At 39.1% G+C, this 288358-nt stretch overlaps 10 protein-coding genes across 29 annotated transcripts in view; 6 read left to right on the top strand and 4 right to left on the bottom strand.

Moving 5' to 3' along the window:
• The window catches only part of LOC111574628 (acyl-coenzyme A thioesterase 1-like), a 7696-nt gene extending 3663 nt beyond the window's left edge, over window positions 1-4033 (top strand). Inside the window, exons 2-4 of the mRNA XM_023279322.3 lie at window positions 1-205; window positions 2295-2497; window positions 2761-4033. The exon at window positions 1-205 is cut by the window's left edge and continues 248 nt beyond it. Of these exons, the coding sequence (XP_023135090.2) occupies window positions 1-205; window positions 2295-2497; window positions 2761-3369 (1017 nt within the window). The 3' untranslated portion in view covers window positions 3370-4033. The remainder of the gene's footprint in view (window positions 206-2294; window positions 2498-2760) is intronic.
• A 6455-nt stretch (window positions 4034-10488) lies between these two features.
• LOC111574619 (supervillin-like) lies at window positions 10489-80723 on the bottom strand. 17 transcript variants are annotated; one of them, XM_055014160.1, is made up of 42 exons: window positions 71698-71978; window positions 68008-68071; window positions 65256-65347; window positions 65104-65161; window positions 64836-64984; window positions 59084-59894; window positions 57055-57138; window positions 53630-54997; window positions 53033-53203; window positions 52803-52840; window positions 52639-52700; window positions 52318-52454; window positions 51964-52044; window positions 48675-48966; window positions 47611-47676; window positions 44504-45206; window positions 41214-41733; window positions 36824-36956; window positions 34134-34190; window positions 33253-33330; window positions 32601-32748; window positions 31105-31200; window positions 30677-30757; window positions 30227-30404; window positions 29944-30116; window positions 29523-29678; window positions 28772-28908; window positions 28110-28257; window positions 27869-28014; window positions 26221-26396; window positions 25939-26086; window positions 25386-25665; window positions 24169-24320; window positions 23832-23937; window positions 23151-23358; window positions 22651-22784; window positions 21506-21661; window positions 20134-20277; window positions 16977-17098; window positions 15076-15231; window positions 14193-14214; window positions 10489-11241 (listed from the first exon to the last, which is right to left on the bottom strand). In XM_055014160.1, exons 1-41 carry the CDS (start codon window positions 71759-71761, stop codon window positions 14203-14205), a joined length of 8085 nt encoding a protein of 2694 aa, XP_054870135.1. In that variant the 5' UTR covers window positions 71762-71978; the 3' UTR covers window positions 10489-11241; window positions 14193-14202. The 17 variants fall into 17 exon arrangements, with proteins under 17 accessions (XP_054870135.1, XP_054870139.1, XP_054870128.1 ...); XM_055014164.1 differs by lacking the exons at window positions 14193-14214; window positions 71698-71978 and adding an exon at window positions 80161-80723; XM_055014153.1 differs by lacking the exon at window positions 14193-14214.
• A 6507-nt stretch (window positions 80724-87230) lies between these two features.
• LOC111574618 (junctional cadherin 5-associated protein) lies at window positions 87231-102138 on the bottom strand. Its single transcript, XM_023279298.3, has 5 exons — window positions 101878-102138; window positions 101513-101699; window positions 95965-96397; window positions 89971-93866; window positions 87231-89086 (listed from the first exon to the last, which is right to left on the bottom strand). The coding sequence occupies exons 3-5, from the start codon at window positions 96288-96290 to the stop codon at window positions 89052-89054; spliced, it is 4257 nt and encodes a 1418-aa protein (XP_023135066.3). The 5' UTR covers window positions 96291-96397; window positions 101513-101699; window positions 101878-102138; the 3' UTR covers window positions 87231-89051.
• An 11243-nt stretch (window positions 102139-113381) lies between these two features.
• Window positions 113382-129978, bottom strand: kcnj9 (potassium inwardly rectifying channel subfamily J member 9). Of its 4 annotated transcripts, XM_035952411.2 has the most exons (9): window positions 129763-129978; window positions 128512-128631; window positions 127753-128047; window positions 125551-125764; window positions 123390-123591; window positions 121265-121457; window positions 120794-120991; window positions 118087-118217; window positions 113382-114738 (listed from the first exon to the last, which is right to left on the bottom strand). In XM_035952411.2, the coding sequence occupies exons 1-9, from the start codon at window positions 129802-129804 to the stop codon at window positions 114472-114474; spliced, it is 1662 nt and encodes a 553-aa protein (XP_035808304.1). In that variant the 5' UTR covers window positions 129805-129978; the 3' UTR covers window positions 113382-114471. The 4 variants fall into 4 exon arrangements, with proteins under 4 accessions (XP_035808304.1, XP_023135083.1, XP_023135082.1 ...); XM_023279315.3 differs by lacking the exon at window positions 128512-128631 and having other exon boundaries at window positions 127753-128176; XM_023279314.3 differs by lacking the exon at window positions 128512-128631.
• Window positions 129979-130123: 145 nt separating this feature from the next.
• On the top strand, window positions 130124-135965 carry eif3f (eukaryotic translation initiation factor 3, subunit F). The gene is made up of 9 exons (XM_023279324.3): window positions 130124-130237; window positions 130713-130875; window positions 131298-131368; window positions 133139-133218; window positions 133301-133438; window positions 133529-133620; window positions 133802-133938; window positions 135456-135569; window positions 135800-135965. Exons 1-9 carry the CDS (start codon window positions 130139-130141, stop codon window positions 135875-135877), a joined length of 972 nt encoding a protein of 323 aa, XP_023135092.2. The 5' UTR covers window positions 130124-130138; the 3' UTR covers window positions 135878-135965.
• A 3806-nt stretch (window positions 135966-139771) lies between these two features.
• LOC111574630 (MICOS complex subunit MIC26-like) lies at window positions 139772-140642 on the bottom strand. The gene has a single exon (XM_023279325.3). It carries the CDS (start codon window positions 140602-140604, stop codon window positions 140014-140016), a length of 591 nt encoding a protein of 196 aa, XP_023135093.2. The 5' UTR covers window positions 140605-140642; the 3' UTR covers window positions 139772-140013.
• A 1792-nt stretch (window positions 140643-142434) lies between these two features.
• dnaaf6 (dynein axonemal assembly factor 6) lies at window positions 142435-147564 on the top strand. Its single transcript, XM_023279327.3, has 6 exons — window positions 142435-143102; window positions 143976-144042; window positions 144165-144270; window positions 145875-145971; window positions 146395-146480; window positions 146730-147564. The coding sequence occupies exons 1-6, from the start codon at window positions 143007-143009 to the stop codon at window positions 146857-146859; spliced, it is 582 nt and encodes a 193-aa protein (XP_023135095.2). The 5' UTR covers window positions 142435-143006; the 3' UTR covers window positions 146860-147564.
• A 1293-nt stretch (window positions 147565-148857) lies between these two features.
• Window positions 148858-169978, top strand: pip4p1a (phosphatidylinositol-4,5-bisphosphate 4-phosphatase 1a). The gene is made up of 7 exons (XM_023279328.3): window positions 148858-149075; window positions 149984-150177; window positions 156081-156187; window positions 158142-158247; window positions 161896-161948; window positions 163646-163736; window positions 167517-169978. The coding sequence occupies exons 1-7, from the start codon at window positions 148961-148963 to the stop codon at window positions 167658-167660; spliced, it is 810 nt and encodes a 269-aa protein (XP_023135096.1). The 5' UTR covers window positions 148858-148960; the 3' UTR covers window positions 167661-169978.
• Window positions 169979-187554: 17576 nt separating this feature from the next.
• LOC118470938 (ETS translocation variant 3-like protein) lies at window positions 187555-200437 on the top strand. Its single transcript, XM_035952418.2, has 6 exons — window positions 187555-187633; window positions 188737-188794; window positions 193724-193955; window positions 194195-194321; window positions 195149-195239; window positions 199608-200437. The coding sequence occupies exons 2-6, from the start codon at window positions 188737-188739 to the stop codon at window positions 199892-199894; spliced, it is 795 nt and encodes a 264-aa protein (XP_035808311.1). The 5' UTR covers window positions 187555-187633; the 3' UTR covers window positions 199895-200437.
• Window positions 200438-202385: 1948 nt separating this feature from the next.
• lig1 (ligase I, DNA, ATP-dependent) lies at window positions 202386-282507 on the top strand. Its single transcript, XM_023279319.3, has 27 exons — window positions 202386-202549; window positions 203133-203201; window positions 204327-204504; window positions 208128-208293; window positions 212868-213005; window positions 216585-216965; window positions 217123-217231; window positions 223769-223855; window positions 225354-225410; window positions 226157-226215; window positions 228253-228366; window positions 228514-228680; window positions 229062-229138; window positions 229342-229433; window positions 233057-233156; window positions 233346-233431; window positions 234388-234503; window positions 237567-237662; window positions 242532-242642; window positions 246317-246388; window positions 249902-250046; window positions 250732-250814; window positions 257417-257569; window positions 264061-264114; window positions 273990-274133; window positions 275444-275536; window positions 282319-282507. The coding sequence occupies exons 1-27, from the start codon at window positions 202533-202535 to the stop codon at window positions 282391-282393; spliced, it is 3039 nt and encodes a 1012-aa protein (XP_023135087.2). The 5' UTR covers window positions 202386-202532; the 3' UTR covers window positions 282394-282507.
• Window positions 282508-288358: the final 5851 nt, after the last annotated feature.

Genomic DNA, 288358 nt, shown 5'->3' with positions numbered 1-288358 from the left:
CTGTGGTCCATGAAGCCAGTCACTTTGCACAAAAGGTTTATAAAGACGAGTTCACTGACCCCCCAGGTGGTGAAGTTCTCAGTGCACGAGGAGGAGGGCAAGATGCTGGCAGAGGCGATTAACGAGAGGTTTCTGATTGGAGATGAGGTCAGTCGACGTCCAGTCAAAGAAGGGAACATCCGTGGGGTCCTGTTTACTCCCCCAGGTTAGTCTATGTCTTTGTCATTAAGTTTGTATATTGAGAGAACGGTGATGGCTCTATTTTAACAGTTTTCTAAATAGATCTCTCCATCTATCCAAACAAGTATTGCATGATGAAGCTCACTTCTTATGCCACAGAGCTGTATTGTTGCAACTATTGAAAACACATAGACAAGCAACATCTTTAGGTTCAGAAAGACGCGATTCTTCAGTTAAAGCAGCTGTAGAGGCTGAAGACTAGTTCATGCTTTCCAGGTGCACAAAGGTTGACGTGATAAGATGAGATATTTTATAATCTCCGAAATAAAATTTTCCTTGGGCAGTCATGCAAATTTTACAGTTCTGTACAACTGCAGGCAATGCTATAATAAAACAAAAAAAAATACTCAGCTAGTTACAGAATAATACAAGATGCACATAAAATCATGGATGAAAACATTCCTATCTTAAACATACAGTCGTGTACAACAGTTTACATAATCTTGTAAATACCATGTATATATCATGGCAATCTGAAGTTTCCAATAACTCCTATAACTCTGAATTTTCTATGATGGAGTCATTGAAACCCACACGTTTGTCAAAAAACAATCATTCATTTGGGTTCTTACATAGATCTATTATAGGTCTTTTTGGAATAGGACAAAATGTCCTGTGTCACTCCATTCTTCTTCACAGAATCTGTACACAGTTTAACAAAATTTGTTGGCTTTCTGACTCAGATTTTTTCTAATTCTTACTAATTCTACCTTTATTTAGTCATTTATTTACCACTTCTGATGTGTGTTTGGGGTCATTGTCTTTTTGGAAGACTCAATCTTTTGGCAGATGATTTTAGGTTTTACTGAAGAATGCAGAGGTAATCCTCCTCCTTTATTATTCCATTTACTTTGTTACACTGGCATAAAACTGCCCCAGAGTATGATACTGCCACCACCATGCTTGGTGGTATGTTTGCTGTTCTTGGGGTTAAAGGCCTCACCTTCTCTCCTCCAGTCATATTTCTGGCCATTGAGGCCAAATAGTTAAATTTTCATTTCATTTGAAACACAAGTATACCATGCACTTTATACTTACAAACAACTGTGTGCAGATGATTTGGGGATCTGGGGTTGCTTTGAAATGGCTCCAAGTGACTCTTCTGACTTGTTCAAGTCAATGATTTTCTTTTTTAGATATTTCCTGAGTTCCTTAGACTTTCCCATTGTAGTGTTTGTGGCTGAATCTGATTCGGGTATCAAATGGGCCATATTTAAAATGGATGGGAGGAGTCACCAGTTGTTGTCAATCATAATAACTCACAAGAAGACTCCATGTCACTGAGAATATTTTGTTAACACAGCTTTCTAGATCACCCAAACTGATAATTGAAGTAGCTATATGTACATTTTTGACCCAGCAGATTTTTATTGTATTTCCAGAAGCACTATAATAAATGTATGAAAAAAGCAACATGCATGATTGTTTTTTTGACAAAGACGGATAGGTTATAATGAATCCATCATAGAAAATTCTGAGTTCCGGGAGTCACTGGAAACTTAAGACTGCCATGACACTGGTGGTCTTTACTTGCATATGTTAACTTGTGTTCAGGACTGTAAATATACATCCATGCATTTGTACAAAGATACGTACATACTGCACTTGTAGGAGCACTGTAATGCACCTTGATGTAAGTTTTGTCATCCATCCTAGTCAAAGCGGGCCACTCTGCGGGTTTTTGACTGACTGCACCAGACAAAGTTGAATGCTGGTGGACCTCCAGCTAAAGTCTTAGTACCATAAATCATAGTTCTGTCCCACCTCACAGATCCTACAGAAAAATCACAGCAATCAAACATTCAGAAGAAATACACTTGTATCAGGTTAGTTTTGTCTAGCATAAAGACTGGAAGCTGGTAATTTTCTTTCATATATGATTGTAAACTCAAAGTTGTTAAGTTTTTGACTGATGGTTGAAACAACAAATGTTCCCAGTGCATCGTTGGACTTGGTCTACAAGAAATTACATTTATTTATGTTATAATTATCACTCTTTACTTTTGTGACACTATTGTAATTTGTTTGCCAATGCAGTGTGTCTTCTGTTCCAGGAAGAGGTCCATTCCCTGCTGTGTTAGATCTGTACACTTTTGGTGGAGGTCTGTCGGAGAAAAGGGCCTCTCTGCTGGCCACCCGAGGATTTGTGGTTCTGACTGTCGCGCTGTACGGCCACGATGACCAGGCAAAAAACATCAAAGAGGTCCATATGGACTATTTTGAAGAAGCAATCGAGTTTCTAAAAAGACAAGATAAGGTGAGTTGATTGAACAGTAACACAACAGTAACATTAATACACACAAATCTGGAAGAATATTAATGTTTATTTTATGTTGTTGATGTGCCACAGTGTCCAATTTCTATACTGTCAGCGGAGTTGCTAAAGTTAGAAAAGTTTACGACACGGTGGTGGGAAAGTTTAGTTCTAGGGATCTGTATCTACACAAGAACTGATTTGTACTACAGTAAAAACTGCTACCACAAGTACAACTATTCTTTAATTTGGATGTTTTTCCACAGGTGGGCAGTGAAGGAGTTGGTGTAATCTCCCTTTCAAAAAGTGGAGATCTTGCACTTTCCATAGCCTCCTACCTGCCAGGTGTTAAGGCCACAGTGTGGATCAATGGCTGCTCTGCCAATACAGCGCTCCCCCTCTACTACAAGAAGAGACTAATCCACTCTGCTTTAATGTTTGACTTTGAGAAAGTAATTCCCACTGAGTCCGGAGCTGTCATTGGCAGGTACGTTCTTGATAATCCCTTGGCAGAGGAGAACAAGGACGCCCTGATCCCCATTCAAAGAGCAAAGGGACATTTCCTTTTTGTGGCCTCAGAGGACGACCTCAACTGGGACAGCAAAACTTACATGGACGAGATGGTGGAGAGACTGAAGCGTCATGGGAAGGACAACTTTGACAGTGTGTCCTACCCTGAAGCTGGGCACTACTTGGAGCCACCTTATGGACCCTACTGCCCCTCCAGCTTCCATGGAGTTGTGCGTAGGCCAGTTGTGTGGGGGGGTGAGGCCAGGTCCCACGCAGCAGCTGAAGTCCACATGTGGAAAAAGGTCCAGGAATTCTTCAGAACTCACCTGAGCTGTGATGCTGCACAAACCAATCCCAAGTTATAAATGTAAACAGGATGATAAGAAAGACAAAGAAAGGTAAATTATGATTGTCACTTGGGATAGCTACATCTAGTACTACTGCCTTCCTCTGCTGTTTATTGACCACCACAAAATCAGTTTATCAGTCTAGATTTGTAAGTCCTACAGAATCTCGACTCAGTCGACCTCTGTGACTTTTTCTCGTTGTCTTCCATTTTGATCCGGAGACATCTGGCCCATACTCAGTGCAGATGTTTCTTTACCGCTGGTCCAGAATTCAGCTACCACATCACTCCTGTCCTCCAACAGATCCACTGGCTCCCAGTTCAGTTCCACATTCAATTCATAATCCTCCTGTTAACATTTAAGGCCATCCACAACCTCGTCCCCCCATATCTGTCTGACTCCCTCAGGTTCCCTCAGATTATCTTCCTCCTCCACCTCTGTCCCCTCTGCCCGTCTCACCACCATGGAGAACAGAGCATTTAGCTGCTCTGATCCCCGTCTCTGGAATTCATTACCACCCCAACGGAGAAACATGGATTCATTCGTCCAATTCAAATTACAACTTAAAACGCATAGCATTGTTGTTATAATCCAGCATGTTTATGTCCATTGCTGTATAAATAGGCGTTCATTAATGTGGACTGTCCCTACCAAATAAATAAATAAATCTATCCAAACTGCATATTCCATCTGAAGTCAGTTGCCCTGTCTTTTGTATAGTTTTTTCTGTTTTTAATGTGTATTGTGTATATATGAAAATGTGTGTTTGTGCGGTGTTCTGGAATGCCTAGAAAGGCGCCTGCAGATTAAATTTATTATTATTATAACTGCAAGGAGTCTAATGAATGGAAGCAATGCAGCGTGTTTACAGGAGCGACTTGACTACCCTCGCATCACAACAAGTCATCTGTAATGGAAATATTTTAACTGAATGTCACTATCACAAACTATCTCCTGGTTCTGATCTCAACAAACTGAAATGTGGGTTCACGTGTTTTTCAGGGTGCAACATAATGTTGTTCTGACTTTTATTTCCAGATTTACCTTTGCTATATAACAGCACACAGACAGTAAACGATTTACGTCTCTGCAGATGTTTTACACAAACCTTCGTCTCTGTAAGCATCCAGGATGTGTTCATTTCCAAAACCGGCTGCATTGAGATGGCAACTCGTGATTATTTTATGTACTGATTAACGTAGCAGTTACTGTTTTGATTAATATATGAACTGCTTAGTCTACATTATAACATGTCAGTAAATAGTCAAAAATGTACCTAATAAGATTCCAGAGTTCAAAGTTACATTTGTAAATAGTTTATTTTGTCTGGCCAGCAATCCAAAATCATCATTGTGCATCATATAAATCAGAAAAGCAGCAAATCCTGCTGCTTTTTCTTGAATTAGAAATATTTTTTCAATTTTGCTGGATGAATGACCTTCGATTGATGGTTTTAATCACTTAATTGCTACAAATCTAAACTTGACAGTATAGAGTTCTTTATAAATTAGCTGTTGTCACGGTTTTGTTGAGTGATGCTTCATTCAAATATCAGAAGTCTGTCTGGCATCATCTTATTTAGTCTTAATGATGTGAATTCATACTGTCATTTGCTTTTTCTCGGGAGCCTGTCAGTTATCATTGAAGCCACAAGGTGGTGATATAAACCTCTAAATAAATGCTCTGCACCACTGAGAGAAGAACTGATACCATGTAACAGTGAATTTTAGGGGCACCACTTTACTGTCCACTTGAACATTGTTTTTTATGCATATCTTCAAAATGTTTTGCTTGTGAAATTTTGTTTTCTTTTTAGCACAACAGAATTGGAAATTTGTATTTACAAATACAAGTCAACCAAGTCTAAAATTGTTTAAATCAATAGCAGAATATTGTAGGAATATTAAAGAACTGTGATTACTGTCTTCACACTTCAGCACAAAATTGTTACTATAAAGCAGATATTAAAGTACTTTCATTGTAGCAGAAACAAGTTTATTGTGGCTCTTGGAGAGGATGAGGGTGTTTTGGTAGATTCTTCTTAAGTTGCATTAGTTAATACACTATATTACCAAAGTATCAGGACGTGTGCCTTAACATGCACATGAGCTTTAATGGTATCTCATTCCTAATCCGTAGGGTGCAATATAACTGTAGTAGAAGAAGTGTGCCATTGTTACACCACTTACAAAATGGCGACACGCCCCCATCTTCGTGATTAAGAGGAACTTTGTCGCCTTTTATTACTGCTGAGACAGAAAAACAAGAGAAGGTTGTCTCTGTGTGATGAATCATATAAATGCCTGTATTTCTGTATTTCTGCTGTTAGGAGCTCCTGTTCTTCCTGTTTCCATGCGTCTTTGTCCACATTGTTTGAAAATTTTGGAGGTGCGCAACATTCTCCACTTGGTAAGGACTGCGCGATGGGGCGTGGCTGCTAAAGCATAAAACAAGCTTCAGTCGAGAGCAACCTCTGCAGACCATCGCCATCCAACGCAATAAGGCAAAGCATCACTTTATTGCCAAACACATTCTAGAGCAACACACAGAGAATCCAGAGATCCTTTCTCACAGCTGTAAATTTGGTGGGAGACCATTTCAGAAGACAGCTAACCCCAGACTTTTAACCAAAGGAACACGCAAGTCAGATTTTTACATCAAAATGACCACTCACGATCCTCTAGGAGACAACAGGAGGTAACTATGTAGACAACCACACCTCTGGAAAAGAGGACTATCGAGGCACTCCAAGGCCTCCATAGAATAATTTGTGTGGGACTTCAAGAGACAAGATAACGCCTTCTTTGCAGACCATCAGATAAGAATCACACAGTTGACATTAAAAAATATGCAAAACTCACAAAATTGTACTTAGTGTCAGTAGCAAAAATATAGTAAACTATATTTTCAGTTTGCATGAGGATTACACAGTTAGAAAACAACAGTTATTTTAGGAGAATGATATAGAGATATAGAGATCAGAGGGAGTCTGTCAACACTGATTCAGAAAACCATGATCGGTTATAGAAAGGATAAAAACATAAACAGCTCAAGATATATATAATTTCAACGGGTGCCTGGGAGATTACCCTGCACTAAATGCAAGGGCTGCCTTGGAGTCAGTGATAACTGGGTTTAACAGAGGTAATGCAGATGTAGACATGCTCCACATCTGTGAGTGTGAACAAAGGTGGACTGGCAAGCTGATGGAATGGGAGGGATCAGATCGGAATGGGGCTGCAAGTTAGCAGGGCATGGAGACCTGCTGCTGGTCATACTTTAAAGGCTGCACAAATCTGTGGGCTTTAAAGTGTATCTGCATCACACCAAGAAGGAGGAGACAGTGCTTCACCACTCGAACAAGGTCAGACACAATTGCTATTGAAATTTAATGAGAAAAATAAGAAATGTAGAACTGATTCTTAATATGGTTACATTAGTACTGAAGTATATGAATGTCATTTTCACAACTAAAGTTAGTTGTTTTCACATTATCAATACTCTGCTGTTAAGTTGACAAACTGTCAACTGTTAATTGTGATGATCAATAAAAATATACCTTAAAGACAAAAATAGACTTTACTGATCCTTCTGCTGAGAAACTCCCACATTACAGCAGCTCAAAAGACATCAGCAGAAGAGTAGCATTGAAAAATGTAAACTTGCATTTAAAAACACAAACAGCACAGCAATTAATGTATTTTCCTTCACAAATGAATGTATATAAAGATATTAGTCCTTTAGACTTATACACTAAGAGTGTCTGTACATAGAGATCAGCAAGTGGTCATTGCAGGAATAAGCCAGTGATTAAACCCTTTAAATTGCATTCAAAATATGACATCTTCAAAAATCTGCCAAAATATTTTACAAAACTGAGTTCAACTCCCAAATAACAAAAAAATCAACTCTGAACAAAATCTCTGACGATGCAGCAACATATGCATAACTGACCGGTTATTCCTGGGTTTCTGTGGTGCTGTTTATGTCTGATGGTAAACTTTGATAATTGTATGACTTGTTTTGATTGGTTAATGCACCTACTGACCGATTACCAACGACTGTTTAACACTTACAGCTTTTCTGTTGTTCTTGTTGTGCTTCTGAAAGACACTGTGTCTCCACAGCTTGGTAGAATAGTGAAAGACATGCTTGCCACTACACATAGACTAATTCCACTAAATTCTATTTCACGACAAGGTGTCTCAGTTTGTTACAGTTATAGGGTTTGTAAGCTCAGGTATTGTTTTTGTCTTGCCTTCTCAGATTGTTCCAGACCATCACTTGAGCAAAGTCACCTCCAAACACAAATGCATGTCAGTCTGAAAAGAATAGTTAAATCTGACACAGTGTCCTATCTGAAATAAGACGTCTAGTATGAACTCTGACAACTGTTTCAGCCATCTTAGTGTACTATTCAAAAATGTGGACCTCAAAGGGCTGGTTGTAACCGTGCAACTGTAGAAATGTAACTACTCCTTGTCATATTGTTAAGTAATCATCTGCATTTGATTATTATTTACTCAATGTACAAATATTGTGCACATGTGTAAATAACAGTAAGATATATGCAGGTACATTGGTGTGTTATTATAACATAAATTAGATATAATATAATACGATACAACGGTACTACGAACTTTCTTGGTTGACCATACCAGCAAATCATTTGGTTGCCCCATCCCCAACCCATTATTTTGGTATTAATCCACCATGCATGCTGATGAATAGCTGCTTTTTTTTTCATTTAACAGTTTTTATTGAGTTTTGCATTAACTTCATTGTGATGCATTTGGCTTGCGGCACACATTGCAGGTAAGACAATATAGAACATAGAATTGCTGCCGCAGCATTTTGGTTACAGTATTTAGAGTTGTCCCTCTTCTCCCGTGCCCCACTCATCCCACCCCATCCCACCCCATCCCTCCCTTCAGCCCCAATACCCAGATCCCACACCTATGACTGCACTAAATATAAGTAATCCAAGACTGTAGAGGTGCCAGGCATTTACACATCATGATGAGACAGTCATCCCCTTTCCCTCCCCATTTAATATATAATTAATACCAAAGACAAGGAAAAGCAAACCAAAGCACCAGCAAGCAATCAAAAAAAAAAAGCTCAAAGGATAATAATAATAATAATAATAATAATAATAATAATAATAATAATAAAATATATACAAAAAGAAAACAATAAAAAAATAGATAAAATTATTAATTAGTTAAAAAAAAGGAAAAAGAAGGGGGAGGGTACAAAAAAATGTAATTAAAGGAATAGGGGAGGGGAGTGTCATTCATCCTTCTACTTTTCTATTGTTGATTCATCATCTCTATTCAGTGGGATTTGTAAGCTGTCATAATATTCTAAGAAGGGGGTCCAAGTCTTCCTGAAATTGTACAAAGAGCCTTTCAGGGTGTATTCTATTTTTCCAAGTTTTAGAAAATACATGGTGTCTCTGATCCATCTAGTGAAGCTGGGAGGTGCCTGCTCTTTCCAGGAAAGAAGTATGAGATGTCTGGCTATTAAGGAGGTGAATGCTATTATTTCCTGAGCATTTCAGTATCATAAAAGTAAAGAGATCTCCTGGCTATAACCAAATAAGGCACACATGGGGTTGGGAGTAATGTCTATTTGAAACATGTTCATATATGCACCAAAAATGCTAGACCAAAATATATTAAGTCTTGGGCAGGACCAAAACATACGTATGTGATCTGCAGGTTGGCCTTGACAACGAGGACATGAAGGATTTGTACTGGGGAATATATTTGCCAGCCTTGCCCTGGTCAAGTGCACCCTCAACACAACCTTAAGCTGTATAAGACGGTGCCTAGCACAGGAGGAGGAGGTATTTATTAGTTTCAGCACTGCCTCCCATTCATTAGTTGTCATTTCTCTGCCAAAGTCACGTTCCCAAAGTCTCTTGATATCCTGAAGTGAGTGAGGAACACATTTATCTATACTGTTATATAGGACAGAGATTAGACGTTTGCAATGTGGGGATACTGACAAAATGTGATCAATTGTGTTTTTTGTCGGGAGATTAGGAAAAGATGTATTAATCAGAACATGCAAACTCCTTGCAGGAAGATCCTGGGAAGGCAGAGACACAAACCAGGGATCTTCTAGCTGCAAGACATAAGTACTAACCACCAAGCCACTGTGCAGCCTAGGTAACATTTCATTTCTAAAAATAGATTGAAAATTAATTTTCTCTGACTGGTGACAGTATATTGTAATTGACTGAGTGAAAAAAAATTATACTGCAAAATTTCAAAACAAGAGTCATTTTGAAGCTGGTTTTATTGGACATTCAGATTTTTGCTCTAGAAAGTTTTTAATACAAGTTCAGCCTTTTTTTAAATTTGTATTTTTTTTTATTTTTTTTAACAGATATACCATATTTGCATATTTATATAAAAAATTTCACAAGTTGTGTAATACAAATGTAAGCAATAAACTGGGAAATGTTATGGCAACATTTATTAAAACTTTCACCTTTAAATGGCAGTTTCCAATAAATGTGTTTAAATTTACAAAATAAAAGACAGGTTGAGCCAGAAAAATCAACTTTAGTTGCATTTACATTAGTTTATATATCATTCACAGCTGCATTTATGTAGCCTTTTAATTCCTAATACATGTGCTGAGACTAACTTTCCTCTGACTTGTGGCAGTATTTTATAATTTTACTTTTTTTTGAGAGTTTTCAATCTGGCTTTACCCACTGATTTCTGCAAAATAGTGCATTTTTAGAGACATAACACCCCAAATCCATTTTTAATTTTACAATTTCACAAAGCTTGTAATTCAAAAAATACTGTTCTACTGTAAGCAATTCACTGGAGAAGTTTCATGTTGATATACAAGTATAATTTCACCCTATATACACCCTAAACAGAAGATTAGATATTGTTTTAAAGCATGGTGACAAAGGTTTAAAGTGCATTTTGGACATAACAAGCAGTTTGATGATATCAACTTTGAAAAATCCTCTAAATGTTCTCAGACAATATGAATATCTGCAAGTTATTTCTCTTATTTTTATGACTCGCAGCCCTACAATTTAAATTCAATGCTTTAATGTACGAGGTGCAGTAAAAAAAAAAAAAAAAAAAACAATGAAAAGACTCCTTTTGAGTTGAGCATTATTGTGATTTAATTCACTATGTCTTATATCACAAAGAAAGTCTTAAAAATGCAGACTAGAATTTCTGTATATAAACTGTACACAAAAAGCAAGGCACTATACATTCAGATTCGTCAAGCTGCTGTCTCTCTTCTCATTAAAGTCAAACCTTTAGAGTTTTCCTCTCAGGCGCTCGGCGGGTCGGAGTCACTTCAGCAGTCGAGCAACGTGAGTTTCCTACGAGGCCTGACGGCATCTGACACGACGGGATTTTGTCTTTTTTTCTTTTTTTTTTTTACATAGATACAAAGTCACAAACGCACCTACGCTCACATTTCCACAAACGAACGTTACGCACACACATTATATACACGACCACAGCATGGCACCCTGACGACGAGCGTTTTCTTCCACGAGTTCCACGTCAGAAGAGATTTCAGACACAGACACCATGTATGAACCAAAGCGAGGTATTTTTACCCGACGTTAAACCGCTTGAATTTAATTTTTGTTAAGTAATAACAAAGTTGAGAAGTAAAACATGACTATAAAGCGAGGCGAGTGCAGCTCCGGTTTTCTCCTTTGACGTCGTTTTTCTTAACATTCGGGTACACAACAGGTCAATCTCTCTCCTGCTTCTCACTTTCCACTTTTTACCGCTTCACATTCTGTTAAAACAGTCCTCTGGCCTTCTTCAAGTTCACTTGCTTCCACCCTGGCAGACGTTCGTATTCCTCTCTCTTCATTTCCAAAGCTTTCTGCAGACGGAAAAAGAAACGTACAGTTAAATTCTGTTTTCCTGTCACTCATACTGGTTCTTAGCTGCTATAAAACCTGGCAAAAATGATGGAATCGCCAGGATATTCATTCAGTTGTTTAATTTTGTAGAAAAAAAGCAGGTCTGTGATGTCAATTCACCGGCATAAGTTTATTCTTTGATTCATCCTTCTTAATTTTTCCCTTCAGCACCTGCAGCAAATCCAGTACTGGTACATATCCACCATATCTCAACGAATTACTTGTAATTTCAGAGGAGTTTTCTGAGAATTATCTAAAACCATCACAAGTTAGATTAATCTTCACTTTGTTGCAGTCCAAGAACAAGTTAAATGCTTTTGAAACATGCCTGTTCACATCCAAACAAATAAAAAAAAAACCCAGATAGCAGCTGAGATCTTCATTTTACCAGATATCCATTCATATTAAAAAATAAAAAGAATTTATCTTGCTTTCATGCTTCAAAACATCAAGTTTTAATTGAACTTAAAGGTCCTCAGCTACAGAATTATTATTATTAGTTGAGTTCTTTCTTATTTAAACACGATAATTCACTTGGCAAGACTTTATTTACATAGTCTGCATGCATTTGTGACCTAAGTTTTGTTTATCATCCTTTGGGCTGTTGTAAAAATAAACTTTGTTGTTTCACTTGGTTTATTTTGCTTTTCATGAGTCATATCTGTTTTTTTGGTTGTTTTTTTTACTATTCATTCAAGGGCAGGGCTCTGAAGAAGCATTTCTCTTCCTTTTTCTCCTGCACTGCAACCCTAATCAACTAAAATTCCATTTAGAGGTGCAACTGATGAAACACTGACTGTAAAATGACCAAAAAAAAAAGGTCAAAGGACTGAACCACCTTAAAGAAAATGAGTTTAAACTCATCAAACACCACAATAAAACAGATTCTGCTTCATGCTGATATGATTGCAGCACATCATTCATACTGCAAACCACAAACTGGATTCAGATCTGTTGACCTGGGAAAGCCCTGAACTCCTGAAAGCAGTTTGAGGCCACTTTCTGCCTCTTGACGTCTCGCTGACAGCTGCTATCTTGGTGCTCTGTGGGCTGCTAACTGAGAACAGATTCTGTCCACTGAGGTTGTTTTCATGCCATCATTTCGTGCTCCACAGACAGACAGTGAGTCAGACTGCAGTGTAGCTGCTGGTGAATCACTCAAGTGCTTTTATTTGCACTGAGAGGAGAAAAAAGAAAAGAGTCTCAGGTGGAAGGACTGAGTGCGTAAAGAGAAGAGCTACAGCAGCAGAGAAGTGATGCAGGAGTGACGTGAGGTCAAAGAGACGAACCGAAGCTGCACAAATACATCTGACAATCATCACAACTGTATAAATCTGACAAAAAACAGCTATTTTAAAAGCCCATTCCTGTTAGGAATAAAGATATAAGGTTGTTCTGATACAATACAGGTGCAGCTAATTATTAATCTGATGAAATATGACAAATAGAATTGCTTTGTCTAAAAAATGTCGATAAGAAGTGAAAGTGGTGTTTCAGAAATCTAACCAACTGTAAAAAAAAAAAAAAACAAAATATTTAATTTGAATCATATATCAGCTCCCAGTTTGGGTTGGGGAGGTGGACACCCTCTCTATTTTTAAGACCAGGCTTAAAACCTTCCTTTTTGACAAAGCTTATAGTTAGGGCTGACTGGGGGACCCTGACGGGGTGAGCTGGAGTCTCAATGTACAGAGCACAACTGACTTCTTAGACATCCGTTAGTTCTGCCCCTAGTTATGCTGCTATAGGCCTAGGCTGCTGGGGAACCTCTCTGGATGCACTGAGCCCTTCTCTCATTACTGATGTATTTACTATATATACCATTATTGCATTACATTCACTCTCTTTCTGTGTCCTTTCTCTGAGTGTCCCTGGTCCCAGAGCTGGATGCTTCAGATCTGTGGTTGTTCTCCCACCAACTGGTCTAGTCTCCATCATGTCTACTGTGGGATGCTGCTGCTGACCTTCCTCCAGTCCACTGCTTCCAGCTTCCCATTTCCACCAGTCTACTCTGCATCGCCCTTACTATAGTGGATATGCTCATCTACACACTGTTTGAATTCTACCACCAGCTATACATGTAGTATATTTAATGCAAGAGCTGTACATCATAACTGTAAACTTATGAATCAGTTTCAGTGTTAATTTGTACTTTGTATCATTTATCTTATCATGGATGTATCCAATTGTGTGTTATATGTTCCTTGTTCCCCACCCCCTCCCCCTCTCCCTCTCCCGTCCCTCTCAACCCGCCAGCCAGCAGCAGATGGGTCCCTCCATAGAAAAGAGCCAGGTTCAGCTCAAGGTTTCTTTACGTGAAAAGGGAGTTTTTTCTTGCCACTGTCGCTTTAGGGTTTGCTCTGAGGGTTCAGGTATATGGGTTCTGTAAAGCGTTTTGAGACAATCTGAACTGTAATTGGTGCCATATAAATAAAACTGAATTGAATATAGAACTGAGAAAATAGCAAATCCTTACATAATTAAGTGCAAACAAATTAATACAAATCAAATTAATTTGTTCAGCTTTGAGATATAATGTCATGATTACAATATAATATACATTAGCACACCTTCTGTACATAAATACACACTGAAAGTTAAAATACTGAATTGCTTGATCAATTCATTTGTAATTTTCCATCTTCCTTCCTGCAGGAATGTGATCTAAATTCAGCTCACGTCATTTTCTATTTATTATCTACTGTGTGAGGAAGTCCTTCATGAATGCAGCTAATATAGTGAGCTGTCTAACAGAGTTCTGCTCTTTCAGGATGATGTTTTCAGACGTAATTGTGCAGCCGAGCGCTAATGTTCCTACTCCACCACAATCCATATAAAGAAGGGAAACGCAGTGCTGACGTGCTCTAGAGAAGAACAGCTCCCCAGTGATGATGAGTCACACTCGTCTTACCTGAATCCACCTACAAGTTGGTCTGAAAAGTGAGAGTTGGATGGAGTTAGATGGGTTTAATTGCAGGGGATCTGCAGCAGTAATATATCAGATTAAAATGGATAAAATCCACCTTTGATTATAGTCTGTATAACATTATATAATCTTAACATGCTGTTGTCATGTTCTTCTTATATCTTGTGTTTACAGCGTAAATATCAGTCAGTATCTGTGAAATACTTCAATGTGCACACCTGAGAGTCCTTCACAGTCATGTTTGTAACTGTTAAAATGAATTAAGCCGGATTTTTTTTTCTTTTAGAGATGTTACATTTTTTTAAACTGCTGCTATACTGTTTTTACACTAATGTTACTTTACAGTTTATACAATGTATATATTGTATTTTATACACATATTTCTGAATAATTTACCAGTCCGATGGTGAACTAATGCATCAAAATTTCATTCAAATGTGCACCAACTAATGTGTGTTATGAATGACAATAAAGTGGCTATTCTATTCTATTCTATTCTATTCTAACTGACTGAAAATATTTGCCTAGTAATGCAAACATCTCCATCTTTAAGCCCTAATTGGAGTCCCAGAGTTGATAATTACATGTTAAATCTTTTATCGCATTAATAGTGAGTCAGTGTGTCAGGTAAAATTTATAAAGCAAAATGTAACAAATAAGTAGATATTTCAGTAAGATGCCATTTAAAAGTCAACTGAAATAAAGACCAGATCTTTTCCTGTGATGAGTTGTTCCATGTGCATGTAGAGTTTCCTCTTTTACAAAAAAAAAAGACCTAAAAGTCTGGTTCTGTATATTTTTATCCTGTCTGAAATTTGATGAACAATAAATAAATGTGACGTTCTGTACAGCCGTTTCTGTTACCGACCTCGAAGTCCTGGTCAGACAGGTAGATCTCCAGGCGCAGCGGGTCGACTCCCTCTGGAAGTGGCCGGGCCTGAAGCTGAGCCAGAGGGAAGGTGTTCTGACAGAGTCGGGCCAACACGTCTTCCACCAGGATGATCTGGTTACACACCTCGGCCTCCTGCAATAGCCACACAGCAGGGAGAAAAATACTATATAATCTAAACATAGGTATTTTTCTGTATTTCCAGCTATGATATTTTCACTTTGTTTGCATATGTGTAGAGAAGGAGGGAGATCAGGTTATTGCTGCTGCTGTGTCACATTTTACTTTGCTGTTTAATCCTCTGAACCCACCAAACCGGCTGTGGGTCTGAAAGGTAAGGCAAAGCATTTTTAGTTGTATAGCGCATTTAATACACTGGAGTAGCTCAATGTGCTTTACATAGAAACAAAAAAATGCCAAGAACTAAAACATACAATTTAAAATAAAATCAAACCTGATTATGAATACGAGAAAAAGTAAGTACAGAAAGAAAGAAAAAAATAAATATGAATGCAGCATAAAAGAATAGTATGCATTAAAATTATTAACAGAACAAACAGTGCAGATAAAAGATTAAAATGTCCGTGATTTAAAAGAGCTCACCCATGAGCACGTAAAAGGAAAGTTTTTAACCTGGATTTGAAAATATGAATGTTTGGTGCTGACCTCAGTTCTGCTTCACCGTGTTTGGTCTGAACTCTGGACTCTACTATCTGACCTGAGTCTGGCAAGTTATCTTTTTTAAAATCATCACTAAAACAACACCATTTATCACAGCAAGAAACTGTAAGAGCAAAACAAAAAGAGGTCCTTGAACTAAAATGAACCACATCTAAGCTTAACACTGGGATATCTCATCAAAATCATTTTATGCTGCACATATCTTTTAAAAATATACCAAGAATGAACTGTTGTTAATCAGGTTCTGTTAAAAAAAAAAAAAAAAAAAAAAACTAAAAATCCTGCGCTCCTCAGCACAACTGAAAAGCCAGGAGTTACTCAGCTTTGATCAACAGTCACATGACAAAAATTCAGGGACTTGTCAGCTGAACTGCAGCATAGAGGAAATAAGTTAAATGTAAGTAGTAAAATATCTGTATTATATAGAGATACTGTTCTTTAAAGGAAAAAAAATCTGTTTTATTGATATTGCAGCACAGAAATGAATTTGTAGTGCAGAAATACAGTAGAACATTTAACTGAATAAACAAATCCAAATCATAGAAATGACAATGAATAGCAGTAAATCTGTTTTTAAGCTCACTGCTGATGTGCTGATAAAGTTCAGTGTTGATAAACAGACCTATCAGTGTGATTGGGGAGGGCTGGGAGATGCTTTTAATTTATTTGCTACACTTTAATATTTATTAATCTGCATATTTACTGATTGCAGGTCAGGCTGTATACTTGAATGTGTGTATTTATTGTATGAAGCAGTGTGTGTGCAACAGAGAGATTTTCCTAAAGATTGCTTCCTCAAACAAACACACACATTTATATTGATGCACAAAAACCAAAAAAACATCTGACACACGTGCGGCACTTGGAAAAATATTGAACACGTTGATTCCAATTTTTTCCACTTTTTGTGAATGAAATAGTTAAAGAAATTCAAATTTGTTTTTTATGATTTATGAAGTTCTGTGTCATACTGCACAGACGACATTTATGAGCTCTCTCTGCTTAAAGTCATGGTTGTTCTGTTTCCATAGAGGTGCAGGATTTTATACTGCAGTGAAAAATTAACCCACAGTGAGTAAAATGTTACAGGATCAGAAAATGCTCAGAAACTGCTTGGAGTTCAAAGGAAGTCAGTGGAACCCTCCTGACTGCTTACTGATATGTACGACAGAATATTTCTGTAATTCAGCGTCACTGACCCTCTCTGTGATCTCAGCCACATCCTCTCTGTGCTCCCAGCTGGGAAACATGTTGGTGAAGGTGAGTGGCTCTAGACCGGCGTGGATCAGGTACGACTTCTGAGGCTTCTTCTCATTTTTCTCTGCAGAGACAAAGTCAATACAACTATTACAACCTCAGGTTAGGTGCAAAACTAACAAGAAAAGCACTCAGAGAGCGCAGTACTCTGCCAAGGCCGCTCAGTCATTGTATGGTTTTCGACGGATGAAATCTTTCAACAATTTGTGGTCTGCGGTGGTGGTTTTGTAATAATAATAATAATAATAATAATAATAATAATAATAATAATAATAACAATAATAATAATAATACATTTTATGTACAGGCGCCTTTCAGAACACTCAAAGTCACCGTACAGAAGAAACAAAGTCAAAACACATTCAAATAAACAGTATAAAATTTAAAGATGCAAAAAATTTAAAAGGAGGAAATTTAGCAATAGGATCACAATTATATGACTGTCAGCAGGCAGCTGACGTAGTGTTCACTTGTTGTCATAGTTACAGTGACGCTGTGCCACTATCTCACAATAATACAAAAATCCTTAACAAATCCTTAGATCCAGGCTATAAGCCGCATCACTGCCAAAATCTAATCAGTTGGTCCTTGTGTCATTTATGACCTTCCCTGAAAATTTCATCCAAATCCGTTGGTCCGTTTTTGAGTAATGTTGCGAACAGACAGAAAGACAAACTAACGCCGATCGTCACATAACTCCGCCGCATTCCTTGGTGGAGTGAAAAAAACACTAATCTCAACAGGCTTGACGAAATAAGGTAAAAGGCATTATTTTGACATTTATTCTCATCTTTGGAGTTCTAAATTTCAAAGTTCTTCTAGAAAATATCTTAGATTTAATTACATAATTGCCTATCTCTGAATCTTGTACTATCATACACTGAACACAGTAACATTGGTTCACACATTCATAATGACTGGCAATGAGTAGCAACATAATGTATTTGCAGATTTTAGGGTATTTGGTCCATTTCCTTCAAACCCTGTGGCTGCATAATAAGTCAATTTTTTTTTCATTTAATAGTTTTTACTGAATTTGGCTTGCAGCACACATTGCAGGTAAGACAATATAGAACATAGAACTGCGGCTGCAGCATTTTGGTTACAGTATTTAGAGTTGTCCCTCTTCTCCCGTGCCCCGCTCATCCCACCCCATCCCACCCCATCCCTCCCTTCAGCCCCAATACCCAGATCCCACACCTATGACTGCACTAAATATAAGTAATCCAAGACTGCAGAGGTGCCAGACATTTACACATCATGATGAGACAGTCATCCCCTTTCCCTCCCCATTTAATATATAATTAATACCAAAGACAAGGAAAAGCAAACCAAAGCACCAGCAAGCAATCAAATTTTTTAAAAAAAATGCTCAAAGGATAATAATAATAATAATAATAATAATAATAATAATAATAATAACAATAATAATAATATATACACAGAAAGAAATAAACAATCATTTTTAAAAAATTAATTAATTAATTAATTAAAAAAGAGAGAAAAAAGGAAAGGAAAGGAAAAAGAAGGGGGAGGGTACAAAAAAATGTAATTAAAGGAATAGGGGAGGGGAGTGTCATTCATCCTTCTACTTTTCTATTGTTGATTCATCATCTCTATTCAGTGGGATTTGTAAGCTGTCATAATATTCTAAGAAGGGGGTCCAAGTCTTCCTGAAATTGTGCAAAGAGCCTTTCAGGGTGTATTCTATTTTTCCAAGTTTTAGAAAATACATGGTGTCTCTGATCCATCTAGTGAAGCTGGGAGGTGCCTGCTCTTTCCAGGAAAGAAGTATGAGATGTCTGGCTATTAAGGAGGTGAATGCTATTATTACCTGAGCATTTCAGTATCATAAAAGTAAAGAGATCTCCTGGCTATAACCAAATAAGGCACACATGGGGTTGGGAGTAATGTCTATTTGAAACATGTTCATATATGCACCAAAAATGCTAGACCAAAATATATTAAGTCTTGGGCAGGACCAAAACATACGTATGTGATCTGCAGGTTGGCCTTGACAACGAGGACATGAAGGATTTGTACTGGGGAATATATTTGCCAGCATTGCCCTGGTCAAGTGCACCCTCAACACAACCTTAAGCTGTATAAGACGGTGCCTAGCACAGGAGGAGGAGGTATTTATTAGTTTCAGCACTGCCTCCCATTCATTAGTTATCATTTCTCTGCCAAAGTCACGTTCCCAAAGTCTCTTGATATCCTGAAGTGAGTGAGGAACACATTTATCTGTACTGCTATATAGGACAGAGATTAGACGTTTGCAATGTGGGGATACTGACAAAATGTGATCACTTGTGTTTTTTGTCGGGAGATTAGAAAAAGATGTATTACTCTTCTGGACAAAATGTCTAATTTGCAAGTACCTGAAGAAGTGAGCATTAGGTTGATTAAATAACTGTGAGAGCTGGGTAAATGATCCAAATTTGCCATTAATGTATAGGTTTGACGTAGATTTTAATACCTTTTGAGTACCATGCCTTAAAGGCACCGTCTGTAAGGGAGAGTGGGAAATTATAATTGTTTCTAATAGGAGAAAATATTCAGGTAGTCTAGAAGTTGAAATGTCTTCTAAACTGGGACCAGATTCTAATTGAGTGATAAACCACTGGGTTAAGGTGAAACTGGCGGAGAGGAGGAGTTGTTGGTGCACATAAAACAGACTTTAAATCGACTGGGCGGACTCCTGGACTATTGGTTGGGTTTTCATCAGTCCAGCATAGATTTTATATTGCATGATCAGTAATAGTGCATGAAATTGGGTAAGGCCAAGCCAGCAAGCGTTATAGGTCTTTGAAGGGTACCCTTTTTGATTCTATGTGGCTTTCCATTCCAGATAAAAGACAGTATGCTTTTGTTGCGTATTAAGTCAAAGGAGCCAAATTATGAAAGCAAAGCACTAACAAAACTACTGTTGTTTGTTTAGCACAAAGCATTCATAGTTTCTAGTCACATATTTCTACAACCAGGTGATGTTTCATGCTCTTATAGGTGTTTCAAAATTAATCTTCAGAACTATTTTGGTCCTGATAACTGAATAAAATTGTTGATGCAGCTTTACCTGATCATTCTCCTTGTGCTCACCTTTGCAGTATTGCAGCACTGTCTCCATCGCACACTTCCTGTCTGCATCCCAGCGGATACGTGCAGAACCGGTGCTCTCACTGTCCTGAGGCCACCAGCCCTGCCACAAGTAAACCTCATGGAAGTTATCCACCAGGAACAAAGCTGTGCAGGAGAGAGAGAAATTCTTTTTAAACATAAGATACAACAGGATTATTTTTTCCCAAATGATCAACTGAGTCGGTCTGAGCATCAGAGTGAGGATAAATAACGACAGATACAGAAGCTGATTTCCATTTGGCTAAAATGGCTTCCCTTGTTCTTTTGTGCGTTTCCCTCCTCTTTTGACTGCCACATTGGTTCCACCTATGTCTCGTGTGTCACCTGCAGTCAGTTCTGTGTTTTATAGTCATTTTGTCCTGTTTGTGGACCACATATTTGTCCACATCTGATTACAGTTTGTGCTTTTAATTTGCTGAAGGTTGTTTTGTTGTTCATCCAGTTTGGGTTTTTTAAAGATTTTTTGGGATTTGTGTATTTTTATTATTTTAAAATCTGTTTTCTTGCTTTAGTTTCTCCAAATGTCTTTTAGACTTTTAGTTTAGATTTTTCAAGACCTACAGCCACACCTTTATGTGCTCATCTACCAGCCTTTGTTAGCCTTCTATAAGTTCTGGTCCTTACTTTATCATCCCCTTTTACAACTATGAAATGCAGGGAAAATGCCTTGTTCTTGTTGACTGCCTGTCTATTACTTAATATACTGTAGATATTTATGTATATAAAAAAAATAGACCATTTTCCTTTTTGTTAACAAAAAAAAAGAAAACCCAGACGGGAACAGACACAACGGAGCAATAAAAACAGCTACAGTATGCTGAGGGAAGAAAAAAATACCACTTTTTTGTTAAAAACTAGAACTATTCTGTGTATTTCAGGTTTAAGCTGAAAAATTATTATAATTGAGGCCATTGAGCTACTGTTGTATATCTTCTGGATAACACAAAATGACATTGAAAATTACAAAAGAAGAAAAAAAGAAAAGCCTTTTAGTTTTGCAGAAAAACCGAAACACACAGTTGCAGCAAATGTTTTTGAGACTGTACATTCAATACTTTTATTTCATGAATAAACCTGAATAACATTAGAGCTGCTCCTGATAGTGACTGTTTTTGTATGTATTTTGCCCACATATTTGAAAATCATGCAGTGTTGTTGTATTAATGCTGTTTATGCAGCAGATCAGCTGCTCATTTTACAGCTGATGGTAGAGGACATGGCATGTAAAGAGTGTTGCATAAGATACACCTGTGTTTTCTCACTCAGAGCTTCTCCAGCAAGGATGGAAGGAAGCCTAAATTAGCAGAAATAAGTGTTTGTATGTGGGCCTCACCAGGCTGTGCTGCATTATAAAGTTCTTCCTGCAGGAAGGGCAGCGAGCTGACCAGGTCTGGAGCTCTGGATGGGTGGAAGAACTCACTCGCCACGAAATCTCCAGATGTGCTGCTCAGCTGGAAGAGCCGCGGGGTGAAGTTGAATTTACCTGGATCTGATGACACACAACAAAACATTTAAATTACAATGTAGCCCCCATTTGTGTCTTTTTCACTTAGTTATAGTTAAGAAATCAATGAATATTTGATCACTTTTGATATTATTTTTATACAAAATAGTTTTTCCCTTCTATTGTTAACAATCTGAACCTCAAAATCCACTTATCAGAGCCAGAAACTGGAAAAGCAGAGAGAATTGTTGAATATTCAGCTTTTCAAGGGCCTCTCAACATAACATCTTTGACACAATGTCAGAAAATGTAAGCTTAAAATCATGGCATTTCATCAAACTCACTTTATTCTACATGTTCCGCTTAAAAATGTGCCAAATACAAAGTATTTACACCAAACAGATTCTGCAAATTATACAAAATTCTGAACTTCTCAGTGTAGCAGTGAAGCCATGAGTGACTCAGTTGAGATAAACGGTTATAACAAAACATTCACACATAGCAGACAGGAGGCAAGCATGGAACCAAATTGAGAGCCACTGTGTGTTTTTTCCAGTATTTCTAACACCTGTGGCGACTAAAAATGCTTGCATGTTAATCCCAGTTTGATTTTATACAAAATAATCCAAGAATTTCAACTTTGTTTTAATTTGTTAATGTAATTTCTGGCATTATAACTGTTTCACATTACACTAAACACAGTTTTGAGTCTTCTTTACTTCTAGACATGATTGTCGAGACTGTCTCCATTGAGATGAAGGACAAAAAATGCCCAGAAACTGTGTGTGACTGTTTCAACTTACACAGCTAAATTTAAAAACAAAATTATAAGTTTGTGAAAATAGAATTATATTCTTCCATTCTAAGGGCTTTTCAAATGGTTAAAATTTGAGCTAAATTTCTTTTTTTGGTCGTATTTAAGTACCAAAACACATAACTCCTTTGCCTTCTGTCAAAAATAACTGCACTGTTTGTCATGTGAGGGATTATGTATGACTACTAAGTAAAACCCCACAGGTGCAGTGTTTCATTACCTTGCAGCATGCAGTCGTAGGCCTTCCTATCTTTTCTCCCCAGAGCCTCCCAGAAGCCTGGAGGTTCGACTCCCTCATCACATTCATGGATGGTGACTTTGCTGCTGCTGTGGAGGCCTGCTTCCAGAGGACACCTGAAAGCAGCGAAAAGAGAAGCCGAATTTAATACACATGAAAATCAGAAATACAGTCTAGACATAGTTAATGGGGTAAATGACTATTTTAGCTGGAAATTACTGATTTTTAATGGAATATCTACATAGTGGTACAGAGGCCCTGTGTTCTAATGGTACATTGTGTTAGCTAATCGTGTTGAAGGGCTTATTGATGATTAGAAAACCCTTGTGCAATTCTGTTAGCACATGAGTAAAAGTGTGAGTTTCCAGGGAAAACATGAAATTGTCTGGGTGACCCCAAATTTTTTGAACAGTAGTGTATGTGATGTCTGAACGTCACAATACCCACAAGTGTCCCAAGTTCCCCTCCTGATGAAAACTCACTGCTCTTTGATCTTGAGTGCGGCAGTGCTTCCAACACTGCGAGTGTGAAGCTGTGACTTGCAGCCGTGCCACAGGTACATGACGGCCTTGTTGATGTTGAGCAGGATCATGGAGGCTCTGGAGCGCAAGCTGCTGCAGTGACACGCCACTTCCAGCAGGTGGCCCTCCACCGGAACCTCGCCACGCACACAGTACAGGCGCCACTCACCTGCAAACAGAGATGCAGGTGAATGTTATCGGTGGAGTGACAGGAAATGTCTCATTGCTCTATCAGTATTGCATAAAGTTAATGAAAAAATGATCACAATAAATATAATAACGTAAAACTGATCATTTAGGTCATTTACTTTTATGACAGTAAAAGTTTTGCAAGGAAAAGGCAACATTTTATTCAAATTATGATTCTTTTACTTTGAAAAATGTCTTCAAATCTCATTTCTTGACTATCGAGATAAAACTAAATCAGCTCAGAATTAAGAATCAAATTGAAATCGCTTGAAATATTTTAGGGTAAAAAAAATAGAAATAAGATACTTTGACCATATTCCAACATAGTTTACTGACTTTATTAAGGCACTGAGAAGGTGCTGTGCCATATTCACAAAGACGTCAGGGACCTCACTTGGAAATCATGATTGTAAATTGAGAAATAGCTAAAATACAAAGCAGAAATGTATTTACTCTGAGTGTTCTCCTCCTCCTCCTCCCTCTTGCCGGCGTGGACAATCATCCCTCCGTTGAAGCACTGCAGGAAACATGGTGGCTCCTTTCCTTGCTGCACTTGAACCTGGAACACGCAGAAGTCGAAGTCAGTTAGATATTACGGTGGCTGACTGTTGACAAGAAATAAAACATATGAATGATACTGAAAACAAAAACTGCTTGGTAAACATGTGTTTGTAGTCTTCAGCCCAATGTGTTCATAAACTAAATAAGATCAAACATTAAGCCAACTAAAAAAATATGACTTTAAAAAATGTATTTATGTATGTTATGTTGTAAGCTTTGTCTCTTGTACCTGTGCTCCTCTTTCTTCGTCCAGCTCCACTGTCATCAGTGCCGATGTTCCCTTCTCGCTGACGGTGGAGTGTCGACCTTGCCAGAAGAAATAGCAGCATTTCTCCTTCCCCGGTCCGGTGCTCCTCGCCTCGGGGTTCTGCCTGCGACCAACTGGGACACAGAAGAACCAACAACCTACTCTGAATTATCAGTGCTTTAAAAATAAAGTATAAACATTTCTTGCATGTTTACTATTTACAATTACATTCAGATACAAGAATATTCATTAAAATTGTGTGTAGATGTCCATATGTGACTTCTGTGTCCTCCACACTATCTAAACAGACCAGATGTGGCAACTCTCATCCACTCAAAAAATCTGAGTGTGAAAAGCACAAAAAAATGATTTATATAGGACTCATTCAAGATGCTCTACTAGTTCTTGACTATAAACATTTTTGAAGTAGGTTTTGAAATCTATTCTGAGAACTTTTACACAAAGTGCCCATTCTCATGACACAAAAACTTTCAAAAATAATCAGTCTAACCCTCTAAACTTCAAGCAGTTTCTGGGTGTTTTTTTCACTCCTGTTATGGTTTTACTCGATGAAGGCTCAGTTTTCACTGCAATATAAAGTCTTGCACCTCAATGGAAACTACACAGTCATTGCAATAAGTCTAAAAAAAATCAACATGTTTTTTGTGTAGTATGACAAAGTTAGAATGCCACAAAACATGTATGTACACAACAGACCTGTTAAGCTGAAAAGTCAGTCAGTTTAACCTGGTTAAGCTGAAAAATCCTTGGATATTTGTCACATGACTGTAGCTGAGTCACTAATGGCTTTACTGTTGCACTAGGGAGCACAAAATTCTTTGATTTTTACAGAACTTGGCTCGAGAAAACAGTTAATTTTGGTCAAATTTTTAAAATAAGACATGTAGAATGAAGTAATTTAAGAATTAACATATTTGTAAGCTTAGCTTTTGTTCATTTTCCCAACTAAACTACATCTCACGGATGAGTACTTCAAGGATTATTGGAAAGTTCAATATCCAGCAGTTCTGTCTTTTTTTTTTTTTTTTTTTACTGATTTTGACTTTAATAAATGGTATCATTTTGGAGATAACATGCCTTTAAAACCCTCCAGCAGGCTTTGAGGTTCAGAGAGGACAAAAAACTATTTTGCATCAAAGTGACAGGGTTTAGGTTCAGAGGGTGAACATGTCACTAACCTGAAGTGCTGACCATGTACTTCCATTTGACCACGTAGGCGTCTCCCTCATGGAACTGCCCGATGCTCTGGCGTGGCAGACGGCTGTAGTCGAACTCCAGGATGTGCCAAACGTCCACAGACACTGTGCTCATCTCTTGAGTCCTCATGTGGTCCTCCGTCTCCACCGGGCCATAACCGCGACCAATGTTCACCCCGTCCAGAATGGTGGCGATGGATGACTGGAGGACAGGCAGCATTAAAGTGGCGTCGTACGGCCGACACTCTCGTCCTGGAGCCTCCTGGGAGAAAAATCACAAACAGGAGTTATTATAAAAAGTAAATGAGGCACTTGGATGCCTCGTACAGCATCCACCCAAATGCATACGCTCTCTAATTCCGGTTTTGGTCCCAGCATCTAACAAACTGTTCCTGGCAACATTAACTGAGACTGCATGTGACGGTCCGACAGACAAACAGATGGGGAGATACAAAAGACATATGAAGCCTCTGTGGTGGGTGTGACCTGCATTATAAATGTATGTATCCTCACAGAACATGAGCTGGATTTGCACCTTTGGCTCAGGTTCAAGCTCGCTGCCTTCCTTTGGTGTTGGTGACTTTGCTTCAGTCCAGTCCACGAACTTCTCCTTGAACAGGATTGTCTCGTTGTGCTCTGTCAGCCGGCCGAATATCGCCCAATCAGGACGACCCTGGCCCTTCCTGTGGAGGGAAAGGTCAAAGATGTCAAGATTGAACTTGGAAACTGAGGATGTTTTCTCTGGTTAGCTTAAGGCTGCAATGGAGTGAATATAATGTGATTCAATGACCTCAAAAACTAGTTTGTGTGTTCTTGCCTGGGTATGAGTGTGTTGCAGCCTCCGGGATCCAGCGGGTTAACATCACAGCAGGTGTAGTCAAACGTCCCGTTCCACAGGTGTTTGGCAAGCTGGAAGGCCACCTTCCTTTGGGGCAGAGTCACCTCTTTACCGTGCCAAACGTACACCTCGCTGCCAAAGTCAAACACCAACACCTGCAGCACCCACAGCACAACAAAAACAGTCCCGTTAACTAACACTGTGCAGCTGCTTTGTGTGCAATTAATACCACACAAGCTGCCTGTGGACAAAGTTAATTATAAGAATGTCTGGACTTGTTTTTAAAGGAAGATCTATAAAACTAAATGATCTACCATGAGGAGATCAGGTATAAAATCTAATTTACATGCTTATTTGTCCATATTCAGCTTGTGTTGTATAAGTGCTTAAACACAAAAACACAAAATAAACCTGAGAAACAACTACTAAAAGAATATTATGTAATATTTACCACAACATGCAGAGAGAGTTTTTAAAAAATCAACTAATATCTACAGGGAGAAATGATGCTTGATGTTCAAAATAAGCAGCGTAACTGCAGTGTGCTTTTGGTCTTTGCCCCAGAGTCCTGAACCTAATTCATTTTTCAGCAGCAGCAGCGCACAGACGGACGTAGGAGGTGCTCATCACGGCACCTGCTGTTGCTAAGCAACAAATTAAAACCAGCTTGAGGCACAGAGGACCCTGTGAAAAAAAAAAAAAACGATTGTTTTTTATATTCAGAGCTTGGTGGCTTAAATGCAAAATCCACTGTCAGATGCTCTTTTGAACGATTACTATGAATGTTGTAATACAATGAAAAGCTGCTGTTTTGCATTCTGGTTTAATGGGGCTACAGAGATGCTGAAAAGTGGCTTCTTCACATGCAACCAAAACGTGTCCGATTAAATATGAAAGCAAGCCAGCAAAGGATGTAACCTTTCCTTGAGTGTCACTTGTTCTCAGTTTATGTGTTTTCCCTCCTTTTTTGATACCCTCATTAGTTTCACCAGTGTCTTGTCTCCCTAGTCATTTCTTTATTTCTAAATAGTCTTGTGTCTTCACCTGTCATTTTCCATTTTATCCTGTTTGTGTACCTCATGTTCCACATCTGATTCTGGATTGCGCTCTTAGTTTTTTGAATCGTGTTTTGTCTCCTGGTTTCACAGCCTGTTTGCCTCCTGCGTTACCTACCAGCTTCCGGTGTCTCTGAGTTAAGTTTACCTTTAAGTTGGTTTTGATTTCCTTATGGACTTATTATTCCGGGATCACCAGTCACCTTTTCTTTTTTCACCAGTTATCTTTCCAGTAAGTTTTTTTCTTAAAGGTCTTTCTTTTTTATCACAGCCTGACTCTCTTGTGTCTGCACTTGGTTCCTTTTCCTATCAAGATTTCAGTCTCACGGTGCTACATTTGCACGACTGACCTAATTAACCAAAACCATGTTACTCATCAAATCTGTGGAAATCTTCCCATCCATTAATGTGACAGCATGAAGATCAGACTTGTCAAGTGTTAAAAATGATTTGTAAATGTTGCCACATCTGAAGAAGGGACTAAGTTGCTTCTTTAGAAATGAAGCAGACATGTTTAGATGCCACTAGATTAATATAAAAGAGCCTAAAAGGAGATATAAAGTCCACTTCACCTCCTTGGATGCCAGCAGGGAGCTGCGAGGGACTTTCCCCCACTCGTCATCATCAGGAACCAGTCTATCATCCAGCAGTCTGAAGATACAGTTGGTTTCCACGATGGCGTTCTCAAACTGCTCATCCTCCTCTGGTGGACCCGAGGCTGCATCACAATTGGACACAACAATATAATAAGTTATATGTCAACAGAAGTGCTATGTATTTGCACTATTTTAAACAACTGAATTAATGTCTTACATTGGTAGGCCATCTGTCCACCTAGGACCGTCCAGAATTGCTGGGTGTCTGGACCCTGTGGGTTAACTCCTTCCTCGATGGTCTGCACCTGGTTCGCCCTGCAGCCCATGTCCTTCTTTGTCTGGATGTAGGTGGCCAAATCTATCGCCTATCGACAAGAAAAACATTTTCACTTGTCGGCCTTTAATGGTGACAGAATAACAAGACCTCAGAGTTTCATATTCTCATGATGACGTTGATATAAACAGCAAGGAAATTTCACTTTTTGTGATTAATCCAGGAATGGTGAAATTACCTCTCAAGCTAATTTAGTGAGAAGGTGCAACTTAACAATTGAGTCACAAACTGAAGGCAACACGAGGTTACTGTAAAACTGAGCGCTTTTTGTGCATAAAATCCTAATAAAATTAGAAAACAGCGCAGAACAAGGAGGCGGAGTAGAAAAATAAATGTTTATTAGAAAGTGTCTAGACAGACCTCCTTTAGGGAAATGGAGGAGGTGGGAAGCATGTGTCTGACGAGGGGACAGATGGGTGTATGTGCCCATGTGTGCAGAGAATGAAAATGAGAATCATCAATGAATCATCTTTGTCTGAACGCTAATATTGCAGCAGCAGCAGCTCTGAACACACCAGCTAGAGAGATAGAGAGATAATACTCACCTTAGCCTTCTCAATGACATTTGAAAACTCTCCAATCCAAACAAAGCAGTGCTCCTGAGTGACCAACAGGAAACAGTCCCCGCTGTTCAGAGATGATGCTCTGGGCTCCACTAATCTGGTCTGAACATGGCGACGACCTGCAAGAAATACAGTAACCTTTATTAATCTGCAATCTATCATCAGCCTAATAACACCTTATGTCAAAAACTAGGAACAGATCTTGGGGGGCATACTTACTTGTGAAACAGATGAGAAAATTTGTCCATCTCACATTTATACATTTTTAGATTAGCTTAGCTTAGCTTCTTACAATGACTGCAAACAAGGAGAACAGCTAGCATGGATGTGATCAAAACTTACAAATTCCCACCAAATTAGTCTGTTGTATCTTGTTTGTTTAATTTATACATAAAGCTGAAGAGGAAAAAAAAACATCAATTTGCAGTTTTCTGGACATTTATGGGTCAGACTATTTCTTGGCTGGAAGCAGTAATTTCTTTAAATCTCCAGTGGTTGCCTGGCAACTGCTCCTGGTCAGGAAATAGACACCAAATATAGATCTGAAATATAGATCTATATCTATCTTTCCCTAAGAAAACAGAAATAAATGCTATTTAATCTTAACTAGATTGTGGCTGGTGCAAGTTCAGGTCCTAATTAGCGGTAAAATCCTGAAAATAAAGAAAGTGGCAGGTAAGGAGCTGCAAAAGATGTCAGGCAGGTAATGACAACCACATAACAGAGTTTTTACCTTTGATCTGCATCAGCATGAGGTTCTTGTACGGCACGGCGCTGTTGTTGGACATCTGCTCCGAGATGTTGACGCTGCGCAGACTCACGCTGCTGAAATTTTCTTTACTGGCCAGACCTGCCAGAGCAGCGTCAGAGTACTCAGAGGTTTTATTCACTGGAATTAGAAAGATTATACACTTTAGAGAAATCCAGACCTACAGGGGAGGGAGGAAAAAAACATAAATGCTTCATTAAACTTTAAAATAACAAGATCCCCACAGGAAACTCTGCTACAAAAGTGGGTCATGTGAGAAGGCGTGCTAATTTGTACTGTTTACACAATAAACAAAGAGGCTGCAAACATTTCCTGTGTTTTCCAACTGGGATTTTTGACGAAACACAACATGACAGGGATTAAACACACAGATACAGAAACTCACTCTTTTCAGCCTTCATCCTTTTGCTCTCCACCTGGGCTACGTTCAGTCTCTGCTCCGTGTACTCATGTCGGATGTCCTCTCTGGCTGCCAGCATCTTCAGAGGGTTTTTGGATGACTGAACGTTCCTGGATGGACGAACTGACCGCTTGTGCTGCACCATGGCTGAGGTCAGCCTAGGAAGGGAGAAAACAGACATATGAGCATGATGAAAAATTAGGAAACAATGATCAAGAGACTCACTGTTGCCTGCTGATATAATACAGATATTTTAGTATTTCTTTACTTAGGACCCTGAGAACCGAAGATGGTGTCAAAGTCTTCGCTGATCTCGATCCTGGTGGGCATATGGGGGAATTCAGCAACACGTCTGTAGAACTTGGAGAAGATTTCATCATCCAGCTTCATCACTTCCTTCACTGCCTTCTCAGTCACTGTTATAGTGGTTTCCTGCAAACCTGCCACTGAATAAAACAAGTTGCAAAGCAGAGATGAGATTAGGTCTCAGTACAATTATAAAAATTATACACAACACTTGAAGCTTTTCCAAAAGAGAAGTGGTCGACAGCATGATTGGAACATATACTGTAGTTGAAGATCACAGAGCATGCAAGCTACAAAATGACTCAGAGTTTGGGTGCTGCTTTTATTAGAAATGGCACTAATAGCAATGCTTTCCCACTTAATATCAAACATATCTCTTAATGGAGCTTGCAGTCAGTATAGAAGTGCATACCTTTGCTATTCAGACGTCCCAGGAAGCTCTCCAGCTTGTCTAGTTTCTTATCAGACTCCATGTCTGGCCGGGCCTCAATTTCTGGAGATGAAACAATAATTACATTTTAAAATCGATAGGGACATTTAGGATTAAATTATCCTAAAGTACCGTAAACAAACCAAAAACACATTTTGGTCCTGCTATTGTTAGTGCTTAGTCAGGTGTTATGACTATAAAATGATTTGTTGTTGATGCGCTGTTATTTTTCTGTTTTATTTTGCAAGTAACAGGGTAAAAAGTGATCTTAAGGTCAATGCACTTCTGTTTACCGAGCAATAAGAAATGTGTCTTTACACATGTGTAACCTAGTTTGTAGAACTAACTCTAACTGTGATTTCTTTTGCTGAGGTGACAGTGCTGACACAACACTAGCCAATCTTTCTCACCCTCTTGTGGTTTGGTGATGGCCGGCATGTTGCTCTTGAGTTTGGTTGATACTGGTGACAGTATGGGACTGATAACTGAGGAGGAGGCTGCCAGACCTGTAGACACACAGACAGAATTATGTTACACTTTGAAGATATAAACTCCTGCCTGTAGCAGTGTAGCGCACATAGTGTTTATGTTTAATAATATGCAGTATAAATCAACTCAAAGTAGTGATTGAGATATACATTATGCATACCAAAACACTATTTTCCATTTTTTACAGTCTTAAAGACAAAATTCAGTTTTGTTCAAATATTGTGTTACAATTTAGCTCTCAGATTATATGCTTGTTTTATTTAGATCCCCATTAGCCACAGAAACAGTGGCTTATCTTCCTGGGGTTCCTTTAATATCTGAGCAATACTTTAATATCAGAAATACATCAAAATACATCCACAATTACTAAGACATTAAACCTACACCAACTTAAACCTGGTCTAATACATATGAAAGCTCTAAATTGCAATTTCCTCTCTTAAATAGGTGACCAATAAAATCACTTAACAACTCTTTGCATAAATTACAATCAAATTCAGAAGATAGCTCTAAATTTCTGTCATGTCTTCATGTACAGAATTTAAAAATTAAAAATACCCATTAACTTCACACATTAGTAAAATGAGGAATGATTTTTGACAGTGACCATTTAGTCATCCAACATGAGCAAAACCTTTCTTAGATCCTGTTCACACGTGGCAAAAACATGTAGTGTTGAGTTTACCAAATAAACAATTTCTGCAAAAGGAAATTGTGTATTTGGTAAACCAATTACAACTGAACAGCTCTAAGTGCAGGTGTGAGTGTCCTAATTGATGACGTGTTGATATCCGCTTCGATGGTCGAAGCTGCAGATGGCTACATTAAAGGACCGACTCGCATGGTCTGCCTAAGTGGAAATGTGTACACCTTTGTGCACCATTAATATCATATCAAAGTGCAACAGCATGCAACAAAAACAGAAACAGTAATTTCTCTTCTTTTAATTTACTTGGCATGGGAGGTGCATTGCTGCCTCCTGCTGGTTAAAACAACAACGCATTCGGTCTTTGCAAACGCAAATGATGCTTGTGTCTTTTTAGTTACAGAGCGAAAAAGTGAGAAAAAGTAGTCACTCGAATCTCATGTGGAGATGCACTGTATGGCCTAGTGTGAACTGATGTACTTAGAGCTGTCAATTTGTGATCAGATCAGCCAGAGATGCATGTTTTTACCAGGCATGAACAGGGTTGTCGTGGCTAATTGAGAGGCTATTAAACTGTCTCTGGCATTTGCAGCTTTCTGTGGAGCAGCTGCATGAAAGGAAACATGGTATACTTTTGATTGAAACTGAGGAGATGTGGGATAGGGAACTACAGTTCTCTGCTGTAGCCACATTGTCTGATTTCCCATGTGTATAGTTTTGTGTAAAAGTCTTGCCTTGTAGCATTTTCAAACTGCAGACTTTTGCACTGACCTTTCTTGACCATTCGTGCAGCCACTGTGTATTGCGTGGAGTCATTAGCTGCTCCTTTGCCCTTCGTCTTCCAGGCATCCTCCCGAGTTGAAATCATCTGTTTCCTCTCCTCGATGGTCATCTGGGCCTCGATTTCCTCTCCCGTCTTCTGCATACACAATGAAATTCAAATTATGAGAAATTATTGAGTTAAAGCGCCAGGTCTTGCATGCAAAGCAATACTCTGCACAATGAGGGCAGATGCCAGCTTTAATGCTAGTCATGTTGGACTTTTTTCTAACATAAAAGCATAAAACAAGTCCAAGAAGCCAAATCAAAAGCTTCTATACAAGCCTACATCTACTGAGAACCACAGCAGCTCTCACACAGTTTCACTGTAGCTTAATGTCACCGCTTTATTCCCTCATGAGCAATTATTCATGTCGTAACAGTATCAAACCAAGGGGACGTAAAGAGATTGGATGCATTCAAGCATGCTAAGTGCATGGCTATATCATCTACTTTAGTCCTCAGAGGAAGCGACGGCTGCACACCGAAATGTACTCGTGTTGTAAATAAAAGCATCCTTCACACGGCTGGCTGCAAACCAAGCAAGAAAGATACATCTCCAGTACATGCTGCCCATTGGAGCATGCTTGATACATGTCCTTACCTGACTATGATGCTCAATATACTGACACTTTTGGCCAAGGGAGATAGTGGGAGAAAATGTGGAGGAGAAGACGGGTTCCTGAGGATGTAGAAGTGGACAGAAAAGTGAAAGAGAGGAAAGGACAGGAAGAGGAAATGGAAGAGGAACAATGAACACACAGATGAAGGAAGATAAGGGATGGATGCAAAAGGAGAGGAACCCAAGGCCAGCATAACCATTTATGATCTTTAAGAAATTAGCAAAGCCTTAAAAATGTTAATTACATTGCGGGGAAAGACCTAAGACCATCAGACGAGTACATTTTTACAGTTAGTAACAAAGCAGCAAAGAGCAAAAGCCATTTTCCTGCTGGTACTTTGCAAGTTGTAACAGCCACAAAAAGCCACTGTGCCGTAAACACATGACAGCTTAAAACTCAGAGGTGCATTAAGCAATAGTTAGTCTTAAATATATCTGCATCTAAAGCAAATTTTACCAACTTCTTAGGCCTGTGACTCTTTTAAACAGCACAAAAGCAATTCACAGCCCCTCATTAAAGGCTACATATAGTTTTTCTTTGAGTTGTGAAGACTCCAACTAAGATTTGATTTATTTTACACTGTCAGATTACTTAAACTCATTTCAGGGGTCTAAACATTTTAAATAATCCAATATTTGACAAGAAAAAGGCTATATAAATGTGCTGTAAACGTAAGTATAATATTATTTAATCTTTTGTTGTTTCACTGTTTTGGACAGCAGCATTAAAGCCTGCAAATAAAAAGCACCCAGAGAGCAGCAGATTCAGGAGAAGCGGCAAACAGCCAATCAAACAACACTGTGATTGGACAACGAGGGTCCCACGCAAAGCTGATTGGTTCAGGGCTGCCATCAGGTCTTACCCACAGCTGCTCAGACACAGACACAGCAGAGTAGTCCTGAGCGACCACCCCTTCCTCCTGAGGGGTTAAACACAGGGGAAGCACTCGATCAGAGAGAGAGGGAAGAGGGGTGACGGCCATTGTTGCTAATGGATTTAGGGGTGAGACGGCCTGGAGGATTACCATCCAGGGTTTAAGCAGGCAGTTTCACCCCTCAGAATACTAATGTGAAGTAGATGAGCTGCAGAAAAGAACTCCTTTAAAGTGCCTCAGTCCTAAATCCTTAAATTAGATCCTTTGAGCTTATAAATTCATCTCAAGCTGCCGTTTAATCCAGCAGAGATACATATAAATACACATAAGAGATGCTCGAAATATTTCTCACTGCAAAATAAGCTTTTAAAGTTATTATCTCTTGGGATTTAAGTGAAATTTAGCCTGAAGCTTCCTCAAATCTGATCTCATAAAAAAGGAGAATGTATTCCCAGTCGCCGAGATTGCTAATTCTGCAAGCAGACGATTTTGTGTTTACAGTCTACGAGGGGCTGGATGCTGCAATGATCTGGACCGCTGGGCTCAAACAACGGATGGACCAAAGGGAATGAATGAAAGAAGCACTTAACTAAAGGAGGGACAGGGGGACAGGAGCTGGCATGGTAACAATGAAGGATAAGAAGTGAAATGTGGCACTGGGGGAACTAGAACACCCACAAGTGTAATATGTTTGAAAAAAACTACATTTCTATTCAGAGGCATAGGCCGAGATCAAAACATAGCTGTGGCAGGAAAACAGTGGAAGGTGAACATCAAAATGTAAGGAGAAATTCAGTTTTATCTTCAACCTTGGATTGATTTTTATCTCCATTGATTTCACCATTATTCAAATTGATCATGACTCACCAGCAGGACTGCTGGGGTTTCAGAAAACTGTAGTTTTACAGCAGCATCCACTGCAACATAAACTAGCAGCTGATACAGAATTTCTAAGGAAATTACAGTTTTATCAAAATGTCAACAAAGTTTAATCAACGAGGACAATGACCTATGAGACAAATTCACGAGAACACGTTTAGAAATAGTTTTTATGGGGAGACAGAAAGTACTCCAGCCAATATGACCAAAACGTATGACAAAATGGCAAACCGGCATTTCGATTAGTTTATGAGTCTGACTTGAATAAAATCCAGAAGGCAAGTGAAGAAGCCTGATTAAATAAGAGGGAAGGTGGTAGAGCACATATTACTTTGTTTCTGAAAAGACAGAGTTAAAGGTGAAGTCTGAGATTCTAACCCAATACACCTTTGGCGACATTCAGCGAATATCTCCACATGGTCGGCTAGCCTTTAAGTGTCTGACAATAAATGTGATGTTTGTATACAGCACTAACTCTGTAAATTGGAAACAAAGAGATTTGGACAGATCCATATAATGCTGTTCCAATTAGCACTTTGCACGCTTGGCAGAGGGAGGTGGAGGGAAACTATGGGTAAATGGAAGCGAAAGAGATTAGTAAGAGTAAAATCAGGCACATTTGGAACATTAAGTTCTATCGTATCTCATCTAATGTTATCTCAAGTTAGCTTATGCTATCTCAGCTTATGCTATCTCAAGTTATCTTTCGTTATCTCAAGTTATTTTACGTTATCTTAAGTTATCTTATACTATCTTATGTTATCTTAGCTAGTCTTTTGTTATCTTCAGTTATTTTATGCTATCTCGGTTTATCTTTTCTGACATTATCATAAATTGTCTTATTTCATCTTATGTTACCTCAAGTTATTTTATGTCATCTCAGGTTATCTTATCTGACATTATCTCAAGTTATCTTATTTCATCTTATGTTATCTCATTGTATTTTATGTTATCTCAAGTCATCTTATGCTATCTCAAGTCATCTCATCTTATACTAACTACAGATGAAGAGTTAATGGACAAAACCAACATAAAGTGTCTTAGTAAGGTGTTTGGCCACTTTGTGCCACCAGACCCGTTGCAATGCTCCTTGGCTTTGATTGTACATGTCTCTGGAGCTGTATTTGAGGAATGGAAACCATTTTCTAAAAGATATTCCTTTATTTAGTTTTTTTGAAGGTGGTAGACAGAGTCTTAAAAAATCTTTCATAGGTGCTCAGTTAGGATCTGGTGACTTTGGGCCACAGCATACGATTCATATCACTTTCATCAATTCATTCAGTGACCCTTCATGCCCTGTGGATGTTGGCATTGTCATTCTGGAGGAGACACTCTCATCAGCATAAAAATGCTTCATCATGGGATAAAGCTGATCATACAGAACAACTTTATATTAATTAGCAGTGACCCTTACTTCCAAGTACTCCCAAAATGCCCCCTACAGAATAACAGAGCCAAGAGTTCAGGTTTTTCCCTTAATTTGTCACTCATTTGCATCTAAATGTGCAAAGTAGATAAATATCAACAACCTCCCAGAATCACAGACTCCATCTTTAAAACTCATGTTAACAGATGTTGCTTTAAATTAAGTATTTTGAGTAAAATTTTGAGGTAAGGTGGGATACAATTTTTTTGGTTGTTTATTTTATTTACATATAAAAAGCATTCTATTCTTGTTACAAATGACTTCTTTGTTAGTTGATGCCACAAATGTGAAAAAAGTAATGTTTCTGTGCTGTGTGGCTATTAGGAAAGTAACTGTACTGTGAGTTATCTATTGTTTTAAGTAAAAAACTAACCTTCTTCTGGGAGGTCTGCTCCGTCTCCCATAGCTGAGCCTGCTGCTCGGTGGACGCCACTTTAACCACCTCCTGCTTCTTGTTGATCCTGTTCCTCCAGTCCTCCTCGCCACTCTTCTTCAGCAGTGCCACTCTGACAAAAGGGAAAAAAAAATTTTTACAGCTGAAAGTGTCAGGCCTGCCCCAAGCAGGCGTTAGATAGGGCTCTCCATTTCCCCCTCCCTCTCTGTGTTCTACAGGTGTGCTGGCATGAGGGCTGCGGTGGCAGGTGTGAATGTAATCAGCGGCAGCAGAGCAGGAACAGGTGGAGCCGAGCCAATCAGAAGCCTTTGTCTCTACAATAAAGCCTGACTCAACTCATCATTCCGTGTGGGACCGTAAAGGATCGACAGTTAGTCTTCACTCAGAATATTCTGTCTCCTAAAGTCGATAATCCCTTGGTAATTCTTCTGTTGCTTTTCCTAGTTTGGATTCCCCCAGTTCGTGCCACCTGTTCCTGCAGCACTCGGATCAAGAAACCAGGCCGCAAACCACTCCAACCACTCCTGTCCGGAATCCACTTGGTCAGTCTCCGCCACTTCCAGCCACCATACCACCACGTGCCTGTCACCGCAGCCTCCAGTACACCTGCCAGCCATGTTCTACTCCCTATACCAGCCGAACACCAGTCCTCCCCTCATTTTCCCCATCCACTCATGCCGTCCCTGGGCACGAGCATTCCAGACTGGTGAATCTGAATTATCTAGTGTTAGTCCTTGCATGTCTGTGTGTATTATAACTCCTGCTCGCTTAATAGCCTTTTGGATTTCTATTGAGTTTTGAATTTCTGTTGCGTCCGCTGTTAGTACCAGCGTAGATTATCGTTCGCCAGTTATAGCCTGGCTCTTGTTACTCTTGAATCTGGTCCTTCTGATTTTCGCGTTTAGTTCTGTTTAGCTTTCCTATTTAGGTGTTACCTAACGTGGGTCAGCTCTTTTGTTTTAGTTATACTCCGCCAGCCCACTAGGGGAACCCTCGCTGTGGTTGTTCTGTTCACGCTCTTTTTGGCGTCACTTCCGGTTTGGTCCACCGGACATGTTTGTGGTTTTTGGCGCTTCCTGAATTTGTGAATAAACCTTGTTTTGAAGACTCGTTGGGTCTCCTTCCTCATTCCCTGCACCTGAGCCTCACTGAACCCGTAACAGAAAGCATGATAAATGTTTAAAAATCTCCACTATAATCATGTTTTCATTCCAGATTTCACATCACTGGAGCATTTTTAAGAATCAGACACTTTTCTGTCACATTATTTCATGACCATGCACTCTACATCTAAATAAAAGTAAAATATTGCATACGAGCTGAGTGTTTTTTCCCATTCAAACCCAAATCTTTCACTGAAATTGAGTCAAGTCACCTGGTTCAAGGATGAAGCTTTAGACGTTTGAAGCTTGTGTTTTTTTCACAGGAGTTAATTTTAGACTCACTGATGACAGTTGCTGTAATGTACTATCAGAAAATCTAAAAATGAATGGAGACAAAGCTGTTGAAATGATGAAGATTTTTTCATGTATTAGTGTTTCCATTATTATCATTCATTATTTCATGGGTGAAAAACCAGGTCAGAGATTTCTGCTCCTTGGCCAGCAAACGTGCCTGTAATAAAAGGCCTCGGAAGACAGCGGGGGGATTGTGATAACTGACGGCCGAGGGGTAAAAGAAAGTATGTCATCATTTCAGCTGCTTGAGCGTGGACAGGGCAGAAATGAGGGCATCGGGAGGAATCTGTAAGTCTCAGAGGATACTAGCAGTCCATGCAGCTCTCTCGATGCTAAAAATGAATCTCTCATCTCTAAAGAGTTAAACAAACCTATATACCGTGAGGAAGGACAGGCAATGACTTACACCTGATTCTGTCAAACACTGCTAATTTATTAGACAGATGCTTTTGGCTCAGCCAGCAAAAAAATGATGTGTCAGTGTCTGATCTTTGCTGACATTTCAGTTTTAACCTTGTTGAGGGCCGAGCTCTGACTGGACCCTGAAAATTGTGAATGAAATCCAGGTTTAGCAATGTCTGTAGATTTGCAAGTGTAGGATTAATTCAATGCTTCTCTTCCTGGCCTTTATATACATATTTTTTCTTTCACTTGAGAAAAGAGAATTTAACAGTTTATTTATTGGAGAACTTACAGTGTCTTATTTAACCTTTTTGTAACTCCAAAATGCTGTTAAACTCGTGGTTTTGGCAGGTTTTGGATTAACTGAATACTTTTACATTTTCTTTGTAAATATTGGAGAAATTAGTCGTAGGTAATTTACACTTGACTGAAAAGGTAATTTTTACCTCATTAAACATTTTGAAAATTATTTTTTTGTGGTTGTCAGTGTGTGATCTTTGCTGACTTCTCAGTTTTCAGCTTGTAAAGAGCTGAGCTCTAAGTGGAAACCAGATTTATGAATTGAATAACACCTGACTAGACCAGCTTGCTAGGAATTAGGGTCTAAAGAACACCTCATTCATTTCAATTTTCTATTGATTGGCTGACTATTATTAGACATCAGTGTAATGTGGCTGTTATTTAGAATAAATTAGAATTAATTATTATGATTTGCCTTTTTGTTGGATAGGAGCATTTCACATTTTCTTTTGTTGTGGATTTTTGTAACTTCTGCCACTGACCTTGACAAACTTTGTTAGTTTTGGACCTTGATAATAATTCAAAGCTACAGAATCTTGTCCAGTCTACTTGTGGCACTATTTAATCCTCTGAACTTCAAAACTCACTGGCAGATTTGAAAGGCATGCTATATTTTTAAAATCACCAAACTGAGACCATTTATCAGAGCTAGAAACTGTGAAAACAGAAAAAATTGGTTGGATTTCTAACCATTTATAGTAGTGCTTGAACTAATCATGTAAGATATGCAGTTGTTATTAGAAAAATCTAAGCTTAAAAGTGGGTTTTCTCATTTAAAATCACTTAATTATACACGTCTTGTTTAACATTTTGCCAAAAATATACCATCAGCAGTAATCAGATTCTGTAAAAACTAAAAATATTGAACCCCTCAGCACAAATGAAAATACACGACTGATTCAACTGTAACCAACAGTCATGTGACTGAACTGTAGGCTGCGTTTACACAAAGCAGTTCGGAGACAAGTCTGTAAACAAATTCAAATTGAACGTAGTGAAATAGTATGTGGAGCCACTATTTTTTCCCCAGTGCTGTTAACACCGGCGGCCGCTTGGAAAAGTTTTGTATATCTTCATTGCAGGTTTCTTCAATTTTTGTAAAATAAACAAAGAAATTCACCTGGCCTTTTTTGGCTTTTTTAAATGAATTATGGCATTATAATTATAATAACTACTTCTAGTTATGGTTGTACTTTTTCTGAAAAGGTGCCAGACTTTATATTGCAGTAACATATGAGTTCACATTGAGTAAAAATGTGACAGGAGCCAAAAAAATACACAGAAATCAGCTGGGGTTCAGAGGGTTAAGCTCAGTTTCAAATGACAAACTCGTTGTCATGCCGTCATTTTGCTCTGCCTGCAATGTCACACCATATGCAGTGACAAATTAACCAAATACAGATAAAAATGATTAAATATACACTATTGTTCAAAAGTTTGAGGTCACTTAGAAATGTCCTTATTTTTGAAAGAAAAGCAGTTCATTTCAATGAAGATAACATTAAATTAATCACAAATACAGTCTAGACATTGTAAATATGGTAAATGACTATTATAGCTGGAAACGGATGATTTTTAATGGAATATATGGAATACATAGGGGTACAGAGGAACATTTCCAGCAACCATCACTCCTGTGTTCTAATGCTACATTGTGTTAGCTAATGGTGTTGAAAGGCTCATTGATGATTAGAAAACTCTTGTGCTATTATGTTAGCACATGAATAAAAGTGTGAGTTTTCATGGAAAACATGAAATTGTCTGGATGACCCCAAACTTTTGAACAGTAGTATATATGTTCACTCCAGGTTTCTTTTTCTAAAATAAATAATCAAAGAAATTCACCCAGGCTTGTTGTATTTTTTTTCCTTATGAATTATGGCACAAGAATTTTGTCATATGGTACAGATGACATTTTTCAAATCTCTCTACTTTTAGTCATGGTTGTACTGTTTCCAAAAAGGTAACGGACTTTATGTTGTAGTACAATATGAGCTCACAGTGGGTAAAAATGTGACAGAAGCAAAAAATACACAGAAATCAGTTGTAGTTCAGAGGGTTGAACTTGGTTTCAAATGACAAAATTGTTGTCATGCTGTCATTTTGCTCTGCCTTTTACTGTCACGCTATATGTAGTGACAAATTAACCAAATACATAGAAAAACATTGGAATATATAGCAAGTACATTACTGGTATCACTGCCACTCACCTCTCCTTGATGGACATCTGTTTGGTGGACATGCCGTCAGACAGTTGGTCTCCGGACTCCGTTGGGGATAGCAGATCTCCAGAATGGACACTGTGCCTGCTGAAGTCCTCGCTGTGATCCAGGGGCAGGGACTGAGACTTGACCAGCGCCTGGGGGAACGACTGAGGTTTGGGCGGAGTCTGTGGAGGCACCTGGGGCTTGGGTTGAGTCTGGGGGCCTGTCTGGGGGTAAGGTTTGGGGAGGGGCTGGATGAATCCCTGAGGTTTGGGCTGGGTCTGCGGGGAGTGGGTGAAAGGTTTGGGGTATGTTGGTGGCGGCTGGGAGTAGGGCTGGGGCTGGACGTATGACGGAGGTTTGGGCTGGGTTGGAGGAGGCTGCTGGGTGAAGGGTTTGGGAAGAGTCTGAGGAGGCTGGACGATGGTATGCTGCTGCTGCTGTTGGCTGTTTGAAACGTGGGACACTGTCCTAGATGACACTTTAGCGATGAGAGGCCTCAGTGGTGATGGATGATCTGGCAAGTCTACAAGTGAAAGTGCATCACAATCATAAATTTACAATGTCTGAGATGAACTTTTCCTTGTCAGAATGAACAATATATGATCAGAGAAATGAAACCCACAACAAAATTTGGTGTTTTAATGCAATAGAACTTAATATTTCCAGATCTCTCCACAGTTTTCTATAAAAGTGAAACTGCCCTTGATGAAAGCAACATTATTGCTGACTGTATAAGTTAATATGCTACAAGGATTTAAAGGATGTAATGCCAGGCAGATGAGTTGAGTAAAATTACAGATATCAACAACATCTCTTTGACTAGTCATAATGACACAGTGAACAGTCAGAATTTCTGTTCTAGGTGTTTATAATGTTATTCTGACTGGCCAAAATGACACAAATATCTGTAATCCATAATCTGTAATGATGTGATTCATCAAAGTAACAGTTACAGATATCTTAAATGTCATTTTGACTAGTCTGAATTTGTTGTGTTCATGCGAAGCTTCTGATTGGATATAATGCCAAAAAAGTATTAAAACAGTGCAAGCAGCAGCCATGGTGACAAACTATGGTGTTAGAGAATACTGTGTAGCAGTAAGAACTCATCAGTGAGTAGTTTGTCAAGAACGAGAGCTTCGTTCTTTAGAGGCTCGTGGTCAAAATTTACTAGAACTTCAGCTTCAGGCTTCTCTGACAGAAGGTGGTCTGAATAGAAAGCTGCCTCTGCCTCCCACTTACTGTAGCCTTTGGCGTAACAATAGTTATCTACAACGTCATTTCGCTGAGTCAAAAGCTGTAATCCAAGATATCTATAAATACATTTTGAGGAGTGATAATTCCAGTTTATAATGTGTGCAAATTCCTTATTCATTTATCTTGAACTGAGGGGAATTAACGCTATCTTAAACAAAAATTAGGGCTATTCATAATTTAATTGCAGATATCTAAAACTGGGATTGAAACTACACATGCAGCTGAACTGTATCTGTAAGGAGAAACATCCATACATGTAAGGGGTAAAACTGTTGAAGAAGAATGCTGTGGATACCTGAAATATTCTTTTTGACCAGGACGAGCTGATTTCTGCATTACATACCTAACCTAGCTATTAAACATTAACAGCATGTTATAGAGTTCTATTGATTTTGCTAAAGTTTGAACAATTTTCTGTGTTTTGAGTTAATCTGACTAATTCAGCCTCTTTTCAGTTCAAAGCTGCTGCGATAAGAGTTTCTGCTGAGGTCACATCTTAAATCTGTACGTCATCCTGCTTTAAAGTTAAAGTCAACAAGTGTGTCGAAGAAATGTTAGTCAGGTTGTTTTAAAATGTGTGGTTGCAGAACTAAATGATTTTTAATCTTTTGCCAGTGTATTCAGGGTTGCTCCATTTTCAATTTTACAGCTAGAGGCAGCAAAAATGGCCAAATTGTTCTTTCCATGGCATCCATTTTACTTCATAGTTTTGTCTCTAAATTGGGTTTTCTGACAACATACAGTAGTTTGCTCCTGCAATACCTTCAGGAAACTGGAATTTGTTATATGTACCAACCAAGAAAAACAATCCTGAAACACCTTTTAACAGATAAAAAAAGTTTTTGTAGATATTGATAAAATACGGCCATCTTGCACACTATCATGCTGACAACTACAGACTGATTATCCTGATGATTATAAAGTATGGGTGTCTGGAGGTTTAAACATGCATCAGTTAATGGACACACATATTAGATTACCATAAATCCCCGTGTGTAATCAGAGCTCATCCCTAAAACACATGCATGCACATATGCAGAAGTTTTTGTAGGAAAGAAACATGATTAGTATTTTTTTTTTTTTTTGGAAGCCAGCTGAGTAGGCTGCAGTGATAAATATACTGTCTGGTCCCCATTAGGAAGACTGCTACTTGTCTTTTGTTAAGGTCAGTTTAAGGGCTATCAGGCATGTAGTGTTAAGTCCCCTGAGAACTGGAACAAGTCAGTGAAAGTCCTGCCAGCCTCATGATAAGACGGTATAATGGGCTGTACTTTACTGAAGATTTACCCATGCAGAACTAAATAGGAATATAGCCCACAGACAAGGCTTCCTTTGTGTCCATCCTGTCCTCTACCTGCTTCATTTAAGTGGCGGACAATTGTCTTGCACACTCTGAGTGCTTTCATCTCTCCGATACTGTTTTTGTGCATGCACGGAAAAAGACCACCCCTGGACACACTCTGCATTAGCACAAAAAAACAGGTCAGGCCCATTTCTCTGTAGTATGTGCACAGCTCAGCCACAGGCGTAATGTGCTGCAAAGGGACCACAGCCCCTTTTATAGGCCACGGCAGTGAACACACATACAGGGCTCCATCTGAAAACCTTTTTGCTGTCTGTCTGGCTGACAAACAGCATGACAGGAAAGGGCTTCCTCTTTCTAGACAAAGGGAGCCATGAGGTAAATTCATGGAAAAATATGCTAATTAGATGCAGCCTCAGACGCCTCTCTCTCTCTCTGCTTGACGCTCATAGTCTCTCTCTCTCTCTCTCTCTCTCTTGCTTTCTGTATCAGCCAAATCAAATACCCCCAGCTGGGACAAGTGTGTGCAGCCGGCAAAAAGCAATCATGTGTGGGAGCACGCTGCATAAGACAATGAGAATAATGAGAACAGCCCCTTCCCTAGACATTTCTTTTTTTGTCTTTTTGTCACTTCTTTCCTCTCTCTTTTCATTCCAATTCTCCTCCTCTATTCCTCTCTCTATCTGTTCATCTACCTTTTCTCCCTCTTGAAGTCACCAGAGAAGCCTCCTACCTGAGATGCCAGCCTTGTTCCAGCCGCTGCTCCTCTCCTGCTCCTGTGTGGAGGTACTATGAGCTGCTGCAGCCTCTCTCAGGTATCCTCCTCTTCCTCGTTCACCTCCCTCTGCTCTCTCCCGGCTCTCCTGGGAGTCTCTCCAGCTGGGCAGTGGCTCAGACTCTCCCCTCCACGACGAGAGCTCGGTGGAGTGCTGAGGCTGGTGATGCTGCTGCCTGTCGTCTGAGTGTGGCTTCCCCTTAACGCTGCCGCCTTGGCTGTCTTCTCTGGCTCCTCCCTGCTGTCTCCCCCTAACCTCCTCCTCCGCCGCTGCCACCGCCTCCCCCTGCTGCCTGTGACCGGCGGAGGAGGTGGGAGCAGGAGGGGCCCCCGCTCTCTCTCGGCTCTCAATGAGGAGAGGGGAGGAGGTGGGCTCGGGCTCAGGGTGGCCTGGGTCCCCGCTCTGGGTCATGGAGAAATACCTCAGCGCCCTCTCCTGGTGGAAGCCGGTGCTGCTAGATGCCTGTTGTTGGGCAGGGATGTAGGGGGCGGCGGCGGACTTCCCCAGACGGGGACCATCACCGTCGCCGCCGCCTCCGCCTCCGCTGCTGCCAGGCGCCACGGTTACCGTGCTGACGGAGGCTTGGGAGGTGACAGCTGCCACGGATCGAACCAGGGAGGCTGACAGTGGCTCCAGTTTGATCTCGCCTCCATTTTTCAGCTGCAAGAACAGCAGGAGTCATGTCAGAAAGTTGGGAGGGACAGAATGACAGCAGAAGAGCTGCAGGGATGGATTAAATATAACTGAGCGGGGAAAGTTAGAGATTAATAAAGGGATGTGTGGGTGTTACAGAAGGCATGTGATGTTTAATGGATGGATGAAAGAAAGAATGAAAACGGTGGACAAAGAGGCAAGACAGATTGATGAGGTAGAAACAGCAGCAGACAAAGCCAAAAAAATTGTAATTTGCTCAGGAACCCACAGCTAAACATCAAAACTAAACCATTCATAAATGTTTGAAGATTCATTTTACCTGGATGCCATTTAGTAACTTCCTTTTATTTGTGTTCATACCGGCTTACTACTCAACTTAACATTTGATTTTTAAAATTGATGAAATTGTCTGTTCATTGAAGATACTGCAGTGATGTCTGGGTGACAAAATTGAATAAAACATATTCCTATTGGCTTAACTAAGTGGTAGAGTTGGATGTGCGAAACTAGAACTCAAATCATGCAGCAAATATCACTGTATTGGAAATCTAAAAATATAAATTACATCTAGTGCATGAAGGCAAGATTTAATAAAAAATGACAAAATAGTTTCCAAGAATGACAAAGAAATCAGTAATGTTCTTATGTTGGCAAAACACACTGAGTCATTTATTATTTACTTAACTGGAAAGTATTATTTACATTCAAAACAGCTTTAAAGGGTAGAAAAACACAACATTGACTCTCTGAATCCCAAACAGCTTCTTAATATTTTTTGCTCCTGTTCCATTTTTAGCAAATTTTTCACTGCAACATAGAGTCCTGCACCTCTATAGAAACAGCACAACCATGGCTAAAAGAAACGAGAACCAAAAAATTTATTTTATGCAGTATAACAAAGTTCTCATGCCATACATAATTTAAAAAAAAAGCTGAATATCTTTAACTATCTACTTTACAAAACAAAAAATAGAAAGCTGGAATCTACTTTTTTCCCCTAAATGCCTCCAGGTGTTACCAATATTGGAAAAAAAATAACATTACATTTACTTTTTAAAACATTTGCTTCCATATGTTTTGCCTGTTTGCTCTGTACACAGCTTGCAGTTCAGTCCAGTTTAGAAGAAAAGTCCCTAAATTTTTTGTCACGTCACTGCTAGTCGCAGGTGAGTCACTAATTACTTCTCAGTTGAACCACGCAACGCAGAATTCTTTTTTTTCCCCACAATCTATTTGGTGCAAAAGGTATGTTTTTGGTCTGTTGCAAGTGCATTTTTCACACTGTTCTGCACATCAGCTCTGGAACGTCTTTTCACAATACTGAATGTATCTTCGTACAACTTGCTCCTCGGGAAATCATTTTTGAGCCATGCCGCATTTATTTGTTTGCTTGATTTAAAATTATATAATAATATATATTCCTGTAAATTTCTCTTATTTAATCGCCACATTTGTCTTTGCTCTAAGTAAACACAGCTTGCAGTTCAACCGAAAAGGCTTTGAATTTTTCGTCACGTCACTGTTGGTTGCAGATAAGTCACTTATGGCTTCTCGGCTGTGCTAAGAAGGGCAGAATTTTTCTTTTTTACAGAGTCTTTTGATAGAAATGGTCTATTTTAAGTTTCGACTCGGTTCATTTTCCAGACAGAACTGCATGTCATGAATAATTAATTCAAGGGCTTAAACTTAAAAATCCAACAATTCTTTTTATTTTCACAGTTTCTGGGTCTATTAAATACTGTAATTTTGGTCATTTTTAAAAGATAAGAATGCGTGTCGGCTAGTTTTTCGGGGTTCTCGGGGTTAAAGTAGTATCACTATTACAATCAGTATTAGTGCATTGCCCATGTGGCTCTTCTCTCCTGTAACTTACTCTAGCAGCGTTGGTTTAAACATTTTTTTTTTTTTGCAGTTTGCAGGCATGTTCAAGATGCCCAAGCTCCACACCATACTAACACAAATTGATTTGGTTTGCAATTCAAGGTCTGGCTATTGACCCTCACACAATTCTGCACACAATCAGTATCATGGCCGGTTCCATCCACATACTCATTCCCCAGATAAACAGATTTTTTCGCTAGTTTATTCAGGTTGGAAGCAGGCCTGGGTAAACTAACCAGAACTACTTGCTTGCATTCAAGTATCCCATGCTTGCCGTGCAATGAACAAGCATGTCACAGAAGCAGCTATCAATAAAAATGAGCAACAGAAAGCAAACAAGGCACCTTAAACTTTTCCTTACATGCTGCATTACAAGTCATACAACTAACACACCAATATTCATGTTTATTAAGCTGAGAATTAAAAGCCACTACCATATCAAGACACAAACACCAGTCACTAGCAGGACCAATCAATAGTGGCTCGATGCAACCGATCAGAAGCTTCATTTAGGCAGCCTGGGTCTTACATGTTCTCCCTGATTGGCCTCTAAGTCACCGTTACACACCGCAGAGGTTTCTGCCAGCTCAGCTTCCTGTGTGAACAACAGTTATTGACTCAGAACATAGTGGCGATGAAGTAAAACTATTATACTGAGAGAAGAAACATCTTTGCACCTCAGCTGCAGTAACATAACTATATGGAGTTATCAAACAAAGATGTAATTCCATGCTAGGTGAAGTTTTCACAGTATAGATCTGAAATAATTCCATCAACAGGCAACGTAATTATGCAAAAGGACAGAAATACATATTCACTAGAGCCAAACTGGATTCTTGCCTCCCATATGAGAACTCTCGGTCATTTGTGACGTCTAGAGGCGACTTTATTTAAAAAATTATATGCAAAACAAACTCTGTGACCTGTGAGAGTCATCCAGCTGAATGGAGATCCATGTCATGCATCCACAAAGCACCATGGGAAACTGGTGTGCCACAAAATACTCACTGTGAAGAATGTAAGTGACCTGGAAGTGAATTGTCTGGAGCTGCAGGGTTCTTTAGAGGCTCTTACAATCAAGTATCTCTACATGCTATATTGACAGATTGAACTACTTCACACTACCTTCTGCACATCTGTCCTTTTGAATTACCCTGTTTGAAAAGGTTCACTTGAGAGTGAAACAAATTTCAGCAAGACACTCCTCAGATTGGTCATGCTACTACTATTACTTGGATTCACAGATATCTGTAGCCCTAACACTTGGCCTGCACAGAAGTATAACTGTAATTTGAATCTTTTTTGTATTCACAATTTTGTTTGAACAGTTAGTATGAATGCTGTTAAGGTCAGTAAATGTGTCTGGGCTGCAAAAACAGGACAAAAAGATCATCTGTTGTGACGCTATGAACTGTGAGCATCTCCTAGTCTAACCTTTCAATATTATGCCTTTCCTCAATTATCATTAACTATAACTTATCTGACCATTTTTGTGATTTCATTTAACATTTATTTCTATGTAAATGCTTATAAAGCACCACACGTTTACAATTTTTTCTTTCATAAACAGTACATGAAGTAAATCCAATGTACCTGCTCCACTTCTCCCTGGGTGATGGGTTGAGTCTGAAATCGGGCGTTGGCTCGGCGCTGGCGGGTGTCTCCTCGAGCCCCCTCAGCTGTTTTGCCCGTGGGGTGGGCGAGACGGTTGAACAGGGCCATCTTCTCGGATAAAGTGAGCGAGGAAAGGTCGGGCTCATCCGACACAAGGCCCTGGCTGTCTAACTCTGCCCCAGAGCTCGAAGCTTGAGCTGGTCTCTGGTGCTCTTGAGCTTCCTTCTCCTGATCCTGGACTGCTGAGCCTGGCTGAGAGGAGGCCTGAATGCTGTTGGAGTGGGTGATAGAAGTTAATCTTTCAATTTGATTTAAAATGAAAAGTTATTTCCTAGGCTGGCACATTTTTTGTCATGATCTGTGATTTTGGTTAGATTTTTCCTGTTTTATTTTACATTCCCTTTACCGGGGTATCATGTGTATTTTCATTCCTCCCTTTGTTAGTTTTCCCTCCTTTTTTGATTTATTAGTTTCACCTGTATCTTGCATAATACCTGTGTCGTGTCTCCCCAATCAGTTGTCTGTGCATATATAGTCTTGTCTTTTATTATGTCTTTGCCAAATTGTTCTGTTCTGTCTTCCAGAATATCTTTTTTCTTCCCTCGTCTTCACCTGCCCATTACCTGCTCAGTTTTCCTCACGTTGCTTTCCTAGTTCTGGTTTATACATTTCATATTTTGAAGCCTTTTGTGTAACTTTACTTTCAGCATAGTTTGTTGCTTTGCTTTTGTTGCCATTTTGGAAATTTGGTGAATCTTTACCAGCTCCCTAAGCTTTTAATTTATCTTTTTTCATCAAGATCGCCTTTTGTTTTTTAATACCGTCCTCAGGTGTCTGCATTTGGGTCCTTTTCGAAACAACCCCCATAATATTTTTATGTCTGAGCATGACAAACATGTCAATGGAAGGCCAAGGACATTTTACATACAGCCAATAACAGGCTTTAACATCACATTCCTGCATCACGAGGATAGAAATTAAGGTGCAAGTTGTACTGTAATAACTGTTATCTATTCAAACAAAACATCAAAGTCATGAAATTCTCACTTATTCAGAAGTCTTAAGATAGTAAAAACACAGCAATCATCCTCTAAATATGACAGAAATTAATATGCATGCAAATATTCTATATGTAAATAACTGTGGCAACTGTGTCAGATTACAGCCACAGCAACAGAGGCATAAGCAGATCAGCACACATATGCCAGATAATCATATAATGCACTGGGATGTTTGTAGGGGTTATGACCATCTCCCAGCAGTGAGCCGAGTTCAACCTTGGCTGGTAAACAAACTGCAGGACACGTGAACTCAGACATGCAGAAGGCTTTAACTGGCTCAACCTCTGACCTTTTCTAAAGAAATGTAATCCATTTCTTCACTCATATCCATGACCTGCATGTGAGAAATGCTGCAGAAGAAATGCTTGGAAACTGGACATGGAGTGTACTGAATGAGTTATTGTATAAACTACAGCTTCGTTGCCCTGTAAGGTGCACACAGCCCAGGAGAAGCACATGAAGGGGCAGAAATAACAAGGAAAGGTGATCTGGAGGAGCAAATCAACACTTCAACCAGGAGAGGGAGATGCAGGTTTGTTCACCACAAACAACACAACATACTGAATTCATAGAAGAAGACAGGTGCACTTCTTGTCAGAAGCTGGCCGTGGCGCTAAATTTCAGCAACAATGCAGATGCATCTTAGCGAGAAGCTGTAATCACAGCATATACTGTAAATCTGCAGATTTTAACTGTCATAATTTTAGATGTCACACAAGGTATAGTTTTGTTTACAATAACTGCAAAGTAATCTCTGCAGTGAATCCAATTAGTAAAATATCTCAGTACGTTAAGTTTAGGATTGCAGATTATTTCTCTCTGATTCTTTTATTACCTTGTGATTTAATAAAAAATTATGAAGATGCAAAAAAACAAGGACTTTGTTTCACTAAGGGGATTCAAAACTAAATTAATTAAAACGGTCCTGCACCCTATCTCAGATTTTATTCAAATTTTTAGAAGTCAATCTACTGCTTGAGATCTAAAAATCATTAAATCTCGGGTGTTTTTCATGCACATTCTATTCTATTCTATAGGTCAAAGTATTACACAACTACATACACTGATCAGCTAGAACATTAAAACCACATTCCCCCCTTGTGTCACTACAACAGCTTTGAACCATCGACCCCTGGACTCAGACATGTGAAGGTGTCCTGTTTTATTAGGCACTAAGACAGTAGCAGTGGGTGCTTTAAGCCCTGTCAAATGTTGGGTGGGTCCTCCATGGATCCCAAAGATTGTCAATCAGATTGAAGTCTGGAGAATTTTGAGGCCAATTCAGTATCTTGGACTCTTTACATCTTAAAACTACTCCATTCTTGTTGTGGCGGGGCACACTATACCACTAAAAGAGGCTTGTCCCACCAAAGAATACTGCTGCCATGAATTATGTGATCTGCAGCAATGTGTAAGTAGGAGGTACATGTCAAAGTAGCATCCACATAGATACCAAAACCCAAGGTTTCCCAAAAGAACCCTGCTTAGAGCATCACAATGCTTCCACACTCTTTCCTTCTTTCCATCGTTACTGTTGCCATCTCTTCCCCATGCAAGTAAATATCAACATGATGTCAAAGAAAACATGATTCATCAGGCCAAGCCACCTTTTTTCATTGCTACATGGTCCAATTCTGATGCTCCCATGCCCATTTGGTGGTGAACAGGGCTCGGCATGGACCCTCTGATGCTCAAATTCCTTTTCTGTTATCATTAACAGCATTGAAATTTTTAGTAACTATGCTACAGCATCTTTTTTGTGGGCCCAATGTTCCTTTGGGGCCAATGAACTTGTTTCAACTTCACAGCTGTCTTTCTTTCAACCCTTTTTGGAAGCTACTAACGACTACATCCCATGAACACCTCACAACACCGGGCATTTTTTTAGATCGCTTACCCAGTCATACAGAAATCACAAATTCGCTCTTTCCAAAGTCCCTTCGATCCTTATATTTTCCCATTTTTGTTGTTTGTAACACACAGACTTCAAGACCTGACTGTTCACTTGCTGCCTAATATATCCAACCCCTTGTCAAGTGCCAGTGTTATGAGATAATCGATAAGTTATTCATTTCACCTGTCAGTGGTTTTATTGTAGTAGCTGATCAGTGCACAAGGAGTTGGGGCACAAAGACCATTCAAACCTTATGTCTGTTATTTAAGTATATTACCAACACATGCACACATGAGAAATCAGCCCAGCCCACCTGATGCTAGTCACACTTGTGTTGGCTACTGTGGGGCTATTAATGAGGACTCCCACAGGTTGTGACGATGTGGCAGGATCACTTAAAAGTAGAGAAAAGAAGGTATAGAAGGAAAGAAGTGTGAAGCAGATAAAGCTTGGCAAAAAAAAAAAAAATAGAAAATGTCAAAAACTGAAAAAGAAAGGAAAGCAAGTAAAAATGAGGGAGAAGACAGAAGAGGAACAGAACATTACAGACAAGAGCAGAAAAAAAATAAAAGAAGACAAGCCCAAGGGAAATGTGGGGAAAGACATGAAAAAGGCAGATATCGTCACATTGTGCACAACTAAATACAGCTATGAAAATAAGAACCACCTTGAAGCGCTGACCACCTCCCTGCTGGTGACGGGTTGTGTGTGTGCTCGATCCTGGACTCTTCTAAGACGTCTTTCAACAGCAGCATTTCTTGAGCGTGGTTTGGGAACGCCTCCATCTGATGTCCTTTCCAGCTCCTGGAACAAAATATTAGTAAAACTATTAGCTATAGCTCCCACTTCACCTGGATGTATAAAATCTGGCACCTGAAAGTACGCAAACATCATTGTCTGCTGTAAATCTAAACATTATGAGTTTAAAACAGTAGGCAAGTACACAACATTGTGAATGAATGAAATGTACATAAAGCAGTAAACATACCCTGAAGAGAGATCTCTTTGCAGCCACACTCATCTTTGCTCTCTCGTCCAGTTTTTCCTCATCTACTTAAGACAAGAGAAAACTATGTAACAGGCCATCTCTATATTTAAATGTCGAAATGTCTTTAAAATCTAAAGAAACATTTATACATAGACCCTACTTACCCTCAGGATCCTGTAGTTGTGATGGGCTTAGGCGGGACCTGCAGAAAAGAATATACACCAAGCATTAGCATGTTGAAAACATTAGTTAAAATGGGGAACCACTAGATTTTATCATGACTTGAAAACCAGCATAGAACCATGCTGTCACCCCATTCAATTTGTATTGTTCTTTGTAAGTTAAATGGTTCAGAAGAGCTCCTGCAGATCGCCACAGGGAGCCAATCCTGTACCTATCAGACTCCAAACGCTCTGCAGAGGTGATGGGCTGGGTCCTAAACCTCTCCGACATTCGACTGTCTCCTGGGGTGATGTAGCGCCGAGGCCTCCGAGTACCTCTTTCCCGATCGCCGCTGCTAGCTGGCTCTACCTCCACAGCTGAGAGATCTACTTTAGTAATCTCACTGTTATTGGTGATTGGTTTGGAAAGATTGACGTAGACAACAATTAGGGAAAAGTAAAATGATATTAAAAATGGTTGGTTAAAAAATTGTTTAAGTAGTTTAACATTTGACCAGGAACTGCACACAGATTAAAAAAACATACAAGACTGAGCACAACTTAACTGCCACCCAATTGTGAGGAGCAATTACTGAATGCTAACATGCAGCAGCAGTGTGTAACTTGCAAGAACTGATGCTAACTTGCACAAACAAATTTAGTTCAGACACTACAATAAACAAATCCACCTTGACACATTTCATGCCACAGAATTACGTAAAACATTATTTTTTGGCTCATAACTGGATTATTTATTTATAGCAGCTTACTAATGCATTGTTAGACAGTTATTTAGCGATGCAACACAGAGCCCATGCCAGTGGACCTACAACTCAGGCTTCCGGTTGGCATTCTCCAGATAAGAGTGTCGCAGCTGTGCTACTGACACCCTTGTGTCCAGGGTTCCCATGTCCCCGTTTGCGATCCCTGGTGCAGGGACAGTTCTGGGTGCCTCTCTGCTGGCCGCTGCCCTCTCCATACGATACATGGCAGAGTGCTGACTCACACCGATATCTGACATGGACCTGGTTCGTATCTTGGGTTTGGGCCCTCCACTCATCTCCAGGCTTCTGTGTTTGGCCTGAGGCAAAGAAGAGCCCTTCTGGAGGTAGACAGCTGAGTCAAACCTCTGGTGCCCAGATTCAGCCTGTTGATGCTGCCTCTGAACCTCAAACTCTTCATCTAGTTGGGGCTGTTGTTTTTTCTGGGAATCTTGCTGCTGACTCTGATGCTCTTGTCTTTGCAGCTCATACTCCTGCTGTCTTTGAGACTGCTGTTGTCTCTGAATATCCTGCTGCTGTCTCAGGTGTTCGTACTGATGCTGCCTTTGAGGATCTTGCTGTTGAATCTGAGCAGCATGTTGTCTCCTTCTGGGTTCATACTGTTGCTGTGCTGGTGGCTGTGCTGGGGGCTCTGGCTGCTGGATCTGGGGCTCTTGATGTTGCACTGACTCTGAGAATTGATGCTGCCTCATCAGCTGGCGTACAGAGGTATGGGAAGGTTGCATAGATCTAAATAACCTCTCCTCTTGGCTATCCTGGCTGGGCAGATGCTCTTGACCCCTTTCTCTGATCCTTTCAATATTTCTTTCCCTGCCTCTTTCCCTTGGTCTCTCCCGATCCCAGTCTTCCTCATTTCTACTCATCCTTCTTCTTTCTGGGCTGTTGTTCTGCCAGTCCATGTCTTCATGCCGGCCCCTGTGAATATCATCTACACTTTTTTCTCTTCTGCGAATCTCTGAGGGCAACACAGCTTTCCTGCTCTTTAGCAGGCCTTCCGTATGAGCCTCTTCCTTGAGGGCCTGCTTGGCCTCCAATCTGGCCTCCCTGTGGGAAGCATAGATTTGGTCGGCACTGACCCTCCTTCGTGGTTGTACCTCAGGAGGTCCAGAGAGTTTGGCACTTGGGGCTGTCATGGCCAAGTAGGGCTGAGAGTCCACAGCGGGGCCAGAGTGTTGGTACTCAGAGGTGGAGGGAGTGTAGGCTGTTTCCCCATGGGCAGGATGGTGGCCGGGGCTGGGCTGGGGCTGGGGCTGGGGCTGGGGAACAGTCCTTTGTTGAGTAGGTTCTGAATGTTGTGGTGCATACTGAGCATTGCTCCCCTGAGTACGACGTCTGTTAGCCTGGTGCCTGTCTGGACTCCAGTCAGGGGGCCTCTGGGCAGATTCATCCCTGGACAATCGTTCCCTTACTCGGATTCTTGGGTAGAGGAATGCATAAGGGACACTGAGATTACAGTTCAATGAAAGAGCTACAACCTTTTTTGAACTCAGGACTCAACAAAAGCTGGTCTAGAGGTCATAAATTAAGATTTTTTTTCCCAAAAGCAGCTACAGGCTTACTATCCAACTTGATCTTTAACAGTAGATTGTAGTAATATCAAAAACAATAGTTGTGTTGGTGGCTGGGAGAGCAGACAACCTCAACACCCATAGTTCTAACCTACAGTAAGTATTGTATTTTAATTTTTAAGGAAACAATTTAATTCCTACTAAATCCTACTGCACATTGTGAAACATATAGAACAAAAGTTGAAACCTTAAGACTATCATGGGACCAACTTCAGCACCCAAATCCTTCACTAGTATGGCAAGGTCAAGTAGCAGCATGCCCTGGCTTTAAATTCAAGCCTAACCTTCCCTCAGTCTCTCTCTCTCTCTGATGTCTCCATGCCAAAAAAGTAAGTCAAACTATTTTCATCCCCATCTTCCTGACCTTTGGTAGCCAAAGGTTGCACTAATCTCATTGTGCACCACTAAGCCAGACATAATTGATGGACCTCTTCTTTATCTGACATGGCACGAAGGACTTAAACGGTGCTCGTGCTACATGAGTACACAGTAATACCACCAGCTGATAAGGCTACAAAGGAAGTTGGAGCCAGTGCCAGACCCTGGACTTTTAAATCAAAAGTGATCAGAATGTCCTTTTAAGACATAAATACATTAGAGTACAGTCCAGGGGCAGCATGTTGGTTTTATTTTTTTTGTCTGACTAACTTTTGCCATGCCTCTATGAATTTCACCTGTTCATTCAGCTCAAAGGCTGGTCCTCCTTTCAGGGCGATCAGCAAGCCACTAGGTCACTTAGCTGGGCTACTTCCCAAGGACTTTAAAGTTTAATGGCAGCACAACCTGGATAAAATCAAAGGTTTCTCGTAATAAGCTTCCTCCTGACATCTTTTTATCACAACGCTATATCAGGAGATTAAAAGACATTTGTGCAAAAGCTAGGGAGATGAATGTCTTATGCAACAACATTGTCAATGTCACTGACACCGTACAAGATATAATTTCATTGGTTAAAAGGTCAGAATTTGAGGAGGGGGCATATGAGTGCAATCTTGCTGACAAGTGCTGAGTCAGCAGGTCTGAGACTGACTGGGTCAGGGTCTGGAGCTGACTAATGTTATCACCCCATCAGCTCCGGTTCACTAATACCACTCAGCTGTAGATGAAACCAGGCCACACACGGCCACACTGCTTTAACAGGAATGTAGGTGCTGGGGATGGTATTGTACTGAGGGAAAATGGACTGTTTTACAGAGTTCTGGATGTGTTTAGAGACTTATTTGACAGAAGAGATGCCAAGTACCTCATGTTTCCTGTTACTGTACTCCTTTAATCAAGTTGTGCATCATCTTTTCTAGAGTAAGTCCGTGATTTTTAAAGTATATTAAGATTTAACCACGAATGAGTGTCACTATAGCAAAGGACAGTGACACTGTATTTATGAAAACAGGAAATTTTAATGTGAAACTGCTTAGTTGGAGAAAAACTGATGAAAATTAGTTTTAATGTCTGGTGACTCTTTGAATGGAAAAAGGTTAAATTATGAGTCTAAGTTAGAAATTAAAGTTTGTCAGTTGAAAAGTGAAAACACCAAACAACTGTTAAATGGGGCACTAATTAATAAGGGAATTAAGTATAATAATATACAGTTAAACAGTCGATGTATAGGAAAGAGTTAGCTGCTTGTCCACCAGGAACATGTTTCTAAAAGTTCTCGCATGTTTTAAAATATTTAGAATTTGCAGGATCGACAACACTGAATTTTAGACATTTTAAATTCTTTTTCCACATTAATACCCTAGGAAAAAGAAAATAATGCATAAAAAAGCTGAGCTTTCAGCTGAAATCAGGATCATAACCTCACTTCAGTGAATGTCTGAATGCTGCCAGGTAAAACACATGTACCCAGTGGACAGCGGGCGTTTGGTGGGTCTTCACACTCGTGACATCCTGAGTGGACAGTACCTGGAAGGCCAGCTGACGACTGTCTGTCTGTCACTTTCTGAGTCTGTGTTGAGAGACCAGTCGCTCTTTGATAGGGCGGCCAGGCTACAGGATGATGTGGTGACAGAGTCAAACCGTGAAGGAAACTTCTGATCATTTCAGTCACTGAGCTGCACTGAGCAGCCAGATCATTTATCACAATCACAACTACTTTTAGTGCATCTGAGTCACTGATTTAAAATTGGTTGTGTTGTGCAACATGATGAGTTGATGTAACATAAAAGCATCTCGTCCGAACTCTCATAAATATAGCTTCAGCTCACAGCACAGTATGTCTCTGCCTCATCGTAATCCAATCCAATTCTTCTTCATTTACGTTACTTAAAAAGTATTACAATTCTCACTCCTTTTGTGGTAGCATCTTCAAGTTTATAACAGAAAGTGACAAGTGCTAAGCTAATGAACCAAGTTGCTGTTTAAACAGGTTTACCTCTTGGGGCAAGTAGGGGAATCATATCCACTCCAAAAGCCAACCCTGCAACCTCCCCCCTCACCCCACAACCTTTTCCCTGATGAGCTCCCTACAGCTCCTTCCTATGTGAAACTGGAGCAGGACAAGCGTGGCAGAACTAGACCCGCAGTCTAGAAAGATCCCAGCATTGGCAGAGTAGAAGAACTAGCAGACTATCAGCAGCCAGTGAATGGTCCAAACTGCACAGATTGATGAATTTGCTACAATATAATAATGCTTTTACTTTGTTCATTAAACGTATGAACTCCAAAACCCGCTGGCAGGTTTGAGGGATGATACCTTTCAAAAAATGGCAAAATTACACCCTTTATTAGAGCCAAAAATTGTAGAAACAGAAAAATTGGTGGATTTTCAATGTCTGTGATATGCTGTTCCATCAGTAAATTTAACAAAATCTAAGCTTAAAATTCTAACATTTCATCAAAATCACATTACCCTATATGACTCGTATAGAAATTCACCAGAAATTAACAATTTGATCCACCTAGATTCTGTAAAATCCAAAAAATGTTAGACTCATCTGCACAACCAAAAAGCTTCTAGTGACTCAGCTGTTCCCAACAGTCACATTGCAGTCTTTTTGCTTGAACTGGATTGAACTGCAGGTTGTACTTACACAGCACAGATAGGAGACAAGTATGGAAACAAATGAAAAATGTTGTAGTCAAATATCTGTACTATATTGAGTCATGTTTTTCCATTTTGTTATCACTTGTGGGCCCATGAAAAATGTTTTACATGTCTAGTTTCTCATTTTTTTCTATTAGACATAATCAAAGAAATGTAAATTTGTTTATTTTTTTATTTAATTTACTGCATTATAACTAAGTAATTCTGCAGAAAATCTATATTTTTGAGTTCTCTCTACATCAAGCCATGGATGCGCTGTTTTCCTGAGAGGTGCAGGGTTTTATATGCTTTAAAAAATGAGCCAAGAGTGAAGAAAAATGTGACAGGAGCCAAAAATGTCTAGAAACTTCTGGGGATTCAGAGGGTTAAACATTATCCTTATTTCAGTTTCTGGAAAGAAAATGTCCAGTTGAAGCTTCACAAAATATAAATTTGTCACAAAATTTAGAAAAATTATACAATACAGAATATAGGAATTTAGATATTCTTATACATGTTTTCATAACTTTGACAAGAAAAAAAAGTGTGTGGAAAGTTCAAGTCACACCACAACAACCAAAAGTCTATAAAGTGCTTTCTTGATTCTACTGCATGTCAGGCATTAAGAGTGTATTTCAGTTTTATATTTGTGTGTTTTTATGAGACAAAATGCCTAGACTCTGATGAAAATGTCATTTCAGTAACACATTAGTGCTAAATTTCACAATTACTATCCAGAAATAATTCAGCAATATACCACTTCTAATGATATGTTGTAAATTTTTTTAAAAAATGTTTAGTGTTTGTGCTTTGACTTTAGCTGTATTTTCCTCTTAAAGTTCTTGATGCAGAACTACAACGTGACTTAATGTATTTTATGATTGCTGTAACTAGATTTTATGAACTTACCCTTGTCTGTTGAGGATGCTCTGAGCCTGCTGCTCGATGAATAAATCCCCAGGTGAGATGCCGTAGCGAGTGGAGGGCAGGGATGCTCGGCGGGCGGTGCGAGGAGAACTGGGCACTGCTGCGATGCTGTAGTCCCTGGTGGAGGCTGGACTGGACTCCTTGTGGCCAGCGTCCTGGTGGTGCTGTTGTTGTGGCTGATGCTGGTCCTGGGTCCTGCTTCTAGAGGCAACTGAGCGCTCTTTAGCCCCACCGCGCCGGTAGTTCTCCATGTTCATCGCTCTTTCCCGCTCCAAAAATCTGCTTGGTCTTTCTTGAGTGGGGAGAGGGGCTTGGTTTGACTGGGCGGGGCCTGATGTGCTGTCAGGTGCAGGATCTGGGTGAGTCCTCATGTAAACCCTTCCCACTCCGGAGCGATACGGCACCCTGGGCTCCCGCCCTGGTGCCTCTACTTCTGGCCTGTCTCGTCTGGCAGCAGTTTGTTGGTCAGAGGCGTCCGGATCATGCCTGGAGCGGTAGCGCGGTGTGTAATCAATGTCCGCTTCCTGATCCAGGAGGATGCCGTAACGCTCTGACAGCTGGCGGCGGCGCTCAGCTTTGTAGCGGGCAATGCGTTCGGCCTTCGAGCTGAGGCTGGTGGATTCTGAAGGGCCAGATGTGGGTGTCGACGAGGTGGTTAATGTTACTGGGTCAACGTAGACCAACACTGGCTCTGCACGCCCACCGCCAACACCACCTTTGACCTGAGGTGGTCTGTCTGGAGACGACACCTGCTTCTGCGGTGCCTCCAGCTCCTCTCGACTGTAGCGCCTCACTGCGGTAAACAGAAATACTCCATTACCTATCAGTAGCATTCCTTGACTTCCAAGAACTCTACTACCTTCATGTCAAATTCCAACTTAAAACTACTGTCCAAATTAACCGCCAAATCATAATTACCCACTGTACAGTGTTCAAAAGCTCTGATTTGTTTGACTTCGCAGGAAATAAAACTGAATTGCAAGAAAAAGCAAACAAATATGGATGCATAGGACACAAATGTGACCTTATTCTAAACAAAACATATCACTTATGGTGCCATGAAAAAGTATACAGAAATCTTCTATTTTTGCATATTTGTTACATGTAAATGTTTCTGATCATCAAATTAATTTTAATGTAAGACAAAGATAACCCAAAAAAAACACAAAATGCAGTTTTTAGAAGATGATTTTGTTTTTGTAAGGAAAAATGTTGTTCAGTCCACCTTGCCCTATGTGAAAAAGTAATTGCCCACTTAGCTTATCTACCAATTGACCAAATTCATTTAGCAATGGGGTTCAGTTTCACTGTCTACACTCACATATGATTACTGCTAGGCTTGTTGAATCTAAACATCACTAAAAAGAACATGTGTGGCATTGTGAAGTAGCTAAAGGGTCTCAAAAAGCAGCACGCGATGCCACGTTCTAAAGAGATTCAAGAACAGATGAGAAACGAAGTCATTGACATTTATCAGTCTGGAAAGGGTTACGAAGCCATTGTTAAGGTACAGGGACTCCAGAGAACCACAGGGAGAGCCATTACCCACAAATAGAGAAAGATGGAACAATGGTGAACCTTCCCAGGAAAGGCCCGTTAACCAACATTTCTCCAAGAGCGCGTTGATATCTAATCCAGGAGGTCACAAAAGAACCCAGACAAGCATCAAATGATCTCCAGGCCTCACTTGCCTTAGTTCATGTCCATCTACATGATTCCACAATAAGCAAGAGACTGGGCAAAAATGGCATCCACAAGAGAGTTGCAAGGCGCAAAGCACTACTGACCAAAAAGAACGTAAAGGTTCATCCGGCATTTGCAAAAAAAATATAATATCTAGATGAGCCCCAAGACTTTGGACAAAATCCTATGGACTGATGAATCAAAGGTGAAAGTTTTTGGAGGACATGGGCCCCATTCCATCTCATGTAAAGTTAATACTGCATTCCACGAGAAGAACGTCATACCAACAATGAAACATGGTGGTGGTATTACAATGGTTTGGGGCTGCCTTGCTTTCACAGGATCCAGTCATATTTGATGGGGCCATGAATTCTACTCTCTATCAGAAAATCCAACTGGAGAACATCCACCTTTCAGTTCATGTCCTAAAGCTTAACCCAAATGGGTTATGCAGCAAGACAATGACTCAAAGCACCCAAGCAAGTCCACCTATGAGTGGCTCAAAAAGAACAAAATCAAGGTTATGGAGTGGCCAAGTCAAAGTCCAGACTTCAGTCCAACTGAGATGTGGCAGTACCAAAAAAGGGCAGTTCATGCTTGTAAACCATTTAATGTGGCCGATTTCAAGCTATTATGTAGGGAAGAGTAGGCCAAAATTCCTCTATGGCGATGTAAAAGATTGATCACAAGCTATTGCAAACATTTAACTGCAGTTGTTGCTGCCAAGGGTGATCCAACCACTTATTAGGTTTTGGGGGGCAGTTACCTTTTCACAGGGGTGATGTAGGTTTTCAACAATTCTTTTAAAATCATCACATAAAAACTGCATTTTGTGTTTTGTGGGTTATCTCTTGTTAATATTGAATAAACATATATATTAGTTAGATGATCTGGAACATTTAGGTGTGAGAAATATGCAAAAATAGAAGATATCAGGCAAATACTTTTTCACTGCACTGTACATTCATATGTCAGTTCCTCCAGGAATTTGCGATGTTGCAATCGCACCAATTCACGCAAATTCAACCAATCTCTCCAAATACTGCGTGACCTTGCAATTTTGTCCAATCACCGAAACTTTTCTGCAATTTTGGCCAGTCTCCCATGAGTTCCACCAATCATAGCACTCCGTAGCGCAAACGTACTGCACGTACGTCACCGAATTCACTTCCTTGTTTATGGTTTGAACATCCAGACATGTGCAATACTGATGTCTCGCATTTACCAACAAAAATTACTGCTAAAGGCCTTGAAAAACAATTCCCTGATGTTCTTCACGAAAGCGGAGGTGAACTGTCTTGCACCCTTGCAACATTGTGGTGCAATACAAAAAAAAAAAAAAGTAATTCGATTGACAAACCTTTTTCTAAAACGAAACATATTAGGAGAATGGCTGAAACGAGTGTACCACAGACCAGACAAATCACCATAACGGAAGCTGTTGTATCCAGATCTGTTGCTAGCACTGAAAGAATGAAGGTGAGTTAGATTAATTACTCCGGCAAGGAACGCAGCGGAGTTATCTGACAATAGGCATATGTGAATCATAATAATAACTAGAAAAGCACTCAGAGAGCGCAGTACTCCGCCAAGGCTGTTCAGTTGACGTATCATGTCCGACGGATGAAATCTTTAATAAAAAATGACCTTGCGCTGAGCCCAAGCATGTGTTATGCATGTGCATTTTATGTATGAATACCAAATTGCATGTAAATTACTCTTATAAAAGTCTGTTGATCAGTTCATCACTTTTGGCAAACCTTTGTTTTGCTACTGATAAAATAACTGTTCCTTCCATGCTTTTATTTTGAAGACGTATTTTTAATGTTGCGGACTTTTATTTTGTCACCATTTCAGCAGCACAGGAAGGGATTCTCTAAGAAGCGGTCTCTTGACATGACGAAGACGCTGCCGGAAAGTCAGAAAATTCAAACAAAGATGAAAGACAACGGTTACACGCTGTTGCTGTCTAGCAAAGGATGTGTCTAAACTTAGAAGCTCCTAGCTGCAATGGGGACAAGCTCTTACTGTGAAGGAATGAGTGAAGGACAGAAAGGTGAATTTGTGTTCAAAATAAGGCTGACGGCTGAACTTAATGTGTCTGGCTGGGGTTTGCTACATGGCGTGACCTAAATATGTAGAGGGCGGCAGGAATTGATGGGACTCAGAAAAACCCCGCAGTTTAATCATTTGTTCCTTGTATGATTTCCAACAGATAAATCACAGTCAATTTGTAGTAGGATCGCAATCATGTGATCGTCAGTGGGTAACTGACACAGTGTTCACATCGTGGTTACAGCGAGGCTGTGCCAGCTGCTATATCTCCCAATGGGAAATCTTTAACAAAGCTGTAGATCCAGACTATAAGCCGCATCACTGCCAAAATCTAATCACTTGGTCCTTGTGTCATTTCTGACCTTCTCTGAAAATTTCATGCAAATCTGTTTCTCCGTTTTTGAGTAATGTTTCACACAGACAGACATATTCACAGATTCACAGACAAACGTACGCCGATCGTCACATAACTCCGCCGCTCCTTGGCGGAGTAATAATAATAACAGCTTTTATTTCTATAGCACTTTTCATACAGAAAAATGTAGCACTTGTGCTTTGTGCTTTGTGCTTTACACTCAGAGATAAAAACACGCCACCCAAACTCACAATCATTAGTTACATTTAAAACAAAAACAAATAAAATTGAACAAATTAAAAACAATAAGATAAATAAAATGAAATAAAAATACCTAAAATAGATTAAGTTAAAAATTTAGTTAAAAGCCAGGCTAAAAAGGTAGGTCTTAAGTTTGCTTTTAAAAGTATTAATATTACAAGTCACCCTCAGATCTTCAGGCAGGCTATTCCATAATCGAGGGGCATAGTAATAAAAAGATGCGTCACCGTACGTTTTAGTTCTGACTTTGGGTACTGTTAAAAGGCCACTTCATTCCTCTGTTAGCAACATTACTCAAAAACGGACCAACGGATTTGGATGAAATTTCAGGGAAGGTCATAAATGACACAAAGACCAAGTGATTAGATTTTGGCAGTGACATGGCTTATAGTCTGGATCCAAGGATTTGTTAAGGATTTCCCATTGAGATAGCGGCACAGTAACCATGACAACAAGTAAACACAACAGCAGCCTGCTGACAATCACGTAATTGCGATCCTATGACAAATCCACCGCTGTGGACTTGTAGACTTGATACAAGGAAGAATTGATTAAATTGTGGGGGTGTTTCCGAGTCCCATCAATTCTCACCGTCCACTACATATTTAGGTCATGCGATTCGGTATCCATACATAACGTACACATGCAAAACACATGCCTTCAGGACAAGGTCAGGGAATGAACAGTCTTGCCGGAGTACTTTGCTCTTTGAGTGCTTTTCGTGTTAATTGACGTGACAAGCTGTGAGTGTGTGTTAATAGGTGTGTGCCAGGATGTGAAATTAACTTTTTAAGCCACTGACAGATATGCCCAAATATGACTCATTCAATAGCAAATGATCATTTAATGGCTTAAATCTACCAACCACTTCATGTTAAACCAGTATCTGTCTGGTGATAATTTCTTACTGTGGTGTGCGAGCTTGTGTAAATGGGCTGGAGCGTGTTAAATAATTAGTTTCGGAATAAATATTGTCAATTAAAATGTTGAAATATGCTCTAAAAGCCAAAAAAAAATGCAACTTTTTTAGCAATTGTCACTGTCTCCCGCAGTTTCATTGCAACAAATAAGCTTAAAATATCGCAACTTCCATCGCAATTTTTTTAGAAAAGCTGCCGCAAGTTCGGGCATTTTAGGCGCCAATAATCTTGAAAGATGCCCACAAAATCCTGGAGGGACTGATAGGTCTTTATAAATTCGCTTTATGCAAAATGCAACAACATGCAACAACTTGCAGCTCCACAGAAGGTTCACAAATACTCAACTACAAACATAAGTCAGTGGTTCTTTGTCAATTATGGGACACATTTCAGTAATGGCAGTCCAAGTCCAATAAAGCCGGCATCATATAATTTGTGCAGTGCATCGTGCCATGCTTACCCATCACACAAGGCTCACAGGGGTCTGAGGCGCGGGTGTACCGCGGTGGATCCTCTTCCAGCATCCTGTTGGCGACTAAACCACCAGGGACCAGCGCAGGTGGTGCATCACTTTCAATTCCCTCCAGACGTCGGGCTATCCTCTCCTTTCTATCGGATGCAAAATGCAGAGGGTAAAGGTCAGCAATGGTTAAGCTGAGTAAGTCTTCATGCAAATATGTAGACATGTTTATCTAAAGATGATATGATAAGATGACTCCAGGAGATACCTGTTCATTCCTGAATCCTTTGTGACAGGTCCCTCAAAGTATTTCTTCAACTCTGAAACTAAAAGTATGAACAATTAGTAATAAAAGTGGTAAAATTAGCTATTTATTTGTTTTATTCTGTGCTATTGTAAGAGGTTAGAACTGATGCATACCCTTAGGAAGGACGACCAGAAGTTTGGCATCTGTATCTGAAACACTCTTGACCAAGCTGGTCTTGTCATTCAGGGAGAAGTCACTCTGAAAACTGAATGAAGACAAGAGTCACAAACCTGCGATCAACAAGATATTAATTACATTGTGGTTTATTTATTACTAGGGCTGTAGTGTCCAGATTGACTGGCTGAGGGGTTGGTTTATAATATAGTCAACCATATAGACCCTATATGGTCTCATCTGACCCCATTCCCATTGGTCATCGGTGTTACTTTCATAAAGTGAAAAACACCACATCGATAGCCTTTCAGGATTAACACCTCATTTTCACATAGTTTAGCTTTATGCCTGTAAATCTGTATAATATTTGAAATGTGCCCCCTGGTGTTTCATTTAAACTGCATCTCATTACGTATTAATGGAAACTTCACCACCACCACCAAACAATAGAGGCTAATCAGAGGCCATCAGTTTTTCCTATCCAGTTTGATGGGATATGTGCATGGAGCAGAACTGCCACTAAAACAGGAACAATAATATATAAAGAAAAGGGAGGAGGTTAATCTGTCACATGTGGAGTAAGTTTGGTGAAATACTGTGATACAGGATGTATAAACCACTAGAGTAAGTGTGTCATCTGTATGATCCACAGCTAGTATGTGTTAAACTAGCTTTACACATTTATATGATTTGACTGTCAACATAATCAAACAACTGAATAGCCTGTTAGCTAATTCACCTTTCTACTTTCCTGTTACATAGTCTGGTCTCTCTGCAATCTATTGCAGAAGTTCACATTTTTTTTAACGTATTCAAGCCAAATCTCGGACAAGAAAAAATGGAAGGAGGAATTTTGCAACACATTGGAGATCGTGGATGCTCCTACAGGAATAAATGGAGCTCCAGTTGATTCGTATACGAACACAACTATACGCAAACAATGGATGATACATTATTTTTGGCAGTGGACGAAACAGACCACCTGTGAACACCCCCGCATTACCACAGTTTTGACCTCAAACAACTTGATGGAGACTACTAGGTCTAACTTCTTTGAAATTTACTAAACATTTATTCAGAGTCGGGTACAACCTAATCAATACCATGTCAAAGAAGTCACACATCCAATATATCCATATCTTATGTACAAGATAAAATATCTATCTATCTATCTATCTATCTATCTATCTATCTATCTATCTATCTATCTATCTATCTATCTATCTATCTATCTATCTATCTATCTATCTATCTATCTATCTATCTATCTGCCATCAAATGTAAACTTTGCAAGCAGCAGTTTGCATATCACAGCACAAAAACTAACACAGTGGATTATTCTTAAAATGTTAGGCTAACTTATCTGCATTATAATCTTCAATATTCCATATGTTGGGATCAGAAAGTTCTTGGAAATAATATAAATATGGAAGGTGCACACCGGTATATTCCAAATCTGTTGTTCATCATTTCAGTATAAAATAACTAGGCTGCAATGATTTAATGTGCTGCAAATTCAAGATTTTTATGTTTATTTTCAATTTATTCAGGCTAATAGCACTAGCAGCTAGAGCGAACTCAGTGATATAGCCGATTTAGTTTATCTACACAAAAATGCTGATTTTTTCCCCCATGACATTTTGACTGCTTAAAGAGTACGTACAATTTCAGTCAAACAGTATTTTCTTTCTCTTCTTCTTACAAGCATTAACTAAAAAACAATGCATACATCTTCTTGCTCAAAACAAATATGAATTATCATAGCACAAGGAGGTACTTCATTTTAATTTGTTCAGTGATAAAAGTGGTGACATAGACAGCACAGAATAGAAAACCTGACGTAGCCTAAATCTCACTCAGATAGTCAACAAGATCTTAACAACTCTGCCTTAATGGACTTCTCTTAAAGAGGTTGATGCAGGTAAAGGTGAATCAGCTGGTGTCACCTCCATCGAGATCTAACTTTAGAACTGGGTCATCAAATCCCGACTCTCCTCCAACTGACCATCAAGGTCGCTCTTATTTACTTTCTACAGGCTTCCTAAAGTATTGAATTCATTATTTAAACACAATCTATTTCTGTAATTTAATATTTGTCTTCAAACTCAATTTATTCTCGACTCTTTATATTGTAGATCAATTGTGTGCATATACCATATAAAAATGTCTAAAAGGAGGCAAGTTAAGGTGAGTGATGACCCTTGACTTGAGGTAAATGTAATGCTGCTATAGCCAGTATCAATAGTATCAATCAAATTTTGATGATCTGATTGTATTTTTTTGTTTTTGTTGAATACTCTTTATTTAATCTTAAACTACCCATACCTGTGATGTCATTGCTACTCTCCTACAGCTTTATGCTTCTAATGCTAAAACGACCCAAAGAAATCTCGTAAACTAATGCAAAATGGGGCTCAGTGCACAGTGGTCCTGGGGGAGGTATTATGGCTTTAAAGCCATGTGAACAAAAAGTGTCTTAGCATAAGCTGTTCCAGGCATCTCCAGCTTTTAGTGCTTACTAAGCACGATAAGCTAATGCACTCCTGTAAATCTGTATGCTTAAGATATGTGTATCTTGATGACAAAGCGAAATGATAGGAATATAAATGCTACACGTCCCTTCTGTAGCTCCACTTTTGTGTCTGGTGCCTGTTGAGATGGGATTAAATTTGTATCTCTACCATTTGATCCATGTCTACGTGCAGTGACTGCAAATGAAAAAACAAAGAGACTCTTTTTTTCCTGGCTCACCTTAAGGCGTCTGTTGGCAGCGAGGTTGAGCTGCAGAGTTTGGTTTTAGCTTTAAAGCCAAATCCTGAGAACAGAGACAAGACAAAATTTCAACAATACAGAAATCTACCTTGCACCTGTCCGTTTAAGTATCTTTTATTTCTGGTAAGTATCTCTGTGCTGACAATTTGAGCATTTGAGTGTGTTATCCTTGTCAAAATAAAAGTAATGTAGCTCTTAATATTGTAATTTTATGTTCTTCATCCAAACATCAATGACATAACTGAACATAATACAGCACAACATGCACCATAATAAACCTTTTCTGGAGAAGCATTAAATTTATCTTTTGTATAGTAAATGAGTAGCCACTTTCAGAACATTAGCATGAAAAAGTGTAGTCCCTCAATTTATTTTCTTCTCTTTTAATGTACTTTTATGATCTTAATGTCTACTTTTATGTTTTATTACTATGATTTTAATGTATGTCTACCTTTAAATGATTTTTTCTGAATGTATTTCTTTGCTATTGTAAAGCAGCTTGAATTGCCTTGTGTATGAATTGTGCTATACAAATAAACTTGCCTTGCCTTGAATTTCTTTATGTATAGCTATTTTTGCCAGAACCCAGTGTGATGTCCAGGATGTCACTATGATGAAATATGTGCAAACAAGCTGTTCTGGTGGACTATATTGTAATGTGCATGGCATAATTGAACTGTTTAGTTTAGGTAGTAATAAATGTGACAGCATTAGAAGCCTGTCTAGTATGTTCTTTCTCTGGTTATTGATTTAACCCCTAAAAACTAATCTCTTTTATCCCATTTTTCCTGCTAAAAAATGGCTTACATGCAATTTCTACACCAATGCTTCCTCAAGAATGTGCACATTTCTTTGTACATTCTGTCTTCAAAACTCAGTGCAACAAAGCACACCAGCTCACCTCTGCTTTGCCTCGACTACTCTACACTTCACATTAGCAAGAAGCAACACTAAAGTAATTCATCCACACATTTGAACCTGAAATCGCTTCAGAAGAATAATGATACAGAAAGCCCCACCCTGTAATGAGACAGGATTATTTCCTGAGACTTGTTGTGTATGAAATCCCAGACATCTGAATCCATGTTTTTCAGACTGCCATCAGTACGCGTTAACATTGCAAAATGCTACTTCTTGGAATTCATTTTACAGTCTAGTGTGCTTTTGAAAAATACAGTGTTGAATTTGACTCAAATGCCTGGTCAAATAACTGTCAGGGGCTTTTAGATTTAATACCAACTCAAACTACGAGTGCAAGAACTTTATAGTTTCATGATGATTCTTTAAGTTCTCACAAAATTGGTAAAAGCCTGAATTTAATGGTTAGATCTCCATTAATGTGTCCATTTAAACCAAGCTCATCCACACAACTTCATCCTTAACACCGACTGAGTTGGGTTATCAAAATGTTAACATTAAAACTAAAATTAGCTTATGACTCTTTATGGTTTACCATTACCACTGACAGAGAGAGTTTGTCTATGGCTATACTTCCTGGTATTTATTTATTTATGGGCTGTTATTTATTGTTGTTGCTTTTCCAATTAGTTGATTACTGTAATGACTAGATTAGTAATGAAATGTATTTCCCCACAATAAATATCTAAACTATTAAATGAATAATTCAGTATTATATTTGATCCTCTAATCATCATCATCATTATCTAATTCCTCCATCACTACTGTGTTATGATGTTAAAAATTAGCATAGTTGCAGTTTGTCAGATGCCCAAACAGAACAATAGCAGATGTCAAAATCCATATTTCTTAATTATTGTATGTCTTAGCAACTCTTTCCTTGAACCGGAGGCTCTCCTAATCAAACACACTGGTCACAACAAACTGGTTAGAACATGGATTCACTTCATCACCAGAGTAATATGCAGTAATATGTGTAATGTGTATGAAGTAATATGCATCATAATCATGGGAAAGTGTTGGGGTTTTTTTGCATCGGTTTATGAAAGGAAAATAATAGCAACAATATACAGATTGTAACAATAGTCTCAGTTTGAGCCATTTTGTCACTTGTTTGAATAACCAGTAAATGTAAAACAACCGACCTCAACATTAGATAATGCAGAAAACACTTGATACATGAAGAAACATTCAGAAAATCTATTTTAAGTGATTACTACGAACAGAGTGTGATCTGAATCTTGATAACCCCAATAGCTTGTATCATGTTTGACTGGAGACAAAATGTAAACAGGAACATGTTGTCTGTTGCTGCAATCTCAAGAAAGAGCTACCAGTTTCTCTCACAAGATGTTCTATTTTTGCTACTTTTATGTTACATTACAACAGTATGACGTAAAAACGCAAAACTGATACAAATAAAGGTTTATAATATATAATAAGAAGGCATTCAACAGAAGCTACTTTCCTCTCTCATAGTCAACACCAACAATGTTTGGTTCGGTTCTCACAAGAACTTTCTAACTTCCCTTTGTGTCACCTGTCAGAAACTCAGAAAGTTCACATCCAGTTCCCAGTTGAGAGTCGACCTCTCGACTCTCATGTCACCACAACAGCAGCCTGTTGTAAAGTTGTATCCCAGTATAGGAGACAGATCATGTTGCTGCTCCAGACGCCTCCTGAACACCTCAGACTTATTTTGGCGTCCAGCGACTGTGTGGCAACGCAGGGGAGGTTTTTTCATGACAGAAAGTGTAGATGTGAAAAGTTGTGACGGTGATCAGGTTCAAGGGCTTCGCAGGAGTTAGTGATGAAACTCAAGGTCATGTTTTGACCTCAGATAGAAGGCAAGGCCAGAAATCTGTGGTGGATTTTAAAACTGCTGCTGAATAAATGGCTCAATCATTTACTCTCCTCTGGATAGAAAACACTGATCTGAGATTGAAAATCTCTCTGACAACTTTGACACTCAAATTTCCATCAATAAATGCCACAACCTCCTGCATTCTTTTCTCTCAAATCTGCAAACACTCAAAATTTTCACAGCCGCTGGGAATCTTGTGGAGCTGCATGTGTCTGTCTGTTCATCTTTCTGTCTGTGACTTCACAAACACATTTCCTCCAGTGGAAAGCCCCTTGTACCAATGTCAGTCTGGCTTTCCTTGGAAATGCCTGCAGGTTGTCAACAAAACAAGCAGTGCAAGGCTCAAACCTGGCAGTGACAGAGAGGAGCTTAGGCTGCTGACGGTCCCAAAGTGAGCATGGTGAGGAGAAGGATTTTCTATAAATATTCAGAGGTGCAAAATAGACTCAGTGACTGAGCTGGGCCTTTGCTTTCCACACAATCCAATGATACATCTTGTGATGTTTGTATGTGAAGAAGAGTGCATTTATGGAGTAAAACACCAGGAGAGTGAAAAAGACTCAAGAGATAACACTGCACCTGTTGAATAATACGAGCTAAAAGACTAAACCACATACGTAATTCAATGAAAGCAGTCTGCATGCTAACGCTACACATGAAAATCTGTTTATAACATCCAAAAAAAAAAGGGATGAGTGATTCTTACACATCATAAACCCTTATTTCATTTGACCAAGCCAAGCAAATGGAAGGAATGAACCAGGAAAAGCTGAAACTTCCTGCATTACTGACAGCTACCACACAAGTGACAAACTGCATTCCAAGTCCTCCAAACTACTCTAGCAGTCATAAAACCAGACCAAACTCTCCTCTTCCACAGGCCTTACCTTGGCCACAGGTTGGCTGCACATGGTTCACATGGTAACTAGAAATCCATGGGTTTCGAAACATGTTTAGGAAGCAGAACAGAAGGAAGCCCTGCTGCTAGTCTTCCCCGGTCGCAGGAATGGTGGTAATGATGGTGGTGGACAGCAAGAGAGGCAGCGGTTGAGACTCAGCGAGCCGACAGGCAGGGATGGAGGTGGTTTCACGACCACACATACACACACAAGACACACAGCTCCAGCAGAGCCTCGGCCACAAAGCGAGCCACAGCCGACACAGACTGGCAGTCGGATAGTAAGTGTGTGTTGGTATGTATGACTGTGTGTGTGTGTGTGTGTGTGTGTGTGTGTGTGTGTGTGTGTGTGTGTGTGTGTGTGTGTGTGTGTGTGTGTGTGTGTGTGTGTGTGTCTAGGTGTGTGTGTGCAATAGAGCTACAGAGAGAGAGAGAGAGAGAGAGACAGCACAGCAGGGTGCTAAAGCAGCTCAGAGCCCTAATCAGATTACAGGCAGAAATTAGCCTTGATGATAAAAACTCTGGAACAGGATTGGAGGAGGGTGCCAGCAGGACTGCAGGGGGTGTTATGGGGTACAGAGCTACTGGAAGTCAGATGGTGGCTTAACACACACACACATCAGGCCAACATGGCTGGTTGCCATCAAACTTCCCAAAACCAAAGCCAAATAGTGCATTAATATTAATATCATTGTCAGCTTGTCACATGGCTTAGCTTTGAAATGTTCCTTATTCTTGCAGTTAAAGTCTACCAGATCGTAAAATTCAAAGTATCACTGGGAATATGATTTATTGTGGTTGTAAGGCTTTTACTGACATTGCTGCCAGTCCTGCTAAAAACTTTATTAGGCTGTCACATGCAAAGCAGTACAGCAGTATTAATGATTTCCTCGCATCATATTTTCTCATTAAATGCAACACAACTAGCATTGACATTAAAATATAGGCATTTAAAGAGACTTTATGTTTTTCACAGCTACATTTCCTATTAGAAAGACTAATCTTAATTGACGTAGACTATCTCAGTTTCTGCTACGTACTGTTTCACTGTCTTCTTCCTACTGTATCACACATATAAGCTCAGTGAAACTCTGTGCCTGAAGTGCCAAAACAATGTCATCTAAGAAACGACGAAAACCACTTGTGTAAGTCATCATTTCATCATATGAGTGAGAGTGAGATGAGTGAAGAAGGCTGAGCAGCCTGGAGGTTGCAGTGAGGTTGGATTAACCAGACATTCATGTGACGCAACTTTGACGAAACCCCTAACTGTTCCAGAAGCTCTGCAACCGGACTCTTCTTATAAAATAACTCATCTAAACACATGTCATGGGAAAGGAGTATATGAATGTAGGATGTATCTTTCCAGCATTGATAGTATTATAGTCAGTTTTTTTAAGCAGGTGGCTAAATAATTACGCAGAGTTGGTGAGCCTCTTCCTTTGTCTCTCTTTTATCCCGTGTCAGTGAACATTTTACCTTGTTAACATGTCCATGTAGTGTAATTTTTTTATTCTGGATGACAAATCATGAGCGAAATAAGCAGTCAACACCATGGCTGAGCATTTCTACCTTGAAACTGCAGTGTACCCATGACATCTCAAAAACATGAAATTAACACTTTTGGGGTTTCATGTAAAAAACGTAAGGAACCAATCTGGTCAGTTACCAAAGTGGAGCTTTCTGTATTATTTTTCTTCTTTAGAATCTGTCTCTAGTTTGAACATGAACCTGAATTACTCCAGTATTACAACTTGTCATTGTATAGTAGTTGTACAGTGTTTGAGCAGGTGTGCTGGTGTGAGAAAGAGGAAAATGAGGAAGAATGGGTGGACAGAGAGGCGGGGACTTCGTAGATTTGCACATTTTAGAGGACGCAACTGTGTAGTGCTACATTTATGCAATTTTAAGGCAAAAAAGTGATTATTTTCATTGAGAAACTTGTAAACATTTAGTTTTGATATGCATATATCAAGTTTCTCGGGGTTAAATCAATGACTGGAGAGGCTGTTTATAAAAAATAAAAGTAGAGTAACTCCAGCCGCAGCAGGATAAAGTGCAGATTTGTATCTCACATCACATCCCAATTTTATTTGAGTAACACAAACTCAAATATTGACAGATTGTCTGTGATTATGCACCATGTTCTGAATTTATTTGTCCACCACATCATAAAAGCGCAACAGCTGTAGTAGTACACAGACTTCAAATCATATTTTGTTGAACACTCATGACATTCTGTGGATCTGCAATAAAAGTGGTAATGCAATGTTCTGCAGAGAGTGGAGGACTCTGCTAGATATGACTGCAAGAGTGCAATACAATAAATCATCTCTATCTTTGCTCTAAGATATAAGGCTGTTGCCAAAGTACGCGGTGTGCATTACACACAAAAGCAGGCAAACATTCACAATTTCTGCAGCCCTTCATTTGGGGCACGCAAGCTGTTTCCTGAGAAGACAGAAAATGCATCACAGGGGTTTTAAACGCTCCATACTTGTTAATTTTTGCTATTTAAATCGCAACCAGACAAAAAAACAATAGCACGACACTCCTGTCACACAGTCTTTGTCTGTCTTGGTCTTGCTTGCTTGTATACCCACTTGCCTCCTCCGTGTGATGCTTTTTCTCACCCTTTCACATACAAACTCCCCCCCTCACCTTCCCCAGTCTGCCTGTGCTCCCCGTAGACGCCCCTAATAAGGCAACATGTGTTGTGAGTGGCTGCCTGGAAGAGAGGTCACCCTGTCAGCCAGACGGCTTGTGTTTATCAGGGGACAGTCTCCACGCCTGCTCGCTGCTCTGCCTTGTTTTCTTTCCCAGTCCTTCTCCCTTTTCATTCCCCAGATTTGTCATCCTTGCCATCCATCTCGCACTCTCCTCTGACCACTCCTACTCGTTCTCCACTACTCCCTCTCATTCCTCATGTCCTTCTCGCTCTTCTCCCCTTTCTTGCATTTCATTGTGTTTGTCTGTTGTCTTTCTCATCTGTTTGCACCCTATCTCAGTATTTACCTCTCCTTTCACAAAGACACAACACCCCATGTCACTCACTCTCTAGCGCATGCAAATTTATCATTTCAAAACAGACCATACGTCACTCATAAGGCTTTTCTTAGAAGTAAAGCACACTGGCACAAAACATAAAGCCTTCCAAGTAACTAAATTAAGATGGATTGTGGGTGGGGAAGCTGATGACAACATGTGAACTTCAGTCAGACATCGTGTCCAGTACACAAGTTTAAGATCCTCCTTTGTCATCCAAGTTGTTAGTAAATAGATGACAGATTATCTCTAACTCCAGGGTGGAAGTTTTGTATCGTACTTGCACAATCTCTAGTTTTTGCTGCTGTCCTTGTGCTTTTTGTCAGTAGATGCCAAAAATATTGATGATCTTGGCACTCACATTCTCATATAGAAATATTTTGAATTAAAAAAAACACAACTGCTTTAATTTTCAAATTGAGATCTTCTGGCAAGAGTTTATCTGCAGGAAATAACTCATAACTAGAACGCCTGCAGCTTGTTACGCACCACCCCAGCTGTCAGGACTATAACTTTGTCAAACAAAGCATTGTTTTACCATCGGCTACACACAAAAAAACACTGAGAATACTCACAAAACCACTTGCTGTAGCTTTAACTGTCTCTTGATGTGTTGCGTCAAAGACAAAATGGGAAACTTTGCTAAACATTTTCAAGCTGGAGTACAGGATGTACGAACCGGTCATGCACCCATCAATAAAACTCAACCCCCAGGACATCATGTAAACACCATAAGGCAAAGGATCTTAATAAATGCCTGCGTGACTCAATATCAAAGCATTTCCCTGTTAATCAAACTGGAACTGTGAAGCTCTGCAGCTCACTGGACAAACAGAGTTTCAGCTAAATTTGAAGTTTTTCAATAGACACCAAAGCCATAAGTTCCTTTGTTTCTGTCTGTCCTGATTTAGATGAAGACATTATGGTTGACATGAGTTGAGCACAAACTTCTGTTTTGGTCTTCAAGACTAAGACAAGACAAAAATATGTAATCAAATCCCATGCAAAGGTCATTTTTGGTGCAGCAGATGTGAGCCTGCTGCCACTTCTTGGGATGAAGGAAAGAATATGTTAACTTCAAGTTGAGGGCAGAAATTTGTGGAGAGATTCATCAAATATGTGTTTGTTGGAAGAAGAAAAAATCTGTCTCAATTGAGCACAAGAGCCACAATATTAACCACAACAAGACAACTGATAAATCACCTCTGTCCGCTAATCAGCAGAATTGGGAAACCTAATAAACAAATGTTGTAGATGTGACTGTTTACTTCATCGTAAAGTGATTAACAGCACACTCAGCATCAGGATTTTTGTCAACAACTTGCAGGTGATTTGATCTACTCTGATGAGCCACAACATTAAAACCACTGACAACTGAAGTGAATTACATTAATCGTCTCATTGCAATGCAACCACCCACCTAAACATTGTTGTAGATAGACAACTTGGCAACAGCACTCGTAAACACCAGCAGCCTCCGTCAGCCAGACAATGCACCCCATCATACTGTACTGCAATAAGTTCTCAGGAACAGCTAAACGAACATGACAAAGAGCACAAAACATTTATTTCAACCCACGGGACCCAAAGGATCCACTGCAAACATCCTAGTGCCAAACACCACAGGACACCTTCAGAAGAGATCTACACAAATTTAAGCTACATCATTGTTTTCATAGATACACTTGAACATACCATTTTTCGCAACACATCTTTATATTTTATATTTGCACATTTCTCACAGTCCTTAAAACAACTTTTTGTCTGATTTTGTGATGGCATTGACAGGATTGCTGCGCAATTTTGCTGTACGCTATGCTATAAAAATAAATAATTTTTGGACATGTATATTCTGTATATCTGTATGTTTCACATGAGTCCGTGGATATTCTGTCTGTTAAAACAATAAAAGCTGTTAAAACTAAAAAATAAATAAATAAAATAAATAAATACAAAATTATATTTTGTTCTATTCTATTGAGCGTGTAGTTTACTGTCGTGACTGATCGGTGTACAACTCAATAGCGAGGCTGCATTTATTGGTTAACATAACTGTGCTTTTATTCCACCAGTTGATCTAGAAACAGTTTTACTGTTAAATATTGTCATACTGAAGGACTAGTCAGCATTTGTTCATTCATTCATGTGTCCAAAAACTGGTCTTGTTCTCAGGAAAAAAAATGTGTATTCCAAATTATGTTAGGTTGATTTTTTTAATGTGGAAATTAAAGTGTATATATGTAAGATCTTCAATTTTCTTCTCTCCATATTTTTAGTACTAATTATTTCATTAGAAGTAAAGGTGGTTTGGTAATTCACTCAGCATTATCCTTGAGGTTTTTCTGACTATTTGTTGATGGCACTTTGTTTTTGTGTCTCTTAGCCAAACGATATAGCTACTATGTATGACTTCCTGCACTTTTTCCAGGATAGTGGCACCTGATGCTTGGAGTGGATGTTGCTAATTGCTTTAGGAAATGCAACTTGCGGATGTCTTCGAAAATCAAAAAAAAGTTCAGTTGCCTTCGACTTGAAGCTCTTTGGATTAGCATACCTGGATGATTGACAATCTGCACAGAGAAATACCAAAGTTGCTTTAATTTCATAATGCAAATGCTCAACATTGTATTCCAAATTGGCCTGATTTTATCAGGAGAAACTACCTTTGTTTAGCTTTGCATGCCCATCTGAACTGATGTACTCTGTTGCACAATCATATATACACTAACATAAACACATTCATTTGCATGCATAAGAAGTACAATATCCACACCAATACGAATACACAGGTCAAATGTGAGCCTGAGGCGGCACAGCTGGGACATTCATCCTCCTCCTTCCTTCAAACATTTACTCTGGCATTCCTCTTCAGATCCAGCTCCACGTTCCTCTCTGCTGCCTTGCATCAACTCGGCCTGACACTCAGCACAGAAATCTGCCTGCTCTGCTCTTATATGGATATCGATGAGCACAGAGGCCGGTGCTGAGGAGAGACTCTCAAGTTCTACAACTCTTAGACAGAGCAGGAGGGAGTCAAGAAAAGGAAACACAAATCGAGAGTGAAGGAGGAGGATGAGGATGGTTTCATGCCAGAAATGGTTAATAGAGGATTTGACTGTCTTAAAGGTACATCAGCCAGGAACATCTTCACTTTATGTAACATTGTGAGGCAACTGAATGTAACTCAAGAGCAGATATTCATGTTCGATTTGATCTAATATGTAGTGATTTGCTGGTCAGTATGCATTATTGCAGGGTTGATTCTACAGGTTTTTTGCTTTTGTGCATACAGAAAACTAAGACTGAGAGACAGGACATTCTGCAACACATGCCACAGCTCTGATTATAGCCCATGTCACAGTATTTACCTAAACACTCTGGGTCATTCGGATCAACCACTACAAGCTAAAACACATCTACAAAGACAAAATGAAACTCTTTCAAGGCCAAGCTGCAGCTAAAGTTGACCTTCATATCCAAACATTTGGTAGACAAATGACAGAAATATTAATTTCTCTGAAGCATATTTACAAATCTGCATTGGTAGTTTAGTATATTCATTCAATTGCTTGATTGTTGTATTCAAACTATTTATTGAATTTCCTTTCAATTCAGCTTTGATAGATTGACCAAACCCTGCATTTAACATTACCAAACAGTTGTTTATATGCCATATTAAAAACTTCATCCTGCAACAACCAAGAGGAGAACCAAGAAAGGGTTTTTTTTCAGGAGGATATATGAGCCAACTGGATTTAATTGCTACTGAAATATCCCAACAATACCACAACGTCCACCAACTACTACACAATGTCAGCATGTTTGTTCCCATATTTAACTAATATAATAAGTTATGGATGTTCATAAGTATCTCTGAGCATCCTGGGGTAAAGAACACACTTGTAAGCATGTATTGTAGGCCAACATCAGAGATTTATGTCACATGACAGCAGTGACACAATCAAAGAGAGTCCTGTGAACAGCACCTGGCCTTCTGATGCACAATCACAAAAAAGGATGGCGCTGATCTCCAGGAGAAATTGAAGCATGAGACCAACAGGTTGCACACCTCACTCCACCTCGTGAGCTGGAGTTGTGAATCAGTAATACAAGCTTTTTATAATGTCGCCCAACCAGAAGATTCAAAAAACCTTTGTACAGAGAAAAACGTTTGAATTAAGCCCATCAAGGCTTCTGATTGCTGCTATGCCGATAATCCTGGAACTTTGATGGTGCAGTCTTCGCAGGAATTCAAGAAATGGGTTAGATAGGGAAGATAAATGGATCCAAAGAGTTGAAACTTTAAACTTTAAACACTTTGCTGCCCTGATAAATCACTGGCCCTTCGTTTATAAGAAAGTCATCCTTATAACTCTGCCAAACTGCTGCTGCAATCACTAACATTGCTGGTACACTTATCCTGCAAACACCACTAATGACAAAAACAGTAAAAGACACTTGTTTCCAAAGCTTTCTTTTCTGACATTCATTGGTTGGCCAAAGAGCAACACATTTGTCTCTACTCTGCATATCTTAACCTATTAACTAACAGAGAAATGGTTGTTTCACAGCAGGGTGAAAATAAACACATATGTCTACAGCAGTTGGAGGTTTGTGACAGTCTGCATTATCATATGCGGATGAACAGAGTCCAGTGGCAGCGGGTCAAGCATGGGGCCAGTCAGTAAACCTGTCTGTTCATGTTGATGAGCGCAGCAGGTGCAAGAAGCAGCCTTATGGCATCACACGCTTACACACAAACACACACACACACTATAAAAACACAACTGGGGAGAAATGACGCCCGGCCAGTGCTGGAACAACGCACCAGCCCAACACATACCCGTCAGATCAGCTGCACACACATACCACCATACAGCTATAATCTGGAGCTTGGAATGCTAATACCCGTGTGGTTACTTGAGACATGTGCACAAAGTAAGTAGAGGGAGACTCGGCTGGGGCGTTACATTCAGTCCTACAGGGGAGGAAATTTAAACTAGACGGCACCCGAATTCTGCTGAGTTTTGGTTATGGAGGCTACTGGGTAGTTTGGCAAAAAAATTTAATGACTTTCTGAATCTTAAAGACACTTAAAACTTCAAAATCCACCAAGAACTACTCATACTGTGAGCTGATAAAGAAGCTGTATATCAGAGTTTTTAAATATAAAAAATAAGGAAAATTGACAGCAATGACCACATTTCTTTTGCTGACGCCAGGTTTATGAGATGTGAAGCAAGTTCTTGTCATCTTATGTTCATGTTTCCATATATGCATATATACAACAGATGTCTCACATAAGTAAACTAATTTTCATCTACTTGTTAGATCAAGAAATTCTGAGTGCTACATGTCACCTAATACAAGCATGAAGTTTAACTAGCAAAGAGAAAATTATACTTACAATTCACTTTAACTCCAGTAGTAAGGGACTGATGGACGTGGTTCACAGTCCATCCATCCTGATGGGAGAGACGTGAAGCCGCCAAACACCTAGTTCCTTCTTCAGAGTAAAGCTGATGCTGAGGAGGCTGGAAGTGCAGGTGTGAGCAGGTAAAACCCAAACGGAGGATCCTAAGTCATCTGTCATGAAGCAGGTCCAACCTCAGCAGCCGACAAATATAGCCTGGTGCTTTCCCTCCAGCTCTGCTGCACCGGGCCAAATAAATAAGTCTGGGAAGAGCCAAGCAAAGAAAGAGAAGAAGGGAGAGGGAACGAGAGGGAGTGGGGTATGCAGGAGAGGGGTGAAGGAGAGAGGCAAGGACTGAGGTGAAAAGAGGGATGAAGCTGACAGAAAAAAGGACACGAGAGGGTATGTCCAAGAGGAAGTGATTCTTCAAACTACTCCAAAAGTCAAGGCAGTGGTTGGTAAAATGTCCATCTTGTGAACCAGGTTTGGGATCCTGGTCGGATAGAGTTCAGACTGACGGTGAAGAGGTGACACAACAGTGCTTCCAAAGGGTTTGGGGAGTGCGGGCCAAAATCGGTGTGGTAACCTCATCCCACGGCAACCATGTATGGACTGAAGAGAGCAGGCTCGATACAGGGGCATCTGCCATAAATAGCCAGGAAGCGTCGAGCTCCCAGCGCTGGGGGATCGAATCAGCTGTTAAAACTACAATCCAGCAGCACAGTGCGATCCAGGCTCTGCAGAGACTCATGCGTTCCAGCACTGCAACAGCACAGAGACCAGGATTCAATTTAAAGCATCAAACAGTGAAAGTTTGCATTAAAGTTACACTTGCATTAACTTCAGCCAGTCAGCTCACCAGCTTATTCAAAGCAACTTAAAATGCATCACGTTTACAAGTTTTAAACACAAAATTAAAAGTTACAGCTTTGAGCCTCAGTGTGCACAATCTCCACCCACAACTAATGAATTATGACCGTGATCTTTGCCAAAGTACTTAGCACTGAGTAGCTGTAAGAGACAAAACAGGATCTCTTCTTCACTGTTCATGTCCAGTTGTTCACCTACGCAAACACACATGTACAGTGCAGCATAAACATTTTTGAAAAGTTGTGCAACTGTTTCCTAACACTGGGAATGCGCTGAACTTTATTTGCCACTTCAAGAGGCAGTAAAGTCAGTAAAATCCTTGACTGGTTATGCTCTAAACAAATTTCATAAAGCTATCAGTTTCTTTAAGAGCAAATCCACAGCATGTATCAACATGTAAATTGCTGCAATTAAGTTAGTTCTCCTAAGAATGTAGTACAACTTCAGGGGCTTTGAAATCAGTATTAACTGTCCCATTTTACGTACATGTCTGCACTTGACTGTGAATATAGAAATTTAAATCCTCAGGTCCTCTGGTGAAAGAAGAAGAATAGGATTTTGGTTCCTACTTTTGTTCATTGGTTGTTTGTCTCCATCTTGTGGTGTTACACTAAAACAGCAGGACACATTCCTTCTGTCTCACTTGAAAATGTGTACAACAAATAAAAGAAACAAAAAATTAGTTAAGATAGCTGATGTATCTTAATAGTTCTACTCCTCATAACATACACTAAGAAGCAAACAGAGCTACCGTCTCATGAATACATAATTTGTAGCTATTGTATTTTTGCACTTTAGCATTAAATTTGAAAAAACACAATTCAAATTTGTTGCATTTTAAGAAATCCCTGTTTTACTTATTCTGTAAGAATGTGTTAAATCATTGTCATTTTTTCCTGCTTTTATCATTGTCTCAATGTTCCATGACACACACTACATGAATATCAGGATTTGAATGTTGCTATTTTCTGTTTGCATCATTTTCTATCTTTCTCTACTCTTAATATGCTCTGACAAAATCTGCACATTCAGGATCTTTACAGCTTCACCTTCCTGACCACTTTTGGGGTGCGGTACAGTGGAGAATGCAGTCTATGTACAGTGGCTGAATATTGTAGGAAAAGGAGGACAACTGTCACTGTGGCATTAATGGAGCTACTTATTCCCCGAGCTGTAGAGGCGAGCCAGCCTGACAGGTGTACAGTAATGACAGATATGTAGTGTACTTACTGAGGACCAAATCGGAGACTCAGGCAGCTGTGATGGAAGGACAGCTGGAGATGGATGGCCGTGAGGTCTATAGAACAGAGGCACCACATATGTACTGTAGATAAAAAATAAAAGGTATGATATATTACTATATACAGTGGCAAGAAAAAGTATGTGAACCTTTAGTTTGCATACATAGACCTGGTTTTCTGCATTAAATGGTCATAAAATTTGATCTGACCTTCATCTAGGTCACAACTGTGGACAAATACAATATGTTTAAGCTAAAAAGACAGAAATAATGACAATATTTTGTACAATGCCCATTAAACAGTCTCAGTAATACTGAAAAAAGCATTCTCCACTCAGACAAGCAGTTAGGGTAGCTGAGGAGGAGACCTGAACAACATCCAGGTGAAATTTTTGACAGTTCTTCCTCTAGGGCTTCAGCTCAGCCACATTTTTAATGTGTCTGGTTTCTTAGCATTGTTCTTTTGGGTCTGCAGTACATTCACCTCAATATTTGGGATCCTGCTGTGTCACCCAGCTGGACAGCCACCCTAACTTTATCCTGCAAGACACCTCCATGAAGTTCCTTCACCATCGCTCCCTGTGATCTTGAACTGGGCAGAAGAGCAGCTCCAAATCCTGAAGATGCTGCCTCCACCGTGCTTCACCTTTGGGATGTTTTCATGTTAGCTCACATTCCCCAGCATACCCAGTGCTGCATGTTTCCCCAAACATTTCCTCAGTAGTGTTGAGGAGAATGTTTTTGAGGGTGTTTGCACACCTGTACGGAGAACAGACACAGTGGTTAATCATCTCCATTTAACTCTATAAAGCAGGAACTTATTACAACTATTCTTGATCGCAAGTCTTCAGAGATTTCTTTTTTTGTGAGGAATGGTTTTCATCAGCAAGTGCTTCTTTGCTTCTAGCAAAATGTGTTTTTCATATCAAATCCATTTTACTTATGTAGCATGTTTTAAAAGAACAAAAGCTATCCATGTTATAAGACAGGCAGATGTCACACACTAGCAGAAAAGGACCCAAATGCAGTCACAACAGGCAACTTCAATCAAAAAAATTATTTTTCAGAGTTACAGAAAAAGCAGAGCAGCTAACTGAAAACAGCTGAAAGTGTTTAAAAAAACAATGCAAAGCAAAAGCCAAATTGGTTTCTTTAAAGGAACTAATCCAAATGTAAAAACAAACACAAATTTGGTGAAAGAATTTAAAATCCAAAATGCAAAACACAAACCTGGAAAACACGAAGGGCACATGGAACATACAGAAAAATCGGTGAGAGAAAAGACAAATAAATGGAAGACAAAACAGGAGATCATCGAACAGGTAGGTCATGCGGATCATGGCAGTCAAAAGGAAACGGACAAAGACAGGAAGTAAAGACAACAAAAGACACACAAGGGCAGGGAAGGACAAAATAAAAGAGGGAATCAACAGCACAGTGCAAAACATGCAAGACAACAGGATAAAAATGTACAAAAGCAACTTGTAAAACTAAATAAAATAAATATATAACAAGAACTAGACCAAACAGGATAACTTTCAGACACACCTCATATGGTGTCTCATTGACTGAACTTCTGGTTTGTTAACTGGTGGCTCTAATTAGCTTCTGTTGTAGGTTTACATACTTTTTCTAACTTACACTGTGACCAATGACAGATGTTTTCAACATGGACACTGACAGTAAGAATAGTGATTTTATCGCTGTAGCTAAGATGAGTATTTTACCACATTTTAAACCAAATTATACAAATATATGCAGATAATTCCACAGCATACTGCACAAAAAGTGTATTTGTCTAATCTCCAATGAATGTAAAGTTTATCAAGAGTGAAGGTAATGCAGGTCTCATAAAAACTGCATTAATTGTGGCTAGAAAAAACAGTTACTACGACTAAGAGAGGAGTAACAGTGAAAACGGAAGTAATTGGAGTAGTATATCATGTGTTTTACATAGCAGATATTAGCTCATTTAAGCTGCAGTATATTATAGGGTCTAGCAACAGTTCAACAAGACATTTACACAAAATGAAGAACATTTAAGTGTAAATACATGGTGCATATGTTCACTTTTTTTTCCAAACTTAGGTTTAAAAAAATCTAAATATATTTAAACAATGACATTACTTACTAACTGAAGCTGCAGAAAGACATGAGTTCAGAAACCAGATATTTACACAAATTTGAACATACAAGTTGAAATACATGGAGTGTATGTTCACAGTGTGTACATATTTAAGATTTTAAATGTCCAAACTTTGTTTAAAAAAAGGTTAAAATACAAGTGTTTAGTCCTGTATTTCTAAATATTTATCTGAAGCAGAATTTACCAACGCTTACAGGTGCAGTCATTTTGAAGGTTAATGTTAAACAGACTGACTAGCCTCCTCTTTTTCACTTTAGCTTACTAGCTAACTACCTACCTACCTAACTAACTTACTAATGTCTTAATATTTAAGGAACTGTGTCCTGACTTATGGATAGCAATAAAGGTAAGGACCCATAGACTTTATATAAACAGTCATTGTGTCAACACACAACAACAAAAAAGAATTCTGCAAATAAATAAGTGAAACAACAAAAAGCTAACTGTTAGCTAAAGTAGCTTAGCGTGCTAGGTAACGTTGGGTGTAGCCGTTAGCTAGTATGGAAACAACAACTTACCATTTCCGTTTTTAAAATTAAAAATTGGACTGAATTAAAGTTTGTTCGGTGGCTTTGTGTATTTCTTTATCTACTGCTATATACTATGAATGTGGTAGCTGTAATTAATTGTATTAGTGGTATTTAAAGTGTACTGCCAGCTGATAATACAGTAAGTCTAGGTAACGAAAAAACATGAGATTCATTGTCATTATAATTAAGCTGTATTTTAAGGCTGTGTTGTGCATGTAATCACTTATTCATTCAGCCTTTTCCTCTTTCCACTGACCTAATTTCGCTAAATATTGCACCTTTTTACTATCACTGACAGAAGCGGCATGTACATTACGCAACCCTTAGTGTTTCCACCTGCCAAAATGCCCACGAGCAAAAACACTCAAGTGAAAAGACCGCTCACCTACATAGGGATCAATAAAGTATCACATAAGAGAAGTACTAATCTGGCTTCTCCCTCTCCTTTTAGAAGAAGATGGCACACGGAGGAATTTGAAGAGAATGGACGCCCTCCAAGCCTCAGAGAGCATGCTGGGAGGTTTTTACAAGGTTCAGCTCAAGCATTGTCTTTGCCAACGCTTTGATCCAGCAAGTGGAGCGCAGTGTGACAGTCTGGCAGGGTAATTGGGCTGAAATTGCCAGTACACAAGTGTACATGTGTGAAAACGCACACATATTTGAGCACATACACTTACTTGCTGTCACCTTAAAATTATTCAAAGAACAGAAATCAACTCTCTCAAAATACATATTTTGAAAAATATGAAAGCGATTTTGACAACATTTTTGCTGAACTTGTAGTTTACTAGTGTTTATGTTTGTCCTTCCAATACAATATTAGACATTTTAGGTGGAGGATGTGCAGCATTTCTAAAATATTCTACAAGAAGCAACGCAGATACTTATCATTTCGCCAGTGCATTTGCAATATTCATACATGAAGTATACAAAACAAACACAATCACACATTTTTCATGCAAAGAGTTTATTTATGAATCAGACTGCAGTATCATACAACAGCAGCACAATCATATGACTATGGATTATGCTCATATTTATAGATACAAAGATAAAGGCATGTCTTAAAGGAAAAAAATGAATGAGTTCTCTTTTGATTTACTCTAAAAATAGCTTTTAAATACTTGGCATAGTTTTGTAAATTAAATTATGAAACATAATGTTTTGCCCACTGGTTTTACTATTGGAGTACCAAATGCAAATATACTTTATGAAAAACATTTTTTTTCCTCCTCTCTCTTGCATTTCATGCAAGGAAGAAAAAAAAATGTCAGTGAGTACAAAAAGCACTTAAATCTCATATGAAAATAGAAAATATTACAAGTGTGCATAATTACTTCATGTTGCACGTAACCTGCAGTACAAAAAGTCAAATGACACTACGTTCAAGTGTACCTGACATGCCAATTATTGAGAGGAGGGGCGTATGTACTGAAAAAGCTATTTAAATGTCATCAGGGGCAGTTTACTCGCAAGACTGAGGCGAGGCCTTTCAGTCTTCAAAATGAATTGAAAATGAGATGTGTTAGTAATTATGGGTGTGCCAGCTTGTCCTCCCTGTGATGCTGACTATGGACTTGCCTTGAAACACTCTCATCCTGTATGTTTTATAATTATGCATTTTTTTTTTGTGTAACTTGAAGTTCACAGTTTTGATTCAGTGTTCCTACAGATAAACAGCATGAAGAGCAGAAACTATCCACAATGCTACTGTACCTCTCCAGCCAGAGGGATGGCAGAACAGTAGGTTGTTTGTAAAAACCTAAGGTATGAAACAGTGCTTAGTACGTTAATATTTGGCATTTCCTGGAGTAGAATGTAATGCACATGTAATAAGGCGACATGATTCTTCCAAATTTACAAGAAATGTCTGAAATACCAAGACAGAGTTCTGAGTTGATAAAATGCTACAACTGTAAAATGCTACATAACAATTAAGTGATACTTAATGAATGATTAAACAGTGATGGAGTCCTTCAGATCTGGTGTTGATACATCACGCCAATGCAACAGTGCTTTTGTGGAAAAACCACATAACTGGAAAACTCATTTTAAGATTTAGATTTTAAATGCAATAAAAAAAAAACATCTGTATTATTTTTAATCTGTCTGTATTGTTTTGCAGATATGTGGTTTTTAACCTAAAATAGCATACTGCATTGTATCCTTTAGTACAATAAGTGTTGGTGACAGAACAGTTTACACAAAATGAACACGCCGTGGAATGAAAGAAACAGAGAAAGAAAAGAGGGAAGTTAGGAGGAAGAGGAGAAGAAGGAAGGTTGGAAGGAAGGGAAAGAAAAAAATTCCCAATTTTATTTCTAAACATGTTTCGAGGAACCAACAACAGAACAATACATGGTCTGAATTGGAAGACATACAAAAGACAGAAATAAGACACAGGTCATGTCTGACCACCAACATAGGAAATACAGCGAAGATGGACTGATGTGTCAAATATCACAAGGAGCGTCCAACATTGACTCTGTTAGCATTTGAAAAAGCACTATCAAATAAGAAGTCATGGCACAATCAAAAAGTTTCCATCATGTCAACTCTCGCAGTGATGAACCCTATCACTCACCGAAACCGAATCGTGTGATCAAGGCACACCGTAGGGCCATCCCTTCCTTATATCGCTCTGTTAGATTTTAAAGCACTAGAAAATTCTGTATACTCTCAATATGATACTATACACACATATGATACCTTCCAGCTTGATATAAGTGTGGAGAAATAAAACTTCATGGTTAAATACAAAATTTCTCTTAAAATATTTAAAATATACTTTATTTTGTACATTATGCAAACTGATTAACAATTCGATGATAACAAAAATAAATATTCCGTGAAATGTTGTCTCTTTGCGATACAGATGTATGAACGTAGATATATATCATGAAATAAAGTACCCACCCCCTGTTAAGCACCCACATACCCTGACACGATTCCATTTCCCTGTAATATGATCTGAATGACATGTTCACATTAAAACTCCTGACAATGGTTCCTACAGGTAGCTCCACTACACCACCGAGCTGTTTGTACAACAATATTGCTCTACGTATCTTTTTTTCTCTAGATCCATAAATCCATCTTTAATGTTTATCATAGTTGCCGACCACCACTTCAACTCAGTCTGTGCCTTTATTGCTTCCTGAAATTACCTGGAAATGGGAGCTATACATTGGATGGATCAGGGGACTATTTAGAGACTTCACCTGATCCGACCAGGAATTACACGTCTGGTTAAGAAAGGCAACTCTCCCACTCCAGCATAGAACCAATGTATCTTATAATAAGTCGCTGATCTACCATGTCATGTGGTATAGAGTCACTCTTCATTGAAGAGCTCTATGGGTTATGGTTGCAGTGTGTACAAAAGCAATGAGAGAGGGCACGATGTTGTGTAAATTTTAAAAAAAGAAAGGCTGATTTATCTCATCTGAAAATCAAAACAGTTCTTTAGCCAAAGACAGTGAAGTCCAGTTCTAAAACAGCTGTCGCCTCACCACAATCAGATACGCAATTTATTTTGGTGTAGTTTAAATGCAACAGAACAGGTTTGTGACAGTAACCCTTCTATGACTACGTTAGGTTAAACATAAACACTTACATTCATATCCTTAACAGCTCGCCCGTAAACAAACAGATTCGTTCAGTCCGCGAAAAACTGTTTTTCGTCAGGGACGTTCTCGAAGTTCTAGTATGCACGACAGAATTGCATAATGTCTGCCAATGAGAAAAGCATAGGGAGGATAGACTAGAAAGGACAAGCCGCTACAAGAAGACTAACTAGTAGAAACTCTATTGAGGATGGGGCTGGGCATGGAGGACAGATGGGGAAGTCAATTTGGGAAGGCTGGGGAGGGATTTCGGGGTGGAAGTTGCCCCACAAGTTAAAAGGGGGCACCTCCCTTTGGCAGTGGAACAGCACTCTTAGTAGTCAACGCAGCGCCGAGGGTGAGGGTGTACACAATGCTCTTGTCGGACAAGAAGGCCATTTCAGTGTCAAGATGAGATGAAGGCATTCTAGTAGGCAGCCAGGTCACAGTGTTGGAGCTAAAAACCTCAGATGGAGATGATGGACGCAGTCTTTCTACACTGTCTCCCCTCGGCTGGGATCATGGGGTTCTGGGATGTGAAAAAGAAAAATATTAATTCACAAAAGTGTATATTTTAAAAATCTAATATTGTTATATGTCATACATCAAAGTAATCTAATCAGACAAAAAAATGGTGCAATATCTATCATAGTCAAAACTAACACTTTTGACAGAACAGTGAAACAAACACATCAGTGATATTTTATTAGGTAATGAGAGTACAAAACTTCCACTATCTTTGGGCGGTGACACCATCTTGTGGAGATGTTTTAAACAACAAGACCCACTGACATTTTCTTAAATTTTGGTAAGTTGTGACAATGCATTTATAAAATTTAATGCTCTCTTGTGCTCCCATATTTCCATGAAACAATAGCCTAAATAGCCTTCTAAATGTGGAATTTGGTGAAGTTGGTGACAAAATGCTAAACAATCAGTTAAATAAATATCTCGCTCAAACAATTTAATGTTTCAATAATATGGATCCAAAAAATAAATTTGGCATAATAATGTCTGTTTTTTAAACAGCTGTATGCTTAGCATTTACTGTGGATACCTCACTTTCTCATACATCTTTCAGTATTTAAATAAAACTATCATGTACTCTTGTGGTTTAGTCTGCAGTGGTCCTGAAGCATGCATAATAAATCAGTGGATAGCAACAGAGAAACTGCACATTGCGTTGAACAAACATTTTAAGTGGCTGTGGTGATATTTTCCTTTTTTTTTTTTGAATATGGTCTTCCAATCCTGTGTAGGCCAAGAACCACAAGGGAAATACATGTATCATTTTTAATGTTACCCAGGATAATTTTTAAATGTGAGTAAGTTTGTAAAGCTGTACAGTTACTACTTTAATTGACACTTTTCCAACTATCCTTTAAGTTTTATTTCCCAATTTTCTTATCTTACCTGAGAGAGATGACTCCTCTTCATCTTGCAACACTGTCTCCTCAGAGACCTGCTGTGAATGGGTGACCTCTTGATTGTTCTCTTTGTCTCCCTGAGGAGCAGGGTGGAGCTCCTCCACTTGTTCTTCCTTGCCCTCCCCTTCTGCCTCCCCTTCTGCTTCCCCCTCCCCAGAGTCATTACTCCTAATGCTCAGACGCCTCATACGATACATAACATCCACCTCCCTCATCCGGGCCATTCGCTCTACTGCCACCCGGCCTGGAGAAATTGCCAGCTTGTTTTGCAATGCCTCAATTCGGTGGGAGGGGCCCCTGCTCCTCCTCTCCCCCTCCAAGCTAAGAGATAGTCTACGGTCTAGGTTTGGGGGAATTGAAAGTGGCAGTCTGTCTGGCGGAAACTCCGGTAACCCTGGGTGGTCTCGCCCCAGATGAGTCCGTAGACCAAGTCTATGCTCTGGGACAGCAAATGGCTTCTTCTCTTGATCCTGCTTGTCATCAGGTGTTGTGTTGTCTAGTCCCTCACTTTTCGTTTCAGCTGTCTGTTTGTCTACACTGCCTTCAGGTGTTTCTCCTGTAATGGCTTCCTTCTCTTCTAATTCTACTTCCTTAGCTACTGTTTCATTAACACTCTGGTCCTCTGTGACTTGGACGTCTGTAGGCAGATCAGTAGCTAATATTGTGGTCGCAGAGGAGAGATCCTCTGAAGCTCCATTCGCTGGTATGCTCTCGGCAGAATTAACTGTGCATGAATTGTCCAAGTTTTCTGCCTGAGCATTGTCTGCTTTTTCACCCTCTCCCACATTTTCCTGTGTCAGTGGCTGCTGCTCCCTTGTTTCAGCACACAGCTCAGACCCTGACTGATTCAAACTTGACTCATTTGGCACCTCTGTTTTTGCATCTTCAGCTGGACTTTCCAGTGCTGCGCATTGTGGTGGACTGCCATTTTGATTGGTCGAGCTGTCTGAGCTGTTCTCCTCATGAAGTGGAGGCAATGGACCCTGTCTCATCTGATTCTCCAGTTCTCTTTTACAAATAGGACACTCCTCCTCTGATTCAACACCAATATCTTGAAGAGGCTCTGCGTCATTAGGTCTGCCAGCGGACGCTTTATTGGCATCCGCCGGGTCTCTTGGCTGACGCAAAGTCTGGCAAATGTCCTCATAATCAGGAGGACTAGTGAGTGTAGAGGCATCCTGCATGGGCTGTCGATCTGCCCACGGCACTTCAGCTGCTGTGGTGTGCGTTGTTGGACTGAAGTCACAAAGTGGTGTCTCAATAGGCTCATCTGGCAGGTCTAGTTTCACTGTCCTGCCGTCATTGCTCCTTCTACGTGAAAGATGCGCCACAACCCTGTATTCTCTGAAGCCTGTCTCCCGAGGTGGGACTGGGAGCTCCTCTCTAAGCTGCTTGCTGAAGGTTACCGATTTTGTTGCAGGCCTGGAGAAGGCGCTCTTCACTTCCCTGTATTCTGGGTCAACAGACCAGCTTACTGCACTGCGCCTAAGGCTGCTGGGCTTGTTGAGAGGTTCTGATGTCAATCGAATTTTAATTCGCTCAGGGATTTGAACAGAACCATTGGGGACTTTATTGCTGGCAGTGCCTAGCTCCAAGATGTCTTTGTAGGCCTCGTTGAGGTCCTCTATGCACTTGTCAACACTGGGCTGTTTGCTGCTCTGCTGCTGCTGCTGTTGATCCTGGACTTCTTTTTTAATGGTTTCCAGCTCTTTGACTGCATCCCATGGTCGCTGGCTGACCGGTTTCAGTAGGAACTGTTCAAATGCCTCCTGTCCACTGTTTGCTGCTGGCTTGGTCTCCTCCACATTTCCTGAGGGTGGTACTGCTGGCGGCTGAGCTGTGCTCTTGTTCAGCTGGTTGGAGAAGGTGGAGGTCAGGGAGAATGCGCTGTTGCTTGACAATTTCAGGCTCTTTACTCCCTTTATAGGAAAACTGAAGGCAGTGCCCACAACACCACTGCTATCAGGAGCAACTTCAGTGTCAGGAGGAACAGGGTCTTGTTGTGCTTCCTTGTTTTCAGGGCCAGGTTTTCGGGCCTCTGGGCTGGTTTGTGTCTCCTGGTCTCGATACTGGTTTGCAGGCCAGGATCCTGACAGCTTCAGCTCCTTGTAATGATTTATCTTAGGGGGTCTACACGGTAGTTTCTTAAACATTTTGCTGCTCGCTCTACTGCTTGTTTTGCTGCTCGCTATGCTACCAGTCAGTGCTTGCAGCTCAGCTTCAGCTGAAGATGTGCTTTGGAGACTTTGGTTTGTTAAATGGCCAGTTTTGTTGTCACTAGGACTGTCTGCTGGGTCTGGTGACTTCTCGTTATTATTATTCTGATCACGGATTGTCCCAGTGAGCTGCGGAGTAACAGGGACAGATACCAAACAAAAAATTGTTTCACTAAGTCTCTTTTTTAGATTCTTGGATTTGTCTTTCTCTGGTGGTTCAGGTTGTTCCACCTTTTTTACCTCTGTTACAGTTTCAGAGACACCCTGGTCAGCCGGCTTACATGGTGGTGGTGGTGGTTTACCCAGAATAGATGAAGGAAAAAATTGAGCGCGATTTTGTTCTGGAGCTACACTGTCACTTTTTTTGTTTATTCCCCTGTTGCACCATCGATTACTGCTTTCGTTGTCATTAAGTGCTGTTTTGCGGGTTTCAGTATTGAGAGCTGGCCCCTGTTGGGGAGGAAAGGCACTATCATGTGTAGATTGTCCTAAAATCTTAGCAGGCGGAATCTCTTTGTTGATGTTACGGATCTTGTCTGAGTCAGTCAGAGAATTCCCGCTAGGCCCTCCTGAGATTTGCTTCACTCTTGGGTCTTCAGTGGGTAACTGGCGGGCATGACTTGGTTGTTCTTCATGTCCAGAATGTACCTGTTTTCGATAGGATGCAGCACGTTCTCCATAATGTTCCAGCCAGGAACAACTTGCCTGTCTGGAAAGCCATCTTCCAGGATCTGAGCTGGGCATCTGCAAGGCTTCTGCCCTCCATCTAAAGCTTGCCATTTCATTGCGATTGATTGATACTGCTCTTGGGGGTGGGGCTCTTTTATAAGATGGGGGTGGGATGTAGCCAGGGGGCTCCATTCCAGTGATGGCAGAGTGTTGTGCGAAATAGTCTTGTCTCAGGTCCCCACCCCTTGGATAATAGATGGACCTGTCTTTTTGTTTGGCACCCTGGTCTATAGCAAGCATTTCTGCGCTACCCCTAGTCTGCTGGTGAATCTCATATGACGGAGGCTTTAAAGGCCTACTAAACCTGGGCTTTGGTAAAAGTGCAACATGGCTGCTTGGCCCGAGATTCCTACCCCAACGGTCCCTGCCACCACCATAGATGTACCTACTGTAGGGCCCAGAGAAGACAGTGCTGTTAAACCGCTGTTGTCTATCAGGTAGGCTAGGCCTCGATGGAATGAGCTCTCTGCCGTCATTTCCACCAGGTGACAACACTCTGGGGAGAGACTGAGACTTTGCTTTAGTTCTAGGGTGAAAAAACCCTTCAGGTGTCCTCAGGCGATACTGTTCCAGAGCCCACCTTTCCCCATCCCCATCCGACAGCTGCCTCCCCAGACCCACAGCGGGCCTCCACTCCTCTGTACCAAGGCTTTGGCACTTCCTCTCCCCAGTCACCCTTAGTTGACCAGGGCCTGCGTCCGGGTCCCTTAACCAGGAAATGTCCTCCCATAGCTGCTGCGCTTGCCTCTCTGCCCTGTATTCCTCTGCTGTGATCAGGGCTTGTGGCCTCCATGCTCCAGCAGAGGCCCTCAGCTCTCTGCCATCGGCATAGTCCAGAAGAATGCTGAAATCCTGGCCTCGCCTCCGCCAGTAGGACACATCCCTCTCGTCATGGCTTAGCGGGTCTGAGTAAGTCAAACTAGGAACATCGTAGAACCTAAAAAGATAAAAAGATCAGCGTTAAGGCAGGCACAGTATTACAGAAAGACAGTGAGGTGGACTAAATCTACATTGACTCATATAAACAATTTTTCTTTTGTCTTTTGTTGCAGAGGTTGCAAGGTGAGTAACATTCAACACAGAGTTATTAGGTTTAGACACACAAAAAACTACCAGCAATAAAATATATCACCAATAGTATTATCTCAATTTCTATGATAGTATAATGAACCATGACATCCTTTTGGGATTTAATCATTGTTTAACATTAAAAGTGACATGTCTGTTGCATTCCCAAGCATGTATTTTGGCTTTGGCAGTATTGGCTTTCCAGTACAACTTAATCAAGAAGAGCCAGCACATATGAGACAGAAGTGCTTAAGTCAGCGCCTCCAAAGTCCCTTGAAGACACCATGAAATTGTGATGCTACTGCAATATGATCTGCATATTAAATTGTGCTGACCTTATCTTGAAAGCTGGTCATCTGGACAGCGACTGTGGCTGTTAAAGAAACTCTAAGCAAAACATCCTATTACCTGAGATGAGCCTCCCTCCCAAGTTTATTTCATCACATACCTCAATTAGCAAGATCAAAACTGTACATTTTTAGTAAATACAATATGGCAATACACATTAAACAATACATGCAGTAAAGAACAAACTTTTTTCAGATTAACTGTGTCTCAGCAAAAAGCAGTTCAAGATAAAAACAGAAGAGGAGTGCCTATTTGATTGAGACTAGGGCAAACATATAACATCAAACGCGATTCTGTAATTTTAAAAGTGCTTGATGAAACTAATATAAAATGGCAACTGTGTGACGAGTTATTGTTGGCAGGTTCACTACAGTGGTTCCACTACACTGTGATAAAGCAGTGCTGCCTGGAGATAATTTTAGTTATGGTTCCATATTTACCTCTTGTGTTCAGTATAGGGCTTTAATGCATGTTGAAGATGCCAAAACAATTATTTTAAATATAGCATGCTAAACAGTAGCAGTTTTAAAAATGCTTCTTTGCGCTCATAAGGGTCATTTTGTCCAATTACACTGTAATTTTAGTTTTCTGATTTTCTAAAGCAGCCCTGATCATTTTCTTACTGTGGTGGAGCAGAGGAAACACTGTGATTTCCATGAATATCCTCAGGTCATCAGTTACATCCAAGCACGTTTTAAACCACCCCAGTGACAGTCGAGTATAATGAGAGAGGGAGTGTGGGTTTGAAATGCTTGTTGAAATTCAAATAAAACCATCAAATCTTTCAGATAAAATAAATCAGAGATTGCATTTTGCTCAGTGTAGTTGATTCATATTATGCAACAGCCTCATTGATTTGCAGTTAAATTTTGAAAAAAAGACATAAAAAATATAAATACATGAGACAATATAAGTTTCTAAAATGTGCAGACTAATAACTGAAAACGGCAGCTGGAAAAATACTGAATTACACCACCCTTTTGAAGAGCTCCATCTAATGTCTGCACTGCACTAAATCACTGTTAGTCATCGTACTCATTCATTTAAGCAGCAAAGTCAATGGATCATCCTCAGCAGCATATGCTACTGTATGGTTGAGGGGAGCCGCGCTGTGCACACTTGCCCAGCAACATGCTTACATCACAGAGCACGTGCTGGGCGTGATTCAGTGTGCCAGTGTTTACAGTGGAGTGATTACGCGCCTGTCTTGAGGCATGTTCAGTCCTCCTCAGTTTGCTCACTGTCTAGTGCTGCTGTTTACATCTGCCTGCCTGGTCGAGGCTGTGGAGACGATACTGGTGCATGGGTGGGCTCCACAGAGACACAAGCCATGTCTCCGTGCAGGCATGGAAACAACTCAAATGAACGCAAAGCTACCTTTCATAATTCCTCATATCCCAGCATAAGATATGTCAGTAGTGCTGCTGCAGCCACAGTGTTCTGCAGCTCTGGAAGGAGGGGAAGGGAAGAGGAGGGGGAAAAAAAAACCCTGCGCAGTGCAGACTCACTTTTGCATGCAATACTGAAGGACCCCAGTGAGAAAGGGGGGAGAGGAAAGAAAAGGGGAAGGTAAAGGGTGTGGGGGATCGCAAAAGAGGGGAAAAAAAAAAAACACTCACCCACTATCTGTAGCGAGAGAATCACCCAAGGGTTGAGCGTCACCTAGGATACCGATGCCGGCTTCTTTTCTCCTTTGGCTCCTTTCCCCGCACTCGTTGTCTGTGGTGGGGTAGCCCTTCACCAGCGCCTGCCTGCTGCCGTAGATGCCTGTGATAGATGCCCCCCGGTCCGCCTCATACCCGTTCAGCGTCCCCCGGCCAGCCCTGTTGTCCACGAGTTCACGCTGGCAATCAGCAGGGCGCTTGTCATAAGGCGTGGCAGACGGAGGGCCACTCCTGGGCAATTTATATCCGTGCGAAATGAGAAGGTCCTCCACACTGTACATGGTGGTGTCTCTCTCACTTGTGGGCAGGAGGGCAAAGGTGGGTGTGTTGGCTTATGCGCAGTGCTGCTGGTGGAAGCTGGAGCACGGCTGCTCAGCAGAGGCCATCACTAAGGAGAGGACAGGGGAGGGAAGAGGTAACACATTATTTCTGCATGCACCCAAATCAAGGATGTGCCTTTTTCAGAGCTGATCTCAGAAAACAAATTTTTTGTGTTGCTTTTAAACGTGATGCTTATTCAACACATGCGATATGTTATCTTAAATAAAACATGAACATGTGCTAAACATAACACAGTCTGTTGTGTAGACATAACTGTACAACTATGGAACACACAACTAAAGTTATAAAAGTGCAAAATTGAACATCCTTTATTCGTATTCTGTAGCGCAGTCCAATTCAATTGTCTGAACATTGAGCAAATCGCTCCCAAGTCTAGAAACCAGAAAATGTGTGTCATTAGCCACACCCTTTGTTCTACCCAAAGACGTTTTATCATCTTTCCGAAGTGTCTAAACCCATTGTCTAATAGAAGAATTGCTAGATTGAGAGTTGTTCTTATCCTGTTAAGCCACTGCCTACATAATGATTACTCTACCCTTTGTCAGACAGCCGTACAGTGGAAAATGTGATTTAACCTCAACACAGGCAGGTTCTAGGTGGAACATTCACCATCAGTCATGACAATCACATATTATTCTTCAGTCACTCAGAGCAGCATTTGGGCAGATTCACTTATCTGTGCATGTGGACATAAAATGCTGCTCTTTCTGTAATAGATACTTGAACATATGTTAAGAAAAACTGCAAGAAATTCTGCTACATTAAGTAAAAATAGGAGATTCAGTGCCTCACCATACACAGTCTGTGTCAGATGTGCTTAAGTAATCCGTATTACTGTAGCTGCACCATGTATTGGCCATTTTTCTAAGTTTATACAGCTGCAAAAAACCAGTCTGTTGACAAATGCAGGAGAAATGGTATATTCTACATGAAATGTTTTAAATAATATGCTCCACTGGTCTTTATGCATGTTAGAATGCACAAAGTGCATAAGTTGCCCATGTTTTTTATGTTGTAATGACATTGTAATTAAAGTGATTCAGCTCCCGGTTCATAAAATCTATGTGCAAAGTTGATGTCTAACTTGCAAAGTTAACAAAAAAAACTACAATGAAAATTACATTTAGATGTGGAAAAAGTGAAAGGAAATTAGTTAAACTAACAAAAGTGTAAATTTATCTATAGCTAAGATGTTATAATGGAACACAATCCCAACTTTTCTATATTCACCATTTTTATTACAAAACAGTTTTTGAAAATAGTTTTTAAAAAAGACATTTTTAGTCAAAACCAACCAAACCAAAACTTTCCAGGGCACCACAGAAGGTGTGGTCATCACTAAATCTGTTTAACAACAAAGCAACCAAACAATTTCCTACATTTTAGGCAACTTTGTCAGACTATAGTGATAATTTCTTTATTAAATGGTACAAAGCGGATTACTTTCAAGTGTTTTAGATGTCACTAACAGTCACTCTGATGACTATTGTCTTAGTTATAGTCCAATATGTGACACTTCCATCACTCATTTACTCGTTTTCAGTATAAAACTTAAAAATACTCCATTTACATTTAATTAAAAGAGCAAATCCTCATAATTTGCAAGTGGAAACTGGTGCATTTTTGTACAATTAAAGTCTCCTATATCACAATGGTTTGTGATTAGTTTACTGTAGACTCATTTTCTAACGATTAATGGATTCGTCTTATAATGAACTGTTCATTTCAGCGCTAAATATACAGCAACAAGTAGTTTAACAAAAAAAGAAGGTGGCTGTTTTATGACAACTTGAACAAAATTTTAATGTCCAAGTTCTACTTGTTAATGTGTTCAGTTGATGCGTGTGCATGTGTATCCACAACCAGGCCTGCCTGTCTGACGTATTAATTAGCGGCTATAACAGTCCGTCCTGCCTGGAGATGATGGTGCATGGCTTATAAAACAGTAACGCAGTGATCAAAGGCTTTGCACACATTAGCATTTTGGCTAATCATGTTTGGACTTGAATAATGGCTTGCTTTTCTTTTTCTATTGTGAAGGTGTCACTTAAATCACAAACACAGTGTTGAATCAAAGACTTTAGTGTTAAAATAGACTTGCATACCTCCACTCACTTCAAGTTTTGGGTGAGATTTTGTGAGATTTGATCAAAGCAAACACTTTTATTTCTGGCGTTACCTGAACCTGCAGCTGCTAAAACTCTATGGTTGTTTATGAACACTTGAATTATGTACGCAGATAATGTGACAAAACTTATAAATGGCTGAATGTGATCCAAAGTTATGCAGACGGGACTGAAAATGTTTTTCAAAGCAATATCTATTGTGTCTCTCTGCAAGTTATCAGGACAGAGTACCTGTTGTTATGGTGTGCATGAATAAAACACAATACGGCTCTTAAATCAATACATTTAAATAAACTTGTCTGAGACTTTGTTCTGTACTTTTTGTTATAACTGACAGGCGTTGGCGTATCTCAAAAGCTATTAAAAATGAATTTATAGTTCTTTTCTTTGCTATACATTATAATCAGTACTTTGAAATGACAATACAATTCAATTTCAGTTGATTTTAAAGTAACATTAATCCCCTGTTTTTGTTGTTTTTTTGGTTGAAGTCCCTAAGTACTGATGTGATCATTTGAAAATGACTGTATTATACAAAATGTTTACATCAGATGGCTTTAAATTAAACATATAGCTTAATAACTGTTAATACTTACAGAGATTGACAGTATTCCGATTTCAGTCAACAATTTTCATTATCAATTGATCTGAGTGATTATTCTTGATTAGTGGATTCATCATCCAAATATCAATAAGCTCACTTTACTTGTTTTAATCCAATAATCTAAAGCCAAAACATACTTAATTAGCAATGATACCTAATAAAAACAAGCAGAAAGTTCTTTGATATAAGGTGAAACCAGCACATTTTGCACTTTGCCTGAAACATCGAATCCCTAATGATAATAGTTTATAAATGTTTCTTTCCATCAACTAACTGACTAATTTTTGCAGCTCTACACTACACAGTCACAAAAAGTTTGCTCCTTGCACTTCTATTCAAAACATCTCTTACATAAAGGATTATTGCATTCAAATGATTTTGAAAAGTCTGTCTTCTCCTCTTGACCTTAAGGTGACCTTAACATTTCTCCCTCTATAACTTTGTTCACTTTGCAGTAAGGAGTTGCCCTGGTGTGGGAGCTGTTTTATACAGTATGATTCACTGTAACACTTCAAATCAGCCTATATAGCCTGCAGATAATTAATAGTGTCCACATGTATAAAGCTCAGCAGAAAATCTCCACTTTAAGTCCACGCTGACCATATTTTCAAAGACAACATGTGATAAACAGATAAGCCAAAATTTATTAATGCCACTATAACTTCACTGACTAGACAAGCCTGAAAACAACATTAAAAATCAGCATGCTGGAATCAAGGCTTCTTATGTATAAGTGCTCCAACTATTCCTGGCTCTTCAAGTGGAGCGAATAGGTAGTGTGGTAAATGCAGCAAAAAATCAACTCAAGGACTTCTTGAATTAGCCAAAACCAGGAACAGCCATGCTCAGCGAGGACGAACTCGTGTGGAAAAAGTAGCTTCCTTTAACACTGAATTGCTTCCGAGAGAACCACAGCGAACCACACAGTGGCTCTTCTCCTTTATTTTCCTTTTTTTTTGACAAGGTCACAGCTTCAAATGATTGCAGTGGAAATATGGCACATGATCCCCCTTTTTTGCATAGCAACAACAAAACTACCATTAATAACTACAACACAACCGTAGTCTCACACGCAAGCCACTGATGTGCCACTGCATGTGGCATCTCCATGCAGGAGGAGGACAAACAATAAGGTCAGCTGATATAAAAAGTTGCTGCCGAGGCTGTTCATTAGCCGGTAATGATGAAGAGTTGAGTCATTTTGGATCAAATTTTGATGTGCTTCCATTGATAACTTTCCTGCACTGCCTCAAACACACACAACTTGGAGGGTAAATTTACTTTCAAGTTTATCTTAAAAGAATTTAGCTTTATTGCGAACCCTCCCGGAGCTGAAGGGAAGAAGCCCCCCACCCACCCCCCCAACCCTCCCCTCTCCCCAATGTACAGCCAGGCCAAGACTGCATGCACAGGTAGTGGCCACTGTAACACATCAGCACTAGCAGGCAGCACCACCCTAACTGCTAAGGGAGTGTACCTACATCTTACCTAGTGACAGGGAAAAACAGAGCAGCCACAGATCAGGCTAATCATGGAGAGAGAGAGAGAAAAAAAACTCATTCAAAGCACAAGTTCAGCATCAGATTCCCTGCAAAAACATCTCTCCTCTCCTGATCATTCTGCCTGGATAACTCACTGTATGAATGAATAATGATTTGAAATAGATCCCTGGTATCATAACACCACACTTATCAATAAAATAACACTGTTGTGATAGATGGATATATTATACATACACAGCCATGACCTATTATAGCCCGTTTGCTGAGCTGCAGCGTTATATGGCACAGCCTACATAAAAATTGACTGCTATGAAATGATTTTTTTTTTTCAAATCAGCTCCAGATACCTGCTTCACCCAATGCCGCAAGTCCAGTCCACAGCGTCTACCAGGGGGATTTAAAAAAATAATTTAAAAAAATCTACCTGCACGCAATGCAAGTTGAAAATGCACTCAGCGGATCCAACCCGAAGCAATTCGGTGCATTTAAAAAAAATTAAAAATGCAGGAGAAATGCACGCAGCAAGCGCACATCTCCATCCCCGCCTCGCAACCACCAGCAGCGGCGCGGATCTTGTCGAAGGGCGAACATTTTGAGGTGTGTGCAAGTTGACGCGAGGAGGTTTTTTTTTTTTTTTTTTTTTTTTTTTTTGCAGATGCGTTTTCGCTGAATGTTTACCAAAGACCCACTGCCTTCCTGCGCTACCACGGAAAGCTACGTGAGACACAAACACGCACAAATATATATATATACATATGTAGATACATATACAGAGAGAGACACACAGCAACCCCTCCCTAGAAATCAGCCAGTGTCGGCAGAGCGGGAAACAGCATGCAGCAAGAAGGATGCCATAACATTGCAATGAAAATGACAGGAAAAAAAAAACCCACCCCGAATAAGGGCGTAGCGACAGGAGAGACGCATACCTGGGAAGATGCTTGGCGCGGCCGTCGCAGTTCCCCTGCGCCCAGCTTCAGCTGCTGAGACTGAGCAGTGCACAGAGCCTGAGCCGAGCATGCCTATTGGTAGGCAGAGACGCGCTGGTTGCTGGCTGCCTGGACTGGGCTCTCCTCACTACAGCTGAGGTGGGGTGGGCTCCTCACATGCAGCCAGCTACAGAAACAGGGATGTCAGAATGGTTTCTTCCAAACTGTTTCTCCCAACTTTCCCCTTTTTTTCATAGCAACAGTCATTTCCCCCCCACATTCAATCTTGCACATCGACTTGAATGATAACTACACACATGTGCACCATTAATTCATCCCCCTAATCTCTGCTACTTTAAACCCACCTTATGCGGTGCTTCTGCTCATTTTTGCTGCAGTACTTCTTGCAATCAAAAATCCATCTTCTGTTAAGTTTTTGACGCGCAGTACGGCAGTGAAGCAGCGCCGCACCCTTGGTGATGTTGATGACTCGTCACTGTGTGTGTCCCCCCCTCCCATCCAATGCCAAGACAGCTTGGCTAATTAAATGTGCTGGGCTCAGGCCTTCCTGTGCCAACTGTGACATGCTGCACTCTGAGGGATCCCTCGTTCGTAGGAGTGGCGGGACGAGGTGCACATCCGAGAGATCCACTCGCTCATGATGAAATGTTCAGGAGGTCACCGCATGGTGACTGTTCTTTCAGTTCTGGGGAACAAACATATCAGTAGGGAGAATTTACACCAATCAGGCATAACATTATGACCACCTGCCTAATACTGTGTTGGTCTCCTTTATGCTGCTAAAACTCCTCTGACCCAGTGGGGCATGAACACAGGACCTCTGGGAATGACCTGTGTTTAGGTGGGTGGTTCATGTCAAACAAACCACTTGAATGTCAGGACTCGAGGTTTCCCAGCAGAACATTGCGTTATAACAAGATGATTGATATTATTTACTTCAGCTGTCAATGGTCATAATGTGGCTGATCGGTGTATATCAAAATGTTTGCTACGTCTGTATAAAAATCTGCAGATGAGATCATAACAGACGTTGGAACATCTTTAACAGTTATAATTGAAGTGGATGACTTTAGCAGGACGGAGTTACTGACTGACTAACAGAGATGTCTGACACCATATAGCAGATATTTTGACTCAGGAAAAGCACAGGTGTCACTAGTGTCAGAGGACTAAAAACTAAACAGTGGTCCATCACTGTTTAGTTTTTAATGTGGGAGCTACCCAGTACAACCAGTGCCAGGTGGCCAGTAACTTCCAGAAACACATTAAAGATGGTACATGTGTTTGTTTTAGGGACAGACTGATTATCAGCCTGCTGGATTGTCGTGACCAACATTTGGCATTTTCTGACTATCTGTATCTGCATTTTTTAAAAATTTATTGACAGTTATCGATAAATTAAATGCGATGCAGTCATCTCTCTGTTTTTAGTCACAACTGTATGAGCTGTACTATGATACAGTATCATGCAGCCCATAGTCACCACTTGTTGTGACTACAGAGCGTCAATGGACAAGTCTTCACCATTACACTAAGAAAGAAAACTAGTGCAGCTAATTTACTCTGACTTCTACTATTGTCACATTTATAACTGGGACATATTAATTTCTACTGCTGGTAACACTGACTTCATGCTGCGTTTTTTGAAGCTTCCTGAACCTATAACAGAAGCACTGCAGGTAAACATAATAAACTAGGGATATGCTGATTAGCGTGGCCAAAATTTTGCCTTTTTCCGGTTGCTGTATCCGTATTTTTGTTGTCTGATTATCGATAAATCAAATGCTCTACTTCAGGTCTGATGTGGCCTCCTCTCTCTGTCTGTCGTCACTCCGTGGTCTCATAAATTTCTCTCAAAGAGCAAAAACTGACCAAGAAACACAAGCTGATGCCACAAACCAGGAAATTAGCTACTCACAATGGGTAAGGCTATGCTAACGACTACCAGCTAAATTAGACAGCAGTTGCAGATTAACTTGAAACAGGAAAACAATAATTAATAATGCTTTAAGATATGGACTTTATTGGGCAAGAAAAGCGCTAGAACAGTGAAATATTAAGAAAACAGAGAAGAAGAGCAGGAGACAAACTGATCAATCTCAGTCAATCCCACATAAACAGAGGAGATAATTTAATCACTCATTTCTATTTTGCATATTCAGTCATAGTCATTTTTATTAATAACAACGCCTAGTTCTGAATGACAACTTTGTGCTATCACATGCTGTAGAAACATTACATTTAATGTACACCGCTTCCAAATATCTACCTTTATTTGAATACCAATAATCATTGGTAACCCCATATTGGTTGGTCCCTAGTACGTTTGTCAGCTAGAATATATGAAAACAGACAAAAACAGAAAATGTGATGCCTGGAGATGCACAGACATCATGTTTGGTTCATTCTGTCCTCCTTAATAGCTCAAATGGAGTCTATTCAGAATAGAGTCGGTGCAGTTCAAGTGATCCCCAGCAGCCAAAATGCCTTGACCCAATACAGGCCCTATTCTAGGACACCAGGTTGTCACGCTGATGATAAATGATGCACCTGGCTGACACTGGCTCAAAGCTAACCTGAGTGCCGCTAACTGCAGCTGATGTTCATCCCAGATTTGTCCGGGACCACGTCTTAAACACACAGTTGAATGTGGAAGCCACACATGGGCCTGAGCCAGCTCATATTTTGTTCTGGTGCCAAGACACGTCCAAGTCGGCTGACACTCTGCTAAAACCGGCCTCAATAGGCTGCACTGTGCTTGGAAGGCATTTCACACTACGTACGTGCATCAAAAGCACAACAGTGCACGTCCAGCCAGCGGGATTTTAGGCACTTTTCTGTTCCGGAGTGTTGGACAAAATACAGGAAGTTTTTGATTTCATATGTTTGAGTTTCCAGTTCTGAATTTTCAGCTGGTTTGGGGAACTTCTGACCTTCGCGTTATCAGTCTGCCTCCTCGAGGCTTCTGCCCAAAACACCTGACACTAAGACATAAATATGGAGCTGGAAAATGTGCCTGTTTTGCCTTAGAGTTTAATTTGTGTGTATAAAGTAATACAGTGAAGAAGCAGTAGCACACAATGATGTTTTATCACCATTTTTTACCCCATTTTCAAAATCCTGTTTTATGAATAGAATATTAACCATAAACTGGAGCAGACTTCTTCTCTCCTTTTCTGAAAGTGTTGAACTGTAATGTGGTCATTTTGTTTTCTATCCTTAACTTAGGAGCTTAGTTAGCAACCATATTTGGTCATTTCTGCAAAGAAATCTAATTAACTGTGTGACAAAATCTCAACTAAAGGTCCATTTTCTCGCTTTTTTTTCTGGTGTTTTTAGTAAAATTTTGTTGAGAAAGGATTAAATGCCACTGAAAGCTGGAAAAAAAAACTAGTGCATGCATCTTGTTTGAGTATTTTCTGCAGTTTGTTAGAAGTAGGGGTTGTTAGAGTTAACGGCAAATTCGCACTTGTCACTGGGAGGCTGATGTTTTATCCAGTTAGCAGCACTTAAACTTGGCAAAACCAATGTGAGATGTTAAAATTTTTTAAAAAATCAGAAGTTTTTCTGAATGTCAGTCTTTATAATCATCTGCAATGTTAAAAAGACTCACTCAACAATAAATCTACTTTGCGGGCAGGTCAGCTTCATAAAATGCCTTTTTCCATTTCAACTGATTACCAGTAGCATTAGATAAATACAAAAATGCGAATTAGCCTGGAACCTCCCAGTTCATTCTTGACTTCCAAAAGGCAGCAAATTGCCTCTGGATGCAATTGGACAGACCAAAAAACGGAGAAACGTGCAATCGAGCACTAAAGCACAAAAGTTCCTGCACAGTTTTTGTGTCCAACCCTCCCCCTATCAGATAAACGGTTGTGATTGGCCTAGCAGGAACAAGGCCAGGTAGAAATCTGTTTGAATGGAGGGTGGCCAAATGCATCCTGCATGAGCAAATGAAGCACAACCTTTCAGATTCATCTGGTTCCAAGGCTACAAGGCTGGTGTCCTCCACAATAATAATCCAGCAGCTTCTCAAGTCATGCAATAACCAACTCATATTAGTAAAATCATAGCACATTACAGATAGAAATTTTAAAACCTGCTTGAGCTGTGAGTTGGTTCATTACACTTGCTGTCATGTTTTCCCCTAAATTTAATCTGACGCTGTACAAAGTTCACTTCGTAGTTTAAAAAATGAATGCATCTCTGTTTCAAATATAGTTGAAGAAAGTATGTTGCCTCATGTTTAGGTGCTGTTTGAATATATAAATACATATTTCTGTAGAAAACATTTCACATTTTTGATTCAGTTTTAAAAATCTGGTTGCTTTTAAAGTTTACAACCTCCTTAAGCAGGAGGAGATTTTTTCTGCCCAGTTCAGCTGTACCACATAACAAAGATTGTGATATATGCAGGCAGAATTTTTGTTTAATTCTACCTTTGTATTGTCTACACTGTTTGTGATTCAGCAAGTCAAGAGATTATAATTTCCCCCACTCTACTGGCAACGATTAGTCAAATAAATAAAGTAGTTAGCAACTATTTTAACAAACTATTAATCTTTTGAAATCATTTTTCAAGCAATAATGCACAAAAATTGCTACCAAATTGAAAATGTTTTGGATTTGGACTGTTGCTCAGAAAAAAATCAATCAGTTCAGGTTGTCATTTTGTCCTCTAAGAAATTCTGATGCAAATTTTCACTGTCCTGAGGCAAATGTCCAAAAAGTGAAAGTTAAAGACTCTGATCTGAGTACAGGAATTGTCACTAGTAGCGGAATATCTCACCTGAGAGACGCTTAATTGTAGAAAAGTAGCTTGTTTAACCTGTTTTCAGCTTAACTTAAGACGTTTAATCCTGTTTTCTTTGCCAGAAGTGGACATTGTCTCACGTATGTGTTTTTTATCGATAAAAAATACAACTATGGATATGTTTTTGTAATCTTCAGTGTAAAACTGCAGGCATTTCATCATGGCATCATCACTTCATCTGTGCCAACCTAGTAATGCGACAGCCATTAATTTAAATACACCAATAGTAAGTACCCATGCACTAGTTAGTTACCTATCTCTGGTAAACTTCTAAGTTGTACGCTTACTTTTGAAACTTGCAGTTAACAAACTCACCTTAGTGTCCATTTAGTTCTGAGGTTAATGTGTTATAATCCTTAAAAGCAGATGGAATTTGCCTTTAATTCTGTTTATAGATGCTCAAATTCCCACTTTCTCTGAGCTTTAAGGGTTGAAAGAACCAAAAACGAAACTGAGGGTGATGTTTTAGAGCTGTATGTTGCCTTGTTCTGAATCTTGAGTCACTTTGCTCTGTTCACAACTAGATCTTGCTCACTTTCAGACCTCCTTTAGACCCAGACGAGGCTGACGTGACTGAACGAGGTCTTGAGATTTGCTTAAAAATAGTCTGCAGTTTGTAAGTGATGTAGAATCATGTCATTTGGCAGACGGAAAATGACTTTGCCATTTCCGCAGCTCGTCTCAGAGCCTGCAGCATGCAACAGTGGGTGGTCTAACTACTATATCAGCTCTGCTCTACTTCACATGGCAGCCTGACTTTAACTGGGTACAGGCCTTTTTCTCTCATTTACTGCTTTTACAAGATTGACGGCCTCAGAGATGTGTCACCAAAAAAGTTAAATGAGGAGGCCTTTTCTTGTATCAGAAGGTTTGTCTAGATGCTGTCAAAGACTATTTGCATGTCTGGGAAGTATTAACTTTGAGATTTTGTCACCCGGGTGCGTTTATTCTTAACTTTATTGTATACGTAGACTGAATGTTGGGCTTTTATTGTGCTTATTCTGAGAGCAGCTGTTACCAGGATGTGAAAGTCTCACTTTAGATTGAAGTTATTGCACTTTCCAAAGGTGTTGCTGCATGTTTTTCCCATCAGCAGTTCAGCAGGAAGAAAGATTCTTTAAGGGTTTTTTTTGTGGCTCAATGAAGGTTGGTGACTTTAGAGTGTTATAGTGGAGCTTTGTGATTCACTAATATGGAAAAAGCAGCAGGGAAAATAATCAGACCAGTGCTATGAACTTCAAATGGTTTGTGCCACTACGGACGTCTGGTTCAGGATGTAATTTCTATACCTGAAGACAGTTCTTAGTGATTAGTTTCATCTGGCGCTCAGGAAAGTTTTTAAGGCTCACTGTCAAAACCTTATGGGAGTTATAGTTGTATGAAAATACAGAGTCAGCACCAGTCACTTCACTGACTTTATTTTTACGTGAGTCTGTGTACCTGAACCTGCAACATATACCAGCATTAACACTCAAAACCAAAGAAAATAAACAAACAAACAAACAACTGACTGGTTTGAAAGCACACTGTTTATTTTTTTAAAAAGCCAATATACCACCAATTATGAGATTCAGACACTGTGAAAACATAGAGAATCATTGGATTTTCAACTTTCTAATGATCCTTGAACTCAACTGTGACCTTCACTCAGTAAAAACAACCAAACCTAACCTCTAAATTGTGATATTTCATCAAAATCACCATATTATGCATGTCATGTTTTAAAAATGACACAAATAAATCCTTTGCATTAAACAGATTTGCTAAAACAACAAAACATTTTCTTCTTCGTGCTGTAATCAGGAAGCCATTTCTGAATGAACTGTATCCAACAATCTAGTGACAAAAATTCTGGAATTTTTTGGTTGAACTTGGCTGAACTGCTAGCTGTGTTTACACAGAGCTGACAAGAGACAGTTAAGGAAATACATTTAAAATGCAAGTGGTAATAATATAGCTAATATTTTTTCAGCATTGCTACCACTATGTGCACTTTGAAAAATGTTGTAGATATTGATTCAATGTTTTTTCAGTTCTAGTAAAATAAATATTCAAAGAAACTGAATTGTTTTTCTTTATGATTTATGACACTGTAATTGTGTCATGCTGTGCAGAAGACATTTTTAGTTCTCTTTTATTCGAGTTGTGGTTGTGCTGTTTCCATAAAGATGCAGAACTTTATATTGCAGTGAAAAATGAGACCATACTGAGTACAAATGTAAGCAAAAAAACACTGCTTGTGGTTCAGAGGGTTAACTGAGCTTTTAGCCACTTGGGGGCAGCGCATCAAACTCCATCCATCCATCCATTATCTATACACCGCTTATTCCTCACTAGGGTCGCGGGGGGTGCTGGAGCCTATCCCAGCTGACTCGGGCGAAGGCAGGGGACACCCTGGACAGGTCGCCAGTCTGTCGCAGGGCTACATATATGGACAAACAATCACTCTCACATTCACACCTACGGGCAATTTAGAGTAATCAATTAACCTCAGCATATTTTTGGACTGTGGGAGGAAGCCGGAGTACCCGGAGAGAACCCACGCATGCACAGGGAGAACATGCAAACTCCATGCAGAAAGATCCCGGGAAAGCCGGGACGCGAACCAGGGATCTTCTCGCTGCAAGGCGAAAGTGCTAACCACTACGCCACTGTGCAGCCCCGCGCATCAAACTAACTGACATTATTATTACTTTGATATGATACTGTGAATGGGTTTGCAAACAGTTTCATACATACACATCTAGACAACAAATAGCAATTTTATCACTTGTATGGAGTTGCTTTCTGGTCACGTGGCAAATGATCCAATATTCACTCTCCTTTTAGCTCTGTGGGAATTATCTGACTCTTTAGACACTAAATGCTCCCCTGTGTTTACCAGATACAGATGGGTGACAAATTAAAGGAAAACCCAACATATAGTGTCATAGTATGATGTTGCGCCACCATGTGCTGCCAGAATATCATCAGTACTTCTTGGTATTGATTCTACGAGTCTCTGAGCTCTACTGAAAGACAGGAACACCATTCTTCCTAAAACCATCAGTCCAAAGTCTCCCATAGGAATCTAACTGGTTGAGATCTGGTGAATGATTCACAACATTTTCACTCTCATTCAACCACACAGTGACCCCTTGAGCCATATGGATGAGGACATTCAGGGGAAAGGCCCAAACCATACCAACAAAATGCCCCCACAGCAACAAAGTCATCACATCCCTTCAGTGAAGTGCTCCAGGGTTCAAGTTTTCCTTTAATTTGTCACTTATCTGTTGTTGCTAAATTTGCCTGTCTGCTGTTTTGCACTCAGGAGGGTTTTCAGAATTTTTTAACAGGAAAAAACACTTTGAGAGCAGTGAGAGTGAACCAGACGTCACAAGATGTAAAACCAAATGAGCTAGCTTGTTGCAAAGAGGGGTAAAGGACAGATATCAGGCTGGCAAAAAAAAAAAAAAATGTCCTTGAAAATCGGAAGCTGCTTATTTTCAGTTTTTAAAAACAGCACATCTCCACAAAGAAGAAAAGGAAACACAAATAGCAAGAGAAAAGAAAAAGTTACCAATAGTATATATATATATACATATATATATATATATATGTATATATATACCAATAGTATATATATATATACATATATATACATATATATATATATATATATATATATATATATATATATATATATATATATATATATATATATATATATATAAAAGAAAGGAGCCTGCCTTCCCAATTTAAACTGGCCAATCACTACACATCTATTATCCAATCATATTTAGGTTTTCACCTACTATAAAATAGCTACTATGTAGGCGTGCCCCTTTTTCAACCTCCAGAACAAGATGGCCTCCACAAGTATGAAGCTCAGGTGATGATTTCTTTGAACCCAGTGTCTTCTGGCTTTAAAATCAGACAATTAATCTTAACTTTAAAAAGTATGCATTTCTCTGTAGCCACTGAACTAAATAAAGTAAATAGAAAAACAAAAGGGTGTGATTCATATCCACCTTTCTACAAAAAGGACTGTAGGTGGTCAGATAAGGAGCTTGAGCTTTCTAGTGTAGCTAAAGTTTGCTAAAAATGCTTTACGGAGGTAAAAGTGCTAATTCAGGTGACAACTTGTGGGACAACTTTCACATTATAGATAGTCATTCATTGATTATGCACAGTCAAATATTGAATACACAGGCGTTAACTGAACAAACATAAAGCATATGATAGCTATTATGGTTAATTTTAGGCTGTAATGTTCATTTTAATATGGACTAGAAACACAATAACCTGCTATTGATCCAGTGATCAATAGCAAGTTGCTGACTACTGACTATCCTATTGTCAGTGAAATGAGTTTTGCATTTACATTTTATTGTACATAGAGAACTTAGAGTAGATGTACTATTCCTTAAGAACAGATTCAAATCAGATTGTTCATTTTGAGGATGATTTTCGAATTCCAAAAGGTTTTTTAAAAGACTAATTTCACAAAAGTTTTCTAATTGACTTGTAGGAACTGGAGGTCAGTAATGATCTTGATAACATTTTTCTTCTACTATTTTTAAAGTTTGCCTCTCTTCCTTTCCTTTCCCACCTCGACTGAAAACACGACTGTCAGGACTTCCTTCCATCAAGCAACACATTGATTTCAGCTCAGCAGGGATCATGCAAAACAGCCTCTCATTAAAATCAGAATTAGAACTTGGAAATGGCACATGGGGTTCAACTGTGGGGTGAACAGAAAATCACTGGAAACTATTAAACTTGCACTTAGCCTTTTTGCTTGCAAACCAAACGTGTCTGATACCGGTTGTGGCCTGTCATACAAAGTGGGGTGAAAATGTCACATCACATTTCTTCGTTTACTTTTTTTTATTATTTTGCTGCTCCTGTTTTCAAGGAGCTCATTTAGATACTCAGACATGTACCTCTGTGTGATTATTCGAGTTGAATTGTACAGAAACCAGTGGATGTCCTTCATGACTTAGTTTTCAATGTCAAGGGCATTCGGTCTCTTAACAGCTGAAGGTCACTGCTGAACATCTGCAGCATCTGTTCTTGCGCAAAATGCTCCAAACTGTAACGTCACCTCAGCTCTGACAGCCCTCATAAACTCCCCCATCAGTTGTGACAGTCCACTTCAGACACACATCAACACACACTCGCATTGCATACGAACACACACCAACACACACACTCTGCCCTCTCCCTGTCCCCAGCCCCGGTTGCCTAGGAGACAGCTGAGACGGGGACCCCATCTCATTACACGCCAGTAGGGCTGCTCGACTGGCTGCAGGAGAGGAAGTGTGGGATCTTTATCGCCATCTAGCCGCCAAAACGGAGAAAGACATCCTCAGGGTTTTTTTTTTTTCCTGTTTGAAAGCCAACATTCTGCCTAGTAACCCAATATGCTGACTTCTGCTGGTGCTGACGGCCCTGAAATTCTAATGAGACACGTCGTGCTGTGAAGCTTTACAGGGGACAGAGGGGAAAAGTTTAATGTGGACCATTAGTTAAACAGAAGCTTTCTAGATAATCAGCGAGTGAATACGAAATGTGAGCAAAAAATGCAATGATTAAACGGGGCAAAGCTTAAGCTGATACCACTTTATACAACAGGAAATTATCAGAGAGCTAAGAACAAGTACTGTACTCTAGTACACTTCTGAGGTACTTTTACTCATATTTATGCTACTTATTACTTTACCACATAATATTATGACTGTAAAGTACACATATTTAGCACTTTTGTCAAATAAACTACCCAGTAGTATCTAAAAGCTCCAACATGGAAGTCATACTTTTATGTAAATACATTCATTTTTATTATAGGAAATTATACAAACCTGAGAAATCACTACTTCTTCATTTGATGCTTTCAGTATGCCTGTCGTTTATTTATTTGTACTAGAGTATTTTTCTGTTTTGTTTTTACTACTTTTACATCACTAAACATCTTCTGCTACTACTCCTGACTTTTATTTCTGCAATTTATAGCAAAATAATCCTTAGTTGATTCAATAGGAAGAACTTTTGGGTTACCATTAATTGAGGTACACTGTCAATGCTAATCTTTTCTGAGGGTTCTTGGGGGAAAAAAAGAAATAATTGGAAGTCTTGCACTGAAAATCAGTCAAATGAGAATACTAATGATGAATGACAATGAATGTGATGACTTTTGGTGAAATACCAGAAAGTTTTTTTAATGTTAAGAATGTTAAGAATATTCCATAACTAGTAAAAGCCCCAAATCCCTGTAGGTTTATTCTAATGCATATTATTTAATTATTATTACTGTCTGAGCAGCATTTTAATATAGCTGGTGAGTATGGAGCTAATTATACCCGCTTTATATGCTGTTGAGCTTTTTCACCTGTAACCATTCATCATATTTCGATGAAGATGGCCTATGTTTTGTGCTTAAACTCTTAATTTGAAAAGTAACCTATTACTGTGTGTAATAGAGTATTATGACATTGATCTTATCTCACAATTAGAAGCACTTTGGTTCACTGTCGGTTGTTTTAAATGCGCTATATAACTAACGATGACATGACCACAGCTTTTAGATAAATGAGAGAAGTGGAAACGTCATTATTTATGTATGAAAAGTAGTAAAGTAAAAATATAATGTGGCCCAAAATAGAAAAACTTAAAGTACATTAACCGTTAAAAATGCACTTACTGTAATTGATTAAATATACTTTCTCTCTCTCTCTCTCTCTCTCTCTCTCTCTCTCTCTCTCTCTCTCTACACACACACACACACACACACACACACATATATACATAAATTCTACCTTATTTTTGTTGTTAAACTGCACAGTATTCTAAGAGAACAGCTACAGTAACACATGTTTTTAATGATTAATCTCTTGTCAAGGACCAAATACTCTTGACTCTTGAGACGTGCCCAATCAGATTTTTAGTCTGATGTTTCTAACCAAACACTCATTTTTTTACATATCTTTGTGTTTTTATGTACATTGATGTAGCTCCTTTTCAGAACAACACGCAACCCAAGACAGGTGCTCTGGAATATATTGTAGTTTATTAATTCTAATTGATGTGTTATTATATTAAATATTAAAAACATCAAGTAAAAATGGCAACATATATATACACAGCAGCAGAAGCAGGAGTTTGGGCTGAACTGAGCAGGACACTGTTGTGCTTTTAGTTTCTACTTGGCTGGGGACAAAAGATGCACACAACCCTTGTGCTACACACGCCTTATGTTGAGTGCAGTAAGGAATGCCGGGAAATTCATATCAGCGTTAATAACAAACATCATACTTTGTGCCTCCTGAATAAAGGAAAGTGTTGACTTTCAGGGCAGGGATCCAGCTGTGAAGTCCACAAATTTTGTCAGCCAAATGGGTCTCCAGATGTTTTTTCTAGCACCAAATGATGTGTTGTTGCCAAATGAAGTTTCTTACAGAGCAGACAAATATACCAGATTCAGACGATAAAACTGAAAACAATCGTTGCATCTAAAGATATTCAAGGTTATATGTCTGTGTAGTCATCCAGCTCATGTGGATCCTAGTAAAAAGCAACCGGACTTCTCTTTGAGGTTCTTGAAACATAAAAGACAAGTCCAGTTCCTTAGAAATTCAAGGTTACTACCGTTTCAGTCCATGCTTCGTTATCATCTAGTAGTGTGCAGGTGAAAACAAACTATCTATGCACTGTACCTATTTTAACTCAAAAAATCCATATGCTTCACTCTGCACACACAATGACCTCATTGTCTGTTTGCCCAACAAGACAAATAACCTTCATCTGTCTGACATTCTGCATTGGTCCACAGGATATGCGGCTGTTGACCCCACCAAAAGCATAGTATTAGTCATTTAAATGTAGATATAGGCAAGGGTGATAGCTAACACAACAAATCGAAAAGAGATAGCACACATACAGTACACTTGTAACAAAGATAAACATACAAAGAAAAGACAGAATATCAAGAAATAAACTCTTGTATGGCAACGTAGGATGTGGCATATACTGCAAAACTGAGCCTAGTGGATCTACTAATTTGCTTGGAAAGAAAAGGTCTGCTAACAGTAACTGTGATGTGGTGGTGATATACTGAAGGTCTTTGTAAACATTCTCTGTCCTAGGCCTCTGATTCGGATTGGTCGGTGGCGACGCTGCCGTTCAGCTCGGCCAGTCCTGATTGCTCCTGGATGTCGGTCATCTCCCCGACGATGAAGGTCGGCTCCCCTGCTTTGCTGTTGGCCGAGCCGCTGTCCGGCTGCTTCGCAGCCTGGTTAGCCAATGTGGGCTCTTCATCCAGTCGGCTGGAGATGGACCAGTAGAGGTGAGCGTCGAGTCTGGCTGCAGCCAATGAGAGCTCTCGAGCTGAGCAGGAGGGCGTGTCCACCTGGAATGAATAGAAACATGAGAGGTTGATCAAACTGCCAAATAATACACCTGATAAAGACAGCACCTTTGCTAACATGTCAAGAAGAAGCCATATTTTGGCTACAAAAATAGCAATATCTATTGGCTGGTCCACCGCTTTGGTTATTCAATGCATCATCTTAACATTTATTACCATCATGGTCCCTGAAACATGACTCCTAATAATTTTTCCCTTTCCACCACCATGAGTTTGGTTAAATATCCCAACAACTGTTTATTGTTTTATCATAAAACTTAGTTTCAACATTCATGTGTCTCTCAAGATGAATTCTGGTACTTTTCTTAAAACTTTTAATATAATCTCATCATCTTCATAACATTTCTATTTGCTCAAAACTGTAGTTTATATATTTGAAAAACTAGTGACATCATTTCCATGAGTCTCTCTCTCTCTCTCTCTTTTTATATATATATATATATATATATATATATATATATATATATATATATATATATATATATATATATATATATATATATATACTACTAATTTCATGGTTTTATATGAATACTCACACTTTTATTCATATGCTAACATAACTACACAAGGGTTTTCTAATCATCAACTAGCCTTTCAACATGATTAGCTAACACAATGTAACATTAGAACACAGGAGTGATGGTTTCTGGAAATGCGCTAAAAAAAATACATTCATATTGGCACGAATGTCAACCCATAGTTCAGCTCAAAGCACCACAGTGACAATGTACAGCCCCACAAAGTCTCTAGCCAAACTCTAAATTCCTAATTTTGCTGAATTTGCCATCATAAAGTGAGGATGAAATGGTATCTCCCAGTTTTTCTTACCTTTTTACCACATTATAATGTGCTCTCTGTTTAGTTTCGTATGTGTTTACCTGCTGACTTCTGTTATTTTCACTGCAAACTAGCTTCGGCTATAAAAGCTCTGGTATGTGGCTCTGGTCCAAGCAATGTACAGCACTCGTCCTCACAAAAATAACCCTGAAACAAATATTTAGCCAGAGCTCCTACATTTCCCAGCATGCCTCTCAACAACCCCAAGAGAATGTGAGAATTCAGCTTTTGGTTACACATGTAGGTGGAGACAGGAATAGGGATAACAGAGGAAGAGTTGTTCCAGCTCTTCTTCCTCAAAAAATCTCATAGCTACAGAGCATTTTTATGTACTGCTGGTGAAAGAACAGATATTATTGTCTCTTTAGATAAAAAAAAACAGAAAAATGCACTTGCGCTTTGATTTTGAGGCTCTACAATCCCGATTTTTGTAAAGATGTTTAAAAATTTGGATGACAATTTTGCCACTAAATACTGTTCTGGTTACACTGCTGTTATTTAAATATAATGTCATGCAGCTCTTGTTTGCCCACTTATTAAATCAGCAAATTAACCCTAAAAGCCAAGTTGCACTTCCAACAAAATATACAATGCCTCCATTTGTTATCTTATATATAATATATTACACTTACACATCTGTGTTGTTTTTTTTATTGTATTTTCTATTTTTCAATACAAAAACTTGCACTGTATATTTGGATTAATTCTAATTTAAGTTTCAGGCTGTGATCTGAATCGTTGTTTGAACAGGTGATTTTTCAGATGCTGTTTCTGACCATACTGCACTGTAAAAACCGAACCATTTTTAACTGTAATCTTTGGAATGATTTACTTGTCATGTTACAGATTTTCCTTGTTTTGTGAAATTACAGAAAATAACTCATAGAATAAATGTGTTCACTTATTTGTTTGTTTTTTTTAAAACAAAAACAACAACAAAAAACAGGCCACAACTGTAAATAATTAATCACATCTGTGAAAAATCTGTGTTTTTGCAAATGGCAATTTGTTCATTTACAATGTGTGACTGTAAAATTACAATTTTGTTTTGTGTATTTAAATTAGGAAAAAATGCAGTTATTTAACAGCTATTTAACATTTATAATGGAAAGATGGCACAAAAAGAAAGAAAAAAATGGAAAGTCTTTTTTTACGCTAGCATTTTTAAATATTTTCCCTGTTTGGTTAAACTACAGATAATATCTAATAAAATCACAGAAATAATAATAATTTACATCTTTATTGCAAAAAAAACTCTTTTTTCACAATCAAGATGTAAAAATCTGTAAAATGACAGTATCAAAATTATTTTCCTTTTTCCCCTTTCAATCTTTCAATAATGGTTTGTTTTTTACTATCAATGTTTAAATTAAAATTTATTAAAACATGGAAAATCTGTAAAATGACAGTTTCTAAAGTAATTTCCCATTTTTCTTGTCCTCTTTTCTTTCAGTCTTTCAATAATGGTAAATATCTGTTTCTTTTTCTTACTTTTTCAGGCTAGCATAACTAGTTGAGCAGAAAGTCTTAATCTTGGATTGGATCTCTCTTTGAAATTACGGCTAATATCTAGAAAAAAAACAGAAAATAACATTAATTTATTTTTATTTGTTTAAATGTTGATTTATTCAATATAAACATTATTGAGTGATTAAAAGAAAAGAAAAAAGAACAAAAGGAAAATCATTTTTAGACTGTCATTTTACAGATTTCCCATGTTCAATTAAGTATTCATTTTGTTAATTTACTTAATTTTAAGTAAGTAGCAAGATGTTTGTTTGTTTGCAATCAAGATGTAAATTAAACTATTTTTCTGTGTTTTATTAGATATTATCTGTAATTTAACAAAGAGTTCCAATCCAAGAGTTCGATTTTCTGCTAAAGTAGCTAAACTTGGCTGCTAAAATAGGAAAAAATAAATTTATTTTACAGATATTTACCATTATTGAAGGAATGAAAGAAAAGAAAGACTAAACAGTCATTTTACAGATTTCCATTTTTAATGAAGTGTTAATTTGCATTTTACATTGCAAAAAAGAAACAATCAGTATGTTTATGTTTTTGCAATCAAGATGTAAATTAATACTACTTTTGTGATTTTACTAGATTTTATCTGTAATTCAACAAAACAGGAAGAATCTGTAAAATGACAGTTTAAAAAAATACGTTTCCTTTTTTTCTTTCAATCCTTCAATAATGGTAAATATCTGTTGAATAACTGTGTTTTTTTTACTCACTTAAATACACAAAACTCAACTAAACCAATTAGGATGACAAACTAGGAAAACATATAGTTGTTTTACTGATATTTACCATTACTGAAAAAACAGACATCTTGATTGTTTTTTGCAATCAATATGTAAATTATAACAATTTTTCTGTGATTTTTACTAAATATTATCTGTAATCTAACAAAGAGTTCCAAACCAAGAGTTAGACTTTCTGCTAAACTAGGCCACAATAGCATTAGTTTGTCTCCAGAAACGTTACCTCAAACGTGTGGTGAAAGGCTCCATAGTCGACATCAAAGAACCCCTCTGCCAGCGACATCATGGGGCTGAACCTGTGGCCCCACAACACCTCCTCGGCCAGGTACGAGCTCCTTGCCTGGCACGTCATCCCTGCACACACAAAGACAAGCTGACGACTGCAAAAAAATATATATCACAGTCAACCCTCACGACACTCATCCAGGTCTGTGTGATAAACGAGCAGGTTCCTCTGAGCGTCAAGTCAAAGCACCTATAAGTGACGCAGACATATTTAATTTACCCATTTAGTCGCCAACACTTTAATAGGCAAGCTGTCGTTGTGCTAGTTTTCTGAGCTGAATTATGAGCGTCTTTGTATGGCAGCACTCTGACTAAAGGGATGGATATTTGGAGTAGGCAGACAGGCCACCTTTACCTCATCATGAACAGCTCCCATGCGTTTAATTCTTCCTGAACAGGGAGGAAAACAGTTCGGTCTATGATCCTCTCTGACATATGAGCAGATGCAGCTCTTCTAAATCCTTCCACAAAGCTCCTTCCTACCAGACTCTGTCTAAATCTGCTCGGTTTTTGTAGTTTGTCAGACAGTCAGAGAGGTGCAAGTCAGTGCAGCAGCAACACAAAACACAACCATGAATATAACATAAACAATGCTTCTAAATATATATATATAATGTCAGAGGAAATGTGAAACATGCTGTCCAGCTAGAGAGGATGATTTTCCCCTCACTGTCACACAAAGACAGGCTTCTTAAAGGTTCGACAGTTTGTCTCAGTTTGTGTCTTGTTTTATGCCTCATTTTCTGCTGCATCTTGCTTGCACTGTTTTAACTTTTTATCCTTTTGTGTCTCTTCATGACAGTTTTGCCTCTTTTTGTTCTTGTGTGTCTTATTTTCTGTTGTATCTTGCTTGTGTCCTTTTTTTTTTTTACATTTCTGTCTTGTTTGTGTCATGTTTTGTCATTTTGTGTCACGTTGGTCTCATTTTGTGTCTCTTTTTGTCCTTTCATGTCCTATTTTCTCTTGTATTACGCTTGCGTAGTTTTGTTTCCTTTTGTCATTTTTTTTGTTTTATTTGTGTTGTTTGTGTTTTATTTTTTTCACCACTTTGTGTCTCTCCTGTTTTGTCTTCTTTCTGTCTTGTGTCTTGTTTGTCATTTTGTGTCACTTTTTTGTCATTTTGTATCACTTTTGTGTCAGTTTAAGACCTTGTAAATCTTATTTTCTGCTGTATCTTGCTTGTGGTGGTTTAATATGTTTCCATTTTGTGTCTCTTTGTGACAGTTTTGTAGTCTTTCTGTTGCTTTGTGATTCATTTTTGTGACATTTTTTCTTGTTTGTGTGATTTTGTCTCATTTTTTTGGCTCGTTTTATGTTGCTGTATGTCTTTTTTCTGTTGTATTTTGCTTGTATTTATTTATTCATTTATTTACCATTTTGTGTCTCTGTGTGACACCTGTCATCTTTTTGTTGTTTTTATGCTTTATGCATTTTTTGTCATTTTGTCTCATTTTGTGTCTCAGTTTATGTCATTTTTTTCTTGTTTTATGTTGAGTACTTGAGTATTTTTATCACATTTTTTTTGCCATTTTGTGTCTTATTTGTTTTAGTTTTTTTCTCCTTTCTGACATTATCTGTCTTGTTTGTGTCGTGTTGTAACATTTTTTTTGTCATTTGGTGTCTTCTTTGTCTCATTTTTAGTCTCTTCATGTCCTTTCATGTTATATTTTTGGTTACATCATGCTTGTATAGTTTTGTCTCCTTTCTGTCATCTCGTTTTATGTGGTGTTGTGTCTTATTTTCTGTTTAAATGTGTTTAAATCAACTCAACAATAGAGACACTTCAAAAATTGCAAATAAGCAACAAATTCTCATTTTAAGCTTTTTAATGCTGATTTATCAAGACTAAGTCATCAGAGAAGAGTCTGTGCTAGATGAGTCTCCAGTTGTACTCCCATTTATAAAACAAACTCACTGGTATTTCACAGTATATGTGTATATTCACCCATAGTCACAACACATCTTTCAGAAAGCCCAGAAAAAAGACGAAAAGACAAAAAAACTGCTGATCTAAACTCAAACATCCTGGAAGACGAATCTCATTTTCTAATGGACATTTGTGCAGGGTTTGCTTTCTGTAAAACAGTGATGTTATTGGTGTAATATCAGACCGCTGTGTGCATCTGCAAGATTAATTTGCTAATGCAGCCAAACATGCATTTGCAATATAGAGGCCACCAAATCTTTACAGTCAAATTAAACTGCAAAGTATTATTCCCTATAAAATACAATACTGTTAAGTTGCTGTTTTTTACAGCATGTTTAACATTTTGGATGACAAAAACTCCCATAATAAATCACATAAAAGCCTTGAGTAGAAAATATTGCTAATGGTGTTATTTGTTTAGCTTCCACTTTCATACATTTTAAAATGTTAATTATCACTGCATGAATAAACATTTATATTTGTCACTATTTCCTATTACTGCATGGTGGTTTTTAGCAGCACACCATCACCCACATTGTCATTTCATATGCATACACAAACTATATTCTTGCATTTTGTGAATATCCACATTGAGCTTAAAGCTACCAGACTGTAGGTTTTTGTTATCTCACTTTTTAAACAATATGAGTCAAGCATGAGGCACTGGGGGAAATCGATGCAGCACAGACAGATCTTGGTGTTTTAACCCATTTCTCACCGGTCGCCTCCACCATTCCCTCCAGGATGACCACGATCTCAAAGTCCTCCTTCTCCAGCTGGGCCTGCGACATGTCCCAGAAGGCCGAGCGAGCATCGATCTCGTGGGAGATCACCAGCGGCGAGACCAGGAAGAGGCGATCGTCGCCTGTCTCGAAGCCCACGCTGATGTCTGTCTGGTCCAGAGGGATGAACTCACCTGGAGGACACAAGAAAACACTGGAGGTGAGGTGAGCAGAGAGAGTTTTAAAGGATAATCCTCCAGATAATGGCAATTCAAAGGCATTTAAATATAAAACCAGCCTAAGGGAATGTAAAATTATTGATTCTGCAATGTACTCTACAAGGATTAGTATTAGGTTTGCACCATTGGTGATTTCAGTAGAGATAGCTGTCGTGGTATCAGCAGCTAAACGGCAAAATTGGTAGAAATCTTCACAGTAATGTTGGTAGAGTCAAAAAGACGTCTCACCCTCTTGAGTCTGCTTTGACTTGATGAGCTTGGCCCTCATGTTGGCTCCTACGATGTGGGAACTCCGAAGGTCGCCCACCCTGAACATCAGACAGAGCTTGTCGTCTCTCAGAGAGATGACGGCATGTTTGGAGAACACCAGAGTCTCGGCTCGCTTGTTGGGCTGCGAGATCTTTACGAACATGCAGCCGACCTGGACACAGAAGAAAGAAAAACTATGTGAAACTCCGGCTCTGCTTTAAACTCAAAAAGAGCGGAAAATATTTGCACAAACTGGAAAAGCAAAGGAATATTAAAAAATAAACAGCATGATGAAAACGACATAATGGTGCCGATGTCGATTGTACAGCTGGAACACATTCATTTTGAATAGACCGATTATCGTGACCAATATTTGGCACTTTCCTGATTATTGGTATGTGTATTTTTCTTGTCTGATTACTGATAAATTAAATACTCTACTCCAGGTATGATGCAGTAAAAACAGAACAAGAAAGACAAACCAGGAAATTCGCTCCTCTCACAGTGGTTAAGGCTATGCTAATGGCTAGCGGCTAACAGCTAAGTTAGAAGGGAGCCACAGATTATCCGGAAACAGAGTCTGGAAAACAATAATTAATAAAGCTTTAAGATATGAACCTTAGTGGGCAATAAATGTGATAAAATAGTGAAATATTAAGAAAATAAAGAACAGCGGATGTAACTATAGGAGATAAACTGATGAGTCTCAGTCAACTCTTATTTCTATTTTACATATTTGATTACAGTCACCCTTATTAAGGAAGAAGTCTTGTTCTGAATAAAAGGTTCCCTGCTGTCACAAGCTGTACACACATTTAATGCACATCGGTTTGAAATATCTGTCTTCAGTCTGTCTTGATTACCAATAATCAGCATCAGTCTTGACCCTAAAAAAACCCATATCAGTTGATCCCTAACATTCATTCTAGCTGCTGAATACAAAATAAGCTTCTTTGTTTCTCAGTCGATCTCCCTATTTTACAGTCTTTAAAACAGCAGTGACACTTGAATTAACCTCATACTCGACCATTTTTACTATGCATAGTAAAAAGCAGCCCACATGTCCGTCAGTTGCTAGTGTGGCAGGTTTCCAGCTTGCAAACATGCATAAACATGATTCAGGCCGGACGTCGGTGTGTGATTCCGTCCTCATCAGAGGAGTGCTTACATTGTGCAATAAACTCGACCTCATCAGCACTTTCAAAGTAAATATTCTTTCTCAGGAAGAATACCATCTGCACAAAACTGGAGTCATTTCATCAGTACAGTATTCATGCATCCACTTCCCTCTCTAAGCTTAAAAAAACTGTATATTGTTTTATTTAATGCAGCTAAACTGACTGTGGCCTCCTTTTAATCACACAGACTGAGGTCAAACAGTAATTACATGCACTTCTCTATTTGCCAAAAAGAATTAGAGGAGTTTCACTCTGAGGCTATTTTTTAGTTTTTTCCTCGACCTGACCTCCCAATGCACTTGAGCAGGTTTGAAAATCTTTTTGTCCAAATGTATTAGACACAAATCTGCAAACACAACTAATATACAATAAGTACTATATAAATGAGGATAAAGGTCAGCATTAATTCACTGTAAAGACGGCAAACATCCAGGTTTTATTTTATTAATGGAAGATTCTTCTATATAAACATAACAGGGAGTGCGGACTTTAGCTATGCATGAATTGTTTCGTGTCTCATTTTCTGTTGTATCTTACTTGTGTTGTTTTCATTTTTTTACCATTTTGTGTCTCTTTGTGGCAGTTTTGTCATCTTTATGTTGCTTTGTGCGTCATTTGTGTGACATTTTGCCTTGTTTGTGTCTGGTCTCCGTTGTTTTGCACGTTGTTTGTGTCATTTTGTGACAAAACATCAGCTAAATAAGTTTTAGCTGATGTTTCCGCAAAATGAATAACACGTTGAAGTAAGACGTGTGAAAAATAGTCTACAAATCATCATATTTGTAACTGTAGGTCTCATGTGCAGAATAGTGCAACATTTTCTTTCCTCTAAATGTGAAATTTTCATAGACATTAATATCCAAACATCAGATTTATCACAGTCATGTATCTATCTGAATGTGGAGTGCAGCTCTCTGTTTTCTCACCATGAAAGCATTGACCATTGATCCCAGTATAGCTTGCAGCAGCAGCAGCATGGTGCCCACTGGGCACTGGTCGGTGATGACGCGGTGGCCGTAGCCAATCGTGGTCTCCGTCTCGATGGAGAAGAGGAAGGCCGAGATGAAACCGTTGACATTGTTGACGCACGGCGTCCACGTCTCATCCTCCAGATGGTCCAGATCTCCCCTATGGGAAGCAAAAGGAGGAGAATATGTGAGAAATAGAAGGAGGGGAGGTGACAAAGTGGGTGTCAAGAAGGAAAAATAGACAAGAGAGCGAAAAGATTTATATTTTTAGCCCTGAGGTGCAGAAATGTATAGATGACGGCTCCATTTAAATTTGCCACCGTCCTTCCGCTAATTCCTGTGATGAATTGAAGTGATCGTGGTCGTCAGCTTTAACCGTGGCAATTAACGCAACATTTATGCTGTCGGTTTTCCCCCCATGCAGCAAAAAACCCCATCATATATCATCACACAACATCCTCACAGCGTCTGCAGGACTTTTTCAGTCCAGAGTCTGCAGAATTTCCTTTCTAACGCACACTACACAGGCTAATGTCCCTGATTAACACAGCTCCAGCCAGAGAGGGACAGCTAATTAATGAGAGTGGTGTTAAGTAATTTATATAATCTACGAGTTTTATTGACCTGTGTTGGTGACCAAGGAATTGATGCAACTCCGACAGCTCTCTGGCACACCTTATCATGGCCCATAATTGATATAAAAAGGTCCCGATTTTACGAGACGAATACGTTAGCTAATTGGAGCAGGGATCCAGCAGACACATCTAGTGAGGAGGCAACAGATCATGATGAAATACACTGTAATATTAATACTGCTTTGTCATCTGCTTTCTTTTTTTTTTTTTTTTTTTTTGGCTGAAAAATGGGGCTTTTTTAGCTTCCGTTGCAAAAATGTCTAAAAGGTGGCGCTGCCTCAGGATGATTTCATTAAAGGAATAGTTTGACATTTCGGAACGTGCGCTTATTTGCTTTAGTTTGATGAGAAGATCGATACCACTCTCATAACTGCTAAATATGATGTTGCAGCCAGTTGACGGTTAGCTTAGCTTAGCACAAAGAAAAGAAGGAAAAAGTGAAACTAAATCTACCCATCAGCACCACTACATTTGACTAAACAGTTTTTGTAAGAATTGACTAAAGCTAAAAGAACCCCTCTACTGGTTGTGTGTGAAGTTACAGATATAAAAGTGTTTTCTTTTTTTTTAATCTCAAGACAAGAATAGTGAATTTAGTATTTCCCAAAATATCAAACTATTCCTTTAAGGATGAAGAGGAGGAAAGAAGAAAGGACTCAGCTAAGAAAAGCCCTGTTTTGATAATGTAAATGTCTGAAGGCGGTTTTTATAATTCAGTGAAATATGCTTTTCTCATTGGAAGGGAATTTCTGTGGGTCAAAGGGTTATTGACTCCATCAAAGGCCTTCTGCATGAGTTTACAAAGGCCACAAACAAGCCATTTGTACATAAATACTTGTTTGTCATATGCTACCGTCAAGGCCATGGAGATACTATATGTGGAGTGTCTGAGCTAACGTGTTACTTGTAAAGAGTAACATTGGTTGGATATGTCATTGGGCTCTGTAAGAAGGAAAATACACTTTGTTGATGGGAGTAGATTCAGAGTATCATGACGTTTTTGGGGCTGCACAGTGGCTCGGTGGTTAGCACTATCACCTCACAGCTAGAAGATCCCTGGTTGGCGTCCCATCCTGGGATCTTTCTGCGTGGAGTTTGTATATTCTCCTTGTGTAGCATGAGTTTTCACCAGGTACTCTGGCTTCCTCCCACAGTCCAAAAACATGCTGAGGTTAACTGGGGATTTTAAATTGTCCACTTAGTTGTCTGTCTGTCTATGTGGTCCTATGTGGTGACAGACTGCTACCTGTCCAGGGTGTCCCCTGTGTTCGCCTTAAGTCAGCTGGGATAGACTCCAGCCCCTGCGACCCTAATGAGGATTAAGCAGTGTATAAGTAATGGATGGATGTTGTCTTTCACTCTCCTCAATCAAGCTTCTAATCTGATCAACACTTTTTATGACATTTCTTGTATGTCTCTTCAGTGTAATAAGTGACAATGACAATCTCTAGACTCCTCTTCACTTGCAGTGTCGTGATTCTTACCTACAATAGGCTATGAGGTACCAGATGGCCCCGAAGAAGAGCCATGTGACGGCGTAGGCCATGACGAAGACGAAGAGCGAGCAACGCCAGTTGAGGTCGACCAGCGTGGTGAAGATGTCGGTCAGGTAGCGGTACGTCTCCCGCATGTTCCCATGCTGCACATTGCAGCGGCCGTTTTTCTCCACGTAGCGTTGCCTCTTACGCCGAGTCCGGGCTGGGACAGAAAAGAAAAGACAGGATCTGATTACAGAAATCTGAGAATGTGGAGATCATTCAGCCTCCTTTTGGTGACTTTCTTTACACAAAAACAAGACAGTTCTGTACAAGTGTCTTCGTTGCATAACCCCATTTCCAAGAAACCCTTTCAAAAACCTTTAGAAAACACATGCCAGGCGGCCTTTTTACATTTCTGAAAAGTTTCCCCCGTTTGAAGTCACAGCTCAGAGGATGAGGAGCGTTTCTAGGATAAACACTTGGAGGTGCCGAGGGACAAAAGCTACTTAGAGAGATGCAGCGTGGCTCGGAGGAAAGTCAGGCTGGTGAAGAAGGGAAAACCGAAATGAAAACAGACAGTTGCGGAGACAAGAGCAGATGAAGTGAGACAGGACAACATCATCAAACACTGGGAGAAGAAAAGCTACAACATTGGACTTTAGTTACTGTACAAGCCTGAAGGCAGTCGAGGGTTTTTCTTTTTGTGTGTTTTGCAGAGTCTTTTTAACTGTGGGTGCAACCAGCCACAACTGAGATTATGACACAATCAGGATACAAAATTGTTGCTTCTGTTGTGTTACATAAACAGATAAACACTGCATATCAATAAGTGTGTATCCTACTCAACCTATGGAGTCGTATTTTGGCCAATAACATCAATCTCTACCTTTTTCCATCCATTATCTATACACCGCTTAATCCTCACTAGGGTCGCGGGGGGTGCTGGAGTCTATCCCAGCTGACTCAGGTGAAGGCAGGGGACACCCTAGACAGGTCACCAGTCTGTCACAGGGCTACATACAAAGACAAACAAGCACTCACACATTCACACCTACGGGCAATTTAGAGTAATCAATTAACCTCAGCATATTTTTGGACTGTGGGAGGAAGCCGGAGTACCCGGAGAGAACCCACGCATGCACAGGGAGAACATGCAAACTCTCTCTACCTTTTTGAGGACTTATATTTAAATCGTATTTTGTGGCAACTTCTAAAAAGTCTTGAGAAAGTGGCAACAAAATGTGAGCTAGACAGAGATTTTCTAAAACTGTGAACCCGTTTCCACACAAAAATACCAGATATCCAAACAACGGAGGGTTTGCATAAATTCTACATGTCCTATATCCTTTTATCAACAGTGTTTTTAGGTCTCAGGCTGCATTTTTTTCCTTCTATAGAGTAAAGATTGCCACAAACAGAGAAACTAATGAAAAAAAGATGTGCAAGATTATCAGAATCATTGAGACGGGACATCATCATCAAACACTAGAAGAAGAAAAGCCACAACATTGGACTTTAGTTACTGTACGAGTCTGAAGGCATTTGAGGGTTTTTCTTTTTGTGTGTTTATCAAATCTTTTTAACTGTGGGTGCAACAAGTCAGAACTGAGATTATGACACAGTAAGGATACAAAGCTGTTGTTTCTTGAGGTCACATAAATAGACAAACACTGCAAATCAATCATGTTTATCCTACTCAACCTATGGAGTCATATTTTGGCCCATAATATCAATCTCTAGCTTTTTGAGGAACCTTTTTTAGGCCATATTTTCTGGCAACTTCTAAAAAGTCATAAGACAAAGATTTCCTAAAACTGTGAACCCGTGTCCACACAAAAATACCAGATATCCAAACAACGGAGGGTTTGCATAAATTCTACATGTCCTATATCCTTTTATCAACAGTGTTTTTAGGTCTCAGGCTGTATTTTTTCCCTCTGTAGAGTACAGTTTGGCACAAACAGAGAAGCTAATGTAAAAAAAATGATGTGTAAGACTGTCAGAATTGCTGAGGGGTGAAGCACTGCTGCAAATTAGTGGAGATGCTATACTGCAAGGAGGTGAAGTCAATGCACAGTGTGTGAAGGTGGACTCCAGACTGAGTCAATAACCATCTCTGGAGAAGTTAAACACACAAGCTTGAATTAAGGCTCCAGAAATCAGCCTTTTCCATCCTAAATTCAGTATCTTGAAATGTGGAGCACTCACCCCAGCCGAAGCGTCCCCTCTCCTTCTCCGTCCCTGGGGTCTTCTTCCGTCGCTGGTTGGCGTTGGCCTCTCGCTCGGCCAGCTTGGACTGGAATGACCTGTTGACCTTTGCCGAGGCGGGAGGGGATGGTGTCGTCTCCGTGGTGACGACGTGGCCCAGCTCCTCGGACACGTTGAAGACCCCCGTGTGGGCCTCGGTGGCCACCTCCACCTCTTCTCCGTCCCCCTTCTCCCCCACCGGCAGCGAGAGGGAGTCCGGACGAGAGGGGAAGACTGAATTCTCCAACGCCATGGCCTGTATTTATATATATATATTTATATGTGAGTGTGTGTGTGGAGCGTATTAGTGTGTTATTGATATCCTCCCTAAGGCAGACTCTGTCCAGTGGCTATTGATTGGACCATTTGTTTGCTTGACTGAAGCCTGGAATAAAGAAGAGCACAAGGATGAAATCATAGAATCAATTAGCTGTATTGCTGCCACAGTAATTCACCCACAAATTATTTTATTCTTAAAAGAAACACCACCTATTTGCTGGAAACTCCTATGTCTCTATCTATCTATCTATCTATCTATCTATCTATCTATCTATCTATCTATCTATCTATCTATCTATCTATCTATCTATCTATCTATCTATCTATCTATCTATCTATATGTGTATATGTATTATGTATGTATGTATGTATGTATGTATGTATATATATCACAACACAACATTAAAACCACCTGCACCTGCTGCCAAAACAGCTCCTTACATAAACATGGGAGTGTATGGGTGTCCTGTTATATCTAGTCCTGGGAAACTGGCAGTGGATCTCTTGGGTCCACTGGGTTCCTGGATGAGGTCTTAATGGATCAGGGCTTGTGCCAGGGGGCTACAAAAAGAGACAAACAAGCACACTCACATTCATATGTAATGGACAATTTAGAGTCACCGATTAAGGGAGGAAGCTGGAGTACCCAGAGAAAACCCATGCTTGAACATGGAGAACATGCAAACTCCATGCAGAAACAATTCAGGCCCAGGCCGGGACACAGACCAGGGATCTTGTAGCTGCACGGTGACGGTGATAACCCCCAATCCACTGTGCAGCCCCACTCTCTCTCTCTCTCTCTCTCTCTCTCTCTCTCTCTCTCTCTCTCTCTCTATATATATATATATATATATATATATATATATATATATATATATATATACTTCTTTTACAAATGAGATTAGCTATATTTGTTTCCATATCAGAAACTGTAAGTTTAATCATCTTCCGTCTCTGCACGACAGTCTAGTTCAGTGTTTAGTCCATTCACTTTTACCTGTCAGTGGTTTTAATGTTGTGGCTAGGTGTATATTTGTCTATATGTGTACCTCTTCTAGGTCACTTTCCTCCTGTGCGTGTTTTGTAATTTGGCAACTTTTAAAAAAGAAATTTACACCAAAAAAATGAAGGAATTCTAGTGTTTGGAGTTGATCTTATCCAGTTTTAAAAGTCTTATTCAGACACAAAATAAGAGAATAAATCCCTTTTTGTTTGTAACACAGCCTAATCCTGGAGCGCAGTGTGGCATATGCACATTTGAACCAATTTAACTGTTCTGCATGTTTCATAAAACGCCTTGGGGAAGGTATGTGTGGTCCATGCATATCTCTGTTTGTGTGTGTTGTGTAATGTGGGTTTACACACTACAGGCACTACAGGGCTGCTGAGATTTTCTTACATAAAACCCCACATAAGAATTAAATGTGTAGCTGGACAGTGAGGCGTGTCTCTGGAATATTTGCATTATAAAATGGAGTCCTGTTCAAGATGATGTGCGTCCATTTGGACAACTGGCGGATGGACGCAAGAGGAGAGTGATGGTGACAGTCAAGATGACGCACTACGCCTGATGGATGGATCAGAAATAGCCTCTATTAAAGGGTGTCTCTGAGGCAGCCAGTGGGCTCCAGAAACCAAAGCTAAGCCTGTGGATTACTGCCACACAACTGAGAAGGAACCATAAAACCCTACCTGCTCAGTGGAGCAACTTGTAGATGGATGATGTTCAATCATAAGAGGAATCTGGTCCAAGATCGAGCCGGGATTGGAAGCCTCGGTTCGATGACACCCATTTCTGGTGTTTACCCTCGACGCAGCATCAGTCCACTCCTGCTCGCTTCTCTCTTTTCTTTTTTTTCCTTCTTCTTCTACCAGGAAAAACAAAGACCACCTCGATCCGACCACTCAGCGCTCAGTAAATAAAAGACGCATCCACTGAATCACTCGACACACATGAGCGCACGGAATTTTTTTTTTTAAAAAAGTAAAATAAAATAAATCATAAAAACAATTCACTGATCACGCCGTGGCTCTGGATGAACATGTGTCGGCCAGTGGACGTGGCGAAATGGTGGCAACAGGAAAACCCGGCAGCGCAGAGGAGAGCTCCATCATCATCATCACCATCATCATCATCGTCTTCTGTGCGTCTGATGGAGGCGGTCAGGTGTGTAGCCTCTGAGCAGCGGAGGATGCTGTCATCAGCCCAGCCCCTGTCGACCCTTCCCCGCCTCAGACGATCCTCATTTCCACAACAGAGGGGAAGGTCGGCTTCCTCCTCTCTGCCTCAGCAGCTGCACGGTTCAGGGATGAGGAAATAATGCAAAGGCCTTTTGTGATGCACTTATAAAACAATCACCTGTGTCGCTGTGGAAAATTCCTACACCATAACAGTACTTATTTCCATTAAAATTATAGATATATGATCGTTTCTCAATGCAGATCTGTTTATTTTTGCCATCTCTGCAATAAAAATATCCCCTTAAGACGTCATGAAAACAATTAACAGAGCCTTCATTCATTCATTTAAAGCATTTATTAATAGACAGAGATACAGTCTTTCGCCTTATCAGCGATATCAATGAGTTGATTATAATTAGCGTCATTTTTTAATAACCGCTACTTCGACCTCCGGCCTACAGGTGGCGCTTTATGTGTTCACAGAGGCCGGTGAGCTGTCCTCCTTTTCCAAGATGTCGGTGTTCGGGCCAGTGGTGAAAATTCACCCCGTCGTTCTCGCTTCTATCTGCGATTCGTACGAGCGGAGAAATGAGGGAGCGAGTCGTGTCATCGGGACTCTTTTGGGTGAGTTAAAGCTATATATGTTCGTCTTCCATCCGGCGGACAGACTTTATGTTAAATTGGTGATGGATAGAGGGCTAATGTTAGCTTCGTAGCTAACGCATGCTGTGTTAGTCCCGTAGCTAGCATACATCTGGCTAGCATTAGCTACCGTTAGCTAGCCAAACAGCTACTAGCATCACTTGTAACAGCTGGCTGTCCGTCCCAATTTCTACTCAGAGGAAGCTGTTACTATCTGCTAAGTCACTTTGCTTTTTGTAGTGTCTTGTGTTACTCGTTAAACACATTGTATTGCGGTATTGAAATTATTAGCGTTGATGTTAGCGGTTCGTCATGGTTTTTAGCTAGCCTCTACCTGTTAGCTAAAATTACAAAGGCGGCTAACTCGCAGCTAATGCTTCATGTGTAACGTTTGTTCCTCTCAGGTACCATCGACAAACACTCTATTGAGGTGACCAACTGCTTCTCAGTCCCTCACAATGAGTCTGAAGATGAGGTATGTTGTCAAACTTGTTGATTTTTTTTTTTTTACATTTTGAGAAAAGATTGGATTGTTGAACATCTTCACTACTGCAGCAGCCAGGACACAGTCACCAAACAAACCCAATACAGGCATTCTTAGGTCGATGAAAAATAAAACAATAAAACTTCAATATCTAATGTCTTAAGCTGTGACAATACTCACTCAAATCAAATGCAACAGAAGCAGTTCCATGTAATTAAAGTTGCAGGTAATGATTGTTTTCACCGTCAGTTTTTTTTTCTCGACCACTGAAGTTGTTTTGTCTACAAATTATAAGAAAACTTTTAACAAAAATTGATCAGTGTTTCTCTAAATCCTGCTGGAATCAGAACATTTTGAGTTATCATTTCTTAAATATTCACTCAAATTGTTATATAAATTATCAAAATAGTTGCCAGTTAATTCAGTACTTGACAACTAATTGATTAATTCATTAAATGTTGCATCTCTACATGTAATCAGCAAATGACTTGTAAAAATGTAATTTTTTATTTTGATCATTTGAATTTGGTGCAGGGAGACCCTTTATCTCAATTTGGATTGAGGTGCACAGCCGACTATATTACAGAGATGAGTAATTTTCTGCAGAATTGCAGAATCCAAGGTAGTGAACTCGGGTAACGCTGCAATTATTAATGCAGCACTACCCTATTAATGGTTTAGTTTTCAGCTGTTAAGTCAGTTGGCAACTATTAATCAGTATTTACATTTTCAAGCAATTCTGGGGAAGGCAAACTGAATATCTTTGTGATGTGGACAAATCAATACATTTGAGAACATCATCTTGGGTTTGGGAAACATGGATAGATGGTTTTCACCATTTTATCAATCAGTTTATTTCTATAGCCCTTTACAACAGCCCAAAGGGTGACCAAAGTACTTCACAGTGAAAAACAAGAGACTATCTTAAAACAATACAGTAACTTAAAACAGGACAATCACACTCACACCTACAGACAAATTTAAAATAATCGATTAACCTCAGCACATTTCTGAACTGTGGGAAGAAACTGGAGTACCTGGAGGAAACCCACGCATCTACAGGGAGAACATGCAAACTCCATGCAGAAAGATCCCGAGAAGGCCGGGACGCGAACCAGGGCTCTTCTAGCTGCAAGGTGAAAGTGTTAACCACCACGCCACTGTGCAGCCCGTAAATGTACAATAAAACAATAAAATACACAGCAATAAAACAGCACTAAAATACACATCCGATAGAAATAGTAAAGTGTCACCATACCGCTAGGTATTAAAAGCCATTTTAGAATAGAATAGAATATTCTTTATTGTCATTATACAATGTATAACGAGATTGCAGAGCTTCTCCTTTACAGTGCAAGGAAAACTTAAAGTAGTGCAAAAACAGTCTATTTCCATATATACAGTATAAATAACGGAGTGAATATAAACAGGATATTATGATATTTTATAGATCAAATGACTGATTGATTAATTGGGAAAATGATCAACAGCCTGAATAACAGTACAAATACTCATTAATTGAAGTCCTAAACTGAAGTGTTGCAAACTGTGCAGACATGGAATTTTTCGGTAGGGCATTTTCTTTTTTAAAGGACTGAAACCTGTAATGTTAAAGGAGAGAGAATATTGGTTCCATTTTTAACTACACAAAAAAAGCTGCGTGTGTTGTTGAAACAGCCAGATGACTACATCTGAATACCATAAAACGGGATGTTTTGTAAAGACAAGGCCATATGTCAAATGTATCCTCTTGGACAACAGGTCGCCGTGGACATGGAGTTTGCCAAGAACATGTATGAGCTTCACAAGAGGGTGTCTCCCACTGAGGTCATCATTGGATGGTGTGTCAGTTGATCATATTTGCCATCTAAAACATTATATTGGTGAAATAAACAGTAATCTTTAGCACATCTTTCCTGACAGGTATGCCACAGGGTTTGACATCACAGAACACTCAGTGCTCATCCACGAGTATTACAGCCGCGAGGCCTCCAACCCCATTCACCTGACCGTGGACTCGGCGCTGCAGAGCGGCAAAATGAACATCCGTGCCTACGTCAGGTTGGCTGATCTTTCTGCCAGTGACTCTTTGTGTGATCAGCTGCAGACTGAAAGTGCCTTTCTGAGTGTGTTTGTGTGTCTCCTACACAGTGCGCAGATGGGTGTGCCAGGGAAGACAGTTGGTGTGATGTTCACCCCACTGTCTGTCAAGTACGTCTACTATGACACAGAGAGGATAGGTGGTAAGAATACAAACAATAAATGAAGACAACAGTTTGGAAACAAACACTTTGTGACTGAAATCTGTGACGCTCATATTTGTGAGAGTGAATAAAAAATGAATCCCAGTGTCACTGAGAGGGACAGTAAACTGTAGAGAGTAAGATATATCTTATCTGCAAACACTCCATCTCTGTGTTTCAGTGGATCTTCTCCAGAGGACACGTGTGACCCCTAGTCGCACCAAGGGTTTGACCTCTGACCTTTCCCAGGTGGCTGGTTCTGCAGCTAGGGTACAGGACATGCTGACCACTGTGCTGGCTTACATCGAGGATGTGCTGGTGAGTATCAAAACTAGGACAGAACAAACTGTTTCCCTTGTGAGGGACAATTTCCCACATTTTTTGCAACTATTTGGATTGTTATTTTCGTGATACAATTACCAATAGAATAGAATATGCTTTATTGTCATTATACTGTGTATAGCGAGATTGGAGAGCTTCTCCTTTTCAGTGCAAAGAAATCTTAAAGATAGTGCAAACAGTCTATTTACAAATATACAGTATAAATAACAGTGAATATAAATAACATTTCACATTATATTGTTGGCTGGGTGTGAGATGTGAGAGTTGAGGGAGGTGATGGCTCTTGGAAAGAAGCTGTTTTTAAATCTGTTTGTCCTCACTTTAATACATCTGTAGCGCCTTCCAGAGGGCAACCGATCTAAAAGCTGAGAACTGGGATGTGAACTGTCCTCAAATGCGCTACTTTGGCTGTGATGCACCAGACTCTTTCTCTCTGTAGTCACTCTGGTCTCAAGCAATGTCCCCACCTAAAGCTCTATCTGATTGGCTTTTACGTGTCACAAGTAATAGTCAATCAGCAACAAAAGCTACCATTAACAGACAGAAACTGACAATTCTATTTTCAGAATGAAGCTGAGTTTTGAAGGTGAGATAGAAAATATAAGCTGTAATAAACACCGCAGTCTTCCACAAGCATGCCCAGGTTCCCTGCCGCACTGAAAATGTCTGAATAATTTACTTATTGGTGTTAGTGCCACCAGAACTTACTTTTCTGACAGTGCTAAGATTAGAGGTTTGCTGTACCCACTAGCCAGCAGTTAACACTTCCTGTCTCTGTTACATATTTCTAAAGTAAGATTAATTTTAACATCCTGCTCTAACTGAAAGATGTGTCCCTCTAGCAGAAACACATCCTGCAAAAACTGAACAAGAAGCACAACCAATTCTATTAGACACTTTGACAGTGGCTAAGGCTATGCTAATGGCGAGCAGCTAAGTGAGGAAGCTGCTGCAGATTACCCTGAAAACAGAGTCTGGAAAACAATGACTAATAATGCTTTAGGGTATGAACCTTAGTGGGCAATAAAAGTGACAGAGAAAGAGTAAGACAACAGAGAACAACAGCAGATGTAACTGGAGGAGAGAGAGTGCACAATCAATCGATTAAAAATAAATAGAGGAGAGCATCCTAACATCATGTGATGCTCTAATGTCATCACTCCAATTTCTATTGTACATAATCAGTTATAGTAATCAATAATAACGGAGTAAGCCAGTTATGAGTGACAGGTCTTCTGCTATCACATGCTGGTAATATATAACATGTAATGTATATTGTTCCCAAATATCCGTTACCTGTCTTTAAGTACCACCAATCAGTATCTGCATTGAAAGAAAAAAATACAAATTGATCCAAAATACTTAAGAGTAAATTAATGCCCGTCACTATTCAGCTTTCTGTCCATCAGCTGTCTCTCTAGAGGACATTTGAGAAGTAATGAGGTTTAACATTGACAGAGGCAATGAAGATAATGCTATTCGATCTGTCTCAGTCTGGCAAAGTGACAGCAGATAACAGCGTGGGCCGCTTCCTGATGGATCTGGTCAACAAGGTGCCCACCATCTCAGCCGAGGACTTTGAGAACATGCTCAACTCCAACATCAACGTAAGTGTGCATGCATATCATACACATTAAGCTTTAGCTGTACACTCAGATTGATCAGAGGAGGCATTTAGTTAGATGTTTCTTCATGTTAGTGCTCTCTGAGCTCCTCTTGTCTCGTACTGCATTACTTAGATTAATATGAGGAAGATGAGTAGCTGATGCACTTGTAAGTTTTTTTCTGACCTTGAATGCAGTTGTATTAAAATGTAAATATTGTTTCGTTGCTGCAGGACCTGTTGATGGTGACCTACTTGTCCAACCTCACCCAAGCACAGATCGCTCTGAACGAGAAGCTGGTGCTGCTCTGAGCAAGATTCCTTTCAAGTGATTCTTATTTAATTTTTGTACTTTTTTTTTTTTTTTTTGGCTGAGATGAATAAAGATGTTAAACAGTCACACAGCATTCGTTCCCGTTCGGGTTTCCGGCACCGTCTTCGGTCGTATTGTAATTACAAATAATGCAATTTGGTTTCTAACAAATGGATAATGAATGTTGCAGGAAGGATTATGTCGCTAATTTAAGGTCTGGCTTTTTAAATTTATGTTCATGAACCAATTGTTAGACAGTTGGAGTTGACTGCTGTTAATGACGCATGGAATAATATTTGACTTTGGAATGAAATAATCTGCAATTTTCTCAGCTGATCAAGTATTTAGTGATTCAAAAATCAGAAATTGTCTGATCAAGAGTCTATAGCACACAGATATTCAGAAAAAAGTAGTCATTTTTGATTGGTGTTGCAGCTCATGATAATTACAATAATATTTGATTTTGGGGGAACACGTTTTCTTAGTCTGAATGACATAACCAGCTATTTTCTCAGCTGATAGAGTTAAAAAGCTACAACATGTCTGATCTAGTCTAAAAAAAAAAACAGATATTTTGGTAAATTCAGTCATTTTTGGTCTGTGGTGCTGTTTGACATGATACTTGGGAAGTGTTTCTTAAAATGAATGAAATAATCAGCACTTTACTTAGTTGTTTAAGTATTTAAAAAGCCTGAAAATGTCTGAGTCCAAAACAGATATTCTGAGTAATGATGTCATTTTTGACACGTTGCAGCTTGACATGATGCAGAGCAATGTTTTAGGGGCAACAGTTTTTCTTAAAAGGAATGAAACAACCAGTAATTTTGTCAGCTGTTTAAGTATTTAAAAAGCTAGAAAATGTGTGATCAAGGGTCCAAAACACAGAAATTCTGAAAAATGTAGTCATTTTTTGCATTGTGTTGCAGCTTGTTATGATACTTTAAACAATATTAGATTATAGGGGAGGTTTTTTGGAATATGGATGAAATATCCAGCAATTTTCTCACCAGATCAAGTGTTAAAAAGTCAGAAGATGTCTAACCAAGAGTCCAAAACAAAGATATTATGAGAAATTTGGTCATTTCTTATATCAGTAAATGCAGCTTGGCATGATCCTTAGAATAATAATTGATTTAATGGGAACAGTTACTATGAATGAAATAACCAGCACTTTTCTCTGTTGTTTGAGCATTAAAACAGCTGGAAAATGTGTGATCAAGAGTCCAAAACAAAGATATTCTGAGAAATGTAGTCATTTTTATGTTTGTGGTACAGCTTGACATGATGTTATTTTTGGGGGGGACGTTTTTTTAAAATATGAATTAACCAGTTAATTTCGTAGCTGCTTGGGGAATAAATAGTCAAAAAATGTCTGATGAAGAGTCCAAAAGACTCTGATATTCTGTTAAATTTAGCAATTTTTATCCACATTACAGCTTGACATGAAACTTAGAATTAAATTTGATTTAAAGATAAGATAAAGATAAAGTTCTTTATTTCTCCCCACTCCAGGGGAAATTTACATTGTTACAGCAGTTTTATTTACAATATATACAAGGGTGGCAAAATTTTTAACAGAAAAAATAAAAATAAAGTTTAAAAGTGCAAAGATGTGCAGTGCAAGAATGTCTGTGCAAATTTTATGGTTTGGGGTGGTAATGATATAGTCCAGTTTATGTTAACATCAGCCAGTGATGCTGATGTTGTAAAGTCTTATAGCAGATGGGATGAAGGACCTGCGATAGCGCTCTTTCTTGCAGGGTGGATGTCTCAGTCTGCTGCTGAAGGAGCTGCTTAAAGACCCCACAGTGTCATGCAGTGGGTGAGAGGGATTGTCCATGATGGATGTGAGCTTTGACAACATCCTCCTCTCACCCACCTCCTCTATGGAGTCCAGGGAACAGTCCAGGACAGAACCAGCCCTCCTGACCAGTCTGTTTAGTCTCTTTCTGTCCCTTTCAGTACTCCCTGCTCCCCAGCAGACCACTGCATAGAAAATAGCAGACGCTACCACAGAGTCATAAAATGTCCTGAGCAGAGTCCTGCACACTCCAAAGGACCTCAGTCTCCTCAGCAGGTGGAGATGACTTTGGTCCTTCTTGTACAGGACCTCTGTATTGTGTGTCCAGTCCAGTTTGTTGTTGAGGTGAACACCCAGGTATTTGTATGTGTCCACCATGTCAATGTCCAAACCCTGGATGTTCACCGGTGCAGTCCGGGGTGTCCTCCTCCTGCGGAAGTCCACGATCATCTCCTTCGTCTTACTGGCGTTGAGCTGCAGATGGTTTCGCTCACACCAGTCCACAAAGTCAGAGATGACCGTCCTGTACTCCCGCTCGTCCCCTTCAGATACGCACCCAACAATGGCTGTATCATCGGAGAACTTCTGGAGGTGACAGCTCCCAGAGTTGTAGTGGAAGTCCGATGTGTACAGGGTGAAGAGAAAGGGGGAGAGCACTGTCCCCTGTGGGGCCCCCATGCTGCTGACTACCACATCAGACACACAGTCCTGAGGGAAGTTTTTCTTAAATCATTGACTAGCATTTTTTGCAGCTGTTTAAGTATTTAAAATGCCCTAAAATGTCTAATCAAGAGTCCAAAACAAAGATATTCTGGTAAATCGAGTCATTTTTGATTCACAGTGCAGCCTGACATAATGATTAGAATAGTATTTGGTTTTGACAGAACTTTTTAATAAGATGAATGAAATAACCAGCGATCAAATACTAAAAAACAATGTTTGACCACGAGTCCAAGATTTTCTGAAAAGTTTTGTCTTTTTTTTTGCTGTAGTGCAGGTTGTTGTGACACTTTGAACAATATTTGATTTTGGGGAAGTTTTTCTTAGTGTGAAAGAAATAACTTGCAATTTTCTCTGCTGATTGAGTGTTAAAAGACCAGAAAATATGTGATCACGAGCCCAAAATACAGATTTCTCTGACAAATTTTGTCATTTTTGATCAGTAGTGCAGCTTTACATGATACTTAAAATAGGATTTGATTTTGAGGAAACAGTTTTTGTTATCATTAATAAATTATAACCAGTGATTTTCCCAACTGTTTGACGATTAAAAAGCCAGGAAATGTCTGATCAACAGACGAAAACGCACATATACTGAGAAATGTAGTCATTTTTGATCTGTGGTGCAGTTTAACATGGTACTTAGAATAATTTTCATTTTCGGGGGGGAACATTTTTTTAGTGTGAATAACTGGCGATTTTGGTAGCTGTTTGGTGATTAATAAGTCAGAAAACGTATGGTCAAGAGTCCAAAACACAGATATTCTGAGAAATTTAGTAATTTTTGATCCACATTGCAGCTTATGATACTTAGACTAATATATGATTTTGAGGAAATAGCTTTTCTTAATATGAATGAAATAACCAGTGAGTTTCTCAACTGTTTAAGTATTTAAAAGCCAGAAATTGTTTAATCAAGAGATGAAAACACAGATATACTGAGAAATGTTATCATTTTTTGCTCTGTGGTACAAGTTGACATGATACTTGGAATAATATTAGATTTGAGGGGGAACAGATTTTGTATGAATGAAATAATGATCTCAGCTGATCAAGTGTTTGGTGATTTAAGAAGTCAGAAAATGTCTGATCAATGGTCCAAGGCACACAGATATTCTAATAAATCTAGTCATTTATTGATCTGTTGCAGCTTCTCTAATACTTAGCAATATTTGATTTGGGGAGAACATTTTTTCTTAGTATGAAAAAAGTCAGTGATTTTCTCAACTGATCAAGCCAGAAAATGTCTGATTTGATCCACAGAAAGTCAAATACTAGCAGATTGTTCTTTCTTTTCATAATTTTTTTCTCTCTAGTTAATTTCTGTTAATCTTCAGTAACAGGTGGCATATTTGACAGTGTCCGACACAGATTTTTGGTGGTAAAACCTGATTTTAATTGTAAGACACGTTGATTTATCTCTACATAAATATACATTCAAATCAGAAGCAGAAGTTACAATCATCCATCCATCCTTCGTGACAGGCCATGCCCGGCCTGAGTTTACATGTGAAGCTTAGTGCAAAGAGTGGGCATGAAGCAGTCACACAGGTAGCACAGGTCGATCTACAGTATCAGATTAAAGCTGCTGCTGTTGGGTTTCTTTTTGCTCCTTCACGGTTTACTCTCCGCCTCCTCGGCTTTGCTCTGCGGGTTCAGCATCTTCTCCACGGCAGCGTAGCTCTGCACCGCCCAGTCGTACACCGAGTCTCCGGTGGACTTGGCGACATTGGCCGCCTTCTCCGGATAGTACAGGGAGGCGCTCACGGTCATCAGGCCCGCCGGGTAGACGAGCCGCTTCACCCTGGAGCCTCTGGCCAGGAGCAGTCCCAGCACCCCGGTGAAGCCGATCACCCCCGCCCGCGGGTAGAAGTCCTTCGGCGGGTCCTTCAAGTAGGCATAAGTGTCGCTCCCGAACCGGACCACTCTCTGGACTGTGGGTTTAATCCTGCCGTAGGTGTCTTGACACCAAGCGGCGTACGGCTCCACCAACTTCCTGATGGTGGCGACACTCTCCTCCAGCTGACCCGCTTCGGGCTCCGCATAGCGGGACGTCTGTGGAGGAGTCGCGTAGAGAGACAGGTCGTCCCGGTTCAGCGGGGCCGGGGACGGGGCCTCCTTCTCCGCCTCATCGGCGTCAGCGAAGACGACGACCGGCAAGAAACGCAGGGCTCCCGGCATGGTACTACCTGTCACCTTCAACATGATCCCGGCGGGCCATGCGGGACTACGGTGTCCTCGGAGGGACACGACGGACGGAACCGCCTCTCTGATGGTTCACTAGTGATCTTATTGCACCTTAGCAAGGACATGGGAATTTAAGAGAGTTCTGAGCAAGAGGTGCTTACAAAGATGTGGATTAAATATAAACACACATGAAGACATTACACTTATTTTATGGGATTCTGTTCATTAGAGTATTAAATAAATCAACAAATAAACAGATGAATTCATAAATATTCATATGAAATAAATAAATATGGCATTAGGAAATAAGTCACCCAAAAATGTCATTCTTAATTATTATTTTAATGCCTCATTTATTTATTTGATAGTTATTTATTTCATAGGACTATGCATTTGTTTAATATAGACTAAAAGAACATTTTAAATTATTTATTTTTTGTATTTTTATATAGGCACCATATGTGCGAGCAGGCTACATAAATAATCTTAATTGGGATTTATTGCAGGTTTTCTCCCCATCCCTAATCTGAAAGTAATTGTTTAATTTTTTTAGATTCAAATACAAAATAGGATCATCAAAAAATTTTTATGAAAAGCCGCTTAACTCAGCCTTCAGTACATGAATACATCAATCAATAAATAGATGAATAAATAAATATTCCTGTGAAAAATAACTAAATGTGACATAATAAAAGTTACCTTACCTAAAAAAAAAATCTGTATTACATTTCTTGCTTCATTTATTTATTTCAGAATTAATTTAATACCAATGTTTATTTATTTCAGACATTCACTTTTAGATTTTTTTAAACATTATTTTGTTTTGAGTATAGATATTTTTATGTAGTCACAGGTTACCAGTACATATGAGTAGGCTACATAAATAATGCCACCAAACTTACTTAAGAAATATTACAGTTTTGCTGTACTAACTTAAATGCCAGTGCTACTTACTCCTGTGGAAAAAGTGGCACAATAAGAGTTACATGGATTTTTTTTAAAAAGCAGTCTTTTAAAAAATGCCTTTTTTAAAAAAATAAAAGAACAAAACTATTTATTTTATTCATCTATTTATTTCAGAATGTATTTAATAGCAATATCTATTTATTTCATAGACATTAGTTTTAATATTAATATTATTTAGATTTGAGAATGTTTTATTAACAGTGTGTATGAGTAGGCTACATAAGTAATGCTATTAAGCTTAATTGGGATTTATTGCAGATTTTCTCTCCTCCCTTAATCTGACAGTAATTGTTTAATTATCAGATTTAAATGCAAAATAGGATCATCAAATATTTTATGAAACGTCATTTAATTCAACCTTCAGTGCATGAATAAAATATCAAATAAATAGATTAATAAATAAATATTCCTGTGGAAAAAATAAATAAATATGGCACAATAAACATGACCTCCAATGAGTAAAAGCAGTCCTTTAAAAATGCCCCTCTAAAAATAAAGATGTATTTATTTAATTTATTTATTTATTTGAGAATTAATTTAATATTGTTATTTATTTATTTGGTTTTGAGGACAAATATTTTTAATATAATCAGTATGTATGAGTAGCTACATAAATAATGCTATTAAAACTTAATTGGGATTTATTGCATGTTTTCTCTACCATTTTAATCTGACAGTAATTGTTTAATTTTTTCAGATTTAAATACAAAATAGGAGCAATAAATATGCAATGTAAAGCCCAAAGCTCTTTAATTTAGTTTCATGTTAATCTACTTTGTTAAATTTATTTATTTATTTATTCATTCATTCATTCATTCATTCATTCATTCATTTAGGTCATGGGATACTGTCTCTTAGATTCTGTCTTTTTTTTTTACCTAATCTTTTTAGCTGTTACAGTCAATCAACTTGAATTATTTGGTATTTCATATATCGGTGTGCCAATCATTCAACGTGCCCTTGCTGTTTTTGAATAACTCCATTCAACTGATTATTTTTTATTGCATGTTTGATTGTATTTGCCTCATAACAATGTGCTCTATAGCGAGGTTCTATATATATAAAAAAGGTGCTTACTTGCTTTAAGGGTTTTTACTGATAGCTTAATTATAATACACCACTGGCTGCCAGTCAGTGTGATTTTAATGGACTATTTTTAGATTTAACAACTGTACACATAATGCTCTCTGCTTCCAGTGGCTTTAAAACTCATTCATTCATGTTCATTTGCTCGACGTCACTGGTTGCCATGGCAGCCTGAAAGCCTGCTCGTCTCCAGGGAAACGCCAAGCGTCCCAGTTAGCAGCAGCGGCTAACTTCGAGGCTAACGCTCGTTTTTCAGTTATAAACAGGCCGTAGCTTCTCAGTTGTAGCTGCTGTTGGTTAGACGTGGTTGTAGTTTTTACGGAAGTTTTATTTTTTAAAAAATCTTTAGTAAGTTAATGTTTTTCTGAATGGAGTTTTGTGGAGAATCATCCGTCCAGAACTTAGAGGCTCTGTCTGCATTGTTGTCTACTCATCAGGAGGAAGAGGAGGATACAGACTGTCGAGTAAGACCTGCACACATGATAATATGATAAGAAAAGAAAATAACTGGACACAAAGCAAAAAAGAAAGTAAGAACACAAGGGACAAATCAGTATTTCAAATGATTATAACAATAGTAGGGTATTAAGTAAGCCAGATTTGCACAGTCCATGCAGATTTTGTCTCTATATGCAACATGTCAATGAGCTTTAAAAGCTTTAAAAATTAAGTCTAATAGTTTCTTCATAATGATTGCTGATCTGCAATTTCAGTGCATTGTTGCCACCAGCAAAAATTGTACATCTTGTTTACTTTCTTAGACATGAGGTGATGTAGTTGAACACCTTTTTTGGGAAAACTGCATTTTTGATCCATATTTTTTTTTATTTATTTATTTTTATAAAAAGCAACACTAGATGTAATTTGTGGTGTGGAAAAATGACTTCTTGTCCACTAGTCCTTCACATCGGCTTTCTGTAAATCTTGACCTCTCTTCCAGACAAAATTCCTGTATTTATAGAGTTTGAATGCATACACCTAAAGCTGCAGGAGTAACCTTCAGATCTTGTATTGAAATTCATCAAACGGGCTACTCCTGGGTTGAATTTGCTCAGTGAGGCCAGTCCCAAACTGTACTTTACAGCCTGTAAATGATTTTCATTACAGTATACTAACTTTTCCATGTGACTGATCTGTTTTTTATTCATTTCAGTTACGAAAATTATTGCAACACATCAGCTTCATGTGTCATTTGTTGGAATATATCAGATTTATTTAAAGACGTGGATCAAACTATGATTTCTATAGACTGTACTTACTTTTTCACGTCTTTCTTTGAACTACAAAAACTGATGAAACTCTTTCTTTTCTTGAGTAACATTAGTTTATTTCAACAGAATGCAGCAGCGTTTGCACAGCTGGGTCCTGGACACATTGGCCCTCCACCCAAGAAATATAAAGAAGGTAATCCTTGTATTTCTCCCATATAACTCAACCCAAAAAGTAATATTACAAGCATATAAACTAATTGTGTGTGTGTGTGGGTGCGTGCGTGCGTTTGTTTGTGTGTGTTTCTTTTTATCTAGTGTCAACTGCCTACATGAAGAAGAAGAGTAAAGATATCTGGAGCAAGGAAGAGGTGGCTGAGGGCTCCCAGTATGATGATCTGACTGATCCTCGGCCACAACCTGAGTGAGAATCACAAACATGCATAAAGGGGCCAATAACTGTGAAGAGCTGGAATTTAATCATTTAGTTAGAAGCTGCCATCCTTCTTAATATTACCTAAATAATATTAGATTATTTACATCTCAATAATGTTTAGAATGAACCATTTATGGTTGGAATATGTAGCTGTCACATATGTTTGATACATGCATTTTTCACAAAGAAAAGCACACATACATAAAAAAAGAACAACAATTCACATGATTTTTGCTTGGTTTTTTTTTCACCTATTCACCATCAGCATTAGTTCAGTCTACTCTGATCCTGCGTTCCTCATATAATGTGTGATAAATCAATTTGAATATATTTGGAAATACTTCAATATAGAATGAACACTTACTTTAGTGAGAAAACAGTCTTAAATGAATCACCTTAAATATTGCCCTTTTAAAACTAGAAGAAAGGCTTCATAAGATTTGGCTGATTTAGTTAATAATAATCCACTGTGAGAATTACAGGCTTGTGCTTGGTAGGTTGGATGTTTTTCACCCAGCAAAAGAATCCCTATAACTTAATGCTGTATGTAATTTTACATTTTTAAAAGGATTGAGATCAGATTATGCTTTTATATTTTCTCTTGTTTGGAATCAAGCTCATTTTTGTTCCTTGGCGTCACTATTTCCAATGCTTTAAGTGATCAAAGGCAATACAAAATTCTGCTTTCATATGATGTCAGATGATTTTAATGAGGTCTATACTAGTCCTTTAGTACTTTTACCTAAATAGTTTACTTATATAATTTATGGCATTTATGATTTAGTATTTCCATTTTATGCTACTTTGTACTTCCACTCTGCTATAATTCAGAGGGAAATATTGTACTTCCTATACCCTATTATATTTTTCTGTCAGCTATACTTTTTGAGAAGATTTTACACCATGTATAAAACAAGATGTTTTTGAAAATGCATCATATTGTTTAGGATTAAACTAGTGGTTTCCAAACTTTTTGGCATCTGACATCTTATAAAAAGCAAAACTCACACTTTTTGATGTTTATGAGAAGTAAACAGCTCCAGCAACAGTGATTTTTTCCCTTTAAATTTCTCACATGGATCCAATATCTCACCAAAAATCAAAGAATAGAAAAAACTAATGACAGATTTGTGGATCAGAACCATAGACTGTATACAGTCTATGATCAGAACCTTGTTTTTTTCTTTGTCCTTTTCCAAAAATCATTGGCAACATTTCTAATGTATGTGCTGCCTCAGTATATATAATTTTAAGTATTCTTTATCATTTAAAACTGTATGAAACATAGTTTAAACTAGCTCCACCTGCAGCAGCTATGGCAGTAACCTGCTGTTGACACGCTGATGCTTCACTATTAATAATCTGGCAAAGCGTTATATAATACTACATCAGTCAGAAGGACTTTAATATTTTTGCCATTTCCTACTAAGACTTGTGCATTTTTACTCTTTCATGCAGGACTTTGACTTACATTGAAGCATTTCTAAATTGTTGCTTTGGTACTTTCACTTAAGAAACGGCTCTGATTATTTTTCCCACCACTGGTTGATTGTGTGTGATTTGTGTGTGTTATTTCTCATGTCTGTGTGCAGGTATGAAATAATCCTGAAGCAGAGTGTGAAGACTGAGGATCTGTTCCTTGGCTTGAGCAGAAAAAACCCGTCCTCCATGTGTTGTGAAGCCATGCTGGTAAATTATTGAGCGTCTCAGGATTTTTGCGCTTCATTCAATTTACTTTTTTCACACTGTAAAATGTAAATGTAAATGCAAAGAGATGTGATCAAGGACATAGAGACACAAAATTAGGCTTTATTCTCTGATTTTCAATCATTTTAGACTCAATAAAGATAATAAAAGTATGATGGAAAAATGTAAAGGAGCACAGATGAGGCAGATAGTTTGCTGACTTGCTTAATCCTGGATGGAAATTCTAGTACTTTTACAGTCTTACAAAGTTTTTAAGACTTTTTTTTCAAACCCTGCATTGTAAGTGAAACAGTAAGACAGTGACATAAAACAATAAAAGTAGAAAATGTGTTTCCTTTTTAAATAAGGAGATCAAAACTTGCACATGGTACAATATTAAAGATTCTGACTTCTTCACACTCTCAGGTGAAAATCAAACTACCCGACACAAAAGCGACAGAGGTGGTCCTGGATATGAAAGAGAAGTTCCTTGATCTGCGGACGCCAAAATAGTAAGAGACGCTTTGAAAACGATAGCTTTCATTTTTAATCCCCTCATGACCGAGCGTCAGCAGTTCAGACCCAAAGCTTCGCCTTTCCAGACATTTCCCTTTAATCAGAGGTTCACAGCAAGATCTGAGGTCTGAACGCTGTTTCACACAACTCCTAACATCTTCCCCTGTCATCCTGCACACACACTCCGTCTCCCCAGCGCCCTCCCCAGCACCGTCTCTTTAACCCGACTGTCCTCCTTTCTTCAGCAAACTGGGCCTCCATCTCCCTCATCCGGTCCACATCCAGGAAGGTAAAGCTCAGTTTTTCAGTGAGAGGGAGGAGCTGGAGGTGACTCTGCTAATGAAGCGGCCCCTGGACTTTATCAACATGCAGTGAGAAAAAAGAATGAAAATAAGCCACAAATGTCCAGAAAAGACAGAACTGGTAAATCACACTGCTTTGCTGGTGGGTAAGAAACAAAACAGGACAGAGAGATGATCAGCATGAACCTTGTGTATTTCTATGAATAATAAATAAGTCATGATTACACATGTGAAAGCTGTGATTTCTGCTAAAGATCTGACTTCTTATGTGACTTTCTCATGATTGAATAACCAGGAGTCTACAGAGGATAGAAAACACACATTACCCTACTTTTTATAAGCTGATATCTTTATAGATGTATGTGTCCATTAATGCCTATCTGACCTTATTCTTTATCTCAGCATATTCCATTTTAAGTTTTATTTTATCCTGTTTCAACCACCACATGGCTGCTAATACTATTGTACAGTTGTTACTGCCATTCTGTGTCCAACTCCTCTATGTGCCTTTGGATTGCTCCCAGTGAACAAATAAAATTTTTTTGAACAGAACTGAAAGAGTGTGCTGATACAGATGCTCATTTTAACTTGTGAGAACCCACACTGTGCTTGCAGTCATTTGATTCCACACAAATTAATTCAGGAATTTGCACCATACAGTTTAAGTACAATATCACCTCTAATAATGCATAGATTTTTCACTTGAGACTTTATTTTTTTGTGAAAAATTCCTACGTATCTCTGTTTCAATCTGTCATTTAAAAAATAAATTTGTGTAAAATTACAGAATCAATGCTTCTTTTTCTGTCATTAACGGTGTCTAATTTTATGAAAGTATTTACAATATTTAACCTGAACTTAACTGTTTTATGCACTGTTAAAAAGGAAGCGTCTGTGAAATTATCATAAATTTGTGAATGAGTTTCAACATTCTATTGAAGTAAAGAAAATTATTTTTAAAAATGTGTTTTCTTAAAAAATATGGTCATGTTTAAGTAACAATTTTTTTATTTTTACACAATTAAATGCTTAATTTTGTAATTTTAATGATATTTTTATGCACTTCAGTAGTGTAAAAATTGTAAATAAAAAACAAATTGTTACATAAAAAAAGAGTATTATTAAGAAAGAAATAAGACCTAAAAAACTTGAGTATTATTAAAGAGTGTTTAATTTGAATGTTATATTTTATAATAAGTAGCATCTTACTGTATTTATTGCTACTTTCAAAGGTTATTTACCGTTGGATTTTTAATCTAAAGCAGTGTATCGTGTTTTAAAAATCAATCACATGCTTTGTTTGAAAACATACAAAACACGATGAAAGCTGAAATATTCAAGTACCTCAGAACTCTTCATTATCATACCTAATGTTTCAATTTAATGAGTAATATTGTGATATTTCATTTTAGTGTGCAATATTTATCGTCATATGTAATATTACTTTGCAAAATCAGAATAACCGTTTTGAAAATCACTCACAATTTGTTATCTAGCGGTAAAATAAAAAACAGATGAAAACAGAAATGTCCCTCAAAATTATTGATTATCATGCGTAATGTTTCAATTTGATGTGCGATATTTATCATCATCATAATATTGCTTTAGTAAGTCAGAATCATTGCCAATATTACTTCAGATTTTTCTATTCTAGTCTTATTTTAGCTTACTTATTGGTATTTTTAGTAATAGTATTTATTTATTATTGTTTTTCTATTTGGCATTACCTTTACACTCAAATTTAGTATTTTTTTTCTGAGAGACGTCTGGCGCCAGAATTTCGTTTGGAATTAAAAAAACAAAACAAAACAAAACAATGTGTTATTATTAATATAAAATAATATCATAAAAATATCTTATCTTACTTACAGTAGCTGCATGCGTAATTACTTACTTTCCACCTGTTGACCAATGAAAAATAAATAAATAAAACAGAATACTATAAAAAATACTATAATACAGTATTTCAGTGGAAAATAATGTAATTTCCATGTCCGCCGTGGAGCCTCCCCGGTGAGCGGTGCCACACCCCCGGGCATCGTTACCGCAACAGCAGCGGCGGTGTGGTCATGTGACGCCTGCATTTCCGACACAACAATACAACACCGTATCGGTCTGCAATCTCTCTCCCACTCTCCCACCTCCTCCCCCCTCCAGCGCCTCGCTCTCTCGGTATGGCGGACGGCGAGAGGTCCCCGTTACTATCGGATCTGGGAGATGGCGCTCTGGGCAGCGGGAACGGCGGGGTGTCTCCCGGCGCGGCGCCCTACAGCGTGCCCAAACCACCGGGTGGGTATCCATGGAGCTCTCTCCTCCACCCTGCCTCTGTTAGCCTAGCTTAACGTTAGCATCCACTGACAGGGCATTCCGGTTAGCCTGCTAGCTGAGCTGTGACAGTGCCCAAAGAGTCCGCCTGTTGTGACCGTAATTGTGCAGAATATTATGTAAACTTAAATTATAGTTACTCATGAGAATAATTTTGTTTTAAACCATTTTGCTGTGAAGTCGTGAAGCAGAAAGGAATCAGCGTTATGCTAGCTGGCTAACCTAGAAACCGTTATGTTAGCTTGGTTGCTAGCTCCTGCTTAGCACCGGCAAACCATCCACAAAGCTTCAAATTTGCACCTCATTTATATTATTGTCAAACTGTATTTTATTCACTGGTTCCAAAACACATTATTGCGCGTATTTCTGCAGCTGAATGATGCCCACTGTATTTGCAAGCTAGGTAACTGCCGCTTAACCAGCTAGCATCCCAGTAACACCTGATTTGATTGACATGTGAGGAACCCACTACGGAGGCTGCTGAGGGATGCTGCAAGACAGAGATGCGACCAATAACTATGCATATACAGTAATGGAAAGGGCATGAGTTGTGGCTCCTAATGTGTGTTGCATAAGATTTCTAGATGAAACTACCCCCATTTACTCCCACATTCTGAGTTAATTCTCACTTATAGCTAGACTCCCATTTGTTCCAACTGACCCTGCTCAGCATTCCATGAGAGTTTTTCTTCCAAATCTCCTTTCAGTTGAACTCGAGACCAAATCTTATTATCCTGTTTATTGTAAGACACTACTTGTCATGGGAATTGGGGGTAATTCTCCCTCCACTGTGCAACTCTTGTGACTGTGTTCCCTCAACAATCCTTTATTTGTCACTGCTCTTACAAGTTTTGTATTGGTCCCTTTTGCAGGCCTCCCACCGTTCCCCAGCCCTACTCAGCCCTCGGTACTCCTAGGGGAGGACCCTCCGCCATACTCCCCTCTCACTTCACCGGAGAGCGGCAGTGCCCCTCTTATCAACTGCAGGGTGTGCCAGAGCATGATCTCAGTGGAGGGCAAGATCCACCAGCACGTGGTAAAGTGTGCGATTTGCAATGAAGCGACGGTAGGTTTTACGAACATTCTGTACACCCAAATGTAACACACACACACACACACACACACACACACACACACAGTCTGCTTATGCATTATATCAGGGTTTTTCCTGACTCATAATGGGCTGGTTATGGTGTGACTATGCTCTGATCTGACAGAAATTGAACCCCATTTTCCTGTTTCTAAAACTATGATATCCACAAATGTCTATTATGTTTGAGAAAATGAAACCCCCAATTATCACATTGTTTTAAAAAAATCATTGCTTTGCGATTCTCAATTCTTATAATTTCCCTTTGGGCCTGTCTACAACCTCACCAAAAGTTCCCTGATCCAGGAGAAACTCACCTGCACAAATAAAGACAAATGAATATCTTTTATTAAAAAGTCATTTGACAAGCATTCCAATGCCTTTTTCCTCACAAGACATTTAGTGGTATCTACCCACTTGGATGTTTATTTCATTTCTGAGATCTGTCTTCACTCTAGTATTTTGGAGACAAATGCGATTTAACTTTTTTTGTGACATGGCAATGAAAATTCATCAGCATCTCTTTATAGTTAGTTGGTATCCTCATCACTCTGGATAATCCTCAGAGGTCGCTAATAGTCCCATTAATCCATGTGAAAAGGATGGAATGAAACCGTTAAACCCCCCCACCCCCACCCCAACGATGTAAACATGGCATGTGTAGTGTTCATCCACAAGGGCACATCTATAAATTACATTATGAGCAGATATTAATCTACTCTGATCACAGTTCAACAAGAAATCAACCAGTTGATCTCACTGTATAAAATATAAATGTGTTTTTGGTGTGATTTGGTTCATCCAAAACTTAGAGATTTCATGTGATTGAGTACAGTGTTGTTTGAACTTGAGTATATGGATCCATCAGGCACCTATTATTTACAATATTTTGAAAAAAAAGTTTGATTGATACTCTAGAAGAGGCCAATCAGAAGCTAAAATACCTTCACTAACCTCACTGGTCTGCCACTGTCTGAAAAAGACGATACCTTTGAAATTTGCATGGTGTATTTCTGAGGAAATATGGCGGGGTTTCAAAAGGAAGCTATCACTAAGGCAGAGAGGGAGAGAGACTGAGAAGACAGAGGCTGTTTAGCAGTTTAATTGCCGCTCACTCAACTGTCTGTTTATTTTTTTGTTGTTGGTAAAAACTGAGTGACTCGAAACAATATTCTGGCTCTAGCCTTTTTTGTTGTTGCTTTTTTTATAGTATACAGTTGGAATGAATTGATTAGGGCCCTGTGTTTTGTGGCCTCAGTGTAACTTTATTGCTCTAACTTGGTATTCTGTGCCCATTTAGTTTCTATTAAAATTTTATTTGATAAAACATATTTTTTTAATTTAACAGGAAAGCTTTATTATAAAGCTCCAAACTGCTCCCAGCAACCAAGCGCATACTGCAGTGCTTAAAGTGGTGTCTCTAAAGGCCAATTCATGCTTTCTGTTTATCTGTAAGGTTATGTAAATTTCATCATTCAACAAAATTTAAGTGCAAGTGTCCACCTAAAATTTGTGAACACATTGTGTTCATATTGACTGTACATGCACCAGAAACACAAACAGTGCTTGGAACAAATACAGAGACTGTACAAAAAGATTCTCACTCATCAACACTTTTTAAATTCGTCATTAGAACTGTTGTAATTGAAGTAGTCTCCTGCCAAACTTTGGAGGAGCTTTGATTTAAACATTCTTTTGATGTTGGCAAGCCACAGTGGGATACTAAGTTCTCCAGAAGTCTTGTGCTGTGTGCCATTGACGAGGCGCTACAGTCCAATATATAGCGAGCAGCTATATCTTGTCAAAATGCCAAGTCGCAGCCAGCATTTCAGACACATCCACGGGAGCACCATATGTATTTCTGTGTTCAATATGAGCGGCAATGCAACTGTCTGCATACCACACTGGAATGTATAAATAGAACAGCATCCATTGTCACCATCAGTCATACAGAAACCATGGTTTGACCTCAAGAGTGTGTTTCTGAGAGAGAGAGAAAGTGGAATCTGTTGCTTAATATTCATTGCGATCAACTAAATAACGCTACAATGTCAGTGAGATTTTGTGTAAAGGTAGTATAGGTTCTCCTCATATAGGCTGAGCATACAAATCACATTTTGGACATGAATATGGAGCACTCATGATATTAAATGATTAATATAATGAAATAATAATGGTACCCTTTTTCCAGCATAACTTGGAGTGAAGGGCCGATGTAAAAATGAGGAGAGTTACCCTGATCAGTACAATCCAAAAGCAGTTAAACACTCGCAGCAACAAGACTAAAAACATCCAGGGGGACTCTAGCGTTATTTAGAAGATGGGCTTATGACAATTATACTGTAATTTCACAGGTATTACAAATCAGTTGACAATGATGTACTGAAAATTTCAATTTACTGACTACTTCTAGGCGGTCTTAACTGGTCAGGTGTGGCAAGGCGCAACACTAAGATGCTCAGCTTCGACTTTAATTACCAAGTTTAAATCACATCTTTCACTGCAGGAAAATATAAACATTCCTGATGACGGGGTAAGTTTGACAGTTGTACTGACTGATGATAAGACAGCATGTAATTTCAACTGCCAGACTCAGGTTGATGGGTCTCCATGAGAATGCATCACTAACTATGCAAATCAGTGCGCAGATGGAAGCAGAAATATGAAGTGTGTCTAGATGTACTAATGGGCAATGAGAGCACTTTACAGATGGAGCCAGCGTATGTGGACGTACAGAAATATGTCCAGAGTGTGTAGATATAGACTGCTGGCCGAAGTCTTATAGAACGTAGCAGCCACATTTACGCTGAAGTTAAAGTGTGCATCATTTGCAATACTAATGAAAATTGCGTGACACATGAAGCATTGGCTCAAACCCAAAGATTTGTGAAAGAATGTGGACAGGAGGCCAAATCTCCCACTGCAGTATCTGCATGACAGCAGTTATTTGTTTTAAATAAATACGTGGGATTCAAAACATCTTAATTAGTATTAATTATTAGCCTTTATTAGCGTTAATGGCACGAATAAATTATTCATATTGTGTCATAGTAATGTTGTCCAGCTCAGCTTTAATTTGACAGCAGGAGTGGGATGGCAATCAGCACACAAGTAATTGCAAGCGAACAATATTAATTGTTGCTTCGCCGCTACAGAGTTCTGTCACAAAAACAGGTCTTTATCACAGACGATGGGCTGTAATCATGAGGCAGTCACTTAGTAGCGGTGACAGCAGAGACAGCAGAGGAAATGTTATTATATGAATTATATATTGAGGTGTCACGGGCAAAGTTGCATGACTTATTTACTCGAACTAGCATCATTTATACTAGGGAAAAGGTTAGTTTCATCAAGCTCTGTGTTGTTTTGATGAATTTCATGTAGAACAAGGCTGATTAATAGAAACTACTATCAGTATAATGCAACACAATTCAACAACACACACTACAGCCTCTAAAATGACCATATACATCAGTCTTTGAAGAATACAAATCAACATGATAAGGATTTAATGCACTTTTGCATCAGGCTACAGTATAAGAAGCACAAATGTTCACACTGACACATGCCTACATGAAAATAACTTTAAACTTCAGTGTTTAATGTTTGTCTCCCTCTTCTGGAAGTAAGAGTAATTACACAAAGTCAATTTTTTCTGGAGCATTCGAAATCTATCTTGGATGTTTTCGTTATTTTTTTCGTCTGCCATTTCCTCCTCTGTGTGTATGATTGCGTCCCTATTCAGCTTTGCAGTACGCTTGAGTTTTAAAATCTGGTGCACCAGTGGCATTGCATTTTACGTACTGCAAAATACTGAGATTTCTGTTACTGAGGGACCTAGTCAGGGTTGTGTAAATTCATTTTGGCAGTGCTTAACTGTAAAAGGCATCCATTTATTTGTAAAATCCCCACATCTCACCTTTCAAAAACTAAATCTGAGTGAAATCAGACAATCCGCTGTATAATGAACACTCCTAATATTAATTTTTTCCCTCCCCGTTATTAGCGCCTTCCCTTCAGTGTGGGTATAAACGTCACTCCCACACGCATCGTGAGTAAAAGTGATGAAGGAACAGGAGAGACACAGTGTGATCTGGTTAGTCAGAGTTTAATGATGTACTGGACAGAACCATCAGGATGCCATCTTAATACCAGGCAAAGGCCTGGTGCTTGTGTAAACACAGATTTAAGTTTCACTCCACACAAACTCAAACTTCATAACTGATTTAGTGAGATGAAGCTAAGTTTTGTGCACCACCAATACAAAAACTTGGGTGTAAAATTCATGTGCTCATATAATATGTGTATATGCGCCTCACATTCACAATTTGCTTTTGTTGTTTATGCTGCTTGGTTCTATTATGCAAAATTAAAAATAAAATTAAAAAAAACCCAGTAAGAATGGGCATGAGGTAGGCCAACAGTTTTTAGACTCGTGATTTTTAAATATACGTCTATAGAGCAACAAAAAAATTTAAATATAGAAACCTTTGGGACAGTTTCATATCAAATTAACTGATATCTTTACTGATACTAACAGCTGGATAAGCTTTTTGCTTTGCAGAAGGCCTTTAGCTGATCTTGAATGTGTTTCTGATTGAAGAGTGAATGTAAGATGCTTACAGTTTGAGTTTGAATTATAACTCTCTTATTAACAGTACACAAGCTGTTTAAAAAGCTGTAGAATTATACATTTTATCCTACGTTTGTTGGAGAACAGACACACAGGATATTATCTTCATACCAGACTGAGACATGTGACTTGTATCATGGAGCTAAACTGTAACACAGATTAAAGTTTCCTCTAACTGTGGCCTTAATGACTGATTTTGGCCTCGTAGTGTTTTGGGATCGAGTGAAGTGGAGCAGAGTTGGTCTCCTTAACAATACGTAGACCTGCTTTCAAAATGCTTGTGCTCGTGCATTCTGCTTTTTTTGAATATAGGTCCACAGAGTAACAAAATCTTTAAATATAGGACAGTCTGTTACCATTTTTATCTGATATCTTTATTGATATTGAAGCTAAATAAGTCTGCTGCTTCATACCAGGCCTTTACCAGGCCTACAGTATGTTTCTAACTGTACAGGGTGAATGTATGATGCCTGAAGTTTCAGTTCAAACCATAACTCTCTTATTAACATCACAGGAGCTGCACAGTACGCTGTATAACTATGTCTTTTATGTTGTTTGAGCTCTTGTTTCTGTTGGAGAACAGACACACAAGATGCTATCTTCATACCAGAAAAAGACATGTAACATGTATAATGTTGTTAAAATGTCATGTAGATTCAAATTTCTACGTAAACTATCTCAAACAGTGGCCTTGATGTCTGATTTTGACTCCCAAATACTTTGGCTGCTCCATAAATGCACACTTATACAGTACATATTTTTAATGGATATACTTGGATGAATGGCCATCAGACAGACCTGCTGTTTGAAGTACATGTGATTTTTTTAATGCAGGTTCATAGAGAAACAACAATCTTGAAATATTGAACTCTTTGGAACAGTTTCATACCAGATTCTTCTGATATCTTGACTGATATTAAGAATTATACAAGTTTTACTGAATGTATGATGCCTGAACTTTCAGTTCAAACCATAGCTCTCTTATTAACATTACAGGAGCTGTACAATACGCTGTATAATTATGTCTTTTATGTCATTTGAACTGTTGGGGACAATAAATCACCCTAGCCTGCGATTCCTGTGCAGTTACTTCCAATGTCTCCTGGAGTACCTTGCTCTCCCTCATGTAGTTCTGCTTAATTCTCGTCCATCAAGAATAATTGGCTTGTTATCTGCTCCCATTCTAATCCGGTTGTTCTGCTGCCTCCTATCTCTTCCTCCTGTGCGTTTCTGTCTCCCTCTGCAGCCCATTAAGAATGCCCCAGCAGGGAAGAAGTACGTTCGCTGCCCCTGCAACTGTCTGCTCATCTGCAAAGTCACTTCCCAGAGGATCGCCTGTCCCCGACCATATTGGTGAGAAACTATTTGTGTTTGTCTGAGTGTGTGTGTGTGTGTGTGTGTGTGTACCACTGTGAGACTGCAAGAACATTTCGTGTCTCTGTGAGGAAGCAGAGGAAACAGGGTGCAATGGGAGCAGCAGTCCTGTAATTAAGGCTGTGCTCCCAGCACAGTTTACATGCAGTGCTCAGCGAGCCGGATGAGGAAATAACAGCCTCATTAGAACAGCCACATCATGCGTTTCACTTCTGCGTGTCATCAGTATTATGAGAGGCACGCTGTAATAGTGTATGTATAATATGTTTGTGCGGTCCATATCTTATTCATTGATTGAGGGATCCTGTTGAGGGTTAATTTTCAATCTGGACCTCGCAGCTAGAAACCAAGAAAAAATCAAAAAATTCATTCAGCAATCTGCTTTTAATTATGTGCTAAATTCCTGCAGAGTAGTTACCAACCAAGTGGACACATATTATTTTATATTATAATATCAGATGGCAGAATGAGCACAAAAGCTTCTGTAAGCTGGAGAAGCTCAGATAAATGTCACCACTATGGCCTGTATTTTGTTCTTTCAGTGTATGAAGTAAACATTACAAGGTTACTGAAGGTAAAATACAATTTGCGAAAAGAAAACTTCAAGTTGTGTTGAGACAGCAAATTAGCTAAACTAAAATCCGCAGAACACTTTTTTTTATAGCATGTGATTTTTATAGTAAAGAGAAAAAAAACACAAGGCTGATGTCAGTCAGTGCAGATGCACAGCTTTGGCACCTCATCTGAACATCATGCTGTCAGCAGCCCAGTGTAATTTGTAAGAGAGATAAGATTCTTTGTTTATGCTCGAGGCATAAAATGTGCAAGAGCAACATTTTTAGCCCTCTTTTTTGAATGTTTAAATTGGTTCTGCTATGTCAATATGTTTAATTTTAACCTGAACATCACAAAATCTCTCGTCATGAAGATCTGAAACCCGTAAATTCCATCTGTCACCTTAAAATGCCAATCACAAGTTAGGCTCAAGGCTAAAGGGTTCGCATGTTTTGCAGTTAGTGGTGAATGCGATTGAAGGCAGAAAATATTGACACAGTATGAACAGTCATTTGCTTTAAGATTTATGCTGCAAAAGTCTTGTTCTCAATATTATTTTGTTTTAGCTTTCTACAAAATAGTTGTATCTAATCTTTGCACTTTAGATCAGATTTTATAAACACACATCTGCATTAACAGTATATGAGTGATGATATAGTGTCGTATACACTACCATTCAAAAGTTTAGGGTCACCCATGTAATTTCATGTTTTCCCTGGAAACATACGCTTTCATCCATGTGCTAACATAACTGCACAAGGGTTTTCTAATCATCAATTAGCCTTTCAACACGATTAGCTAACACAATGTAGCATTAGAACACAGGAGTGATGGTTGCTGGAAATGTTCCTCTGTACCTCTATGGAGATATTCCATTAAAAATCAGCTGTTTCCAGCTAGACTAGTCATTTACCACATTAACAAAGTCGAGACTGTATTTCTGATTCATTTAATGTTATCTTCATTGAAAAAAAAATGTTTTCCTTCAAAAATAAGGACATTTGACCCCAAACTTTTGAACAGTGGTGTATGCATATTCCTCTTTGGCCACTTTTCCTGCATTAAATTGCTCTCTGGAGTTTACCTCCAGTTTCACTGTTTTGCATACAAACCAGACATGCTGACTGAACCAGACACATCTCACTGCCGCTGTCTGATCAGTGATTCTGAGCTACTGTAGGTGTCTGAGGAGCTGATTGTACAAAAGCAGCGTACGTAATGAGAGGATTGGCGACTGATGGATTCCTTAAAGCGAAGCTGCAGTCAGCCTTTGAGACGACTGCTCACATCGGGCTTTATTATCTTGCTCTTACACCAAGTAATATCTTGAGTAAACTTGTGGCGTGAGTGCTGACTTTGTGTGTCTGTCTCCTTCCAGTAAGAGGATAATAAATCTGGGTCCAGTTCATCCCGGTCCAGCCAGTCCTGACCCCCAGCCAGCTGGAGCTCGCGTCTCCTGTGGACACTGCAGCAACACCTTCCTGGTACCTACTCTCTTGATTTAATTGGACTAAAACTTTCTGAGCAAATACCCACAGGATTTGGAAGCACAACATTGTCTTTCGTTTTATTAGATTCACAGTTAGAGGAACAGTTTAGCTGATTTGATTTCTTGTTAGATGAGGGGACTGATATCACTTTCAATTGTGCTTGTCAAATATGAGGCTACAGCCAGCAGCCTGTTAGTTTAGCTCAGCATAAAAACTGAAAAAAAAAAAGTTCAGAAAAGACAAAACCAGTCTTCCAGCAGCGTTTAAAGCTAATTAGTTAACATTACTCTACAATAAAAAGACTACAATTTATAGCTTTTTTGCAGATTTGAAACCAATGTAGATGTTCTTCTTTAATCTTGATAAAGGAGGTAAAAACTCTTGCTGTAAGGAAATAAACAGTCCAGCGATCGTTAAAAAATCAAGATATGGATCGCAAACAAAATTCTTCACCTTAAAAACCAGTACATGGAACAAAATATTTTTTCTAGTGTCAATCACAACTCATTGTTTTAATTCGTTTCAATATGAAAACTGCACCCTGGCCTTTGGGGAAGCTCACTTTTTTCCCCACTTTCTCTTGGTCCGAAGCAACAAATAACCCCTAACCCTAACTATAGAACACTTGATTAGCTTTTATGCCAATGTTATCCCTATTAATAAGAGTATGAATAAGGAAACAAATGAAAAGGAGCCGCTGCTGTGCATCTATCAGCGCCATGGAAGCGTGGAAAGGATGACACTGAATGGAGTTTATGATATTGCACCGCCGCACTTTGATGGCAAAAACTGAGTGCAGGCTGATATCTTTTATTAAAGTGAATTAGAGATCAGTCGCCCTCATAAGTTGATAATAACCTCTTTTGACACGTAATCCATGATGCTGATGATACAGAGAAACAGAAAGGCATGGAGGAAATAGAATATTATCGTAGAGACTCCCTTAAAAGTTGCTGTAATCATGGAAAGTTGGATTCCAGTGTGTCTTCACGTGAGAAAGTTCCACAACAGGATTTCTGCTCTTTCTGAACTGCATGTCTGATGTTCAGGTACCTTTGTAACACCCACAAACACACTTTTCAACAGTACAGTGTCTGCGTCGCCCAATTATCTGTACCCAGACATTGTACTTGTCTTATTAGCTCTCGTTTTCCTCATTTGCTGCTCAGCTATTTGTGGCGCTTTAATGTGTGCGACCTGAAGCAACCACCATCGCTGTCTCTTTGGAGAGACTGTCTGAAAATGCGCGTCATTATCCCAGTTTTTAGATGAAATCAAGTCTCCCCCTTTTGCTCCGATGGCTGAATTTTTTCACCTCGTCTTCCTGCACTGCTGTTTGGAACAACTAAAAGCACTTTTAATTTCCATCATGGTCGCAAAACACACCTTAACAAGTAGTTCTGAGAGACCGTAACCCTCCCCTCTGGTCAGGTATCGACGCCTGAGCCGGCTAAAGCTCCGAAAGCTTCTCAGTAGCCTTTCCATTAAATTCTCTGTGTACTTATGTCTGTGCACAGATTTACCAAACTCCTGCCAAGAGTTTTTAAGACATATAGCAGCTAGCATAATGAATTCAAATTATTAGCACTGATGTCTGTAGTATTGGTTTTATTCAGAAAACATGAACTGATTATCAGCCTCTAAGGCAATGAGTAAGAACTGCAACGTCAGTACAAACACCATTTATTAAGTTTCTGGCACCGGTCCTCACCTCTCCCGTCTCTTTGAATGGCACGAACCCCAAAAAATACATAACCAATAAAATCACATTCGCTATAGACAGCCAGGATCCAGTAAACATATTTTGAAGAGAGAACACATTACTATGCAGAATAACTGAATAATAAAACTGCTTTGGCATTTGCTTTTTTTTGGCTTTTATCATCTGCAGCCCAAGTGTCGTGTGACAGTTTCACTAGGCCTGCAAGCTTTTTGTTGTGAAATGTACTGTAGCAAGTGAATTATTGAAAAGCCAAAAACATCCAAGCTCCAGGCTCAGTAAATGTTGAGTTATCGGTGCAGATCAATAACCCTATCAACTCTCTGCTGATATATTATGGTCATTTTGTGCTAAGGGTGAAGTAAAAAATGTTCTTGCTGCCCTTTCAACAATCGGTGCGACAGGTAAAGATGGTTTGGATATATGGTGAAGGAGATGAGGCCGCAAAGAGAGAAGAATAGAGGTGTAAAATCAGGTTAGATTGATGGTGCAGGGTGTCGAGGAGTCAGCTGGATCTTTCCCACCTGCTTTAAGATGAGGTGACTGAGGGAAAATACAAATGTGCGCCCCGGGTGGCTTTTCAGTGAATCTTTTGTCACAGGTATAGTGATAATGTTCTTTTCCTGTACGGTGTTTTCTTTCACAACAGGAAGAATGTACAGCATGCACAGTGGATCCTGCTCTGCCGGGTTTACAGTTCTATCACGCCCCAACTTTAGGGAGAGAATACACGTCTGTGCGGTGAAAGAATACCATTTTTCTTTGTCATTTTCTTGTGCAGCACAAAAGCACCTGTTGACAAGAATTTAGATGTTTGTATTAAATTTTCGCAGAGGTGCCAGTAGGCGCATTTAAAAACAGATCTTCTGTAATTCATAAGGGAATTCATCTTTTAATTCATGACTTGTACCTGGCGTCAGGATTTTGATAGCTGTTTATGCGTGTTTCTGTTATTCCTGCCTACGTTACAAACAAAAATGTCTATTATGCTTGAGAAAATTAAACATTAATTGTCAAAACTGGTTAAAAATATACATTTCTTATTCTCATTCTGGTGCTGGTGATTTTCCTTTGCCACTGATTTAAATTCATTGTTTTTTCCATGTATTCTATTTTTGCATTTTTCTGTTACTTTTGTCTGTTTTGTAAGCAGAAATGTGTATTATGCTTGAGAAAATGGAACCTTAATTAAGAAAACTGTTTAAAAAACATAGAGTTCTCATTGTCAGTGTCTGGTGCTGGTGATTTTCTTTTGCCACTGATAGAAATAAGTAATTTTTGGTGACAAGAAAAACCCAGCAAGTGAGAGCAAACATGCACCTTCACAACATTTACCAGTTATAGTTTCCCAAATATGAGTATTTATATAATTGTAAATTCAATATATTCATGATTTGGATTGTTTTTCAGGATAAAAAGAACAATTTTGTCATAGTTGTCGACAATGAATGTAGAAGCATGTTGCTTTAAGTGCTGTAATCAGTTATATGACAAACACTCTACATTACACTGAGCCCTTTACACTCCATGACTCACTCCAACTCCTCCGATGAAGACACTAATAGAAAAACCTTCTGACCAGGACAAACACATTAAAAAACACATTCCATTACTTCATTATAAACAACCGGTGAAGGACTTCTCACTCTAACACCTGCTCATATTTGCTTTTCTATTTTCTTCCTAGCCATACTTAGCTTTTTTTATTTTTCACTTTTTCACCTTGTACATTTTAACTCCATGTGTGTGTAGATATATGAACCCAGGAAACACCGTCTTGATGTTAGAATGAAGATCAAAGAGAATTACAGCGAATGCAGTACTTGGAAGGTTGTCATCACCGTAACTGATAACTCGGCGAATGTGCAGCTCAGTTTTTGGCTGAAACTGGAAGCTTTCATCTTTCTCTTTGTAAATTTCAGTGGACAGAGTTCACAGATCGGACGCTGGCCAGGTGCCCACACTGCAGGAAAGTGTAAGTAGCTATAAGCAAATCATCCATTAAACTCTTCTTCTCTCACTGTACTTTTTGCTTTCATATTTTTTGGCATTTACACTGAGCAAAGAAAGTGAAGGTTTTTGTCTTTGTGGTCTTTGGTGGTTTTTTTCTCTGCAAATCAAACCTGTTAGGTTCTCTTATATACAATTTCAACCTCAAATGCTGCAGCACATTTTGCTCTCTGGCCTCAAAGCGTTTGTGTCTCATAACGTCATGAGGTTTCTAATCTGCGGAAGTTTGCTTCATGTATGTACATTCCTTTATCAGTGGGTCTTTAAGCCTCTTAACATGGTCAGCATAGGTCAGTGAGAAAGTAGAGGCGAATTTGCAAGGATAACCAGATACGATGCCGTGTGAATTCTTGAGAGGCCGATTTGCAGTGAGACAAATCTTTAACGTTGCGGTTTCATATGACTGCTTCTGTTGGTGTCTCTTCACACTTGTAATTATGAACATACGCAGAACATTTGATTAAACTTCAAAAAAGGGACCTTACAGGCAAAACAACCAACATTTGTGAACAGATGTGCCAGTGTGTCGGCTGTGTTACTGCAATATGTGTTCCGATGCAGTCTTTAGCTTTAACCTTCCAAAATAGCTCCAAAACCTGGATGAAATCTGGACAGTTGAATTTCTGCAGGTGTAGCATCATCTTTCCTGTGTTATTTCAATTCTGTGCTTTCTGAGAGAGTTTATTGCATTGGTTTGAGTGAAGAAAAAAACAATATATTCTTCCTAAAGCTAAAACTATTTGACCCTTTGTGCTTGAAAGACACCAAATTAATTGTTGCAGCTATCCCTGTTCTTTAATAAACCTGTCGCTCCCGAATATATTGTGACTTTAGGAGAAGCACATATGTAAATAATGTAATTAATGATGGCTGAATTCCATTTAGCTGCTCTGGTTTCAAGGTAATGATGTTGTACATGACCAACACTGTCTTTAATATTAGTAGCTGGGCTTTTCCTGCTATGAGTAAATGGATTTCTGTAGGTGTACCATCATCTTTCATGTGTTTTTTAGCTATTTGCTTCCAGAGAGTTTACTTGTATTGGTTTCAGTTAATAAAAAAAAAAAAAACCCAAAGAAATATATTCTTCCTAAAGCTATAATTATTGGACCTTTTTGTGCTTGAATGATACCAAATTAATTGTAGGAACCATCCCTGTTATTTAATAGAAAAGTATAGGTGTAAATAATGCAATTAATGGTGTCTGAATTCCATTTAATGCTCTAGTTTCAGGGTAATGACAAACACTGTCATTAGTATTATCAGCTGAATTTTTCCTGCTATGAGCGAATGAATTTGTGCTTTTTCAACTATGTGCTTCCAGAGAGTTTACTTGCATCGATTTGAAAACAAAACAAAACAATATATTCCTCCTAAAACTGAAATTATTGGACTTTTTTGTGCTTGAATGATTAATTAATTGTGGGAACCATCCATGTTATTTAATAGAAAAATACAGGTGTAAATAATGCAATTAATGACGGCTGAATTCCATTTCGTTGCTCCAGTTTCAAGGTAATGACTCACACGGTCATTGATATTTGCAGCTGGGCTTTTCCTGCTATAAGTCAAAAAATTTGAAAGTAAAAGCTGTTATCAGTATGTTGTATTAAATTTAATCTTCTAATGAACTCATAATGGCGTCACTCTTCTCCTCTACAGCTCCTCCATTGGTCAGAGGTATCCCCGGAGGCGGAGCTTGTGGTGTTTTCTACTCTGCTTGCTATTCAGCATTTCCACCGCCGGTCTGATGGTGAGTGGACGCCACACTGACATCCAGATAAGACAAGAGACTCCTTGTTCAGTATAAAAATCGATCATAAATAACCGCCTGGCAGGCATTACGCTCTTTTTTTCTTCTCTTTGTGTCCTCCCTTTTTTATTTTATCATTTGAAATCCTGACAATTGCAGATAAAAGAAATGGCGTTTGGAGGAAGGAATACGATTACAATCTCCACTTTTGTTGTCACTTGTTTTACATGGAGGACGTCGCACCTCGCGGCTGCTCTCCAGACACAGCGTGACAGGCTTTTATTTATCAGGGAGATACAGCACAATCTGCTTTAACTGTAGCAGCAGCTTCAGCACCTGCAGAATAGCAGAAGTGGACATTTCTGACCTTCTGTTTTGTCTTCTTTTCCGCTCAATTTGACATGCATGCAGCTTGTCAGGGCTCACAGGGCTCTATATATTTTCTATTTTCATTTGTTGCTTTCATTCAAAGGATGAAATATTGTGTAAATGTCGAATACTGTCAAAATTATAGCGTAGATCATGTTTTTATAGGCAATAATGAATGCTAAAATCCAGCATTGACACACAGAAGGGGCTGAGTGGTTAGTATGTTCTGCTTTATGAACAGCAGAGGGTGCAAGATGAGCACCAAACTGCAAACATGAAGAGAGTTGTACAGTACGTGCTGAGCAGCATGAAGAACAGTAAGCAAAGTGCACACATTAAATATGCCGTATTGAAAGCATTGCATAATGCCGTTGTAGTAGCAATAAATGTCACCACGCCAACTCGGGATATGTTTTATTAAAAAGACGCTTTTATTTATGCGAGTGGTGCAAGAGCGGGGAGCTTTGACAGTTTAATCTTCGGAAGTATGCATTGCATCAAGAACCTGTTAGAAGCGAGCAGTAAGAGATCAAACCGCATTTCCAGACTGCTCTTAATAATAAATAAGAGAGCAGAGATTTTAAATGAACAGTGGTTAAGATTCATCACCAGAGCGGCTTTAACGTCCTGGAACTGTGGTGGATCCCCAAATCGGCAGCAGAAGCTGAGAGGTGCCAGTTAAATTGTTACGACCCCTGAGAGTAGCTCGAATCGTTAAAACCTTATAGATCATTTATAGGAGAAGAAGGAAAGCTGAAGTTTAAGCATGTTGATAGTTTGTTATGATTACTTCATTGTGATTTCTGTTTGGAAAATTCACTAAACCTGATCTGGATGTCTAGTTCTGTATTCTCGATCAGTGGTCCCCAACCACCGGGCCGCGGACCAGCTGTGGGTCATTTGGTATTGGGCCACACAGTGAGAATAAAAACGGTTTATTTTCTGTTTTATTTCTGGCGGAGTCTGCGGGGTGTTTTATTTTGAAAATGACTAGATCGTCTTCAAGTCACTTCCGTCCGACCGCTTGTTTCCCACGTCTGATGTTAAATGAAGCCGTCAGTGGAGTTATGTGACAATCGGCGTATGTTTGTCCGTCTGTCTGTCTGTTAGCAACATCACTCAACAACGGACTAACGGATTAGGATGAAATTTTCAGGGAATGACAGAAATGACACAAGGGCCAAGTGATTAGATTTTGATAGTGATGCAGCGTATAGTCTGGATTCACAGATTAGTTAAAAATTTCTGTATCATTGCAAGGTATCAGCACAGCGTCGCTGTAACTATGACAACAATTGGACACTACATCAGCTGCCTGCAGACGATCACATGATTGCGATCCTACTATAAATCCACTGCTGTAGACTTATCGGGACTCATCCGTCGGAAATGATACAAGGAACAATTGATTAAATTGTGGGGGTGTTTCTGAGTCCCATCAATTCCTGGCCCCCGCTACATATTTAGGTCAGGCGATTCGGTGTCTGTACATGTATAACACAGGGCTGTGCTCAGCGCAGGGTAATTATTTATTACAGATTTCATCCATTGGAAATGATAGTGACTGAGCAGCCTTGATGGAGTACTGCGCTCTCTGAGTGCTTTTCTTGTTTATGTGCACAATGACCGGTCTGTAGAAGATTGTCTTGATTGAATTCGGTGCAAAAAAGGTTGGAGACCACTGTCCTAGATGGCAAGGTTTTGAATTTAATGAGAACAGTCATTTAAAACAAATTATTTTTAGACTTTTTATGCCCATGTTAGCTTTGCTCTGGTGTTGTGACTTTGAAAAGGATATTCATATTTCCACATTCTCAGACGATCCCTGTGGGTTCTCTCAAAGTCACTTTTGCCATCTTCATTAAATAATTTTCTTCTGAGCAGCTGCACGCTTAATACTTGATGAGGAAGCTATTTTCTGTCTTATCCCCCAGTCACTCTTAAGTGTTAAATGTGAGCTCTGTGAGACAGAAGGAAATAAAATTTTTAAAAAATCAGTGTCACTGCATCAATCTTGGATTGATGATCAAGGCTGGATACAGAAACTGAACTTAATGCTTTTTTTGTTTGTGTGGGATTTAGAGCTGCACTAATTAGTCAATTTGTCACTTGAAATGCCAAAAATGTGATGGTTTCTGCTTCTCACATGAATATATTTGGGTTTTTAGGCTGACGGATGAAGAAAAAAACACTTGGACTGGAAGTTTTTCTATGGTTTTATAGAAAAACATGTATTGATCTTTACTGTCAGTTCTTCAATATGTGCATGACATGCCAAGGATCAAAATTACTCTCTCTTCATGCAACAGTAGTCATTTAATAAACATTTAGAAGGTTCTGAGATTTAAAAAAAAAAAAAATTAAAATTAATTCAGAAATATCATGTACAAGATAAGATTTAAAAAGGCAAAAACTGACTAAATTAAGAACTAGAAAGCAAAAATCAGGTAAACTATGAACACAGGAAGCAGAACTAGAACTAAGCAACAACTAAGAAGTGAGCGAAATGTAAACATGACCATGAGATGAAGTGAACCCCAGATTCCCACTGGCTTGGTTAAAAGACATTGTTTGCAAAAGAATTTCAAAATCACACCATGTGTCAGAGCCAGAAATGGTAAAAATAGATAAAAATCATCATATTTTCTGTGATTTGCTATTTAGTTGGGAAACTTAACCAAACCTAAGATTAAAATGGTGATATTTTATGAAAATCATTTTATTCTGCATGTTTCAATTATAAATTTACCAAAAATAAAGCATTTCTTGCAATCTGATACTGTAAAGAACAAAAAAGTTTGTTTCTCGGTGCAGCTGGAAAACCATTTGTGACTCAGCTGCCTCGAAAATTCAACGTGTTTTCAGATTAACTGCAGGCTGTGTTTATTACAGAATATAAGAGTATGGAATTATACTAAGTAGTAAAATATCTGTAATGGGTAGATTCACCACTTTTTACCCCAGTGCTGGTAACACCTTTGGGCTCTTTCTCAAAGAAATTCAACTTTAGCTTTCTTATTTTTTTTTTGTATTTTGTTTTTTTCTACTTCTAGTCATGGTTGATCTGTTTCCATAGAGGTACAGGACTTTATATTGCAGTGAAAAATGAGCCCACAGTGATTTAAAATGTGACAAACAGCCAGAAACTGCTTAGAGATTAGTCATCAGGATATTGAACAGTAGAAATTACTGGAACATTGTGCAAATTAAAGCAACATAAACGAGTCAAATAATAAACGCAGAAAACATTTTCAAACATAATTACGCCGTTAGCTCGCCGGTTTCTTACATTCGGCCTGATTGGACTTCAGCTGCTTCGTTAAAAACCTCCACAACACTCAGAATGCCCCTCCAGTTTGTTTGTTTTTTTAAATCCTGAAAACTTTCCGTGCTGCTGTTTTGCGTCTCCAGGCTGGAACGTGGGTGAAGGCTCAGACCTACCAGGGGATCTACGCCTCGTGGGCCGTGCTGCTGCTCCTGGTTCTCGTCACCCTGGCTCGGGCCTTCTACTGGGCCTGCATGAGGGTCAGCCAGCCCCTCCAGAACTTCACATAGAGGCCCTCCTCCTCCACCTCCTCCTCCACCTGCCGCACCTCTCCTCTCAACCCGCCAGGCAGAAGGAAAGATGGCTTTAAATACAATTTTAAAAAAATACACAAAAAACACAATATTTATTTAAATCCAACTCCAGAAAGAAAAAGTTCTCCTCCTCCTGTTCCCTTCCCTTTTAGTCAAATGTGTTTCTAAAAACTGGACGGCGGCAGCTGCGACTGCTATATATCTATCGGTAATCATGACGATGCCTTCGTATAGCCTAATGTACCGTTTATCTATTCTAATCTTGTGGCCAGTGTGGGGTTCATTTTAACATTTTTAACTCTTTTCCTCTATCTCTTTCCCCCTGCGCTGTTTATACACTTTGTCTTTAGTCTGTGGCACATCTGTTGCGTTTTTTTGGCAACATCTGGGCCTTATATTTAAGTCTTAGATGTCAGTATCGTCCCTGTTTTTGTTTTTTTAGGGGGTGGGGGACTCTCCTTTTTTTCCAACCCTAATTTGACGTTAGCATTTTTAAAAACAAGTCGGATGAAGCTAACAGATTGATGCCAGTAGAGGATGAGCAGCCGGAGAGCCTCCTCTTTTTTTTTTCTCCTTTCTTTTTTTGTGAATCAAAAGATCACGTTAAAATGTGTGGGAAAAATTGAATTGAGCGGTATGTGAAGGTAGGCTGTGATGTTTCTGAGTGCAGTGTTTATGCTGAATTATCCCCTGGGACTGACTTTGATCCAAAGCAGCTTGAAAGCCTTAAAAAAAATAAAACTTAAAAAAAAAAAGGAGGTGCGATAGAAGGATTCAACACAAACATACATGCGGATGGCCACATGGATTCATGCCGTTACGCAACAGAAAGCAAGACAGTCAGAGAAACGGTTCGTCAAAAGCATCCCAGCCTCTGTGTTCAAAGACAAACCTGCAGACAGATTTTCTCCTCGCTGTCGTCCCCGTTTCACTCCAGGAAGTTGGATGTTTTGTCAGGATGGAACCACATCTATTGCTGCTGATTTATTTCCACTTTACAGCCTTTTTATTTCAGATTTTCGCACTTCAACATATCATTAACAGCAAAGCTTGACAAAACCCTTCCTGCTGTTTATTCCACTTCTATACGGGCTCTGAAACACACAATAGAATACGAAGCGCACAGTCTGAAGCCTCCGAGTGCATGTGAAGTGTTTCAGAATTGCTTTCTTGTTGTTTTCGTCTTGAGGAGCTGAATTTTGTGCTTTTTTTGTGCTAAAATACAAAACTTGAGCAGCTCTAACATTTTCACAATTTGAGTAACAACCTGGAATTTGCACGAAAGCTCCACTTCGCTCAGTTCTGTTTGTGTTTTGGTTGAATCTGGGCTCATTAATGGTGAAAATTTTTTGTCGTTGAAGACGGAGGCTGGTGGAGAAAATGTAGAGGAGGAAAACTAAAGAATAGGTCAGTAACACACACTACATGTACATCCAGTGTAAGTCCCATAACTGTGTCTGTGGTTCTGAATGTGGTTCTTTTTATGATTTCTGTATTATTATTGTTATTAGTTTTTGTTTGTTTGTTTGATTGTAAATATATACGTTGATCCGTTGTGCAATGGAAGCGACTGATTACGTTGCACTCTGAGCTTAACACACTACTATTGTTGTAGAAGTTTTATTTGTCGTTTTTAAAGGAAGGTTATTTTTGCAAGTCTTCACCTGTTACATATTTAATGATTTGATTAACTACTAACCTAATAAGCCTCTGGACCACGTGTCCAAAAGAACCTTAAACACGCATCACAAACACACACACACACACACACACACACACACACACACACACACCCAGCACCTTATACAGTAGTGACAAACTCTGCAGACACCCAGGAAGATGAGATGAAGTCAGACTGAACCAAGCTCACAGACAGTTGATGTCATGTTATTTATTGTACACGCTGCAAAACAGGATCTCCTAAACAATTTGCTCTTTTATGACTCTTACAATCTTGCAAAAGTTCTGCTACGGAGTGAGATTATTTCATTTTCCTGCTCAGACGCCGCTCCAGGGCATTTATTTTATTTCTTTCCTTTCAGTACAACAATCTACGAGTTTCAAGTTCTGCTCCGTGCATTAATTTTTCAAAGAGAGAGAAAAAACAAAAACGAGTAGGACAGAATTAAAAAGGACACTTGTTTGAGGAGATCTCTTTTTTTGCAGTGCAGTGACCATGTTTTATCCATGACTGCAAAAGACATTAATCATGTTAGTCAGTGATCAAGAACGTGGCTGAAGCTCTTTTCAGAGTTTGTTTACACTCAAATAAAGACATGATGATGTACAAACCAGGTGACATGACTTCTTTGTGTGAACAGTTATTTAGTGCTATAAAACTTTTAGTTTTATTTGAAAAACTAATTTTGAACTGACCTGCTCGTTGCCTTTCTTCTTTACTTTTATTTTGCCTTGTGTTGGATGTTTGCACCAATGTTTAATTTTTTCACAGCAGCATTTATTCTGTACTTTTACAGTTATTTTAACTGTTCATCCATTACTGTTGCCTCATTTTAATCATTCATTATTATAGCTACATAATGAAACAGCTTCTTTTAAAACTGATCCTCGTTAACAAATTTAATTTAAACCCTTTACTTCATTGATTACTTTTAGCTAACAATAACAACTATTAGCTAGTTATTTTTAGCTAGTGAGTTTACCTGTTGAATAAATTCATCTTAAATAATTATTTCAACAGTTTATTGCTTTTGGTGCATTGTGGCAACCGATTATCTGTTAGTTTTAGCAAAAATATTTAACAATTTCTGTGGAATAATTAAATATTAAATTATTAGGACTGTTAAACCTGAAATTATTAAATGTGGCAATATGAAATAAAAGTCCCTTGAAATAAATAAATAAGGAATCCTTGGCAAAAGGTCAATTTTAAAAAATATGTTAATCAATTTAATTATTAAATTTTATTTATGTAAATATTGCTTCATTGAATTGTATTTATATTTATTTTTTAACAGGAATATTTTGTCATTTTAGTTTAGTTATTTCTTCATTTATTAATTTCACGATTTATTTAATAACCATTTTTATATTTATATTTATTTTTTGACAAGAATGTTTAGTTATTTTTTTTAGTTTAGGTATTGCTTCATTTATTAATTTCAGTATTCATTTAATATCGAACAAGAATGTTTTCAGCAAAGTTTACCCTTTTGTTGATTACTTTAGGCTAAAGATTTAAACGCTTTATATAATTACTCTTGCAGATATTCTCACACATTGATTTACAGCTATCAGCTCACTGTTTACAATACCCAGTTCAAATGAATAATGAAAATAATAGTAGATATCATGTTGATACTTTTAACATTAAATTGTAATTCGTTTGTAATTACATTGTTAATAAATACATAAATGGTGGAATTCTGTATTATTCAAAAACTAAAAACATCATGAAGGCATGGTATTAGCAAATTTGACATTTATTTTACAGTCACACATTACGAAAGAACAAATTACTATTTGCAAAAATGCTGATTTTAATGTGGATATTATGAACAGTTTGGCCTGTTTTTGTTTTTATTGTCAACATGTACTCGTTTTCTGCAATTTAACAAAGCAGTAAAAAGTGAGGCAATACTATTACACTATATGTATATTTTCCATTTTTAAATCCTTAATATACAATTTTTCTTTCTTCACAATAATGGCAAATATCTCTAAAATATAATTTCTTGCAGATTTACATACAATAAAAATAGTGCCATTTCATGGTCAAATGTTGTATGATCAAAAGATTGAATAACTATTTAGTAGAAATTCACATTTTTGCTGCTGACATTATTTACAGTTTTGGTCTGCTTTTTTATTTTATTTTTTGTGATTTCGCTAGTTATTATCAATAACTATACAAAACAGTCAATACCTGTAAAATACAGTTAAAACTGTTTTAAATATTCCTATTTTACAGTGAAGTTAGTAAAGCTACCCTACACTGTAAAAAAAAGATTGTTATTTTTACTGTAAAATTCCGGCAGCTGTAGTTGCCAGAATGTAAAATTACGTTGAAACATTTTCTTCAGTTACGGTGAAGAAATATATTCATGCTGTTGATTTCACAGTTTCAAAAAAATGTGCTCCATTCCATTTTTTTAAAATATTCATTTTACTTGAAAATTTACATGAAAATACCAATGAAATAAAGTTTGTGTGACCTATTATAAATATTACAGCATTTTTCCATCATCAGCACAACAATTAGTGTTTTTAACATTTAATTTGTGCATTTTTATCATTACATATATGCAAAAATTGTGGTTATAGTTGTCATGAATATTAAAACATATGTCTGTCATCAATCTGACCGGTACAAATTGTATTTTTTACATGAAATAAATGCAGAAATCACAATATCAGTTGTTATAAATATTACAGCATGTTTCCATTATCAGCATAACAATATGTACATTCAAGTGTGAAAACTTATTATTTCAAGGAATAAATGCAAAAATTACAGTGCTGATGTTATACATACTGGACATTTTTCCACTAAATAACAGCACAAGAGTAGGGAAATGTATTTTTTCAAGATAAAGAATGTAAAGAATACAGCTTTCTCCCAATTAACTTGTTTACGGTGATTCAGTCTTAGATAAACAGTATCAAACTGTAGAATTTACCGATTTTTGCCACCATGGTTTGACAGTTTATCATTGTAAAATTTACAAACATAATCTTCACACATCCATACATTGCAGTTACTGATGTTTCTACACCATAAATACTCCTTTGCACAGAATTCAGGTATATTTGATGGTTTTAAAGTTGAAACTACAAGCGTCTCCAGAGTGGGTTTGAATAATATTGTTAGTGGAAACCTGTGATTAAACCCATCATCCTATCTTTTAATTTCTGTGAAATCAAACCATTCCTCTTTTTGCTGAACCCGAAGGACTCCAATTTTAGAACCTCTAATTTAAAGCTTTGTGCTGTTCCTCAAAAGGAAGCCAAATTATTTTTTATCTTGTTCTCTCTCTTTTTTGCCCTTAATTCCCATAAAATGCCGGAAAAGAAGCTCATCTTTTTCTCACACGACTTGGCCCCTGTCGGCCTCTTGAGTTTCATGCGGATATATTTTTTGCCTGGACACAAAGAGATGGAGGGATTAAGGACATTGAGAAACCTTTCAGAAACCACAACTCCCCAGAGAGCAGCTCGAACCAGGGAGGCTGAGAGACCAAAGAGTGGAGGAGGGAAAATAGGAGTCAAGAAGACAATCGAGAGGCCATTAGCCGCCTTTCATTCTGTCGCACAACAGCTCAGCCGCCTCCTCACATGAATACCGACGTGCTCCTGGGCCTTTTTATTGTACTTTTATTGACTTAATTTTTCATTCATGAAATTATTCGGCTTCACGTCCATAGGGAGCGTCGCCGTCTCTCTGCTCTCCACTCTTGTTCTCCTCTTTGCCATCTTGATAGTTTTCCCTTGTGAGATACTTCAGCGACAATTCAGCTGATGTGGGACTCATAAAATGTTATAAGGCAGGAAGAAGAGAGGAAATCTCATGTTGTCTTCTTATTTGTTCCTCTCTTGAATTATGAGGGCCTCCTTCTGCATTCAGTTTGCCTTGTACAAATGTATGTACTGAAGTGCAATGTAATATTTTTTTCATTATTGCAGGCAATGCTTTTTGCACACCACTGGAAAATCCAGTTAATAGGAAAAACTGCTCCTCTTAAATGAGAATTATTCTTCAACCAGTGTGACGTGACCCTTTTTTAAAATGCAGCAATACAATAAATTCTGCATTTGAATGCTAATGACTTTCAGATCATCCACATTTAGCAGAGCTGCCTTTTGTTTTGTTGGATGCCGGGTGTCAATTTTCGGCCAAAAATTCACAGAGAATTTGGTACGAAGAGAAAATGCAGCCAAAAATATGCAACTGGGCACGATGGCTGAAATTAATGTGAATATTTTTTTGGCACTCTGATATTTTATTTTTGCGAAAAAGTCACACACGCCTGTAGAAATGCAGCATTGCAAATAAGCCGTGCATTAAAAATGTAAGTGAAGAGGATGGAATTGTCAGCGCTAATGTACTTAAAGTATCAAAACTAAAATTACACTTTACACAGCAGAATGGCCCCTGGGTTGTAATGCAACCCAAAGAGAGATCAAACAGAATCTCTGTGCTGAAACTCTGCTCAAATCTTCATCAGATTGCAAATTACACCATTTTAGCCTCCAAATTAATCCTACTGAGATTATTACATGTGCAAAAGTTTAAATGCATGTAATGGAGCCACGCCTGGGGCAGTCTGAACATTGCCAACCTGAAGTACTTTATTTTAAATTCTAGTTTTCAACGATAACGTGTGTTAGGGTGGGAAAAATACATATATAATGATGTGTGAGACAGATGGACTGTATGAGTGGAGTAGAATATAAACAAGACAAGAGTCTCTGGTGTGAATATCTCAGTTCTCAATATTCAGTTTTAACACTGATTGATTTCTGTCTTTAAGTTACAAAACAACACTGAAGTAATAAATTAAAGAAAACATAGCAGTGACTACATTCTTGTTCGACATCACTTATTCACCACCCTTCAAAAGTTTTCGGTCACTAGACAATTTCATGTTTTCCATGAACACTCACACTTTTATTCATGTGCTAACATAATTGCACAAGAATTTTCTAATCATCAATTAGCCTTTCAACACCATTAGCTAACACAATGTAGCATTAGAACACAGGAGTGATGGTTGCTGGAAATGTTCCTCTGTACCTCTATGGAGATATTCCATTAAAAATCAGCCGTTTACAGCTAGAATAGTTATTTACCACATTAACAATGTCTACACTGTATTTCTGATTAATTTAATGTTATCTTCATTGAAAAAAAGGCTTTTCGTTTAAAATAAAGGACATTTCTAAGTGACCCCAAACTTTTGAACGGTAGTGTCCATCAAGGGATTCCAAATTGCATCAACTCTCAATAATTCCAATGTGTCTAAGTGTTTCCTCTCATGAACAATCGGAAACAGAATCTGTAGAAAGACTGAATCAAAAATACAAAGTAAAAAGTAAAAACTAAGTGCAACATGTTTGAAAGCAGCTGTGATTACTGACACAGATTAGAATAGTTGTGTTCACTGGGATTAAATCAGTGCAGCTGTAATTTTAAGATGTAATAACAGCATGAACTTATAAAATGAGCTATGAACACAGGAACTTTCACAGTTTTGGAGCAACAGGCAGAGTTTCCTCCGCATTCCAACATCATGGCTCTGCATGCAAAAAGATTTGCCCGAGGAGTTGGAAAGAAATCTGACTTTGAGACTTTACAAAAATTGAAATAAGAATCAGTGAAACACTTCAACTCTAACTTCAACTTTATTATTTCTCCCTTGAAGGGTGATTTGTTATGCAGCAGTTACGCAAGCGTTCACAATAAACAAACAGTAAAAACAATTTTTAAAAATGTTGGTAAAAAATGTAAAAAAATAAAAAAAACACAATAAAAACATAATAAAAACAATAAAATATCACACAAAACACAAGATAGACAGTTCTTTGGTGAGATGTGATCAAGACTAATTTGTTTGGCTTGGATAAAATCAAGCATGTTTAGTGTGAACCTCGAGAGGCCTGTCAGAGTGAATGCATAGTCCTGACAGTGAAGCACATAGGTTAAAGTGCGATGATATGGGGCCGTGTGAGTGAAAAATCTGTTGGAGAGATGACATTTACAGATGGAACCATGAATACCTGTGACTAAACCACAACGGTGCCTGACAAGATGAGTCTCAGTCTGCAGAAGCCTGACAGAAGAGAAATATTCCAGCATGATAATGACCCAAAACTCACCACTCAAAATCACACAAGAGTTTCTAAAGAAGAAAAAAGTGAAATCTATGATGGATGCTGCCTGACTTGAATCCAATAGAACACCCTTTGGTATTTTAAAGAGGAAGGCAGAGCAAAACAAGCCCTCCAGCAAAAAGCAGCAGATAAAAACATTCTGTGAAGAATGACAGAACATGTCTGCAGAAAGTTAGTATTCTCTATGCTGAGGAAGACTGAATCTGTCGTCAAAAATAAAGGTGGATGTATGTAATACGAAACAAACAAAAGATCTGAATCTGGGTAGTCAAAGGTGTGCAGACTTTTCCTGCATTTAGTGGCTACTGTGAGGCCTGTATTTTCAATTTAATACATCTCACCTGTTCATTTTTAATATTATGCAAGAGTAAATACTCTACTGTTCAATTTAGCAGTGAAAAAATTGTTGACAGTTGATACAGTTTTGAATGATGTGACATTTAGTTAACATTGCACTCTCAGTTTTTTTGTATGCAGTACATGCATAGCCTATACCAACATACACTGCAAATATTATATATACTTAGAATGATCGGCCACAACATTAAATAAATGATAATGTACAAACCATGTCACATGACTTCTTTGTATGTACAGTTATTTAATGCCATGAAACTTTTAGTTTTTATTTGTAAAGCCAACATCACTGGCTGATGTTAACATAAACTGGACTATATCATTACCACCCCAAACCATAAAATTTGCACAGACATTCTTGCACTGCACATCTTTGCACTTTTAAACTTATTTTTATTTTTATTTTTTCTGTTAAAAATTTTGCCACCCTTGTATATATTGTAAATAAAACTGCTGTAACAATGTAAATTTCCCCTGGAGTGGGGAGAAATAAAGAACTTTATCTTTATCTTATCTTATCTTAGTGTACCTATTAATGAATTAAATCCTGAAATCATTACATGTGGCAATATAAAATAAAAGGCCCTTGAAAAAATGTATCAAAGACTTAGAGTGATGAGTCACAACATTAAAACCACTGCCAGGTGTGTTTAAGTGTAAAACATTGCTTTTCTCATTACAGTGCAACATTCTACTGGGAAACCTGGCAGTCATGTGGCTTTTGCTTTGACTTCTGCCACCTCAACGCTGTTGCAGACCGAATACGATGCACATTTCCACATTGCAAAATTGCTCATTAAAGGCTGGAAGAACCCGACTAAGAGCCTCCTCCAAGGCACGACCCAAACAATCCACTTCTGGGGTGATTCTCATGAACATGGTACAATTCACATGAAAGATTAAAGTTATTTGAATTTCCATATTAGTATTTTTAAAATATCAAACAGGATCCGTATTCACTGTTTACAGTTTTTATTCTATGTATTGCTGTCCCCCACTCTCACCAGATGACTGCCTTCCCTGAGCCTGGTTCTGTCGTAGTTTGCTCCCCTCCCTATTCTATTTTTTTTTTTTTGTTTTGTTCCTTCTCACCATCACTCATTGGGACTCCAAAGGCAAGTTTGCTTTGTTGGGTCTTCTGTTCTCTGTTTAAAATTCATAATGTCTGCACCTTACTATGCTAAGTGCTGTGAGATGACATGTTGTGAATCTGCGCTATATAAATAAAATTGAATTGAATTATTCCACTTGTTCTTTAGCTTACTTGAATGTGGCACTTTATGATTTCATCTGGTGTTGTACTAATTTATTGTGAGAATCTTTTGCCATATTGGGGCTGACCAGCTGTCTGTTGTTCTTCCTGAGTATCCTTCTTTTGTTTTTTTGCAATGTCTGTAAAACACTTTGTAAATTCTGTTTTTAAAAGGCACTATATAAATAAAGTTGTGATTATCATGATTACAAATTTCCATGTTGGTTAACCAGACACATACATGTATATACACTACCAATCCAATGTTTGGACACACCTTCTCATTCAATGCTTTTTAGTTATTTGTACTATTTTCTACATTGTGGATTGATACTGAAGATTAACACTTTTTGTTTACAACATAATTCCGTATGTATTCTTTTATAATTTTGATGTCTTCAATATTAATCTACAATGTATAAATTAATTAAATAAAAACCATTCAATGAGAAAGTGTGTCGAAACTTTTGACTGGTGGCGTAAATGGACATCTGTGGTTATTTGCATATTACTAATTGCACTGTTTTTATTTGATTTATATTTTTCTGCCTCTGTGTCCACCATCTACACAGTTTATAGCTTCAGTACATACATTCTGTACGTAATTATGCTTTTATTTTTTTTTTTATCTCTATATCCCCTGTGTGCTCTGCTCTTATCTTTTATTTCCATATATTCTACATGTTTAATATGCTGCTGGTTTCTTGAATTTCCCTCGGGATCAATAAAGTACCTACCTGCCTGAAACCATCAAATTTTTCACCACATGTAATGAATTTGTGACTCAAAGAATACATAAAATACTATTTTAGTACCAGACAATGAACAGTACCACATAGCAGACATGGTATGCTGTGAAATTAAAGTTAATTATTTAAACTTTTCTTAGAAATGTCTTCAAAATCCTACACCTGTAGAGGTTCTGTGGTTCGAGCTGCACAACATTAGGTGGCTGATCAGATGAACACACAATGTACAGCTGAAGACATAAAAAGTACCCAGAGGCTTAAACAAAAGCTGGGATGAAACGCTGAAACAAGAAATAAATGAAATCCAGTCAGACAGAGTGGAATAACGTGATTTTATCCTTAAGAGGAAACAAAAGGGGAAACCTTTGTTACAAGTCTTTATCTGCGGATACATGATTTGTTCATCTCCAGTGCACAGTCTGTCGTTTTCTTCTGCCGCCTACCTCCGTTCTGTTTATCATGTGTAACTCAGCTCCAACCAAATCAGACTAAGCGCTTCTAAGCTATTCCACGAACAGACACACACTATTTGGAGGTTTCCACGCACACACATTGGTCCTCTTGCACGCTCCCAGTGAATATTGCAGCAGTGAAGAAAAAAAAAACGTACTAAAGCCTTGATCCCTCTTACTTCTAACAGGATTTGACCCTTAAGACTCAGAGCATGACCCTCATCTGCTGCAATACCATCATCCTGTTTAACATACACTCTCCCTATTGTCCTCCGTGCACACACACACACAAATTTAGAGGCCACGTAAGCTGGAAACTTCAACACATGCGTGGACACATTTCCAAGGGCCTCAAACCATCGCTGCACTCCTTCGCCGTCCTCCCACATGCACCCACAGCGCTACATGATGTAACAAACGCTTCACTTTACGCATAACACGCAACCTGATGGATCCAGTTAAATGTAAATCGCAAAGAAAACGCTCTTGGCAGTGCGACAGAGAGAAAAAAAAATGAGGAGAGAAAAATAAGGGAGACGACGAGGGGATGGAGGATGGCGGTGGGGGTGGGGGTGGTGGGGTTAACTTGCTGTGAGAGGATGATACGATTGAATGAAGGAGGGAAAAGAGAGGGAGGATGATGAGAGGATGCAAGGAGATGAAGGAGGGGAGAGACTGAGCAGCCAGCTAAGCACCAGATTAAACTCTGGGTTCGTCAGCTGTAAAACAAACAGTCCTTTTAGCGGAGATCAAATCCAGACTTAACCCCCACCACCACCACCTTCATCCTCCTCATCCTCCATCCACACAGAGAGGAGATCTTAGTGGAAAGCAAATTCCCGTCTTTCTGTGTACCTAAATTGCCCCTCTGGGGAATGTGAAGTCTTATTATACACAGGCAGACGTCCTTCGTGATATTTGCTTGTTTTTTTTCCACTTCATCCCCTTGCACACGGCCTCTGTTGGTGATAGACTGGGCTAATATCTGCCACAGAGAGTAAGGCGGAGGAGAAGGGGGTTTTCTTCATAGATTCTGTGTTTATATTACATCTTTACAGTAATATTCCCCCGACAATGCCGCTTGCCTCCGTATTCGAGCCGTTTGTTTAAATCTCGCCTTCTGTCATCTGGTTCTGGATGCTGCCTGGGCGGCTCCATCAGGCCGAAGGCTCAATTTCCAAACTGTCAGCTCTTATACTCACTATGAGGCCTCTTCCCTTGTTGTGAATGTGTGTTTGAGTGTGCGTGTAAAAATGTATGTCTGTTTAAATCCAACAGCAGCAGCACCAGCGTTTTTTATTTATTTATTTTACTGTGTTTATCCTCTTGTTCTTCTGTCTTTGTTAGGACCAGTTCATGCTTTTTGCTGCTTGGGAGTGGGGACATTTTTGCCAGGCTTCACTGCATCATGGAGTCGTTTCAGGGTTGAAATACCTTTAAAGCTGTTTGCAAAACAATCTCCGCACAAGGTCCAATGCCAACACGTTCTGGAGCTTTCAACCGTATCACACTGCCTTCTTCATTGCTCAGCTGCCATGGAGGTGTAGATTGAGAAAGTTTTTATTATTCTCATTCATCCCTGTTAGTTTAAAAGATGAGCCTGACAGTAGCAGGAGCTTCCTATGTCACAACTGCCGATGAAGACTGTGTGATACAGCTGAAAGCTTCAAGTTTACAACAACTGTGTATAAAAGATGGATTTTAGACATTAGTTTGTGGTTTACCATTTTTAAACTTCATATTTGGAGTTTGAGAGGTTGAATTTACTGAAGAACATACCCAAATTTATTGTCTATTTCCCTCTAAATGGGAGCATAATTTACAACATTAACATAATTTTGTAACAAAGAATGCTTCAAACTACAAATTGAGGTCATGAATTCGTTAGGAAAATGTTTAAGTAGGTAACAAATCAAGTGAGAAGTTGGATTATTTTCTCATAAACTTCTATACAAGCCCAATCAGAGGAGTCGCCCCCTGCTGACTGCTAGATAGAATGCAGATTTAAGCCACTTTGCTACTGGTTTCACTTTTCAAACCTGGAGGCTCTGCTGTGTTTTATATAAAGTGTTCACTCAAATGATTATCTTTTCTGTCTTTTTATTCACTAAATTACTGATTTTGCGATCAAATAATAGATTGCATCCATTTTTTCAGTATAAAAACCAAACCTTCAATAGTTGCATGGCAGAATAATAGCGATGTGTAGCTTTGATAAATACATATTTTGTTTTCTTCAAATTGTTGGTGCTTGTTTTACAACAAGCAAGCAAAGACATTAGTTTGATTACTGTAAAGTACATTTTTCAGTATTACAACATTTTTAAATACCAAAGAAGTCACTGATTAACCATAAAACAATTTAGATAGTCTTAGAAATCAGGTCATTGTTTGTTTAGCTTTTGACTACGTTAAGTAGGATTTATCTTCAAACTAAAAAACATGGTTGACCAAACACTGACTTTCAGATTCTCAGCTCTTTTCACTCCAGCAGAAAACTTAAGCCTTCTTCAAGAATTTATTCTTAAATTTCATGGCTGCAGGGTTATTTTATTGGGAAAATTATGTTTGCAGAATGTACCAGTGCACAGTAAAAAATAAGAGTCGGAAAAATAAACTGCTTCTCTTCTCATTGCTCAATATATTATTAGCGAAACACAAATTACGAGACATGTTTTAATCCTTTTAGTCATGGAAACATACAGCATCTCAGCTGTAAATTAGCCCCGATTAGCCTTTTTTTTTTTGTGGAAATCTACAACTTACATCAGGTTTATCTAAGACTAAATTTTAGAAATTTTGAAACCAACTTCATGCTAAAAAGTTGTGTTTTGCCTCCATTTTCATCTTCTGTTTCCGTTAAAACATTATCCAGTATCAAGTTTTGTGTCTCCACCCAAGAATGAAGTCATGAGACCCTGGACTATATCTGTACATCACTGCTGTCTCGAGGTGTTAAAAACAGCACCGTTAATTTTGAATGTGTTTTTGCAAGCTTCACCTGACTACTTTCCAAAGATTACGAAGAATATTTATAGTCACAGCAGCTTCGTGAAACAAAGTATTCACAATTTTTCCCCTCAAATTACCTCCATTGTTTCATTAGTGTAGTTTAAAGGCAGTGTATGAACTGGATTAACTCCCAACTGATAATAAACTCGTAATGAACATTTTTTTTTTATGGACTAAACAATCTCCTCACTGTGTTTATATCAAATGAAAAAAAAAGGCCTAAAGCGAGCAATAAAAACAATCGTTAATAATATAAAGCTTCCTTAAAGGTCCTTAAACATGCTAAATCATTGTTTTTGAGGTTAAAGCCAGAGGGTAGCTAAATGCATGAAGGTCCTCACAAATATATCAGTGTGTTTATCTGTGTGTTTGTGTGTCTGTGAGTGTGTGTGGTTTGATTTCAGGCTTTTTGCATGTGACCCAGGGTCCCCCAGCCTGCTAAAAGCACAACATTCAACTCAATTAGTGGCATGCATAATTGATAGCTGTCTGGGAGAGTATTTGTATTTACACTGGAATTAAAAGCCTCCGGTGTCAGCTATCACATCTGAGGGACGATAAGTGTGTGTGAGTCTGTGTGAGTCTGTGTGTGTGTGTGTGTGTGTGTGTGTGTTGTAGAAGTGGAACGTATAGGGATGCATGTATATCACAAATCTAAGTGGATTTCTGCCGGCAGCTTCTCTTCGTGTGCCTCTTCTGCTGCAGAGAAAACTAAATCGCAGCTAATCCACCTACAAATGCAGCACAACCCTTTGGGTTAAGCATTGCAGGATTAGTCCAGTTCTCACCAAAACGCAGGTTTAGATCCCATTAACGGATGTGTTATTGTTTTCAGAAGAAGCAGAAGTTCTCAAATATCAAAAGGAATACTCTCATATTTTGGGAAATCTTTAGCTTTATTGCCAGGAGCTGGAGATGGAGGTGTGTTAGCATCATTAGCTTTTAGCATAAAGAAATAGCTTGTCTCATTCTGTCCATTTGTCATTGTGAGGTTGCCAGGCAACAAGCTGGCGAGATGCCAGGAAATCACCACCTTTGGTCATGAACAGCCGGGCACAAAACTTGCTGTAATATTGTTTTTATTAGTATTGGAATCTGTGCAATACCACTGACATGTGCAATATTGTTATGTCCATCCAGAGGAATTTGGACAATCTGTACTAGTACTTACACTAACGTTCAAAAATGTGGGGTCACCAGTCAATTGCATATGTTCCATTTCTAAGTGACCTCAGACTTTTCAATGGTAGTGTATATATTTTTCTACTGATATTTCTTAAATGTTTGCACCATCCCCTTTACTGTTGAAACAATGCACATTTCTCCACTGTTTGATTAACAAAGGCTTATTGTATCATAAATTTTTTTTTTGCATGGATATCACTGACTTTGAATCACTTTTTTATTTGACAGCTGTTGGGATTGATTGGTTTTGTTAAATTTGACCAGAGCCAGGGTTTCTCGGTGTATTTGTGCTAAGCTAACCAGCTGTTAACTTGATGCAAAAACGGATTTAACTTCTAGTGTTTTGTAACAACATCTCAACTGTTTCTGTATTTCATTCATGCCTGCTGAAATGAAACACTGCAGGTGAGGATGTGAGAGCTGATATGCACTAATTAAACATGATAAATGAGCAGAGAGGAACGTAATGAGGGAGTGAAAAGCAGAATGATGGTGAGGAGGGATACATCAGGAGAGAAATCTTTCAGGTTTGGAACCTGCAGGTGTTTAATTGTAGACTTCTAGTGCAACAAAACAATGAATGTACTTGTATGTACTTGGTCATTAAAGCTGATACTGAGAAGTAGTAATATGGGCACATGGGAAATAGAACAAAGAAGGGCTAGGTTTTTTTTGTAGCTATATGGTAAATTTTACATTTAAGATCCTGATGTTAGAGTGGGGTTGCACAGTGGTGTAGTGGTTAGCACTTTTGCCTTACAGTGAGAAGATCCCTGGTTCACATCCTGGCTATTCCGGGATCTTTCTGTACGGAGTTTACATGTTCTCCCTGTGCACGCATGAGTTTTCTCTGGGTACTCCGGCTTCCTCCCACAGTCCAAAAATATGCTGAGGTCAATTGATCATTCCAAATTGTCCGTAATTGTGAATGCAAGTGTGATGGTTTGTCTGTATATTTAGCCCTGTGATAGACTGGGTACCTGTCCAGAGTGTCCCCTGCCTTCACCTTAAGTCAGCTTTGATAGACTCCAGCTCCCCTGCGACCCTAGTGAGGATTAAGTGGTGTATAGATAATGGATGGATGGATGGATGGATGGATGGATGGATGTTAGAATGGAGACAACTGCTACTTGAATATTGATAATGCACTAAAATAGGGCTTGATATCTTCTCTAAACTCAACCAATTAGCCTAGAGGTGCACACAGCAGTTTTTCCAATACATTTTGTAAGGGCAGGTACCTTTTTCTGGCCAGAAATAGCTTTTAATGGGGCAGTTTTCATGGTTAGAGTGCACAAATTTTCAGATCATGCTGTCAGCAAGTTCATGTAGTGGAGATTATATAAGCAAATGCATATGAGAGTGGAGTTGATATTTTAACTCACATTGTTTGCAAGAAAACAAATAATTAGATGCGCCACATTGTCAAATCCAATTAGTCTTTTAAATGTGGTCTAAACACAAGTAGTTTTTAATTTTGCCTTTGTAAAATACCTTTGTAACTTGCAACATTTTTGATTTAAATCATTAACTGTCTAATAAAAGGCAGTTTTCAATCATTGGTAACCTGCTATGAACTGATTTGTGGTGCCAAAAGAAAGGAGAATTCATGTCGTCAAGTAAAGCTAAATAAAACAGAAGGAATTAAATGATCTCACAATGGTCTTTTTCAGAATTTAATTGCTTGTGTGATTAGTTTTAAAAATAAATTAGGCTCCATCTGGCTCTTAATTATAGCTCTGATTTACAGTATCTTGCACCTGTGTAAAATTAATTTTAAAAAAATTAAGTTATTTAAATGTTAATTTCAAGCTAAAATTATTTTAAAAACATAGATAGATAGATAGATAGATAGATAGATAGATAGATAGATAGATAGATAGATAGATAGATAGATAGATAGATAGATAGATAGATAGATAGATAGATAGATAGATAGATAGATAGCTTAAATGACCATCAAAAATTGAAAAAAATGTAGCTATATTGACTGTCATGTTATATCTGCACATGTAAATCCATCATGCCTTATACATTGTCTTTATTATCCCTTTATTATATCTGTATTTGTTAGTCTATTGTGCTCTTATGATACTTCTCTTGCTTCTTCCATGATTCTTTTGTATCAAAATGCTGTAACGTGTATTTGCGCGGTGAGGGTTGAATAAACTTCATCATATAGTTTCGTCTTGTATCGTATCATATTCTTTCATATTTTATCGGATTGTTTTGTACAGTTTTGTATCATATCACATCGCATCTTTTCATATCGTATCACTTTGTATTGTTCAGTTTCTTATCCTTTTGTATCGTATTGTGTTATATCGTATAGTTTCGCATCATATTGTTTCATATTCTATCGTATCACATCGTAGCGTTTTGTATCGTATCATTTTGTATCGTATTGTGTCATATCATATTGTATCGCATCGTTTCACATAGTTTTGTATCGTATTTTGTATCGTTTCATATTGTATCGTATCGCATCGCGTCACATCGCATCGTATCGTATCGTATCATATCGTATCATATCATATCGTATCGTATCGTATCGTATCGTTTTGTATTGCAATGTTTCGTATCGTATCGTATCGTATCGTATCATATATCGTATCGTATCATTTTGTATCGTATTGTGTCATATCGTATTGTATCGCATCGTTTCACATAGTTTTGTATCGTATTTTGTATCGTTTCATATTGTATCGTATCGCGTCGCATCGCGTCGCATCGTATCGCATCGTATCGTATCGTATCGCATCGTATCATATCGTATCGTATCGTATCGTTTTGTATTGCCATGTTTCGTATCGTATTGCATCATATCGTATCGTATCCTATCATATCTTAACTACTTAAGATTTAGATCTATATCTAAGTCCATTTTGTTGTTTCATTGCAGTAGACTCTAGAAAATCACCCTCACATCCACCAAAGTGAGACGAGTGCTGGAGGCTGCAGCACTTGAGGGACCACTTGCAGGATATTAAGCTCGAGCAGAACTGTGTCACCATTGCCTCCAACTCCACCTCCGCCTCCATGTCCACTGGCCTCCGGAGCTCCTCATGGTGCTGCATTGAGCAGCCTGTTGACCTTGGCCAAAGTCACTGCTGTCAAGTGAAAAGCAGCTGTAGTGGAGCTCAAGAGAAGCTCCAGTATACTGAGTTCATCACCTGCTTGATTCAGCGAGTAGAAAAACCTCAGTCACCGTCACTCAGCTCAATCGTATCTTCTCCCTGAGCTCAGTGTCATATGCTCCGGCTCCTGACATGGAGGAAAAGTAGCTCCATCTATTTCCTCAAAGCTTATTTTCAGGCTTTTTTGTGCCTCCTTGTGTTGTATTTACAGTTCTCTCTCTCTTTACACTCTCACTTGAAGTGACGGTCATCTGTCATCATAGCAGCTGTTGACCTCAATGTTTGTCAGCATGCAGCCTAACTAAAGTCTATATTAACCTGCAATTCATTTCAAACAATTAGTTTTTCAGTTATTGTTCAGTCTGACAAAACACCTTAAGAAAAAAGAAACTATTTAAAACTCCAATGAAACCCAAAAGTGTTCAATTTTCAACTGGATAAAGCTAAGAACTGTAGGAAATTGTGACATTTAAAGTTGCTTTCCACCAATTTTCTTTTTGACTAAATGATTAATTTTGGTTTGATATAGTGGATAAATCAACTGACAGAAGACTTAAGAATAAAAAAATTGTGCAAAATTATGCTGATACAAGAACCAAGTTAAGGTGCAAGAAGAAAAACAAATTGTGCTGGTACAGTTTTAAAAATGAAGCTCCTTTCTGAGCTAAGAATACACACAAACACTATGCAAAATATTCTGTAATTTTCTGTGAGAACTCAGTGCTTATCAAAATAATCCTTATTCTTCTATATAGACGGTTGTTGTTGTATGTTATTTTTCTCTATATTTGAGCATTTGTTAAACAATAATACACAAAAGACAAAACAAGCATTATTTGCCCAAAAGTGAATCTATTATCTATTAAAAGTTATGTGTTTGTATTCGTTTTATCACAGCTTCCAATGAAGCAAGTTTTGGGAGGATTTTATGGCCTTTTTCTCCAATAAACCACTCTTACAGATTTTTCATATTTTGTTAAATTACAGGCAAGGAGTAATTTAGATGCTGACTCTTGTTATTTGCTATTATTTAAAAGGAAAATTTAATCTATCAAGGACTTTTTTTAAATGGCAAATGTTTTTTCAACAGTTATTTTACATATTTTTGTGTTAAATTACACAGATTAATAGATAACACAAGGATTGGTTGCCCAAAATTGAACCCACTACCTATTAAGAGTCATATAATCCTATAAATCCTATAAATCATATGTATATATATATATATATATATATATATATATATATATATATATATATATATATATATATATATATATATATATATTCTTTCTGCATTACACTATTTTTACTGTATTTAAATCAGAAGAAATCATTATTTTATAGTTTAAAAAACAGATTTTTGTGTGTTGTGTTAAATTAAAGTTAAAGAGTAATCTGCATTTTTACAAATTTTATTTATATATATATATATATATATATATATATATATATATATATATATATATATATATATATATATATATATATATATATATATATATGTATACATATATATACAACAAAAACAGTATCTTATGGACAAATGCTACAGATTTTTGTGTTAAATCACACAGAATAACAGATATAGCAAGCAGTAATACCAAACCAACCAAAAGTGAATCCAGTATCTATAAAGTTGCATTTCTTTGTTTGTTTCATCACAAACAAGTTTTTTTTTTTTTTTTGTCTTTATTTCTCCCTGTTTTTCTCAGAATAAATCGCCATGACATCTTTTGACCTAGTCTTCCTAATTCTGGTTTGGGGTGAGGGAGGGAGGCAGCAGTGCTGTAGGAGAGTAAAGGGGGGAGGTGGGAGTGAGAGTGTGGTCGGGGGAGAGATGACATCGAGGGTTTAAGACTCAGTCCATCCATCCTTCAGTCCTCCAGACTTAAAGTGGGCCGACAGATGAGCTGATCACTGCGAAGACTTTTCCACTGCCTCTCCAGTCAAGGTAACAGGGTCAGTTGAATTATCATAACTCTTAAACAGAAGTCTCTCATTAGCTCTTCAAACCAAGTGAGTTCATTCAGACCTGAAAATCATCTACTTTAAAAAAAAAAGAAAGAGAGTAAAACTCTGTCTGTTGACATTTTGCACTGATAATTTTAACTTGATTTGTTTAATTCTGATTAATGCCGGAATTAGATTTGCATGTTTAGCCACTTTAGTGGATGCTCTAATGCAGTAAAACAAGCTTTAATTTGCAGTTAACCACAAAAATGGGGAGTATAAATGTCAGAGGCAACTAAACTAAATTGCATTATTTGTCTGTCTGCGATCGTATTTCAATTTGGAGATTTTTTTTCATCTAAAGTGTCGTCGGCTCAGCTCTCCTGGTTACCTGATTATCTCCCCATGACCCTGCAGAGCTGCATGGGGAAGAAGAGGAAATAAAATAAGAGCCATAAGAGCAGACATCAGTTTTTTTTCTGTCTTTTTTTTGTTGCTCCAAGATAAGAGGATATTACAGCTGGTGGGAGAGGGCTTATAGGAGAGGAGACATCATTCAGAAGGAGGGAAAAGGGTGATGTGAAGAAACACTTTGTTGATGAGATGAATTTTCAGCCTTCCAGGAAAGACGGTGGGCGTCTGTGCTGCTGAAAATCGCCCTAAGAAGGTCATTGTGACTGTGGGCGGACAAAGTGCGTGTTTATGGGATGAAATTATAGAACAATATAGCAAAACCAGTCTCTGCAGGGACAAAAATGATACTTTCACACATTTAAGTCACATTGAACGTCTGATTTGGTCTAATGACGATATATAACCCTCTCTTTTTTTATTCATTTCTAATTATATTGATATTGATGTAATATACAGTCTGGAGACTGGATTCAAATTTGCCATTGAATTAAAATGTGTGATTTAATTTCATATCGAGAGCAGAAGTTGCTGCAATCTGCAATTTGTTGCTAATTTAACACCACATGACAGATAATTAATATTTATTTCTAAGCTTCTAAACTACGATTTGATTATTTTCTTCTCTTTTCTCGCCTCTCTTGACTTCAGTGATGGTGAAGATGCTGAATAGTTTTGTGTGTTTTGTGGCAGATGCAGTGCAGCTGCAGCTCTGCAGTCGGACACCTTTCATCACCTTATTGGAGCAGAAGTAAGACTGTGTGTGCTGATGTTTGTGTGTGTGAGTTTTTTATCGCCTTATTTACATGTGTGTGGGGTGGTATTTGTGTGGGAGAGCATTTATATTTATGTAAGACTTATTATGCATTCATTCTCTGCAGAGCTTGATAAAAATAGATAAAGTCGGGAAAAGCAAAGCAACAATAAACATCACAAACAAATGATGCAGTTTTGAGGCCTTCCTGACCAAACAGCAACTTTTACTGTAAATTGTCCCGGTTTGGCTGTGATTTTATCATCCTCCTTAGGTTTACTGCAGTAATTTGTCTTTATTTTGATTCAAGTCAGTTAAAACTAAACTTATCATTGGCCAGCATGTGTATCAGTGTTTTTTTTAATTTCTTGTCATCTTTATCTAAGTACTGAATTTCACCTCTTTTCTGAAAGGCATTTAACGCCCCTCCAGTCACTGACTAAACCCATAAAACTCATCTCTGTAGATCAAAGTTACACATTTAGAGGCCTTTCCCAAGAAAACAATCCTTTCCTGTCTTGTAATGATTGGAAATATAATTTTTAAACATTTTACTTTTTTTTGTTTTTGTTAAATTTAGTTTTTTTAAACAGATTTTTCCTGTTTTGTTAAATCAAAGATACGATCTTTTAATGCTCAATCACAGAACGTATTAACTTACATAGTGACTCAAAAAAATAGTTTTGCCAAATGTTTTTGTTCTTTTACAACATTTTTACTATATTTAAGACAAGACAAAATCAAATAAAATAAAATAAACTTTATTGATCTCTCACCAGGGAAATTCATGTTACAGCAGCTGGATACAGAAAAGGCAGAAAAAAGCACAAGAATCACAAGAAGTCCAACAGGGCTAAAATATAAAGATATAACAATAAAAATGGTCTCACAGAGACAATATACCAGGCATGATGAATCTAAACGTGAATATGTAAATTATGACATAGTGAAATTTACATATGGATAAGCATAGGTGCGATATGGTGAGTTTACATATGGATATCTATGCATCATGCAACATGATGAATTTACATAGATACATGTCTGGCATGGAGGATAATGTACCCACAATTCTGTTATTGCATTCAAAAACAATATTGGTGGAAAAGACCAGCGGTAAACATGATGTTATTACACATGAAGATCTGTGAGAGAACCGTATTATATCTTATATATTCAGAAAGGAAACTATATTTCACAGATATTTGCTGCTATCATTAATGAAAACGTATGTAAATTATGGACTGAATTATTGCAATCATTTGTTTGCTGCAGTGTCACGGTGGGAACACTCTGGAACACCATATGGACACATTCACAAGGCAAAACCTTGAAATTTCCCAGAAGTTGTCTTTAGGCTCTTGTTAACACTTTCAGAGTCACTGAGGCCACATGCGAGTCCTTCAGTCAGTCAGTCAGAACTGAGGAAGGCTTTTGGATGAGACTTAAAACATCTTCAAGAAGCTCAAGCAAATCCAGCCGTCTTCTTTCTAGCATATTAAAACCACCGGCATAATATTTTAAAGAGCTCCGTCGTGTTGCCAAAGCATCTCTGAACATCCAGGGTGCCTGGCATTGGATAATGGTAGCAGATCCTTAAGGTCCTCATGTATTTGGGGTGGATAGATCTTGTTCCAGCACATCCAATAGAACAGGGGCGTCAAACTCATTTTAGTTCAGGGGCAACATTCAGCCCAATTTGATCTCAAGTGGACCTGACCAGTAAAATCCCAGCATAATAATCTATAAATAACCACAACTCCAAATCTTTCCTATGTTTTAGTGCAAAAAAGTACATTCTGACAATGTTCACATTTATTTAATTATCTTTTTACAAACCATTATGAACAACCTGAAATTTCTTAAGAAAAATAAGTTCAAGTTCAGCAATGTTATGTCTCAGTTTATCATTTACACATTACAACTTAAAGATCACAGTTTTTCTACAAAGGCACAAAACATTTAGTCACAGGTATCTGGAATTGAATGATATAGTTTCTCGTTTTCTGATCAAAACTATCAAAATCAGACACAAAAAACAAACAAAATAAAGCAACAAAAACAGGAGAGAATATGACAAAAATTAGACACAAAATGACCAAAAAAAATTAGGCAACCGACATGAAACAAAACAAAAAAGTCAAAAAAATGGACAAAAACGTTTCAAAGTGACAAAAAATTGACAAATGACAAAAACAAGACAAAAAATTAAATAACACAAATGAGAAAAAAATGACAAAAGTGAGAAACAAAACTAGACAAACAACCCAAACAAGACAAAAAAAAAATACACAAAACAACAAAAACATGAGAAAAGTCAGACAAAAAAACAACTGAAACAGGACAAAATATTACAAAAATGAGACACAAAATTACAAAAGAACAATGAGCAATATAGTATTTTACTTTATGATCAAAAACAACTTGTCATGGTCTATAAATTATTTAAAATTTATAGTTTTACAATTTTACAATTTGCAGTTAATGTCTTCTCTGTAATTTTTTCACTTTGCAAAGTCGTCCCGCGGCCAGATTGGACCACGGGCCAAAACCAGAGGCCCGTGGGCCGCATGCTTGACACCCCTGCAATAGACGCTCCATCAGTCAGGGGAATTTGTAGGTCCAGTTCTTTGGCTGTTTCTGAGTAATTCTCATGCTGAACATAAATGCCAGGACTCACAATTAGGAAACTGCATTGCCACAAAATAATCAATGTCATTCGCTTGTCAGTGGTGCCACCATGACCTGAAGAATCCTCACAGACTTGTTTTGATTTTGACATTGTAAAACATTTTTCACTTGTTTTGGTGCTAAATTTATGCAATTAGTCTCTTCATTCATGGACAGACTAGAAAGATTCTTTCAATATAATTTAAACTAAATGGCACCAAATGCACAAAATTTTAAAAAGAAATCCAGGTTTGTTTGATGAGCTAACCCAAAGAAGCAATATCTGCATTTTCAATCTGTTTTCAAAGAAGAATCTACAGATAGCTGGTGAGCTGTGAGAAAACTCTGCAACCAATAATCCTGCAGGATCTTATATGATGAGAACTGGAGCACACGGTTCTATCGGGAACTTCTTTAATAAGGCGCAGCAGTGATTGCCTCAACAGAAAACATGTTGTCCTCACACTAAACTTTACAGATGTGTGGCTTACTCTGATGGAGATGTGCTTCATGTCATTATCAGCGGAGATTTTGCTGGAGGAATGTCATTCTCGCTGTATGTCAACACAGGCTTTGACACAGGTTCGCCACCACAAATGGAAAAAAATAGCTTCAACAAGACGGGACAAGCATCACTTCACTTTAAGTCCATTTAAAATCAGTTGAATACAAGATATTTGATATAAAACATCCTTCATGACAAGAGAACATTTGTGTAACTTGATGGCAAAGGGGGTTAAGACTCTTACTATGAACCATAATGTGTCTGATTTGAGTCTGACCTTTGTTACATGGTATAAAATACCCCCCAAAAGTGCTTATTATTTTAGAAAATACACATTTTTTGTTTCTTGTTGAATGTTAACTGAAAGAATTATTCCTTTATTTGTACAGTAAATTGACCAATCCTGAATCAAATCCAGCAAAATTTATATTGTTTAAAAAGCACAGAGCCTTTTGATTCAGTGGAAAAAATGTAAAGATCCCAAAAATACCACACAGTAAATCAATAGTTCTTTACCTTTTCTGTCTTCCATGGAGACACATAGTTGTTGAATCACTGTCGAATAACACATGATCAAGTTTTTCACCCAAAGACTCCAACGGAAAAAAGAGGTGAATGTTGAGCAGTTAACATAAACATTGCAAACAAACTTTTTTTTTCTGCATTGTTGAACCCTAAAATTACACCATTTAAGTGTTTACAGGGACTCAGAGAGGACAAGTGTTTACAGAGACACAGGTAGGGTTGATGTTTACACAAGGAGGACAGGTGTTTACACAAGGAGGACAGATGTTTACACAAGGAGGACAGGTGTTTACACAAGGAGGACAGGTATTTACACAAGGAGGACAGGTGTTTACACAAGGAGGACAGGTGTTTACAGGGACTCAAAGGGGACGGATGTATACAGGGACAAAGAGGGGACAGGTGTTTACAGTATCCAAAGGTGGACAGGTGTTTTCAAGGGTACAGGTAGGACAGATGTTTAAAGACACACAAGTAGGACAGATGTTTAATGGAACACAGGGAGGGCAGGTCTTTATAGGGACCCAAAGAGGGCAGATGTTTACAAAGACATAGAGGAGACAAATGTTAACTGGGACACAAGGGGGACAGATTTTTACAGGGACCCGGAGAGGACAGATGTGATGTCCACAACAAAAATCTATATTTTTACAAACAATATATAGATTTTTTATTTTTACAGTTGTTCTTTTACCATGTGTGACCATAAAATCACAGTTTAACGCTGATCAAATCATACAACGTCATTGCTTTACAGATATTTGCTGTTATTTCCAAAATCTTTTACAGTGCTCGAATATTATACTTCATTTTTTTTGTTTTTTAGCAGTATCTTTTTATACAGCATATAAGAACTTAATTATGTTAAATGTATAAACATAGTAGCTTCAGTAGCTATCAACTGGACTTGTCTTGTAGACGTTTCGCCTTCATCCAAGAGGCTTCTTCAGCTCTAACTGACTAATGGGGAGTTCTGGAATATATAGTCACTCCAAGGTTCTTTGTAAAAAAAAATCCATAAAAATGAGGTTTGTGGTTTGCCAAGACAAATGAATCAATCTGTTCTGACTGATATCATTTAATTGCACTGCTAAGACGTGCTGCCTAGACACTTCGTGATGGCCAAGTGACTGGTACTTCTTCAGGAGGTTGAGTTTGCTAAATATGAACTTGAACTTACCTTGTTGGTCAATCAATCCACTTCCTGTTTGCTCTTTCTCCCCCAGCAGTGCTGTTTCCTGACTGGGCCTACAAACCGGCCTGGTCGCCCGGATCCAGGCAGGTCCAGCTCTGGCACTTCCTGCTGGAGCTGCTGGGCCGAGGCGAGGGCGGCGCCATCGGCTGGGGCGGGGAGTGGGGCGAGTTCGTCATCCGGGACCCCGAGAGGCTGGCCAGGCTGTGGGGGGAGAGGAAGGGCAAACCACACATGAACTACGACAAACTCAGCCGAGCGCTCAGGTAATGCAAAATGCAGGAGCTCAGCTTCATATAGCAACTGTGAATGTGCAGCTTCTCCCTCCGGCTGAAAATGTAAAAAAAAAAAAGTACTCCTCGAACACCTATGTTGTCATATTAAAGATTAAAATCTAAAACACCCGCAGATGCAACACATGCCATCTGGGAATATGTAAAAGTGGCCTACAGGAACGTGAGTGCAGCATACAGGCCGTCTGACACGGACAACATGTCTCTTCCAGATACTACTACAACAAACGCATCCTGCACAAGACCAAAGGGAAAAGATTCACCTACAAGTTCAACTTCAGCAAACTCATCCTGGTCAACTATCCAGGCTACCCTCCACCTCCACCTCCATCACATCAGGTCTTCACCACGTCTTCACTGCATCTTAAGGGGCTTCACCGTTTGGAAAACTGGCTCCAAGTTTGCATTAAAATTTATGTAAAACTACCAAAACAAAACATTAAATCAGCATCTAAACTGCATTTTCGACCAGTTTCCCAAAACACCAGTGAAGCCCTTTAATAAGAGTTTTATTCCATAGCACTGGGAGAAAATAATTACCTCAGCTGTATTCTTTAATATTTCAAAAATGAACTGGCTCCAATAGAAACAATTAGCTCCACTTTATCATTTAATATGAAATTGGCCAACTTGAATAAAAAAAAAAATCATTACAGAAACTTTATCATTTAATATAAAACCAACCAACTGACTGATCCTCTAAAGTAGAGGGGAGTCAGTGTGTTAAAGCGAAGGCTTGGGTTACCTCCTGACACTTTATAAAGGCACCAGACTTTGTTTAATTATATGATAAATTCTGTAAGAGGACGGATTAGTCGGGAGTCTCTTTGTCTGCCAAAGGTAGAGAAGCACTGTCGGAGTGCAGTCCGTTTAAAAATTTACTTTTTGCTGAAAAAAAAATGTAAAAAAAAAAAAAAAAAGGGAAATCCCAGTTTGGAATTAAACTCTTCATGTCATAAATTGTAGTTATGTCTCTATGATATGTGTGCAAAACATCGGAAACACCTTCCTGCCATCTTTAATGTCTTCATCATCTGAAGTGCTTCATGTGTTAAAGTACAAATCTAAAACTCCTCCTGGTGTTCTTGCACTGTGCCACACTGTGTTGTACTCAAAGATTTCCATTTCAACCATCCTTCCTTCCATATCATCCTCCATCCATCCAGCTGGTCCAGAGCAGCCATCTTTCCTTCCCTCTCCTCCCTGCTGACAGCAGCCTTCCTCTGTGTGGTGGTTCAGGCTCAGTGATGGACAGAGGTAAGAAAATAATCAGTGATTCTCCTGTTTTAAAGCATCTGCAGCATCCAGCTGTTGAGACTCGACAAAAGATTGAATTTAATGTTGGCAATTCAGTTTAAGTGAGATTTTTGACTCCTAAAGTCCAGATATTGGCTGTTTTGAAAGATTTACTACAAACACTGATCAGTTGCAATATTAAAATGACCTGACAATTGTTGTTGAGGTGCCACTAAAATGTCTCTGACCTGTTCCTGGCTCTTGGTCGTGTTCCTCGAGCCACTACGTTTTAACAGAATGTATAATCCTGCTGGGGAGGCCCCTGGAGTCTTATTTTTGTCTTAAGTTTTTGAACAATTCACATAAAAAAATTCAAATTCATATGTTTACCATAACCAGAAACAAAAACTGGCAAAAACTGTGATAAAATCTGCATATTGTTCATTCTTCTGCAACATTTGACTGTAAATTTACATTTTATTTTTTTATGGTTTTAAAATCATGAAGAACATAATATTATTTTACAGATATTTTCAATTGTTTGAAAGAAACATTATGAATATTTAAGATTTGTAATGTGATAAATAACTTTTTAAACTGTTATTTTACAGATTTTTCTTGTTTTGTTAAATTGCATATAATAACTAGTAAAATCACAAACTACAGCGTTGATATACATGTTGACCTTAAAGGAAATGGACCAATACTGCAAACTACACAGTTTTAAGGTATTTAATTAGCAAAAAAAAAAAAAAAAAAAAAATCACATTTCTGAAATTATATATTTGGTAAATCATTGTTTGACAGCTATTTTGCAAATTTCCTCTGTTTTCTTTGAAAGTTATAGATAATATCTAGTAAAAACAATGAATGCAAATTTTAATTTAAAAAAGCAGTCCAAGACTTTACATATTCTGAAAAACCTGTATTTTTGCAATTAGTAATTTATAGCTGACAATGTATGATCATAAAATAATACTGTTTTACTACATATAAATCTACCAAAAATAAATACATATTTTTTTACACATGTTTGCCATTATTAGAAAGAAAATTATATATGTTAATAACTATAACAATTGTAAATCATTATTAAACTGTACTCTTTTTTTTTTTTACAAATGTTCTTGGTTTTGTTAAATTACAGATAATATCTGGTAAAATCAATGAAAAAAAGTATTAATTTACACGTTGAAGGAAAAAACAGGCCAAATCTTAAAGTAAAATAAAATAAAATAAAAAGTACAGTATTACTGGCAATGATGTTTGCCATTATTTGAAAGAAAATAAAATGTATATTATTATTATTTATAGTAAGGGCTGCAAAACTAAAACTTTAAACAGTTCTTTAGAAAATATTTCTTTTGTTTTGGTAAATTAAAGAAAATAACTAGTAAAATCACAGAAAATAAACAGGAAAAAATTGTAAATACATGAATATGTGGACTTTTACAAATAGATTTTTTTAAATTTACAATGTGTGATCACATAATGACAGTATTTTGCAATATCTCAATCAGCTAAACATATTATTTTTAAATATTTGCTCAAATTTTCTGTTTTTTGAAAATTTTTACAGATTTTTTTTCTTCTTTTCACATTGTAGCTTCTTTAACCCTTTGATGCACAACGTGGGTCAAGAGATATCCATCTTCCATTGAATTCGGATCACTTTTGACCCATGTTGTGCATCAAAGGGTTAAACAGGAGTAAATACTGCCTTTGTTGGTAATTATGTGTCGCTAGATCGATGGATTAATACAAGTTTGTGGTAGCAGGACGGTGTGTTTTCAGTTCGTGATGAAGACGGAGCATGTCATGTGGTCCAAAGACGTGTTCTCAGTAGTTTTAGGACAGAAACAGAGCCGTGTGCTGCAGAGGAATAAGATGCTCTCCTTTATACGAGGCATCAATATTCATAGGATTTATTGGGAATTCTTCACTAGACTCAGTAATCAATAAAAGCAGTGATTGTAGTGTTTGCTGGATTCACTTCAGAATGCTTTTCACCTTAAGATGAAGGGGGGCAACACTAAAAACAATCACTTTTCCATTTTCCTCATATTCACACATGTTGACATCACATCACTCTCTCCTCAAGGCTGCTACACTAAAGCCCGTTTTAGTTCAAGTTACAAGGAAAGAACGTTTTGATGGCGCCGCTTTTCTATAATGTAATGTATTTCAAGGTGAATAAAGAATGACTGTGATGGGAAATAACGCAAGGACGGAGTTCAATCTTGACCTTGAAAAGTGTACTTTCAGAGAGAATAAATTCAAGAAGCTCAAACTTTCTTAGAGAAAGAGAATAAATGTTAAAAGTGCACCTTAAAAATTTAAATGCTGCCAGTTTATTGGATGGAATCACTGTTAATTTAGTATGTGTGTAGTTATGCTGTTTTACACTTTACAAGGTGGTAATTAATTTTGACACTAGCATCTTTATTCAGTGTTTGAAGATTTAAAGCATCTTGTCTTACTGTGAAGTAGGTAAAATCTACGGAAAAAGCTTATAATTAAGATAAGATAAAACATTATTCCCAAAGGAAATTCTTGTTCCAGATACTGCTCAGAAAAACAAACAACTAAATGAACTGCCTAAAAAGTCAAAAAAAACAGTAAGATAAACAGTCCTGAACACAAGTTTACCTACATTTGTGAAGACCATGTATATCACAGCAGCCTTGAGTTTTCATTGTTTTCTATAACTCTTAATTTACTTTAATGGAATCATTAAAACACAGTGATGCATTTTGGTTCTTTCATAGTCTACAACTCTAATTGTAGCCTGTTTGTCCATTTATTTACCACTTTTAATGTGTGTTTGGGGTCATTGTCTTGTTGAAACACCCAGTTGTATCCAAGACCCAAATTTCTGGCTGATGATTTGAAGGTAATTCTCCTTTTTTGTTATTCAATTTACTTCCACTTGCAGCAAAACAGCCCCAGAGCATGATACTGCCACCACCATGCTTTATAGTAGCTTTGGTGCTCATGGTTTTAAAGGCCTCCAAACACACTCTACTGTTCAAAGGTTTTGGGTCACTTAGAAATGTGGAGTATCTACATAGAGGCCTAGATTCCCATTTCCAGCAACCATCACTCCCGTGTTCTAATGGTACACAGCTAATTGTGGTGAAAGACTAACTGATGATTAGAAAGCCTTTGTGCAATTATGTTAGTACATGAATACAAGTGTGAGTTTTCATGGAAAACATGATATTGTCTGGGTGACACCAAACTTTCCAATGCCAGTATATTTCTGGTCATTGTGGCCAAATACTTGAATTTTTGCTTCACCTGACCACACTTTACCCCAGAAGACCTTTTCTTTGTTCATGTGATAAACTACAAATTTCAGTCAATCATCTCAGCCCACGTCGATATAAAACACACTCAACTGTGAACAGTGACAGCTGTGTTCCAGCAGCTTCTTCTTCATTGCCAACTTGTTTTTTGGTGATTCTTGGTTGACCATCCTGACCAATTGTCTCTCAGCAGCAGGTGATACTTTGCATTTTCTTCTTGATTTAGCAGTGGCTTTATGCTTCCGCACTGACACAGGTGATTTTGGGATCTGAAGCTTTTTACAAATGGCTCCAAGTGACTTTCCTTACTTGGTCAATTCCGTTATTTCCTTCTTCAGATCTTTATTCAGCTCATCATTTTAGTACTTATGACTGAGCCTAAGGAGTGTGTCAAATGGGCCTTATTTAAAATGGCTTGGAGGAGTCACCAGCTGTAGTCAATCGCAATCACTCATCAGAGACCATGAAACTAGGAAAACTTAATTAACACAGCTTCCTATATCACCAAAATAGATCATTTAAATTGCTGTATGTATATTTTTGAACCAGCAAATTTTGTCACATTTCCAGAATACCTATAATAAATTCATGAAAGAACCAAAATGCATGATTGTTTTTAGTGACAAAGACGAGTTTGAATGATTCCTTCCTAGCAAATTAAGAGTTCTAGGAGTCATTGCAAACTTAAGACCGCCATGATAAATAATGGTCTTTACAAGTGTATGGAAACTTCTGTTCAGGACCGTAAGTATGACACAATACTGGAAAAAAATAGGTAAGGTAAAAAACAAACTACAACTAGAACAGAATTGTGAGACGTAATGATGGCAATTATAGTGAGATGTTATGGCTATAATGAAATACTGCACCTGAATAATGAGATAAAATGAAAATGAAATATAGCCCTTGTCATTAGAAATGGTCAGCCTGCTAAGATCAGTTTTGCATGTTTTTATGTGCTTCAGGATCATTTAGGCGGATAGTTTTACAGCAATATTGATGATCTAAGTTCCACACATACATCTAAGCAGAAATTCCTTTTTATTTTATGACTGACGTGACTGACGCTGATTCCTGACAGCGGTCCAGCCCCTTCCTCGCCCCTTCTTACTCCCGTGCTGCCTCCCCAAACCAATGCCGACGCCCCGGGCCCTCCACGGACCTTTCCCCTTCATCTCCACCCCTGCTGCTGTTGCTGGGGTTGGCCTAAGGGAACCGGGCCTGAACACTAACGTCTGGCCTCACAAGAGCCCCTCTGGGTGGGATCTGAACCTCCACATCAATCCGAACCTGTTTAGTGGAGCGAAACATATTGAAACTGAAGGAGAGGCAACCAAGAAGAGGAACGAACTACAACAGATGGACTGATTCCTCTTTTCTGAGCTCATTGTACAGTAGTTTATTATTCACAGCCTGGAAAATACACAGACTTTGTATTTATTGAGTTGGATTGTGTTGTCATCTTCTTTTTCGCCCCATCTTTGGATAGAAATATTGATAAAGCTGCTTTTGTTCTGTCGTCTCTTCATGCCACAGTGAGGGAACTGAACTTGTAAACAATTAACAACATGGCGCTTGTGTTTGAGTAAATAAAGCAGCGCACTCAGCCTACATTATTCAGCTATTTGTCTTGCATTACGCCCTCCTGCTTCATGGGCTTCATGAAAATAATACGAGATACGAGCATAAATGATGCATCCAGACAGACACGGGGAGATTTTCATGAAAAAGGAGCCGTCGTGTCATCTCTGCAGCATCAGGACCAGCCGCCGGAGGCTGTAGTTTCCACTCCGACACGGCAGGGGGCAGTGGCGCCTTTAACTTACCCACAACTTTCCCGCAGCAGACTTTTCCCGGGAGAGAGTCACAGCAGAGAGGAGTAAATGTAGCAGAGGTGCCACTCTGGTGGCATTTTTGAGTACCAATATTGTTTAAATAAAAACATTTTCATATATGTCAGTTCTTTATGCTTCTGCTTCTATTTTTGTATTCCATTAAAGAAATCACAGCATGGTTTTAGGCTTTCTTTCTCCTACTTAATACCGCCCTCTATTTCTCAATATTGAGCAGAATTTATACATGATTTTCAAATTTTTTATAGATTTAAGTTATTTAAAATATTGTGTAGCAGACGAAAATTTTGCAATTTTTACTATTTAGATTTTAATTTTTTAATTTAATTTTTTATTACTATGCATCAAGTTAATCTAGATAGACTCAGCTTGTGAAAATTGGTGTCAAAAAGTAAAACACAGTTTCATGTTAAAGCTGTATTTCCCTGTTTATGTACGTCTACAGCTGCTTTTATGTGGATCATACAGTCACAGCGTGTAAATACACACAACTTTATGTCTGTTGCAATTGCAAAAGTGTGCCTTTGAATATTTGTTTAGTATTATTTAGGATAACTGTAGACAACATCAAGTAGAAAACTACATTTTCAGAGCGAAACTGGTTTATTAAAACTACTTACAGCATTAAAAACTCCTGAATTGAATATAAAATGATGAAATAATTGTGATCAAATATTTTCTTTTGCAGCTTATATTGTATCCGAAGGTCAGATTTTCAAACCCCGATGCTGCCACTGTCGGGCCCTTGAGCAAGGCCCTTAACCCTTCCTGCTCCAGGGGAGCTGTACCATGGCTGACCCTGCGCTCTGATCCCCCCAGCTGGGGGGATATGCGAAAACTACAAATTTCCCCTTGTGGGATTAAAAAGGGCTAATAAAATAAAATAAAAAAATAAAATATAATTAGATCTGACATTTAGGGTAATTGCATGCAATACTATAAAATTGTTTAAGATATTTAGACTGTATAATCTGTTTTCCATTTATTGGATCGGCTATAATCTTTAAAATGTAATCCTCCTCGATAAAATGAAGTCATTTTGATGCATTAATAATTTTTCATTCACTTTTTGGCAAATGGAAACTGCACTATTTAAGTTGAACCGGATCTTTCAAGGTGTAAAAACAAGCGGATTAGTTATAATATTAGGTAAAGAGCAGGTAAAACAGCAAAATGTGCTTTTGTGAAACTTTGCAATGGAATAATTTTGTCTAAAGTAAGTTTATAGCAAATGTTAACAGGTCTGACAGTCAAATTATTATGATGCATTAATAACATTTTGGTCACTTTTTAGCAAGTGGAAAACTGCAAGTGGTCCTTTAAGGCAATTTCGAGCAGTACAATCAGCTTGATTGGTTGTAATAAAAAGCAGACAACAACAGCAGTGTGTCTTTGTTCAACTTTGCAACAGAATACTTGTGTCCAAATACATTTTTGCAGTTTATAGCATAAGGAAACAAGCCTAACATTTAATACCATGTAGGCAATACTGCAGTATTCTGGTTTTTGGTATGTCTAATATCCTTATTTAGAATGCAGTTAATGTGATATACAGATGGGTTTTATATATAAAGCAAAGAAATGATCTCCCTTGTGATCATCCTATGAGCTATAATCTTTAAAATATAACCCTTATGAGCGAGTTGAAGCTATTTTGATGCATTAATGACATTTTAGTCATTTTTTGGCACGCACAAGTGTTTTATGCAGATCAGTTAAAGTAATTTCAAGTAGCAAAAACAACAGGTTTGATGATCATTGAAGGTACAGAGCATAGGTTAACCCTTTGATGCATAACCTGGGTCAAAAGTGACCCAAATCCAATGGAAATGGGTATCTCCTGATGTGGTCTACCCATCAAAGGCTTAAATAACACAGAGACATGAGGATGATTGCAGTTCTGGCCAGTACTGCACATTAACACCCCAATCCACCCACTCTGGTTTTCCCTCCAGAGTGTCTCATCGTCTTTTATTTGCGATCTTCGGCTGAGATGTCATTTTGGCGCCGAATAAAGAAAGTTATTTTGCCTGTGAGCTGCAGCAGCGCGGGAGTTGTTGTTTCTGTGCGTCTGAATCGGGAACCTGAGTTGTATTTTTCCCCCGACTGTTATTCTTGATTCAGTAGCAGGTTGAAGCTTGAAGACGGACACCATGCAGCGGAGCATCGCGTACGTACAAACCGACAACCGGAGAAAAGTTTCTCTTTTAGTCTGTGAGGAAGTAGTGTTAGCCGGACGATGTTTGTGTCTGTTCAGCGGTGACTTGTAACACGTTAACTGGGTTATAAGTTGTGTTTAGGGGGTTAAAAGTGCCAGGTAGCGGGTTTATTCTGTTAAATGTGGCTGAGTTTTAGCATTAGCCTTTCTGCTCGTAAGCTAGCATTAGCTTAAATTAGTTTTGAGTCCGTTCGGCTATTCAAGTGAATACAGACATAAACTGTTGTCAAATAAACCTGCACAAACCTAACCTAAAACGTGTAGACTAGTTGTTTTTGAAGGATAGAGAATGGTTTTATATGGCTTTATATCAGTTAAATGAAGCTACTATACAGCAACACAAGCTACATGAGGTTTGCTAAGCTAGCAAGAGCTGTGACTAAGCTAGCTTACATCCCACAACCTGCACCTTAACATGAAGTTAGACCGAAATCAGCTGTTTTATCATAAATAAATGCAGATTTAATTACTGTATTACACTTTTATACACTGATTACATGCATGCCAACTCCCACTCCTCCTTCTCCTCTTTCAGATCCTTCTTTCAGGCCAAGAGCAAAGACAAGGAAATCCAGAAGAAAACCACGAATGAACCAGTGAAAAAGTAAGATTTTCCTTTTGAATCACACTGAATTATTAGGCTATTGCCGCATGCAACTTTCCACTATACCCATCTGATGAAAATATGTGCAGAATACAGCTGCAGTGATTCGAACTTTAAGAGAAAAAAATCCCCATTCTCTTTTTTTTCAGCTTCAAAAGGTGAATATTTACTAGTTTCTTTACTCTTTTCTGATTTTAAACTCTCTATCTTTGGGCTGCGGACAAACAAGACATTTTAGGACATCATCTCAGGGTTCAGGAATCACTGATTGCATTTTTTTTCAGTTTCTCAGACCAAACAACTAATCGGTTAAACTGGACAACAATTGATGTATTAATCAACATTGAAAATAGTTGTCAGTTTTAGTGCGGAACTCCATCCTTTAATTACAAAAGTTTTTTTGTCAGATACAGAGAAAATTGAACTGAATTTGTAGCTGCTGGCACTTAGAAATGTAAAAAACTCAGATACAGAACCCATTAATTGTGTTATTAATTTATCTTTCCTTACACATATTAGGCTGTTTGAACTGTTTTCAAGGAGTACATTAATTAATTAATAAAGCAGTCACATTAGCAAAACTGTTTTTTTAATTGTCTAAAATACTTGTAATACCTGCGTTAGTCTTCATGGTTGGGAACCAGTAAATTATATCAATGCATCTGCTAATTTTCAAACAGGTTTTGGTGCTCAAAGCCCACCGACTTGTGCCGTTATCTTTGAATCTCTGCTGCTTAGTGAAACTTTGTGTGTCCAGCAGTTTTTATCAAAAGACAGCGTGGAGAGAGATGAGAACTTCTGTTTCTCATCTCCGAGCTGCTTTGATGATAAAGTGTTCATTATCTTTTGACTGCACAGTCTTTAAAGTGTGTCTTAAAACTCGCTTTAATTGACTCGGCTGCATGTAATGATCTTCTTCATTATTGCTTTGACCTCTTTTTTTTATGATGCTTGCTTTGATTTTATAGGTTTTGTGGGTTTTTTTTTTCGCTTTTGCTATTGACTTTATCCTCTTTTAAATAGCTGATGTAGCACCTTGTGGCTGTGCTGCCAGCAGCTGTGTATAAATAAGGCATATTCCTTTGCATTGTGTGATCTCTTAACTGTCCCTGTGCTTGTCTTCAGGCCTGTTAAGAGCCCTCTTAAGGTGCAGAACGGCGCTCGGGAAGCTGATTCACCCATCAAGAAGGTCGTCAAACGCCGGCGTCAGATCGTGGACAGCGACGATGACGAAGTGCCAGTTGTTAAAGACGTTGCTGCCAAAGGACAAGGAGATAAAGATGCCTCTGGCAAAACAGAAAAGGTAAAAGGGAGACTTTTGAATCGAAACATCTGAGTTGATTAAAATTCAACACATGAGCTGCAGCTTCTGAGTGACACTTGTGCCAAAACAGATTATATAATGAATTTTAATTGCAAACGATGAATTACCAGGTGGCCTCCCTTTGCCCTGCGCCACTAAGAGTTACCAAAACAGTGTGAAATCCATCGAAATGTCCTAAATTCACACTGTAACTCCAACTAGCTGTGTCTCTTTTAGAGCTTCTGCATGTGCATCAGTGGCTATTGTTTACTTAGTGATGGGAAAAACACGGTTACACAAAGACGCGGTAATTGTACGGTGAATCACTTCGTTGAATACATTTGTGAATAAGCCACATAATGAAACAAGCTGATTATTGGCTCTGGTTGTCGTTCAGCCACCTGTTGTTTGATAAACACTTCTCTTAACCACACCTCTCATTTTGTTTATAATATGTCAGCAATTATTCATTATTTGTTCATTGAGTGAAGAGATTATGATGCATACATGGTGTTTGTCGGTGTGACCAACCCCACATCCCTTTCAGATGGTTGTCATTTTGTTTTTTCTGACTAGGTGGTAGTATATCCATCCTCTCTTGTTGAATAAAACGTAGAGCGGCAAGTACTAATTATATATCTGTCTGTTTTTTTTGAGTAATTATTGGTCTGCAAGATGTTAAACAGAATGTCAAAAATACCTTGTCCTCATGTCTCCAAAATGTTCAAGTCTGGTCTGAACTGTTGTGCACAGAGGAGACTTGACAGAGCTAATCAAAGGACTCCGGGTTCAGAATCTGCTCGATAAATAACTGGATGAATAATTAATTAGTTATCAGGCTTCTTGGAAATTAATTTTGATGCTGCTGATTAACTAGCAGCACACTGGAGTCAGGATTTCTGGATCGACTTCCCTTACACTACCTTTCAAATGTTTGGGGTCAGAAATGTCTTTATTTTTGAAAGAAACACATTTTTTTTTCAACGAAGATAACATTAGATTTATCAGAAATACAATATAGACGTTGTTAATGTGGTAAATGACTATTCTAGCTGGAAACAGCTGATTTTTAATGGAATATCTCCATAGGGGTACAGAGGAACATTTCCAGCAACCATCACTCCTGTGTTCTAATGCTACATTGTGTTAGCTAATGGTGTTGAAAGGCTCATTGATGATTAGAAAACCTTTGTGTAATTATGTTAGCACATGAATAAAAGTGTGAGTTTTCATGGAAAACATGAAATTGCCTGGGTGACCCCTTTGAACGGTTGTGTACTTTTAAAGTGCGTCAGGTTTCTTTTCATGGCATGAATCTTTGGGTGCTGATGATGAATGATCAGTCCTGCATTTAGTGAAAGAGATGGGTCTGTTGCCTTGTTTGACGGAAATCTGTGCATTTTCTTGTTGCTTTTGATGATTTACTAAACAAAATGCTGCACATAAGCAGCATAAATGGTTTTAAAAGGTCAAAATACCAGAGGCTTTTGTCAGACGAGCTCAAGAAAATCTTCATGTACATCACCTGTTGTGTTACAAATGTATTTTTAAGAATTAATTATAAACTAGGTATTGTATACTATTAATAGTTATATAAAGACAGAAAATATTTTGATATATTTAAACTGTTCCAGGACTTGTCGATGTTCAGTACTGGTCAGGTTTGCATTTGTACAACCGTCACTTAGAATGACAAAAGCATTTCAGGTGTTTTTTTTCCTTGCTCTTAGCTTTGTGTTTTGATTTCTTTGCTCACTTTTAGTTAATTTTAGTTACATTTTATGACAGATTTTTAATTGTAAGATTTTCGTTGGTGGGACACGTTAGTGGGAGATGTGTCGGCCAATAGAGAATGATAGTTTAGTGATTGTTTTGACAATTACTTGGAGATCTAAAGTCGGAAACATTTTTATTTTTTATTTTGATCTTAATACAAAGTGTTTCATTACAGGCTATTCTAGCAGCTCAACTATTTGAGTGATGTAAGTTGAATCTGTGGAAAGTGCCCAAGAATTTCAGAATGTCTATGTATGTACTTGGTTGCTTTTGCTTTGATGAGAGCAGCACTTGAACTGCATCGACTCCACAAGTTTGTTTTCGCCTAATAAGCCATGTTTTCCCAACATGATGTGACAAAGAGCCTCTTGCAATGTCAGGAATCTTTGGCTTTTTCGCTGTAAATGTTCAGTGCTGTTGAGTTTAGATGACTTTGGTCCACTGAGGTCTTCAAGTCAAAGCTTTGAGGTATGTTTAGGCTCATTGTCCTGCTCTAGGATGAATCCTTTTCCAAAAAAGAAGAAAATCAGAAGGTTGGAGCGTGTTTCTGAAACGGACTGCTGCTAGTAGATTCACTGCAGGTGTCCAGAGCAACATAAAACCTCCATACTTAAATATTCCCACTATCATGTTTCGCTGTATGTTTAATGCATTCCAGTACTATTCTCTCTGCTGCTTGTCTCCTCACATACCGCCTCCTCTAAAGGCTACTAATCTCTATCTGTGATTCATCAGTGAGTCTGACTTTTTCCCATCATCCACTCTGAAATGCTTTCATGTCTTAGCCCACCCCATGTGTTCGGCCCCGCTTCCCTCCTGAGAAGCAGTTTAGAGACGCTCCTCGTCCTCTGAGATGCTACCAGACAGCCTTCTTTTGACAGAACTTCTGCTGATTGGAGTCTTGTGTTCTTTATTTAGAAATTCTATATCTGTGATGAAGCTGCTTTTCTATCTGTCGACGAACAAAGCTCAATGTATTGATCTTTTGATGGTGCGCTCACATTTGGTCTGCCTGAATCCTGCTTTTGATACAGCTGATCCAGTTTCCTCGCAGTGTTTCTTTGCTAGATGCACTGCCCCCTTTAGAAACCATTACTCTAGCCATGATTTGAAGCTGAGAAAAGACTCTTTGCTCAGAATAACAATGTGACTTCTGACACTTTCTCTTAGTTCTGATGCCATGTTACCCGCTATAACAATGCTACTTAGTGAGCAATGCACTGCTGGAAGCTTGAAACACAGCCGCATTTATAACAGGTGAACAATGGCAGCAGGTTGATTTAGTTGAACGAGCCTCTCATGAGCTACAAAGGAGTTAACAAGGTCGACGCCACTTATTTCCTTTGGTCTGATAGCAGAAAAAACTCAAAACTTGTGAAGTGGCTAAAGTTTTTGCACAGCAGGGTTTGCAGTTTTTTTCCCCCCGACACTTACAAAGAGATCTGTGGCCTCACAGACTGTGTTCAGGCTTTTGTTTTTTATGTCTTCAGCTGTCCCATGTTGACAAGTCCTCAAATGACATTTTTCATTCAGGAAACAAATTAGTTTTCCTTTTTACAAAAAGAGGCAAATACTCTCATTATCCTTGGCAGCAGACGCCATGCAAACAGACGATACAAACAGTTCACTGCGATCCAAGTGACATTTTTCTGGACAGCCGGACAATTGTTACTGTCATTTGCATTTTCATTATTATGTGTAGATGGAAACAGTCAAGAGGCTGATGTAAATTTAAAAAGAGACAACCTCGAGAAAACAAGCCGTAATTCCGCCCGTTGAAGTTGTTGTCTGTGCTGCCTCTTGTCATAATGATTACTGATGCTTGTTTTTTTTTTTTTTTTTTCCAGAAGGACGATGTCTTTAAGGCCGTTCCCACCCCCCTGTCTCCACCGCCAGCCCCAGCCACGCCTGTAACTCCCGCTACTCCAGCTACCCCGGCTTCTTCAGCCTCACCAGGAACCCCCAGCACGCCCAACTCCATCTCCCCATCTGGGATTGTCAAGCGCAAGACTGGTCAGTAACTGATCCCCATTTATTTACTCTCTTTATTTTTGTATTTATTATTACATCCAGAGTTGTGTACTATGAAGCAAGATAAGCAAAGTTAGCGATGTATGTTGAGTCAGGGTTTTCGAGAGCTGTGTCCCAATTCAGAGGCTGCATTTGAAGGCTGAATGCATTATAGTGGTGCGATGAAATGAAGACTCCTTCGAATGCGTCCTTGTTTTGTCCGCATCAAGGATCCACCTGATGCATCCTTCGCAGCCCAGCATCTCCCAAGATTCATTGCACGCCGCTGACAGTTTGATCAACAGCTGGAGTTTTTACTGCACTGAAAGGATGGACTTATCAGTGGCTGAAGGATTAAACTTTTAAATATAAGTGTTGTGTTACAGCTCATTCCAATAGCTAAGGATACAAATGTTTAAAACCCAGCAGACTTTAAAAACTTAAGATTTGTTGTAAATCTAAATAGTTTACTTTACAGTTTACTGCTTCAGTGTTCTTGCGTCAATGTTCTTATTTGCACAAGCTTGTTAGAGTTCAAACTTACTATTTCAGAGTAGAACTTAGATATGAAGCGCCTCTGTTCTTTGTGGTCTATAAAGAACATCTCTAGTGGGTGTAGTTCTCTGGAGAGTTCCAACGACTTAGCTTTTTTATACACAAAGTGCCTAACCTGTAAGTATTTATAGAAATAATTTCATAATATTTTAAATTCATATTAGTGGCACTGTTAGTAAACTTAAACAAGTTGTGAACACCTGTTTTTTTTAGACAGTTTAGTCCAGTACAACCATACAGTACAAAAGCACCTCAAGTTCTCCATTTATATAAAGAATATTATAAACAAAATCACAATTTTGGGATTGATTTCAGTCAAAAATGTAGGTAAAATTGCAATGTCGTCTTAGTTTATTGTCGGGATAAAAATTCAGCAGTTCAGTTTGCTAGCCAACAGGAAGTGTATAAACTGTCCAATGTACTGAGCCGTCTTGTTCTTAAAAACAGTGCCAGTTTTCAGGTGAAATGACAAGTTTCCGCTGCTACAAGGCTTTTAAAACAAACACAAAAAAAACCCAACAAAAATAATCATATTTTGCAGTAATACAGTATAAAACCCATCAAATCAAATTAAGTCCTACATCCAGCTCAAAAAGACAGAAAATTAAAATTCTGTCGTAGGTTAGAACATCTGATTTAACGAACGCTCAGATGGAGCTTTTGCATCCTTCGACGAACGCACCCTCTGACTTGGGATATGGCTATGGTCGTGGCACTTTCTTTTAACCTGCTGGATCACCATGGGAACTGATGCTGCACAGCTAACCTGCTTTTGTTCAAAGATCTGGATTTAAATTGACTATTAGATGCGCCTCCCTGTCACCAGTTCTTTTCCTGATTATATTCTCTGAGTACTACCGATTTCTAGCTGAGGGAATAAGTTAAAATCTGCAAACCTGTTGAGCTGTAAGTTAGTAATAGCGCTGGTTGAAGCTATACAGTTACAGTAGGCAAACTGTATGTGTTGTGTTGCAACGGGAACCTGCATCCATTCAGTTAGTGATGCAGGAAATGCCAAAATATGCTTTTATGTTTGGTCCTGATTTGCTGTCAGTGCTGTCTTATACCTGTAGTACTACAGCCAATAGAGCACAGATTCAAAGACAGATTAACGTCTTGGTGTTTATTTAAAAATAGTTCATAAATACAATTTGTTTCTCTGATTTTGCCAAAAACTAAATTGATTGCAGTCTTTCCTTCATTGTGGAAAAGAGTCAGACTTAAATGCACTTTTTGACTATCATGTTTAAATGTTCATCCATCCATCTATCATCTTTCACCACTTAATCTTCATTAGGGTTGTGGGGAGCTGGAGTCTATCCCAGCTGACTTAGGGCGAAGGCAGAGGACACCCTGGACAGGTCACCAGTCTATCACAGGGCTACACAGTTAAACAAACACTCACACTTATGGACAATTTGGAATTAGCAATTAACTTGAGCATGTTTTTGTACTGTGGGAGGAAACCGGAGAAAACCCATGCATTCACAGGGAGAACATGCAAACTCCATACAGAAAGATCCGGAGAAAGCCGGGACGCGAACTGGGGATGCAAGGCGAAAGTGCTAACCACCAAACCACTGTGCAGCCCCATGTTTAAATGTATGAAGTTTAAAGTTTAAGAGCTCTAATGTGCAGCTGTCACATTATATGGAAATAAGCAGCTGCGCTGAGAGTGCACTAAGTGTTAGAATGAATATTAACCTACACAATAAACAATTTTTTTACCAGCATTCATCTCTCATATAATTTGCAGTAACAGTGAGTTGTACCCCAATAAATTCTTATATTTGTCATAGCTTTCTATTATAACAACCTGTTCTGAAGTCTGAAGAAGAAAACCTTGACTGTGTTCCAATATCAATACTTTCAAACTACCATGTAGTTTATTTACCAGACACTTTTATCCAAAGTGATGTACATCTGAAAGTAGATCCAACACAAGCAAGAATCTTGTCAGGAGAACACAATCTGGATGAGAGTCATAAAACTAGTTCAAGTGTGATAATAGGACCTTGGTGCCTCCAAACAGCGTGAGAGGTAATAGGAGCTTTTTTATTTATTTTAAATTTTGGCACAGTCTGCCAAGTGCAAAGGTGTTCATGCAATATATTGTGCAAGAGAAACATTTAGTGTGTCGTAATGCCTAGTACATCAAATGTAATTTGCCAAACATGTCCAGATGTCCTACTACGTCCAGTCGGATTATAAAGTATTTGAGCCTGCATGCTTTTCTGTACATCCTGACCCACAATCCTCTGGGTAGTTACATCATCACGGTGTTAAGCCGCCGATATCGCACAGACAGATAACATCTCATTTCACACTACAGATTGCGATGAATCAGAATTTAAGGTGCAATATTGTGATGAAGTAATAAGTAAACAGTACGCACTTTGTGTGGGCAGCTGTAGTATGTGGTTAAGGTAAAAAGAAAAAGTAATAACTGATCACCAACGTTGGGATATCAGTTACCTTTAATTGGGTGTATGTTTTGTTGATCCTGCTTCTGTAAAGAAAGCCTGGATATGTCAAAGTCTCTTTGTCGTACACTCTTCTGACTGTAGTTTTCAAGTTTTCCTCCAAACATGCAACATTTTGAACTTTGACACCAGCAGAGGATTGATAGTTTCCCTGCCTTCAGCTATTTTTACTTGATTACTTGTTTGCTGGAGCCTAATGGCTGCAAATACTCATTATTTCACAATGAGGGGGAAAACAAGACATTTATCACAAGCTGAATGCATAAGGAATTTGTTTGCAAGAAACTGCAAAGTACACTTTTCCTTTTTTTTTCCTTCATCTCTTAAATCTCTGTACTGTATTAGATTAACAACCACCAGGCTAGATTGTGTTTCACTATTTGCCATTAATCTAATCTGCTGAACCACCACTACACCCTCCTTGAGCTTCTGTCATTATTTTTCTGCATGTATTTGCATTGTGATAATAATATTATTACTGCCACATTGTCTTGCGATGTATCGTTTCTGCTGACTGGGCGTTAATGGAACCAGCAGTGCCTCTCATCCTATGATTGTAGCTGATTGTCAATGCTTATTTGGGTCCCCGGTCCCCCCCCCCCCCCCCCCCCCCCCCTTTTTTGTAACTTTCTTAAAAAAAAAACAAAAAAAAAAAAATAGGTTGCAATTCTTATTTTATAGCTGCAGTTGGTTCACGGCAGCCAGAACATTTCACATGCGCAAGATAACACTGAAATAGAGCTCTTGCTTTTCAGCCATAAGTGTTCATTATTTGTAAATTCTTAATGAGATGTGTGTGTGTGTGTGTGTGCAAATATCTGCATTTAACATGAAGTAGAATGGCCGAGTGATTTCATGTGGATCACACCAGAAATGTAGGATTTTGAAGAGAATTTAAGCTACTTTTCATTTGGGGAAGCACCTCCTTTCTCATTTTCCTTCATCCCACTTCTGCAGCAGGGAGGCGGCTCATTCTCTTTTCATCATCCCATTCTCTTTGTGTTTGATGACTGCAGTGTTTGCTTTCAGCAGTGGTGCGTTGCCACAATAAGAGCCCCGCCACCATCTCTGCTGGAGAAAACATCACATTAAAGCGACTCTAATTTGACCAGAAATTGCATTCTTAATGTCCCGGGTTAATGCGTTCATTATAATATCCAGACAAAAAACATCAGCAGTGCTACCTGTGCTAGATCCCTAACAAGGACCGAAAGCTGAGGCAGATGTGGATCCAAAACTAAGATTGCCCTCAAGCACCACTGCTGCATAAAATTATAGAGGAAATTACACTGGAACTGTAAGCTGCTGTGCTGCATAATATCTTTCAGGATGGAATTAGTGTTTTCATTAGCAAAGTACGTATCTATGATTCTCTCTTTCTTTCTTCTGTGCCCTACATCTGCAGTAAGAGAGCAGACTCGCGCAGTTTTCATCTCCGTATTCTCTCTCTGTTTGATCATAGCACGATTTCAGTTGGGATGCCTCTCGCTTCTTTCTTCTCCTTCTTTTAATTTAATGTCCGTGTCCTGATGTGTGCAGCGAGGAAGATGTTCCCGAAGAGGAAGCTAGACGAGAGCCGGAGCGACGGCGAGAGTCCAAAGGAGGAGCCCGAGGCCAAGGAGGAGCAGGGTCAGCAAAACAAACGACCCCGTGTGGAGGCCGTTGCCAGCAGTGCAGGTACACTATTGTCTCTGCTAGCAGTCTGATAGCAGCGCTTGGCACCGATACAAGTCTGGAAAGTCCTGGTGAGCATGGAAAGTTGCACAAACACCTTGGATACAAACACAGCAACACATTTTCTTATTAACAACCATTATATATTATTATTACTAATCATCATTAGACTCAAATTTTTTGGAGATATCTTCACAAACATGTCCTATATTTTAAAGAGCCCATTTTATGCTTTTTGGGATTTTTCTGTTGCAGCTTCTTTCTGCATGCAAAAGCTTTGCCAACTTAGAAAGCCTGAAGCCCACGCAAAGTTGAGTTATTCTCTTTCATAGAATACACTGCTCCAAAATCAACAATTTCTCTACATGTTCAGATATCTTAAATTAAAGCTGCATTAGGCAGAAATCTGGTAAAAACAAATACAAAACACCACCAGAATTAAAATTCGCAGCCATCTTTTTGCAGCTATACCATCGCTGTCTTAATCTCCTTCAACTACATGAACTTGAGCATGTGTGTGGTCTTCAAATGTGCAAAAATATGGCTGTTTTAGTGTAGGCTGAACCTTTGTGCAAGGACCATTTCCAATAACTTGTGCTGTAGAACCTCTCCCGATGCTGATTGGTTTAACTTGGAGGGAAAAAAATGCAAATTCCTTAAACTCAGAGATTACAAAAAGCTCAGTTTTCTCTTGAAGTCCTCTTAAATTTGCAGTCTTCGCTCTAACATCACAATTAAACATAAAGTTCACCGCATACACCAGGTCTGAAATGCCTCGTTTTATTTCAGGACTTTTCTTCTGTTACTTATTTACATCATTTTCTAACACATTTGTATGTGAATGAGCAGGTTCCTCGCGATTATTTCCTCACTGGAGCTGCTTCAGCACAGGGTACATCCCTTGATTCTTAAATCTGGGGTTATAATATGTAACCAAAGTTGCCTTGCTTTGTCTGGCCAGCTGAATAATCACCGCAAACTTTGTTTTTAAAGAAACAACAGCTAAAATGAAAGGTGAAATGAAGGTGAAAAGAAAAGTTGTAGCTGATGATCATGGTGGGAAAAATAATGAGTCTGAACATTAAAGCATATAACGTTGTTCTGTTCAACCCCCCCAAAATTAAGTAAGAAGCCTATAAATGTGCATAATATGGGTGCTTTAATATTTCCAAATTTAAATATGGAAAGCAAAACCAGTATTTTTGCTTGTTCTTGTTTCTTTATCGCTGCAACACTCAGTCTCCTCCAACAATTCAGACTCAGAGATTTGTTGCAGGCACAAATTGTAATTGACAAATTGATTAGTTGATCAAAAACTACATAACTGGCGCAAACTTTGATAAGTCATCAGATGTTAATTGCCAAGCAACAGTGCCAAGCATTCTTTGGTTCCAGCCTCTCAGATATGAGCGTTTGCTGCTTTTCTCTGTGATAAATCATGAATTGGAAATAACTGGTCTGACAAAATAAGCAATTTGTCGCCGTGACCTTGGGTTGTGGTAAACTGTGACATGCATTTTGGCTGAAAAACAGATCATTATTTGTTTAATGAGTTAATGAGAATAGTCTGTATTTGCACCCCTAATCTCAAATTTCTCTATCTTTTTATGCAGAAAATGATGGTATAATGACACAAATACATGCAGTGACGACGCGATAAACCTGCAAAAAAAGAAGAGCGAAAACTGAACAAAAACTGTCTGAGTTCCAAAGGATTAAAGACAGTCGAGCAATTATGATTTAATCTATCTGTTAAAATTCCACTCAAAGGATGAGCCCAACCCATTAGTTATATAACTGTAAGAGCTTTTACTCCTTTTCTCTTTTGTTTCATGTCTTTAGCCCAAGCAATTTGAAAAATTAGGTGTCGTCTTGCACATTCTAATGCTCCAAGTCCACCATATACACTGTATATACTCTTAATTATTACCTGTTTAATGACTGCAAACATGTAGTGCATTACTTTAGGGGAGAAGGAGGTTTCTTGTGAGGTTTAGGCCACATACATTGGTAAATAGCTATTATAATACTTTCTTGAAGTAGTCCATCTAATATTTCTTGTCTGTGCAATTAATACAATACTTTACCCTCTGAACTATAAGCAGTTTCTGGGCATTTTTTGCTTTTTAAAGACCTGTATCCTCTGTCTGTGCAGTATGACACAATTATACAACCATAATTCTGTCAAACAAATGAAACGTGAAAGTTGAATTTATTTATTTACAAAAATTGAGGGAAAAAACAAGCATCTATACATTCTAGATAATTTACTACTTACCTTTTCAATTTGTTTCCATTTGTCTTCTATCTGCTCTGGGTAAACTCTGCCTGCAGTTCAGCCGAAAAGTCTTTGAATTTTTGTCACGTCACTGTCGGTCACAGTACAGCTGATAATGTCTTGACGGTTGCACAGAAGAGCACAGAATTTTATTGTTTTTCTAGAGAATCTTGTTAGTGCAAACTGTTCATTTTTGGCCACTTTTTAAATGGGACCACTAGAATAAAATGTCAATAAAATACCAGAATTTAGATCTAGATGTACCGGAAATTCACACGCAATAAGTTTGAAGACAGTTGGAAAGTTGGAAATTGGACAACTTTTTGTGTTCTTGCAATTTCTGTCTGTGATAAATGGCATAATTTTTAAATTTTTCTTCAAACTTACTTTCAGGTTTTGCAGTTCAGAGGTTTTTGTCATCAATTATTTCACTAATATTTTTCAAACACCGAATACACTCTCGACTCGACAGGACATGACCGACAGATTTCTGTTATCGTGTTGGTGGAGTTTTGAAGTGGAGGTCAGTGGTCATAAAATATATATGTGGATACCGAATCACAAATGCATTAGAATCAAACATTCATATGATAAGGTAACAGGCCGGACCCTAAATGAATAGTCGGCTGTTGGGTTGGCAGACGGCGCTTGTGGGATTCTCTGACTGGGATCCATAATTTTACCATCTGTGGAAAACATACTGGGAAATTTACACCATCCACTGCTGCCTTTTTGGCTTTTCTTAATCTCTTTGTCTGTGCTTTGACATGATCTTTCTTTCAAAGCAAAATCCTAGAGAATAATGAGTGTGTGAAAGCCGGCAGCAACTTCAAAATTATTGAGTTTTCCACAGTCAGCATCTCAACCTGATCTTTCGTTAAGCAGCATAACAAACGAGGAAATGGGCCCCATTTCTTTTGTTTAAAAGAAACGTCTGGTGAAATAACAAACACGACTATTGGATAAAGCAGTCCACTCCACCTTATTTCAGTGTTTGGGTGAGGAAATTAAAGTTTCATGTCTGGCTCGTCACCCAGCCAGTATCGTGACCCCAGCTCTGTCTGCTGGGACTCGGTGCTGCAAGTTTGTCAATAGTCATTTCTCTCTTACCCAACACTCTCAGGTGAAAAGGAAAACCTCAGAAATATAACCTGCAGCATTTATTGAGGAAAGCTGGTATGTTTAAATTGTGTTCAAACACGGGCCTCAAAAAAAAAAAAAAAAAAAGCTGGGTTGCCCTCAGTTAACCCGGTGGCATTTATCTCTTCAGTGACTCCACTCCCTTTGTGTCTCACCCTGTGTAGGGAACACCGATGAACCCATGGAGGAGGGAGCAAAGGAAGAAAAGGTTGAAAAGGCAGTGGCTGAGGCTAACAGCCCAGATGAAGAGGTGGAGAACAAGAAGAATAAGAAAGGAGACAAGGCCAAGGAGGAGGAGGAGCAGGTGGAGAAAAAGAGCTCTGATGAGAAAGAAAAGAAAGCTGAGGGGGCGGAAAAGAAAAATGAAGCAAAGGAGAAGACGGATGATGAGAAAGGGTCCGCTGTTGCCAAGAAGGAAGTGGCTGAAAAGGACAAGCGAGACAGAGAAGGGAGCCCAAAAAGTCCAACGGCGAAAAAGCAGAAAGAAGCAAAAGAGCAGAAAGATAAGGAAGCGGCCAAGAAAGCACCCATCAGCAGTTTCTTTGGTGAGGAGGAATTTGCATAGCTCTGTGCTTGCATAAAAAAAGTGTCTGTAAATGTGCTATGGTTTTATCAGTTGGGGGAGACAGCAAAATATTTCCCTGCCACAACCCCTGCTCCACCCTCACCTTCTCTTTTTTATTTCTTTATTTCTTTCAATAGCTCCCAGAAAAGCAACAGTGAAGACAGAGAAAGCAGAGAAGAATGAGGGGGAGAAGAAGGCGAGTGCAGAGAGGAAGAGTTCAGAGGAGGAGAGCAAAGACACCAAAGGGTAAGATGAGGCACAACAGAAACACAGAGATAGCTCAGGATGGATGGAGCTTTACCTGTATGTAATCTTTTCTGCACATCTGTCCGATACTGAACTTAACCACAGGCTGTGCTGTTTAGCAGAACTTGACCTTGACCTTGATTCCTTTAATATCGTGTACATGCATGTGGTATACAGACATTACAGAAGGCTAATTCATGCTTTCTGCAACTGCTTGCACAGGCCTCTTTGCAGATATTTGCCCCAAATTTGTGACCACATGGACTCGTATGTGCCAGTAAAACAAATGGTGCTCAGAACAGTTCCTGTTTATGAAGAGAGGCTCAGGGATTCACTGTTATCTGCACACTTGAAAGTGGAGTAATTGTTGCAGGACTGTGGAGGTTCTTTGATTTGTCAGTGCTTTCCCAAACATAACAATAAGAAGTCCCACATTATGCAGAAATTCTGTGCTATGTTGTACGGGTCAACTGATTATCTGCCTGGCCAATCGCTGAGGCGATGATCTGCATATTTCAGACTGTCGATGTTATTTTTATTAACAGATTATCGCTAAAATTATTTAAATGCAGCCGCCTCCTTTTCTCTTGTCACTCTCAAGCAATGTCCCACCCACAGCTCTATCTGATTGGTTACACCTCACAAGTAAGAGCCAATCAAGACTGAAAGCTACTGTTTACATACAGGGACAGTCAAGCACCTTAGCAGAGGAGAGCCGCTCTGTTGAGTTAGCAAAGCTGTGTGTTGAAGGTGAAGTAGCACATGTTGCTGAAGTTGTAAGAAACACCACAATTTTACACAATCATGGCCACTTTCTCAAATAATTTCATGGCAACTGGAACTTATTTTGCTAACTATGCTACGTTAAGGCTATTCCTGAGAGACTGGCTGTCAGGGTTGTGGCTAACGCTATCTGGAGTAACGTAATATATTTCTAAAGTAAGTTAAATTTTAACAATTTGCTCTAAGTGATCCCTCTAGCTGAACAAAAACTGAACAAGAAGCACAGCCAGTGTCACAAATCTTGAAATTTGCTATGTTCACAGTGGCTATGGCTACGCTAACAGCTAGCGGCAGCCACAGATTATCCTGAAACAGCAAAACAATACCTAATAATGCTTTAGGATGTGGGTCTAAGAGGGCAGTAAAAGTAACAGATCATTGAAAGATTAGCAAATCGGAGAAGAACAACAAATGTGACTATAGGAGGGAAACGGTTCAGTCTCAGTCAATTGATCTCACAGTAAAGAGAGGAGAACATCTTAGTGTCACTTTGACATCTTCATGCCTATTTCTGTTAGACATATTTAGGTATAATAATCATTATTAATGAAGAAGCCAACTTGGTTCTCAACAAAATTATTGAGTTTTCCACAGTCAGCATCTCAGCTCGGTTTTTCTTTAAGCAATTTGTGTATGTAGCATAATAAACAGGGATATTGTGTGAAGCTGCATTGATTAGCACACAGGGAGTCCAGAACATGAACTGACCTTAACTGACACCGTGGAGACGAAATAGGGCTGTTATGAGAATAGTTTCCTTTATTTTCAACATTAATTATGTAATTACTTGATTACGTTAATTTGCTGCTTTCGCCAACAAGTTACAATGTGGGAGCAAGCCTAATCGGTTTTATCCATTTACAATTTTATTCAAACTTAACTAAAATGGTATTGATGAAAAGAGAAAAACTGTTGCTTCATGTAGTTTAACTTGAAAAGGAAAGGGAGAAGAAGAAAAGTCGAGTACTGAGCCGCCGACAGAGCAAATGAGCAATATCATCTGTCTGTTTTGAAGCTAAAACTCAAGTCTCAGTCGAGACTTTTAGTTTTAGCCACAAAAGGTGGAATTGCACTCTAAAGATGTTAAAACAAGCTCATTACAGTTTCAATAGTTCTTTTGCCTCAGAATGTTGCAAATGAGATTGCAGACACTTCTGACAAACCAGAAACTCGAGTGAAGGGGAATTTAAGTGCCGTTTACGTTAAGTGATAATGATCTGCATTGTCATACCTAATGCCGATAAAAGTGAAAAAAGAAAAATGTAGATATTCTGAGACAGACAAATCTTTTTCAACAAGAAAAAGCTACAAATAACAGGAAAATTTCATCTACACTAAAAGATGGCTACTATACTTCACATTTTTTCAGATTTTCTTTGAGATTGTCATCTTCTCTGCTTCCCAATGCTTGTCTGAGCCTCAGAGTCTGTAAGAATTTAATTTATTTCCAAACACAAAGCTAATCTGACTCAACCTTTATGTATACTAAGTGTTTGTTTTTTTAACTTGTCCATAGTATTTAAGCATAACCAGCTGAAATGTGAACCATAGCAGTGTTGTGAGTGATGAGGGAGCTTTGAAATGACTACCATGAGGACACACACTCATTTTTATAAGTTTATTGTGTTGTGCTCATTGAACAGATGTTTTGTAAATTGCTCATACTGTCCACCTCATGGATAGATTTTGCAGATAAACATCGGCCACAATAAACTCTAACCCACAGTCTCAGCTGTGGCCTCTGAAGCCATTCTCAGTTCACAGTGTGTGTGTCAGCGTCGTCTTCGTGTAAACAGTTTGCGATGGAGAGAGTAGAGGAAACCAGACGAGACGAGGCGAGAGGAAAAATCATCACTCAGGACCGGGTTTAAATGGGGTTTCCTAATGCAGACCATGCTCTGCATTATCTGCCGTAATTACTGGCTAATATTCCATTACCTAAAAACAAATTTAATTTTCTCACTTGCTGGACACTGATGACTCGTGCCTTCCTACCAGAAACCCATCCTGTTGTCCAGCAGTCATTTAGGCCTTACAGCCTCTTTTATAAGCTAATCATTGCACAGCAGACAACACATCTTAAAAACAGTCTTAATCCATAGAGTATGTGTCAACCATTGATTATCTGACCATTCAGGAAAGATTTCACTTAGTTTGTTGAACCCTCGCAACTACAAAAACAGCTTTTGTGGGTTTTTTTTATTTTTTTTAATTTGTTCCTGTCACATTTTTGCTCACTCTGGATTCACTCTGGCCATTAACCCTCTGAACCACAAGCAGTCTGTGGGCTTTTCTTTGCTCCTGTTACAATATTACTCACTCTTGGCTCATTTTTCACTGCAATAAAGAGTCCTGCTCCTCTATGGAAACAGCACAAACACGACTAGAAGTAAAGAGAACTCAAAAATGTCTTTCGTGCAGCATAGCAAAAGTAATAATGCTATAAATCACCAAAAAATGACAAAATGCAAATGGAATTTCTGTGATTATTTATTTTACAAAAGTAATAAAAAACAGGATTCAATATGGACAGCAGTTTTTCTAAGTGCCCACAGGGGTTAACAATACCCGGAAAAAACAGTAGCCACCTACTACGGATATTTTTCCATTTTCTTTTTGTAAATTTGGTTATATATTTATGTATTTGCTTTGTGTAAACACAGCCTGCAGTTCAGCCAAAAAGTCTGAGTTTTTGTCATGCGGCAAGGGGTTGCGGGTTGCAGCTGAGTCACTAATGGCTTCCTGGTTGTGCCAAGGAGTGCAGAATTTTTCATTTTTCAAAGAATCTGATTTGTTCAAGTGATTTACTGAAGGCTGGACATGATTCTTTCACTGACTGTTGGAACTTTAAAAATGCTTTCTGGTTTTAATCTTTCTAAGTCTGTGTAATTTTTGCATTGTTTTTTAAAGATAACAAACATGTCAAAACCTGCCCAGGACTTCAGATGATTAAAGGTTCATGAACTAAAGTACAACTTATCAGTTTTTGATAGAAGTCAAAATTCAGGACAGTCTTCTTAGCACTGTGTGATAAGTTATTTTTGACCCTTTGTTATACTTAAAGAAGAACTTTTGGTTTTGTTTGAAATAAGAAAATACATTATATATTATACATCATCTCGTGTATACACTGCGTATTTGAATGTACAGATACAGACACATAAAAGGAAAAACCTGAATGTTTAACTCCTACATTGAGGGCATGCTGTTAGTGGAACTTTTCTGATGTCGTTTGAGTCAACTTTGTCCCTCTACTTAGTTCCTCAGAGGTAAGGAAAGCAAATCCGTTCAAAATTGTTCTGCGATGATGAAATATTTCTGTCCTGGTGGGAGTGCTTTCTTCCAGGATGCCTCCATTCGCAGGGCACAAGGGATCGCTGAATAGTTTAATAATGAAAGTGATGTGAATCCAGTTCTCTGGCCTTTACAGTCCCCTCATCTCAACCCGACTGAACAGCTGTGGGAGATTTTGAACCAATGACAGAACTCGCTACTAGCATCATTAACCAAACCAAACAAATTAGGGAAAATCTATTGGAAGAATGGTGTTCCATCCCTCCAGCAGATTTCTAGAGACTTATAGAATCACTAAAAAGGCAACCAGAAGCTGTTCTGGCATCTTACTAGGACACAAATGTTGGTCTTTTCTATATTGTCTCATCCATCTAATAATAATAATAATAATACTCATAATAATAATAATAATAATAATAATAATAATAATAATAATAATAATAATAATAATAATAATAATAATAATAACAAAAAGAAGCGCAGTGCTCTGCCAAGGCTGCTCAGTCGTATCATTTCAGACAACTGAAATCTTGAAAAAATTTATGGCAGAAATCACGGCAACATAGAATGTGGCCATTTAATATAGATGTACCCACAATAGGGCTGCAACTAATGACGAATCTATGAATCGCCTGAGCACGATACGTCATTGAAGTGAGCACGCAATGCAACAGAAATCACCATCTGAGCAGAGCGCGGAACACGCACGGACAGCCGCGCTGTATCGTGCTTATATAATATATGCATATATAGTATATGCATATATAGTATATGCATATACTATATATGCATATATAGTATATGCATATATAGTATATGCTTATATAATATATGCATATACTAATATGCACGATACGACGCGGATGTCCGTGTGTGTTCCGCGCTCTGCTTGGATGGTGATTTCTGTTGCATTGCACGCTCACTTCTGCTTTTGATGACGTATCGTGCTCAGGCGATTCATCGATTCATCATTAGTGGCAGCCCTAACCCACAAACAAAATGACCTTGCACTGTACACAGACGTGTGTTCTGCATGTGTGTGTTATGTACGAGTACTGAATCGTGTGACTTAAATATGTAGTGGGCAGCGGGAATTGATGGGACTCCAAAACACCCCAACAATTTAATCACTTGTTCCTTGTATCATTTCTGATGGATAAGTCTGCAGCGGTGGATTTGTAGTAGGATCACAATCATGTGATTGTCAGCAGGCAGCTGACATAGTGTTCACTTGTAGTCATAGTTACGGTGACGGCTATCGTGGCCGCTATCTTGCAATGATACGGAAATCTTTAACAAATGTATGGATCCAGACTATAAGCCGCATCACTGCCAAAATCTAATCACTTGGTCCTTGTGTTGTTTCTGACCTTCCCTGAAAATTTCATCCAAATGCATTAGTCTGTTTTTGAGTAATGTTACTAACAGACAGACAGACAAAAACACGCTGATCGTCACATAAGTCTGCCGTTCATATAGCGAAGTAATAATAATAAACTTTATTTCTATAACACCTTTCAAAACGGGTTACAAAGTGCTTCACCAAAGCATTAAAATACACAAACTGAAGAAATAAAACATCAGTAAAAACATTGCAAATCTTAAAAAGACCAATAACCCAGCACAAAAAATTTTTAAAGAAAATTGCTTGTCCGTATAGATGTTTAAAAAAAAATCTGTGGATCTGGAGCTAGATTTATATCAAAAGCTCGACATGTTGTTGAAAAAAAGCAGGATATGTAGCCACAGCTAAAGTGTGCACTCTGCAGTGCTTTAGGCCAATGGGTTTCTGTGTACATTTTTATTACCTCCACATTATCTCAGTCTGCCTTACATAACACAGTGCTATCATGTAAATAAACCAGTAGCAGCTGCAGCGGCATATTACTGCTTTCTCATTTTTGAGGTCATGTTAACTATTCCAGCCACAAACTATTTTTAGCTCTGGAAAGGAGGAAATGCATTTTTCATCCTTCTATTTATTTTTTATCACTGCCTTGTGTGCGACAGTGAAGAGCAATGGGCATGCATACAAAAGAAAGTTCACAGCTGTAGTTTTTCTCCCTGTAGATGAATTTGCACAATTATGCTTATTATGGAAAAGAATCACTCAACACATCTTGCATGTTGCTGCAGTAAAAATCAAACTCCAGTGGGTTTTGAAAGCATGAATAATTATATGGTATAGTAAATTTGGGCAACATTTTTGTTTTAAATATGTATTCTTAACTAAGTGAACTTTGCAGCAGTTCAACTTCTTTTAGTATGAAGTATCCAGTAAAACTTGCCATATATCTTCCAAAGTGGCTCATTGTTGTGGTAATGGCGTGCATGACTTTCTGTCTACAAAGACATTTGGGTTGGCTTCAGTAACGGTAACAGCTGTCACATTGTTCAGTTAGAAACGAATTTGCTCCTTTTTCTTTTTTTAACTCACTGTCTTTTTTTGTTTTTCTTTAGTGAGTCAACCTCAGGACAGACAGACTACGATCCATCCAGGCCGAACTACCATCCTGTGGACCACGCATGTTGGAAGCAGGGCCAGAAGTAAGTCTCGTGTACTCGTCCTCACTGTACTCCCTCATCTCATCCATCTAATTTAAAAACCTCAGCCCAAGGCCTCAGAGCTGCCTTTTAAAATGTCTTTAATATAAAAACCTCTCTGCACATAACCACCAAATCCCATCTCTTGGACTTTAAAGAGTAAAGAAGGAAAAAAACACAAGGAGGGGGAATGTATGCATGGTGATCGACTGTTCTCAGCAGAAGTTTTAAGAACGTCACATGATTCAGTTTGTATCTAGTTTTCAGACAGCTCTTTGAGGAGTATGTAATTGTCTCAATCTTCGGTACGTTTCTTGATCCAAATAGGTAATTTTGTTTAAAGTTGAAGAATTTGAACTTCTAAGCAACAAGGCTATACAGCCATTGTTTAACTCAGGCATTCACACATTTCTTATCTTTTCCTCTGAATTTTACTGGCATGAAGTTAAGTTTTTTTTTCTCTTGTGGAGGAGAATTTGATCCTCAAGTCAATACAAAAATGACATTCTGCCTCTGTGCTGTTGACTTACTCATATGAGACGTCCTGTGATTGATTATTATGGATTATGCTGTGCTGGGTAATTGTAAAGCTTTGGATTCTGATGTGACATGAGCTATAGTTGAACGTCAGCTCGTCTTATTCTCTGCTGATATTTGCTTTCAACTCCCACTTATGCATGTCAAAGACAAAGCTAATCAAACCACGGAACAGGCGAGATTGGAGATGCAAGTTCTTCACCCAGCAGTGATGACAGTCATTGTAATAGTTTATTTTGTGGGTCGATCTTAAGTTAACACCAGCCAGTGTTTTTTCTTCCTGTGCACCTCTCTGAGTTATAGATGAGGAAACTTTCCAGACCGGGAGAGTGCTCTCACTAAGTAATGGAAAATCATTGAAAAATCATGGAATTTTACATCAAGGCCACAGTGCAAGCCATCCTGCTTATACAAGCTTAGACTGGGTCAATTGCTATATAGTGTACAGTAATGTTTATTGATTGCTTTAAGCTGCTTTGAATATCGTATAGGTGGAGTTTACTGCTTTCATTGATTTATTTTTGACATTGAATAAACATTGTAGCTCTCAGACTTTCTCCTTTGCAAACAGAAACCATTTGAGATTCTTTTTTAAAAGTTGATATGTTGATAGTGATTTATTTCCAAGTCTGTGCTCTTCAGAATATTTAAAAAGCATTTAATTCCCATGGCTCACAAAATCTGTCTCGAAAAGCACACTTTTTGCCTTTTTATTATCCCACCATATGGAGCATAACAGATTTGTTATTCTCGTGTCAAAGGACACTCTTTTCCTAACATGGCAGCTCTGACCTTTGTCGTCTCTTGCTGTTGCTTTCATGTCGTTTTGATCAAATCAAAGCTTATTGTACTGTTGCACTAATTGCTCGCTGCTTTGAACAGCTGAGTCAGCTAAACGCTGTGAATGTAAAAATCTGTCAGCGTTGATTCTTCGGCTGCTAACTACATGCTCATCACTCTCCAGAGTGCCATACTTGGCGGTGGCTCGCACCTTTGAGAAGATTGAAGAGGACTCTGGCAGGTAAGAGCTCCATATGGAGGAAAAAGTTGTTCTTTTTCTATATCCTAGAATGAGGTAAACGGCATTAGGGAGAAAGCGGTCTCGACTTATTCAAAGGACATACACATACCAAAGCATTTTTACTAAATTACCACTCGGGCTACCTGCTGTGAATTTCTGGAATAAAATTAGAGAAGTGTGTTCCAGCCAGGGAAAGTGAGGAAATTGGATTAACTTTATGGGTAAAGCAGGGAACATGAAGAAATTTTACAAATAGGTCACCTTCTAGTAATGCATAACATTTTGTTCCTGGCTTTTATGCTCTGCAACTCTTTAGTAAACCATGATGATGACTTCTTTTGCAGCTCTTGAGTTAAAAATGACTAGAAAGCAAATAGAAATACAGTTTTAGTGGGGGAAAGTCATGGGATTCTTAGCTTGAGGAAATCAGATCATGATTTTTAAATAATATTTTGTAACCCATATTTTGTCTCTTGCTGCCAAATTGCAAACATCTTTACAGACTTTCTTTTTATCTTTTAAGTATATTGAATGACAAATACACCGACAATGAGCTATTATTATCTGGGCCTGATGTATAGTGTGTCATAAATGAACTGTTCATCTGCCTCCCCAGCTCTCATTTATGATTAAAACCCCCAGACAAATCTCATTTCCCATCTCTCAGTATTTACAGGATGTCCTGAAAATTCGTTTTACTCTTTAACTCTTCCATGTCTCAAAGCAATCGTGTTGTCGTTTCCTAGGCTGAGAAACATCGAGACGCTGTCGAACCTGCTCCGCTCCGTGCTGCTGCTCTCTCCAGGTAAATGCTGTTTTATCTCTCCTATAATGCATGCTGATGTAGCTACACAGGCAGCTGGCTGCCAGCCATTCTATCAAGGAGATGATGATGAAGCCAGGTTGCACATAAAAGTGGGAAGACAAGTCTGTTCATTGATGTGTGTTTTTGTTGGTGGGTGTATGAGCGTGTACCTGTGGGGATTACAATGATGTTTGTGTTGATGTGTAGTTGTTGTTCATGCCTGTGTGTCCGAGCCGCTGTGTTATTGTCTTTATTTCTGATTACTGTCAGTGAGTGTGTTTGTATGTTCATGACTGTGAGTGTGCCTGTGTTTTCAGTTCGTGAAGTTTTAGAGTGTGTTTGTGTGTGAGGCCCATGTTTATCAGGACTCCAGTCTAACTTTTCCACTGATGCTCCCAATTTTCTCGGTCGTTCACACCAGCAAACGATTTGGTCGTTTTCATTCATTCATCCATTCATTCAATTCATCCAGAATCGCAACAACTATTAATCCAACTTGTATCTAAAAATTTAAACATTATCTACATGCTGCTTAATCCTCATTTGGGTCATGGGGGCCTGGAATCTATCCCAGCTGACTTAGGGTGAAGGCAGGGGACACCCAGGTCACCAGTCTATCACAGGGCTACATATACAGACAAACAATCACACTCACGTTCACAACTACAGACAATTTAGAGTTACCAGTTAACCTCAGCTTGTTTTTGGACTGTGGGAAGAAGCCGGAGAACCTGGAGAAAACCCTCACATGTACAGGGAGAACATGCAAACTCCATGCAGAAAGATCCCGTGAAGGCAGGAAGTCTGGGACGCGAACCGGGGACCTTCTAGCAGCAAGGCAAAAGTGCTAACCACCAAGCCACAGTGCAGCCCCAAACTGAAACTTAGTATTTGAAAAATATTTTAATCTGAAAATATACTAATTTTATCACTAGCCTCTTCCTGGAGGCTGTCTGATATGACTTCTATACACTGGTCACAGACTAAACTCTCCACTTATCAATGGACGCTACAATTTTCTGATGTTCCCGAAACACCTCACATACAGTACAAGCAAAGGTACACACGAGCCAGGTGGCTGCAGTTCAGTCAGACAGGTGTGTGACCAATAATCAGTTGGAAAACAGAATTAGAAGCTTTATTTTCATTATTCTGTGGTGCAACACAGCAGTACAAAGTTATGTTTAAGGCACTCCTTGAGTAAAACGTGTGCAAAACATAAGTCTAGTTCACTAACAGTCAATAGAAAGCTTAATAAATATGGAAAGGGCATTTAAAACAAGCTATCTTCTCAGCACCAAGCCACTGGGTCCATGCACTCTGCCATCTTGAATACTCAAATAAGACGTTCTAATGTCAGATTTACCAAAAACTAAGTGATTATATCTACATTGGCTGTTTTCTATCTTTGGAATGTACATTTTAAATCTCAGTACTGCAATTAATCATGTTCCCCTAACTGTGGGATGACAAAGTCATAATCACTGTTAATTTTTGTTTAAGTTTTCAGCCCTAGTGCTGCATTAGTCATCGTGATTGAATACAGTAGGACACATTTTTGTCTTCACTGGGTCAGTCGAACTCTCTCTCCTCATTTAGTTTTTTAAATAATCAGCAGCAGACACTTCATCTTTGGAATAAGGTAACAGCTGAATGGATTGTTTCACACATTGGGCAGGAAGACACCAACCTATCCAGTGAAGAAGAAAATGTCCTACTTTCAACCACAATGACTAACATAGTAGTAAGAGCTTCTCCAAAACTGCATAATGATTGTCATACACTCGTACAAATGCAACCATGTGACATTTTAAAAAGTGGTTTCAATCTGGAGTCCTGCTTTTTTTAGTGTGCTTTTGTGTGTTTGGTGGTGTCTGACAGTGTTGTTCTGTTAGTGCGACTGTCTCAGAGTGTGTACTATGAATGTGTCTGTTTTTATTTCTTTGTCTGTACTCTCTTTGTAGGCTTGTCTGTTTGAATGTGCTTATATACTCTAAATAAAAACACGCCTTTTTGTGTGTTTGTTGTTTTTCCTAGATGATCTGCTGTGCTGTGTGTATCTGTGTTTGAACCAACTGGGTCCTGCCTACCTGGGGATGGAGCTGGGCGTTGGGGAGACGGTGCTGATGAAAGCTGTTGCTCAAGCAACTGGTAACAGACACACAAGCACATGCATGTGACCACTGTGTTGCACCTAAACACTTATTTGTGCATTCCCAGCCTAACTGCTAATGCTGCCCTTCTCCGCTCATCAGCCGACGAGGCGGCTGCTATTTACCATCTTGCTCTTGTTTCCAGGGCGACAATTGGACAAAATTAAAGCAGAAGCACAGGAGAAAGGAGATTTGGGCCTGGTGGCCGAGAGTTCCCGTAGCAACCAGCGCATGATGTTCCAGCCGGCCAGTCTGACAGCAGGGGGCGTGTTCAGGAAATTGAAGGAAATTGCCAGCATGAGTGGTAACTCGGTGAGCCACAGAATAACATTTTCATTAGAGGAAAGTAGTCTCGAGAAAATATTTTTTTCACTCTATTTGCCTCTCAGTATTGAGGTCAGGGAGGGAAAAGAATGGAAATGTTAATGTGATTGTGTATTGAACAAGAAATTATTAGTTTATGTCCCCACTTCAAAGGGACCAGGGTTAATTTTTCAGCTTGTGAATAAGTTGTTACCTGGCTGGAATCTCTTGTGCAATTAGTTCCTTTTCCCTCCCTGTTGCTGCTGGATCTTTTTTTTTCTTCTTTTTATTGAACATGGAATTTGTACTCGTTGGTGACCTCAGTCTTTTTGCATTCTGTCTCTCCTCGCTCCTCTTCTGTGAATCTCAATTTCCTCCCGCCCGCCTCAGGCCATGAATAAGAAAATCGACATCATCAAAGGCCTCTTTGTGGCATGCCGCTTTTCAGAGGCCCGCTACATTGTCAGGTAAAATAAGACTCTCACACACATACACAGACAGGCTCGACTGCTTGTGCTACCAAAGGCTTGCATGCCCGTAGACACACAGATATTCCAGCAACTTCACAAGTCCTAGTGTGTATGTTTAAGCGTGTAGCTCTTGTCATGGGTAGCAGGTGCAAATGGGCGTCAACACTGACTGCTGTTGATCTTGTGTTTGTGATGGACAGGTCTCTGGCTGGGAAGCTGAGGATTGGACTTGCTGAGCAGAGTGTCCTCTCTGCACTGAGCCAAGCTGTCTGTCTCACCCCTCCTGGACAAGGTAATTTTAAAGAACAGGCTCCATCTTAAAACAGCAGTCAGTCGCCTGTATGTGCATAAAGATAGTTTTTGTTTCCTGTAATTATTCCTACTGTTCACACTAGCTATTAACCCTCAGAAACACACGCAGTTGGTGGACACTTTTTTTGCTCCTGTCACATTTTGCTCACAGCGGGCTAATTTTTTACTGCAATAATAAAGTCCTGCACCTCTATGGAAACAGAACAGTCATGGCCAGAAGGAGAGAGAACTCAAGAATATCTTTTGTGCAGAATAGCAATAAGTTATAACATGAAGAAATAAAATAAAAAAAAAACAAAAGGTTGAATTTCTTTAACTGCTTAATTTACAAAAAAATAGATCTGGTATCAACATGTTCAATTCAATTCAATTCAATTTTATTTATATAGCGCCAATTACAGTCAAATTGTCTCGAGACGCTTTACAGAACCCATATGCCTGATCCCCAGAGCAAGCCAAAAGGCGACAGTGGCAAGGAAAACACCCTTTTAACAGGGAAAAAAACCTCGAGCAGAACCCGGCTCTAATGTGGGGGGACCCATCTGCCTGCTGGCCGGACGGGTTGAGAGGGACAGAAGAGGTAGAGAGGTAGAGATAGAGGGGTAGAGATAGAGATAGAGGGATACAGATAGAGGGGTAGAGATAGAGAGGTGGGGGGGTGGGACACAAGGACCATAAAACACAGCCACACATCTGAAGCATCCAGCATCCAGCTCTGGGACCAGGGACACTCGGAGAAAGGACACAGAAAGAAACAGAGTGAGTGTAATGCAATAATGGTATATATAGTAAATACATAGGTAGTTAGAGAAGGGCTCAGTGCATCCAGAGAGGTTCCCCAGCAGCCTAGGCCTATAGCAGCATAACTAGGGGCAAACTAAAGGGACGTCAAGAGGGGAAGTCAATTGTGCAAATGAAAACACCAGCTCACCCCGTCAGGGTCCCCCAGTCAGTCCTAATTATAAGCTTTGTCGAAAAGGAAGGTTTTAAGCCTGGTCTTAAAAATAGAGAGGGTGTCCGCCTCCCGAACCCAAACTGGGAGCTGGTTCCACAGGAGAGGTGCCTGATAACTGAAGGCTCTGCCTCCCATTCTACTTTTAGAGATTCTAGGAACAACAAGTAAGCCTGCAGTCTGAGAGCGAAGAGTTCTGCTAGGGTAATATGGTACTATCAGGTCTTTAAGATATGACGGAGACTGGTTGTTAAGAGCTTTATATGTCAGAAGAAGGATTTTGAATTCTATTCTAGATTTAACAGGGAGCCAATGAAGAGAAACCAATATAGGAGAAATATGATCTCTCTTGCTAACTCCCGTCAGTACTCTGGCTGCAGCGTACGCACTTCTTCCAGTTGTCCACAGCTTGTATCCATTCTGGTGATTGTACATACAACAGATATTTTACTACTTACATTTTTAGTTAATTTCCAGAATACTCCTTTCCGCATTGTGTAAACACAGCCTGCAGTTAATTTTTTTGTCAGGTGACTTTTGTCTACAGCTGAATCAATAAGGCTTTCCCAGCTGTGTTGAGAAGCGCAGAATTTTTTTGGTTTGTGACAGAATCTGATTAGAGCGAACTGTGTATTTTTGGGGAAATTTTAAATCAGACATGTAGCATAAAGAGATTTTGATAAAATGTCACAATTTTAAGCTCATGTTTGATTCAGTTTATTGACAGAACGTTACGTCACAGGTGGTTAGTCAAGAACCACTGGAAAGTTGAAAATTGCTGACAATTCTTTCAGTTTTTACAGTTTTTGCCTCTGATAAATAGTGTAATTCGGATTATTTATTATTATTATTATTATTATTATTATTATTATTTTTTTTTTTTTTTTTTTTTTTTTTTTTTTTTTTTAATAATAACATTTTTTGGGAAACACAATGTGCCTTTCAAATATGTGGGTGGATTTCAAAGAGTTTAAAGAATCCCTACCCAGCCAAATCTTCAGTTTTGTCAATCTAGTCAGAAGTTAATAAGAATATTCAACAATTTTCCAGCAGCACTTTGTGTTCAGACCCGCCACCACAGTTTAGTGAACTTGATTTGTCGACTGTATACGCTGCAGCAACAGCGATTGTGTAAGATGACTGTATGTCCTGGTTCACAGTCTGTCAGATTGTACTATATCAGTTAGAGGCCTGTCACATTGCACAATAAATTCCTGGTGAATTGTAGCAAACGGAGAAAAAAAAGCACATGAGCAGAAGCACATCATCAGCTCATGTCATCCATCTGTGCCTCTCTTGCATTAAAACAAAAAACAGGCTTTAGCTGTAGTGCTGGCACTTCTCTGTATCGATAAACCTTTGGTTGTGGTGAGGGAAAAGTGTGTGTTTCTTTATTTAGTCAAAATGGGACTCAAAAATTGTGTGGTGTGTTTTGTGTCATTTCAAACTGTATGCTGAATATTTTGTAGACGGTTCTACCAGCAGTCGATTGTGAATTTTTTGCATTTGGTTGGAAATGATGACATTACTGTGGTCTCACACAGCCTAAAATCACAGCATGAATGTAGATTAATGCAGATTCTTACATTATCTTCAGATGAACATATACCTGAATTTTATATAGTTTCCCACGATGAAGCTTGCATGCTTTTAATGGTTGAAATAATAAAGCTCTTGGTGATGTAATGCCATTATACTGTTGAATAAATTAAAAAAATTAAATAAAAATCCCAACAGGGAGGTCACACTGAGGGAGGTACAGTGTCACAGCAAGTATTTATGTTTTATTTATAGATTACATGTGAAGTAAGTGTTAATTATTCTGTGCACTTACTAGAACCGTCACAACACATAGTTAAGGTGTAAAGGAACCCTATATACGACCACATACGTGTCCCTGCAGAGGATGTTTAAACTGCTCTCCTGTCATATGTAATTTGACGTCTGAGACATTTTCTCACCAGTATGTTTCTGAATTCATCAGTTTTAAGGAGGAAGTTTTGACAGCATGTCTCTCGCCACCTGCTTTCAGTGCTGATCCGACCTGCTCTCACTGACACCTCAGACTGCAAATTAATCGAATTCAATCCTGACTTATTAATATGCGTAGTCTTAGTCACGACTGGAGGTGTGCTTTAATAAGAGTCAATTAGACCAGCGGCTTGGTGGGGAAATTTGCATTGATCTGTGGTCTGGTCTGGAAATGTTTTTTTCTTAACATTTTTATTAATTTTTTAACCATTATTTAATCAGGGGGGTCAACTAAGAGCACATTCTTTGTTGAGCTGAAGTGGATCATTGCAGTAAATAATTAATCGCGATAAATTATTATTCAGCCATTTTAAATGTTATTGTTAATGCTAAACTGAAAAACAATGATTAGTTTAGTCTTTTGTCTTTATATTATCTGAACCGTTTGGAGCACAGTGGGACTGAAATTACATTTCCAGCTCAAGTTAAGTGTTCATTGTTAAAAAACACACACTGAAGTGCAGCTATACACAAGTAATTGCCCTGCTGTAAGTCTGGTGTATTTCCTGTACTTTGAAGTGCTTCTGAACTTTCATCTAACAAGTCTTTGGTCATACAAATGTTCAAACACTTACACAGATCTGTTTGAAATGCCTTTTTTCCCCCCTCCTTCCTTATAGGTTTCCCTCCCGCTGTTATCGACGCAGGGAAGGGGATGAGTGCTGAGAGCAGGCGGGCCTGGATCGAAGAGAAGAGTCTCATTCTCAAACAAACTTACTGGTAAGTGAAGCCTAAACAAACCCCCTCATTTCACTTTGCAGCCTCTGCTCGGTGCCACCACAATGCCTCATCCCCCCCTTAAGTCTTGTCCCTCATCCTCTCTCACTCGTTCTGCCCACTTTCTGTTTAGAAGATATTGATTTCTTCTTTTTTTTTTCTTCCCTAACACTCTTGTCTCGTCCCGGCCAGCGAGATGCCCAATTTCGACGTCCTTATCCCCGTTCTTCTGAAAGAAGGCATAGACCAGCTGCCCTGTCACTGCAAGCTCACTCCAGGTAAGCAGCCAATTGAGAGGCAGAAGGATTATTAGATCCGAGACCGTGATTGGTTTGTGTTTATTGATCCATTCAGTGGAGGTGAGTCAGTTATTTTAGTTGACTCATTTATCACAGGAAGATGAAAGATGGCGCTAAACTAAGGATTAGCTCCCAATTATACTGTTGTCAGGCTATTTGTGATAAGCAGCCTTGGCACTAAGTTAGGAAATTAATACCAGCTACCATCTGAACGGTACTAAATTGGGAAAGTCAGTTGGCCGTTGTTGGTCAGTAAGACAAATCTAGCAGCTATTTTGGCATGTAATCAATCGGCATTCAGACGTGGCTGTTCTGTTCTGAAATGTGAGACAGTTAACGGAGTGAATGAATTATGTTTTGTTTTTTTTTTGGATAGGACCAGCTGATTTGGACAAAACGCGTTATAGTCCTCTCAAATCCTTGTTCTTAAAAGCTGCATTTGTTGGTATATTTCATTTGATCACTCCTTTGCTGCTTTTGAACTTTGCAGCGCCGCCCAGGGGGATGTGAGTCAGAGAACTGTAATATTAGGGCCAAATGAGAATATAAACAAACTAATTTCAACTGTGGTTTTGTCACAAGAAACAGTTGTGGGTGTGATGCTGATGTGTCATGTGGGATTGTGTCATTGAAGCTAATTTCACAGCTTCTGGGTTGTTTTTTTTTTTTCCCCCGCAAACGGATACGAGATCTGCCTCGTAACCCTGAAGTCTGTAAGCACCAACCCCATGACGCTCTTCTCCGCTTCACACGCCACCAGAAAAAGTGGCAAATAAAGAAAACTTCTCCTGGGCTAACTCGCAATTACTTCCTCGCCTATTTATAATTCATGAAAAATACGTGACAGTATTATTTATTTCTTTGTGTGTTTGTTTTTTCGGTGTCCTGCTGTGTTTTTTTTTTACCCGTCTCCCTCCACCTTCTTCTTCTTTCAGGCGTACCGCTGAGACCCATGTTGGCTCACCCCACCAAGGGGGTTGGCGAGGTGATGAAGAAGTTCGATGAGGCGGCGTTCACCTGCGAGTACAAATACGACGGCGAGCGTGCACAGGTGCATGTTTACGTGTGTGCACGTGGATGGCATTGTGACAGGGTGCAACTGTTTGTTTTTCTCGCGCTTGGCGCCGAACATATGCCTTCTGAATTTTGCATGCATATACCTTTCGGCTGTGTTCTTTGACTATGAGGTATTGCCGTTGTGTGACTCTCACCGTGTGTGTGTGTGGCTGTGCCTATTCTTTTAAGATAAACAGTAGTGCTGCTTTTACTCTGGGCCTGTGGGCAGAGCAAGCTACTTCTTCTGCCACTGTGGCCCTGAGAGAAGGGGGGAGGAGAAAGAAGTAGGGGTGGGAGAGGTGAGGAAAAGAGGCTGTAGACGGATAAGGCAAGACACATCAGAGGGGGAGAGGGAAGACACAACAGGAGACAGCAGTGGGGATGAAGAAATTTCAAGAGAGAGACATAAAGAGACACGGCAACAAAGAGATTGTAATGTAAACCCCTCCAGCTGTATTGTTAATTTTGGACAGTCATGCCAATAAGGTGCCTTTGAACTGAGTTGAATTGAGAAGAAGGGAAAGGAGAAACAGAAACAGACACAGGAAAGAGGCAGAGCAAAGTCAGTCCTATGACGTCCTCCTCTTCTGTCTCTCTTTCTGTCTCTGGGGCCTCACTGCAGTGGACTTTACCTCAAACCACCAGCAGAGGGACTCATGATACACTAGTCACTTTAACACACCCCTTCTGTGTGTGTGTGCGTGCGTGCGTGCGTGCGTGTGTGTGCGCGCGCGCGCACATGCGAGTGTGTGTTTGGATTTTGTGAATAGCCACAAGAATGTCTGCCTGTGTGGCAGCTGATGAATCAGACTTGTTGTGTGGGTATTTATGTCTATTTTATGAGTTTATTTATCTGAGACAGTGATAATTGATGAAGAGAGAAGCTGTAAATGAGCAAAATAATTTGTTGTCCCAGACCGAATGTTAAAAATGCGTCCTGAAAATAGAATAAAGCAGCATGCAGTGGGGCACAATAACTGAAAACTAGATATTCTGCCACTGTAAAAAGACATGGTAGTCAATTACAGTCTGAACCCCAAGCAGTTTTTGAGCATTTTTTGCTTCTGTCACATTTTCATGCACTGTGAGCTCATTTTTCACTGCAATATAAAGAGCACAACCATGATTAGAAGTAGAGAACTTCAAAATACCTTTTTATTGTGCCCGTAGGTGTTACCAATACAGTAAAAATGGTGACTACCTATTTTAGATATTTTACTACTCACATTTTAGATTTGTATCCATACTATCTCCCATCTATTCTGTGTATGAACAGCCTTCAACTCAGCCGAAGATTACATGAATTTTTGTGAAGTCACCGTATGTTGCATTTGTATTGGTCATGGCTTTTCAGTTGTGTAGAGGAATGCAGAATTTTTAGTTTTAGTTTTTACAGAATCTCGTTAGAGGAAAGAGTTTATTTTTGCTATTTTCTCTAAATGAGACATGTAGGATAATATTATTTCTCTGAACTATCACATTAAACTTCTATATAGTTACAGAAAGTCACAGATGGCTAGTTCAAACAATCTGAAAGTTCAAAATCCATCGATTCTCTCCCTTTTTACAGTTTCTGGCTTTGACAAATGACAACATGCCTTTCAAACCCACCAGCAGGTTATGGGATTCAGAGGATTATAAACAGAAAATAAAATGCAAGGAGATTAATGGATGACAAGACAGACTAAAAGAAGTCAAGAAAGATGACAACTAGTATCCTAATGTTCATGCATCTGGGCAATCTGTTTATTGAGCTCTCAACACCCACCTCATACTTCTCTAATGCCCATAATCCAGATTTGTTTCATATGGGTTTATAGTCTTCACAGCACATGTTATCTAAGTCTGTCCAATATGAACAAAAATATAAATGAAAACTGAATGGATATGTTGGTTAGATGGATTGCAAACATATAAGAGGAATTCGAATCTAGTAACACGACCTCCACACACGCATCTGGAAAGAGGACAGCTCGCCAGACAAAAACACTGAAGGGTAACAGTCATGCAGAAGAGGGGAGAGAAGGAGCGATAGCAGCTTGATAATGGGCTGACCCAACAGAGTGTCAATTGCTTGTTTTATCCCCAGTATTATGTCAAGCGGGAGCTGACACAGAAACTGGGACGCCTCTCAACATCACACGAAAAAGAATGACAGAACTGTTCGCACTCTCTCACCTACATTGACAACTTCTATTTGCAAAACTGAAATTACTGTGTAGATGGCTGGATTAATTAGATAGGAATGTATCTGTTCAACAGACACCACAAACACGTTTTGTTTAGGTACAGTTTAAGGCTTTGGGAAATTGACATTATGAAAAAATTGTGATTTTTCACTCTGGCATTTTGTTGACCCAACAATTAATCAATTAATCTAGAAAATGATTAGTTGTTAATTGCAGCCTTTGCATGCTAATCACCCACACACTGAGAAGAACAACCTTCAACACTGAGTGACCATAAATATTTGCAGCTTCTTTTCCCTTTAGAAATTCATGTTTGCACACAAAAACAATCCTGGATGCTGTGAGTGCAGAATGGCAAAGACTGTACTGATTAAGCATACGCATCATGGAAGTCATGACAGAAGACAAGCAGTAACTAGCTGGCATCCAACCTGTACACTGATATCGCCATCAGCCACAGCACGATTGCAGGACTCTATAATCATATAGCTTTATACTATGGCTTATTCAAAAAACGAAATTGTATGAAGTATAATTTGGCAGCAGTTATAACTTTTTATTTGATAAATTATGCTTCCAATCTGACACAGTGACCATTTTCAAAGACAAAAATGTGTGTAGTCTCTTCTTGGCATGGGGTGGACTGGTAATGAATTCCACCTACACATATATGTCCTGTGGTTAGTTGTCAACAACAATAGCTGTGGTTCTTTCTTCGAGACAATACATGCATCCTTCACACCACACGTCCATCTATCAGACTTAATAGTAAAATCAACCAGCTTAAGCAGATTTTTAAACCAAGCCGTTTTGTTTCGTGTTTATTTATTGTCTTGTGGGTATCTTTGCTTCTTTTGTTTTCCCCACAGATCCACATCCTGGAGAATGGCGAAGTCAAAATATTCAGCCGCAACCAGGAAGACAACACCAGCAAATACCCTGACATCATCTCCCGCATTCCCAAGGTAAAACACTTGAGCGCTGCAGCTCAGCCTCCGGGAGGGTGAGGAAGAGGAGAATGGGTCTGAGCTGTGACTGTCAAATGAGGGCTTTTACAGCTGTACAGATAACAACTGAGCACATTTGTCCTGCTCACTCCCTCTTTCATTTTACTGCTTTTCCTCAACCCGTCTCTCACCTGTCTCGTTTTCGTGTGCACACTGCTGCTCCTCTCTGCGTCGGTCTGTCACAGTCTGAGCTTTACCCGTCTTTACCCTTCCCGACAGCCATCAGGACCAACCACTGGTCATTAAATCTGTTTTTTGTCCTTATCTACTGAGATATCTACTAATGATGGGAATGCTAAACTAGCTTCTCCTAAAGCTTCCTGTCTCTAATGTCAAAAAAACTTACCCATTAACCTTAATTCGCAGCTGTGGGTAGCCTTGCCAAATTAATGAGGATCTCCTTGTGAGGGGGAGTGAGAAAAAGATCACCACTACCTGAAGCTTTGGCAGTTGGCCTGAGGTTATCTGGGCGCTCTCACTGCCTCGGTGCCTGCTGAGTGTGTTTCTTTTCTGCTTTACTAAAGAATGGCGGTGAATTACCAAATAAATCTCCATCAGTTTGCACTCTTCTTTCATTCATTTTCCTTCCAGGACTTTGTTGGGTATGGAACGAAAACGTCAATAACATTCAAATAAATCCTCACCCAGTCTGTTCTAGTCAGTTCAGGTTATTGAATCAGATAAATTCTCAGGGAATATTACTAATGGGATCCTTGGCTAGAATTTATTAAGACATAATTTATACCTGGAGCTTGTTAGAGGACACAGGTGTGCTTCTCCTGTGCTGATTTTCACTTGGTGTGTTTGTTTACCAAAACATATTCAGGTGAAAGACAGCACTCCTGTGGTTAGCAAAAATATCATCACCTCATGTCATCATTTAGGTAAATTCCAGTTTAGACTGATGAACTCACAAGACTGTGAAGATTTAAATCGACCTATTTTGCATATTAATAACAAAGTCTTCTCTGGATTCCTGTACGGTGCTTGTAGTTTGTCGGGTCAAACATATTCTTGGTGGAATTCACACTTTGTGAGGCATCTTACCAAGAGGTATTGTTTGTGTTGTCAAGGTTGTCATTAATTAAATCCAAGACATACCTGGTAGCTCTGAGGTGAGAAACTTGAAGGTTGTAGGGTCAAACAAAACAACAAATTTTCAGCTACTTGACACATAGCAGTCCACACAGGCCACCTTCACTGGGGCCCGGTGTAGCCGGCTTTAATTGTGTCGATCTGTGAGCACATTATGTTCTACCCACATCAGGGGAAAACCCGATGACTTGACTGCAGGTGGTCAAGCTGATATGGTCTCCCACCTCAAACGAATCATTGTCTTGTGTTCAACTTGCATGGCTGTGCTGTGCTTATAAAAGCCTGGATGTATTCAGCCTTCAGGGCTTGTGTAACTTCTAACCGAATCAGGGCTGTTTGGAGTTTAGTTTCATTTCTAATTTCCTTTTCAAAGATGTCAGTATATTATCTGTGTCACATTAAAAACTCTGCTACTGGGACATTCTGTTTGCCTTTGGGGTTTAAGTCACTGATCATCAAGTGGTTCAGAGCTGGTTGTGAAGTTTTGTTGCATGTTGCTCCCATAGACTGGTAATAAAAGATGCATGTGGCATCACCAGTTTGTTGGTAGAAGGTTTTGAAGCCTTAGGTTTGGCATTTGGTCATCACCATCTTAGTCTTTCGCAACCAACCTGCATGAATAAAGCATGGAATCTGACTGAGAACTCAAGGGCACTATGATGTAATAGCAACCTGTCGATCGCAAGGTACAACACATCTGCCTAAAATAAGCAGCCAATGACAGGTTTATACCCTCAGTCTACAGCCGAGGAATCAGACTGTTTCTGAACTGGCTTCACTTTTCAGACCCGAAGGCTACATCTGTCTTTTATATGTACATCAATAAGACCAATTTTATACTTTCCATGGCTATAATTATGCAAAAATTTGAGTTAGTGACTATGCTACAAGGGCAGTAGTGTACATACTTAGTGTACATAGTGCATAAGCACAGAAACATAGATTTGAGCTATTGTTCAAGTATTGAATAGAGTCCAATGGACTGAAAAAGTTATATAACATCCACATGTCTGTACACATATCCACAGAAGAGTATAATCAAGGCTTAATAGCCCATTTTGACTCATTGTAGCAGGAAAATTTTATGCTAACTAACATTAGCAATAGTTCTGTTTCATTAAGTAGCCTCCCCTCTCATCATACGATAGCAGAACTTGGACCTAGTTCTGATCTATTCTAATGTTAATTACACCTGTCCTTTTCCTGCTTTGACATATGGAAATGTGAGCTGTGAAAAAGGTCTACAAAGGCATAAAAAGTGCCTCCAAACGAAAACCAGCAGGAGTCTCTTATTGTGAAGTAGCTTTAAGAAATGCAAAAGCTTTGTTAATTCCTCTAAAGCTCCTCTGCACAATAAGATAAGAAGTTATCTAGTCAGCAGATTAGTTTTAGGAGTTTACAGATGCTCACACTGCGGTTACATGAGCCATCAGACCTTTAACACGAGGTTAGGAAAAACTTCTTTTACCTCCACCTGCTGTCTGGTCGCTCTGTGCTGGCATGACTTGAATGGTTGCTCATATCTCACCTCGGTCAATCTCAGTGTTTCTCATAACTTCTGCCCTCTCATGTTTGCCTCACACTGACTGTCATCTCTCTGTTTTTTTTGCGCATTTTTTCCTCCTAACTTGAAAACCCACATGGCTCTTTGTCTCTCACCTTTGTTGCTCTTTCTGTCCACATGTCTCTCTGTCTAATCACTCGCTGCCTCTCTTCTTCATTACTTCTTGATGATATCTGGTCCTTCCTTTACTGCTCTTGGATCTCTATTCACCTCTCTTTCTCTTCTCGTCTCTCCAGCTCTCATCCTTTTTTCAGCTTTGATATGACCTGTCTGTAATTTCACCTTTTTGGTCTGTTTCTCTGCCTCTTATAGTCTTTTTCCTCTCACTCCCCCTCTACTGCTTCGTACATATTCGCTCTCGTTCTTTCTCCTTATTGCCTGTCGATGCTCCTGACTGCTGTCGTCCCTCACCTCTTTGTTTTTGCTTTCGGTTCCCTTTATATCCCCGTCTCCTTTCTTGCAATTTGTCTTTCACACTATTCTCTCCACACGGATCCTTCCATTTTAAACCTTCCTTTTCACCTCCTCCTCCCGTGCCTTCTCCTCATTCTTTCTTCACTCCTTTACCATTTCTTTCTTGTAATTTCTTTTAACCTTTCTACTTTCCTGTCTCTCACCTCTCCTTCTCACCATCACTGCTGCCTAAATTGGGAGATTTTGAATTGAGAAAGAAGCTGTTAACAGAGAGAAAAGTTGGGTGTTTGTGATTCATTTGCATGATGTGAGAAAGATGCAGCAGTTGGAAGTGATAGCATCATTTGGCTTTATTTTGTTTGTGCTCAAAATAACTTTCCTGTTGTTTATGAAATTCATGACTTGTAATTTATGGTATTCAATTAACTTAGATTTTGGAAACAGCCCATGTTTGTCGTTTAAATGAAGCTTTCATCTCAGAAATTGATTAGTGATCATTAACTTGACATAGAATTGATTAAAAGAAGTGCTTTGGTTATAATTTGCATCCTGTGTCTTGACATTATGTTGTCATGGCAGCATGTCCGTGTGTGTCAACAAATTTTGTAAGCACAATAAACAAATAATGCCTAAAAGTTCACACTAACGCAGGTTGCCTGCATTAGAGGAGATGGTATGATTAGATTTTACAGCACCTTGCTGCATTATTTTGCATATTAATCGGGGAAAACCAATTTTCCTGAAGGCACCACAGTGCCTCTGCTTTAAATTATGCATTAATATTAATAAATTAATATTAATACAGATGCATTGATAGGTAATTAATGCATCACTTAGCCTAATGACCTCATGAGGATAACTAGTTGTGTTTGACGTATTAGACTGTTTCCAAACAACCTGTTTCCTCTAATGTGTCTCTTGCCCTTAACTCTGATTAGCTTTCTCTGATTACTATTTCAGATTCATCTCTCTGATCATCTCTGTCTGGTTCAGGTTGTAAATTTTAGATTTAAAAGAATCCTGGTGGCATTGAATCGAGAGTTTAAGACTCACAGTCATGTCTTAGTGGCTCAGATGATTTGTAGCCACTCAGCTTGATCTTGAGAATCAGCTGCGATAGTCAATATAATCTGCTTATAAGCTACGCGGTTTATCCTCAGCTTAAACCCTATCAGTGTTTCTCTGCACAGGGAAATAACTATCAGCTGCCAGAGCCTTTTTAGTCCATGCAGAAATGATAAACAACAAACAAACTGCAAAATGTTGCAGAAAATGAGGCTTTTTGGCACAATGTGGGCATCAGACCAAAAGAGGGGGTGCGCTTAACAGTTTGGTAACTGGTTGAATGGAAGTGACTACAAAAGTCAACCCAAGAGAAGCAAGAAATGTGGAGGAAAGAAAGTGATAATATTTTGACTTCCAGAGCAGTTGGCAATAAATTGAGGGCAGTTACAGGTCCGGAAACAGCCTGAACATGTCTTCAATTTGATTGCCTGTATTCATGCCTTTTAAAAGCTCCAAGTTGAGTCTCATGCTGAGTTTGAAGTTTGTTGGATTTACTTCAATGAGACTTTCAATCTTCTGACAAACTTGTGTTTGCTGCAGCAGATGTTGCCGATGCATAGACTGTCTTTTTTTTAATGTACAAAAGCTCTTCTCCTCTCTCATCTCTCTCAGTGTAATCCCTTAACTTTATTTATTTTTTCCTAATTTCCATTTGCTCCATCTTTATCGTGTTTTTTTTTTTCCCCCAGGTGAAGAAGGACTCAGTGGTGTCCTGTGTCCTGGACTCGGAGGCGGTGGCCTGGGATCGTGAGAAGAAACAGATCCAACCCTTCCAGGTCCTCACGACTCGGAAGAGAAAGGTATGAATGGAGACGAAGGTACTGAGGTGGATGCTTGTAACCCTGACCCTTGTAAAGGTACAGAGGAGAAGATAATGAAAGAAGAAGTGAAAAGGTTGAAGAGAGAAAACACAACAGAGATAAAGACCCGAAGGTGAAGGAGAGTAAGATAATAGAGTGAAATGATCCGGCAGACTGAGGGGGATGGACGGAGACAGAGCAGACAGAAAGAAGGAAAGACTGATAAGTAGGAGACAGAAAAGCCAAATGGGTCGAGAAGCGAGGAGAGGGGTGAGATTGCGAATGTCAGCAAGGTGTTTATTCAGTTTTGATCAGAATAACGGCCTCTTTCCACCACACCAATCACATTATAGCGAAACTGTCCCCTTTACCTTGTCTTTTTTATGCATGATGGCATCTTTGTAAATTAGGAAAGGAAAAATGAAAGTGCAAGTATTGGGAACATGATGATGAAAATGGCTGAAAATGATTATCTTGATGATTTTTTCCCCCCTCACCAGATACAGTTACTGTCACTATGAAATCATGATTATTTGTAATGATGGCTTGATGCACAAACTGATTGTCCTGGCCTTCTGGCATTTTCTAACAACATCTCAACTGTTTCAGTATCACACGCACGCCTGCTGAAATGAAATATTTCACATGAGGAGATGAGAGCCGATAGGCACTAATTAAACATCATTAATGAGCGGAGAGGAAAGTAATGAGGGAGTGAAGAGGAGAGTGAAGGAGAGCAGGGATACATCAGGAGAGAAATCTTTCAGGTTTAAAGCCTGCAGAGGTCTAATTGTGGACGCTGTCGTTTAATTTCCCTCCTCTGTCCTGATCACATCTCGCAGGAGACAGTGTGGCGCAAATGTTTCCAGCAACTGCAATGTAATCGGCTCTTTTCTATTTCTATTGCAGCTTCATCTGCAGGGTAAACTCAACTCAAGTCTGCCAAAACAACTACAAAATACTAGTTGGTGGTTTTAACCCCAGTTCTGTTTGTATGAAGGAAATAGAGTATTGGAAGGCATATTATGTTAACTTTTTGTGTCTGTTAATAGTGATGCTATAGAGGAGAACGCTGCTACTCAATGATGACATTAAGAGATTAGAAAACTGGTGCTCATTGAGCTCTCCACACATCAGTTTTTGCATTTTTTTTTTGTAATTTGCCCCCAAAGACAGCCCTGATATAGGCTCTACAGTCTTGCTATCAGAATGTGCAGAAAGGTTAAGACCAACCAAAACAGCCTGCAAGTTTCTGCAGTGGAAAACTTCTATTTTTTTTGGAATATTATGGAATTAAGTAAAGATTAGTGCGTCAAGTTACTCCATACAACCTAGCACTTCAGTAGAAATGAGTTGCAACCCAGTAACAGAACCATCTAAGCTTACATTAGCTTTCTAACACATTTTGCATTTAGAGCAGAGATTTGATTAATTATTTGTTAACAGATTGATTGGCATTAATAAAATTGGTTAATAATATACTAAGCAAAAGGGCAGAAGATAAAGAAAATGTATTTTTGATGAGCTGTTGTACTTGGTGGAACCACCAGATAAAGTTTCTTAGTGTTTAACACAGGAGTTCCTGTCAAGTTACTAATTACTCGATGAATGATTGATAAGGCTGCCAACAATCTGTTAAGAAAGTTATTCAAACATTGGCATCCCCAATTTAGAGTGAAGGATATTAGAGATATTATGTAATATAGTTGGAACGTCTTCACCATTTTTTGATAAGCTGATTGGTAATGATAAATATGCAAGCTAAGAACATGAAATAGACTTTATTAAAATCGGATGTTATCAGTTTATTTCCTGGCACAGAATGGGTCTTCGGTGGGGAGGTGACTCTATACACCACCATTCAAAAGTTTGGGGTCACCCAGACAATTTCATGTTTTCCATGAAAACTCACACTTTTATTCATGTGCTAACAAAACTGCACAAGGGTTTTCAAATCATCAATTAGCCTTTTAACACCATTAGCTAACACAATGTAGCATTAGAACACAGGAGTGATGGTTGCTGGAAATGTTCCTCTGTACCCCTATGGAGATATTCCATTAAAAATCAGCCGTTTCCAGCTAGAATAGTCATTTACCACATTAACAATGTCTAGACTGTATTTCTGATTAATTTAATGTTATATTCACTGAAAACAACTGCTTTTCTTTCAAAAATAAGAACTTTTCTAAGTGAGCCCAAACTTTTGAATGGTAGTGTATGTTAATTAAGATCTGAGTTTATATTACCTTATTTCATAGAAAATTAGATATTTTTCCATTATTTCACTTGATTAACAAAATGTCTATTACACTCATGTAAATGTAACCTAAATAACAAAACTGGTTAAAAATAATAATTAATTGTCATTAAACAGGATTAAACTTTTTAGTGCAAAAAAAACGTCTTTGTGGTGGTAAAAATTCTCCTACACAGGAAAAACCCTGACTATGGAAAAATAGTTTATTAAAAAGCATTAATGTTAACCTGTTTTGAATCTATTGGTCATACACATCTGACACTTTTGACAGTTTACTCACCTAAAACATCTGTTATTAGGTAGTGCCATGAGTAATTTGTAGATATCGGCTAACTTCAAACTTTCTGTAAATACACAAAAATCTAAATCTAGTCAGTATTTTGAGTGATCAGCTTTTGGGTGGGGGGTGGAGGGGATCCGAATATTCGGATCTCAAAATAAATATTCGGATACCACTGTCACGACCGAGTATTCAGATATTCGGGTCCAGCCCTATTTTTGTGCTTGGACAAATGTTCCCTACAAATTGAGTCACAAATTACTAAACTTTTTACTGGCCAGACATTTTTAAAAGTACCCTGTTGAGTTTTGTTGTAAACACAGCTTCTGTTTACAGTCAGCGTAACTCATCAAAACACATTGTTTGTATCCTCAAGGTGTTAGAAACTCATTGAGAGCATTTTCTTGCACACAACATTTGACTAATCCTTTCCTGCATTTGTTGGGGCTTTGCGCTCTTTGGCATAATACTGCAACCTGTCGAATATTGGAATTATGTGGAATAATACACAGGAATGTGTATGGCTGTGGCTTCCTGGGACTTACTCCTGAAAAGAAAACAACAACATTGCTTGGTACATGTTTAAATTTTAAAAAGAACAACCTGGTTTAGTTTAAACAAGCTATTAGCTAGAAAAGAAGGATTTCCCCAAACTGATTTGCAAATAGCTGGTGCAGCCTGATCCCAGCAAATCAATATTACTTCAGGTTATTGGAAAAGTCGTGGAATTTTACATCAGGGTTGTGGTGGAAACCTCGTAATAAGGCAGAGTCGCGTGCAGAGACCAGCAGGGGTAAACAAGAGCAGAATAAACAGGATGGAGGTGCAGGAAATGTGAGAAGATGGAGAAGCAGAGGAGGTGAGTGAAGTGAGTTGAGGGAAAGGAAGTAATGCGCTGTGAGAGAGACGAACACAACAAGGAGGTGCGATGCTGTTGAAAGGTAGAGGCAAGATAGGAAGGCTGGCTGGTAAACTTTCAAGATGAACGGAAGCAAAATCAAAGAGCTCTTTGTAACAAGTCCCAAGGTTGGATGTAGCGATTTGTGAATAATATGCGTGTATTTGCATATTTTTTGTCAAGGGAGAAGTATTAAAATGTGTTTTGTGTGTGTGTGTGTTGATGCTTCCCTGCAGGACGTGGATGCCTCGGAGATCAAAGTCCAAGTGTGTGTGTACGCCTTTGACCTCCTCTATCTCAACGGCGAGGTAAGGCCTTGTGATGATGAAAATATTACAAAGAGCCCCCTCAAATGTTCCTGTCATTGTTTTAAACACTGGCGTGTGCGTGCGTTTCTTGTTTGCGCACATACCCGTGTGCTGGCTGCTCCGCCGAGATGCCAGCATCGTCCCTGAATGACAATGATGGTGCTACTGGAGGCCGTAACTAGATAATGATTGTAATGCTCATTGTAATTCCAGCGGAGTGTGTCTGAGTGTGTGCGTCTGTCTGAGACTCTGAGAGTGAATCGGCGCCTTTTTGAGTCTCTTTGTGTTTGAGTGGTAACTTACTGAGTGTGGGACTAAGAGTGTACGTTTCTATCCAAATAAAGCTCTTTTTTTTTTAAAAAGCAAATTTCACAAAGGTCTGCTTGGAAAGAAATGCTAATTAGCGAGCGTTTCCATCAGCCGGTGCAATGTGAGTCGTCCCAAGTGGACGGAAACAAAATTACATAATTAAAAGAGCACCAGTGACTCTTAAGTTGTGCCATTTCATTGCTGCTTCCCACCTAATAGGGCATTTATGTAAATGTTATGAATTAATTTTTCTCCTTTATGCACAGGCTTCATCTTTTTGTTTGGCTGTTTGCCCTTTATTTGTTTCTGACTATCACTCTTCTCTATAAATTTGTAATGTGTAGTTTCCTGCAGCCTGCAGTCCTTGTCACTGCTAACTCTGTTGTTTTGGGAAAAGCTGTTCATGCTATTCCCACCAGATACCTCCCAGCTAATGCCGGACCAACCAGCAGAAGCTGCTAGTCAGACTGTAGCTACCACAGTGGATACCAAGGTCATGTCCTTGCTGCTGTTTTTTTTTTTTTTTTTAAAAGGTCTAATGACCTGGGAAGATACATACACTGCACATGCTGCTTTTATAAGGCTGTTTTGACATTTTTTGGACCAGATATTTACACATTCAACAGTTTTTAGGCAAAATGTGAGGAAAATAAATGACATTTAATGAGACGTGGAGACGGCTTTTAAAAACAGCATGACCACAAAAGCATGACACGTGTTCAATGCCTTTAATGCAAGACCACACATTGAGGCTTCCTTAATGTTTGTCAGTGTGTCAGAACTTGCCATGCTTCTATTTCCCAAATGTGACATGCATGAACTCTCCAGAAAAGCAGCAATTATATCACGTTGACTCCCAGGATTGGCACAAACGGTGACATGGCGATGTTGGCATGGACAACAGTCACATTGCAGTAACTCAAACACAACATGCTACAACTTGAACAATCTCATTTTCCCTGGATGATCTACAACATAAATCTGATAGAACATTGTTTACTCCAGTTTAAAGGTTCTAGGATAAGCTGAGTTATTTCCCCCTTTAGGTTTAAACATGCATTGACATGCAGGCCCCATATGTGCACAACAAAATGAACACGGAACAGGTGTGTAACACTGAAAATGAAGATTTTGCTGCAAAAAGAAATGCAACATCAGTTATAGGGCTGCACAATTAGTAAATAATAATTACGATCAAGATTTTTGCATTTAATTACATGAATATGATTGAAAGTGATGTTAGCGAAAAATACTCTGCTCCTGGAAAACAGTCCATGTAAATAGTTATGTGAATTAAACCTAATATTAGAACACCTATTTCACTCTTTTCACGCTATTTTTTGGTTGCACACCCATCTGCAGTAACTGAGTGGAAACTAGAGGCTTCTCTGTGCACAGCCGACTAGCTAGTGTCTGTTGTAGCCTGCATATGAGGCATGTAGGGAACATTGATACCTTGTTGTGGCTATCAATAAGTAGATGTTCAGAAAATGCGAAGGTTTGGGTACAATTTTAGTTACATTTTTGCATCTAGGAGATGCACCGAATTCCAGTGAAGAACTTGACATAGAACTGTTTTTTTAAGTTATTTTTAGGGCCTTGTGCTGGTGTTATTGGATAGGTCAGTAGAGGCAGACAGGAAAGTAGGGAGAAGAATGGAGGGAGGCCTGCAGCAAAGGGCCATGAGCTGGAATCGAACCGGGGAATATAGCCCCTGTTTATGAGTCGCTGGCTCAGCCAGTTGAGCTGTCTGGGTGCCCAAGAACTTGTTATTGAAGCAGAGATTGTACATTAGCAGGAATGTAGCACAACATGGAAGTTAAAGCAGTCCTCAGTTTCTATAAATGCGACTGTGCAATTAAAATTTACCTCTAAAATCATTGAATACAAGTGTTAAATAATCATGATCTCAATACTGATCAAAATAATCGCCATAATCATGCAGCCCGAGTCAGCTGTCTAGGCAAATTATAATGCTGTCCAAAAACATTATGTTTCTGTTGGAAATTGTTGCCAGTACATCAGGCAACAATCCTATCAGTGCTACAAAGCTCCGTGTGAGTAGTGCAAAGCTAGATCTGAATGACAACCAAAGCAAAAAAAAAACTATTTCAGATGCCTTTGCTAGTGTTGCACCATATGAGAAATGTCCCAAATGACTCGCACTCAAAAACGTCTTTATTGTAAAATGTCTTTTTTCCAGCTTTTTGAAAATTTTCTTATTTTCTCTGCAGATGCACCTGCCTGCAGAACCCATCCAATCATTCTAGAATGATTAATTCTTTCATAATAGATTCATTCAAGTCAACTGGGTAAAATTCCTGCATTGTTTTATTTCGCAGTATATGTCACAGAAAAACAAAATACCAAAATGTCAGCTTTTTCCCCCAACATGGTGCAGCTCGGTTGACATTTTGAGTCATGTAAGGATATAAAGTTGACATAAAAGAGTCCAGGGACTGAATAATGTGAAAAGGCTCACAAAATTGAGTTCTCGTCAAACTCTGCCTCAGCTGGTGAGTTGCTCTGGGGGAATTTGTACTCCTAACTTCAGGATTTCTGTAATATTGCTCAAACAAAGACATGATTCCTCACTAGCTTCCCACACACAAAAATGGCCGACAGTGTTTGTCAGAAGCAGAAAGGAAGAGAAATTATGTTTTGTTCTTTTCGGTCTCTCTGGTAGACCAGAAATCGCAGCAATATGTCGGTGCTGCAACTGTGTGTTGCAGTGTCATCATTAATTAAACAGCATCTCTTGACCTTTACTGTGTTGTACTTTTATCAGTGCCTTTCTACTTCGCCCAAGTGTTGACAGACTTGTGGTATTTAGGATAATTGTGCTCCTTTTTTTCCGATGCATATATTCAAAAAGCTCCCAGAACTACAGTTGGTCGGTAGAAACATGCTCCTACTGATTGTGTGCAACTTAAGATGTAATGTGTTCTGCAGATTTGAGGCCGTTGGTGTATCCGTGCACATGAGCGTGTGGGTGTTTGTATGTGCGCCTAAAGCTTTCGTGACTGTGTATCTGTGAGTATACTCTGTGACTGTGTGTTTGTGTGTGTGGGGGTAGACGGCAGAGATGGCATTTCATCCTTGTCATTGCAAGGCTCCAAGCTATGAAGAGGAAATGGTTGTAATGATACAGTTTTGCCGTTTGTAATGATGTGTGTGTTTCTGTTTGTGTGCGTGTGTTTTCAGTCTCTGGTGCGACAGCCGTTGTGTCGACGTCGGGCTCTGCTGAAAGAAAGCTTCTCAGAGGTAGAGGGAGAGTTCGTGTTCGCCCGATCCATCGACTCTGACAACACCGACACCATCGCCGAGTTCCTGGAGCAGTCGGTCCGAGGTGTGTGTTTGTGTGTGCGACGCAGACACACTTTCTCACTTGTTTTCTCTCCTGCTGTCTTTTTGTGTCTTGAACTTTTTTTGTGTGTGTGTTTGTGTGTGTGTATGTGTGTACTAACTGCACTTGTTTCCTCGCCTGCTGTCCCTGTGCGTCTTGAACCTTTTTGTGTGTGGGTGTGCTGCGTGAGAGTTTCATTTCGTTTGTGCCTTTGCCTGCTGCCTTCATGTATAAAATGTGAGAGGCTTGTGTGTAGTACTTGTCTCTCTGTGTGCCATCTCTTTGTTTGGCCTGCATGTCGATTGTGTTGCAGTGTGTTGGTGCGAGTGCGACTGAGAGGGAACCTATGAGTTGTGTAATTGAATTTTCTCGTGTCTGTCTGACTCTGTTTATGAGAGAGAACATAGAATTGTGTTTCCTGTGTGTATGTGAGTTATACGCCTGTGTCCTTGTCCACTGTCTCTCTTTTGTGTGAAACAAAGACCTTACATGTATCTGAAAGATAATCTCTTCATTTCCTTTCTGCACAGCCAGAATCGTGTTTAGGTGTATTAATGCACTTGTGTGTGTGTGTGTGTGTGTGTGTGTGTGTGTGTGTGTGTGTGTGTGTGTGTGTGTGTGTGTGTGTGTGTGTGTGTGTGTGTGTGTGTGTGTGTGTGTGTGTGTGTGTGTGTGTGTGTGTGTACAGACTCCTGCGAGGGCCTGATGGTCAAGACTCTGGAGAAGGATGCCACCTACGAAATTGCAAAACGCTCTCATAATTGGCTCAAGGTTTGTGTATGTGTGGCGGTGGAGGTCAGCGTTGTGGCGTAGTAGTGATTCACATATACTTCATGAAAGGCACATCAGGCACTCATTCTTCTGCTGTTGTTACACAAGCACATACAAGTATAAAGTGAGTGTAAACACAATATAAAGATTTTTATGTACTGTTTATAAAACTGTTATACCATTTAGCTGTTTTTCTTTTCAATTCCCTCTCTGGTTGTTGATTAAACCTCTAAAAGCTCTTCCCAGTTTATTAAAGTTCAAACAAACAAACAAATTCATCACACCCTGCCTGAAATTTGGGACCCCTGGGACTGCTCATGTGTAAGGCAAGTTTGTTTGTACAGCACAATTCTTACACAGCGCAATTCAAGGTGCTTTACAATGGCAAAGAAATGCATTCAGAATTTTTTTAAAGGTAATATACATTACAATCGTAGAAATAAAACAAAAATAGACATTAAGATCCCAAAAGTGCATTAAAAGACAAGAAAATAGATTGAGCATATAAGAGAAAGCTGTAGTAAACAATGTGGTTTTGAGGCCCGATTTAAAAGAGCCGACAGTTTGAGCAGACCTCAGGTGTTCAGTAAGTTTGTTCCACAGGTGAGGAGCATAATAAGTGAGTACTGCTTCACTATTTTTGGTTCTGGTTCTGGGAACACACAGTAAACCTGTCCCTGATGTCCTCAGGGGTCTGGATGCTTCATATGGAGCTGATAAGTCCAGGATGTATTTTGGTCTAAGACAATTCAGTGCTCTGTAGACCAGGAGTAAGATTTTGAAGTCTATCCTTTGACTAACAGGAAGACAGTGTAGTGATTTGAGGACCGGTGTAATCTGGTCCAGTTTCCTGGTGTTAGTTAGGACTCTGGCAGCAGAATTCTGGAGCAGCTGCAGCTACTTGATTGATTTGTTGTTAAGACCTGTAACGATACCATTACAATAATCTAACCTACTGAAAATAAATGAACAACTTTCTCTGTGTCTTCTCTAGACAGGAAACCTTTGATTCTAACAATGCTCTTCATGTGGTAATAGACAGATTTAGTAACAGCTTTCAAGTGGTTGGTAAAATTCAGGTCTGAGTCAATAATGACACAGAGGTTTCTGGCTTGATTTGTAACTAGTGACATGGAGTCAAAGTGAGCACTGATCTTTGACCTTTTATTTTTGGGGTGAAATACAATCAAGGAATATAAAATAAATATGTCGAAACAAATGCTTGGTTAGAGGAGAGACTGTACAAGGAGATTCTTGGTTATCCACACCTTTCACAGTTCATCATGAAAAGATGGAAATCATGTACAAGTAAAAGCAACTCCAGAGTCCAAACACCGGGAAATTCTAAGTTCTCCAGAAATCCTTCGCTATATCCTATTGTAGACCTATTTTATTATGAATAAACCCATTTTAAATCCACATTGGTCTGTACACTTGGACACGGAAAGCATGAATTGGCTCGAACGCTACTTGACACTTGTAATATTGAGTAAGTCAGTTGTATTTGTTTGAGAGAGTAAAGCAAGCTAAAACGGGAGTCACATGATTGAAAATTCCTTAAAATGTCTAATTCAGTCACAGAAATCTTTTAAATTTCGCACATTAGAAGCGAATAGTGTGGTTTGGAAAACAGTACGCTTGAAATTAGCAACTGATTTTCCCGGTTCCGGTTGAGTGGACGCTGGCGCGTTTGGCTGCCGCTACTCACCTGCAATTTTTAAGTGTTTTTAGCGGTTCTCCCGCGTATTCCAACCTACTCGACTGGAAATCTTAACACTCCTATACCGCCGGATGTTCCTCATTTCTGCTGTCATAGCCCTATAGTGCTGTGATAGCAGGCTAACTATTGCCTACCTGCTTGGTTCACCTCCCGGCTCCACATCTTTGGCTTTCTCCACCGTTTCGCTATGTGGGCTGGTGGGGCTTTTGTGTGGTCCCTACTGGTCTGGACTGTCCTGGTTCTCTTCCATCTACCGGTGGAGGGACTACTCCAATATTCGCCGGCGGAGCTTCTCAGGCTCCGCTTCCAGCGGTCCAGATCTCCTCCGGCAGCCCTGCGTCTCCACCCGGACATCGGCATCCAGCAACGCCCGAGGTGCGTCCAACAACACCCGAGGTACATCCACCGTGGTTCTCGGTGGGGTTTCCATTTCTCCGGCTCCAAAGGGATTTCCTCCTTCTGGTCCTCCACTCGCCGACCACCCAGAAACACCGGCCGGTCTGTCAACCACTGTGTGTTAAGCTTGTTTTATGCTTACCGTGTCCGTAAGGTCCGTGCGACTCCGTGCGGAAAAATTACGTCATTTTTGCACCCACGCTCCCTCCAGTGGCCTTTCCGCGTGGAAAATTTCTGCTCCGCGCACCTCCACATTTTTCTAACCAACGCGGACGGAGCCGCACGGAAAAACATGGCAGAGGGCCAGGACCTACTCATAGCTGAAGTCTAGAAATACGTGAACTTATACGATTCATCACACAGAGATCACCGCGGTACCCGGGTTATGAAGTATTCATGGTGTGAAATAAAACTAACTGCTGAAATGCTTTTATTCGGTAAAATGCCGTGTTGTAAGTGGTGTAAACTATGGCAAACTTCTTCTTCTCTAGTTTATTACTAGAGTAGACCAGGTAGACGTGTGTTTGAGATACACTGCCCCCTGCAGTTTGGGAGCAGACGCGCATGGAGTATAAATGCGCACACGTTCTCTCACATGGATTTCCGTGCGGAAAGCATATTCCAGCCTTTAGCCCGCCTGGCTTGGTCGGCTAATGCTCCTCTCTCCAGCGACAACACCGGCGTCAACCGAAGTTGACGCCGGTGTTGTCGCTGGAGAGATTGACTGCAGTTGACTGCTGAACATCCGCTCCCTCACGGGCAAAGGACATCTCGTCCAGGATCTCCTTACCGACCGTAAGCTTTACTTTCTTTGTTTAAATGAGACTTGGCAAGTACCTGGTGACTTCTCCCAGCTTAACAACTCCACTCCTCCGGGGTTTGTTTACATTTGCAAACCTCGCGGCTCTGGTCACGGAGGGGGTCTTGCGATACTGTATCGCGAGAAGTGGAAGGTCGTTCCAGTTTCTCTGCCTCCTCTCTCATCTATAGAATGCCTCGCCTGTCAAATCTCCGGACCCACTCCCACAATCATCGCCACAGTCTATCGTCCCCCCAAGCCTCACACTGACTTTTAAAATGAATTCTCTGGCCTTCTCACCCACCTTTCCGCTCTCTCCCCAAATGTAATTCTGCTGGGAGATTTCAACATACACATGGACAATACTGCTCTCCCCCTCACCAAAGACTTCTCCTCATCATTCGACAGTTTCGGCTTTCAGCAGTTCTCTGACTTCCCCACACACATAAAAGGACACACCCTGGACTTAATTTGCTGCTCCGGTCTCACCCCTTCCAACTGTACTGCTGATCAACTCCTTATTACGGACCACTTCCTCCTCACATTCGATGTCACCCTCCGTCTCTCCATCTCTAAGACCCCCCGTACCATCTCATTCCGCAACATCAAGGGCATTAACATCAACTCCCTCTCCTCCTCCATCGCCACCTTGACACCAGACTCTTCCTCCACCCCTGATGACCTGGTCAACCTTTACAATAACGGCCTCACGAACATTCTGAACTCACTCGCTCCTGTCAAAACCCGCTCTGTCTACTTTCTGTCTACCACTCGGTCTGCTCCCTGGTTCACTCCCGATCTCCGTGCCATCAAATCTAAAAATTGCCAGCTTGAAAGACTTTACAGGAAATCTGGTCTCACCATCCACAAAGACATGTATACTGCTCAGTTATCTCATTACAAGGACTCCAACTCTCAAGCTAAAGCACAATGTTACTCTGGACTCATCTGCTTAAATGCAGGCAACACAAGGACTCTCTTTTCCGTTTTCAATAGCCTCACCCAACCCCCTGACTCCCTACCCCCCCCATCTCTACTCCCACGACACCTGTAATTCTCTCCTTCAGTTCTTCAATGAAAAGGTTATAAAAATCCACCAACATCTTGGCTCCAAAACCTCACCCCTCCCCTCCTCTGAACTTTCTCCCCCCCGACATCTATTTTCCACTTTTGAACTCCCAGGTTCCTCAATAATTTCTGAGTTTATCACCAAGTCCAAGCCTTCCACATGCCACCTGGACCCCCTCCCCACAGCCTTGGTCAAATCCTGCCTCCCCTGCCTCCCCTCTCTGCTCCCTCTCATTTCAGCCATCATCCATTCTCTCTGTCTTCTGGTTTTGTTCCCACGCCCTTCAAATCTGCAGCTGTCAGCCCCATCCTTAAGAAGCCTGGTTCAGATCCCAATAATTTTAATCACCTCCGTCCCATTTCCCACCTTCCCTTCATCTCCAAAATCCTAGAAAATATTGTTGCCTCTCAGCTCCACACTCATCTCACACGAAACTCTCTCTATGAACAATTCCAGTCCGGTTTCCGTCCCCGCCACAGCACTGAAACAGCCCTGATTAAGATCACAGATGACCTCCTTATGGCATCTGACTCCGGTTTACTCTCCATACTCATCCTCCTTGATCTGAGTGCGGCCTTCGACACTGTTTCTCATCCCATCCTCCTCAGTAGACTTTCCTCCATCGGCATCACTCACACCCCCCTTCACTGGTTTCACTCCTACCTCACTGGCCGCACTCAGTTCATTCAGCTCAAGTCCTTCACCTCACAGCCCTCCCCCGTCATTTCTGGTGTGCCCCAGGGCTCCGTCCTGGGGCCCCTCCTCTTCATCATATACCTCCTCCCCCTCGGCAATATCTTCCGTAAATATGGTATCCACTTTCACTGCTTCGCGGATGACACCCAGCTGTATCTCTCCAGTAAACCTAACTCCACCCTCCCTCCCTCCTCCCTCACCCACTGCCTTTCTGACATCAAATTTTGGCTCACTGCAAACTTCCTCAAATTAAACAGTGATAAGACGGAGGTACTTTATCCACCCTATCCAAAGCTGACAGTTTCTTCCTCACCATTGACAGCTCCACAGTGTCCCCCTCCCCTCAGGTAAAGAGTCTGGGTGTCATCCTCGACAGCTCACTTTCTTTTCACTCCCACATTAATAACATCACTCAGTCTGCTTATTTCCATTTACGCAACATTAATCGTCTCCGCCCCTCCCTCACCCCTCATACCACGGCCATTCTAGTTCATAGCCTCGTCACCTCCCATATTGATTATTGTAACTCCCTCCTCTATGGTGTCCCCCACAAATCCCTCCATAAACTCCAACTGGTTCAAAATTCTGCAGCCCGCATCATCACCCGTACTCCCTCCTTTCACCACATCACCCCCGTCCTCCAGCAGCTTCACTGGCTCCCGGTCCAATTCCGCATCATATTCAAAATCCTGTTGTATACATTTAAACCCATCCACAAACTCGCTCCCCCCATCTGTCTGATCTCCTCCACATTGCCACTCCGTCTCGTTCCCTCAGGTCCTCCTCCTCCCTTCACCTCTCTTTACCTTCTGCCCACCTCAGCACCATGGGGAGCAGAGCTTTCAGCCGCTCTGCTCCCCAACTCTGGAATTCTCTCCCACCAGACATCCACATTATTTCTTTACCCCAGTTTAAGTCGAGACTCAAAACTCATCTGTTTAAATCCGCATATTCATTGTAATTTCATTGTTTCTTTTAACTGTTGTGTTACTTTTGTCTGCTGTTTTGTTTTATTTATTTTATTGTGTTTTTATCCTCTGTAAAGTGACCTTGGGTGTTATGAAAGGCGCTGCCAAATAAAATGTATTATTATTATTATTTTGCATCTTCCACTTTTAGGTCAAACCTTCAACTAACAGCATAGAATTGATGAATAAAAATAGCAATAATCAAAGACAGTAATGATACAATCAGTGAATATAAACCAAAGTCCTTCTGTGTTTTTTTTCCACCAAAATCATCCTCAGCTGTACCGTAAAGTGACTTAAATGTAACAGCATTGCTACTAATGATACAGAAAACCCCAAAATGCTAGCTGATAGGATCAGTTCCTTACATATGAAACCCTGGAAATCTAAATCTGTAATTTTGACTACAATTGCAGTTTCAGTATGGAAATGCTGCGCTGTGGTGTTGACTGCTTATTTCACTCATGATGTGTCTCACAGCATACAAAAAGCACCATATGCTTATGCTAACAAGGTAAAAAATAGTATTTCACTGGAGGGGGACTTAGTGCAAAATATAAGCAATTGAATCTTTTGAATGCGCAACATGTAAACATGTCATTATAATGATGAAGAAATCTGTTACAAGAACACATGTTCATTTAACCATTTTCACCCAATCTGTTGCCATATTTCTGGAGGAACATTTTAAAACTATAAGCTCATCAGAATTTTGAGACTGCAGTTGAAACCTCTGACTGGGTGCTAATTGTTCCCTCTGGCATTTGATTTATGCAAAGACAGCTGCAGTTTCTAGAATCATAACTGATCTATTCATATTGAAATGCATTTAATAGCTCCAGTATAACATACTAGTATTTTTATTCTGCTGTATTGGACCATAATACAACCCTATTCATGAAGTATTTACGAAGCCTGTCTTTCTCACATCCTGTTGTCCTCCTCCGTCCCCAGCTGAAGAAGGACTACCTGGAGGGGGTTGGCGATACGATGGACTTGTGCGTGATCGGTGCATATCTGGGGAAAGGAAAAAGGACGGGCACCTACGGGGGCTTCCTGCTGGCCTGCTACGACGAAGAAAATGAGGAATTTCAATCCGTCTGCAAGGTATGCTCAGTGTATATTTCATAAAGGGTGCAATAATGCAGGCAAAAAAACCTTACTTTTTCTTCTTAAAGCATAAAATGTGCAAATTAGTTTTCCAAGTTGACCTTTTCTTTGCTTATTTCATGGATCAGATTGTAAAAATCATTAATTTTTTCTAAAGTATCCTCATGTCCAAAATACTGCAAATATAAATGGCTAGATGTCCTAAATCTGTAATTTCCTGACTGTAAAAGGGAACATAAAGGTTGATGCTTTTGTTATTTCCTCCCAAACTGACATGAAGAGGAATAGTGGACATCAAAACATTTTAAATTTCCACCACCTTTAGTTCACCTTCCTTTCCTGCAGGCTGCCAACTTTAGGCGTCCAAACAAACATCCCAGGAGAAACTAATTTAACATTTCTGATCTGGAAAAGTGTGCCAGCATTTCCAGGCAGCAGTCAAAACCAACAGTTCAAAGTGTTAATCTATGTAATTTAATTTGGCCCCGTGGCATTTGATGTATATTAACATATAACGTGTGGGAGGAAAGACTGATAAAATATTTGTTAACAGTGCAGCCAATTTTCAGCTCAAAGAGGGCATATTTACGTGTTATTACACCCTGAGGGCTTTGCGTGCAGACTTGTTTGCGTTCTGTGTAACACAATATATATTCCAGGGTTTTGTGTTAAGGTGCTCAAAAATGTTAATTGAATATGAAGGCTTTTTGTTTTTGTCTGGAGTGTGTGTGCGTTTCAGTCATGTTTGTTGTATTTTATGTTTGTGCTGTAGTTCTGTTTGTGTGTTCATCTCTTTTCCCCTCAAATCTGAGTTGGAGGAAAATCTTTACAAGTGTGTCAGCGTGACTGGTTGCATCTTAGGAAAAATGTTAAGCGTGTATTGGGAGCATGCGTGACCACTTGAGTGTGTGTTTGTGTGCATTTGAGATGAGAGCGAGTCACAGTACGACTTTGCCACAGAGCATAAATTCTGTCTCTTCTCTGTCCTGCAAAAACCTTCCATCTCCATTTTTTCCCCGTCTCTAACTTTTATGTCTTTATCCATGAAAAAAGGGATTTAGTGAGCAGCGAGTACAGACACACACTTTCTCCAGAAACCCCCTGCTTCGCTTTCACATGCTTACACACTTTGACACCTGGGAGCTCATTGGTACAACTACAGCCTTCTGCTTTTGGCCACTGAGCTGCTCCACTGGAGCCATCTGAGGTTAAAGTGCCCATTAGATAACCATGTGAACTTTTCAGGCACTGCCGAGGGTTTTCTCCCATTCAAACTTTAAGTTCTGTGAATATAATCTACAGCTCCACTGATACTGCACTTTTGGGCCCAATACTTATTTTTAAAGTAAAAAAAGTCAGATATTGATATACCAGCCCATATTCTTCGTATATAAATAAACAGTGTACATACTAGGGCTGGAACCGAATATTCGGTCGTTAGCGTGGTATCCAAATATCTATTTTGAGATCCGAATATCCATAAACATAGCAAACATTAATGTTTTCAGACATGACATGACTGTTCTGGATAAGTGAGGCTAGACCAGTTGAAATTATGTGACAGAAGACACTACTTGCTGTGAAAAATGTCAAATAACACCTATCCTTTATCTATCATTGTTTTTTCATTGTAATCCTGTCTTTTGTTTGCAGTGCTGTTAGCTTCAGTGTTGGAAAGTCTTTCAGTTTTGAATATTTTAGCAACAGAAGAGTTTTATTTTATGCCGTCAGCATATTTGAAATGTTCAGGTCTCCAGCTCCAAGCTCCAAATGCTGCACAGCATTTGGTCACAACCATCCTCTCGGTGCCACCTGGTGAATCCATTCACAGCAGATTTTTAGTCACACTTTCATCTCAGATTTTTGGTCACACAAAGATAAATCCAACTCTGAGATGGACTGGCTTCCATTTTGTTTTAGCTCAGTTCAATTTGAGCAACTTGGCAGTTACACTTTGTGCTTTTTTAAAGTCATGCCGGTGCTTTACCTCCCCCACACGCATAGCAACTTCTACTAATATTTAAAAAAAAAAATACACAGGGACACAGTCTTCAAAAGCCAGAGCCAAAATCAGTTCATTTCATGATTAAATCGCACACTGACTGACTGATGTTCCTGCACTTAACATGCTTTGTACCAATGGATTGGCTACGTTCTTCATACTTGAAACTGTGTGGATTTGACAGGAAATGCCATTCATTTTCATGTCCTTTTTACATCTACAAATAGTACAGAACTTAATTTTTTTCCTGTTTTGTCTTTATTACAAAATATGTCTCCAAAGTCATCTGGACAAATGCCTTCATAACTAAGCGGAAAGCATTTTAAGTCGACTGAAACACAACTCTGGTGCAAGAAGGTCTGTTTTCCTGTGCTGATTTATTTTGGAGGCCACTACAATAAGTACATAACTTCAGTTTCAGTTTAGGATCAACTTGATTAAGATCATCAATCACGCTGTGTTTATGCAGCAGCTGTAGACTGAGCTGCATCTTAGCAAACCAGCAGCTTCCATCTTCTGTCCATCTACACTGGAGGCGTTCAGGCACCTTAATGACTGTTAGTCATCTGTGTTTTGCCAGTGCCCATCACTGTAGCTGTGTAAAATGGAAAAATAGAAAAAAGATTTAAAAATAGGCTTTTGATTGTGTTTATGAGCTTACAACACAGCTAAATGCCCTGTATAGACAGTAGTATTGATTAAAATTGGAGCGTATGTGTTCTATGATGACTGAAAAATACACTTCTTCTGTGTGGACACGACTTTTAGTTTTTTCTGTGGAGCACATTGGCAGCTCAGCAGTTGAGGGTATGTGCTATGTGACTGCAGTTTCTAATTTGTGTGCCGCATTTCATCCTCCTTTCACTCTTCAATGTCAGCTGTAAAACAAAGGCTGAAATCTATAATAAAAAAAAGAGCAAGAGAGATCTTGTTGTCCTTGACATGCTAGACTTCAGGAACTGTCAGTTTGAGAGGCTCGGCTGTAGCTGAAAGCAGAATTTAACCCACATTTCCATCTCCCAAATGTAATCTTGGCTATACATCCTGCTGAAATGTCCTTGAGCGAGAGTCCCCAGCAGATCCATGAGCGGGATGCTGGATGTCCACACAATTCGCAAACCCTCCATTCAGAGAATAAGAAGGACACTAATGAAACAGAAAAGACAGTTACTGTAAATCATAGCCATAGCAACCCTGTTTTATTCAGTTTGTTTGGGATATTTGGTGATTATTGCTACTAACAGACTGTTTTTGAAAACATAGGTCTCCATCATTTCAAATAAATGCTGACACCCTTATTTGTTTTTCAGTTTAACACATCGTCGGTTTGTTTTTTTGTTGCTAGGTTTTTCCTAGCGCAAGTATAGGCTGCTATGTCAGCGCCCATCTCCTTAAATGCTTAATATTTGTGTCCATTTTCAAGGAGCCCTGTAAAATACCTTTAGAAGTGTCTTCACAGTTTGCTGTCTTGGTAGTTGGTCTGTAGGCTGATATTATGTCAGGCAGGAATGACTCAGCGCTACAGGCTCACTTGAGTGGTTCGTATCAAAGGAAAAATCAAGAAATCTATTCAACAAAAGGGGCCTAAAGTGAGTGCTGACAAACGAATAGGACTTGAGCCAGGCAACATTCTCTCCGCCGCGAAGAAATGAAGACATGGAAAGGGGGCAGGTGCAAACGCATAAGACGAGAACTCGAGCATACCATTCACAGTCAGGAAACAGACATGCAGAAGGAGAAAGAGATGAGGACTACATGTACAGCTGTCATGTGAGGAAAGCTGGCATTGAACTTACCTTTATTTCTGTATTGAACCGGAGCTGTATGAGTTAAGACAACAGTAAACACAGATGCACTGATAAGATTCAAATGTTTACTTCAGACACACTGCATAACTCTCAGGCAGTTTTGGCTTTTCTTCACCATTTTTGTGTGAATTACTGGATCTACAAGACAAATATCCAATGTAATTGCATCCAGTTTAATTCATTGAGCTTCCTTTAACAAAATCCATCTTGCACAGTAAGGTGGTGGCCTTTCACTATTATACTATCTAGAGAAACCCAACAAATCTAAAGATTCCCTTTGAGAAGCTCTTTGGCAGCAGTAGGAAGAAAGAAATTCTCCTTTAACATGACTAAACTTCCAGCAGATCCAGGCTCAGGGATGGAAGTACACATTCGTGCATTATAGCTTCACTGAATATTTCATAGACTGTATTAAGAATATGGACATGTCCTCCAGGTGTGAAAGGTAGTCGATGTACAAGTGCCTTAAACCTGCATTCTTTTAAGCAGCCGGCAGGGGCAACTCTTCTAGTTGCAAAAACACATCTGATTGTTTTGAATAGAATAGAATAGAATAGAATAGAATAGAATAGAGTATGCTTTATTGTCATTATACAGTGTAAAACGAGATGTTTTTAAGTCTGTCTGTCCTCGCTTTAATACATCTGTAACGCCTTCCAGAGGGCAACAGATCAAAAAGCTGAGAACCAGGATGTGAACTGTCCTTGATGATGTTCTGAGCTCTATTCTGAGCAAGGCGGTAGTGGGGGGGCCTTGGGGGGCAACAAGGTGGTAGTGGGCGGGGGGGCAACAAGGCGGTAGTGGGGGGGGCAACAAGGCAGTAGTGGGGGGGGGGGGCGCATTATCTGCGTGTTGTAAATTATGGTCCCATTTAAAGTGGAAAAGACGTTAAAGCAGAGTGAACTTTAGAGCCTAGCAACCTTATAATTAGTAAGCACTTGTGTCACAGGTTCTCGCTCATCACATAATCTTTCAAAAATGTTAAAGACCTAGATATTGACAAACAAAATTCGTCTTTGATGTTTTAAAATGGTAGTCCCAAAACCAGGTGGTTTCAGCTAACTTTTGATTTGCAGTCTATGGTGAGTGAGCAACATGTTTAGTTTTGATGGACTTGCATTGACGCTTGAACGGGTCTGCACCTCCTTGTGTTTGCATTCTCATAGTTATAAATGGTTAAAGCTGGTGTAGGCAGTATTTTTTGGCATCTTTGAGCAAAAAATCTATACTAACCCTTCAGCATATTGTAATCAAGTAGCCTGAGTGTAAACTAGACTTCTGCACCTCCTTTTGGTGGCATTTCTGGGCTTATTAAATCCAGACAAATGACTCTCAAATGAAGGGGTTTGCAGATATTTTCTGATAAAAGCATTTTTTATATATCAAGTCATTGTCAATCTTTGCATCAATGCAAAACTATGGCTTGCAAATTAAGACTTTTATCTACCAGCATTCAATGTTACTGTACCAAAGAACCCTTCTAATTTGATGTGACATTTTAAAGGTACAGTACTATGTGCAGCTAATTGGATAGAATCCAGTTGCTTTGTTTTATGGTTATTCTGTGTTGAGATGATGCAAAATTTTTCAATGTATACTTAATATCTTTCAAATACATTTCTCTTGTGTTGTTTTTTTCACATAAATAAGACTATAAATGCATTAAATATAGGCAAGGGACATACAAGAGGTGGTTACACGTGTATTTTCAGTCTTGTTATAGATACTTGGTAGAAGGAAAATTAAAAACCAATGATCTACACTGTGACAGGAGACTTTAGCCAATCAGAGGTTTTTTGGCACTGATCAGCTGAGAGCACCGAAGCCTACGATAAGAGTTGGATGACTAATGTGAACATTTGAAGCCTGTGCATATGCCTGTGCTCCACTGGTGGTTTGTCTTTTCCAGATTGTTGTCTACCACAGCTTTTAAAGTAAAATTAAAAAAGATTTGTAGAAAAGCGAGTTTCAATTCCTCAAATTACCATGTTTTAAAAAGGTCTCATTCACCGGTGCTGAAATTCATGCCATATTTCCACCAGTGTCAACAAATGTTAATGCTAGGAAGCCGCACCGCTTAGTAAATGTTAACACTCGCACAAACACCTGTATTGATGGCATTAAATTGCTGGAGGCGTCTGATTATCACTCAACAACACAAACGCCTTGTAATTGGCTTAAATGTGTATTTGTTGCGAAATAGGTGTTTCATATTAGCTCCTTGAACCTATAAAACATGCACCACAGTCGGCTTGGTAGAAGACTTGGCCTGCACTGATAGATAATGCATAAAGGCCCCACAGCTGAATTAAACCCCTCTAAACCTTTTCTGAATGCTGCCTTTACTGTAAAGCTTCTCACGGACACCTGCAGAATACATCTGTGAGCTGGAAAATGCAATATTTGCATGATACACAAGCCCTTTTTTCCTTCCCCTTTCTGTGCGTGTCAGCCCGTTAGGTGATTCTTGTGTCTCAGCGGGTTCAGGTCTTTTGAGAGGTGACATGACGCTTCAGGCAAAGCAGGCAGACAAGGCGCTCATGGTGTAGGGGGGGATTTGCTTGCTGTTCTGTGCTCTGCCACTCGCTGCCAAATGTCTGCTGTCTCACCATGAGGGAATATGTGTTCATATATATCTGAGTGTGTGTGTCTTTCTTATCTCCTTTCGTCTCCTCCAGATCGGGACAGGCTTCAAGGATGAAGATCTGGAGCAGCATTACAAGTTCTTAAAGGTAAAATGGCACCGCATGACTGTCGCACTTACTCTGAGTCAACACTTGTTTCCTTGCATTGATGCCTGTATTTTTTAAAATCGTAACTCGAGTTTTAACTCCATTTCCACTCATTTTTGAGATTAAAAGAACCAGAATGAATTCTCCAGAAGACCTTTCATTCTACAAGTAACTGTGGATTAATTTGATTCTTCATTCATTCCATGTTTTCTGATATAAATGCAGATTTTTATGTCAAAATGAGACATCCAGTGTGTAGATTAACTCCTGAAGTATATCTCATTCTGTAATCAACACCTCAAGGTAAATTTACTTTGCCAAAGGAGAGAAATCATAGAAATAAGCTTGAGCTATTACAGAAAATATTTTACCCTCCAGGTTTGTTCACTTAGTTTATAATATAGTCATATACCACTTAAAAATAATTACAGAAATATCAATAATTTGGCTTCAGAGTACCCGTATTTGCTTGCAAATGTGTGAATTAGTCTCCATTTAGGAAATGTTGGGCAGAAACTATGAACTACTTCTGTTCCACAGTGGGGGAAAAAAAAAGCATTTAAAGGAACTGTGCGGGCGTGCTCTGACGTTCTGTAATGAATTGCTTTTTCAATTTACATTTGAAGAGGTTTGTTCCAGAGCAGCAGAACAGCAGCATTTGAAGAAATTGACAACTGCTCTGAAAATGATAGCTGTTGGGAGAATCAGAATTCATTTGAGTGTTCTGTTGACTTTATCAGCTAAATTTAGATTGGGAATGGAGGCTTTTAAAATGCAGCAATCTGTTTAGAAAAGTCACTAATTGTTCAATAATTCTGACTGTACAGACCTTCTATGCGCCATGGTGGGCTTTGTTTTTGTATCAAGTAATGTTATAAAGATTAAAGGCTTAGAGTCAGTGTTACAAACTGCTGCACAGTGCAGAATCACCACAGTGAAGCAGTGATTGAGAAGGTGCTGTAACCTTTTTTTTCCCCCAGACCAATACAGCCTGTACTGTAGTGCTTTGTAGTGAAGGTGATGGATGGTGAATTAAGGCATGCCGGTGGTGTGGCCATGTTGCTTTGGTTGCAGCACTGCTGCAGGCCTCAGGGACTCTAGACAAGGAGACGATTGGCTTTGTTCACACTCCTCTGGGTGGCGAGGTGTGTGCTTTAACGAGGCTCGCACTGATCCCGAATTTCTTCCTTTTTCTGATTTTATTCCCATACCAGGGGAGGATTTTGACCAGTCCAAATCTAACACCATTGCAGCTCAAACAATAGATCAATGAACCAATTAGTCGAATGACAGAAAAATCATCATGATTGATTCATTATTTAATTAATTTTCGGAGCAAAAAAATGGCAGATTTCACTGGCAACAGCCTCTCAAATGGAAAATATTTGCTGACTTTCTTAATGTTGTGATGGCAAACTGAATATCTTTGGATATATGTGAATGTTAATCAGACAAAACACAAAATTTGAAGGTGTCACTTTAGACTCTGAGAAATAATGGTGGACATTATTTTTTGTAGTTTTTGCCCTCAAATCTATTTATGAAAGTAACGTGCTCAGCAGTGACTGCTTAAATCTGGAAATACATGAAATGTGACAGAAAGAAGTAGGGCCCGATCGATTTATTGGCCAATTACAGTCAATTCGGGCGATCGTTTTAGTTTCTAAAATATGTTTATGTTCTGTATTCAAGATTCAAGACTCAAGATTCAAGACCTTTATTTATCACAAACACAATTATACACAGTATAATGCGCAGTGAAATGTAGTGTGCACCTGTTCCAGACCAAGACAGTAAAAATAATAAGAATAAGATATATAAGAAATAAATATATGTATATATCTATAAGCAAAATAAATATGAAAAATGTCAATAGTGCAAGGTAATATATATATTTACAGGGTGGAGTGTAAACAGTATGGTGGATAGGATTTGCAGGTTGATTGTCTATTGAGTCTGAGTCTGTTTCAGGTTCAGCAGGAGGACAGCCTGTGGGAAGAAGCTCCTCCTCCTCCTCTCTGTGTTTGCCTTCAGGCAGCGGTAACGCTGCCCTGATGGCAGCAGAGAGAACAATCTGTGGTGGGTGGGTCAGCTCACTAGCAATCTTCCTAGCCTTTAACGTGCAACATTTCTTGTAAATGTCCTGCAGGTTGGGGAGGGTGGTTCTGATGATGAGCTCAGCTGAGTGGACCACCCTCCTCAGGGCCAAGAAGTCCTGCTGGGTGCTGCTGCCCATCCAGGTGGTGATACTCCCAGCCAAAATACTCTCAATGGTGCAGGTGTAGAAGTTCCTGAGCACCTTGAGAGGGAGCTTAAAGTCCCTCAGGCATCTGAGGTGGTAGAGACGCTGTCGAGCTTTCTTCACCAGGGTGTTGATGTGACAGGACTACGCCAGGGTCCTGCATGATGTTAACACTCAGGTACTTGAAGCTCTCCACTCTCTCCACCTCTGTCCCGCTGATCCTGAGTGGGTGGTACGCTCTCTGCTGCTTCTTGCTGTAGTCCACAATCAGCTCGTTGGTCTTCCTGACGTTCAGGAGGAGGCTGTTGTCTCTGCACCAGTCCTCCAGGTGGATGATCTCCATCAAATAGTCCTCTTCGTTGTTGTTGGAGATCAGACCCACCACTGCTGTGTCGTCAGCAAACTTAATGATAGTGTTAGAGTCTGATGTGGACAAACAGTCATGGGTGTACAGTGAGTACAGCAGAGGGCTCAGCACAGAGCCCTGGGGGGCACCGATGTTCAGGGTGCGTGAGTGGGACAGGTGTTTTCCCACTCGAACCACCTGTGGTCTGCTGGTCAAGAAGCTGTGGACCCACCTGCACAGGGAGGAGGTGAGTCCGAGGTCCTGCAGCTTAGTGACCACTCTGGAGGGGATTATGGTGTTGAACGCTGAAGTCCATGAACAGCATTCGCACATAATTCCCCTTCCTAGTGTCCAGGTGGGCCAGGGCTGTATGTAGCAGGTGGTTGATAGTGTCCTCTGTGGATCTATTGGGCCGGTATGCAAACTGTAGGGGGTCCAGGGAGGCAGGTAGGGAGGAGGTGATGAAGTGTCGAACCAGTCTTTCAAAACATGTCATCGCCACAGAGGTAAGAGCCATGGGCCGGTAGTCATTCAGACAGCTGGGCTTGGCTTTCTTGGGGACCAGAACAATGACAGACTGCTTAAAGCACCTGGGGATGATGCACTGGGAGAGCGAGAGGTTGAATATTTCCGTGAACACCGGTGCAAGCTGGTTGGGACAGGCTCTCAGGACTCGACCTGTTATACCGTCAGGTCCTGCAGCCTTCTTGGTATTCACGTGTTGAAACAGCAGCCTCACATCATGCTCCTTCACGGTGCGCGTCTCCTCCTCTCGGCCAGGCAGGATGCACGCCTCTCCGTTGGGAGCCTCGAAGCGCACATAAAAATTGTTGAGTTCGTTGGCAAGAGAGATGTCAGCACTCACCATGGGCATCAGTGTTGCTTTATAGTCCGTCACAGTACTTAGTCCCTGCCATAGTCCCCTAGAGTTCCTCTGCTGCAGCTGTGACTCCAGCTTCTCCCCGTACCTCTGTTTGGCCTCCCTCATGGCTCTGCGGACGCCATACGTAGCGGCCCGGTAAGGTCCCATGTCTCCGGTGACGAGTCCTGTGTTGTAGGCGGCGGTGCGGGACTTCAGAGCGTGGCGGATGCCTTTGTTCATCCACGGCTTCTGGTTGGGAAACTCCCTGATGGTTCTTTTGGGGACGGTGTTATCCACTAGTTTCCCAATAAATCCCACAACCGTCTCCGTAAGCACACTGACGTCTTCACCAGAGTCCGCTGTCTCCAAGGCGTCCTGCAGGGCGGCCTCTGATTGCTCAGACCAAGAAGTATATTGCATATTGCTTTTAAAAAAGGTTTTATTACCAATGCATTTTTCTAAACTGTTTGTGGACAGTGATATTAGACTTTATAGTACACAGTTATTCCCCAAAACTGGAGTTATGCACCTTTTTTCCGAGTGAGACCGAGAACTTAGTGATGTATGTTAAAAACCTGTCTAGTTGTCTAAATGCTTGTATTTCTTATCACATTGGTGGTACAGTGTTGTAGAAATATCATTCAAAACTGTCAAACATTCAATTCTCTTATGGTGAGTGACCTTCACAAATTTGGTACAAAGCACGTTTCATAGCACTGACGCCACTTTTCTTTTTCCATTTTCTTGAGCTCTGTTAAGAATCTCTCTCCGAAAATCATTGCACGGTTCACATCAAAAGCCTCAATGAAAAGAGCAACGCCTGTGCGCTGACCCCTACCAATACATTGATTGAAATCAGCATCTTTTTCAGGTGAAGACACTTTTTAATGTGTTTTTAGTGTCCACTTGTTCCTCTTTTCATCAATGCTGTTTTCTAGTCCTTTTGTGCCTGTGATCCTCTAATGACTTTGCTCCTTCACAATTTCTTCTAGCACAACTAGAAGAAACTGTCCTTGTAGCTGTTGGTCAAAGAGATAATATTTCTAGCTTTTTTTTCCCTGATAAACAGTTTTTGTTAGAGAACTTACTACAAGTTAGAGCTGAAAAAAATATAAAATGTCTCATTTCATTTTGTCGATAGTTATTGATCATCTTTAATGACCCATTTTTAATTAAGACCAGCAGAAAAAATGTTTACTTTGAATTTAACCATGTTACCTTGTTTTTTTTAAAGTACAAAGGTGATAATTTTAATGGCAATGCAGCGATGAAATACACAAATACATACATTTACACACAGAAAAACAGAATAAATATGGACAAGGGAATGATCTCACCTTGATGCATATCAAATCAAGTACAGAGGGAAACATTTTCATGTTAAAACAGCTATGCAAAACACAAATAAATACATTTACTCACAGAAATACAGACAAGTAAGGACAAAGGAATGATCTTGAATTGATACCCATTAAATTAAGAGAGTACAGAGGTGATTTACACGCGGAAATAAAAAGAAGCATGAATAAAGGAATGATCCTACCTTGATACATTAAATAAAGAAAGCAAGTAAAGCCTGGAGGCGAATAAAGGACGACCAGGACGAAGCTGCCGCAGCACACTGAGGTTAAGTGGCTGCTCTGGACCTGTTGGGGACCCTGCAGCTCCACATACTTCCTGATGTCGAGTACCTCAGCCCTCAGAGCAAGCTGCCGGCATTGCGTTACATAAGTGGAAAAGGTGGTGGACACAGAGTTATTGCTGTTTCTGAACTGTAAGGGCAACCATCAGGACCTGCCGGCTGCAGCTCCCACCAGGGGAGGTTTGTGGGTGTGAAAGGGGGCCACAAGAGGCCCAGACGTCCATGGACTAGCATACCTTAGGAGACCTGCATGTGGTCATTATCAAGAGATACATAAGACTGTTAATGAGCCAGGAAGGCAGCATGTTTGGGCTTCATTTGTGCAACCAATCTTAGTGGTTTCTTTATATGTTTACATGGATGCATCATAAGTGAAACTACAATCTTTTGGGCAATTTTGTTACTGCCATTGATGAAGTGTTGAGGTGGTAGTACAGATCACAGCCATGGCTCAGGTGGTCGAGCAGCTTGTCCACTAATTGCAAGGTTGGCGTTTCGATCCATGGCCCTTCCATGTGCCAGAGTGTCCTTGGGCAGGACACTCACTGAACCCCAGATTGCTACTGATGGCAGGCGATGTCCTGCATGGCAGATCTCACACTACTGGTGTGTGAGTGTTTGTGACTGGTTGAATTAGAAACACATTGGAAAGCGATTTGTAGAACCTAGCTAAGGTCAAAACAGCGCTATTTATGAGGTACATCTCTAAGCTCTCGGCCTCACTCGGAAAAAAGGGGGCATTTTCGGGAATTGTCCACAAACATTCAAATATTTGAAACAATCAAAGACAAAGAGAGAAGAAAGCTTGGAGCTGGTGTGCTGTTGCTTCAGGACAATGTGTCCGTCCACACAGCTCATGTGGTAGAATCAACCAAATGTGGTTTTGAACTCTTGCCCCATGAATGTTATCCACCCAACCTGCACAGTGTGACTCCTGTGTTTTTCCCAAACTGAAATCCCACATGTGGTCGTCATCTTCAGACTGATAATGAAGTTGTGCATGCTTTTGAAGAGTATTTGGAAGTTGAAGATGTCACCTTCTTCGATGAGGGATAGTGAAGTTGAACATTAAATGGATCGAGTGCATTGGAGTTACAGGAGACTATATTGAAAATAATACAATAATAGAACAATCTTTCTCCTGTGATGTTTTCTGGTGAAGCAGAGAACTTTTTGAAGTGCCCCGGACTATTATTTTATTGCCAAGCTGTGCTAAATGCTAAATTACTGTTAACACACTTTCAACCACATGCTAATATCGCTTCCTAGTCCATTGTTTCATGTCAGATAATCTTTGTACAAACTGTGTAGCTCTCCCAGCTCTAACAATGTACTTGATTTTAATTACCACCTCACCATAAATATGTCACATACAAGTGTGACTTATTATACATGTAATAATGTGTAAGAAGTGCTCCAAACACTTCTCACTGAATGCTTGGAGGACTAAATGCCTAACAATCAACACTTAACAGCTACTGAAATAGTTTTGACACATTCATATACCAACTTTTTAGTCTTATGTAAAGTGATAATGCAGTGTTGTGGAAGGCGTGTGAAATAGCACCATTGGTTTTCATCAACTCTACCTAATGCTTGACCTATGGACTGAATAGTCTATTTAATATATAGTTGAATCTGCGCATCCTTAAGTGTAACTGAGAGGCCACAGGTGTGATCCCTGACAGAACTCAGGACTATCAGCAGCTATATTTTATAAGACTCTACACGCCTACTGGCTCACTCATTGTAATTCACTGTGTATTAGAGTGTCACTTGAATGCCTACAGTATAAATAATGTGTGTGGAGAAAAACGGCACCGCCACTGCCGGAGCTTTCTTTCCAGAGCATTACTTAACTATGACCCACTTCTGTGGATACTGCGGCAGTCTAATTAACATTACACTGTTCCATTCGCTAAAAGTGGTTGTTTTACGCCCAAAACGAGATGGATATCTTTTAGTAACAGAGTGACACCTACACTGACAGAATGATTGCTCATGTCAAAGTTAAATAGGCTCCATTAAATATCGCAGAAGTTGGCAGTTATTCTCGGTCTGCTTACAGAAACAGAAACATCAGCCCGAGCTCAGTTGTCAGGTTTTCTGATTTTATTTTATTTTTTCCCAATCCTGAGAGGTGAATATCAGGTAACAGGAACGTGCATTTCAAGCTGTTCCTGAATGAAATCTTTCATGTAGGTGTATGATAATGTGGTTTTGAAATTACCCTCTCATGTTGCCCCCCCAGGCAAGCTTGCATCATTTTGATATGAAAGTGCTGAAGCTCTGTGTTACCTCCTGTGATGTGATTGTGAGGCAGCGGGACAATCCAGAGGGGCAACCAAAGCCACTCTGTCACTGTCTTTTTTTTTTTTTTTTTTTTTTTTTAAACGGGTTCACTGTGAATGCATTGGCCTGTTTTTACACTGAATTGTCTGTGTGTATGTACGGTGTGTGTGCACTATGGGAGCAGCGGTTCCTACTGTCGCCTTACGGTGAGAAGGGCCAGAGTTTGAACCTAGCGGAAGCTTTTCTGTGTGACGTTTGTGTGATCTCCTTGTGCATGTGTAGGTTCGCTCACAGCCATGCTGATGGATTAATTGGTGATTCTAAATTGTCTGTAATTGTAAATGTGTGTTAACCCTATGATGAACTAGCGACTTGTTCAGGGTTTGTTCTCCTCTTGCAATGTCAGCTGGAATAGAGCGATACAGCTGCACAGTTATTGTCACAGCAAATGAACTCAAATGCGTCACGCTGCAACTTTTTTTGTGCTGCTCGATACAAAAAGAAAACTCACATGGTTCTCATTTTCCATGATTAGTCTGTGATAAAGCATAAATTCGTCGGAGTCAAGTTTTTTGTTTTATTTTGCTATATCAAGTTTAAAATGTATTCCTTTATCAAGTTTAAAATTTAAGTTCAATATCAAAATTTGGTGATAGGCAGATGAGACTTGTGTCCAGTGAAAATGAGCAAGGAGCAAATTGTGTTGCAGAAAGAAATGCAGAATTACTAGTAAAGAAATAGTTTGGCTACAGAAAGAATAAGAAAAGCGCTCCAAGGCTGCTCAGTTGTTTTATCATTTCCAACGACTGAAATCTTGAAAAAAGTCATTGCAGAAATGACGGCACTATAGAATGTGGCCATTTAATATAGATGTACCTACAAACAAAATGACCGTGTATGTGCACGTTTTGTAGAGAAAACGAATTGTGACCTAAATATGTGGCAGGTTGTGGGAACTGATAGGACTTGGAAACACCCCCACAATTTAATCAATTATTCCTTGTATGATTTAAGACAGATAAGTCCCGATAAACGGTCAATTTGTAGTCGGATTAATCATGTGATTGTCACCTGGCAGCTGACGTAGTGTTCACTTGTTGTCATAGTTACAGTGACGCTGTACTGCTATCTTGCAGTGATACAGAAATCTTTAACAAATCCGTGGATCCAGACTATAAGTCGCATCACTGCCGAAATCTAACCATTTGGTCCATGTGTCATTTCTGACCTTCTCTGAAAATTTCATCCAAATTCGTTTGTCCATGTTTGAGTAATGTTGCTAACAGACAAACCAACGCCGATCGTCACATAACTTCACACACCGAGGTTTCAGCTACTTGGCGCAGTAATGATTCTGACTCAGGGTCGACCGATTATTGAGGCAGATGTTTGTCATTTTCTCATTAATGGTATTGTTATTTTTATTTGTTTTCTCACAATCTGTTCTTACATAACATTTATTATTTATCATTTCCAAATAATAACAATAATAATAACTTTATTTATAAAGCACCCTTAAGAACAGCGTTCACAAAATGCTTCTACAGTCAAAACATGCAATACAGACAAACAGGACAGGAGGAGACTAGGCAGAGCAGTCAATTAAAATGAATGGTAAAAATGTTGATATGTTAAATGAATAATTAGCTGGATTAGCATGCATATCACACAACGGAACGTGGCAGTTTAAAAATGAAAGAAGATGATGGAGGGTTAAAAGTTAGAAATGAAAAATCCAAAAATTTGACAATTACAAAATTAGAGACAACTTCACACTAAGGAACGAGGCAGCTACAATAAAAATAAAAAAAAAAAACAAGAGAACATATAAAATAAACAGATATAATACAGAATAAAACTAATTAAAGCTTATTAAAAATCAGCAATTGGTCTTTCTTGATTACCAGTAATCAATCTTAACACCAACCCTGAAAAAAACAGATTGGCCAGTCCCTATTGTTGACTGAAAGCAGTAACTCTGTCTGCAGTGTCGTTAAATTGTTGCCACCACACAAAGTGACATGATAAATTAGTTTTGCCGTGTAAATCAACATGACAAAGCTCTGTATGACGAGTGCAATGCCAAGCCTGAATGTATTCCCAAGTAAAAAGCTATTTTGGATGCCTTTGCCAGTGTTATGCCTGTAAGAATGGCTTTTTTTCAGCTTCAAAAGATGAGGTTTTTTTTTTATTTCTATGCAGATGCACTCCTCTACATTATCACCACAGTCGATCTAGAATGATTAATTTCTTCCAAATAGTTATGCAAATCATCAGGTGAAAATTCCGTCATATCAATATGTATCGCAGAAAAACAAAATCTCACAATGCCAGTATTTTCCATTATCAAGCTCTTGCGACACTAGTTCTATTCTTCCACGAGTCTCTTGAAAGCGAACACCTTTGATTCTGGGAGCTTTCTGCAATTCTTTGATGTTTTACTTAAAATTAAAATCACACAAACAGTAATTATTTCTTTTCTGTCCTCTAGGAGCACATTTTGCCAAAACCCCGTGCCTACTACCGCGTCGACCAGTCAGCCGAGCCCGACGTCTGGCTGGATGCTGTGCAGGTTTGGGAGGTGAAGTGTGCCGACCTCTCACTGTCACCCGTCTACAAAGCCGCCATGGGAATGGTCTGTACTGCATTCTTAATACCCACCTCACCCATGTGTTTCCGCTGATAAATTCTGCCAGTTATGGGCTGTTGCCTTCAGTGAAAACTCATAATTAGTGCCACTTAATTGAGTTATTAAAAAATGCTGTAAAAGATGCTGGATTTAATAGAACAGATACTTGTCTGTTAGCTGTAGTTTGGCTGCATGTCGGACACAGAGTCCCACAGCGCACATAAAAAAAGCTTTGCTCTAACATCGGAGGTATAAAATCCTAATTTTAATTATGGTGAAAGGAAAATTGCGCTGTTATGGATTAATTCTACCTGAAAAAAATTAACATTTATTCATAAATATGCTGGTTTTAAAGTTCCCAGGCAGTTCATGGTGTTGTCAATAAACGTTCATTTGCAACGTTCCTTGTAAACACTTGAATATGAGATGGTTGAATGAGTTGTTCCAAACAAAAAGAAGATCAGGAGTATCAACTTGAGTAAATTCTAAGGCCAGTTTGTGGCTTCAAACATAATGTAGCTACAGTTTTTTCCTGCAGAATTTGCCTTGAAAAAAAGTACTTTAGTGGAAACATCTTCACAGTTACAGTGACCATATTGATTAATTCACATTTATTCATGATGGCGTCTCTTTCTGTATACTTAAAACTCGCATGTAATCGATTGGTAGATCCTAACATATGAATAGCTGCAGTATTAGAGTAAAATGTCCCATCATGCTCAGTTCTCAGTGTTGATGGATCTCGACAACCCGCGTCCATTAATATTTTGCTCGTGTTCCATTTACATGAATATTGTCTTCATATTGACTTAAGTAGAAGTTGTGCTTTAATGCCACTGTGGTATAGTGGAAAGTTTTTTTTTATTCACCAGAAACCTCACAGATTTCATGAACAATTGGATTATTATCTATTATATTTGGAACCATCTCAGTTCTTACAAAATGCCTTTGGCACATGGACTTTTGCAGCTAAAATTTGACCATTATAAAAGTCTTGAATACGGTTATTCGTGTTCAAACAGTTCTGGTTATTCTGAAAAAGAAAAGATGCACTACATCAATTTTTGAAGGTAATAAAACACCTAGAGAGGCTTATAGATTGAAGTTGGACAAAAGCACAGTTTCTGGAGATGGAATTGAAATCGTTTGATGTTTTCAAACTTTGAACTAAAGCAGTGTTATTATGTTTCAAAGCAGTAGAACTACCCAACAAATAATTGAATAACCCTTTAAAGGACAGCATAAGTTGAAAAAAATGTTCACTAGAGCTGCATACTGTGTGTTAGTTGTGATTCTGGCTCCCTGTCTGTCCTTAGGTGGATCCAGAAAAGGGAATTTCTCTGAGATTCCCCCGTTTCCTTCGGATTAGAGATGACAAGAAGCCTGAGGATGCCACAACCGGATCTCAGGTACATGACGTCAACTGTTTTGTGAGAAGAAAACACAGACAAATGTCAAATACACATTTTAAGCACCAAACATTCCTCCTAGAGAGCGTTTATTGGACCAGGAGGTCAAACACAGTCAGCATTCAACAGCGTAATAATTGCTGTAACCCAGTAAAAACTGAATCATATGATTGTTTGGCCACATTACTCAAAGTGGCGTATAAGGTTGGTGCATCATCATCACTGTGGTCAATTCACAGGAGCTGTCCTGTAAAATTTCAAGGGTGAGCAGCGCTGCAAGGACAGTCTGGTTTTTTTATAGCGATACGGGTTTATGTAGTCGCCTCCCGCTGCACTTCGAACAAAGCTTTACAGTCAGGAAGAGCTGCTCCTCTGGGGGTTTAGTGGAGGGTCGGAGCTGTATATTGTGTGGCAGTGAATTATATAATACAGTAGAGATGTGCAGGTCAGCAGCACATTTGCCTTAACACACAGATTTACATACACGACTTCTACATGCAACTCAGCGTGACATAAAATCACTAATTCTGTCTTTGCATAATGACTGCAAATTATGTCAAAAGCCTACGTCAAGTTTCAGCAGTTTGTTTAGATGTTTGTGTTTATTCCAAGCAGAAGTCAAGTTCCTTGTGTGTGACCTCCCTGCTGACCCACCAGCACATGATTTTTTCATGACTGTACCAGACTGACCCGGCACACAGTGAGCCCACACATCCCCATGCAGCTGTATATGATACGGAATACCTTATAAAGGCAAACTGACCTTTTTCTTGAAAGTCACCGCTTCAAGTTACCTTGAAATGTATGGACCAAAGCACCCAGTATTTCTGCTTTCAGACCAGTTCTGCATTGGTTTTTGAAAATACAGGCTCCATTTCTTTTCACACCTGTGTCACTTACCTTTATTTAAAATCAAGGTGAGTCTGTTTGGTGAAAAAACACACATGAGGACCTTGTGTTTATGCTTTTGCTGCCTGTTTACCACCATTTGATGAAAACTTGCGTACCCAGAGAGATTTTCTTTGTATGTAGACCAAGAAGTAGATTTTTTTAATGCAGCTTTACTTCTATATGGAACAGATTTTATCTTATGAATTCATTTTGACGATCAAAAGCCATCATACGTGGGCAGCTGTGACTCAGGTACGAGCAGGAAATCTGCATAGCCATTTGCAAGGTTTTACAAATGGCAAGATCCAGAAATGGAGCCATGGAATAGCTTTAAACCAATCCAGAAGCAATCCAGCAATGAGATTAGCTGTCAGGCAGTAATACACTGCCCGTCCAAAAACAAAGTCGCACACTCTAATATTTCATTGGACCGCCTTTAGCGCTCAGAACGACACACATTTGCCGTGGCATCGTTTCGATAAGCTTCTCCAATTTCAGAACATTTATTTCTGTCCAGAGTTGGATTAATTTTCTACCAAGATTTTATATTGATGATGGGAGAGTCGGACCGCTGCACAAAGTCTTCTCCAGCACATTCCAAAGATTCTCAGTGGGGCTGAGGTCTGGACTCTGTGGAAGACAATCCATCTGATGCTCCCTGAACCACTCATTCACAGTGTGAGCCCCGTGAATTCTGGCATCGTCATCTTGGAACATGCCTGTCCCATCAGGGAAGAAAAACCCCATTGATGGAAAGACCTGGTCATTCAGTATCTTCAGGTAGTCAGCTGACCTCATTCTTTGGTACCATAACGTTGCTGAACCTGACCAAACCCCAGATCATAACTCTAACCCCCACAGGCTGGTAGGCACTAGCCATGATGAGGGCATCACTTCATCCACCTTTCTTCTTACCCTCATACGTCCATCACTCTGGAACAGGGTAAAAGTGGACTCATCAGACCACATGACCTTCTTTATTTGCTCCAGAATCCAATCTTTATGCTACCTAGCAAATTGAATTCTTTTTTTCTTATTAGCCATGGTGACAAGTGGTTTTCTTATAGCTACACGGCTGTTTAGTCTCAATCCTTTGAGTTCCCTTTGCATTGTGCGTGTGGAAATGCTCTTACTTTCACTTTTAAACATAGCCATGAGTTCTACTGTTGATTTCCTACGATCATCTCAGAGTTTCTTCCGACCACATTTGTTCCTCAGAGATGATGGTTCACCACTATCCTTCAGGGTTTTAATAAAGCGTTAGACGGTTCTTAACCCGATTTTAGTAGTTTCAGAAATCTCCTTAGTTGTTTTCTTTGCTTGATGCAGGCCGATAATTTTACCTTTCTGAGACAGACTTACATCCTTTCCGTGACCACAGGATATGTCTTTCAACACAGTTGTTTAAAAAATGAGAAGCTCCTCACTGCATCAGCTAGGTTCAAATAAGTTGTTGCCAGCTGAAACGTATTCATCTCTGCAGTGTTATCCCATGGAAGGCTCTTACCTATTTGCTTAGTTACATCTAAGTGGTGACTTATTTTTTTGGACAAGCAGTAATACATGAGAATCCTGGTTTTAAATCGACATTATTTGAATGTGATCAGATCAGTTTTCGTTTGTTTCGAGCAGACAGGGATGTAGTACTAATCCTGGACACTACCTGCTCACCGTCTCTCATCTCCATCACTGTCTCTCTTTTTATCTCTTCACTTCCCAAAGTTGATCTTTGATTGATGGAGTCTTTCAACCCTCTGAACCTCGAACTGTTTCTTTACTGCTGTCACATTTTTATTCACTCTGGACTCATTTTTTACTGCAACATAAAGTCCAGCATCTCTCAGGAAATGGCACAAACATGACTAGAAGTCAAAAGAACTCCAATATGTTTTCTCTGCTTTATGACACGGTTATAGTGTGGAATTCTTTGATTAATTGAATCAACATGTACAACATTTGTCTAAGTGCCCACAAATGTTACCAATACTGGGGAAAGGTGGTGGCTGTACATGCGATAGATATTTTACTACTTACATTTTTAATTTGTTTCGATATCTGCTCTGGTGTAAACACTGCCTGCAGTCCAACCTAGAAGCCCTAAATTTTTGACTTGTGGAGAATTTTAAGTTTTTAACTAAATTTGTGAAGTGCAGACAGTTTATTTTTTAGCATTTTTTTAGATGACGCGCATAGAATATAGTGATTTTTGAGGAAATATCACGATTTTAAGCTTAGATTGAGTTATTTTTCCCCAGAAAAACTAACGATTCATCCTCTTTTTACAGTTTCTAGCTCTGATAAATGGTGCAGTTTTGTCCTTTTTTGTTTTGTTTTGTGTTTAAAGACGCCTTTTTAAACCTGCTGGCAGATTTTGATGTGCTGATGGTTCATTTTCACTCTAATATTAATATGCAAATGTTATTGGCCTCTTCTAGAACGATCTTGCAATGAAAATAAATATAGAGATATCTCATTTTTAACATGCATTTAAAGCTTTTAGATTAACAGAAGTAAAAGAAACACATTTCAGCTTTCATTTTCTTTTTTGTCTGTCTAACAATGGATGGATAGAATTAAAGTTTTTTCAATCAAATGACAATAAGCTGGCATCATCAACGGATGGCAACCGCAGTTGCATGTCTGTTTTGTTGTCATAATCAAATAACCACCATCTTGTGTAAAGATTTTGTACCAATGACAAAATCATCCACTTCAGCCACATTATTATCTACACTTTGAAAATAACACCAAGCTCCTGATGTTGCTTTGTAAACCACTGAGGTGAAAAGTTGCTCTACAAGTGCAATACTTTTAATTTATTGGTTATTATTTTTATTTTTGCTCTGCAGATTATTTTGGTACAGAATGAATTTGTATAAGATGTAAGATAGAAAAGCTGGAACCAGAAAACCAGACAGCATCTTTTGCAAAAGACAAAGAAAAGTACAACTACAATCAGTTGAGTCAATAAATTAATAATTGTTTAGGACATACCGTTTTGATTTTAGGGAAGAAATTAAATACTGCGTTCAAAATGTTCCTGCTCCTGCTCTTTTATTATTGTAAATTAAATGTGTTGAGCTTTTGCACCTGACTTGACTTTGATGGCAAAGCTTGACATCACCTTGAGCTCTGAAAAGTCACAACATTTTTTTCAAATTCCCTGCATTCAAATATCAGTCCAAAAAAGATGTTTGGTTTAACCTACTGCTACAAGTACTGCATTATTTAGTCTGTTTTCAATTTTCAGTCACTAGCAGCACTGCATTTTCTCCTTGGAGGTTAGTGTAAGAATTGTATCAAAACTGAAATATGCTCTCTAGAAAATAAGTTGAGGACTTTTACTCCCTGAAGCACAGAATAGCTGATTTATTTTTTTTTTATTTTTTTTTTTCCATTGTGATAATTTATTTGCAGATAGATTCCTCACTCTGACTGTAGGCCTGAATATTTTTCTTGACTTATCTATTAATCATTTTTGCTCTATAGTATGCCCAAAAATGTGTCCAAGCTCATATTTTACAATTACTTTTTGTCCAACCAGCTGCTCAAAACTTACAGATATTCATTTATCACATGTAGCCAAAAGTAGCAGTAGTTTATCACAGCTGGGAAGCTCTAAATGGAGATTATTTGACTATTTATGTATAAATAATTGAATCAATATACCGTTTAAAGTCAAATCAGGTGTTCATAATCAGTGATAAATAGGTTATGCAAATTTAGCTGTATGCTCGGCATGCACTCTATTGAAATTTTCTGTAATTCTTATTGAAACCATTAAAGAATTCAAATGCTGCAGCCTGTTAGTAAAAACAGACTTGGACCTGTTTACTTTAAAGTATGGAAAAAAAGAGAATATTCATTGAAACATGTGCAACATAATCAGAATCAAACTAAATTACTATTTAAAGCTTCAGAAGCAGTAAAAATTGCACACAGTTATGCTGCATTTCTTTCGCTTTTCGGCAAAACTGTATTGACATGTCACATGACCTTCCCTTCTGCCCAGTGTGAGCGCCATATGGCGGCCGGTCCTTTGACTACATAAGACCAGATTCTGTCTGCAGACAAGCTGAATAAAATGTGACCTGCTACTTAACACATCGTACACGTTTAGTACAGTTGGCAGTGTCTGCTCAGATTTCAATACTAACCATCCTAGCATGCGAAAGCTAATGGACAACAACTGGTGCACCACCTTTACATTCCAGCTACACCTCAGAGTCTTGAATTTTCTTTCTTGGAGTCTAATACGTTTAAATAAAAAGGCTGAACCAAAAAATCTCAAGAGTTTGGTATACAAGACACTTTGCCTTTTTACCGCCAACACATCTGCTGGCTCTATGACTCTTTTACATCTATAAATATAATCTACTGCCATTTGTAAATATCAGTGTACTTGCACACCAGCCAGGCAGTATTATTGTACTGTCCATCGCACTGCATTGCTTGTTTCTTTGTGTCTTGTTTCCCTCCATTTCCCCCAGGGTCTGAGAAAAACTGCATTTTAATCCCGTCTATGTCCTGTACATATGACAGAATTGACAAAAAAATTGACTTTGATGCAGTATTCAGTTTGGGGTGAATACACTATAAAGTTTGACATTGCCCAAAATTTGCCATTAAGGATACTTTAATGTCTTCTGTTAATCGGAATAAAACTCCGGTCAAGAGTAAAGCACTACCAACATCAGGAGCCAGATGTAATCTGGTTACGTTTGGCTCTGGTTCGCTAACATGCTCACTGCTTACCTCTTTTTTTATAGAGAGCCGGTTGTCTGTTTCTTCCTGTTAAAAGGGAGTTTTTTTCTTGCCACTGTTGCCTTAGGGCTTGCTCTGGGGGTTCAGGCTTTACAAAACCCATGAGGGGTTTTGTAAAGCGTCTTGAGACGATCTGAAATGTAATTGGTACTATAGAAATAAAATTTAATTGGATTGAATTGAAGCACTTTGAAGTTTGACCACCTACTAAACATTTTTGGACTCAGTTTCCTGCATCCAAAGTTTCCCCTGGCTGCACAAACGCTAACTAACATCCAACACCTTCCTCTCAAGTCAAGCCAGCTTCATTGTGTATCAGGACATTCTCACACAGATTTAGAGTTTTAATGAGGCCCAGAAAATTCATCTCAGGTCTGGATTGCATTTTTTTAAAAACATGTTCTTACCTCAACCCAAATTGATGTGTCATTATAAGGCCTGAATCATTTGATAATGTGAAATTTCACTAACTTAAATTAACAACCATCTGTTACACATAAAGTCTAGATATGTGCTTATTACAGTTGGGAATCCAGTTGGAGCGCCGGCTGCATCTAAATGATGCTTCTGTCAGTTGTTATCTGTGAAGATGCGCTCACACCCGCTGGTACAACATGTCGTAGGAAATGATTTTACTGAAACTTTACCTCATTCAAGTCGAAAGGAATTAGGAAAACACGAACATAAGCCAGAACACGTTGGACGTGCTTGCTTTCAGGCTGAGAATCAAAGCTTTACCTTGATCTTGTGTAGGAGAAATAATGTGATGTTTCATTGTTTTCCTCCTCACTGTGCCACCCTGCTGTACTGGCACCCATACTGCTGATTCTGAGTGGGCCTGTTGTTGGCACATTATTCACTGTCCCGCCTTCCTCCCTCTCACCCCCCAAACCCTGATGAGCTCAAGCGAACACAACCTCTGTCTTCCAGTCAGCAGCTGGGAGTCACCGACTTCAAAGGCGGGATATGAATAATCAAACTGTTATTTTTAGCATTTGCTCTTCATGTTACTGACCTGACTTCATGATCTTCTCCCTCCCCTTTCGTTCTGCTCTCCATCTTACATGCAAACCCCGTCCTCCCCTCTTTCTATCTCAATATCTCTTCCTCCCTCTCAACCTCTGCAGATTGCTGATTTGTACAAGAAGCAGCAGCAGATTCAGAATCAGGGGGATAAAGCTGACCCAGAGGACTACTACTGATCATCTGTAGTCATCAGCAGGGAATAATAAATAATGGAAATTTCAATGTAATTGTAAATAGCTTTGTTCTTTTGTGCACTGTTGAATGAAAATAAAGGATCTTGCCAGTTTTAAGCATCCTGTAATTTGTGTTATCGATTTATCAAAGCTGTTCCTGTACTGACTATGATTTTCTTTTGCGAGACGAAATTGCGTAAACATCTTTCCACGTATGGTGCACATAGATTGCTAAAATCTGCATCGACTCAGCAGTTACAGCAAACCTGCTGGTAATAGATGCCTATCAGAAGTTCCCTGTGCAGAAGTGCCCAGCAAAACATTAAGACGTGCTGCTGGCATACCAATACTTTAAACTGGTCTGATTTCTGCTTGAAAAGGCAGCAGCAAAGTACATTCAGCGTGTGCAGTAATAAGAGGACAAGCCAAGGAGATTTCCGACTGCCTGAAACGTTATTAGAAGTCGAAAAAGATGCGGGAGCTGACAGTTGCTCAAACAGCAGGACAAAAGAGAGGCACTCACAGCTTGCATTAGATGATGGAAATCCACTAACTGTCCAGCCTGAATCAATCAGATGTGTGGACAGGGAGAGGGGTGGTGGGGAGGCAGTTTAAGAGCCAAGGACGGGTGATTATGACTCTGAGAAGAGGATTGTGCAAGTTTCTGCATAGGGATTCCATGTAAGAGGAAGTGAGTGTGCTTACGACAGGGTTTGAACCACTTAGTTTTTGTATTTGTGGGAGTTGTAAGCACCTCAGAATTGCATTTAATGCTGAGAAGAGTAGATGTGAGGGAAATATTTTGACATTGACAGATGCTGGCTGCTTGACAGTTTAGCTTTGCCTTGAGATACAAATCGCACAAGGGCATCAGCGCTGCATTAAGAACAGAAAAGAACTGTTGAACTGCAAATAAACTCGTGTATCTTGGAGCACTATAACAGCACTGACTGCAAGACACACTATGGGCTATAAGCACTAAAATGCCAGTCCACTGTTTTGGTCAAGGCTAAATGATCCTAACAACTATTGGATTGGTTGCTATGAAATTTGGTCCTCAGGACTCAATTCAAAAAGTTTAATATAGATCAGAATGAGCTGGAATGGGAGATCCCATGTTTTGGTTATCCACACTTTGGGGATGGGGTCACTGGCAGCAAGTTTAGTAAGTAAATGTTTTCTGTTTTGTTAAATACTACAATATCTCCACGTTGTTTTGCTTAGACGGTCGCTTTGCCCTTCATATCTAACAGAAAAACACGGTTGTTTTTTTTACAGAATATAGCACACTTACATACTTACAGATTGGACTGTGGCAGTGTCAGTGATTATTTCTAAGGTACTGGGAAGTGGGCAAATGTAGCACAGGATTTCTGGAGAATCTAGAACGTCTACCATTTCTGTGCTCTCTTTTTCAGTGAAGATAACGTTAAATTAATTAGAAATACAGTCTAGACATTCTTAATGTTGTAAATGACTATTCTTGCTGGAAGCAGCTGATTTTTAATGGAATATCTACATAGGGCTGCATGGGCCCATTTCCAGCAACCATCACTCCTGTGTTCTAATGCTACATTGTTTTAGCTAATGGTGTTGAAAGGCTAATTGATGACTAGAAAACCCTTGTGCAATCATGTTAGCACATGAACAAAAGTGTGAGTTTTCAGGGAAAATATGGAATTGGCTGGGTGACCCTAAACTTTTGAATAGTCGTGTACCATTACATAAGCGGCAGGCATGTATTTGCTTTTAGGCATTTCAGATGTTCCTCTCCCCAGTAATGCTTACCAGTTGCTCCTGTGGGATGCCAAGGTGTTCTCAGGCCATATAAGGTATATAGGTACTCCAACAAGGTCTGGGTCAATCCTGGGGTCTCCACCCTGGTGGATGGCCCCTGGAGGCATCTTTATTAGATGCCCGAACCATCTCAGCTGGCTGCTTTTAATGCGAAAGAGCAGCGACTCTGAGCTCCCTCCGGATGTCCAAGGTCCTCACCTTATCTCTGCAACAGAGCCCGGCCACCCAACAGAGGAAACTGATTTTGACCACTTGTATCTGAAATCTTGTTCTTTCAGCACTACCCAGAGCTTATGACCATAATTGCAGACTGGAAGGTAGATCAGTTGGTAAATTGAGAGCTTTGCCCCTCGGCTCAGCTCTTTCTTTACCACAATGGTCGGGTGCAACGGCCACATAACTGTCCAGGCACCAATTCTATCTCACGCTCCATGAACAAGAGCTTGCGGCAGCAGCTCACACTCAACTGAAAACTGCTCTAGTGCACCTGAAGGTCGTGGTCCGATGGAGCCAACAGAACCACGTCATTTGTAAAAAGCAAAAAGTCTCGATGTCAAATAATTCATTTTAATTTGGTGTTGGTTCTTTAAAGCAACATTGGATTTGTTCACCCTGATCCACATAGAAGCTTTTCAGGGTTGCTAAAACCGGATTACCAGTGCTCTAAATGGAACTGTATGGACTACAGGCTCTGTTTTTAGGAGGTCTGGCCACACAGTTATCTGTGATGATTAATATAAAGTAATGAATGACAGTTCAAGCCAATGATAATATGAACTGCAAGGCTTAATAGGCAACCTAATGTCTATTTTATTACTTTAATGGTTAAACAAATCAAGTGCAAAATGTTAATAAATGTATGTATGTTACATGATATAAATGTATTTGTAATTTTAAAGTATTACATTTTGGTCCTGTATCCAGCCACCCAACAACACCAGCGACTGTTCTATCTAGATCAAAACAAAGGCTGGATTACGCAATTTAGTCAGATTTCAATGTACTTGTAAAGATTTGATCCAACCTGATAGCCAAAATCTAATCAAATTATTTCTGAACAAGGACCCAAAGATGAATCCTAATTACTTTGGTGAACCACCGACTTTACCTGCTAAATAAAAACTTTCAACTGTAGATGCAACTATTGTCAGCTATTAAATTAGTCTCCAACTATTTCGATGGCATGTCAATCAGCTGAAGTAATATTTTTGAGAGTAATAGTCAAAATTTTCTGACTCTAGCTTGGATACTTTCTAGTTTCTTTATACTCCTCTGTGACAGCTGAATGTCGTTGGGTTGTGAACAAAGAAAGACATTTGAGGATGCCGTCTTGGATGATAGAAAAAACACACATTTTCTTTTTTTTTTACAATTTTCAGACATTTCATAGACCAAGCATCTAATTGAATGATTAAAAAAATTACTAACAGATTAATCAACAATGAAAACAAATCGTATTGCAACTGTACTCTTGACACTTATCAGATGGATTGCAATGAAATTAAGTCCTAACTTCATCTAGTTCGAACATGTGAAAATTATTCCAGTTTTATGACAAATACCTGCAAAACTAAAGACTTTTTGTTGTGTCATTTCCATGACCCTCTGGCTATCATCAAAAAAAGAATCTCTAAAGTTGGCTTTATCATCAATGTTATAGTTAATAATTTTACTTTGACCTATGATATCAGCTGGTTGAGTAAATACCATAAAAGGGAGATGATACTACATTTTGAAAATTAACCATGCATGTAAAGCAGTATGTAAACAGACCTTGCTGAAATCAATGGTTGCCATGTTACAGAAACTCTTATGTGTTGTACAAGTACCAATAAAATATTCAAGGTCTATAGGTCCCCATTTTTGTATTGACAAGGTAGGCCAGGAGTTGCCACAATTATGTTTGAGAAAGGTTAGATTGCATTGTTTCCAACCATAAAACCATGCTTCTATAATGGCTCAATCAGGATGTATTGGTGGAAAATGATGGCAAACTCCCAAAAACAAATAAAGGGAGCGTAAACCTGTCATAAAACCCTCAAGGTATAACTTAAAATCACATCTGCATTCATGACTCAGCCTTAGTTTGCTGGATCTTGCTAAATTTACAATAAATCTGCACCTGACCTTAACTGACTTTTAATTTTACTTTGTTGTCTTGGTACTTATTGAGCTTAGCAGCGAAGGTACGTACAATTTTAACTGAAGTTTAAGAGTTGTGGAAGACTCGAAGATTTCCTGGCCTATTGAATACATTCTCCACAACACACTTCCTTCAGTCTGAGTTTATTAGCAAATGTTCTAATCTGTAATGATAAACATATTAAATGTTGCTTAATTGGACCAAGATGGTGGCGCTTGAACGACACAATGCTCAGCAACTCTCCAGATTCTGCAATACAGAATCTAAGCTGGAGTCCGTTGTCTCAGTACTCGTTTTGCGCCTGTTTGTCTCACTCTGTGCAATAACAATAAAGTTGAATCCAATTTCTGCTTGTGAGCACGCAGATGTTAGCATTTAGCTACAAGCACCACTGTGCCCAAGGGTATCCTCACAGCTGCTAGCATGGCTGCAGACTCTGGGTCTTCCTTTCTTTTTATTCTGGGTGGGATGTGCACCAGGTGATCGGTAATGCACAGCACTGTAGCATCATCAAAAAGTTGTGTCTAACACAATGAGATGCAGGAAATATACTGTAAGCGGTGGCTGGCTGGCAGGAAGCTGCATCAGGTCTGCACGTTCATAGCACTGGCTGGTTTTCAGGGTATTTGCACGTAAAATTCTGCGGTGACTCACGCGGTGTGCGGTGCACTGTTGTTACTGCTTTCACATGCAGAGCGGTTTATATTTTCTATACACCAAAAGCTTGTAAGATCAGTATTTTGTTGTGCTGTCTCTGTATGCAAGTATGCGCACTGCACGCCTGGTGGTTTGTCTATTATTTGTGTGTGTGGGCTGTGTCCTGTGTCTGCTGAAGGGCACCATTGTGACTGAATAATCATGGAAATTCCAAATCCAGATTTGCCCGCCTGTTTTGTCTGCTGTTTATCTGCACCACATTTTCTCCCTATGTAAGGATTGAGATGTTTTTATATTTCCCTCCTGTTTGGTTTACATCCGACACTCATCTTGAATATCATCATCACATCTCAGCTATTTTTTTGTGTTACGGAGACAAGGGGCCTGCTGGTGTTACTACAATCTGAATTTCAAATAGCAGTTGCCAGCTGTAGTGTTGCTTTAGAAGTAGGAACCGCGGATGTGAGGGACAGGAAAAGGCCCTAATGTAAATCAGACAGGCAACAGAGTATGAAATGTTGAGAAAGCAAACATGTAATCAATTCCATATTGTGTGAGCCGTCTTTTTGTTGTGAATAACTCGAAAGGTTGACAGCGGCGAGTGTCTCCGCCTAATTTGTGTGATTGTGTAAGTGGAGAGTCTCCTCGGATCTTTCTGTTTGGGGGTAAGTGCTCGCACGCTGAGACGTTTCTGGATTTGTTTCCTCTATTTTTTTTTTCATCCGAATGTGGCTGGTTTTACTGTGAAAGCGTGTTTGCCTGGTTAGCTGCCCGTGGATTTGTGGCACTGATGTTTACTGAGGGGGGCAGCTGGTGTGCATCACGATCCCGCAAGGCATCGCAGCTCAGCGGCCTACAGCTCCACCGAGGTACCGGCAGCTGTGCTGTTGGTTCACATCACGTCACCCGTTCAGCCCCGCCGGGAGGGGAGGTCGACCCCCAAACCTACCTGCTCACCGCTTCTGTTCAGCCGTGTTATTCCACATGCTAAGACTGCAGGCTGTGTGGTCTGCTGCGGGATTTGAAGAAGAAAAACGCCCCCAGAACTGATCCTTGGTAGATGAAAGGCAAGTTGAAGATGTGCTAAAACTGTCCCTGCTGTGCTCCTCTTTAGGTTCCCAAAAGCAGGGTTATGGATTACCTCCAACTGCAGAGAAAAGAAGGGGGCATGTATAAAAAATGAAAATAAATATCGGGTTTCACCTTTCTGTGTCCTTTTGTGTCCCTCTCTCGTCCCCCATCCCATTCTCCCACATAAGCTATCTGTCTTGCTCACAATACCCCTTTCTCCACCCCAAGAACAATGCGTTTGTTCTCCTCCTCCTCCATCCCTCCATCTCTCCATCCCTTTCTATCCTTCCATCCATTTGT

This window comes from Amphiprion ocellaris, chromosome 10 (assembly GCF_022539595.1).
Source record: "Amphiprion ocellaris isolate individual 3 ecotype Okinawa chromosome 10, ASM2253959v1, whole genome shotgun sequence".
NCBI lineage: Eukaryota > Metazoa > Chordata > Actinopteri > Pomacentridae > Amphiprion > Amphiprion ocellaris.
The sequence above is the reverse complement of the archived record's forward strand: the minus strand, read 5'-3'. Positions and strand labels throughout refer to the sequence as shown.

Excerpts from the sequence above, each read along its gene's own strand:
- LOC111574619 (XM_055014153.1), bottom strand. The coding sequence starts at position 71,761 with ATGTTTCGAAACCCATGGATTTCTAGTTACCATGTGAACCATGTGCAG. Across the intron at positions 47,677-48,674 it reads CCCAGGGAGAAGTGGAGCAG|GAAGCTGAGCTGGCAGAAAC; the intron begins GTACATTGGATT and ends TTGTTCACACAG. Across the intron at positions 17,099-20,133 it reads AGTGCTGCAATACTGCAAAG|AGAAAAATGAGAAGAAGCCT; the intron begins GTGAGCACAAGG and ends TTGTCTCTGCAG.
- LOC111574618 (XM_023279298.3), bottom strand. The coding sequence starts at position 96,290 with ATGTACAGTGTGGAGGACCTTCTCATTTCGCACGGATATAAATTGCCC. Across the intron at positions 93,867-95,964 it reads TCTCTCGCTACAGATAGTGG|GTTCTACGATGTTCCTAGTT; the intron begins GTGAGTGTTTTT and ends TTATCTTTTTAG. Across the intron at positions 89,087-89,970 it reads AGAGGAGTCATCTCTCTCAG|AACCCCATGATCCCAGCCGA; the intron begins GTAAGATAAGAA and ends TTCACATCCCAG.
- kcnj9 (XM_035952411.2), bottom strand. The coding sequence starts at position 129,804 with ATGATTGAACATCATCCATCTACAAGTTGCTCCACTGAGCAG. Across the intron at positions 123,592-125,550 it reads TACCTCATAGCCTATTGTAG|GGGAGATCTGGACCATCTGG; the intron begins GTAAGAATCACG and ends TGCTTCCCATAG. Across the intron at positions 121,458-123,389 it reads CAATGGTCAATGCTTTCATG|GTCGGCTGCATGTTCGTAAA; the intron begins GTGAGAAAACAG and ends TTCTGTGTCCAG.
- eif3f (XM_023279324.3), top strand. The coding sequence starts at position 130,139 with ATGGTGGCAACAGGAAAACCCGGCAGCGCAGAGGAGAGCTCCATCATC. Across the intron at positions 130,876-131,297 it reads TGTCATCGGGACTCTTTTGG|GTACCATCGACAAACACTCT; the intron begins GTGAGTTAAAGC and ends TGTTCCTCTCAG. Across the intron at positions 131,369-133,138 it reads ACAATGAGTCTGAAGATGAG|GTCGCCGTGGACATGGAGTT; the intron begins GTATGTTGTCAA and ends CTTGGACAACAG.
- LOC111574630 (XM_023279325.3), bottom strand. The coding sequence starts at position 140,604 with ATGTTGAAGGTGACAGGTAGTACCATGCCGGGAGCCCTGCGTTTCTTG.
- dnaaf6 (XM_023279327.3), top strand. The coding sequence starts at position 143,007 with ATGGAGTTTTGTGGAGAATCATCCGTCCAGAACTTAGAGGCTCTGTCT. Across the intron at positions 143,103-143,975 it reads AGGAGGATACAGACTGTCGA|AATGCAGCAGCGTTTGCACA; the intron begins GTAAGACCTGCA and ends TTATTTCAACAG. Across the intron at positions 144,043-144,164 it reads ACCCAAGAAATATAAAGAAG|TGTCAACTGCCTACATGAAG; the intron begins GTAATCCTTGTA and ends CTTTTTATCTAG.
- pip4p1a (XM_023279328.3), top strand. The coding sequence starts at position 148,961 with ATGGCGGACGGCGAGAGGTCCCCGTTACTATCGGATCTGGGAGATGGC. Across the intron at positions 156,188-158,141 it reads GCCTGTCCCCGACCATATTG|TAAGAGGATAATAAATCTGG; the intron begins GTGAGAAACTAT and ends GTCTCCTTCCAG. Across the intron at positions 163,737-167,516 it reads TTTCCACCGCCGGTCTGATG|GCTGGAACGTGGGTGAAGGC; the intron begins GTGAGTGGACGC and ends TTGCGTCTCCAG.
- LOC118470938 (XM_035952418.2), top strand. The coding sequence starts at position 188,737 with ATGCAGTGCAGCTGCAGCTCTGCAGTCGGACACCTTTCATCACCTTAT. Across the intron at positions 188,795-193,723 it reads ATCACCTTATTGGAGCAGAA|CAGTGCTGTTTCCTGACTGG; the intron begins GTAAGACTGTGT and ends TTTCTCCCCCAG. Across the intron at positions 193,956-194,194 it reads AAACTCAGCCGAGCGCTCAG|ATACTACTACAACAAACGCA; the intron begins GTAATGCAAAAT and ends TGTCTCTTCCAG.
- lig1 (XM_023279319.3), top strand. Across the intron at positions 228,367-228,513 it reads AGCTGTTGCTCAAGCAACTG|GGCGACAATTGGACAAAATT; the intron begins GTAACAGACACA and ends TCTTGTTTCCAG. Across the intron at positions 229,139-229,341 it reads GAGGCCCGCTACATTGTCAG|GTCTCTGGCTGGGAAGCTGA; the intron begins GTAAAATAAGAC and ends TGTGATGGACAG.